The sequence below is a fragment of the Seriola aureovittata genome, chromosome 4 (genome assembly GCF_021018895.1).
Source record: "Seriola aureovittata isolate HTS-2021-v1 ecotype China chromosome 4, ASM2101889v1, whole genome shotgun sequence".
Classification (NCBI taxonomy): domain Eukaryota; kingdom Metazoa; phylum Chordata; class Actinopteri; order Carangiformes; family Carangidae; genus Seriola; species Seriola aureovittata.
This window is the reverse complement of record NC_079367.1, coordinates 16,104,607-16,392,964: the sequence shown is the minus strand read 5'-3', so window position 1 is coordinate 16,392,964 and position 288,358 is coordinate 16,104,607. Positions and strand designations below refer to the sequence as shown.

Sequence of the window (288,358 nt, the reverse complement as noted above, 5' to 3'; positions counted from 1 at the left end):
CATAATGGGTAAAAGAGGTACAAAATGTACTTTGCTGCTGATGTTCTCCCTAGAGAAGTTTTCTCTAATCATAAGCCAGGTAATGTTCTGTTCATTGTTTTTCTGCTTCAAATCTAATCTGCCGTGCGGACAATCGGCTGTGAGTCAGACATGTTTGTGAAAATTACTGCTGGGGTAATAACATCTCCAGGTTATCATCTTGGACCCTTCTGAGAAACAGTGGACAGGATGATGCGAGCAATGATGCAGGCGGAACATTCGGTTCTCTATCAGTTATTGTACAGTTCTGTCTAATTTGCCCTCATCTGATTTTAGCTCTTAGAACAAATAAATGAAGGTTAACTGGGGTGAGCATCTGTCAGTTTCCCTCCATGAAGTAACATTTATCAGACCAATAAACAATGATTTTATTTCGTCTATTTGAAGGTCATGATGTGAAGTCCTTTGAGAACAAGAGGGCATTTTCCCTGAAGCACACAAACTCAATGTTTCTGGTATCCATTCACACCTTTATTTTTAGCCATCCTCAAGTGATCAGCTCACCTTAGATGTATTTCGGTATCAGCTCTGAATAAAGCCTAAGATAAACCTTGGCCTTTTTCAGAGCATTGCCACAGCTGCAGCTCTGCCACCCTGCTATGCACTGGTCCTCATTATTCTTCCTTCATCCTCTCATCTGTTACTCTGTCTCCCAAATAGCCAATGCATTTTTTCACCTCCCCTCCTCCTCCAATTAAACCCAAACTCTTTCCTTCCACTCCCTCCCAGCCTCCCCCTTCTCCACTCTTGGACACAGCAGTAGGGTGATATTCTCACTAGCCAGCTCTAAATGCCAGTTGCTTAATAATCACACTTTGAAGCTTGTACTACAGACCTCCAGCTTACTCTCAAATCTCTGCCTCTGGGTCTGTTCCTCTTTTTGTCCTTTATCTTTAATGTTTCCACCTCAAAATTAAAGCAAGGGGTCACTGGGGAGGGATTTTTTATCTCCTCTGATCATCAGTTTTGAAAAGGTGGCACAATCCTTTCCTCTAGCTTGAGATTTTTAGATGTCCGTCATGGCATCTTTCAGCCAACAGCTATCTCGCAAGCAACCTCAGACCACTTCTCAACATTGTGCAAATGGCCTGGGCAGGCGGTTAAGACATTTCAGAACTACACCAGCAAAGAGATCATGACAGGCAATGGATCAAAACTAGATCATTCCATGCAGACATCCAGTATTTCTCATCCATCAGAGAGCCAATGGGCCGTCCTGTACTTTGCCATTATGGTACCTGCGATCTTGATGTTCATATGGCCATCCAGCAGCAGATTCTCTGCCTTCAGGTCCCTGTGGACGATGTTGCGGTTGTGACAATACTCCACCGCTGACAGGATCTGCCAGAACTTCCTCCTGGCCTCCAGCTCACTGAGACGGCCATGCTTTGCCAGGTAGTCTACATCCAGAGAGAGAGATACACAGAGTGCAAAGAGATGATTTGTCATGACTTACATTACATGGCTCGACACTTTCAAACACAGTATAAAGAATAATTTTGTGCAATTGAAAAGAATGTATGTATGGAGATTTTTCATTCCACTGAGTGTTGGTGGTTGTGTTGAAAGGATAATTTACTTTTGATAAGGTGCAGGTCTGGAGTCAATTGTAGCTTACAGCTGCTCTACTTTACAGCATGCTAAGGAAAATGATTCAATGAGAGATGAATGATATAATTCTTCTTTGGAAGCCCCTGCACTAATCCTACATGTGCACGTTTAATTAGGCAATGGTTGACAGTGAAGTGAGCACTGTGTTGTCATAACTGGAGGAGGAAAGGGGAGGACCAGATTTCTGAGAACTGGTGTTCTGCTACACGATGTCCACATTAGTAAAAGTTGGAACAGGGTGCAAGCTGGGGGAGGTTCATGGGAGATTTAATGGTGATACGTTGTTTGTCAGTGTATGATTGCCGTGCACACACAAACATACAAACACACTTGACAATCAGTGGGACAGATGCTGATGTAAATATGAACTACAGTTCTTGCCCAATGAGTAAGAAAAACATCTGATTTATCTGTTTATCCACTGAGCACAGGCAGAGTTTGTGGTTGTTTAAAAAGACACATGAAACCAAAGCCTATGCTGTCTCTCGGGGGGCTAAGTCATAAATTTCAGTCTTCACTGACCTTTCTCTCATTGTTTGCTTTCAGAACACCCTTATTGTTTTTCGAACCTTTCACACTCAGTGTTCACCAAGGACATAGGTAGGACATACAAATGCAACAACAAAAATGTTATAAAAACGTCATAGTATAGAAAGGCATACAAATGTCATAAAACGTCATATATACTTTACTATATATATTACGACGTTTTTATGCCTTACTATACTATGACGTTTTTTGACACTTTTTTGCATTACTATACCATGACGTTTTTATGACATTTTTAAGCCTTACTATAATATGACGTTTTGACAATTTTATGCCTCACTATACTATGACTTTTTATGCCTTAATATATTATGACGTTTTATGCCATACTATACTATGATGTTTTCATGAAATTTTTATGCATAATTATATTATTTCACCTCATGCCTTGTAATACTATGACGTTATTATGACATTTGTTGTGTTTTTGACATTTCATGCCATACTATACTATGTTGTTTTTTGGCATTTTTCTTCCATACTATTTTTTGCTGTTTCTTGGCATTTTATGCCCTACTATACTATCTTGCTTGATACCTGACCATACTATGACGTTTTTATGACCTTTTATGATTTAATATGCTATGTTGTATGTTTGACGTTTTTTGCCATTGTTATGCCGTAATATACTATGATGTTTTTTGACATTGTTATGCCTTACTATACTATGATGTTTTTATGACATTTTTATGCCATACTATACTATGATGTTGTTATGCCTTAATGTACTATGACGTTGTATGCCATACTATACTATGACGTTTTAATGAAATTTTTATGCTTAATTATATTATTTCATCTCGTGCCTTATAATACTATGACGTTATTATGACATTTTATGCCTTAATATACTATGTTGTGTTTTTGACATTTTATGCCATACTATACTATGTCGTTTTCGGCATTTTTTTTCCATAAAACCTTTTTCCGTTTCTTGGCCTTTAATGCCTTAACATACTTTCATGTTTGATTCCTGACCATACTATGATGTATTTATAACCTTTTATGATTTAATATACTATGTTGTATTTTTAACATTTTTTGCCATAATATACTATGACGTTTTTTGACATTGTTATACCATACTATACTTTGATGTTTTTCGACACTTTCATGCCTTACTATACTATGACGTTTTATGCCATACTATACTATGATTCTTTTATGACATTTTTATGCCATACTATACTATGATGTTTTTATGCCTTTCTATACTATGACGTTTTTTGACATTGTTACGCCATACTATACTATGATGTTTTTTTGCCTTACTATAATATGACGTTTTGACACTTTTATGCCTCATTATACTTTGACTTTTTATGCCTTGCAATACTATGACGTTTTTATGACATTTTATGCTTTAATATACTATGTTGTGTTTTTGACATTTTATGCCATACTATACTATGCCGTTTTTTGGCATTTTTCTGTCATAAATTTTTTTTCTGTTTCTTGGCATTTTATGCCTGACTATACTATCTCATTTGATGCCGGACCATACAATGACGTTTTTATGACCTTTCATGCCTTAATATACTATGATGTATTTTTTACCTTTTTTTTCCATACTAAACTATGATGTTTTTTTGGCATTTTTATGCCTAATTATATTATTTCACCTCATGCCTTGCCATACTATGACGTTTTTATGACATTTTATGCCTTAATATACTATGTTGTGTTTTTGACATTTTATGCCATACTATACTATGCCGTTTTTTGGCATTTTTCTTCCATAAAACTTTTTTCCGTTTCTTGGTCTTTAATGCCTTAACATACTTTCACGTTTGAGTCCTGACCATACTATGATGTTTTTATAAACTTTTATGATTTAATATACTAGGTTGTATTTTTAACATTTTTTGCCATACTATACTATGCCGTTTTTTGGCATTTTTCTGCTATAACATTTTTTGCTGTTTCTTTACATTTTATGCCTTACTATACTATCTTGTTTGATGCCGGACCATACAATGACGTTTTTATGACCTTTCATGCCTTAATATACTATGATTTATTTTTTTACCTTTTTTTCCATACTATACTATGATGTTTTTTTGGCATTTCTATGCTTAATTATATTATTTCATCTCATGCCTTGATGTTTTTATGACATTTTATGCCATACTATGATGTTGTTATGCCTTACTATACTATGACGTTTTTATGACATTTTCATGCCATACTATACTATGACATTTTTATGCCATACTATACTATGATGTTTTTATGACATTTTTATGCCATACTATACTATGATGTTTTTATGACGTTTTATGCCATACTATACTATGACATTTTTATGAAATTTTTATGCATAATTATATTATTTCACCTCATGCCTTATAATACTATGACGTTATTATGACATTTTATGCCTTAATATACTATGTTGTGTTTTTGACATTTTATGCCATACTATATGTCGTTTTTTGGCATTTTTCTTCCATAAAACTTTTTTCCGTTTCTTGGCCTTTAATGCCTTAACATACTTTCAAGTTTGATTCCTGACCATACTATGATGTTTTTATAAACTTTTATGATTTAATATACTATGTTGTATTTTGAACATTTTTTGCCATACTATACTATGCCGTTTTTTTGCATTTTTCTGCCATAACATTTTTTGCTGTTTCTTGACATTTTATGCCTTACTATACAATCTCGTTTGATGCCGGACCATACTATGACGTTTTTATAACCTTTTATGATTTAATATACTATGTTGTATTTTTAACATTTTTTGCCATACTATACTATGACGTTTTTTGACTGTTATACCATACTATACTATGATGTTTTTTGACATTGTTATGCCTTACTATACTATGACGTTTTTCGACACTTTCATGCCTTACTATACTATGACGTTTTATGCCATACTATACAATGATGTTTTTATGACATTTTTATGCCATACTATAATATGATGTTGTTATGCCTTACTATACTATGACGTTTTTATGACATTATCATGCCATACTATACTATGATGTTTTTATGACATTTTTATGCCATAATATACTATGATGTTGTTATGCCTTACTATACTGACGTTTTTATGACATTTTCATGCCATACTAAACGATGACGTTTTTTGACATTGTTATGCCACACTATACTATGATGTTTTTATGCCTTACTATACTCTGACGTTTTTTGACATTGTTATGACATACTATACTATGATGTTTTTTTGCCTTACTATAATACAACTGACACTTTTATGCCTCACTATACTATGACTTTTTATGCCTTAATATACTATGACGTTTTATGCCATACTATACTATGACGTTTTTATGAAATTTTTATGCATAATTATATTATTTCATCTCATGCCTTGCCATACTATGACGTTTTTATGACATTTTATGCCTTAATATACTATGATGTGTTTTTGATATTTTATGCCATACTATACTATGCCGTTTTTTGGCATTTTTCTGCCATAACATTTTTTGCTGTTTCTTGGCATTTTATGCCTGACTATACTATATCGTTTGATGCCGGACCATACAATGACGTTTTTATGACCTTTCATGCCTTAATATACTATGATGTATTTTTTACCTTTTTTTCCATACTATACTATGATGTTTTTTGGGCATTTTTATGCCTAATTATATTATTTCATCTCATGCCTTGCCATACTATGACGTTTTTATGACATTTTATGCCTTAATATACTATGTTGTGTTTTTGACATTTTATGCCATACTATACTATGTTGTTTTTTGGCATTTTTCTTCAATAAAACTTTTTTCCGTTTCTTGGTCTTTAATGCCTTAACATACTTTCACGTTTGATTCCTGACCATACTATGATGTTTTTATAAACTTTTATGATTTAATATACTATGTTGTATTTTGAACATTTTTTGCCATACTATACTATGCCGTTTTTTGGCATTTTTCTGTCATAAAATTTTTTGCTGTTTCTTGGCATTTTATGCCTGACTATACTATATCGTTTGATGCCGGACCATACAATGACGTTTTTATGACCTTTCATGCCTTAATATACTATGATGTATTTTTTACCTTTTTTTTTCATACTATACTATGATGTTTTTTGGGCATTTTTATGCCTAATTATATTATTTCATCTCATGCCTTGCCATACTATGACGTTTTTATGACATTTTATGCCTTAATATACTATGTTGTGTTTTTGACATTTTATGCCATACTATACTATGTCGTTTTTTGGCATTTTTCTTCAATAAAACTTTTTTCCGTTTCTTGGCCTTTAATGCCTTAACATACTTTCACATTTGATTCCTGACCATACTATGATGTTTTTATAAACTTTTATGATTTAATATACTATGTTGTATTTTGAACATTTTTTGCCATACTATACTATGCCGTTTTTTGGCATTTTTCTGTCATAAAATTTTTTGCTGTTTCTTGGCAATTTATGCCTGACTATACTATATCGTTTAATGCCGGACCATACAATGACGTCTTTATGACCTTTCATGCCTTAATATGCTATGATGTATTTTTTACCTTTTTTTTCCATACTATACTATGATGTTTTTTGGGCATTTTTATGCCTAATTATATTATTTCATCTCATGCCTTGCCATACTATGACGTTTTTATGACATTTTATGCCTTAATATACTATGTTGTGTTTTTGACATTTTATGCCATACTATACTATGTTGTTTTTTGGCATTTTTCTTCAATAAAACTTTTTTCCGTTTCTTGGTCTTTAATGCCTTAACATACTTTCACGTTTGATTCCTGACCATACTATGATGTTTTTATAAACTTTTATGATTTAATATACTATGTTGTATTTTGAACATTTTTTGCCATACTATACTATGCCGTTTTTTGGCATTTTTCTGTCATAAAATTTTTTGCTGTTACTTGGCATTTTATGCCTGACTATACTATATCGTTTAATGCCGGACCATACAATGACGTTTTTATGACCTTTCATGCCTTGCCATACTATGACGTTTTTATGACATTTTATGCCTTAATATACTATGTTGTGTTTTTGACATTTTATGCCTAATTATATTATTTCATCTCATGCCTTGCCATACTATGACGTTTTTATGACATTTTATGCCTTAATATACTATGTTGTGTTTTTGACATTTTTTGCCATACTATACTATGATGTTTTTTGGCATTTTTCTTCCATAAAACTTTTTTCCATTTCTTGGTCTTTAATGCCTTAACATACTTTCACGTTTGATTCCTGACCATACTATGATGTTTTTATAAACTTTTATGATTTAATATACTATGTTGTATTTTGAACATTTTTTGCCATACTATACTATGCCGTTTTTTGGCATTTTTCTGCCATAACATTTTTTGCTGTTTCTTGACATTTTATGCCTTACTATACTATCTTGTTTGATGCCGGACCATACAATGACGTTTTTATGACCTTTCATGCCTTAATATACTATGATTTATTTTTTACCTTTTTTTCCATACTATACTATGATGTTTTTTTGGCATTTTTATGCTTAATTATATTATTTCATCTCATGCCTTGCCATACTATGATGTTTTTATGACATTTTATGCCATACTATACTATGATGTTGTTATGCCTTACTATACTATGACGTTTTTATGACGTTTTTATGACCTTTCATGCCTTGCCATACTATGACGTTATTATGACATTTTATGCCATACTATACTATGATGTTTTTATGACATTTTTATGCCATACTATACTATGACGTTTTTATGACGTTTTATGCCATACTATACTATGACGTTTTTATGAAATTTTTATGCATACTTATATTATTTCACCTCATGCCTTATAATACTATGACGTTATTATGACATTTTATGCCTTAATATACTATGTTGTGTTTTTGACATTTTATGCCATACTATACTATGTCGTTTTTTGGCATTTTTCTTCCATAAAACTTTTTTCCGTTTCTTGGCCTTTAATGCCTTAACATACTTTCACGTTTGATTCCTGACCATACTATGATGTTTTTATAAACTTTTATGATTTAATATACTATGTTGTATTTTGAACATTTTTTGCCATACTATACTATGCCGTTTTTTGGCATTTTTCTGTCATAAAATTTTTTGCTGTTTCTTGGCATTTTATGCCTGACTATACTATATCGTTTGATGCCGGACCATACAATGACGTTTTTATGACCTTTCATGCCTTAATATACTATGATGTATTTTTTACCTTTTTTTTTCATACTATACTATGATGTTTTTTGGGCATTTTTATGCCTAATTATATTATTTCATCTCATGCCTTGCCATACTATGACGTTTTTATGACATTTTATGCCTTAATATACTATGTTGTGTTTTTGACATTTTATGCCATACTATACTATGTCGTTTTTTGGCATTTTTCTTCAATAAAACTTTTTTCCGTTTCTTGGCCTTTAATGCCTTAACATACTTTCACATTTGATTCCTGACCATACTATGATGTTTTTATAAACTTTTATGATTTAATATACTATGTTGTATTTTGAACATTTTTTGCCATAGTATACTATGCCGTTTTTTGGCATTTTTCTGTCATAAAATTTTTTGCTGTTTCTTGGCAATTTATGCCTGACTATACTATATCGTTTAATGCCGGACCATACAATGACGTCTTTATGACCTTTCATGCCTTAATATACTATGATGTATTTTTTACCTTTTTTTCTCCATACTATACTATGATGTTTTTTGGGCATTTTTATGCCTAATTATATTATTTCATCTCATGCCTTGCCATACTATGACGTTTTTATGACATTTTATGCCTTAATATACTATGTTGTGTTTTTGACATTTTATGCCATACTATACTATGTTGTTTTTTGGCATTTTTCTTCAATAAAACTTTTTTCCGTTTCTTGGTCTTTAATGCCTTAACATACTTTCACGTTTGATTCCTGACCATACTATGATGTTTTTATAAACTTTTATGATTTAATATACTATGTTGTATTTTGAACATTTTTTGCCATACTATACTATGCCGTTTTTTGGCATTTTTCTGTCATAAAATTTTTTGCTGTTTCTTGGCATTTTATGCCTGACTATACTATATCGTTTAATGCCGGACCATACAATGACGTTTTTATGACCTTTCATGCCTTGCCATACTATGACGTTTTTATGACATTTTATGCCTTAATATACTATGTTGTGTTTTTGACATTTTATGCCATACTATACTATGATGTTTTTTGGCATTTTTCTTCCATAAAACTTTTTTCCATTTCTTGGTCTTTAATGCCTTAACATACTTTCACGTTTGATTCCTGACCATACTATGATGTTTTTATAAACTTTTATGATTTAATATACTATGTTGTATTTTGAACATTTTTTGCCATACTATACTATGCCGTTTTTTGGCATTTTTCTGCCATAACATTTTTTGCTGTTTCTTGACATTTTTATGCCTTACTATACTATCTTGTTTGATGCCGGACCATACAATGACGTTTTTATGACCTTTCATGCCTTAATATACTATGATTTATTTTTTACCTTTTTTTCCATACTATACTATGATGTTTTTTTGGCATTTTTATGCTTAATTATATTATTTCATCTCATGCCTTGCCATACTATGATGTTTTTATGACATTTTATGCCATACTATACTATGACATTTTTATGCCATACTATACTATGATGTTTTTATGACATTTTTATGCCATACTATACTATGATGTTTTTATGACATTTTTATGCCATACTATACTATGATGTTGTTATGCCTTACTATACTATGACGTTTTTATGACATTTTCATGCCATACTATACTATGACATTTTTATGCCATACTATACTATGATGTTTTTATGACATTTTTATGCCATACTATACTATGATGTTTTTATGACGTTTTATGCCATACTATACTATGACGTTTTTATGAAATTTTTATGCATAATTATATTATTTCACCTCATGCCTTATAATACTATGACGTTATTATGACATTTTATGCCTTAATATACTATGTTGTGTTTTTGACATTTTATGCCATACTATACTATGTCGTTTTTTGGCATTTTTCTTCCATAAAACTTTTTTCCGTTTCTTGGCCTTTAATGCCTTAACATACTTTCACGTTTGATTGCTGACCATACTATGATGTTTTTATAAACTTTTATGATTTAATATACTATGCCGTTTTTTGACATTTTTCTGTCATAAAATTTTTTGCTGTTTCTTGGCATTTTATGCCTGACTATACTATATCGTTTGATGCCGGACCATACAATGACGTTTTTATGACCTTTCATGCCTTAATATACTATGATGTATTTTTTACCTTTTTTTTTCATACTATACTATGATGTTTTTTGGGCATTTTTATGCCTAATTATATTATTTCATCTCATGCCTTGCCATACTATGACGTTTTTATGACATTTTTATGCCTTAATATACTATGTTGTGTTTTTGACATTTTTATGCCATACTATACTATGATGTTTTTTGGCATTTTTCTTCCATAAAACTTTTTTCCATTTCTTGGTCTTTAATGCCTTAACATACTTTCACGTTTGATTCCTGACCATACTATGATGTTTTTATAAACTTTTATGATTTAATATACTATGTTGTATTTTGAACATTTTTTGCCATACTATACTATGCCGTTTTTTGGCATTTTTCTGCCATAACATTTTTTGGTGTTTCTTGGCAATTTATGCCTGACTATACTATATCGTTTAATGCCGGACCATACAATGACGTTTTTATGACCTTTCATGCCTTAATATACTATGATGTATTTTTTACCTTTTTTTTCCATACTATACTATGATGTTTTTTGGGCATTTTTATGCCTAATTATATTATTTCATCTCATGCCTTGCCATACTATGACGTTTTTATGACATTTTATGCCTTAATATACTATGTTGTGTTTTTGACATTTTATGCCATACTATACTATGTTGTTTTTTGGCATTTTTCTTCAATAAAACTTTTTTCCGTTTCTTGGTCTTTAATGCCTTAACATACTTTCACGTTTGATTCCTGACCATACTATGATGTTTTTATAAACTTTTATGATTTAATATACTATGTTGTATTTTGAACATTTTTTGCCATACTATACTATGCCGTTTTTTGGCATTTTTCTGTCATAAAATTTTTTGCTGTTTCTTGGCATTTTATGCCTGACTATACTATATCGTTTAATGCCGGACCATACAATGACGTTTTTATGACCTTTCATGCCTTAATATACTATGATGTATTTTTTACCTTTTTTTTCCATACTATACTATGATGTTTTTTGGGCATTTTTATGCCTAATTATATTATTTCATCTCATGCCTTGCCATACTATGACGTTTTTATGACATTTTATGCCTTAATATACTATGTTGTGTTTTTGACATTTTATGCCATACTATACTATGTTGTTTTTTGGCATTTTTCTTCAATAAAACTTTTTTCCGTTTCTTGGTCTTTAATGCCTTAACATACTTTCACGTTTGATTCCTGACCATACTATGATGTTTTTATAAACTTTTATGATTTAATATACTATGTTGTATTTTGAACATTTTTTGCCATACTATACTATGCCGTTTTTTGGCATTTTTCTGTCATAAAATTTTTTGCTGTTTCTTGGCATTTTATGCCTGACTATACTATATCGTTTAATGCCGGACCATACAATGACGTTTTTATGACCTTTCATGCCTTAATATACTATGATGTATTTTTTACCTTTTTTTTCCATACTATACTATGATGTTTTTTGGGCATTTTTATGCCTAATTATATTATTTCATCTCATGCCTTGCCATACTAGGACGTTTTTATGACATTTTATGCCTTAATATACTATGTTGTGTTTTTGAAATTTTATGCCATACTAACTGTGATGTATTTTTTACCTTTTTCTCCGTACTATACTATAATGTTTTTTAACTGTTATACCATACTATACTATGATGTTTTTTGACATTGTTATGCCTTACTATACTATGACGTTTTTCGACACTTTCATGCCTTACTATACTATGACGTTTTATGCCATACTATACAATGATGTTTTTATGACATTTTTATGCCATACTATACTATGATGTTGTTATGCCTTACTATACTATGACGTTTTTATGACATTATCATGCCATACTATACTATGATGTTTTTATGACATTTTTATGCCATAATATACTATGATGTTGTTATGCCTTACTATACTGACGTTTTTATGACATTTTCATGCCATACTATACGATGACGTTTTTTGACATTGTTATGCCACACTATACTATGATGTTTTTATGCCTTACTATACTCTGACGTTTTTTGACATTGTTATGACATACTATACTATGATGTTTTTTTGCCTTACTATAATACAACTGACACTTTTATGCCTCACTATACTATGACTTTTTATGCCTTAATATACTATGACGTTTTATGCAATACTATACTATGACGTTTTTATGAAATTTTTATGCATAATTATATTATTTCATCTCATGCCTTGCCATACTATGACGTTTTTATGACATTTTATGCCTTAATATACTATGTTGTGTTTTTGACATTTTATGCCATACTATACTATGTCGTTTTTTGGCATTTTTCTTCCATAAAACTTTTTTCCGTTTCTTCGTCTTTAATGCCTTAACATACTTTCACGTTTGATTCCTGACCATACTATGATGTTTTTATAAACTTTTATGATTTAATATACTATGTTGTATTTTGAACATTTTTTGCCATACTATACTATGGTGTTTTTTGACATTGTTATGCCATACTATACTATGATGTTTTTTGACATTGTTATGCCTTACTATACTATGATATTTTTCGACACTTTCATGCCTTACTATACTATGACGTTTTTTGCCATACTATACTATGATGTTTTTATGACATTTTTATGCCATAATATACTATGATGTTGTTATGCCTTACTATACTATGACGTTTTTATGACATTTTTATGCCATACTATAAGATGACGTTTTTTGACATTGTTATGCCATACTATACTATGATGTTTTTATGTCTTACTATACTATGACGTTTTTTGACATTGTTATGCCATACTATACTATGATGTTTTTTTGCCTTACTATAATACGATTGACACTTTTATGCCTCACTATACTATGACTTTTTATGCCTTAATATACTATGACGTTTTATGCCATACTATACTATGACGTTTTTATGAAATTTTTATGCATAATTATATTATTTCATCTCATGCCTTGCCATACTATGACGTTTTTATGACATTTTATGCCTTAATATACTATGTTGTGTTTTTGACTTTTTATGCCTTAATACACTATGACGTTTTATGCCATACTATAATTTTTATGCATAATTATAAAAAATGTCATAGTATAGTAAGGCATAAAAACTTTATAAAAATGTGATAATAAGGCATAAAACGTCATAGCATAATATGGCGTAAAAATGTCATAGTATAGTAAGGCATAAAAGTGTCATAAAATGTCATAGTATAGTAAGGCATAAAAATGCCAAAAAAAAGTCATCGTATAATAATGCATAAAAATGTCATAAAACATCAGAGTATAGTATGGCATAAAACGTCATAGTATAGTAAGGCATAAAAATGTCAAACAACGTCATAGTATAGTAAGGCATAAAAATGTCAAACAACGTCATAGTATAGTAAGGCATAAAAATGTCAAAAAACGTTGCTGGGACTCGTCATTCAAGAGACCAGATGTTTCTTTGCTCCACTGGACAAAGGAACTCAAACCCCACAGTTCCTCACTGTTCACACCTGGGGACGATCCCTCCCCACCGCCACCCCCACGGACCTCACTGGCCAGCCAGTGTGGGTCAGCGTGTGACATTTGACCCCTTAGGGTGTCACCAAACAAAACCAGATCTCCTTCTTGGTTCTGTCTCTCGCTTTCCTTCTCTCTCTTCTCTTTTTGGCTTGCTCTGGAGAGCAGCTCCTTCTCTCTCCTCATCAAAGGGCAACAAGGTCCCAGCCCAGGTCAGCCCTGCTACATGAGAAACTCGCTTTCTCGCCGGCCTGCTCACAGCAGCCGGCAAACACTCTTCTACTCAACTGCAGAGACCTGGTTTGGATTAACTGAGAGTGAACCAAGTTCTCTTTGGAATCAGCAGCTACAACACAAGGCCAGCTAGCTGATTTTCCAAGCAACAGGAGTCACATCAAAGTTAGCATGGAACAGCTAACTCTGTGAGGAGAACAACGGAGATAACAGCAAGCAACACAGCCAGATAGGACTCCACCAGGAAGCCACCCAACTCATTGGACTTTACAAAAAATTGGAAAGGACCTCTTTGTTTGTTCGAAGGACTGGTAACGTTAACTGACTGGGCCTAACCTCTCCCAGCACAGCACAGCATATCACAGCACAGTACAGCTAAGCAGCAGAAGTCTTAACTTTGGTGCTGTACTTGTTGATTAATGTCTTGTTGTTGTAATGTTTGCTAAGGTTGTGGTCAGTCATACAGTTAATCGAGTACTTACACATACCTGTAGTACGTCTCAGTTCTAGAACCTGCACGAAGCTAACCTCCTCCCTCTAACCTGGTACCTTTAGATTACATGAGCTAGGCTAACAAAGAAACTCACACCTTCCCTCCCACACACACCAGGTGGTCTCAGTGGCTATTTTGAGTAGTTTCTTTGTTTACCACCATCTTGCATAGTCTTCTTTGTTCAGGTCATGTGGTCAAAGTAACCACTTTGAATTGGCCATCTTGCCTTTGTTTGTGTCCCCACAGACACACCCCCATACACGCGTACACACACATATACACACACCTGTATATACTAGATTAATCATTGTGTTTTTACTCTGCTCCGCTGTAAATAAATGTCTTTAAGTATAACTACTGGTGTGTTTAATGTTGCACAAGTGTGAATTTTGCCAACGTCTACTTTGTGGAATTCAAATTTTTCAACTTCAACTTACTGTTGATATGGTGATTTGGTTATAGTTAGTAAGCTAATTATTAATCAGAGTTCAAGATTAATGTAATAAATTGAGAATGAAACAATATTGGCTATTTTGCCTATTAGTTTAGGCTGGTGTCCCTAGGACTTTAATTAATTTTAAAGTTATTATCTAATGTTAATATTTTCTTAATTTATTATAGCCAATAAATTGATAGACAGCCGAAAATCCATCATATTTGGTGTCCAGCTCATGAGGCAGAGCTCAGACCCAACAACGTCATAGTATATTAAGGCATAAAAAGTCATAGTATAGTAAGGCATAAAAAGTTCAAAAAACATCATAGTATAGTAAGGCACAAAAATGTCAAAAAACGTCAAAGAATTATAAGGCATAAAAATATCATAAAAACGTCATAGTATATATTAAGGCATAAAAATGTCCTATAAATGTCATAGTATAGTATGGCATGTAATGTCATAATATAGTAAGGCATAAAAATGTCATAAAAGGTCAGAGAATAGTAAGGCATAAAAATGTCATACAAACGTCATAGTATAGTATGGCATAAAAATTTCATAAAAACGTCATAGTACAGTATTGCATAAAAATATCATAAAAATGTCATCGTAGAGAAAGGCAAAAAAATGTCATAAAAATATCATAGTACAATAAGCGTAAAAAGTCATAGCATAGTAAGGCATAACAATATCAAAAAAGGTCAAACTATAGTTACACATAAAAATGTCAAAAGAACGTCATAGTATAGTAAGGCATAAAAGTGTAAGAAAATGTCATAGTATAATAATGCATAAAACTGTCATAAAAACGTCATCGTATAGTATGGCATAAAAATGTAATGAAACATCATAGTATAGTAAGGCATAAAAGTGTAAGAAAATGTCATAGTATAATAATGCATAAAACTGTCATAAAAACGTCATAGTATAGTAAGTTATTAAAGTGTCAAAAAACATCATAGTATAGTATGGCATAACGATGTCAAAAAAACGTCATAGTATAGTAAGGTATAAAGTAAGGCATAAAACATCATAGTATAGTAAGGCATAAAAATATCATAAAAATGTCATAAAAACGTCATAGTATAGTAAGGCATAAAAATGTCATAAAAACGTCATAGTAGTAGGCCATAAAAATGTCAGAAAACGTCATAGTATAGTATGGCATAAAAATGTCATAAAAACGTCATAGTATATTAAAGTATACAAATGTAATAGTATAGTATGGCATAAAAATGTCATAAAAACGTTGTATTATAGTCAGGCATAAAAATGTCATAAAAACGTTGTATTATAGTCAGGCATAAAAATGTCATAAAAATGTCATAGTATAATAAGGCATAAAACATCATAGTATATAGTAAGGCATAAAACATCATAGTATAGTAAGGCACAAAAATGTCAAAAAACGTCATAGTAGTAGGCCATAAAAATGTAATGAAACATCAGAGTATAGTAAGGCACAAGGCAGCATGGCATATAACGTCATAGTATAGTAAGTTATTAAAGTGTCAAAAAACGCCATGTATAATAAGGCATAAAAATGTCAAAAAAACGTCATAATATAGTGTGGCATAAAATGTCTTAAAATAGTAAGGCATAAAAAGATCAGAAAACGTCATAGTATAGTAAGGCATAAAAATGTCATAAAATGTCACAGTATAGTGAGGCATAAAAAGTCATAAAAATGTCATAGGATAGTATGTCGTATAACATAGTATAGTAAGGCATAAAAGTGTCAAAAAAACTATTTATATATCTATTGGTATCGGTATCGAAACAGAAATTTGGTATCGTGACAACCCTAGTATGGCATAACAATGTCAGAAAACGTCATAGTATAGTATGGCATAAAAATGTCATAAAAACGTCATAGTATATTAAAGTATACAAATGTAATAGTATAGTATGGCATAAAAATGTCATAAAAACGTTGTATTATAGTCAGGCATAAAAATGTCATAAAAATGTCATAGTATAATAAGGCATAAAACATCATAGTATAGTATGGCATAAAAATGTCAGAAAAACGTCATAGTACAGTATTGAATAAAAATATCATAAAAACATCATAGTATAATAAGGCATAAAATGTCATAGTACAATAAGGCATAGAAATGTCATAAAAACGTCATGGTATAATAAGACACATAACATCAAAAAAGGTCAAACTATAGTTACACATAAAAAGGTCAAACGAACGTCATATTATAGTAAGTCATAAAATGTCATAGTATTGTAAGGCATATAAAATGTCATAAAAACGTGATATTGTAATAATGCATAAGAATGTCATAAAAACGTCATAGTATAGTATGGCATAAAAATTTAATGAAACATCATAGTAAAGTAAGGCATAAAAGTGTAAAAAAACGCCATAGTATAATAAGGCATGAAAATTAAAAAAAAAAAAAAAAAATCATAGTATAGTAAGTCATAAAAATGTAATGAAACATCATAGTATAATAAGGAATAAAAGTGTAAAAAAAACACCGTAGTATAATAAGGCATAAAAATGTCATACAAATGTCATAGTATAGTATGGCATATAACGTCCTAGTATATTAAGTTATTAAAGTGTCTAAAAACATCATATATAGTAAAGCATAAAAAGTCATAGTATAGTAAGGCATAAAACATAGTAGTATAGTAAGGCACAAGAATGACAAAAAACATCTTAGTATAGTAAGGCATAACAATGTAATGAAACATCATAGTATATTGAGGCATAAAAGTGTCAAAAAACGCCATAGTATAATAAGACATAAAAATGTCATAAAAATTTCTTAGTATAGTATAGCATATAACGTCATGGTATAGTAAGGCATAAAAATGTCATAAAATGTCATAGTATAGTAAGGCATAAAAGTGTCAAAAAACATCATAGTAGTAAGGCATAAAAAGTCATAGTATAATAAGGCATAAAACGATCAGAAAACGTCATAGTATAGTAAGGCATAAAAAGTCATTGTATAAGAAGGCATGCAAATGTCATAAAAAGTCATAGCATAGTAAGGAATAAAAGTGTCAAAAAACACCATAGTATAGTAAGGCATAAAAAGTCATAATAAAGTAAGGCATGAAAAGATCAGAAAACGTCATAGTATAGTAAGGCATGCAAATGTCATAAAACGTCATAGTATAGTAAGGAATAAAAGTTTCAAGAAACGTCACAGTGTATATAGTATGGCATAAAAAGTTATACTATAGTAAGGCATGAAAAGATCAGAAAACGTCATAGAAATGTGACGATAAAAATGTCAAAAAACGCCATAGTGTAATAAGTCATAAAAATGTCATAAAAATGTCATAGTATAGTATGGCATATAACGTCATAGTATAGTAAGTTATTAAAGTGTCAAAAAACATCATAGTATAGTAAAGCATAAAAGGTCATAGTATAGTAAGGCATAAAAAGATCAGAAAACGTCATGCTATAGTTAGGCATAAAAGTGTTAAAAAACATCATAGTATAGTATAGCATAACAATGTCAAAAAAACGTCACAGTATAGTGAGGTATAAAAATGTATTGAAACATCATAGTATAGTAAGGCATAAAAGTGACAAAAAACACCATAGTATAATAAGGCATGCAAATGTCATAGTATAGTATGGCATAAAAATATCATAAAAACATCATACTATAGAAAAGGAATAAAAATGTCAAAAAACATCATAGTATAGTAAGTCATAAAACGTCAAAGTATATAGTATAGTACGGCATAACGTCATAGTATAATAATGCATAAAAATGTCATAAAAACATCATAGTATATAGTAAGGCATAAAACATCATATTATAGTAAGGTATAACAATGTCAAAAAAAGTCATAGTATAATAATGCATAAAAATTTCATAAAACATCAGAGTATAGTAAGGCATACAAATGTCATAAAACGTCATAGTATAGTAAGGCACAAGAATGTCAAAAAACGTCATAGTAGTAAGCCATAAAAATGTAATGAAACATCATAGTATAGTAAGGCATAAAAATGTCAAAAAATGCCATAGTATAGTAAGGCATAAATATGTAAAAAAATTTCATACTATAATAAGTCATAGTATAATAAGGCTTAAAAATGACATAACAACATCATAGTATATTATGGCATAAAGCGTCATAGTATAGTAAGGGATAACAATGTCAAAAAACGTCATAGTATAGTAAGGCATAAATATATATATCCACCATTCTATGTTTACTCCTGCTAGAAACCTGACCTACAGAAGACAGCTTGCCAGTTAACGCAAGCAAACATGGTTAAATAACATCAGTTGACATTTTTCTGGTGACGTTAGGTACCACTGATATTTTCACATGACGTCAGGCTTTAGATCGCCTACACCCTTTTAGTCAATCAATTGCTAGCATTCCTAAATCAGTTGTCTTGGAGATGTAGCTTCTTGGAGGGCACATTGGAATGATGTAATATGACTTCACTTACACTTAAACATAGTGTGAACGAGTTCACTCAAATATTGGTAGGCACAATTCTGTCTTCCTAAAATATAGGTAAGGACATGTCACTACTCTCCAAATGCAAACCTACGATCTTGGCATTCACTAATTTTAAAAAAGTCGGCCTGACAGACTGTTTTACAGGACGCATGATTTTTTGCAGTCCCATGAACTTTGGAAAGTGTGGTGTTTGTTGCTGCCGGCAGGGTTCCTCTTCACACTTCACTGTCCAGAGAGCTTGCTAGCTCTTCAATTCACACTCTGTGGCAAACAAGATAGGACACTCTGTTGGCTTTCCTTTCAGCTGGCATGGATACAGACCACCAACCAAACCTGACAACAATGCACAACAATCACAACAAACCCAGCCACACAACTTCATAAATGAGTAAAGAAAGTGTGAAATGAGATGTAATTATCTGAACATCCACTAGGTCAGTCTCTTGAAAAAGCATTTTTGTAATCACAAAGCAGACAGGGACTTGCAGCTTAGTTTGCTTGAGATACTGAAACAACTTTTTGCTGAGTCTTTGCATTTGTTCGGAATAGCATATATCTTTTCCTTTTTTTTTTTCTTAACATAAGTAATATTGCTGTGATTTCCCTGGTGTGCACACACATTTTGTGTGAAGATAAGATCACTGACAGAATTTAAAAACTAGGCCTCTGTCAAGATGCACAGAGATGTCACACTAAGCCAATTTCACAGCCCATTAACATCAAAAATATTGGGCCATCAACTAAACATGAGATATTTAAAGTAGAGCAACATCATTTCCTGAGGCCAGCTACTTGCATCACGTTGTAAACACCTCATCTTAACAACACAAACAACACTGTATTGTCTCAGTTCTGTGTTGACCAAAGGGTCAGCTGTGTATTGGGTCAAAGACTGCAAAATAAAAATGACTAAAAGCCGTAAGTTGCACTATTAAGCTTCAAGGATATGATGCTGCTCCAACAACCACAGTGTGGTTGATAAATAGCCGAAATCTGACAGAGTGAGAAAACCTGATTAGATAGGAGCCGGCAAATTCCATAGAGGAGGCCATTCAGTGACCAGGGCAGCTTTCATGCAAAGCTGCTAATCAAAAAACACACCGGGGAGGGGAATGTGTCAAAGAGGTCCGAGTATGCACCTGTGAGGAGAACAGGACTCTAAAGTTATAACTGCTCTGGGATCAAACCTCTTCTTTTCTTGGTCTGCCTCCGTCTCTTCAGGCGTCAGCATGCTTCCACCAAAGTGTCTCTTGGACAGTCAAACTGTAACAAGTTGTGCAAGCTAGTTTGATTCAAGCATACCACATCATCTGACCATTTGAGTTGCAATTAAATGCAGGCTGAAGAGCTTGCTATCACAAAGAGGAGCAAGACAAGATAATCACTAAAACACAAAGATATTAATGCAGAGTTTCAGACAATCTTTCCCAGAAGCGATTCATGGTGTTGCAATTGTTTGTACACACGAAAAGTGACTGAAGTAGTTTTGTGAGGGGGAAAAAAAGAGAGGTTAAGAGATTAATCCTGCATACTCTCTCACCTTCTCACACCTGGCAAATGACTGTGTGAGATGGGTGTGTCTATTAAGGTTGTTGTTTTGTGAAAAAATAAAAATTTGTTGCCATCCCAACTCTAAAATTGAAAAGGCATAGGGATTAAAACATACTCATGTCCTAACTGTCTCACAAGCGCTTTAACACACTTGCAAACAGTTATTCTCTTATGCCTTGGAGTATATAAAGAAATCTAGGGCTGCATTTTACTTTTTACTTTTATTATCAATCTAACTGCTAATTATTTTCATCACAGTTCCTCAGAGTTCAAATTGGCTGTTAAATTATTAAAGAAGACAAAGAAAACCAAAATATATTCATTTTGATTAGCAAGAACTAGTATATTTATGGAATTTCGTCTTTAAAATCTTTATCAGTTATCAATACTGTTACCAATTGAGTAATCAACTGAATCTAAAAAGAATCCAGCTCGATTGTTTTAAAACATAACGCGGAAATGCTCAACAAACCTAACGCTGAACAATGCAATTAATCTCAATTGTGTATGAACAGCAGCACTGTGCTGCTTCTTCTTGCTCTACAGTAACATTTGGAAAACAAGCCATTACTGTTTGAGCAATCAACACTGCGCAGCGCCACACACACACACACACACACACACACACACACACACACACACACACACACACACACACACACACACACACACACACACACACACACACACACACTGCGGTATGTTGCCCCAGTGGAAGGATGAATAATCCACTGACACAATGTTGACGAGGGCAAGGACCTCAGCACAGTGAGGCATGCAGAGATGCATTCTGGGAAAGTGAACAGGACAAGACTGAATCATAGGGATATTAGGGAACAGCTCAACAACCACTGTGTTCCACTTCTGCTGAGAGCTGGGTGAAGAGCTAAGTCTCTTAACAGCTGCTCAGGTTTGGAAGAGACAAACATCATGGGTACAAACTGGCTTGTTGGATAGACCTCTGGCTGGACTTCAGATAACACTGTGGGGCAATCCTGGTGGGGAGAGTGTGTGTGTGTATGTGTGCATGTGTGTGTAGAGGACAAGGGGCAAGCTCACACTATCCCACACACTCTGTTACCACATCAGTAACCGATACCCAAACCACTTAAATACTGCAGCCACATTAAAGGCAAATCTATGTGCGTGTTGATAGATGTTGGTGCTGATTTCATACTGGCACCCTCAGGGGTTAAATTGGGCTGGAGCCAGTTGGAGCTGAACACCGCCCTTTCATTAAAGTTATAACTTGCCAAAGATCAGATGCAGCTACTCGTTGTGATAGTTAATTTCTCTTTCATTACAAGTACTCATTCAGGAAGAAATCAAATTAAAAAAAAAATCCTGTTTGTTTTGCTTTAAAAAACAAATCTTATAACTTAATGCTGTATAATAGCCAAACCCAAATACCCACTTGAGTAGATGTGGGAAATATTTTCAAGTTTTTGTGTCGGTGGTCGACATCCATTCAACCAACAATTGCCTTTGCATTTGTTGCCAAATTATCCAAAAAAAAACATGGTTGGATTGCTCTGGATTAGGGTTGAAATGATAGAAAATGAATCGATAAAGCAATCAACTGAATCACCACCAATTATGATCATGCAATAATCATTTGTGACATTTTCCACTTTTCAAATGTGAGGATTTACTGCTTTTTTTGTGTTCATTTCAATGTCATCTTGGGCTCTTAGAATTTGTGATGCTAATTTTTATTTATTTATTTTTTAATAGACAAAATTATTAATTGAGGAACTGAGAAAATAACTGGCAGACTAATCAATCATTTAAGTAATCATTAGCTACAATTATAGTACATTTAAAAAAAAAAAAACATTTACTGATTACTATATTACACTGGATAACTTTTGAAGAAATAAATTCCTACATGAATGTATAGCACACAATGTCTATGGTATTCTTTAAAAGGTGTCATTTCAGGTGTCATCATATTACCTAAGTGTGTGATTTCAATTAAAACATGACAAAAAATATGATTATTTTATCACACATACTGCTCCCTGTAGTCATATAAGCCTGGTCAGTTTTACTTTTTTAAATCTCCCAAATGATAGCATATAAAGGCTTTCTATTCATCTGCTTCCTTAGTCTGCTCAGGCCTGTTAGGTTTGGATGAACAACTGCTTCCTGATGTGATCAGAAAGTCAGACCATTTTCAGAAACAAGACCAGGTGGTTTGATGTGGCACGAAACGCTATTGGTGTGTGACTGGCAATTAAAATCAGTGGGTGTGTCTGGAAATCAAGAATTATACATGTTAAGATTTCAATACTTTCTAATAATAATAGTGCATTTTGGGGGGTTAATAATTTGCATTTTGCTTTACATTGAGGGTACCTGAAAAATACATTTAAATGACGGCATTATTAAATATCTTGCAATTTGTTGCAAGCACACTGAAATTTCATAGGGGGTACTAAGCCTGAAGTTTGTCTTTGACATAAAATCATGTAAATGACATATCTCTTGTTGGGTTTCCTATTGTGGATGATTAAAGTCATCAATACTGACTAATCTCTGGTTTTCTGCTCCACACAATTTGAGGTGAATGCAGAAGATGACCGGGAGCCAGTAAAGTAACGAGGGAGCTGATTAAAAGACAGTAATAGAGAATTAAAGGGTATGTTATGACTAAAATTTGATGATGGCAATACATCTGTTAACTTATTCAGTTTGGTTTACCTATTGTACTGGAGGACTGATATTTTGCGCATATGCAGACATTGAAAAAACACCACATTATTTATACATTTTCTGATTTAGTTATTACTAAAACACTACACTGTTTCAAAAATGTTTGCAATCGCTGAAGAAGACGAGCAAAAATTACCACAGCTTATGTCAAATTTATTCTGGTACAATATATTTTCCTTCTTACATATATATATTTTTGTAACAGCAGGATGATCCTTGAAAGCTGCTGTGTAAGACGCTGTGTAAGACGCTGCCTGACACTCAACTGGAAACACTTTCAGTAAATATCAAAAGAGAAAATCTGCTTCCTTCAAGCATCACCAAAACCCTAAACAAAAAGGTAGATGTTAACTTCTCTAATGGAATTTTGTTAGTAATGGTCAAATCTATACAGAGGTAGAAACCTGTGACTAAAATGAGTTGCACACTTGTGCATTTGTAATTAATTACTCTAGGTATTATTATTTTCTTTATTGATTAATCTGCAAAACAATTTCCCTTTTAAATCAATTGTTTTGTCTGTAAAATGTCAGAAAATATTAAAAAATGCCCATTCAAATTTCTCACAGTTCAAGGATGGCTTGTTGTATTCAAAAAACACTATGAAATAGATATTAGATATTCATTTAATTCCATCATCTAGGACAAAGAAAAGCAGCATTTGAGAAGCTTTCTCTCAATTGACTAACAGATGAATTGACTAACAGCTGCTGCTTTAACATAAAGTATGTAATTGACTGATACATTTTGTCTGTGTATGCAATTTGTTGGTCAGGTCTGCTAGCCACCTAGGCTTATCTGACAACACAAAACATCAGGAGGGACATCACTAAATGAAAGCTCCAGTCCTGCATAGTCTGTACATAGCCTGTTGTCCTTCAAATCTATTTTTCACAGTGTGTGGAGGTTTTCATTGTGCCAAACATGCGGCTACATCCGTACTGTTTGTGGCCTGAACAGGAGCAGATGAGACGACCTTGTGAAAGGTCAGAAGTCAATGCCATTATTCTTTAACAACATCTGGAATCATCCAGAGTTCAGGTTTAATATCATATATCAGTTTGGAGCTATACAGGAGTAATTGCTAAATTTGGGGAACAAAGAGTGAATCTCTTTTGTAGCATATATGCATCATGTTTTCCCAAAGGTTAGGGTCACTTGATAGCATTTTTTTTGTAGAGACAGAACATTAAAACTTTGCAAGTTATTTGGTACCAAACATCAAGTTCTACTTTGGGCAGCCCTTTCTCTATTCATTTATGTTTTTCTCTTATGGTCATCAAAGTCAAAGCTGCCACGCCCCAGCGGCTGACAGATGCAGAAAGCTGACCCAGTAATATGAAGGATGGTTTATGGTGAAATAGAAATAAACAGCATAGGTAAATAAGAATGTGCATCAAAAAATAGTATTCCTTTGAAGTCATCCAGTTTCCATGTCTCATTTCCTTCCCATCAGTCAGACAAGAGATCTGCATGAGTGATTCTACTCACTGCCAGCTATTATACTCCCCTCTCTCCAGCAGTGCTTTCTTAAATATGCGTGCCCTACATTTCCCCACCACCTTCCAAATTCAAATGGATGTCCCCTGCTCTCGCCTCCTTTCCTTTCTCTTCTGCCTCCTCTCTTCCTTCTCCTGCCTCTGCTCTCTGCAACTCTGCTTTATTTGTGGTTGACCCAATTTCCAGGTTTGATTTATCCTGCAGTGTTGAGGCAGACTGTGGAGCGGCAGACTGACTGACAGACAGACACAAAGGCCCATCAACAAGCTGGCATGGATGCCCCTGCTGTGCCCATTACTGTGCCCACACACCCCTTTGCGAGAATGAACCCATCACTCTCCGCCTCCTTGTGCCAAACCCAGCTCCGTTTCTTTGTCTTTATGGTACACGTACACACGTACACACACACACACACACACACACACACACACACACACACACACACACACACACACACACACACACAGACTACTCCTCCTGCTCCTACACAACACAATTTACTGTTTGGTCTAAAGAGAGGATCATCCATCGTCTAACTGCTCCACCATAACAAGGTGGGCTGTTAAGCATCCACAACACCTTCACATCTTCCGCTCTGTAACCTGTGGCCAGGAGCAGACCTGAGAAATTCATCATGTCTGGAGGGCGATAGAGGAGGAAGGGGCTACAGATCTGCCTTGGTAGCTTTTTCATTCATCTGAGTGCAACATGACTAGATGACATGATCCATCTCCAGAAAGCATATTTGGAAATCAGAAACGATTGTACAATTTTGTGAGATTGAACACTGTAATACTAGTCTAGTGCTGCAACTACCAGTCAGTGTCTGCCTTGCTGAGCCAAAGCTGCTATTGCTGCAGCTGATGATGACATATAAATGTCTTACATAACTATGTTACATTGTGCAATCAGGGCAGAGGGGTCTGAGGAATCAGGACACAATGGTTTTACAAAGCTCTGAGATGATCCATGAGAAAATCTATGGATTACGGAAAATGAGGTTGACCAATCATAATTGGTTATTTAAAGGAACAGTTTAACATTCAGGGAAATATAGAAACTCTTGCTGAGAGTTAGATAAGAAGCCTGATCCCCATAGGGTAAATATAAAGCTACAGCTGGGAGACCAGAAACAGGAGGAAACAGGTAGCATCTCTAGCTAATTAACATGTTATATCTGAAGAAAAACTAAAGAAAATGAAAATGGCTAGCCATTTCCCCCTGCTTTATGTTAAGTTGAGCTAAGTTAAGTTAACCTTCTTCTGGCTGTAAATAAAATAAGCATATTTCCTTTAAGAGTATACCGTAAAGTCAGGGGGTTGTAAAATTCCTGTCATTGCATAGCTTGTCTAGACTAATAGAAAAAGCTGCAGTGGCTGTAACATATGTAGTGATACAGATGAGTTTTTCTATTTTATCTCTCTGCACGTCTGTACTTCCTTCAAATTTTTAACCACGCTCTCATTCATTTTTTCTGGTGTCTGCTTCCTAGCTCTCTCTAGGTCACAGGAGCTGGAGTTGCTGTTGCTGAGTCAACATCACAAGTGGAACACTGCCCTCAGAATTACAAAGAGAGGGAGACACACACACACACACACACACACACACACACACACACACACAAGACTATTAAGTTTACCGTAGACTATTGCCAGAGTAAGCCTCTCAGCTACTGTGTCTGGAAGTAGGCTAAAGTGCAAACATTCTCAGACTGTCTAATAGGTGAGGCCAATAATCTAAGTGGATCATGATCTACTTAAAGTTTGTCCACATCAGACAGGTCTAAACTTGTGTTTTAATTCCTGAAATATTTGAACATACAATCATTTCATGTTTACATGTTCAGAACTGGAATGATTCCAGAAATTTTTGATTTTGCTTTTTAAATAATAATCCAGCGATACTTCATCTGAACATTTGTAATCGAATGCAAATGCATATACAAAAACAAAAATACAATAAAAATGCTGTTGTGTACTGTGTACTGGATTGGCGATTGTAGTGTGTACACATTGTACAAACTGAGTGTGTGTGTTGTGCATGTGTCGTAGCGATAGAGCGCATGTGGTTCTATGGCAGACCAAGATAATTTGTTATCTTTATGAACTATTCTTGCTATGTTCTGACTTGTCTGTCCCTTCCAGCACAAGTCTCTATATTTGCACTTTAGACTGTTACAGTGTGTAAAACATTTCTACTGACATACTGTAAAAAAATATATATTTTTTTTAAATTTAAAAAAATTGTTATTGTTTCTTGTATGTTCAGACTGTCAACTTGGAAAATTGAATGGTGTTTATGTTTATATGGCAAATTTGAGCCTAGTTCCTTATTATTATAGCACTTTAGTCTCCAAGAATCCTGAAAAATGACTGACTGGAAATGATTGTCTATACCAAAGGAAAATTTCTTTTTCTTTTTTCTTATTTTTTATCTGTCCCAAATGTCCAAAATGGTCCAAAATGAGTAAAGCAAGGCGTGTTGCACTTGATGCAAAATGAATCACAACTTAAACATCTGATCTTTTTTTAGTCACTTAAAAGTCATTATGTAAGACCTTCAGGCTCCCATGACAAATCATAGATTTGTTTATGTGATAGCTTAGCACTTAATCCAGCTGGTCTCCTATTAAAACTACTGTCTTTGGAGTGTTCATGGTTCATACTGTGAATTTCAGAACTATTTTAATAATAATAATGTATACAATTTTCATGCAGCTTTAGTTTGTTTCATGGTGTTTTCTCTATTAAAGAGACAATTCTAATATAACCAAAAAGATTAGATCGATTTGTTGATCAACAATAATGGTGTTTAAATTCATCTTTATGTTAATTTAATTCATCCTTTTCTCTCTTTTGATCATTTTATTGGGAAAGCATCTGTTTGCATTTGTGTGCATTTTGTTTTTTTAATTCATGTTTATCATATTTTTTTTAAACTTCATTTGGGGAACGGCCTCTGTTACAATGCCTTGTCTATAGTGCAAGCAGAGCAAAAGTGTAAGTTACAGTACACAGAATTGAATCTAAGTGACATGTAACTGTCAATGAAAATGGAGGAATGACGTCATTGTTCGTCAGCAGGTAGAAAGTAATCTTGATATCTTGCATTATCTGAACATCTAAGCAGTAAACCAGTGCGCAGCAAATGATTTTGCAGCACATATAGTAATAAACCAATCTTTTTCTCTTTGAGGTAGCCTCTCTGCAGCGTCAAAGGCTGTCAGTGATGTCATTTTATACAACAAGAAAACAATGTCAGCACATTTAGCAGCACAATTACTAGCAGCACATGAAAAGGGCCATATCAGGACATTGTTCTCAGATTTCCATCAATCATGTGACCTTTGAGATTAGGGCCAGGATATGGCCAAGAGTACAGCAAACTTGATACTTTCTTGTTTGTCCAAAAACATCACTGATGCAAGAGAGCTGATCTTTTGTGCAACTAATACAGAGAGGATGTAAATAAACTGGGTGGGACAATGTGTGTAAGATACTGAGGTCAGACTGATCTTGTACTTGAAAATATCACTCACCGAAGATCTCTCCATTCTTGGCATACTCCGTGACTAAGTAAAGCATGTTCTTCGTCTCCATCACCTGAGAGAGGGAGAAGACGAAGGAGCAGGGACCGAGGGAGGGGAGAAAAGAGTGGGAGAGTCAACGTGAATGCACACAGAGGACCACTTTTCATTTGCAACATCATCAGATAATCCAAATTAAAAGTAAGTCTCCTGCAACAAGAGACAATTTGTAAAAGAGACCTATAACAACAGACCAAATGACCAAAATATTGCACAATTGTCCACATGGCTCACTCTGTGGTTAAACTACAGCATCTGGCATTCGCAAAGTCATGAGCAAAACAAAATGCATGAATGGCACAGGGTCTAAATATGGTAACCATGTAAGAGAATGGAGGTGGACAGTTGGTGTTGCCGAATATATCTGAATGGTACTTAAAACCTTTCAGTCCTCACACGGTGCCGTGTTGTGTAGGAGGAGGAGAACCGATTTAGAAGCAGAAACACTCAGGAGATGAATAGAATTAAATGCGGAGGGGAGAATCAGATGGAGAGGGGAGGATGAATCAGACACAGCGAGCCAGACATTCACACTAGAAATCCCACGCTCATTGTTTATGATCAATTTTCCATCTGTTGCACTGACCGATTCATGGATTTCGGAAACGAAAGCCAGTTTTTTTTTTTCCCCTTTGGTTGGCCTTGGTTGTGTAACAAACACATTTCGTCCTCTCTGAGCTGGAATACAACCGATTGATGAATTAAACCCGCCTTCAGCATCCAATTTGGGAAATAAACCTCTCACAGCGGACATTTTGACTTGTCGCAGCAGGAAAAGCACAGGTGTAACTAATAGTATTAACGATGGCTCTGTTTCATTAAGGTGTGCCAGTAAACCAGCATGTACAATAGCAGGGTCCTGGCACTGGCACACCTGAGTAGAATGCAAGCCATTATTAATGGTATTAGTTAAACCTGTGCTTGAAAAGATAAAATATCCACTGCGAGAGGTCTATTTTCAATTTACAGCAGATATCTTTCTCTCATTCTACGTTCTTGCTGTGATGGAACCTAACACGTCCATGTTGACTGGCTTCACATGTTGACTGTCATGAATATATTAGCTGTCTTAAGCTGTTTGTTCATCCTTTTTATACTGTGTACCATTCTGGAGAGGCAATGGGCAAAACGTAGGGAGTGAATTGTAGTTTTGTATGAAATTAATTAAGTTTAACAGAATCTTAATATTTGTGTTACAGACCCTCCTACACTAGGTAAAGTGACTGTAACATATATCTGCCTGCAGCTGCTTAACAGGAAAAGACTTTCAAGACTGAAAATTATTGCTATAATACTTTGATCCAGTGAAGACAATACAGTAAGTACACAGTATACAGTATCATAAGTATGGAGTATTTCTGCCTCCAGAGGAAGATGACTCCCTGATGTAAGTAACAGCTATGGGAGCTTAACTGAAGCCAAATATCTGTCATGCCATAAATTCTAATACAAGCAGAGAATTCATAGTTTGAATTCCAGATACCAAGAAGTGCAAACAGCACTCAGTGTTTAGCACTTCACAGTGTCCGACACTGCCTTTCCCGAAAGGTGATATCTAACATGTTATATATTAAAGTTCAAAGAGGCTTTATTGACATGGCCATAGTCAAATACAGCATTGTCAAAGAACATGGCACAAGGCAGTATCAACAGGGAACAAGTTCAATTAAAGGTATTAACAACAGAACAAATGTATAATACTGTTCAACAATATGAACAATATATTGCAATGAAATATTATGAAAATAATAATAGCAGTAGCATTAATACAGTAAACCAAACAGTAATATATAATTATATTATATAACATCACTGCTTGTCCATACAGACTGGTCAGTGTTAAACCAATCAAACAGAAAACATAAAGAGAACATTGATTGGTTTTGACATGGTAAGTAAGTTTGAGGACCAACTAAACATGTGTTTTAGACAGATCCCATCTCAATATCAAGCCATACGCTGTGTACATGGCTATCCTGTTTAATGTTTTAATTAAGAAAATCATTTATACTTTTAAATGGAATTATTTTAATGGTTTTAACAATATGGGCATTAATCGTAGTGTAGAGGATATTGACTTAATAATGATTCCCTGAAACATGATTGATATCCAAATGACGTATTAATTTTGTATTAGCATCACTCTGAAATTACTGAAAGACAAAGTGGTTTTGTAATTCTGGAAATAATATCCAGTGATAATTTTGAATGCTAAAAACCTTTGTACTTGTAGAGAGATTCTTGCCAGTCTAGACTAAAGGACAAAGTGGAAAGCTGTAAATACAAGAGAATTGGATGATGGCGAAATGTGAAATGGGGAAAGAAGTCAAGACTAGGGTCAACAGAGAAGAGGCAAACTAGAGTGGGGTCCACAGTTGGGTTGTCTGTGTCTCTGTGTGTCTTCACTGACTAGGGCTTCCCTCTGGGCCACAGGGCAAATCCCAGTCTATGAGACTGGAAAGGAAATCACTAATTGACCTGAGCTGATTGGATGCATGGGCCGTTGGAAATAATGATAGACACCAAAATAACACAGCAGAAAGCTGGAGCATTGCCACATGGTTGTGTAATGATAATGAACATCCATTTACTTTCCCTAAACAAAGTAACAGGACCCAAAGGCTTATGTAATACAACTGCATTACCAAAATTGTTGAGTTATCAGTGATAAGTCTATTTTGTACCAGACAGCGAACATCACAGTAACTAGGTTAAACAAGTTTCCTTTTGACTAACATACCAATAAAGTGCAACAACAAGAACAAATCATTATAGAAAATGAACTTTGAGTCCTGTAACATTTATGTGAACTTTCCTTGCACAACTGGACAGTACGATTACTATAAAAAGGTGTCAAACTGGCATGAGGGAAATTACATTTGTAAAATGTACTTCCATAAAGATGCTTTTAGCGCACATGACACTACTGATAGTGACACTGGGCATCATTTTAATGAAACAATTGTAAAGATTATTTGCTTCCGTTTCCAAGAAAAAAATTTAAACAAATTTCTGCTGCATAAAACCCTATTACAATTACTAATGTATTTTAAGAATTAACAATGATACACAACTTTGCAGTTAACAGTTAAGTTTACAGTTACAACATGGTGTATGATGTGTTTTTGAATTGAAGAGCAAGACAAAGACGAGTGGAATTGGGCCTTTATCACAGCAGACATTACATTACAAATAACATTAGCGAGTTGTCCCAGTAAACCAATGACAGTGTGACTGTGAACCAGCATGAATAATACCAGGACCCTGAAACTGAAGCAGCTAAATGGAATTCAGCCTTTGTTAATTTTATGATTTACATCTGTGCTTTTCCTACAGCGACATGTCAAAATCTCCTCCGTGAAAAAGGTCTCTGGGAGCGGGGACAAGACCAGAGCTCACTATCAAATGAATTGTGTGTCTATACATGTATAAACCAAGAGAACACTGAGTTACAAGCTACAAGTTAAATGTGCGTAGAGGCACACATTACTTAGCACCATTCTGTAGTTCATGGTTACCCTTCAGTTTGTGCTAACTTCACCCGATCCCCCAATTATCAACTTAGTGACGCTGTACTGAAACTGATCTAGTCCTCAGACATCAATTCTCAACATGTATCAAAGAGAGACTTTTCACCAAAATATCAACATCAACAACAACTCCCATCTTATTGCAGCTCCTCTTCCACCATTACCATGCACGCTGGGCAAAGAAATACCAAAGAGCACTCCTCGTGCTATAGCACTGCTTGTGGTTCTTAATTATTTTTTGATTTATAGCAGATATCTGCTAGGTAACTGTAGATCACTTTAGCTTTACGTCATTTTAGCTAAATCATTGTGCAAATAAATACTGACACTGCAAGTTCCCATGTTCAAATAAACACTTTTTCGAGGTCCAATTAATACAGGGAGCACTGACAAGAATTAATAATGCTTTTTAACAAGCAACAAATCTGTTCTGGCCTAAATGGGACAGAGTAATCTGACTTTCAATAAAAAGTATGTTTGTGAAATGCATATATATATATATCTGATTTTAAGCCTAAATAGACCCTGCCACTGCAGTACAGGTCAGATCTGATGTCAGTACTAAAACTTTTCATTTATATAATCCTCAACTACTAAGATCATTTAGTTTGAATCAGACCAGTAGCACCTTCACAAAGTGTAGAACACATACAGAGTCGCACACAGCAAAGAGTGTCAGTCAGTCATTAACTACGCTCTCATATCTTAAACTATCCAGTGGTGGCAGGTTCTGCTAGGCAGCAGTTGTTTGCTAATGCATTAGAAAATGACCTGGATTGGTCCTGCGCTTCAACACCCCGACTGCTAAAGTACCTGGAGAGAAGATCAACAATGAGCAGCGGCAGATTCTGCTCCACAAAACTGATTTGTTCATGGATTAGCCAGAGGTACGGCTAAGACATTAGACACAGATATAAACTAATCTGTAGCGCAAACCTGTCTAGTTCTTGACTATCTTAAATTAGAACACTTTTCAGTGATTGGGGTGAATTGAAACTTTTTTCAAACTAAAACACATTGTTGACCGTGTCAAACCACTCAGCTCAGTTCACTACAGCAGAAGATGTTTGCCTTCTGGAAAAATGAAGAAGTAACAAGGACAAGTGATACAATACATTTAAAAAATTGATCTGGGAAAAAAATGTATCAACAATAGTGTTAATCCCACAGCCGACATAATCATTAAAGACAAGCTGAGGGTAGCTTCTTTGGGCAAGTGGAAAGGACTGATAATGTTCTCACTATTGAATATTCCCAACCCATATTACACATTTTACTATTTTTTTTTATGAGTCCAGGTGGAATTTTCTTTTTTTTTTAATTAAAAACACCCTGATGCTAACTGGAGTAACTGGGGTAAATATGTAAAGTATAGTGATGAGTATATGACGAGATGGGTCAAAGAAAAAGTTAGATGTAAGCACCCAAGATAGGAGTTAATCTGCAGAAAGTCTCTTGATTTCAATTACAGAGAGAAAAAAAATACACAACAGCCCAAATAAAATCATATTGGCTAAATCAGTGAGAGCAGAGAGAGGAAAGGAGCACCTGACCTAAAGGATATTAATTTTGCATGCTAGGCAGTGAAAAGGTGTTGATCTAGTGTAGATTGCAGGCACTGAAGCTGAAGACTCACCTGGTAGAGCTTGATGATGTGGGGGTGGTCGAGCATCTTCATGATCTGAACTTCTCTGTAGATCTTCTCCAGGTTGACAGCATCAAGTTGGGTCTTGTCGATGATCTTAATTGCAACCTGCAGAATGATGGAGCATCAACAATACAGCTGTAATCGGTTGGTTTCTCAATAGCATACAGTGGAATCATTGTTAGGGCTCATCAGACTTGATGGGCAATAAGAAACACCTCCCCACACTCAAACAAACACTAGCACACACAGCAATTTAATATTCTCCAGGCAGCGAAAGAATACAGTGTGTTCTTTTCAGCTGTGAGACCGGATAACTGTGTCTGAAACACAAGATAAATACTTAAATACAGCTTGTGCTGAAACTTTCATAAACAGTTCTAAAATATGAGTCATGATGAAATATCATATGAAGATACAGCAGAAGCAAACACATGGCTCGCTGGATATACACATGCCCACAATGACACATACATGTTTAAATCACACACTCACAACTTCAACACTCTTGGCTTTGAGTAATGATGTCTGGTAGGTAACAAGGCAATATTAACATCTCTCCTTCACATGGTCTTATAAACAACATTTCATCAGCGTGATCTGAAGTGCTCCAAGCATCTGTAAGCCAAGCTAAAGGAGTAAACAACAGGAGACACACCACTGTTGGATGAAGCTAGAAAACTAAGACTGAAAAACAGGGCTATGTTAAAAAACAAGACACAAGGGGTTGCATTCATTAGTTTGTTGTTTCAGGAACCAGTGAGACTGGAGCTGAATCAATTAGTTGATCTACAGAAAGTGAATCAGTATCTATTTTGATTATCATTTTAAGCCAAAATGGCAAAAAAAGAAGTCTGGTTTCAGCTTCATAAATGTGAATATTTGTTTGTTTTGGACAAAACAAGTAATCTGAATGTCTACTTGGATTTTTTAGAAATTGTGATGGTATATTTCACCAAATGATAAAGCAATAATTCAGAAACTGCAGTAACCAACCATTACAGTAATTGTAAACTGTACTCCTAGGTGAGATGAAAAAACTGGGACCAGGAAAGCAGGTTTGAGTAGCAGATCCATGATTTTGAAAGATTATCAGAATATCAGATTATTATTGTCAAAACAAAGCAAAGCAGCCTATAATACTGTCTCTGACAAAGAATTTTCATCTGGAAACTTATCACATTGACCATCATTTCATCCTCTATCTTGACAATCATCAGATAAACAGCAGAATGTTCGCAGTATAAAGTATTTTACCAGAAATGTGCAATTGCATGCATTTGACTGGCTATTGCGGTGCATTGCCAGATAACGTCACTCCGTGTTACAACAAAGGTTGAGCCAGGTGCAACGCTTTCCACTAGATGACCCTGCATTTTTTTGCATAAGCAGTCCTACTGTGTCAATGCAGTGGCATCATTGAAATAAATAAGGAAGGTGCATTCTGAACGCAGGCTTATGTTTGGTTTTAACCTTAGAGTGAAGTCTGATACCTCAATAATGACACCCACTTTGGTCCTCTTTAGTCTATTTGTAGTTAGCACTTAAAGATGTGCAGTAATGGGTGTTTTGATATGTTTAACACTTCCCATTATTATCTCCCTACACAGTACCACAGAACAAGCAGGTATGCAATGTGGCATTAAATCCTATAAAGAAATCCAAATCTTTTAATGGCACTCCAGCTACAAGTCCAGGCCTCTAAGGCATCACATTTAAATGACTGGTCTAGTAGAGAGGGATTACAAGGTACTTAGCATAAAAAGATCTAAGCTAACTGATTACATTGTCAGCAATACACACACCCACACACAAACAGCATAAGAATTCTTATGAACTCTGTCTGTACAAGGTCATTTGAGGACAATGAGTTAAAGGAGAATTTTAGCCTATACACAAAGTAATAAGAGCAGAAAAGTGGGACGATGGTGATGGTGAGGATGGATAAATGTATGGGACCACATGGGAATGGGCCTGCACTATGTGAACCCACAAGCTGCAATATGTACATAATGAGATGAATGGGTCAGTATAACACGCGGGAGCCACGAGTAGAAAAACTAGGTTATGCACACACAGATACAGACACACCAGATCTGCTGTTAAATGCATCATTAAACTCTGGTTGTCTTCACACACACACACCAGGCTAACATCTCTTTTGCGCTGGCATATTCACAAGGCAGATGGCATCACATAAAGTTGATAGCCCGCCTCTCCAGCTGACCTTGGCTACTCTAACAAACTGCCTGGCTCTGGCCACGGGCCTGGCTGAGCCAAGCAGCTGCAGCGGCTCTCTGTACCGACCAGGGCTGAGTGACCTCTACCAAACCAGTGGCCTCAGAACCACGACCAACATGCATGTTTTCACTCAACCCCAATACCACACCGGCTGAGGGAGAGGTACAGCCACTCTGTGAAATCACCTGGTGTAGTGTTTGCCTGGAATGAAAACCTGCATTCATGTAGCTGTTAGTGTTACATGTTTCCAGATTACCTGGCTAGACTAATGTTACGCCACATCACAGGCTTTAATAACTAGATTAACATGTTAAGAGTCTTAAGAGCCATTTTCTTGTCTTGTTATTCATTACACCTACCAGGGGTCTTGCCTGGATGACGTACATTTTTGTTTTTCTGTACAGTATGATTGCTCACGTTCAACGACAAACAGTTGGAGGCTCTGAAGATCAAAGATCAAAGCGTGCAACTGTGTTTTCACAAGTCTCCTGGCCTATTTTTCTATCATCCCCCCTCTGTCTCACACAACACAGCTTCTTCATACACAGCCAGCGCACTCTGTCATTATAATAGAAAGTCATGGCACTCAGTGGTACTGCTCAAGAAAGGCCTCTTTGCACAGAGCTGACATTAAATCTATGAGTAAATTCAAGACAAATACAAGCCCTGTTCTCTCTGTGCTCATGCTGCATCGCCTGAGAGTGTGCAGTATTTGTAATATCAGACCCTCTCCAAACTACGTGAAGACCCCAGAGCAGTGCCAGTGGATTGCTGTCTGCATGCATGCGTGCAGAACACTTTGCTTTCCAATTACAGAACTCTAGCTGGCATATCCTGCTCCTCAGAAAGCTCTTGGCTCTGCTGGCACAAGAAACCACTAAATCACATCATTATTTGGATTACATAATGGGACCACCGACCCATGCTGCATGCCCCAGATACAGCAACAGGGAAGTTTACACCAGCAAGACTCTTGAGTTGGTACACTGTCTTACTGTCTGGGTCATTACCAAAAAGGAGGGCAGGTGTATGATGCTGGTCTGGCGAAGGAAATAAAGCATGCATGTTTACAGTTTGTGTTTCCCAGCAGCCCTGGTGGTCAGACCTCTTACTGGCAGTGATGTTGGCTGAGGGGGGTGAACGTGCAGTCAGTCAGTCAGTCAGTGATATTGCTCCTGTACCTGCACAGGAGCAATGTGTTCAATGGTGTTCAAACACACCAGCTGTTGCTTGCACGGGAGCAGCCAAGCGGCCGGCAGTTACCTGATCCAAGTTTCTATTAGTGCGTGATGTGGACAGCATTTTGGTATCTGCTGTGAATATCAGGGGTGTCAACTGGTGCATAAAAGTTATGTAACTCAGCTGAACAGTAGCCTAAGTTAGCTTTGAGGCTAACTAGTTCACAGACACACTCACCTCGGTCTTGGTAATGCGGTGTCGAGCCAGCTTCACGACCGCGAAATTGCCCTTTCCTAAAGTGCGCTCGATGTCGTAGAAGCCCACTCGGACCGGACCCCGGATCAGCGGTTTCTGGACACTGTCAGCCATGACCATGCTGTTCTAAATTTGACTGTTTGTGGACGAGTAGGAGGTTAGCCAGACGAGCAAGGGACACACGGGGGGCTCACACGGGCTTGCTTGCTTCGCCTGCTTGAGCAGCTACAGATAAAGACGAAAGGAAAACAAACCGCCCGCCGCCGCTGCCGCTGCTGCCGCCGCCGCCGCTCGAAGCGTGTCCATTAAAAATAGACAAAGTTGATTTTTGTGTCGCCCTGTCAGCTTGAACGCCAGTGTGGCGACACTCTCCGTCAGTGCGGCGATACGAAGCAGGCCATTTGCTGAGCCCGGGGGCTGTCACACCACGTTCTCCAATACAATACAGCTATAATATTTCAGCTTGAGGTGCCTCTATCAGCTACAGAGCACACGAGTTGACTTGCAAAGAGGCATCATGTTCTCTGGTTGACGTGTATTGACGTCAAAGCCATAGGGGTATTTGTACAGGGGGCGGGGCCACGGAGCCGCTCCACACTTCACTGCCAATTGGTTGCCAAGACAACCAGACCCACCTCTTACGTCAACCGGTAAAATTGCTATTCTGAAATCTGTTTGCTTGTCTGCCCTCCTTGATTGCACGCATAGGTAACTTTGAAGTCTTGCCCTGCAGGTGTTTAATAAGCTTTTGTGAAGAAGGAAAGGGTTAAATTCTTTCTAAATCTGCCTGAAACTGCAACTCTTACCCGCTTGGAGTAATACTGCAAGTATGAATGGAAAAAATACATTTAAAAAAAACAACATGCTTGGATTTTACATAAAAAAGAGAAAAATGATACATTCCTCATCATACCTTCTTTTGATGATATAATCCAGAAATGCATCTGCCATTACATATCCTTAAGTAATGTGTTATAACATATACCCTTATATAATGTAACATGCAGGACCTCATGTGAAACCAGACATTTTATCAGCCACAAAGACACTTTGTCTAGCTACATAACAGCACCATCTGTTGGCAGAACTTGACAATTGAAGCAAGGTTACACATTTCCTTTAGGTTGGGTTTGGATTCCAAGGCTCAGGACTAGATTCTGGGGAAGTAAGTTTCCCCGGATGACATGCGTTTACCCCTTACCTTAACCGGAACCTAACCTTAACCCCGCTGCTAACCAGTTATCTCTGCCCACTCTTCAGCCTTGGCATTTTATGTCTTCCATTTGCTTCTCAGTACAGTAGTGTAAATACCTTTAGTAACTGGCATTTCACATTCAAACACATCTAAACTCAGTCCACCAAACACTTATACAAATACAAATAGACTCACATTATCATTAAATAAAGAATGTAACCACAATATCTTGTAACCAAACTTTATTTGACACCCACAAATCATGTCATGTTTGACATACAGCAAACATTCACACCCAGTGGTTGTTCTCTTAAGCCCCCGCAGTGACAGCCTAACAGAGAACAGTGGATTGCTAAGCAGGCAGGCAGAGCAGCGCTCCAAAGGCCTCTGCTGTCACGCATAGACTTCCTGAATGTAAGAGTTCCAGATGTGCTTTTGGCATTTCCTGTCTAACATTCTCCAAGAACACACTCAGCCTCTCCTTACTGGGCTTGCTACATCTTTCCAAGACACAGACCCAACAGCCCACTCAGTACATACTCTGAAATAACCATGATATTTTTACACATTTATAAGACAGGCATATGCTCTTACAAGCAAACACTGATGAATAAATCCATGAAATTTCTAAAACTGGTCACTCCTACATAGTGTCTGTATTGTCAAATCAGTGGGAGGGTTGAGTTTCTCACACAGTCAAATGGAGTCGGGAAAGCGCACAGCTTTGAGGTTTACTGGGGTCAGCAGAGTTCTGTCATCAGTGTTTCCGCATGTACTGTCCTGTTCCCTGACATCAGAGTCCAAACAGGAAGCCTTGCAAAGGGCTGACACCGCTCTTCAGGTTTAGAGAAAAGGTCAGAATAGTCCCTGAACAGGCCAACTCCACAGCAGTGGAGACCCAACAGAGTCTTTTTGTCCTTGTGTCTCATAATATCTGGTGACATTATTGGAAAAATGGTTGAGTAGTTTAATTTTGGATTGTTTACAAGATGAGTAACCTTGCATGATTCCACAAACCTTGCTTATTCCCAGGGTTAGATGTGTAATCCACCATGCCAAATATAGCAGCACTGTTACACAGCCGAACTGACCTGGCTCATTACTGCTTATTTGAGTTCATATAATGCCTCTTTGCCTTTAAACTGCTGTTAAATAAATTGTCAGAAATGATGATTAAAACTGGGAATAAGAAAGAACTATTCAATTCAACTGGAATAAAAAAAATGTATTTTCTTTACACAGCCAACAGAAGATTTCTGACTGAATGAGTTTTGTTTGATGAATTTTTAATAATAAAATATATTAAATAAACTTGAAATATATTAGAATTTTCAGTCTGTCCACCAGTTTGGTCCAGAATAAAATATCTCAACAACTACTAGATTGATTGCCATGAAAACTTGTACAGATATCAAAGGTCCCAAGAGGATGAATCCTAATGATGTTGGTATTCCTCTCACTTTTCCTCGATTGCGTCCAACAGGTCAAAATTTTCACTTATCCTGTGAGATATCTCAACAATTATACATGGATTGGTATGGACATTTATAGTGTCTAGACAATGTATTTCCGTGACAAAGCAACACCATCAGTGTCTCAACAACTATTGGATGATCTGCCACAAAATTTGTTACTCATATTCAGGTCCGCCTCAGGATAATTACCATTAACCTAATTTCTATTTAATGTTTTGGTTAAGCAAATACCTGCAAAACTAATGGAATTTCCATTAGCCCCAGCTGTACTTAGTTTTTTAGTGCTAATTAGCAAATGTTAACATGCAGACACACTTAACTAAGTGTTAAGTGGTGAAACTGACAAACATTATGCCAGTTAAATATCAGCAGGTTGTCTTTGGCCTTCATGAGCATGTTGACACATTTAGCTCAAAGCGCCTCTGTGCCTAGATACAGCCTCACAAAGCTGCTAGCACAACTGTAGACTTGTCTTCTTTAATAAGAAAATCTATTAAAAAGATTTGAAATATATTACTATTTTCACATAACCAATGTATTACTCTTCAATCCAAAGCCATGATCAGATTCGCAATTTGTATGGTAATTTGAGAAATCTCTGATGGTGGGATTCTGGGAAGTTGGGGCCTAAACCTAGAGTCGCAGTTGACTTTGGGAAACCCTGCATTAAGCATTAATCTGAATTGCAGCTTTGAATGCTGAGTGCTCATGGGGCAGCTCTGGAGATACACACAGGAGACAGATCTATGTTCAAATAACCAGGCCACCTGTTTAGTAATCCTGCACCACACAAGTAACCAAGGGGTGCAAAAGAAGAGAGGGATTGAGAACATTGTGTTCCTCTGTCCAGCTGGGTCATATTCTTTTGCTGCTATGAGGTTGATGGACACTTGCAGAGACCAGATAGGCATCAACAGTGTTATCCATAGATCTCGTTTTCCACCCAACCAGTCTGACTGCTGCAGTGCCAGCTTTGAGCTCTGCAGGTCTCATAGATGTCATTGGTCACAAAACCACTCTCCCTGTCCGTGCATGACACATTCTCATAGTCACCGTGGGAGTCCTGAGAGGACGTGCTGGAGTACTTTGCCATGATATCTACTGGCATGCTGCTCTCCAGAGCAGTGTGAGGCAGTTTGGTAATGTCACTAAAGGCATAAGGTCCTTGTACGGAGCAAGGTGAAGCTGTTTTTGACAGCCACGGTTTTGATCTGCACGGATAGTTTTCTGCTTCTGTCTTCCTCCTGAATGTGAAAGAAACAACATTAAAGAGCAAGGTGGGATCATTACAACATGGTTTAAAGGGAGACATACTGTTAATACAGTAAATCCTTAGGAATGTGTGTTCACATTGGCCAACACTAGAAAAATAATTGGAGAATTGCATCAATGTGCCATATTTATAAATTAACAAGTGCATTATACACAGAAATATTTACTTCCTCTGCAAACAGGACATTATTTTTTTCTAAAATGCTTCTTTGTATGCTATTTCATTCATTTGCATGTAGAAAGACTATGTTTTATATTTGAAGTACAACAGGTGAGCACATAACATGTAACACCTTTTGGCTTTTACCTTTTAACATGATGTTTGTAGCAGAAGAAGCCAGCAGCTGCAAACAGCAGCAGGAGGAGAGCAGGAATAGTTGCATAAAGGATGTAGGACACATACAGGGTGTTGTCTGAGAGAGATACTGAAAAGGAAAGCAAATCACTTGAAGGCGTAATTTCTTTTTACATGACCTTTATCCTTGTTTTAGTATTTATCTTTATTTTATCCTCTTGAATGTTTAAGGCACATCATGGTTCTCTTATCACTTGAAACACTGATTTTAGTAGTTTCCCTGAAACCAGATAGGGCATTAACCCTAAGTATCAAAATTAAAACATGAGGGTTTTTTAAAATCATTTTCTTACCTGATGATTCAGGTAGTACTATTTTAATCCTCTCATCACTTTCTGTAGTTGAGAATAGGTTTGGCCTCAGAGATGGAACTGGAGCAATCAGAAAACAGTTGAATATGACAAGATAAAATATGTCAAATGACATTCCTCATCTAACCATTGCAGATATGAACTGATTTCAAACAAAAAACAAAACACGTGAAAGTATGATTTCAAATGTTTAAAGTATTGTGTATAATAAATTCCATGCATTATGCCTAATTGTTTGAATTGCCAAGTTTAAATGTTCTTGGTGTTAGATGATGGGATCTCTTGCATCTCTATACAAATTTACCTACAGTGGCCTATTTCTGATTCACCTTTGTAAAACTGAAGATTTTAACTATTTTTTTCTTGAATAACATCGATACTTAATTAAGTGTAAATACATAATACATGTTCTGTGGGCTACTACATGTGACCTGATTATACAATTTTTTTTTTCCCACTAGAACTTCATTTACACAAAAGCAAAGTGACTTAGTTGACCACTGAAGGTGATTTAAAAAAAAAAAAAAAGTAGTCGTTTGGTGGTTTAGCCTGACTTTGCTTGATCTAAGTATAAACACAGGTGCTGTCACTTGTTATCTATATCTCACAGAAACTTCATGCATACATGAACAGCATGTGTGGGGTAATGAAGTGCATGTTGTACCTGCACGTGCAGTGTTCCCTTCATCAGTAAATACTGGCACTTTTTCTGTGAAAGACAGAGGAAGGAAGTTTAAATCATTCAGCAAGATTTAAAAAAAAAAAAATCATGTCACATTTTATGTTTCACTCAATTAATAAAAAAGATGAAATACATAAAGGCATGCTTAAAAACCATTTAATATTAGAAATAAAAAGAAAATAAAAAATACACAACAGGATGAACTAATGGAAAATGCTGTAAAATTAATCAATTGAACAAAATGAGCCCCCCTGAAATAAAAAATTATAGGTTCATGCTAAATTGTTTATTTAAGGTATCAGGCAGATATATCTTTTTGGGTTGCCAGAGAGCAGAGTTTTACAGTAATCCAGGCAACCAGCATTAAAACGGCACATTACCTGTTTAGTGTCAGCTGTTAACAGTCATCACCACAATTTAATAGTGGTCAGACTCAGATTTTGTGGATTCAAGAACCAAATGAAACCAAGAGCCAAATAATTCCCAGTACTGCACAGCCAGGCACAACAGCCCAGTGTCTGTGATCCACTGGCTCACCTTCTGGGTATTTGCAGACAAAGTTGTTCTTGGAGTTGCAGTTGTTGTCATTCCACTGGAACAGGAAATGACCTTCTTCGTCAGGTGGCGCAGACGGCTGGTGGTACAGAACCACACACATTTCATCACCACACGACGGCTCATCCCAGTGCCAGTTCCTGCAGCAAATAAGATGCACAAGTTTAGACTTTTTTCACATTTCATATCACAAATTGGACAATTTACATTATCATATGAACCGTTTGACTTTATATTTGTATTTCTCATTCTCCCCAAGTCTTGCAAAAGGACCGTACACATTCCAACACTCCCACACAAGCAGCATTTCATCCAATAATCTTTTCTAAGTCACAACTGACTACGGGGTTTTTCCACTGACATTTCCTTTTTTTTTTTTACTGCGCTGTGTCCTTCATACCATTTTCACTGATATAGCCAAAACATTCATACGTAAAGAGTAAAATGTAAAAAAAAAAGAAAGAAAAAGATTTAGACCTGAACTTGGCCTTGCTTCCATCCAGCCAATAGAACTGCGAGGGGCAACCTTGGCTTTTGGTCCCTGCCCTGTTGTGCTGTGGGTTCCGGCGAAGCCCGATCCAGAAGTCTCCATCTCCAGCCTGCAGCTGTTGTATGAACCTCTCAATCAGTCGCTGCTCACTTTCTGTTTCAATGCTGAGCAGCTCGCCTCCATCCAACCTACAGGCCTGCCTGGCATCCTCAAAGGTCAGCCTTCGCCTGCTGTCCTGGATGTAGGACACCTTGTAGCATGGCCGCTCTGTCCCACGCCGGCAGATCCTTTGGCCTGGATACCACAGTCAGCATCAGGGAGATAACAAGATGATGAGTGCAGGGTTTTTGGTTTCTGAGGGTTCCTGTGGCGCCCATGTGGCAAGAAGATTATAAACAACTTACAGTATCATGGACAAATTAGGGACCAGAATTTTTGGGTTGCATTGCTTTGCCAAAGGTTTCCCACATTTTCCTGCAACGTGGGTAGAGTAAACCATATAGTAGTGAAATTGTGGTGTAAACACAGTTTTTTAGGGGCTTAAATGAGATTTTTTATTTCCTACATTGATCTAGTGCCAGTCAAAATAGTCTTGCTGCTGTGGTGCATTGTGACAGGCAGAGTCTGTGAGTCTGAACATGACTGAAATGCAGTGCTTTGCTGAGGTGGCACAATGAGTAGGTTAATTATTGACTGACTATCTTAATTATGGCTTTTTACAGTATATCAGTCTTGAAAGACACTGATGGCATATCACATATAGGATATATATATTTATATAATGTATAGAAAAACAACAAATTGCATCAGTGGTCCCAAAGCTTTTTTGTTTTTTGCAACCCCTTAATATAAAGTCATGTTTATATCTGATCCATATCTAGAAATAGAAAACGTATGAGATTAAGATGCGAGAAAGGAGATTTTGCACAGTTTTGTTTTTTTAAATAATTACACAGCTGGAGGAGCCCTTATCAAGATTCATTTCAGGGCCCCGTTTAAGTGTCCCAGTGTGAGAAACCCCTGGGTTAAACACCACTAATATAAAGAACAACTGTGAAATATTTCTTATTTCATTTCAATTTTCCTAGATAATTGTAAAATGGAGCTACTCTAGAGATATGGGCATCTGTTACATAATTGTGTGGTTGATAGTGATCATGCATGCGATTGTTATCATTAGTATTTTCTGTCTAGTATCTTTCATACTAGTCTAATATTAGTAGTATTCTTTCAGGTTGTCATTAAAACAAGTATTTGGTCTCCTGACTTCAAATCAGTGATCAAATCGGTGGCCTGAATCACAAACACTCCTCCTGTTGTTGTTCACTTTCCACCACATCACGTGCTGCCGTGCTGAGTTTGACTGCAGTCTGTTTATCATTATAACGCTCTTCTTCAAGACGAGCCTGCTCACAACCTTGTAAAGCTCTTAGACCTAGAAACATGAAAATAACAATTCGCAGCACCGCGAATACACAGTCCACGCTACATGCAAACTTAAAGGATAAAAAACAAAAACTCTTGATAAAAACAAACAAGTCGAAGTCCTACCGTGGAAATGAAATACACAACATGCGTCAACAGAGAGTAAGAAGGGAGTTTTTCGTTCTTCCGAAGTCAGTCCTTACCATTTAATTTAGAAGCGGATCCAGGGTGGAACAGAACGGCGATAACGGTGCCAAACAGCTTCATAAAATCCATCTCTACATGTTCACCCGAGTCTGCGGGACGATTACTATAACAATCAAAAGTGTGAACCCCTTTGTTGGAAGATTTAAAACTCGGAGATAAACACACACTGGGTTACAGATAGAGGCGGCAGAGTCTGTCCAGTCAGAAGTGGGTCGTCTAGTGAAGGCGTGCATATGGCGTCTACTGAGGAAAAAAAAAAACATGAAGAGTGAGATAGTCCCAAGATTCTTGCTTTGAAAAAGAGACAGTATTGATACTTTCTTGTCCCTCTACATGCAAACCCAAACCACAGAGGTATGAATCTGTGCATTTGTGCAGTCAATGTGCAGCCTGTGCCCCCCCCCTTAATCCCATTTCACATATAGTAATGTCATTAAAATGGAATCAATAGAGTTCTTTGTGAAAAACACCATGCATCATGCTCCCTGTAATAAAATAAAGAATGAGCATCTCTCACTCTTACTCCACTACACACTCACTTTGACTGAGTGCAGCTTGGGGAAAAATAGCTCAGAGGAGAAAATTAAGTGAGAAAGCAGAAGCAAGGTTAACTGCAAGAACTTCAGTGTTCCCCATTAAGCGTACAAGTCAGTTTTTCCTTTTCTTCGTCTAGTAAACATGCTGAGCTCCCTTTGATGTGATACAGCTGAGCTCATACTGATCACAACTGAAAAAAAAACCTAAACAAAAACATCCAAATCTCCAGTAAAACAAGTGGAGGTATTTGAAAGGAAACTGGCTCAGACCACGCTGTGAAAACACAGTGCAAAGAGAAACACAGAAAGGACAAAAAGTGAGATAGGTGCAGAGTAAGAGATAAAGAGGAAGGGATTGTGTGCGAGAGATTGCCCGTGGAGCAGGAAAGCGTGGAGGGGAGGAAGGGGAAAGGATTTTTCTTTTTTTTCTTTCTCTGAACCATACTTCCTGTTCATTGCTTTGGGTTGGTTTCCAGAATATGAATGGTTGTGAAAGTCTGGAGCAGTCATATAGGTTATGCAACAACACTAAATCATTTTACACTGCCTGATCCAACCAAAACATCAGAATGAAACTTTCCCCCGCAGAATACTGGGAGAGCGGCCTGCTCCAGCTGTGGTTGAATGATGGTACTGTTTGTTATTGTTGTTGTTGTTTTTGTTGTTGTTGTTGCTGTTGCTGTTGTTGCCATGGAAAAGAATGTCCTCAGCACTCCACTGCTGTTTGTTCTGGTTAAACAGGCTGAAGCTGTGGAAGTACAACTGTGTTTAAGTTCAACTCCAACCTGTTTCATTTAAATGAGGTTCATTGTAATATTTCTGTGTTATTCATGTGGTGGGTTTATTGGACTTCACTTCAGCTCAAATAGCAAATGGCACAGAATAAGGCAGACAGCTCATATATAATGGGATTTAAATAAACCTAGATTTGTAAAAAGAAAAAAAAAAGTATGTAAAGGTTTTGATGTAAACTATGAAAGTCAACTTGTATGTGTGTCACTGCATTAGGGGACAGGTCACTTCAAATTGATGCAAAGTTACCTTTATTCTGTTAAATACAGAGTTCACAAACGGTCGGTGAATGGTTTTATTGGCCTGAAAAATGTTGTTCCCAGATATCAACCCAACTGAACACCCATCCCAGATCGATTATTATTATTATTTCAGCTTTTCTCTTCTGCTTACACACATTTCTCTACTGTAATACACTAACTATACACTTATAGTTCAGACGCTCTCACCAAAATCAAAAATTACTTCCTCATCTTTACAAAAGATATATGCCACAACCTAACGCCATTAAACCACACACACCTCCCAGTTTAAACCATATAACAACACATGCTCTCAACACAGCACTGAACAATTAACAGTAAAATAAACTTCAAAATTTGTATTTTGAAACTTAAAAATTTAGAAAATACAGATGAGAGATTCCGAAAAGAAAAAAAATATTATGTAGTAAAAACTGAAGATTTGTAAGAGCAAAAAACAATTCAACAAAAAATGATGATGATGATGGGCTGAATATGTGATGGAGAGATGATGGAAGATTTAAATCTGGAGAGGTTGTTACAAGACATATAAAAAAGACAGAGAAGAGGTCAGCTTCAAGCTCACCACAGCCTGCAGTTTATCCTCATCTTGTGTTGTATGATTTTAATAAAAGCCATCAACAGATGACCTTGCGAGCGGAGTAATGAACAGCAGCTCCTCTCTGGAGAGCTGAGAGAGGACACACAATCACAGGCTGTGTTTCTGTGTGTAGCTCTGTTGTCTACCACCTGGCTTCAGGCCATCCTTCTGTCTGTCTCCAAGCAGACACACAAGTGTGTTTGTCATGTAGGAGGCTTGTTGTCAGACTGAGCCTCTGGATGCTTGTCATGTGTGACCTGGATGGATTTTTCCTTGTTTTGGTTTTTCAAAGCGTCTAAAATTCATTTGATTACTGGCCGGCGCACGCAAATTTCCGTCATGTGATGAAGAGCTGTGACTGTGTGTTACAAACACTGCCCCCGTTGAGCTTTTCCCACGTCACCAATATGTTTATTGTAGTGCAAAAGGATCGAAGATTATTTATGCTAAATAGAAATGTGTCATGGATAATTTCACAGCAGGACTTTAATGCTGGGCTGTATATATATAGGAGCTATTGTGTAATAATTCATCCTGTCATGTTGTATAAGCATTGGAAAAACTGTATGAATTGATGTATGAGCAGACTTTTTTGTAATCCTTTTGTAGATAAACATGTCTCCATCAGGATTAGGGCAGACGTACATTTAGATTAACCTGCTAGGTGGCCCAGCAAAAATGAGTTACTGGGCTCCCATTGCCCTCTGTTTCTTTTACTCTTTGTGCAATATGTGTAGCTGTTATTTGCCAGAATACTACCTGGACCTAGATTTTCTATTTGGTTGTTTAATCAAACACAAAATAATTTAGAAATATGTGATATGTTAGCACAAAACTGAAAAATAAAGCTTCTAACACTGACCCTCATCCAGCACCTCAAGAGCAGGATCCACCTTTAGGCCCTTGTCTTGTTAAGTTAAGTGCAAAATTTCAGTTAATATTCAGATAACCCAGAGCTTTCAGGGCCCTGGAGCAGTTGCTCATTTTGCCCAGTTGGTAATCCAGCTTTGGGTCAGAGAGTGGCTCGTGGTTCAGGGAGAAACACGGTTTTCTGTTTACTACAGGTGTTGTTGTGTCTTAGTTTACTCCAGATTATTTAGTACATCTTTTGTTTATTGGAATGGATAATGATTGGAGTTTTTCTGAGAACAAAATAAACAATGGCTCTCACTGGACCGCTGTGTGTTCATTGGGGAGGAAGTTGTGTCTCTTGGCTTGAACTCTCCAGCACTAGTGACTCATAAGTCCATTAGACCCAGAGAAAAACAAGGCGTTTGTGCTCTGTCTAATTTTGGCCAGCAGATGACACCATACTACTCATGAAATAAGGCAGAGCAGCGACTTGCTTTTGAAATGAATCAGTTATTGGCCAGTGACGACGCTCAACAGTTACTGTACTTATGTACAAGTCTCAGGTAATGGTACATGAGTACTTCCACTTTATGCTACTTTGAGTAGCATAAAATGAGTAGCAGAATTTAGCTTTTTCTTCTTTCCCATTTATCATCTCACAACACCTTAAGATTTATCTAGTGTCTGTTTGGAGGGGCCCGACCCCTAGGTTGGGACCACTGGACTAAAACATGCAACTATAAATACGAAGCAGCTACAGCAGGTAAAATGATAAAATGCTACTTACACTTCCATGCATCAGTATTAGCAATCCAGTGTTGCCATATGCAATACTATATAGTCATGGGGGACATCGTTCAATGATGTACATTTACTTTTAGTATACTTCAAATATTTTAAATTCATACTTAGGCTAAGTAAAACTTTGGCTATTTACTTTAAGCCTAAGTTGTATCTAAGTGAAACTTAGGCTGTTTGATTCTTTTAATGAAGGATCTGAATGTTTCTCCCACCACTGAACGACACTTAGCAATTTAACCTCACCCGCAAACATTTCATATGGTTTATAATTTCAAACATAACAGCATTATGTCATAAGAGGAAATGTATTTGGCTAATTATTGCTACACAAGTAAACATTGTAAACTCTTTCTCGTAGGCAGAACAGACAAAAAACTCCTCTGCAACTTTGGAGTGTTGCAGGAAACATATTTATTACTCAGTTTATGTGATATTCACACCCTGAGGGGTCATTAGCTACACTAATGATCTGCTTTGCTGCACATGCCTGCAGAGTACAGTACCGTCTCCTCACAAGCTTCCCAGTGTATCCTCTTTCTTCCAATACTAAATCTGTGTTCTCCCCAGGGCCTTGTTTTCATTGTTTTCTAAAGCGATTGTATGTCACTAACCATTGTCATGCACGATGAAAGGAATCAGTAAAGATGTGCTCTAATCATTGCCACAACACATTGTGATTATAATCCTGGCAGTCTGGTCATTCTAACTTTAGACTGTAGCCTCCCTATTAAAAATGGTGACTCTATGACTAATTTCTTTATCCTGATCTGTGCTATTCTATTAATGATATAATCATGTACCCATCATGTGCTATTATATTTCTATGTTAGAATTCACATACTGCTGCTATCCTATGACAACTTTTACTTTGTGACAATGCATTTTATTTTATTTTTAAATAAATTATTTAGCTTCTCTGAGGAATATTTTTCCAACCCATAAAAAAACTCTTGATCCTTCAGTTCATATATCAAAATCCCTCTGATTGGAGATACATGGTTTTCATGGGGGAGCGACAATTCTGGGGTCCGAATTTTACATTATGTGTTTACATGATTATTTGATTTAGGGATTATTTGTGGTTTGTTATGACCCCTCAACCTATGGACAGGTGGACATCATGTCCAGACACCCTTACATAACCTGCAATTTTCTCTCACCCTGCAGCCGAAAGGGATTACAGGAAAATGAAATGGAGAATGTGATTAGAATGCAAAAGAATGGCAAACAAGATGTTTCCAAACAGGTGTCCTGGGAGGTAAAATCCCTGGATGCAGAAGCGAAATGAAGAGGTTGTAAAAGAGTGACGCATCTATGGATAGTGTAACAAATGTCTCCTCTCACCACAGGCATTTTGGCAAAAGCACTGATGCTCCTTTTCATCCTGTATTTCTGAGGAACAATGGGGGCTTCTCAGTTGAGCGGTAACAGTTGTGGCCTATAGCTATACTCACCTCCAATGCAGTTCTAAAGAAACAATAGAGGAGAGGTTTGACATGCAAGGGAAATTAACAAAGCTTACTCCTGGTTGGTTGAGTACTTCATAGCTTATGGCGATCATGATCACCTTTCAAGTCTTCAAGGTGTTTCATTCAAGTCATGACTCCACTATTCAACGCAATGCATCTCTACACAATGATTTTTACATCTTGGAAAATGTATGTCTCCCTTTTGAGATTTGGCTCTGAATACAAATTCTTAAATGATTTAGAAGTTAATAGAGTATATCAGGGGGTATTTAATACAGTAAATTCAGAATTAGGATAAAATGAATTTATATTGAATTTAATCATTTCTCTTTTAAGCGATTGTTTTACCAAAAGCATTTAAATTGTGCTAATCAATGACCTGCAGGGTTTTAGTAAAGTTCCCTGAATCTAGTGAGAATATATGAAATCACTTCATGGCCAACTGATGGGTACAAAATACAGTTCTTTCCCTGGTATGTAACCTGTTTATTTAGCAATAAATATGTACATTGAATCAAAGTTTGAAACTCATCTGCTTCAGCATAACCAGCCAGCAACTTTAACTTTCACCTCCATTCTTTAATAATTGTTTTTAATGGTGGGAAATGTGAGACAGCAGTTAACCTGAGGGATCTGTGTCAAAAACCCACTGACATATTAATCTGCCAGGTATAGATCTGACAGTGAACCCTGCCGGGGGCTGCTGCTGTCTAATCAAGAAGTCATGGGGGAAACATGGAGAAGGTGTGTGTAATTTTGTAATTGTGTGTGTGTGTGTGTATGTGTTTGTGCACATAGGTATCTATAATTAGCTGAGGGGAGGGCTTGAGAGTCCCACCTCTGTGGTATTAGGTGGCTGTCTAACTCTATAAAAATCCCATTGCATGACAAGGTCTGTGACAAACACCTGCTCAGGTACCTGCAAGGTAAGACCCTCCTCAGGTTGTCACATAGGTCTCTATTTGACATTCACTGATTTTAAATTGCATTTTAGGCATTATGAATTAGTGAAAATAACAACCATTACCAACCAAGATTTGCAGAACAATTTGGCACTGAAAATTGCACTTACATAAAAATTATGTTTGTTTTTTTTATAATAGTTGCAAGCACTTTTGTGTATCTACTCTGACTCAGCTGTAAATCCTATTTTAGAGTTATTTATTTTTGATTCTGTTATTGTTTCTCTTCACAAATACAGGACTGGTCAGTCTAACAGAGCCGCCTCTAGACAGCATGACTCTTTACCTTTGTCTCCCTCTGCTGGTTGTGCTCCTGCAGCCTGCAGTCTGTCTCTACAACTGCTCCTCTGAGTATGAGAGGACCCCAGGTGGGCATAACCTTAACTTTTACTGGGACAGATTATTTTGTTTTATATAAGCATTCCGCACAGATCAGAGCAGATGTCATTTGTGGTGACTTCTTCCCCTGCTCAACGTTATGGATTTTTCTTATCTCATCACAGCAACTGGTTAATTATATTAATTTTCCTTATGTTTTCAATGGGGAAAAAAATCACAATAATAAAACATATCTTTTAAATCTCCTTGATTCTTCTGTCTCTCTCTTTTGTAGTAAACTCAGACCTGACAGTTGACTGTGGCACCAGTTTGATCACTCTGGAGATCAACCTGTGCACGGCTCAGTGGGCAGGTTTCAACACCACAGACCTGGCTCTGAATGGGAAACACAACAATTCGGAGTGCCGGGGCTCTGTCGACACCAGTGTGGATCCTCCTATCATCCGTTACCAGCTTCCTGTTAACCACAGTCTGGATAACCCCTGTCGCCATTCCCTGCAGGTCAGAAGGTTTCTTGTAGAAGATGCTGAGGATTAGGTAGAAAAATGACACATAAATGGATGTTAGATGGACAATTCTTCATATAGAATTATTTGACACCATGTAAAAAGCCTGTGTGTTGATTGTATCTTTTACTGTCTTGTTCAGATTGTGGATGAGATCCCGGATCCCACGGGTCCCTTCAGCAGCTTCCTGAGTATCCAGTCAGTTATCATCACAGGGTACATTGACACACCCAGATCTGACCAGGGGGTGATCAGCTACTCCACAGACCTCTACTATCACTTCTCCTGCCGCTACCCACTGGAGTACCTGATCAACAACACACAGATTGTGGCGTGAGTACTAGGAATGCTTACTTTGTGTGATTCCTCAGGCAAACTGTTAATTGATCTCTTTGGGATTTAACAGAGGCATCACATGACGCTGACATGAACATACAGTAAATCTGAACGTTTCTTTTTTCTCTTTTCCATGATTTTTTAGCTCCTCAGTCTCAGTGGCGACCAGCGATAATAATGGAACCTTTATTGATACATTAAAAATGGCGGTTTTTAATGTAAGTACAACCTGGCATTCAGATTTTAGATACACTTCAGAGCGATTCCTCTTAATTTATTTCTACTCCACGGCTCATTTCTCCAGGATTCTGATTATGGCTATCCATTAGTGGTACCTTCAACAGGACTTGAGCTACGAACCAGGATCTATGTGGAGGTTAAGGCTGTTAACCTCACAGGAAAGTAAGTAAAGCCCATTTGGCTGCTCATAGTAAATTTATGTATCAGAAAACAAATATTGAGGTAAAAGTGAGCACAGTGTATTCTTTTGGCAAACAGTAACTTATTGGCCCATTGTCCTATTTTCAGTTTCCATGTACTGCTGGATCACTGCTTTAGTACTCCCACTCCTTACAACATGTCGCACAGTGAGCAGCACAACTTCTTCACCGGGTATGGAAGCACACACCATTAGTATGGCTTCATACATGTGGGAAAAAAATAGGACTTTCACACATATTTTAAAAATATGTACTAAAAATACCTTGATGTCCACTAGGTGTTCAGTGGAACAAAGGACGTCTGTGATAAGCAATGGCCTCTCCAAGGTTGCCCAGTTCAACTTTGAGGCCTTCCGCTTTGTTCAGCACCGTGACCAGCCAAAGTCCAGCATCTACCTGCACTGCATACTGAGACTCTGTGAGCCCAGCAAATGTCAAGAGCTGCTGTCTGTAAGTTGAAAAGTCAAAAACAAATGACTTTACTTTAAAGGCATCAGAGAACGTAATGAAAACACAGTTTGGTAAAGCGACTTTCAAAGGTTCCCTCAAGCTTCGAATGATACAATATACCACCATACTATAACTAACCTGTTTTCTGCATCTGAGGAATCAATATAGATAAAGAAAAGAAATCTGCTCTCAGTGTTGAGCAGGCAATAAGTCACACTGGTGGAGTAACAGAAATTTTGTGGGCATTTCATGCCCATTTTAGATAAGTGGTAGTGGGGGAATGAGAGGGAAATCTAGGGGGAGAGGTGGTCATTGACTGCAAGAAAAGTCTTTCGGACAGATTCAATGCACAGATGTTGCGCTTCATAGTTAGCACCTTAAACCCTCAAGACACCACGGCATGTTCTGATTTTTATTTTTCAGTTTTATCACAAAATAAAACAAATAAATTACAGGTTATTTCATAAGCTTATAATGTATATTGAAAAGTCATAGTGCATTATGTGACATAACTCAAACTGAACCTGACTGGATATTTGTTGTTTTTCAGGGCTGTAATACCAGAAGAAAAAGATCTCTGACTCCCTTTGGAGGAGAAAGCAGAGAATCAGCCACTGTTTCAGTCGGACCTCTTTACACTGCTCGACAAGGTTTGACCTGTTTGCAAAATTTGTACTTTTAAAAGTGTTCCTGTGATTTCCAAACGACATCACCAGATAAACCTTTTCAGTAACTCTCTTATCTTCCCTCACTACAGACAGGCCCTATGCAGCCGCCTACAGTGAGTATACTTTAATCACATCATAAATCCAGAAATATATCCTAATATGGGGAGATCTGGTCAACCCCGAAAGTAATCTTAATTATTCTCCCCCTGTGTGCATCAGGTAATGACATGCCATCAGGGAAGGATGATGTGAATGTGACGGGCCTGGTGGTGGGGGTGGTGTTTGGCTCGGCTGCTGCTGCCTTGCTGGTTCTGGGTGGCTGGTTCGTCCTGAAGAAATTTTATTGGATGGGAGCATTACCTCATGCCTTTGACTGAGAGATCCACCGGCAACCTGTCTTTGCCTTGTCGCCTGATACCTCATAATATCCTCATAAAATCAGATAATGTTGTGATTTTTCAGTAATAACCAAATGTTCTTGTCAGGTGACCATGGAAACGAAGCAAATAACCTTTTCTGTCTATATTTACTGCGGCTGCATTCAATAGCCATTTACTGGTAATGGAGGAACAGTCAGGCTTGAACAATGTGTGATAAACAAACATTAACTAAAGAAGCAATTATGAACAGAGTAATTTTAAAATTTTATAATATTATATAATATTTTATTAAGTATAACTTTGCTTTGATAATGCCTGAGAGTCTACCTGTTCAATATTTCTACAATTTTATAGGTGTCTTTGGGTGCCTTGTACAGAATCTCAATTGCATTGCTTAAAACATACTTTTGAGCAAATGTGAATATGGAATTTTTTTTTTTTGTACAGATTGAAAATAAAGTTTAAAATTCGTTTGTTGTTGAACTTTGTGACTGATCACATAATTCAAAAATAGCAATAGTTGATTTGTATCACCAGTAACTTTACTCTCCACAGGCAGCATTTTTTTTTACATGGTACAGTAAACATATACTGACAATTACACAATCATTCACATACAGAATGAAACTAACACACCAATCAAAACAAATCCATACATTCATAAATACAGGCTACTTACTTGGCTGCTACAGTGGCAAACAAAAAAACAAAAAAACAAAAACAAATTCATGGACAAGAATCACTTTGATGCGACCATAATGGCAGTGAATTCATGTTTTTAAAAAATGTACAGGTGTCTCTGTCACTGCACTAAGTGCACAATGTCCTGGATCAGAGCAGAGAGTTTAACTGAGAAGTCCTCCTGTAGAGCAGCACCAGGCTGTATGGGTGAGGAGAAAGAAGAGGGAGACAGGCTGGAGGCTCTCTGGATCTCCAGCTCCCCTTCCAGCTCCTGAAACACCTTTTCTATCCGGGCCTTAATCACTTGGCTCTGCAGGGCTGCATTTTGGCAGAACCGCTCCATACTGCCTCTCACTTCAGCCTTAGTAGGCTGCGCATTTTCTAGCAGAGCAGCAAGCTCTACTTTGAGAGCCTCCAACCTGTTCTGTATCTCCACCCTCAGTGAACTTACTTCCTGTCCCAACCTGGAGCTCGCTACCTGCCAGAGCTCTGACTTGTCTGCCTCTTCCTCACTAGCACTGATCCCTCTCAGATGTTCGATCTCCCCGACAGTTTTAGTCTGGAAGTCGCTGATGATGTCAGCCATCTTAGAGCTGCTGTGCTCCAGGGTTTGTGTCATCCAGTGGAAGGCTTCCTGGTAGAGAGTCGGACTGGCCTCTGTCTGGGCCTCTGCTGTTTCCAGGCCCTGAAGATAGAGGCTCAGCTGGCCACAAAGATCTTGGGTGTTGCTGCTGAGAGAGCTCTGGAGCTGCTGGGTGAGGGGAGCCAGGCGCTCCCTCATGTTGGCCAGGGTGGAGCTGAGGTGGGCTGGAGATGGGGACAACTTCTCCTGCAGCTCGGCCAGCTCTTGGCGCAGACGGATACGCAGACGCTCTGACTCCATGTTGAGTTTGCGCTGCATCTCCCGTGCCACAGGGTTATTGTCGTCATCATCTTCTTGGTTGTAAAGGCTACTGCTGTCTATGTGACTCTTGTAGATCCTACTTGTAAAGACAGACAGAAGCACCCTTTTATAAAGACAATTCAAACATTCACCTTTACTTGTGTGTGTGGATGCAAATTTACTTCAGGTCAACTCACTCCACATCCTTTGTGAGGTTTATCTTGTCATGAGCCTGGTTGGCCTTTGAATCAGTCCAGGTTGCGTCCCTGGTGTTACGATGAAGTGGGTATGCTACAGACAAAGAAATCAGATGTGAATGAAAAAAAATCCCTTCAACAATAAAGGATATGAAATGACATTTGAGGACAAATATATACCTGAAGTTGTCAAGAAGGACAGGGTGAAGAGCAGGACTTTTAGATGCATGTTTATCTTTCTGTGGAGGGAGAGGTGAGAGAAATACATAAGAATTTCCTACTAGAATGAAAAAAATAGTAGTAAAATACTGAACATGTCTTTATATAATTCAATAAAACTCATTTTACATACATTCCCTTCTCAGTCTAACGCAGCGAACAAGAAAATCAATATGTGAAAGAGTTCCTGGCCTTTACCTGACGATCAGGGATCTACAGAGTGACTACTCCCCTCATCTGACTTATAAAGGTCCCTGTTATCAGAGCGGCTGCTCAAACTCTGCCTGTGTCAACAGTCAACACGTGGAGGGTCACACTGATGACAGAGCACAACATGCATATACACAGGGAACTACACACACACAAACACACGCACACACACACACAGACAGACACGCACGCACGCACACACACAAAGAGTGAGGCCATGCCACTGTTGAACATTCATAAAACTTAAGAGCATTTTTGCAGTATTGATTTAAGGTTATATCGACAAGGATGCACCACACTTTGAGATTAAGTCTCAAAGAGAGAAAGTACCATGATAACTAGTGTGATAGAACAGGAGTATATAGAAAAAGAGTTATACAGTAATACAGTAAACATATCGTAATAAGATTACTGTTTTAATAATGACAGAAAGATTTCAGCCAACCCAACAACGTATTTGCACTCTGCACTAAAAAAGGGAAAATGAGGTAGAAGTTTATTGGAGCGACCCAAAAAGGTTCAACAAGTTCAAGTTTGTATGTCCACAGTCAGCTAAAAAGTTTGGCTACATTTCAGGCTTTTTACATCAAAGCCCCACTTTGCCAGGAACTTGAATTATATGAATATTTACAGTGGGGTCCCTTGTTTGATCTACAGTGCCTGTTGTGGCTTTTCACGCATTCTGCAAAATTTGAAGTGAATATAAAAAAAAATGTTTTGTATGTTTTAAATTGTGTAAGAATTCAATGTATCCAGGTTGGGACCTCATGCAGCCTTGATTATCGTGGCTTGTTTTGGATGCCTGACAATCAACAGTTTACACATCAGTGTTTGTGCTGCTAGTCTGGACAGAGTAGCTCAAAGCAGCCTGGGTAAACATTGCTGATTGTGCCAAGCTGTGTTTTTCACTTTTGCAAAACAAGGAATAACAATGTACAGGACACCTTTAAGTACATTATTGCAAATGCATGCTTATGTATCTACATGTGAGGTGCTCATTCCATAAATGGCTTCATATTTCCGATGATCTCCTGTTTATTATCTAATTACGTTGTTTTGTATTTGTAAAAGTAATGTGGAGGGTTTTTCCCCCAGTGACATGGATATGTGGGTGAAAGTTGAATCCTGTTCAGTTAGATAAGTTGCAAGTCGTCACTGGGGGATCATAGTCCATGGCTTCCGTGATGAAATATGTGGGTTATTCCAGTTATCCAAAGTCCAGCATTAATTTCAATACAATAACAGTGTAGAGCCAGTAAGACATTGGTTACTGTACATCGAAAAAGCATGGTTGACTGCTTTCTCACTGACGGGTTGATTGTTGAACAGTTTGCATGCATTAACATACCGTGTGTGCTCACCGAAAGCTTTGTTACACACATAGCTGTAGAAAATTTTACTACCACTCTTGTGACACGACAGCTCAGTACACTTTATATAATAGTAAGCTAGAGCTAGGTCTCCTGTTTTATTCGATTGTGGAGCAAAGGGCGTCGCAGAGTATCTTATAATAATCTTATCTTGGTTATTGTGCACAGATGTGCAGAGCATCAGAGCAACTGTAGCATCTGCAGATCAAAGGTTTATAAAAAGTGAAATGCATGTATTGAACGTGTTTTTTTTTTTCAAAATAAAGTAACATACAACATTTGCGCCCGACGCAGGTTACTTAAAAAAATCCATACAAAAAGCATCTTAGTTCGCCATAGCAGCTTATAGATAAAACCGATGCACATAACCAGTTGTGGAACACACAGACCCTTGACCCTAGTCTTATTTTGTCCTCCACCACATTGCAAGCCAGTATCAGCAAGTAAACACAAATAAGTAATCTTCAGTATGTGTTCAATTGGGTCATTTACAAGTGAAGTTGAAAGTTGCAGGTATAGCTCGCACAAACCCAGGTACTATATCTGAGCAGTTGCTGTTATGCACATAGTGATATAGACTCACATAAAGCAAAGCTGTGTTGATGTACATTGGGAGCCAAATCATTAATCAGTTTCACGGTAGGATTGAGAAGAACAAATGCAGTAATGTGATAGTCTCTGTTTTCCCTGCTGCTTTCCTCCAACAACCAGTCCCAGTCCCTGTCACTGTCACCTTACCTCACAGGCCTCATTAATCATTCAGAAAGTCACTGAAAGTTATGCAGACTTACTAGCCTGCCACTTACCTTGCAGCTACCAACAGGCGGATCAGGTTATGTGTGCAGAAGTACAGCAGTCAGGAGAAATTTATCAGGATAGTTGGTTAGCTACAGCATTTCTATAACTACTTTCTTGGCTATGGCCAAAACAAGACAGACAACCAAGAGGCTATTTACAGATCCTGGATGAAGAATTAAGATTTTCTCCCCGAGCCTGGAATAGAGCTGGGTTTCTGGTTCACGTGCCCAGAACAGGGCAAATTAAAAAAATGCCTAGGACGTGTAAATACAAGAGCTTCAGGTGTTTGTGGTGGCTGTTTGCTTCTGTGCTGCCAACTCCAGTACATGGAAACAACTTCAGTCATCATAACCAGGAGAGGCTGCCCTGCCAGCCAGGTAGGCCGTCCTGACTGCATAATGTAGTTATTAATACCGTATTTAAAAAAAAAAATATATCAAGACAAATATGTAACTGATATTTAATCCATACCTAAAGATGTACATTATATTATCTGCTTGTTCTGCATATGTCTGTATACATCTCCCTGTTTCGATTATAGTGTAAGTTTTAAGAGGTGGTACTAAATACGTGAGGTTGTTTAGTCCATCAGCTACAGGCTTTTTACTGTGTATTTTTTGAGTGAATGATGACCTTTTGCAGGACAAATGAAGTGTTGTGCTGCAGAGTATGAGATGACGTGGTGATTGGCATAATATCGGAAATTTGTAACAAATTTTCAGAAACTGTAAATACCGTCTTTGAGCCCGTTTGTCTCTTTGGGACATTAGAGACACAATGACAGGACTAGACAGGGAGAAAGGGAGAAGGTATGTGTCACCACCCCCAGGATGCCTCCCAGTGCTTGGCATAGTGTAAATACACAGAAAGATTATACTGGAAATGAGTGCATAGATAAATTAATGCATATGTAAGAACGTACTATTGTTTCTGTTAGGTTTCTACTGCCCAGTGGGCAGCTTCACTCCAGTCCCCTGTCCTAAGGGAACCTATGGGCCGACTGCTGGTGCTGTGTCCATAGACAGCTGTCTAAAGTGTCCTCCTCACCACTACTGTCCTAGACCAGGTTTGTCTGCCTCCTTGCCGTGCGGTCCCGTGGCTCAGCAGCCTCTCTCTGGCCAAGACAGCTGCATCTGCCCAGGGGAGGGGCAGAGTTTTCAGGTGACAGTATTTTCACATGATAGTAGGATTAACCCAGTCATTTCGGCAGCATGTACATTCCCTCTGGTGTGTTTATTCGACTGTGTGTAGCTCTCGATTTCATATCAACGGCACCTCCTACTCTACCAGTCACCCACTTCCTTCTCTGTCCTTTGAGCTTCTCCTTCATTCTTTAAACTCAAATATGAGCTGTAATATTTCAAGACAATGATTTTTTTTTTGTGTCACTTTTAAGTCCTGGGATACAGTGAACAAACTAATACAGTCATGAGAGCTTCTTCAGTGTCTGTCAGTAACTTTAGACTGAATAATCTGTAGCTTCAAGCTGAAAGAGCTGTAGATCAAGTTCCCTCGCAGCAGGATCTTGTTTCCTAGTCTGCTGCAGCTTGCATGACCGTTGATTCATCCACTCATCAGCTCATAATGAGCAGAATGAGATTTTATCTATCTGACTCTTGCATGGGTGTTGGTGTGAGAAGGAAGGAAGGAAGGAAGGAAGGACGGAAGGAAGAAAAAAAGGTGAAGGAATCAATGAAGTAAGGATGGAAGGAAGGAAGGAAAATGATGAAGGAAACTGATGTAAGGATGGTAGGAAGAAAGAAAGGAAGGAAGGAATACTTGATGAAGGAACCATTGAAGAAAGGAAGGGAGGAAAGAAGGAACGAAGCAAGGAAGTAAAAATAGATGAAGAGGAAAAGAAGGAAGGAAAAAAGAATGAAGAATCAAGTAAGGAAGGAAAAACAGCTGAAGGAAGGAAGAAAGAAAAGGAAATCAGCAAGGGAGGGAGGGAAGGAAGGAATGAAGGAAGGAAGGAAAAATAGAAGAAAGAATCAATCAAGAAAGAAAAGCAGGAAGGAAGAAAGGGTGGAAAAACAGATCTGGCTTGATAGACTTTGTCAGTGAATGAATGACTAAATTAACATGTTAGGTAACAAATTGACCACAACTTGAACCGTGTACATCATTACACAACCCAATGTCTGAGTGTCTGAATCCTGCTGCCTCCTCTGCAGACCAGTGACGGGCGCTGCCACTGTACCATCGGATACCTACCTGCCAACAATGGAGATGTGTGTAAACACAAACTGTACGATGTCTGCAGAGATGGAAAAACACGCACACAGTATGGAGACTGTCTGGACAAACAGCAGTGGTCACTTCATTGTAGGCAGCAGGTTAGACTTTGTGCATTCATATCACACACAGATGTACACACCGAAAGTAGGACAAAGGTACTTGGCATATCTTTCACAAATCCACTCAGCAAAGAAACTCACCCTGAGGACCTGTATGAATGATGCTTGAGAGATACAAGTTAAGTTGTAAACTGCGATCTGTTTACAGAAGGCACTGACAAAACATACTCTGCAATCACAGACAAGGCTAATGACAATAGTTTACAACCTAGATTCCTTTGCCCCCCCATGAACCTGACAATAGTTTATCTAGTACGGGGTTTGAATTAGTGCCGCTAAATATTTAACCAAGATCTGCCTTCTTTGACTATCGGTTAGCGAGGCCTTCACTGTTGCCCCCTCGCAGTGTTTATTTTTGTCAGTGTTCACCGTAGTTATCTTTGGTACAAATGGCCTTTCACCTAGTTATGCACTTAAGCTGAGTATAAGCGGAGATTACTGCCACCTAAATTTGAAAAAAAGACAGAAAAAATATTTTCCAGAGAAAGAAATGACTGATATTTACTTGGTTTTGAAAAGGAGTTGACCATAATAAAGACTTTTGCTGATACTTGCTTTGCGTTGGTTACTTTCCTGCAGGTGTGTCTATCTGCAGACGACTACCGGGGTTATGATGGAGAGCTGGGTCTGTGTGTTTGCAGAGAGGCTCCTGGAAGAGCTGCGTGTGGAGGCCTGTGCAGGGGCAGGCCAGCTGCTGAGCTGCACCTTCAGTGCCGCTCCAGTGGAGATATGGAACTGGTGTGGAGCTATGACAGTAAGGTGAGCAAAGGCACCTGCAGATTTACAGAAACAACATATTCTAGAGAAGACAGTGACAGGAAAGTAAACATTCTAGTATTTTAGAGTAAACATAGTGAATAGTCTGAGCGATGCTACCAGACATTGCATATAATACCTTTACATAATGTTGCCTTTATTGCACCAGCAGTGAAAGCTTAGGACAAGCGTCTCTTTTGTTGCAGTGACCTATAAATGGCAAACGCTGTTATTGTGCATGTGCAGGTGTCGGGCGTCTCAGGCAGTGTGCTTGAGACGCTTTTTACACAGTGGGACTCCCAGGGGACTCTGCAGTGCAACAGCCATCCCAACTCCCCACGTCCTGTCTACATTGTTCTGACATCAGGTGGAGAGACACACATTCACACATACACAAAAACACACAATGGCTTTTCTGTCCCGCACTTGATTTCTTTGTCCTTTTTCCTTTCTTTCTTGTATCTCTCCCCGCTGTGTGATTGCAGACGCAGGCTTCCTCGGCCTCTTGAGCGGCCTCCCAAAGGAGCTTCAGCGGCTGTTTCCTGTCACCACACAGCAAGAAAGCTCAGCTGGTTAGTCACAACAAAACAATATTTTGTCATCATTAAAACGCATTAAACCTGCAAGTTCCTGCAGTAATGATGATCCCATACTATTGACTTTTAGAGGAAGATTCTGACTTTCTGTGGGAGGTCACCAAAGTTGAAAACACCAGTCACGAGAGTAGAGAAATGAATTCCAGCAGGACAAGGGGAAACAAAAGCGATGTGAAAGAAGAAGTGAGAAGTGTAACTGGAGTTCTCAACCCAACAGTATGTCTCCATTTGGGCGACGTTATACTGTTTACTGTCGACACGCATCACTATCCTCAGTATGACCTGTAAGTCAGATGCTGGGGATATGTTTTTCCTACAATGAATCTGTGTTGTGACTTTGCTGTACTCTTACCATCAACACTAAAGCTGCTAAACTAATGTCTTTCAGTGACAGCCTGTACAACACAAACAGTGACTTCGACTGGGGTACGTTCAGACAGCTGAAAGAGGAGCTGACTTTGTCTTGGACTCCTCCCAGCTTCTTTTCAGTGGTCTTTAGCCAGCCTGGCGTGTATGTTTTGACACTGAGCAGCCATCAGCACAAACACTTGGTAACTAAATTTAAAATATTACAAGCATTAAAGGTAGCCTGTGAAGTTTTCATTTTAAATCAACATGTAGTTTTTTACATCCTCTCTTCCTCACCAAATTGCATTCCTATCAACAAATAAGCATCTTGAATGCTCCCTAAAAATGACAAGAACTGAGTTTTCTTCAACCTTGGTGTGCAAGGGTGTCCTTGTGCATCTGCTGGTAAAGCACTTGATACAAACAGCAGATACAAAACCTGCAAATCAAAATATTGCTCTACAGCACCACTAGTGGGCAAATATTTCTCAGGGCACCTTTAAGGTGGCACCAATGGGCAATCTCTGGGGCTGAAAAATGAAGCTAATGTGGTAGTGCCAAAATCTACAGTTCCTCGAATGACCACTTGAGGCTGGCTCCAAAAGCAAGTCAATTCCCATAGACTCCCATGTTAAAATGTCCTTTAAGGCAGAAATACACACGTTTACAGCCTGGTATAAAAAACGGTTTTAGTCTCCATTTCCCCCTTCATGACAACTCTATGGGGGTTTTTATTTAACTCACTCATTAATATTTTATTAAGTCTTAAAGTTCTGCATAATTAAACAGCTTTGACTGACAGGCGGTGGAGTGTATGCTTGCCACAAACCAGCATGCACCAAAGTCTTGGCTCCACACAGGCCCCACCTCTTTGCCCATGTTTGGAATAACCGGGAGCAGTCAGGCACTGCCAAGATGATGATGGCAGAGCAGACCACTCTGAGCTTCAAAACTGCTCTTCAGAAAACTATGGGTGACGTCTACGTCCATCTTTATATAAAGTCCATCGTTGGCACACAGTGTAATGACTCGGACATTTCTGTGTCAAGTTAATTATCACATAAATGTGAATTGGCAACACCTGTACTCTTAAGTACTCTCCCACTTCCTGCTCTTTGTAATTTTGCTGTGATATGAAGAGGAAAGGAGGAGAGCTGTTGAATACAGGAAAGCTCTTGAAACACCCCCAGCTTGATACACACTTTTTGTTTTTGTGCCATTAAGAATCTGGATTTGTGCAATATTGTTTCATCTTTTTACCAATCCATTTGGAAAGCCTTTTTCTACTGTTTTTAATTGTGATGTGATCCCATTCTTCATATGTATACAGAGATAAAATGACGTGTCAATAAATGTTTCAGTCAAACTGACCCTTAATTTTGTTCTTACTCAGTATGTGCGAGTGATGCCTGCAGGGGGCCAGTGTTATGAACCTGGCCCCTTCTTCCCCACCATCCCCCGTCATATGACCAGGGTGGGAATCAGTCGGAGACGCAACCTGTTACTTCGGCCAGATTGGCTGGTGACCGGAGGATTGCTATTTGGAGCTGTGGTCGTCCTCTGTTTATGTGTTACAGTGCTGGTTAGTGCAGATACACAAACACATGCAGCCACTACACATTAAATACAACACATTGATAAATCTCTCCCGCATGTAGATCCTGTTTCGTGAATACGGATGGCCAGAGAAGGAGCCAATCAGAGCACGGTATCGCATGTTGCAGTTGGCTTACCACATGGACGATTACTCATCAAAAGGTTCAAGGGTGATCTCCCTTAGAAAGACTCACCGAAGCCAACAAGCCAGAATGACTCAAGACTCCATGCAAGCAGGTGCAATATTGTAGCTGTAACCACAGATACCGCACACAAACACATGACGGCTCTGCTCAGTTACTAAAAGCCTAAAGGCCAACAGTTACGTAACTTACATTCAAACATAATCTGCACCAGGTCAACTGATGCACCTGCAGTCAGCGTGCACACGTGGAACACACACACACACACACACACACACACACACACACACACACACACACACACACACACGCACACACACACACACACACACACACACTTTGTTTTATCTTTGAAGACCCTTGCGACTTCTTATGTAACACTGACAGTGACCCTTGGGCGCTGCTCCCACCCAAGCAATTACTGTTGAAAAGGCTCTTGTCACAGACCTCACATCACGTGCTGTGACTAACAGAAAAAAAATACAACAATCCAAATGTCACGCAACTTGGGAAATCACATCAAACAACAGTATCTCGAGATGGTGCATCTTATCATGGAAATTGTCACACTATAAAAAGCGTTTAACCCAGCTTCAAAGAGTTATTTATATTTTGATTGCATTACAGTGTTGAAAGGAGGCATGTTCTTCACACACTAACATATAAAATTTCATCCTCTGCCAGTAAGTAAAAAAAAAAAGGCTTTGTGCAAAAAAAGACCAAAATAGCCCAGGGAGAAACAAGTGGAAGCTATTTGCTTGTAAAATGTGAATTTTTTATCAAAGCTTCTAATTTGCAAATCCACAGCAAAACTGAACCCCACAGCTGTTGTACAGAAACATGCAGACACGTTTCAAGCTCACTGGTCTTCCCCAGACAGCACATTATGCTTGCTCTTCAAAGTCCTTCTTTAGAGAGAGGTCATAGACTTTAAATGTGTTTTTATATTCTTGTCATCTCTCTCTCTTTCTGTCTCTCTTTGTGTCTCACCCTCTCATCGACAGTCTGTGCAGACACCTTAGGGGAGTTCTGGGATTATGAACACCAGGTGGATCTGGAGGCATTCAGCAGCAACACCTTCTACAGCCTCCTGCTCAAACAGAGCCTGTCTGTCACCACACGGCTGGGACAGCTCACCACTGAGGTCTGTGTGAAGGGAAGCGAATGACACACAACTCCTCTTCTTCGTCACAGACACACACACACACAGACACACACAGACACACACACACACACACACACACACACACACACACACACACACACACACATCCTTTTCTCTGAGGTTTGGTTTCTCCATCCCAAGACACCAGAAAATGCTCCTCTTTGGATTGTTTCACGCACAAAATTAATGTCCGATTACAAATGCCCACATTTTTATTTTAATAATAGTTTATGCAGTAGGAGGCCGCAGGGAAAATTTTGTGTAATATTTTGTTTGCACCAATCCCATTAGTAGGAAAACACCACAGAGCAACAACCTCACAGCAAAAAGCAAGATTAATCTAAAAATGCTCAAATGATCTGTTCATATACACGTTTTTCTTTTTTCAGTTGCAGATGTCTTGCATTTATCTTCTTGAGTGCTTTTTTGTGTTATCTTTATCATCTTAGCCTCAGGCTAGGTTCTAGTTGCCATTGTTTGAAGGTAGATACTGTATCTCAGCGAATGTTACTGCCTCAGTTTGTCCATTTACAGTGGAGGGCAGAATTCTGCTTCACATACTCCAGTTTTCCACTGATCCAATCCAATTCACTTCTTATGTTTCCCTCCTCTTTTCTGTCCCCTGCTACTGTCCCATCTTTATAGATATATATCCCATTCATGACGTTCAAGCCTATTGAAACAGATTGGGTGTCACAATTGGTATGCCTCTGTTTTTAGTCGCACCTCTCTCCTGCCTCCTTCCTGTTTATACCACCAAATTGTTGGCTGCGGTGTAGGAGGCAGAGGTTGTTGTTACAGCCCTCAGGACAACTGAGGTGATAAAGATGTAAAGGGAGATCGCACATCTTGCACCATGTTATCCCACAATCATGTACTATCTTGATGTTTGTGTGGCACATATAAACCTATGTGTCTATATGTGTCAGTTTTCATGTCTTTTTATGTATGTACCATTTGTTTTCATATATGTGTCCTGTGTATATCTAGGTAAAAGAGCTGTACCAGGGAGTACTTGGGAAACTGCAACTACTCCACCCATGCCTGATCACCGAGGAGAGGATGGGGGAGGGTTATGAGAGGATGAGGAGGGAGGTGGAGAGGGAGGTAGTGCGACGAAAGACTCTGGCCTCACAGCTGAGGACTCTGCTCGACAGTCAGCTACAGGTTTACATGACATTCCTATCTGTACATCTCCAATTATGCCTTTCCAAAAAAAACTGAAAAAGTCTAGGTCTTTCTGAAAACCGATCTTTTCCAAGGACAGTGAAAGATAAATAGAAAGAGAAGGTGTATTTAAGTGTTCTACACAGGTTTTAAAAAGACAACAATCTTTCTGCGGCTGCAACTAATGATTATTTTTATTGTCAATTAATTTGCTAATTATTTTCTGGATTAGCTGATTAATCGTTTGGTCTAGATGAGGTCCAAAAAAATTCACAAGCTGGAATAAGATAACATTTAAAAGAAAAGTAACTAAGATAATTAATTGATAATCAAATTGGTTGCTGATTCATTTTCCGTTTATGAGGCATTTCATCTCCAAATGTTTCCATTAAATTTGTTTTTTATGTCAGATCAGGAATGACTGTTTCATTGTTTTTCTCCAGGTTCTGAGGCAAGAACAACAGGCCCAGCAGAGGGTCCACAGTGTGTTCACAGCTCATCTCAGAGAGTGCACCAGATTACTGTCAAAGGTTTATAACAACAACCAGGCGTCCTGGGAGCTACACCAGCAGAAGTAAAGCCTCCATTTATCCTCTGCAAAGTGTGACAGACAACAAGTGGGGCAGCGTAAATCCTCTCACATCTTCAATTTGTTGTTTCTCAATCTTCAGTTTGATCCAGAGGCTAACATCCCTGATGGATGAGATGGGAGAGCTGGTATCAGTAGAGTGTCAGCGTCAGGGGGCATGGGAGTTGTTGGGTGAGGGTACAGGGGCCAAGCTGCTCTGCCCTGACACTGGAGCTGTGCTGACTAAGGACCACATCTTTGGTGAGCCCATCATCCCTGAAGTAAAATATTGCACACGCTCTGTCTTGAATCTTAGAGAAACAGCACCATCTATTGCTCAAAGTATGCACTAAAGAAGAAACAAAAGAAACAAACACACTAAAAATATTACATGTTGTACTGAAATACTTAGAAATTACACTTTTCATGTATTTTGTTGACCTTTTGGCTACCTAAAAGTAAATAACTTTCAAGCATTCTTCAAGTGTGGTTTGAACCTATACCACCAATATATGTATTACTTGAGTCAAAGTGTTAAGTTTATTTAGTGAGCTTTGGAGTCATTGTGCAAAGATGAGCTAACTGCCTGGCTGTAGCTGCATATCGGACAGACAGATTTGAGAGTGGATTTCATTAAAAGATGAGCAATCTGGGAATTATTTCCCAGAATGTCAAACTATTCCCTTAAAAAACGATCAGAGGTGGAGATTGTGAAATCTGTCTCATATTTCCTTTCATCACAGATCTCAACAAATGAATAGCTCACATACAATTATCCTGAGAACAGCTACAACAACCTGTTGTTCAGCCATCCAATTGGCCTAGAGTCTAGTCCTGAGGTCCACAATCTGGAAGAGGTGGACAAAGTACACAACTTCATTACTTGAGCCAAAGTATACTCCTGGTCAAATATGACTCCAATTCAAGTGAAGGTTGTTCAGTCAAAGTTTTACTTGAGTTAAAGTACTGGAGTACTTGCTTTAAGAATAATTACCTAATAAAGTTTTTAATGTCAATGGATAGTTGTACTGTTCCACAGTGGATTTACAGAACCGAATGACTGAAACATGACTGAATGTAGAACCTGTGGAATACAGTAAAAAGCTTGTAGGATACTTTTCAAGCCATCAAAACACAATTGAATCATCAAAAAGACAGCTATTGCCATTTACGTATTTCTTTTTTTGAGGCAGTGATGAAGTTTGGTCATGGTTAAGACAGCAAACATTTAAAATGAAAACAAATACCAAATTCAAACATGGACTTAAGATAAGGCCATGGATGCTCCGGGGAAGAATCTTCTGCCTAATCTTTGTCTAATGTAGACATCTTTGGACCATTGCCAAGAGCTGTTCAAACATGCAGCAAGTACAACATGACTGACATATCTGATTTTCTCCTGTGATGAACACGGTGCATGGTCTATCACATTTTCAAAATAAAAGACAATTCATTTGGCTGATTAAAAGTCATGTTTCAAAGTAATGGGTGGTTCATAGAAGAGTTCTTCCTCAGAAGAAGAGTGGACCAAGCTACTGGAGCTCTCCCCTCTGTTTCAGCTTCTGAAGGTGGTGGAGCTACAGCTGAAGGGCTGGGCCTTATATTAAAAGTCAAAAGTTTCTAAAAAAATAATACTCAAGTAAAGTACAGATACTTGAAAAATATACTTAAGTGTATTACTGAAGTAAATGTTCTTTGTTACTGTCTCATGAAATGAAATATAAGTACTCTGATAAATCTATCCCACCGATGTTACAAATGATATAGAGACAGTCATGCTTCTTCACTACGGTGCTCTATTGAAGAAAAGATCAGCATGAAATGCTGCCTGCCCAGCATGTAACCATACTCTAATTCAAAACAGCTTTAAATCATCATAATAATCATTTACAGTTTGATGGATGCTCACAGCGATCTCTCCCTCTGCCTCACTCCAGGTCCTGATGGATCCCTGCGTGTCTGCCAGGCGTTTCATTATGATTCAGTCACAGGCCTCATAAGGCCGAACGCTCACACCCATATGCTGCTGAGCAGCTGCCACACCACGGCAGTGCCACCTAACTTCTTCCTCCACCCTCAGACTGGCCATGTTATGCCAATTGTTGGCAATGTGGCCTATGATCCTACAACCTCTACTTTAGTGTTTATGACCGACCAATGTACAGGTAACATGAAAGGTGTTTGCGTGCTGTGAAGGTGCTGAATTGAGAGTGAGGAAAAAGCATATGATCATGAAAGAAAAAAAAAAAAAAACATCCCCATACTTGACCACACTTGATTTGTTCACATGTTTTATGCTCAGAAAACTGGAAGAGAAACCACACAGGCAATGGTTTAGTCAAAGATAAAACAGGCTATGAAAAGCAGTAGCAATCTTTGGCTCTTTAAGAGATTAAGGAATGCAAGTGTCAAGGAGACTTGAACTCACATGTACTGTCCCACGGTTACAATAGAAGACAATGTCATCTAAATATGTCCTGAGCAAATTGTGCTGGTTTCTACAAATCAATCATCCAACATAAAGTAATCGTGTGGTAATTCTTGATGGAAAATCGTCCATCATTGAACCCAAGATGATTATAATAATTTCGCTTTCATTTTTTGTGGGTTACTGAAGACCATTCAAGTAACAGTATGAGATATCAAAGTGGATGGAGTGAAAGTGGGAAAGTCACAGTATCTCTCCAACAAAAACTATTGTGTGCCATTCTTTATCCCAGGTGACAACAGAAAGTGGGACAGTCCCCTTCTTCCTTTCATTCCTTACCCAACTTCCTGCCACTCAGACCAGCCTCTGCCCAGCACTCGGCTCAGAGGCCTCAGACCGGGCCAGAGACTGCAGCTGGGAGTTCCCATGGCAGACCCAGACACGGGGGTCCCAGTACCCATTCTGGCTGTGACCATCCACCCCCAGACTGGACAAGTCTACCCACTGGGAGGGATGCATGTCTGCCCCATCACCCGCCTGCCTCAGCCCATACAGATTGGTTATCCTATGCTGGACCCCAGGACGGGGAACATTGTGCTCACAGTTGGGGTCAGTTTAGATCCAGCAACAGGTCAGTGCTGCTGGTGAGACTCCACTACAGTCTGAGAGTGTTACTGCTATACCTTCAGTGAGTTAACCCTGCTCTATATGCCTGCATAGGAACTGTGCTGCCAGTAGGTGGAGTCCTTTTGGTGGAGTCCTTCATTGAACCCCTGAGTGGGCGGATGGTGAGAGTAGGAGGGGCCAGCATGAGGGTGGGACAAGTGGTGCCTAATGCAGGAGGATACCAAGCTTTACTAGACGGCAAGGTACTTGATCACACTAATACAAATTGGTTTGAAAAAATAAGTAGGAGATTTTCCATAGTATGATGTGTGATAAAATATGACAAATCTTTCCTTTGGGGTGGTTCCACCTTATATGTGAATATAAACTGTAGAGAGTAGAAAGTAGAAAGTTTTCCAACTTTCCGGAGAGCGAAAAAGCTTTTAAATACTCTGCCCCTTTCTCCTTAAAGAATGTTAAGAAGAAATTCAAGTCCGTTTTAAATTATCTGGAAACTAACACTCTTGGTGAATGTGTTTTTTTTTTTCTTCTAAATGTATTGTTGTTTTATGCTGCCCATTTTAGCCAGAAAATGAAAAATGAAAAATGTTCTCAATCAGGTTCTGGCAGTGATGTTTAAAGTACTGGATCTCCTAAAGCCACTAACTGAGGAGTGGGGCTCGGATCCAACTTTGCAGCATCTGCAGTCCCATCCAGGCAGTGAGAGAGGGAGTGGCCGACAAGATCATCTTCTTGCTGCGACCAAGGAGCTGCAGCAGGCCTGGGGAAGGAGCCTGCACTGTCAGCTCCAGTTACAGACCAGGTTACAGTTCTTGCTGGACTGGGCCGTGGGTCTCCAGGAGGATGGAGGGAATTTGGGTGAGGAAATGCCAGGGAGCGAAATAGCGGATATGAGGAGCCTCTTGTGGGCACGACATCACGAACTGTCTTTTCTCCACTTCTGTCTCTCCGTGCTGTTATGGCCCTCTCCTCCCCCTCATCCTCCTCTTTGTTGCTGCTCCTTTTTTTTCTGCACTCTGGAGTTATTTATCTTCTCCTCTTGCATCAACTTTTGCAAGCGTAAATTTGACTAACTTTTTGGCTCCTTCTAGATGTCGCAGTGTTTTCCTTAACTGCCCACTGCCACAAAAAAAAGAGTTTTAGGCATACATTGTTTTTTTAAGTTTCAAATGGGCTTTAGAAAGAATTCATGGGCCTGAGGAGGATGACATTTTCTACCTCAAAGACTTAACTACCACCGTACACAGAAACTAAGCATGCGACCTGTTTGTCCCACAAAAATTATCATCATATTAGAACATGCACAAACTATCATTTCATAAAACAAAAATGTTGGGATAACACTGAACTGTCGTAGCTCAAAAATATCCAGATATTAAAACCTCTATCTCAAATCCCCAATCAAGGCGCTTGTGTTTACATTCCTTTTTATAGTGGTTTGAGCTCCTGACTCAATAATCAAATTATGTCTGCACCATCATCATGATGACAGGCTTATCATGCTTATCTCTCTCTCTATTTGTTCGCAGTGCAACACCACTGTGGCTACAATTCAGCTGTTGTGCTTGTATGCTTGTGTGTGCTCTTCTTGATAATCTGTTTCTTAGTTTTGCATCTTTGCCAGATGTGGCATGTAGACACAATCCTGTTTCATGTACCTGACTCTGTCTATTTATTTTTGCATCTAATTTTGTTTAGATTTCATTTGATCTTAGTCAAATGAGACACGAACAAACAGTATTAGCTTATTCTGTCACAAAAGTGAATGCAAAAACTGTCTTTTCTACACTGGTCAAAAAATGTCTCAATAGCCCTAATTCTGCTCTTTTCCAACTAGAAATGCATTAGACAAAAACATTCAGGAATACTTGAATAATTAAACATTTCAACAACAGGATCTTATCATATTTTTTTTTTTTGCTCCACTCTAATGTTCTGAATTTGTCTGTGTTGTTCAAACCAGGAGAGATGCCTCTCTCAGGCTCCGATATGTGTGTGCCAGCTCTGCTGGGGATGGAGTACCCTGACCCCATGGGATCTGGTCTTAGTGTACCTGTGCTGGGATGCCAGACTGACCTCATCTCTGGGATTACAATACCCTTGGCAGGTACCATGGAGGACCCCGATGGAAAAGGTACAGTGAAAATCAGACAATTTCACAGGTCAGAAGTCACCTGATACAGTTTATCTAATCCACTTTCAAATTATAAAATAAGTTGTACCCCTTTTCTGTGTCTATGCTTTTGTATTTCACAGGCCTAGTGGCGATCCGTTATGGAGCTCAGACTGTTGATCCAGTGACAGGGGTATTGGCCCCAGTGGTTGGAGCTAGGCTGGATGCGTCCAGAAAAAACGTTGTGCCTCTTACAGCTTCCTACTGGTTAACGGTGGCAGATCAAACTGATAGTGTGCAGGTGGGGGACTAATTGAGAGAGGCTTTTTTCATACAAGAAATAATTAATTTTTTTAACTTGATAAAAATGATTTCAGTCTTCATGTGTTTAGCCTTCAGCTTTTCATTTTGCCCACTGAATGGAATTTTGTGTATCTGATGCACTTTCTTATGTTGTCGCCATTGTATGCCAGGTGGAGGCGCTGCAGAGAGAGTTGTGTGTGCGAAATATTTACTGGCAGCATCAGAGGCAGCGGGAGGAAGATCTCCTCTCTGATCTGGACTCAGCTCTTTCCCAGTGTCTCTCTAGAATCACAGAAGTTAACTCTTCTCAGGTCAGCAAGAGGAGTTGGAGGAGCTGTTTTGGTTTTAAATATCTTACAGAGCTTGGGCTCTGAGTGTAGCAAAAGGGGTTCCAAGGGGTTGAGCCTTTTGAACATGTGGAAATGAGGAATAAGGAGATATATGAATGTGGGGCAAACAGCATTGGGGAGTAATTCAGGCAAAGTTTTTCCTGCCACTGCAAGTAGGCAAGTGGACAATCAGCTTTTTTTGTGCACAGCTGCAAAGTCACTGCATGTCTGTGTACAAGTATGTGCATGTATGTTTCCCATACCTTTTTTCCTTGAACTGAGAGTGTGTGAGTGGATGTTTCTTTTTGTGTGCCAGCATGCAAAATTGTACCTCCACTTTTTGTGTTACTAGTGTAAGAGTGTACTCCACAGCAGGTCCAGTGGTCAGGGAGACAGCTGAGGGAAGCAGTGGTGGAGCTGCAGGAATCATCGCAGGCCGAGGCCCAGAGGAGAACGGCTCAGCACTCCCACTTGGCTCTGATCCTGCCTCTATGTGTTTTACACATCCTCACACTGGGTAAATTGGCTGACAACCTGGAAAAAATGAAGACCACAAAAGGGAATTACAGTCATGACCTGCACTGTGTTTATATTCCTCATATCACGCCCTTTAGTTTTGCAGTAATGAACATAATTTCAGTGTTTCATATTTTATTTGGGTTGGCAGCATGTCTTTGTGCATCTGTGTCTTTGTGTATAGGTGACGAGGAGGAGTGGGATCAGCAGAATGTTTGGCACTCAGAGCTCTTGTCAGGCCTTGATAAAGTGGATGTGTGTATGGAGCAGCTGCAACAAGACCAAGATAAATGGACAACACAGGGAGGAGACTGGGCTACAACCCTGCATGCTATGGTCAGAATAATGGCTTTGTGTTTTATTAGTGGCCCTGTAGCTTAATTCTTTAATTGACATAGTTACGTTCCCAGAGAGCAAAATAAAACTTCTGGCCCAACATATGGCTGGATCCTCGGCCCAAGTCTGGCCCATATACTTCCACATCTGGGTAGAGTCCGGCTCTTGACTCACATTTTACTCACAACCGGAAGATTTTCTGTGTGTTCACAAGAATTGATCCAGATGTGGAATTGCTGGATGCCAGATTTATTTTGCAATCTGGGTTGCGTGCTCATTTCCCTCTTAGGACACCTATACCAAATGGACATGACTCATGATACAACTATGCGTTGTGAGATGCACGCTGTAACATTGTCATCTAAATGTAAATAAGTCTTTATGTGTCCTCTTGCACACGCCTGTGTTTATGTTATGTGTCCTCCAGGGTAGACAGCTGAGACATAGAGACTTGTGGGAGCAGTGTTGTTCCAGACAGACAGAGCTTGAGGCTGCTCTCGGTGCGCTGCACTTTGTCAGACACCTTTCTCAGCTTCGCGCCGACACTGCTCAGGTTTAAAACACACACAGACACACTACCTACTGACACTGAATATAGATTTTGTCTGTCATCATCAACCCTGTTGCCATCAAGTTTGTTAAACCTAAGCTGAACAGTCAAAGCAAATGGTGCTTACTTGCATAACCACGATAGAGGGCTGTCAACATGTTTGTCTTGGTTATCTCGGTGCTTCCAGGGTCATTTTCAAGCTACGTTTGTCTTCTTAACTGTATAGGCAGTATTATGTGGGAACGTTTGGTACAAGGAATTTGGTTTGGCTCAGTGCCAAAAGCAGAGACAGCAGGTCATGGGTTTGATACAACAGAAGGTTCTGCCTCTGCTGGAGAGACTGAACCAGCTCCTGGAAGACAAACAGCCTGCCAGCTTCTTCACCAACACCTGCAATCAGCACAGCTCAGGTACTGACTCAATAACTGACAGGGACACCATGTTTACTAAATTATATGGGTGCCAATATGTGGCGTGAAGCAAATATTTAGATATACAGTAGCCTACATATTGTTCTAAAGAAAGCAAAATTCCTAATTGATAAATAGCATTATTTTGTAACTAAACAAATGTTCTGCTTCTCTCTGTGTCAATGGATCTGTGAATTTGAGTCGACATTTCCTGGTACTTTCACTCCATGTTAGTGGAGATAGATCTGAAGCCATATCTACATTTTCCAACACATTTTGGTTTAAAGATAAGGCTGTTGTTATTCTACATTTTTCTTCTTGTCAAAACATCCGATGAAAAGACAAAAACCAAGCCCCATAGTTTCTTCAAAAAATCTTAACATTTAAAAAACTAGTTTCAAATATATAATTCAATTTCTTAAAAAAAAGGAAAAAAAATCTTCCAAAAAGCTAAATACAACATTGGTGCTTTAGTGTGTACAGTAGTGGGACAGTGTAAACAGGATTGAATAAAAATTAACTACAGAGCCCATGTTCATTGTAATGAAAGGACATTTCACCCAGTCCAACACTGAGGTTTATTTATGTGTTTTCAATAGTTTTTGAAAAACAGTGGAGCTCTTTGGCGCAGACAAAATAGCAACAGTATGTCAGGTTTGGACTTAACAGACAACATCTGTTAACAGGATCAATTTGTTGTTTGTCTTTTCGTGGGATTTGTTGACAATCAAAAAAATATAGAATATTGCCAGGAAAAGCTATATTTAAGTTTTGCTATTGCTACATAGCCAACTATAGGATTAGGTTTTACTAATCTAGAGGAAACGTTGTGAGTTCAGAATCAATCATCCCTTTACTTCCCAAGACATGTCTTCAGCAGAGGAAATCAACCCTCTTGGTTTGCTCTTTATTTCTTTTCTTGTACTGAATTTAGCATGCTAACCAGCTAACTCCTACCTGGTTGGACTGTCTTGTCAATTTCCGATACTGAGTCACTGTAGCGTTCAGTCTGTCCTGAAGAAGTAGCGCTTCTCAGAAGGCATATTATAACCTATTGTCTTGTAAGGGCAACGATGGCTGAAGCACTTGGAAAGACTGGTAAGTAAACAGCTGTTAATGCTAAAGTTGGCTATGTAACAATAGCAAAACTTACAAATACCTCCTTAAAGTTTGATTTCTGACATGTTTCAGGTTCGTCAACAAAGCAGGGATATGGGTTGGACATAGCCTCTAGAGTCTGGACAGCCTCTATGCCTGTGGTGAAAGGTATGTGCTTTTCAAGCTGCTCATAGCCCTGTGATAACATGTTTGTATATGTATGTAGAAAGAGAGTGTGTACACAGGATTCCTAGAAATATTGTGATTGTCAAAATGCAGCAGCATAGAGCAGTGAGAAAGGAACCTCTGTGTTGGCACAAATTCAAATTCGTTATTGCTCAAGGATGTTTTTTTGTTTCTCTCCGTTCTGATTCTTTAATGTCTCTGGCGATTAGAGATGGAGGGGAAGGAAGAGATCAATGAAGTATCACATGATTATTATGATTCTGACTGACAAGTGTTGAAAATAATGTTGCTTATGCCTAGCTTTAAGTGGGTGATTTTCACGACAGGGGTGCTTCTTTACTGCACAACATTCGCTGGCATGCAATGTTTACAGGGACTCCAACAATTTGTTTCTGAAGGAAACTCCACCCAGTCTCTGAGAGAGCCTGTCAATTTAGTCCAATCCCAGGACACTGGTCTGCAGGCCAGCTCACCACCAACACACAACTCGCAAAGACACACTGCATCTTCTGGCATTCACTCCCAAGGTGAGGTGAAGCAGAGAATTACACAGACGGGTGACAAATTAAAGGAAAAATCTGAAAAATAAGTGGAGAAACAGGATGACAATGCCTCCGTCCATAAGGCACAAGGGGTCAATGAATGATTTGATGAGTATGGAAATGATGAAGCAACAGATCTCAACCAAATTCAACACATATGGGAGATTTTGGAACGCCGTGTCAGACAGCGCTCCCCACCATCAAAACACCAAATACCAAATACAACTTATTAAGACACTTTATGTTGGTTCTTCCTTTAATTTGTCACCCGTCTGTCGCTCTGAACGTGAGACCCCTTCCACCTTGTGTTGCCCTATGGTGTGCTCTGCTTCAGTGCTGTGTGTGAGCAAGCTATACTGTGCTTGCACATTCTCTGATAGACATATTTTCACACACTCTCTCTCTCTCTCACACACACACATGGAAAATATGCGTATTCTCTTTCTTGCTGAGAGTTAAATGATAGACTCCATCTGTTCATTATAAATGAAGGTACCGCCAGCAGCTGGTTAGCTTCACAGAGACTGGAAACAGAACCTCCAAAGCTCTGCAACTTGTCATTTTTGCCCTTTGGTTTTTGTATGGAGGCAACAAATGACATATGGGGGGTTTATTTAGTGAGCTTTGGGGTCATTGTGCAAAGATAAGCTAACCGCCTGGCTGTAGATGCATATCGGACAGACAGATTTGAGAGTGGATTTCATTAAAAGATGAGAAATCTGGGAATTATTTCCCAGAATGTCAAACTATTCCCTTAAAAAACGATCAGAGGTGGAGATTGTGAAATCTGTTTCATATTTCCTTTCATCACAGATTTCAACAAATGAATAGCTCACATACAATTATCCTGAGAACAGCTACAACAACCTGTTGTTCAGCCATCCAATTGGCCTAGAGTCTAGTCCTGAGGTCCACAATCTGGAAGAGGTGGACAAAGTACACAACTTCACAAAGTATACTCCTGGTCAAATATGACTCCAATTCAAGTGAAGGTTGTTCAGTCAAAGTTTTACTTGAGTTAAAGTACTGGAGTACTTGCTTTAAGAATAATTACCTAATAAAGTTTTTAATGTCAATGGATAGTTGTACTGTTCCACAGTGGATTTACAGAACTGAATGACTGAAACATGACTGAATGTAGAACCTGTGGAATACAGTAAAAAGCTTGTAGGATACTCTTCAAGCCATCAAAACACAATTGAATCACCAAAAAGACAGCTATTGCCATTTACGTATTTCTTTTTTTGAGGCAGTGATGAAGTTTGGTCATGGTTAAGACAGCAAACATTTAAAATGAAAACAAATACCAAATTCAAACATGGACTTAAGATAAGGCCATGGATGCTCCGGGGAAGAATCTTCTGCCTAATCTTTGTCTAATGTAGACATCTTTGGACCATTGCCAAGAGCTGTTCAAACATGCAGCAAGTACAACATGACTGACAGATTTGATTTTCTCCTGTGATGAACACGGTGCATGGTCTATCACATTTTCAAAATAAAAGACAGTTTATTCCACTGATTAAAAGTCATGTTTCAAAGTAATGAGTACTTCATAGAAATATAGTGGAGTCAGAAGTAAAATATTTGTCTTTTAAGTGTGGTGGAGTAATAGTCAAAAGTTTCTAAAAAAAAAAAAAAAAAAAAAAAACTCATATAAAGTACAGATACTCTAAAATTATACTAGTACAGTTCTCAAGTAAATGTTCTTTGTTCCTGTCCACCCCTGACAGTGATGCATCATTTTAATCTTGATTTCCTGACAGAGAACCAACCTTTGAAAGAGTCTGTTCAGCCTACACATATCTGTGTCCCCACAACTCCAGGGAACATCATGATGTTGCACAATTCCTAGTTAGGATGCGGTGATGTGTGATGATGTGGTGTCATGTTCATTTTATCCATCCATGTGTTAATTCCTCAGAAGAAGAGTGGACCAAGCTACTGGAGCTCTCCCCTCTGTTCCAGCTGCTGAAGGTGGTGGAGCTACAGCTGAAGGGCTGGGCCTGTGGGGCGGGGCTTCTTAGTGGAGAGCTCATGGGTAGGTCAGATGGAGTTGGCGTTGCTTATTCTTGACTAGGTAATTAGCTTAAATACACTACCTGAATGCACATGTTCACATATATACAGAGTAGTACATGCACAGACACATTCAACACGTCGTCAGCATAATCATCAGGTATTCATAGACAATCAAGTTTGCTTTTCTCCGCAAATCAAACCTACCTGAAGAAAACTTGAATAAAGGCTTGATTTCTCTAAAAGTGTATTTTTATATTTATGAGTACTGAATAAGGGACCCATTATGTGATAGTATACTTTTGTGAAAAGGACATATCACAACCTAGAGTAGAGTGTATTCTTTAGATTTCAGCACTGTCTGCGTGTTTTTTCAGAAGCTGCTATTCTCTCACTCTGCAGAATTTTTATGAGGCCCAGGAGATAGAGGTTTGCTGAACCTCAAGTGTTGAGACATATGCTAGTTTGTTTGGCTTCAGCAACTAATTAACTTTCATCAGGTCTGTCTTACTGAGGCTCTGCCAAATAATTGATTCCTGGGGTGACTATGAAGAAATCACTTACAGTTCCTGGGAATGATTGTGCTCTGTGTTTTATCTAGACGGAGGCAAGAGTTTTGTAGATGTCCTTGATGCTCAGTGGGAATGTGAAGGAGAGCTGATTCCTTTGGACCCATCAGTCCTTAACCCCAGAGAGTTCCTGGTCTACCAGCATGGACTATTCCTGATGCACACATTGCATAATATGAACCTGGTTGGTGCCAAAGTTTATCTCTTTAAACCTTGTTGCCTATTTTGAGGCTTTGAGTGGCTTGACCCCAGGCTATCTTTCAAATGTTAATTGTTTCTCTGTATAGGCTGAAGTAATCAGGCAGGAAACTACCACTGTATCCCAAAAGACCAAACATACCTGGCCATTCAGGCTGATATCATCCTTTCTCATCTTGGAATAAATACCTTTACCTTCATTCTTTTTGTTGTGTTTTCTTGATGTCTTTTCCAGTTACAAACACATTTATTTATTAATTATCCTTGTTATTTCAGGATCTAGATATATTTACCTGCATATATTATTTTTTCAGTTTTACTGTGAGCTAATGTTCAGTTGGCATATTTTAGTAAAAAAAAGGCTTAGATTGTTGTTTTTCCAACAGACTCCAGCCATTTCACTTCAGATAGCTGCCAGTCTCCCAAACAACAACTACTTGAACAACGCCTTCAGAAATTCCTTCTTTTATCAGGTAAACTTCCTTGTCTGTGAAAGTGTAATTTCTTTGTTTTTCAGTACCAGTGCAATTGTTCAGTTGTTAAATTGCTGTTTGCCTTAGTATCAATAAGATAGAGTGCTTGTGTAAATTACTATTAAAGATATAAGTGGTTAACTTAAAACAAGACCAATAAAACAGAGAATGTGTATTAAATGAAAATACCTTAGAGGTGAATGTAATAAAATACAGTGCTCCTCAAAGAATTTGTCCAAATTTGAAACAGCTTTGTAAAGGTTGTGAACTGGTGCAGGTTCACTTGAGGCCGTCAGATCCCAGGATTTGCCACTCCCGCTGAGGTCTGCGCTCCGCTGTCTTTGATATCCCTGTTACCTTTGTGACTGTGGTGCAAACAATTCCTTCTCTCTGCATATGCTGGCCTTACTTGGATAAAGTTTTGTGGTTGATAGACACCTGTACAGCTGTAATACTGTCAGTGGTGGAAAGTAACAATTATATTATTATTATTATTATTATTATATATAGTATTACATTTAAGTATTTTCAAACATCAACACATAACTCAAAAGGGGGAAGCAGCTAAGATGATAAATTTGTCATGTTCCCGCTCTTGGTCAGTAAGGTTTTCCTTCACAGTTTATGCACAACGATGTTCAGATATCGGTTAGACTTAAAGGAACCAAAAACCTGCCATATTGGTGAGCTGACGTTTCCATTTGGTTAACAATTTTGTCACCACCTTCACTGGCTGCAATCATTTTCTCACTCCAAGCTTATTTCGTTGTTGGTGCAGCCGAACAGCACACCTTTTGAAGGACTGGCTGTTTGTCAATCGTAGAATGCTCCATTATCAAGGGATGTGATAGGCTGTTTATGAGCCAGGGAGGGACTATTGCCCTTTCTATTGAACAATTTTCATATAGCTATTGATGAAGTGTCTATCACTGGTACACATCGCTATGGTTTTATCGCCTAGGCCTAGTTACTAGTTACTTTACAAATTAGTATATTGTATACAATACAAAACTGAATCTTTAGCTTATAAAATACAACACAAAGTTTTAGATTAAACTACTCAACAGCATGTTAGATGACATTCTGCTTTATAATCAATACCCTTATATTTTATATTGTAGCAATATTTTGCTGTTAGTAGTTCTCTATTTTTACTTGAGTAATATTTTAGATGCAGGACTTTTAATTGCACGAGAGTATTTTTAATATGTTGTTCTGCTAATGTAAGGCTAATGGATCTGAATAAACAGTACTTTCACCACTGAATACTGCGATGATAACTGTAAATGAGACTTTGTGTGACATTGACAATAAGAGAGATGATGAAGAACAATAAAAAACAATGTCAAAAACACTGCAGAGAAAGCTGTTAAGGGAGAAAATGAGCGAATAATACGAAATGCAGCAGAAAGTAGGAAATAATTGAACAAATCCCAAGGGCCATCTACACTCTACATTACCTGCAGATCAACATAAAACAGCTCAGTCAACACAACAACAATAGCTTGATGTGTCCATCTGCTGTTTATATCTTTTCGGAGCCCCCACTAATTTTACTTTATCGAACATCATCTCCGGACCTGTTGATCTGTGGACACAAAAGATTCTGTCTCTGCTCACTCCCCCCTCTGTTCACAGGGGAGAGAGGTCGGACTAAGAGACCCCTCAAATCAGTAAATAACCAGCATCGTGCATGAGCTCAGAGTTATAAAGCTTGTTTCTGCAGTAGGTTTTGCAATTTCAGAGTTCAGGGAGAATCCACATTTCCTAAGTGAAGGAGGAAACCAGCTGCAGACTGTGGGCAACAATGTCATGCCATGGCCAGGAAAACACAGACTTTAATTAAGAGTTTGCAATATTTGAAGTATATCCCTTTTTCATATTAGTGCTTATAGTACAGCATATCGATCATTTAATGGGCACTTACAACTCCAACTTCCAGTAACCACTAGCTGCTAGCCACTTCCTTTTCACTTACCAGCCATTTCCTCGTGTATATTCCAGTTAATCATAAAACAAAATCTTATATGGAATCATTTAATTGCCTTCCAAATAGCAAGACATACAACATTGTATTATGCATATAATGCAACGTGGCGCCATGCATGCTTTTAAGCGGTGGATTGTGCATGTTTGTACATCTGCAGTGTGTTACTCAGAGTAACTCTCACATGCATGTGAATGACTGCTCTGTTGCCAGGAGGCAGAGGAGACGCTCTTTGTCCGACGCCAGAGGCTCCACTCTGTTGGAGGCTTCTCTCTGCTGCTGCTCCACTGTCTGTCCCATGTCAAAATTAAAGACATGAGCACTGATTCCAGTCCTGCCTTCCAGAGGCTTTTCTTCAAGGTACAGACAAACACTCAAAGGATTTGTTTTGGAAAATATTGAATTTTGATCTCAAATTTAGCTTCAAATAAAGCTGAACTTTAAAATTCCAGAGGTTTTTTTTATGGGTTTACAATCAGTTGGCTGACTTTTACCAGTTTTACATTAATTCAAATGCTGCTGTTTTGCTTAATTTTATATTACAGGTACTGCAGGCATGTCTGGGGGAGCTGTTTCAGGCCAGACTGGGTATGCCTACCTCTGGACAGGAAGCCAATTTGTTTTCAGGAGACTTACATGGGATTCTGTCAGACTCTCGTGCTGCCTCCTTGCTTTACAGGCTTCACAAACCAAGCAGAGGATTGCTGTCTGAAGATGTAAGAACAGAATATTTCCACTGACTAGGATCATTTGCTATAGCATGGCTTATTCTTCTTTATTTTATCTATCTGTCAGTATTGTGCAAGAGTTGCAGCAGGACATTTATGAGTTAGAGAGTAACCAGAGCTGTTTTCTTGTGTCTGTTTTTGATTATGGGAGCAGGAAGTTGAAGAACTCCAGAAGAAGCACAAAGAAATGTCTCTGTTCTCCCATCTTGAATGGCTTTTGAGGGACAAAAGCTCTACAGAGAAAGGCGGAGACCAGATTGGATAAACAAATGTACAGACCGCCCTCTTTGACAAAATCCTGAGTTTTTCATAATAATCTAGCAGTTCAAGGGAGTCATGCAAATGGAAGAATAGCAATGAAAGTATGTTTGCATTATGTTGCATCCCAACTTTTTTGTTTCTTAAGATCTTGTAATCACTGATCACAAAAAACGAATCATGTTAAAGGGTTTTATTCTTATTTTTTATTTTTCAAAACAATTATTCAACTGAAAAAAATGACTTTATACAAATCATACATGTTGCTGTGTTGCTTTTGAGACCACAAGAATTTTAATGGCAATCCTGGGGTCTTTTTGTGGGTAGCTACACAGACCAACATATGTGTACAATCTGTGTGTGCATGTGGACACATTTAGACATCTGTTTCTTTTTAAGCGTGAAGGAGGGGCGGTCCAAAGTAACAGCAGCTTTGCAGACATTCCAACACTTCTGATGGCAAAAACTGGTGCTTTTAATCTTGTCATTCACTTCATCCGAGTGGCTTGGAGAGCGATGACAATGATGATCAAAATTATTCCACAGACAAGCCCGATGACATTTAGGATCTTGGCTGTCCTTGAAGCATCCTCAGCTATTGCTGATTCTCCAATAGCATTAGCATTTTGTGCCTTTAAAAAGCAATGATCAAAATTAGTTTTTCAAATTCAGATTCACTCTTAAAATGTTCTTAGAAATAAAAATGTTTTGTGTCATTTTTATTTGAGTATAAAGCAGCAAAAGAAGATTATAAAAAGTTTGATATTGAGGGAAAGTTACTTACCCTGCAGGAGCAGACAATAGCAGCAATTCCTAGAGGCAGACAACAGCATAAAGTGTTGAAGATGGACCATCCAAGATAGGACGGAGCGACAGAACGGGTTTGACCTCCTTCCATGGTGGGTCTTTTTCTCACTTTAAGCGAATGGGAGTTATGCTTTGTTGGGTAATGTCTGGATCCAATGGCTGGTGAGGGTTGTCGTCTATACTTATATCCTTTGTGGGTGTGGTTTGAGTTGGGTTGTATAAGTCCAGCAGCTATGTAACTGACTAGTGGATTTATATCCAGCAAATGGGCTTTTGATGTGTTGCTTGTGAGTTGGGCTCTGCTGGGAGGAGTATATATACATGGGGAGACATTTACAGCTTTGGAGAGCCTCATTCCTGGCTGATGGCTGTGTTTTACATTCAGTTTAACACATGGTAACTAAGTTCATTCTGCCTGGATCATTTAAAACTTTAAACAGTAGATACACTTTAGTTAGTGAGTTCAATAACATTAATTATGTTTTTTATTGTGTCATGCACATACAAGTATCAAACCCAAATTGATTTATAAGATACGAAAATACTGTTGCCGTACTGAAAACTTCTTAAATGTAAAAAATGACATTTGACTAAAATGTGCACCCCTAAAATCATCACGTCATCTACAATCTCATCAAATACGCAAGAAAAAAAGTTAATTTCTGCCCAGGGAGATCTGAAAACCAGCCTGTTTCAGTAGATAATGCTTATGTACCAGAATGTAACACTGTTGTTTTTCATGAGACAATGTGTTTGAATTTTAGTTCGTAGGCTACCAAACATCAGTAGATCATCGTTGTTCCTCACACATAAGCATCGTGAATATTACACCGACTAAAATTAGCTGCACTCCCACTGCCTGAAATGTACTGTATTAGCCTCCACTTGTAGCTCCATTCAGGAATAATTATCCTTATTATTATTATACTTATATGATGTGATGTCATAATATTACTGTAGCAGTCCTTTTATGTGTAAATAACCACTTTTGATCTGTGTTAATTCAGTGTCTTGATAAGCCTCATTGTTTTGGTTATCTGATGACTTTTCTTTTGGCTTTGAATTTAAGATCATTTTTTCCCTATTTAATTTTCTCCAAAGCTAGTAATTACTCCACAGCACAATATCACCATCAGTGCTAATTAAGTTCAGTCTTTTCTCAATTGAGTTTCTCACTGACCACAAAATAAATTCACAAGATTCTCAGCAAAAGTCAAGAATGATTTGATAGATAAGTTATTCTGAAAAATTAATGATTGAGTGCATTACAATAGGCACCTGGTGGTGGACACTACAGCAGCTTTCTTCTGAGGGAGCACAGATGACGCACAGTGCACCTGCTGTAACTGGTTAATGGTAGTGGAACCTTCATCACAACTTTTATAACTTTTCAGTTGTGGTGCAACCAAATCATATGTGCAAGGTAATATCTGAACCACAAATAGTGGGCTCCAGCAGTTAAGATCACCCTTTTTAGTCCCACACTGCAGAAATTTTCACACACCACATTTGCAGCAGACCGTTGCTTAAGGAGCTGCTCAGTGCTGTCAAAGTGTCCTGAATGTGTCGGGAGATGTTCTGCAGCAGGGATGATAGCTTATCCATCATTCTCCTGTCGCCCACTACCTCCACTGGGTCGTGGGGACATCCTACAACAGAGCTGGCCTTCTTATTCAGTCTGTTCAGTCTTTTCCTTTCAGCAGTGGAGATGCTGCTGCCCAAGCAGACCACAACATAGAAAATGGCTGATGCCACCACAGAGTCATAAAAAGGTCTTCAAGAGGAGACCTGAGTCTCCAGAGCAGATAGAGTCTGCTCTGTCCGTTTTTCCTGTATGTGTTTACATTCTGGGGGCTTCCGGTCTTCGGCGTGGCTACACTGACCGTAACACAGCGATTTCTGTAATGCATTTGATTCCGAGGGTGCTCCTTGCTTTTCCCATTTTACACTTTGTGGTCGGACTCCAGTAGTTTAGAAATAATAATAAATAATAATTAATTTAGCGACTTTATTATTAATTTGTTTATCGGTTAAAAAGTTTACATTTGTTCAATATATTTCAAGCCACTTTCTTCTCTCTGAGTCAAACTCTGGTTCAAAGATGTTATGCTGGACTTACTGTAATTTTGTTGAAGTGTTCCGCATATTATAAAACCACATTGGCTGATAAAGACAGCTAAAAGGACACCGCGTGTCACCAGTATATGTCTGTCAAACTGTCATGTTTACTGTACTGGTTTAAAAAAGTTTTACAAACAGGATAGCCTAACTAGAGGCAATTTTTTTTTAAATTCCAGTGCAGTTTTGAAGTAGAATTTGTCTTTCGAGATAACCTCAGAAGAAAGATTGGAGCCATGAGCAGATTTATTGTGCAAAGGCAGATAAAGAGTATTTAATCAATGGCAGCACTGTGCAGCCAGTATATGTGATCCTTTGAGGCATGACACTGTGGCATCAACAGCAGTTCGAGTCTGGCCACAGAAAATTCCCTCCCTGTGAGCAGTCACTGAAATTCATTAATTCAGCTAATCTATCTAAGTGTCTGTGATCCCTCTCAACCTTCGAAATCTTACTTCCTGGAAAACTTTCCATCCCGCTATTTAAAAACCTTGAAAGCCTGTCACTGTGGAATGTGTGAGATCTAAGCACAGTAGTCTTTCAATTAATCTGTTAACAAACATTCACACTGCTGTTGTGATTAACATTACGTTAAACATAGTATTTCAACAAAACCAAAGTGAATGGCAAGTGAGGACGCTCAGCGTTGTGCCGCTGGAATATTTTTATCCTCATTTGCTTTGTACAAGTGATGACAAACAGCCTCACTGTCTGTGGTTGTTGTTGACTGGAAGCTGGGGCTCTGGAGGGATGAGGTCAACGCTCTCATTCTTTATTGAAACACTTGAAACCCGATGTTCCCCCACTTTATTTTCCCGCCTGTGTGGTTGTGAGAGCTTGCATTTTTCACACCAGAAATAACTTAGTACAATGTCTGTCCTTATGCAGTTGAAAACAATACTGCATCAGAAAGTTAGATCTGTTCATATAATTTGAATGTAATATGTAGTTGATATACCAGACAAATAACTCAAGTTTATGATTTAAAAGAAAAAGGTGGCAAAAAACAAATGAGTTTCACTCGAAGATGAAAAAAATCTTACTGCTAAATATTAACATAATTACTTACCAGTTGATACCCTGACATAACTGGCAAACCTTCAATTTATGTGTTGCAACATAGTCACAATTAAAGAGAAAATCTCATTGCACTGAAATAAATAGCCCGGACAAGTACAAATAGCTGAAAGCCCAGTCTGGCATGCCCATGCAACACTATGGAAACCTTCTAGATGTAGTTGACACTTGATTAGAGGGCCATAACCCACTGTTAAAGACATACCTCAACAACAATGCTGTTAGTTGTTTTGTTGACAACTAACAATTTCTGACAATTTCCATTGGCTGAAGGGTGAAATAACCAGTTTTACATACAAGGATGCTTTTAGCCATCTGTCCATCTGTCAGACCCTGTCATTATGGTATTGTCAAGGTTCTACTGATTACTAATATAAATAATGTAAATAGTGTTTATTTACTTGTTGTGCTTCTTGTTTCCTGATCATATTGCACAAACTATCATGGAACTGTTAAAAAAACAAAAAAACAATTTCATATGTATAAAGCAGACCCTTCCTCTGCTCTAATGTTACTTGAATTATGCTATCAATAATTAATTCATCAAAGGTGCAGTATGAAGAACAGCTACTGTAGGAACTTACTGCCCCTGACTTTTAGCAGCAGACAGAATTAAAAAAAAAAGAAAAGGTAAACACTTTAATATCCATATACAGAATATATGGTGCATTGCTAAACTGAATAAGCCATCAATCAAAGCCAGTGATTTCTTCATCCTCTATTCATTTTGTGGCTATATTTAAGTCTTAGTTTACCCACTGTATACATTTACATTGCAGCCCGTTTCACTTGGGATCTGGGACTGAGATGCAGCACAAGGTGTGTCTTTGGCATTAAAGTGACCTGACCATGTTTTGCACTATCTGCTGTCTTGCATGCTCAGACCAGTGCAGATGCCCTCTTATTTTGTGCAATATTTGTCAGTTTAGTTGACAGAGGTTTGATAAGAGTGGGAAGGGAAGTCTTCACTCCCTTATCAAACTGCCAGCATGTCATGGTGAGGAGTGCACTGCTATGGATTAGAGGATATGAATCACTGGACATGACTGACATGTTTTTGTTGATTCATTTGTCTAGGGGATGCTACAATGCTTAATGGGTTGGAGACTTGTAGTATTTACTAAGGTTCAACCTCATAGAAAATGGCGATATTTAAGTCTTAGTTCACCCACTGGATACATTTACATTTCATTTTTTATGTGGATAAGTCACCTCTTCTTCCAAAAGTTATGGCAACATTGAATGTTCATCTATTATATAATAAGAAAAAGCAGATTTTTGTGTTGGCATAGCGGCCTCTTTATATGTCTTAAACCACAGGGAGGCAGTGTTGACCTGTCGTTCAGAAATACAGTAAGACCGGAGCTCAAAGGAAAGCAGGTTCATAGAAGTGCTGAGGAGATCTACAGTACATGACCTATGGCCTCTGTCCCAAACTCGTAGCACAGTAGGGCTACCCAGATTACATGTGGAGGAATAGGAGGTCCGTGAAGTACATTGCAGTATAATGAAGAAAAAAAAAAAGGCCATATATGGCAGCCATAAAATTGTTTATATTGATTCCTAAAAAAAAAAAGAAAAAAAAAAAAAAGACAGTTGTGCTGTTTTGGATTGAGGCAAAAAATATGACCACCCAAATCCGAGGTGAGCACACCAAAAGTGCTTTCATGAAGATCACAATTATGTAGACACATAAAACAAAGCTTTATAATTCAGGGGCACAACACACTAATGACAACGTGATAAATAAGTGAAAAATAATGAGTATCTGATAGCAATACGATATTAGGTAGGAAACAGGTAGTAATCGGCATTTAGAAATAACATTGAGAGGTGCATACAGGTGATACAGTAGGGGTCCGAAAGTCTGAGACCACATTATTATAGCCTTTTTGACCCCACTGTATTTCTTATGGCAAGCTTTGGATTAAATAATAGCTTCGTTCGTTAGTCTTAGCGAACCCAGAGTATTTGTAAAAACAACCCCACTAACTTCAGCGATTCTTCTATGTTTATCTTCTACGGAGTACTGTCACATGTTGTCACAGCTGTAGTGCAGGTGCTTACGAGCGGCCCTGAAGGCATCACGGCACTATGGTAACGTCCAAACTTATGAGGATAACTTCAGCTTTAGCGAACATAAAACAGAGCTACCTAGCTTCTTAAATAATAAAAGCAGTCTTGAAAGGGCAAAAGCACGATGGAGGGACTTGAAGACTTCGAGAGTTTTTTAAAGAATGTTGACAAAATAAGTAAGTAATACAGCCGTGAAACTTATTAGTTAGCTAACGTCGGTTAAACGAGCAGATGAAGGATCGTCCGTGCTTAAATAGGACGTTACGTTTAACGTTAACGTTCATGACATTTTTAACTTTATCATTGGGACACTCAGGTATTGTTTCACCATATAGCTGTTAAAAACATTTGCCAGCTCATTTAAGTTATTGATGTTTTTTTTTTTTTAAGCTAATGGTCAATATATACATTGTAAAAACCATACAATTGGGGACGAGCTGTTTTGTTGTATAGTATAATGTCCACTTTCATTAAGTTGTTGGAAATTTATAACGTTATTTGGTCGTTTGTATGTTGTGACATACGGTATAAGCTATATGCAAATACAGCAGGTCACAATATATGCAAAATATGCATGGAGAGCTGCAATCATTCGTCGATCTATAGAAAATTAAACAGCAACTATTTTAATGGTCGATTAATCACTTAAATCATTTTTCACATTTGCAGGTTCCAGCTTCTTAAATGTGAAGATTTTATATTCATACATGATAATAAACTAAATATCTTTGGGTTTTGGACTATCGGTCAGTCAAAGCAAGACATTAAAGAAATAATTTTGGAATGTAGTAAATTATGAAGAGCATATATAGTCCTCTAAACAACTGAGCAATTAATCTATAATAAAAGTCGTTAGTTGAAACCCTACTTGAAACTTTAATCAGGTCAATGAACAATAAACAAAATTGATGCACAAAATACATGTGTAAGATGAACATTTTGCAACATATGTGATTATTATAGTTGCTGAACTTGAATTAAAGTCTGTAGTAAAATAAATCACCAATCTTCTTTTCAGGTGAGCTTGTGAAGAATCTCAAGTCTTATGATGTCACAGTCCAGCAAAAAGCAATAGAGGAAGCTGATTGCCACATTGCTGCCTTGAATGAACCTTATAGGACAAAAGTCAACAAGACTACAATCAACACAAAGCCACCACTCAAGCCTTCCTTTGTAAAGACATGCACACAAAGTCATTCACACACGCACGCCTGCTCTCGCATTCTGTCTGTCTTAGTCTTTCTCACTGTCTGTACTTCTCTCTCTCTCTCTCTTGCTGTTTCTGTCCTTCAAACACATATAAACAACCAACAACTTCTTGTTATGTTGTCTACTTTGTCCCTTCATGTCCTGTAAGAAGGACACAGAGATACAGTAAGTAGTGAAAACGAAGGTACTTTTTTCTTAACATTCTTCTAAACATTCTTTTTCCCGTTTTACAGAGTCCGCAGAACGAAGGTCCAGGTGAGCAACAATGAAAATAAATCTCTCTGTGGTTGTCCCTTGCAATGAATTGAAACAATGTTTAAGCAGACTTCTTTGTCCTCAGTGTGTATGGCAAGAAAAGGTTCTTATTAGCTGAACAAAAAAACTAACAAAATGTATATATTCATTTTCTTCAAAGATAAAGATAAAGAAAACAGTTAAGAACTTGATGTGGCTAAATGTTTTTGATTTAATTTTGCTTTACTACACTGCTCTGTGTATTTTCTGAGACTATGGACTGCCTGAACAAGCACAGCTGTAAAAGATGCAGCCCGTTGCACTTGGGATCTCAGCAGCCGGTGTGAATAACAACAGCCTTGCCTATATAGTACCATGTCCTGACTTACGTGAGTCAGTCTTTTGAGTACAACTTGAAACAGATTCTATAAGGGGCAAAGAGGTTTACCAGAGTCTACCACTCCTGTGTTACATAGGATTAGTGCTTTTAAGTCACTGCATTGAAATTTACTTCAGGCATGACATTGAGGTTTTTTTGTTTTCTTTTTTTAAATCAACTGTGCCTGTTTGTCAGGTGGGTGACTCACTCTGCACTATAGTAGAAAGAGAGATGCAGCACAAGGTGTGTCTGTGGCATTAAAGTGACCTGACCATGTTTTGCACTATCTGCTGTCTTGCATGCTCAGACCAGTGCAGATGCCCTCTTATTTTGTGCAATATTTGTCAGTTTTGTTGACAGAGGTTTGATAAGAGTGGGAAGGGAAGTCTTCACTCCCTTATCAAACTGCCAGCATGTCATGGTGAGGAGTGCACTGCTATGGATTAGAGGATATGAATCACTGGACATGACTGACATGTTTTTGTTGATTCGTTTGTCTAGGGGGTGCTACAATGCTTAATAGGTTGGAGACTTGTAGTATTTACTAAGGTTCAACCTCATAGAAATACTTGTGCCCTAAAACACTGGACAATGTGGCAGAAGCCATGCAAGTAGGAGCCACCTGTAGGTTAGTGTGCAGTAGATTTACTGTATACACTGAGAAGTCACTATGGTGATTTTAAAAGGTGGTGTTTTACTTTCTTAAATACACATCATATTCGACCCTGTACTGTGAATGTGGTATTTCATGTAAAATAACTTTTCCTCAAATCAACACTTCTTTTCAATTCTTCCAGAAGTGAAACTCATCAGTAACAACATCAATAGCAAATGCATGAACCTTTCACACCTACGCGTGAAACCACAAACACTGAAGTTAACACATTGTACATTTACTTCACAAAATCAGGAAGAAAATTAATTCTGCTTGAGACTGAGGAAACAGTGAAACAGTGTTTAAATTACGTCCAACTGATATTTATTACATTGGACTTGGAGCAATATCTGTCTTTGGCAGAACATTTTTGCATAAACAATCACAAATGACTTTAAACCTAGTTTGAAACTGCATTGTAACGTTAATTTTTATGAGATTGGTAATTGATGATTGGATTTCCCTTATTTAAAATGTGTTACAAAACTCTGATGATGGTGAACTTGAAGTTAAAATTAATATATTTCACAATGTGAAATATTGTTTAATGACATTTTTTTTGAGCAGAGAGTTTCATGAAGATTATGGAGAGAGATGCTGAAGACAGGAGGATAAAGCGGATTGCTAAAGAGAAAAAGGCAACTGGTAAGTAGTTCTCTGTTCCTTAAAGATGTTGTTGGAGGTGAATAATTTGCTGAAATTTGTGCTCTGTTGGGCTTTGTTAGCAACATGTCCTTTTAACTGTGGTACTGTGTATGTCACTGCAGCACTCAAAGACAAGGGGAATGAAGCTTATGCTCAAGGCGACTATGAAACTGCTGTGAAGTATTACAGTGATGGCTTGGATGAACTACGGGACATGCAGCCATTGTACACCAACCGAGCACAAGTGAATATCTTCAACCTATGTTGTTCATCTTTTAAACGTTGTACAATTGGGTTGATCACAATAAGATTTAAGGCAAAAGTAACGAATAATTATTTGATTATCAGAAGAAATCAAAGTGGAGCTTTTTGCTGGTGTGCGTATCACTGTGAAAAAATTATGAAACATTTAGTTTCACCGAGGGCAGGCTTTCATCTATCGATTTTAATTTCAGTATGATTATGCCCACATGCAGTTAAGTTAATTGTACGGTCAATATGTTCCCTTCCAAAGACCCAACATCTTGAAATTCTGCTCTGTGGTATATTAAACAATGCTACTCTACTAAATAACAGTATTTACTTTGTGAAGCCAGATTTATTTTATTTTTTGTCTGTGTTTGATGCCCAGTTACTGTCATATGTTTAAATCTATTTAGGCCTACATCAAGCTGGGAAAGTACAAAGAAGCCATCAGTGACTGTGAATGGGCCCTGAAGGTAAGACCTGGCTGATGACTTGGGTCAGTCTGTCGCTGTCTCATTTGTCATCTCATAGTGTCATCTGAGGCACTGTTCTATATGAACATGGGAGCATGGATAACAGTGGGCTATGCTTTTTCCTGTACTGCACTCAAACAAACAGTAATATGTGCAGGATACAGGCCATCAGCAGTGCAAAAATATTCTCTGTAGAGAAGATTGTGAACATTGTGTTGTGAAGAGAACATTTGAGTGCATAAAAATTACAGTGTTTATGAGTTCCTCCTAATTTAATTTTTTTTGGAGATATGTTGTCTTTATGATTCTCAAGCTAAATGCAGGTCTACAATGCAAGTCCTAGGCTAGTTTTGGATGACACATATGCTCTATACCTTCTATAGTGTAGTATGTCTGTGACATTCAGATTGAATATTTCCTTCTTACTATGCAAGTGTTATCAATGCAGAACCATTAAATGAGCATTATATGTAGATGTGCTGCAAAAGCGCTTTAACTAATACACATACATAATCATTTTCTCTCTATCAGTGTAATGAGAGGTGCATAAAGGCTTATGTACACATGGGCAAAGCATTTATGGAACTGAAGAAATATAATGAGGCAAGTATAATTATCTCCTAACATATTTAATCACTATTTTTTTTTCACTCATCACTCATGTGTATAGATAATTACACTTGGCGACTTATCTAAGTATAGCAGAGACATGGCTACATTATGTAAGTTGTATGGTTTAAACAGACAACAAAGTTAATAAGTATAAGCATGTTAAGACATATAAGAGCATATAATATAATATTCAACATCGTTTTATGTGGTAAAAATCTTCATTTAATAAAATTGTTGCAAAGTGCATCATAGTTTTCTATATACCACATTGTTGTGCTGAGATACCGAAGGTTTTTGGTGTGGTGAAAATAATATTAAGTTCCATGGGTCTAGAAGAGACCACTGAAGCACATCGTGTAACCATTAACAAAACATTTTTTTTTTTTTCCTCTTTTTCAGTCCAGACACTGCTTTGAAAAGATAGTGGAAATTGAACCTGGAAGGGAGAAGATGGTAAAAGGTAAAGAAAGGGATTAGATCAGGAAAACTTTGATGTTTTTGTGCGAACTATCCTCATTGGCCATGTATCATGTCACAATGTTCCATGAGATTCAGTTTCATTATTATTCCATGAAACATTTATATAGTACATTGCAGCAAATGTTCTGCCAAATATGCCCCACATTACAGTGCAACTATAGTTACTGTTTTGGAATAAGTTTCTGTCAGATCGGTTTGCTTTTTCTTCTTTTATCTTCTTTGTTTTCTTCATGCAGAATACCTGATCCAAGTAGATTTGGAAGCGGAGAGAGAGAATCAGGAGATGAATGCGAGGGAGGAGTTTGACAAGGGAGAGGTGAAGGCCAGAACGGTGCCTCAGCTTCTTGAGAAGCTGTCAAGGCCCGGCCAGATGCCCCTCTTCTACCGCGGAGGATTGGAGCTTCTCTTACAAGCAGTTACTGACTGTGAGGGTTGTTCAGGGAGAAGCTTTGCACAATTATCTTCCTCCTCTAATCTCTTTTTGCCCACTCTTTCCCCAATAACCTGCTTCACTTGTCTATCTATTCCCTAGTTTTATCGCTAAAATGATTGCAAGAGATCAGCCTTCAGGGCAGAGTGGTTAAGAAGACTTGAAGGAGAAAAAGAGATTTGATGCAGTTAGTACACCCAGCGAACATCTTAGGGCACAGCATTGTTCTGTGACAATGGAAGAGAGGGGAAACCTTATGTTGTACATCACTGGTTTCTCTTCATGCTCCATTTGCTCGTCATAGTGAGCAACATAGGCTATGAAGCCACATTAAAGAGCAAAAGTGCTGCCTGCTGATCCACTGTGCTAAGGACAGGCGTATATATTCTGTTACACTATGTAATGCAAAAAATTTTCACCTAAACAGTTTCCTGGCTGGTGTGATTTGATTTATGATTCTGATTATCTCAATTAGCAGACTTAGACATTCCCATGGCCTGCTATTGCTGATGTAATTTTGTTGCTGAACTGCTGAGTGGGTAGAAATGACAGCTGCTCCATCAGCTAAGTAATGTTGTTATGAAAAATGAATGAATGAATGAATATTTAAAAATAAAATGACTAATGCTAAGATACTGTGCTAGCTTTTAGCATAGGTAGAGGGTTGTGCAGGTATCCGTTGCATTTGGTGTCGAGAGCAAGTAGAGAGGACGGTCATTGTGGCATGACAGAAAACACTATTAAGTCTTCTGGAGCTATCTTGGGTGCAATTAAATGAAACATCTGTGATAGCTGGTGTCCATTCCATAACCTTAGTGCCATGCCTGTACTCAACCCTGTCAGATTTAGAGTCTGTAGCTAGTGGATGGTGGAACCTGTCCTGTCTGTCTGTTGGTTCTGCAGAAATATGACAGGGTAGCCTGAAGTCCTCTAGATGGACAAGAGCCCTGGAACATGCCAGAGATGATCAAAACTTGTATATATTTCAGGGCAAGAATGAGCTATTGTCAGTAGACCTGGAATTTCAAGCAAGACAAAAGATCTCATAAAACTTATTACACACTATAGCTGTCCATAAAAGTACTACAACAAATGCCATACTGCACCATAATTGTGGAAACTTTTGCAGAAGACAAATCATGTCCGTGCATTAGCGTGGTTCTGGCACGGTGGTTTCAGGTGAATAGGTACAAACAGACTAGGCAGGAGCATGCACTTGCAGCCCAAAATCTTCTCAACACATGGCAAAAGAATTGTGAGCTTGTGCTGTCGAAGTGGGACATTTGATAGACATGAGATATTTCACTGTGTGCACCCAACTTATAATGGTGGTTCAAAAGTAACTGATATTTGTTTACCAAGTCGTCTATTGTATGAAAAGAGGCCACTGTAGACAGACAGCAGTTGCTGTTCACCAGGTTGTTGACCCCTCCTCTGTCAGCTGCTGATATTTTTGCGAATGTTTTTGACCCAGCAAATGACTTTGAAACCCCACACGGCAAACAGAACTCTTTTTTAGCGGTTGCCAAAAGGCTGAAGCTTTTCGTAAAATAGCTTAACAGTTCAATTTATCAAGGTCAATGGCCCTCTCAGTATTTATTTTGTTATAGTTCAGCTAAGAAAGAAGTACTGACATGCTCCATCCCATTGCTGCCCTCATACAGGCCGTGTATAACTACAGGTACTTTGACCACACAGCTGGAACAGATGAGTGAATCTTAAAGCTTGTCCTTGAGCAAACCATAAAGCTTTAAAAAAAAAAAAAAAAGAAGAAAAAAAGAAGACTTAAATTATAGTGTAATGCTAACTCTCTATTTTTGTTTTGACCTGTATTTCTATTTGTAATACACCATATTTTTTGCTCTGGCTGTCCTCTGCAGAATGGCAAACATTTCTTATCAAATTCCTCTTTTTCTTCATTTAGACGAATAAAAGTATACTGTCAAATGATATAATACCTGTCTCACAGTGCCATTCAACTGAAAAGGGCAAACATTACATAACTCACAACTGAAAGGATCTCAGCAGGGCTGACATTACAAGCTTTTGCCCCTAAAAGTACTCTCAGTGCTCTGCTCTACTTTTTTATACTCCAACTCATTATTCGTGGAAAATAGACCTTCCTCACTGTACCTCACACTCTCAACATACTTTATTTATTCTTTTCTATCATGCCCTTGACTTTAAACCAGTGAACAAGGAAAGTTAAACTGAAAGAGTGGTGCTTTGTTTCTCTAAAACCTGGAGGCTACCTGGTGATGATGTACTGTATAGTTCTTTGTCCTCTTACACTATCTACTGTTCTCTTCTAACAGGTACAGGCCAGACCCTTTTCAGACTGAACAATGGCTTTAGTATCATCAGCAGCAATGACATGGTGAGGAGGTAAGGAGACCAGAGGGAGAGGTAACTGTCAGCCCTCAGAGGAGCTCTGACAGATGGACCCACAGACAGGGGCATACAGAAACAATGATGGCCTAAACTAGTGAGATCATTCTTCGCCCCCTCTCTCTCTCACTGGTTGTTCGTGTGATAGCCCAAAGAGGAAAAGATGATCACACTGGAGACCGAGACAAGTGCTGAAATGATCAAAGGCTCTGTGTTTTGTCCCAGAAAGAGGGGGTGTTTTCGTACAAGATGCAAATTATGACTCCCTCATGTCAGATCACTAAGGTTATTATTAACTTGTCACATACTTTCCATGCTGTCCATTGTTAGCACTGTCATTATTCAAGTTACAACACTGTGTCTGGGAGGTGGAGGGTACAGAGAAATTGCAGTCTGAGTTTGATTAAAAATAGCCAATAAGGATACTGCTGTGAGCCAGATGAACCGACTAGAATCTATGTGAGCCATGTAGCAGAGAAGGCCAGTGTCATTGCCAGGTCCTGATCAAAGTAAGAAAAGTAATTAAAAGTGTTTTTGAGATGGCTATTATATTATATAATTCAATTCAAACATATTCGGATAAGAAGTCAGGATACAACCTTCTGCCAACATGTAGCAGCATATACAAGCTTTGTTGCGACAGAGACAGTTGCGATGTGTCAATTGCAAACACCTCAGTGGGAAAACATACAGTATGACTTCCCAGGTGACATGTGACTGATGGCCTATCATCATTTGTTGTGTTATATCCTGTTTTTGTAGTTTCAGTTTTGTTTCCATACTTCCATACTGTGCTGTGCTAAGATACATTCTAACAGGCAAGATTTTCATGATGTAACAGTAATATTTCACTTTGATTCATGGTTTGTCAATTAGAGTAGAACTAAGCTAAGATCACTGAGTTTATTTTCTCCACAGTTGCCTGTTGCAGAAAACAAAGGGTCCAGACAGCCAGCAGTTATGTGTGTCTGTTCTGAAGTTATGGAGGGTTATTTGCTCTGGAAATGGTATGTATATCATTGAGTGACATTTAATTTTCTGTCTTTGACTGTGTAACAGTTGTCTCTCATTGATTTAGCACAAAATAATTAAATAACTGAAATACTTATGGTAGAACGGCACTCGGTAGAGTGCATACCTGTGCTAAGGCAAAACAATCCGACATGTCTACAACAAATTATAGACCCATAGATTGTCAGATTTCTTACATCGAGATCCATACATTTTTGATGAGAATTTGATGTCGAAAAATGTCCTATCTCATAACCTTTTTGAACAAACAAACAATCAAAAACATATGAGAACATAACCTCCTTGGTGGAGGTAATAATCCTCTATTGTGGCATTGTGTTATTACAACACAACTCGTCAGTAAGATACTTAAGCTTTCTCTTTCGTCATGCCTTCATTTGTCTTTGAATCACACAAGCTATTTGGCTTCAGACACTAAGCTGTTTGTGCCAACTGAGATAATTTGTTTACACAGCTATTCACAATGTGTATATGTCAATACCATATGAACAACAAAGCATATCTTCAGTGCAGCATAGGTTGTTGTTCCGTGGGAATATAACTTGGCACTGTGTCCAGTGAACTCATTTGTTGTACATACCCTGTCTTCTTTTGCTTTCAGATGAAAACCAGAAGATGTTGATGACATGCCCAGTCACCAGACAAGCCACTATTGACTTAGTAACATCAGAGCATTTTGCAGTACGGAAAGAATGTCTGGCATTACTATGTATGTACTCACAGATGCCACACAGCAGGCGTTTGGCCATTGACAGCCTGAATGTGCACATGTAAGACATTTCTTTATGTTTCATCCCTTGCAACTTAGAAGAGCAATAACTGCAGGAATGGAATTACATAGACAGAGATAGTTGGCTTTCTGTATGTCCTAATTAACCTACCCAAGTAGGTATTTAAAATTACATTTTGTCCCCATATTAAAATCATTGGAGGGACTTTAGGTCAGATGGTCATTCATTTTTTATTTATGTTAATTGCTTTGCTTGCTACAGAGTTTTTAAAATGACACCGAGTGGCCCAAATGAATTCTTATTATCATTATGTTTGATAATATCTGAGGTGCAGCTAATTGAATTTTTAGAAAATTAGGAAGAACGAGTACAAACCTACAGAATATTAATTGAAATCTTAATAATATTCATTAAGAACATGTCATTTTTGCAAAATGGCTAATTCACTATTTCTTTGTATTTATATCTTCTATATCCCTATCTACTGTACGTCTTTATCTCACTCTACTCTTAATCTGGGTCTAAAGGTTAGTGAGGAACCTCATGGTGTGCATCTCACAGCCAAATCAGCAGCAGGAGAACACAGCGGTCAACATTCTGGAGAACTTTGCAGCTGAAGACAAGTATTACTGATACACAGCCAAACATAATACAGTATTCTCCTCACACAAAAAGTGATTGTTTTCATTTCTGGACGAGGAAATATATATTTCCAGATACTCAACAACAGAGTTCAGAATATGATCCACAAGACAGTCTATTATCCTCCCATACTGTAAGTCATATCCATATATATTAAAAGCACTCTGATCCCCCCACGTGAGGAGAGGTCCCCTGAGAAATGGGAAATGTGGCATCTTTAATAAATCAGCATGTGCTTTCCAAGTGTTAATGTCACTCGAAGGCAAAAGGCCGTTCTAAAACTGCTTCCCTTTCTAGCGCCTCATGAAAATAAACATGAAAGGACAACCCAGGCTCTCGAACACAGCAGGAAATAAGTCGAGGTGTCAAGCAGTGAAATGGGGAGATCAATTTTCCCTGTCTATAGCTCAAAGAGAGTTACTCAACAAAAACGTGTTATATCCTACGGAGGTTTTCTCTTCGTTGTAGAAGCTCAACTGGATCAATGTTGGTGTTTCATGGATATTTTTGTTTCAGTGTGAAAATTAAGACACAACTGGTCCAAATTCCAAATCTTTCAAATCTCTTCCTGGTAAAACATGTACAGAATGTATACAGATTTTCACACATGCATTTATGTATCTAACCCTAAATATAGGTGGCATATTGTTTGTGTGTGTATGTATACATATATATATCCTATATTGTTTTTAGCCATAAGTCAATGGCAGCTGGACTGTGATGTGTAGAAACAAAGAACACAGCAAATCCATCTGTCTTTTATTGCCTGTGAAGTGGAGGAATTAGAAACTTCAGAGACATAACAGTGAATTATTTTTAACCGCTGACATCAACTACACCACTTTGTGATTTTGTTTGAAGATTTTACCCGCTCAGTTAACAGAGTTCTTGATTTGCTTACTTGTGTCATGCTGAGCTGTGAAGAACTTAAGATTCAACTTGACTTCACTCACTACCTCACCCAAGCATTTGTGCTCTTTGTAACAAGTTCTGTATGTGCTACTACTGTTTCATATTCGAATCTTTAATATTTTTAAGACCTTTAACCGTTGTGAATATTTATACATATACACCTTTATACACAGTATATTTGTCTGACATGTACAATAGAAATATTTTCATATTTTTTTACAGATTTTGCATTCAGTTAAGGAATATGTTGACAGACTCTGTCATTGTGCCATTTACAACAATGCTGGTAAGACATGTAGATATTTGCATACGCTGTGTGTGTGTGTGTGTGTGTGTGGGTGTCTGGGCAAATGTACACATCTGTTTCTTATTTTTCAGAGAAATATAAACAAGTCCAATCATCATATCCTTCCATCACTGATATTGGCCATTGGCTGTCTGGCTCGAGACGACGTCATCCGTCACAAACTTTCTCATGATCCAGAATGTTTGAAGGCCTTTCTGGTTGCCATTGTTAGTACGATTACAGACTGTTCAGAAAAGTGCAGGTTGCTTATTCTTTGAGTTACTCATTGATGTTCAGATGCCACAAGAGATAAAACACTTCAGTATAGTATTGATGTCACAATTAGACCCAAGAGATGTCTGTCCTGGATGGTATGAAAATATTTTGGTGTTGTTTATACTATTTGCATGCATATAGAGTGCAATACATGTTATTTACCTCTGAATTTGTTGCTTTTAATTGCAGAGGCAGTGCAGTGCATATGTATACAAAGAGATCCTTTACTCTATGCTTGGGCTGATCATCAGCCTTTCAACCATGACTTCTCCAGTCATCCAGGTAAGTCAGATGACACCTGCCTAGGTATATTAGTATATATTACAAGTGCTCTTGCAAAAAATAAATAAATAAAATTATAAATAAAATTATTACTAATGATGATAATGTATCTTAGGCAAGGTCAAGCTGAACTGTCATTCTGGTTGAAGCCTTAAACCTTAAAAGAAAGACCAGCTTAAAAGAACTTTTAAGCGGAAAAATTGTAATTGAAAATGCTCTCCTCACTAGTAAAAATGATTGAAAATAGTTGTAGTCATATTCTAAAAAGTAAATGGACGAGGGAAGCAATGGGAGCATTTGTGTGAACCATGATGTGTGATGTCACCTATTCAGAGGTGACATATGTGAAAATTGGCTTGGCCACTTTTCTGACCCTGCCTTTTTGTAGGAGCATGCGGTTTCACTGTGTGACTGCTGTCTGGGCCTGCTGAGGGATAGTGACGGAGGAGTAATAACTGTGAGTGAAGCTAACTTTAGCACTACACTATAGAACTCAGGAGGGTTGAAAAAAGATTCATATAGTAGAACTTGGAAACCTTAATCACATATTTAGTTGCTTTGTTTTACCCATTAGGTTTTCATGTTTGGCTGTATTACTGTGTTGGACTAAGTAAAGTTTGAAAAATATTCCTTAAAGATTTTTTAAAAAGTTCTTGTTTGTTTTCCAAACTTGTGTACATCCTATGAAGCAAAAGCCTTTCGTTCAGGTAACTAGACAAAAGTAAAAGACATTTGTCTTGAGTAATGGGTCTTTTCTAGGGCTTGTGAGCTCACTGGCAGTGGGCCCCAAAAGGCGGTAACAGCAATCCACAATGTTCACAGGATCTTGTATATGGGCCATTACAGTTGATTAAAGCTCTAGCTCCAGGTGCTGTTGTCTGCGCTAATGGCTGTTCTAGCAGTTTCATACTGCCTATGCAATGCCCTCAGAGTGCCACACGTCCACCCATCTGTCTCTTTTCTTTGTTTTAGTGCTCACTTATTGCCTGGCTGGCACTTTTAATCTTTTTTCATCTGATACCTGCTTCGTTTTTGTACTTCTTATCTTGTCTTGTCATGTCTTGACTTTGCTTACTTTCTTTTCTCTTTTATGCATTATAATAGTTACAACAGAGTCATAAAGCCAAAATCCACTGCAGTTCTGTTTTTTTTAAGTTGAGAAAAAAAGATGAACCAGATATGTTTGCTGTCACTCTGGTCACCTTCCATCAGCCATGAGATAAAATGTGATAAGATTTAAATTTAAATGTTTAAGCTGCGTTAATGAGAATTAGGCATAAGGGGGCAAAGGATATCCATAAAAAGCTGATAGACAGACGGCCCTGATGACCCTGACAGTATTATTGTCTTTAAATGGTTATGGCTAACATTTTAACCAACCATTGCACTTTAAAATGTAGCTTTGAGGGAGCAATGTGTTTCTGGCTGCTTGATAAATGAAAGTCTTCATTATCCATTTAATTTCTGGGCCTTTAGCTGCTAGGTGTTTGGTTTTCTTTACTAGCTACTCAATAACTTTGTGTGTCTGCCTTTTGTTGCCGAGTAGGCAGCATGCAGGGGGTTAATCAGAGCCTATTTTGTGAAAATGGCTGCCTGCTGCTGCTATGAACATGACTGCAGTGTCACTCAACTGAAAGCTGTATTGGTTGAAGTGGGAGTTTTACTGTCCCATAGATACGTGTTTTTAAAATAAAAAATTGTTCACTTGAATTACTAATTTCTGCCTTCACTTACGAGTAATTCTCTCAAATTACTAATTTGCGTACTAAGTATACTCATTTCACTCCCTCTACTTGGTAATTCATACACTCAATTTACTTTGTGCCCTCAGATGGCTAAATCATGCCCTCAAATTACTGTATGTAATGATGTGTAATTCAAGACAAAACGAGCGCCCATGCGTGACCTTTCTCTAAATTTCATGCTTGTATTGGTATGCTTCTATTGATATACTTGTACTTCTCGTCTTTTTTTCCATCATCCTGTCCTTGAAAGGGTAACCATAGTTTTATATTCACTCAAAACATGTTTTCACACTATTTTCTTACCATCTTTACAATGCACTCTCTGTACATGCTGCAGACACTCAATAACAATGACTGATTTCATGTCTTGAAACAACAGTTTTCAATTTTCCTATTCTCCATCTTTTTCCTACCACACTCTTCTATTCTCCTTGTCTTTTATACTGATAGCTTTCTTTATGCTGTAGCTGTTGTCTCTTGATTTTGTGGCATTCTGTGTATTTCTCTGCTGTTCTGCTCTTTATCTTCTGTTATCTCCTTGTCTAATAGCAACATTCCTCTTTGTCCTCTAGAGAGTCACAGGTGTGCTGAGCACTGTCCTCCCTCAGTCCTCTGAGGCTGTTCTCCATGTTATCCAGGCGGATGTGGTTCGGAGTATGTGCCGGTTGCTGAAGGTACATAGCTTCTGTGAATACATCAGTTTACTTGTATCTTACTTGCAGAATGATACTCCATTTCCCAACCACCTTTAAACAGATTCATTATTCTGATTCTGATTTCTCACACGTCATGTAAACAAGAAACCTGATTTCTGTGATTGTGGATGGAGATTAGAGGCGCCTGATTTCCCCAGCTAGATATCTCCTGGAGAAGGCTGATTTCTTGGCCATGCATATGATTAACCAGCATTTCAGATCGCCTGTTTACTTGGGCATATGTGCATGACAACAACTTCAGAGAGGGAAAGTAACAGCTGAGAAGGCAGATTAAAGGAGAGAAGTTGACACAAAGTAGCCTCTTGAAGTCTAAATAAACAGTTTTCTACAGCTGAACATTTGCCTTGACGTTGTTAAAGACACATTTACACTGTAAGGCTTTGCTATGTTCCGTCTCTCTGTGCTGTGAGTCTGCTGTTTTACACACACACACACACACACACACACACACACACACACACACACACACACACACACACACACAAAGTGAGGACCTCAGGAGTGACACAGCACAACTATTAGTTAAAAGTAGAATGGCACTGAGTAGAGCACATACCTCCACCAAAGCCAAACAATCCTACATGTCTTTTGTTCTCAATTATAGCTTTATCTATTCATTGTTTTAATCCTTACGCAAGACAGCTGCATGGTTTTATTATTGTGTGATTTTATTAGTTGAATGTTGAATGACGGTGATGTAAACATTCCTAAATACTGATGGTGTTTCCTTCCACTAGATCTGGATTATTATCTGGATCTGCACCAAATTGTACAAACTTGAGTCAACACCATAAATATTTAATTTCCGTCCCTCCTTGGCAGAGGCAATAAGAAAACCATGGGGGCAAAATCAGGTTGGGGATAGAAGAGAAACCTGATTTTTGACCAGTTGCAAGTATATGTGGATTTCCAGTAACCACATCACTGTACCACATTAAAACTACTGGATATAAACGCACTGTAACTGTGTGGTGCATTCATGTGCTATTGTGAAGCTCCAGATAAAAAAAAAAAGAATCAAAACCAGATTTTCTGACTGCCTGGCTCATAGCCCATAGTACATTCACTATCATCATGATCTACAAACAACAAATATGACTACTTTTATTTGTATACTCATTAATGTTTCTGAATGTGATTATATTTTAAGTAACTTCGCATTTACACTTCTGATATAATTCCATTACAGGTCAGTTTTTCTTCATACTTTATGTGACCTCTGAGTGTAAAGTTAGAGTTTACAAACATACGTTCTACTTTTTCTATGTCATTTTATGTGTCTGTCTACCCAGAAAAGCGGGCCAACTGCCACCAAGTATGCCATTAGGACGCTGACAGTGTGCACTGCTGCCAGTCACTTGGCACGGGAGGAGCTAGTGAAGTCTGATAAAAGTGAGAAATGATTGACATGTTAGCAGTACTTTAACAAGCTCTTTCATTAGTCCATGAATAATATTTTAGGGGTTGACCTAATATGCAAATCCAAGTGTGTGTGTGTGTGTGTGTCTACATTCATGTGCACATGTGTGAGTGCAGTGACTGAGTGCATGTCATTGCATGTGTGTTTAATATATTTAACACTGCTATTCTCTTCTAATTTGGTATTCATTTATTGTTCAACACAGAACTGTCTATCTTACGTCATTTGCTGGATTCCAGCTGTGATGAGATGGTGTCAGGAAATGCAGCCCTGTGCTTGGCCCACTGCCTTGAGTTGGAGGGAATTGCCAGCAACCTGCTGGGCACTGATATTGTGCTACGGCTGCTGCGCAATGCTGCAGGGGATGCAAAGAAGACAGCTGTGCGGCAAAATGCAGCGATTGCTCTGGGGAAGCTGTGTCGATCTGAGCCCAGGTACCCTCTCGCTCTACAAACCACATGCTGTTGATTACATTCTAGAAACTAGCCTCAAGGAGCATTGATGGACCTGACAAAATGCCACACTGACAGTGAGCTGGTGTGATGTTACGGCTCTGGTTAAAGAAGCCAAATTATTTTCTTTAGCCCAGGCTCTCCTGAAATATTCAAATATTTATTTGTTATTTTGTTATTTCCAGTATTCCAACATTGTTTATTATATTGTTAGCTTGTTATTGTTTGTGCGCACACACACACACACACACACACACACACACACACACACACACACACACACACACACACACACGCACGCACGCACGCACCCACGCACCCACATACATACACATGTATGCTACACAGTTGTTGGGCATTGGTAGGTTATCAATTAATAATAATATTAAAGCTATCCTCCGGGAACCACCTTTTGCAAGGAAGGACAGTCAATATTGACACAGTCTCAAAATATACTGTTAATTTGGAACTCTAAGTAATTAACTGAATAACTAGTAGAAGGATTTGGAGTTGTGCAGAGTAGACGGTGGCAACATTCAATCTTATGCAACAATAATTAGAATAGCAGGCATACTCATAGGCATTTATTTACAATATCAGACAAGTAAAACATACAATATCTGATCTAGTGAGCTGTACTATATACAGGTGTGTGTGTGTGTGCATGTGTGTGTGCCTATGATGAAACAGACAAGGGCAAAATGGCTGGTTCAAAATGGCCGCTGGGACCACATGGCCTAAACTAAAGAAACTACACAAGATGCTGGACTCAAAGTCCATGTAGGGTAGGGAGAGTATGTGTGTTTCTTTGTTCTGTTCTTAGCTGTGCTGTCTAGGCCTGTCTGGCTGTGTGGCATCCGTGTCTGTGAGGAAGTCCCCGGTTGCCTGGTTTGTTCCTTACAAAGTTAGCCGCTTGATGCTAACTCTATTTTGTGGTTCCTGTTGTTTGTTGAAATCAGCTGGCAGACTCTGTGTCGTGGCAGCTGGTGCTAAATTAAACTTGTTCACTCGTGACTAGTCTTAAACAGGCACTCGTGATGCCGCTGTTAAGGAAGAGTGCAGGTCAGCTGTCTGCTGTGAGCAGACCTGCAGACAAGAGGTTCTGGGTATCAACAGTGCTAACGTGGTGCTGAGAGCCATGTTGCTCCCACAGAGAGTTGGGCCAGAGAGAGCGTGTGCTCCCGCAGCTGGGTGAAAGAGCCAGAAAGAGAGAGAACAAAGGGGCACTGCTGGTTTAGTTGGTCTGGTGACACCCTGCATCGCATGTCACACAGTGACCAATAAAAGCTGATTGTTACAGCCCATGGTGGGTTCTACACCCAGGTGTGAAAGGTGAAGGATTCTGGGGGACTGAATTGAAATGGACGTCTTTTCTCTATAAAAAAAGAACATGTGGTCTCCACCATTTGAATGGCCTGAGGCCCAACAGTCATTCTGTGCATGCCATTATTGGCTGACTGTGCTAATACACAGTGACAGCTATAACCTTACCACTCTTTCTTAATATTTGCTGTTGGTTTACTGCTTAATCATGATAGATAGACTGATAACCAGCAGAATACTAAACCATGTCAAGGAAGTCTTGGAAGACAGAGAGAAAGAAAAAGGGAGGGAGAGACAATATTGACTTCATAAAATTTGTCTTAAGTTTCGATTTAAAACTAGTTAATCCATCAACATTGCTGCCAGCTTACATATAGTTTTGGGCTACAACCAATGATTTTTTCCCCCAATATCTATTATCTATCTGCCAACTAGTTTCTCGATACCAATCTTTTAGTTTTTGGATATTTTCATAAAATTCTGAAAAAATACAAAAGGTATAATTTTCAATTTCCAATTTCCATGTGTGAACACATTTTTATTTCTACTCTCCAAGTTGAGTTAAATAAAATCTAATCACATTCTAGCTGAACAATGATGTTTTGCTGCTGTAGGCCAACTTTCATATCCTGTACTGTGGTATCGCTCTGATTATGTGAGCATAATTGTTGTGTTTTAGTATCCTAAATAATGGAAGACAGCAGCAACAGTCTTTTTCTTCCTCTTTAGCTCCAGGCTACAGACCTCTTCTGTGACTGTGTGGAGGATGTGCTGATCTTTAGTTCCAAAGCTCACAAATTCAGAAAAGCCTGGTTTCAATTGAACACAAAACCACTTAACACTCTTTCACCGTGTTTGTCTTTTGTCTTCATTTTCAGACATTTGAACAAACTTCGAGAATTACACGGCCTTGAGATCCTGCACTCCTGTATGAAGTTCATCACATGAACTCCTGATAACATGTTTTACAATCATGCTTGTCATCAGTCTTGTTCTCTTCTATATTCTATTTTGGACAAAAAAAACAACATATTCCTTGTCGTCATATCATCTGAATTCTTCTTTTTTTTTGAAGAAAACTAAGCCTGTCTCAAGAATAATTAAAGATTTATTTCATTTGAATAAAATTCTACTCCTAATTGCTTAATCTACATAAACAAGGTCATACACATTAGCAATGTTCTTGGCTGTCCTTGTTTTTCATGCCCATGTGAATTTATATGGTTAATTATTATGAATACACTCACCCTGAAGTAGAAACAAGAGTAGTCAGTTTTACCATCTTTGTGTGTCTGACCTTAGATTAAAATATGACTAATATTTTAAAAGACTAATGCAGGTATTAGGTATCCCTAAATTGTAAAAATAAGAATACACTGCTTAAACAAATAACTGACTCTGAAGAGTTCATATATACAGTAGTACAAACCGTAACTATTGGACTGATACTGATCCAGCAGAATTACATATTGATGGTATTTGAAGTGAGACATGGACTGATGTGTGCCAGTGGTTAAGGCTGTTCATAGAGCTAGAAACCTGGCACTTAATCATTCATATTGAAGGTCTTTCTCTTATTTATCATGACAAAATGTGTTAAATGCAAATTATGCAGCCACATACAGGTATACCCCTTAGTTCTAATAAATAGTACAGGGTCAGGCCTATAGGGTCATTTTATGTTGTGCCAACCTTTGATATTTGTTCTATTTTTTTGGTTCTTTAGATGTGTGGTTGGTTTGTTTGTTTTTTGATTTCATTCCCAGAAAGGTGCAGCTGAGCCCTGGGTATAAAAACTACATTTTCATCTGTGTTTGGATTCTCAGGATGGCAGTACTGGAACAACAAATCACATCAAAATAAACAGATTTGCATTGTAAAGACCATTTACAGGGAGACTGAGTTTGGAGTCCACCAGATCTGCACGTCTTTGAAATATGAGGATTACTTGTAAACTCACAGAAAGGGCTGGCCCCCGGAATTTAATGTGTGACCTTTCTTAACAACAGCTCTAACCACTACACAACAGTGCTGCTCTCAATACTTGAATGTTGAACCTAACCACTGTGAGAACTTATAACTGGGTTAACATGCTGCACAAACACTATGATGCCTGGTAGAGTTGTATTGAGAGAGAAAAGTTCACCTGAGTTATATTAGATTGTATGGATAGTGCTGTGGAAACCTGGCATCAGAAATCCTATACTTGGGAAAAAATTGAATTAAGGCCACTGTGGTATTACACCTCATTTGTAAGTAGGGAAGAAAAGGGCCATGTGGACATTTAGTGCTTGTTTTGTGAAAAAATAGTCCAATTTTATAAAAAAACAAAAACAAAACAACAACTTGTCAAAACTAGTACGTTCAAGTCTGTGGCTACTATTGAGGACACTGAGGTCTATTTTTATCTTAATGAGAATTTTGGGACTTTGTAATCTTGGAGTTTATTCTCTAAAGTCAAAAACATTTTAAAGGCTAATTTCGGTATTTTTATACCCTGTATCATCTGTTATTGTGTCATGAATTGATTTAACTTGAACTGAAAACAAATCAACTAAATGGAGAACCGAGTTTCCATTTTTCTTCAGGGATTTGCAAGTAAGGTGTGTCTGCTAGCATTAATCAATCCCATTTTCAATACAGTTTATAACATTCATGAACAATAAAAAATATTTAAATGTAGATTTTTGTTTTTATTTTTTACAATTCTTGACATTGTACCTGTTGACTGCGTAGTACCTGCAGTGACTCTAAAAGGAACTGTGTGAGAAATCTAATCCATGTATAAATGAACTGCAGAGGACAAAAGCTCCCTGTAAGGGATGACACTATCTGTGTACGTGTGCAAACAACTGATACCTTCTGCTCAGCTGGATTATACAACAAGAAGAACACAGAGTAAATGCAAACAGGACTGAAAAGAAATGAGGAAGCTTTATTGTTTCACACTGGGATTTTTCCTGCTTACAGGTATGTTCTCACTGTTTTGTGTTCATTTTCAAGTCACAGTAGACTAGTTCCTTCTATTATAATATTTGTTTTAAACTGAATATATAGGTGCATTAATTTTTTAATTTGCAAAAAACATTTTACCTGCTGTTTACACATTACATTAGCAAATAGCGGCTGGACAGCTTTAAATTGTCATTTTCACTTTTAAGTATGACATGAAAATAATTTATTATAATTCATTTAAAAATGTATATTTTCTACAACATCAAACAAACAAATCAACTTTTACATTGAGTGAAATATTTCATAAGTATATCAGTAAGTCTGTTACAGCAGTACTATGTCCTATCAGAATATGTATAAGGAATGATAAATTATTATTTTTACTACATACAGCAGTGTTAAGATGATTAGACGCCTTAAACCGAAACTCCTCCTAGTTCATCATCTAAATTGATAACTGGCTGGATGAAACCTGAGATATTCTACACAACTCCATTTAATTAGAAAACTGCCTACTATTAATGCTACAAATGACGGTGAAAACATCTAACTCTATATCTCAGGAATCAGTCACACACACTGAAGCGTGTCAACATCATTACCTTTTTTTCTTGTTCTGTATCACAACAGGGTTCAGACTATTAAGGCCACCCTGTGGAGTCTTGAATGTAAACCATCAGTTTTGCTGGCATTCAACAAAGTGTCAAATACATTTCTTACTGCAGGAAACATTTGCAAAATCCTTGCTAACACTTGCAAAAATATGAATATTTTTCTTATGTTTATGAAAATACTACATTGTTAAATCAGAATTGTCTCTTTTTTTATTTATTTTTTTATTTTTTCACTGACAGTGTCCATGTGAAATGTGCTTGAAATCTCCCGACTTATTATTAGTTCTTTCATATCACATTGTGGAGGCAAAGAGAATTGTGACCAGTGAGCTGGGGTTTCTTAATTGTGTTTTTTCAGGTTCTAATGCAAAGACAAATTTATATTTTGTAGCCTTGCAAAAAAATTGTATCATTATATCATCACTGCATAACTGTTAATTTAAGAATGTAAACATGACTGTTTTGGGATGCTGATGAACAATACTGTCTGATTATGTGCGACATGCTCAATTAGTGTTGGCAGTGCTACTATACCGATTGGCGGGTAAAATCCTATGCTGAACCATAAATCAATTCCAGTGCTGCAGGTAGCTACAAAGGGATCACTAGAACACACGGGCAGAGAAGCATAAATGCACCTTAAAATGCCATTGTTTGTTTTCTGCTCACAGCAGAAATGTACATCACATCTCCTCCATTGTCACTGCACTGACACCAGATGTGTCCTCATCAAGACATTTCTCAACAGCAACTCTTAATCATGATGATAAGACTAACAGTGGGAAGACTGAAAGTTTTCACAGATACCCTATAACCAGTATTGATTGCAATTGTAATGTAAATCCTCTGTATGGTCTCCAGTTGACTCTACTTATTGTACTGTAGCTGTAATTCTAGATGCAGGTGTAGACATCTATAATTTATTGCTTCATGAGTAATCATCCAAATTTGTCACTTAAAACTCCACAAATGTCCACAATCACTGTGGGAGATGAGCACAAATTGTGGGCCAGAGTGCTCCCTTCAATCATGAAAACCGTGTTAGAAATACACATCTCATCACAATCAGACTGTAGTTTTAAGAGTAACATGAACTTGTGCATTTAATGAACTCCTCAAATGTAATATAAGACAATATAGCATTAATGAAACTCATTTGTTCTTCTACATGACAGTTCTTTTTAGGAAGGACAGCCTTTGTGGAAGAAATTTGAGTGACATGTTTTGTTTTTTCTTTGCAGTCAGGGCAGAAAAACATTTCCAAGGTCACCACACAGAACAAACAAAAGGCACAACTGTCATAAAAGATCTGCTTTTGAAAAAAGAAAAAACAATTGGTCATGGCACAGAAGCAACAACTACGGAGAATACACATCGACACACTGCAGTGGCAGTGGCTGCCAAGTTTCCAGGGGTGGTCTTGTTTGACGCCAGACCAACGCCACCTTATGAGAGAATACAAATCACGGAAGCATCAGCTATAATTGCCTCACCGAGCGGAGCGCGTTTTGTTTCCAGAAATGGGCAAAACTCTCTCACACCAACGAGAGACAATCCATCAGCTATGAGAATTCACACTGAATCTGAAGTCCCACTGATCTCTAATTATGAGAAGAATGTTTTCTCTTCTACACAAGCTGCATTTGAATCAATGTTGAATGGCACCTCTGAGCCAGAGGTCCATTTGTCCACAGATGCAGTGAAGCCCTTTCTTTGGCTTCACACTCTGCTTGACAACAGGATTCGGAGAAACACTGACTCCGTTGCTCTCACATCTGCTGACGCGGGGCCGGGAGTTCCAATCCTATCTGCATCTCGTCCTCGTGTAATTGATAACCTGGCCGCGCTGCGTAATGACAATGATGACAAACGATCCAAAGGCAAGGATGAAAAGGGGATTTCAAACCTGGGAAGAAATGAGTATCCGTTGGGTACGATGCAATCCATCTTCCAAAATGATACAGCAGATGATTCAGTGAGCGGAAACGCTGTGACAAACTTGTGTTTGACCTGCCTGAAAGATCGAAGAGCGTCCACTGAGAAATCTGTGGCTCTGCCCGCACTGTCACCTGATGCTTCCTCAGACTCTCTTCGTACAGAGGGGCTCGCTTCAGATCCAAATCAATTTAAAGCCTCATTACCCAGTTTACATCAACAGTCTGCTGGAGAACAAGAAGAAATACTGAACAAAGAGATAATTCACCAAAACATCAAGTATTCTGTTTTCAGTGTGGAGGAGCAGCCGCTTTTATCCTTCAATAAAACTGTGAATCACAGTCAAAGCATTTTGAATAATTCCCAAATCAAATCTTTTTTCCCAGATACAGGAACAGTTGCATCTGTCACACGGTCTCTTGCTGAGATGTCATCAGATACACAAATAGACAACAAGAAACAATCGAAGCATACCTATCCTACAGAAACTTTTGTCACTGAGAGACTGAGCTCAACAACCGCAGTGCTTTACCGCTCATCAAAGTCACTTTATACTGGAAGGAAACCAGTAAAAAATGGAGAGCAAAAGGTGTCTGGGAAAAAAGTGAGCATCGGGCACTCACAATCAAAACTGATGTATTTCAGTATGAATAACACAAATGCTTCCCACAGTCTCTCGACAAACTTCAAAAATGTTTTTCTCCAAAAACAACCTTTGGACTTCAGCAGTGGGCCAGTTAGCAACACACCTGTCAGCGCTGAAGCTCCCCAGAGCGGCGAGAGAGGAGTTTTTCCAGAAGGTAGTGTTCACAGTTCACACAGCCTTAGTGGGCCAACCATCTCTGTATTGAAGAGCCAAACACCAGCTAATCCAAGCTCTAAGACCAAAGAACCCGTATCGACGTTTTTACCCACGGATTCTGCCATCAAGTCTGCATCTGTAACCACGATGACACACCTGACAGATGAGCAAGATTCTCAGACATTTAATGCTGGAAACAGCATTCTTAAACAGTCTGTTGTTGATGCTTCGGCGGCAGCAAGTAAAAAAGCACAAACTCTAACCTTTACAACAAGAAAAGCTGTTGTGCATGTGAAGTCGTTTCCTTCAGAATCGAGACGGGACTCTGATGATGACACAACCATGTTGACACGAACAACGCTGTCAAACAAGTCATCCTCTGAGAGACCGTCACTGAGCCGTCTTTTAGAGAATACATCAAAAATCCCTCAGGAGAGGACTTTTGATGTTAGCAGTGATTACCGCGTCGCCCCGACACACCAGTCTTTTGCAAAATATAACAGAGAGTCACTAATAGCCCACAGTCTGAAGTTAGGAGATAAAAATGAGCAGGTGTTGACTGTAGTTGCAGAAGATGGGGACAAAGAGATTAAGACGGAGGGCAAGCAAATTAAAGAGATAATAAAGTTGCAGGAAGAAGAGGGGAGCAGGGATACTGAAGAGTTGGAGAGAAAAAGAGAAGAATTATTCAGATCAGATAAGACCGAAAGCAGGAAACAGGAAGAAATAATTAATAAGGGAGTAAAGATAAATCAAAATACAGACAGGGAGGGGGAAAAAATGGAAGAACACCACGCCAACGTAACCAGAGAGGAAGGTGGAGGCACCTTGGGAGAAGAGGATGTGACTTTGGGACAAAACAAAGATCCAAGACAAGGAGAAATAAGGGACAAAGAAAGTGGTGGAAGAAAAGGTGAGCCTAAAATAAATACAGAGAATTCCACAAATGATTTAGGTGAAGAGCAGAGAGAGTCTTTGACAAACAAAGGAGCAGGAGCTAGAAAAGAGGAAACAGCAAGGAAGGAAGATATCAAACATAAGACAGACATGACAAATGTTCCCCTTGGACCTACTACTAATTCTAAAGAACTGAACAGAGACAAAGGGCACACAGTTACAGACTTGTCTTGCTGCCGCAGTCTGATTAAACAGTCAGGGGCCACTGAGCCTGAGGGCATTCATCTGGGTGAAAATATTACTCAAAGTGTTGAGATGAAAAATAAGCCCTTTTCCTACAAAGTGACAATCAATCACACACCACTTCACTCAACTCTGAGGTCTCAGAGCCCGAAACTATCAAGAATGACATCTCTTCCCAAAAAGTCTTACACACAGATTAAAACCCATCGGTCTACCCGCCACGGAGAGATGCCTTCACCTGCTAAAGGAAGAACTCAGAGCGAAGTTGCTGACGCTACATTTTCTGTGACTGCTAAACCAAAAATGCTCCCAAAACTCACTCACTCATTTGGAGTTAGCACTTCAAAATTTAGTGACACACTGAAGCCGACAACTTCCCCGCCCAGCAGTGGCACTAAATCAGCTCATCCTGTACTAAACAATGTCACTAATATGATGTCACTCGCCACCCCGCGATTGGCAATCACAGCTGGGTCGCTGAGAGCTCAGCTCCACTTTACAGAACATAGTTTTACTCCCAGCGTATCAGTTCATAGGCATAAAATTGGTACTTCAGCTTTGAAGGCAAATTCTCTTTTACAGGCCACAAATGAGAATGAGCATGTACAACACATTATGTCAACACATATATTCGAATCCAATGTCAAGGACCCTTTAACCTCCAATATAATTGAGGAAGTACATACATCTACTCCAGTGAATCCCGCTCCGCCCCAGCAGATGTATAATGACTCATCTACCAGGCTGCCCGCAGCGGCAGCCTTGTCATCTGAGGCCCACATCTCCACAGGCCAGTTGCAGCCTCACCAAGGGCAGTCTCCCCCTCAGATAAGTCAGTCCTCCTCCTCTGACTTGACTTCAGGCCAGCCATGCTCATTTAAACCGTCAGAGCAGACAGCCCATTCAGATGCTTCGCATGCTCCTGTTGATGATAACAAGCAGAGATCTGTACAGACACTAATGGCATCAATGAGCCCTGAAGCAAAAAATGATCAATTTCCTCTCAGCAGCATGTCACCACTGCTAAATCTCATGCTGTTCGGAGGTGACAGTTTACCTGGCACCTACAGCCTGACAGGGCTAACAAGATCAGTCTCAGAAAAAGAAATATCGAGGGCTGACTCCGACGCAGAATATGCAAATAGTGCAAGTGGCCATGCTATGTCTTTGTTAGGGACAGCTGATGAGACGGATCAAACTGAAGAGTATGACAGTGCGCAAACAATTGTGACCTCTGTAAAGCATTCAGATGCGGTCACCAAGCAAACAGCAGGGAACACAGATGAAAAGAAGAATTCCCCTTTTACAGCACAAACAGTCGTCAGAAGTAAACACCACGCTAATAACACTGATGGATTCAACTCTATGTCTGTGACACAGACTGAGAAACTAGCAGTGAAAAACACTACTGAGAATAAGGATGATGACCTATTCAATGTCGATGGCAACGACGAAGCTAACAATACAGTGAAAACAACCCTGGAGAGCAATCATCTGTCCCAGATAGAAGGTTATAATGCAACAAGCACTACACCCACTGTGTTTACAATGCAGACCACCCACAGGACTGAGAAGGAAGTAAGTGAGGATTTTGTGCCTGTTATGAATGATTTTGCTGAACCTGTGCTTGACACAACTGATCGAACTGGCACCACTGCATTTGTTAAATCAGATAGCCTGCCAGAAATGCCCAAAATACAGCGTAATGATGCGACTAACAATGCTATTTCTGAAATGCCGCCTCATGCAGTAAAAACGACTGAAAAGCAACATGATCCGTCCACACCACAAGACATTGTGGGGGACAACGCTATTCCTGTTCCACACAATTTCAGAAGTGACCTCAAGGTCCCCAGAATATCCACACAGCCGATTTCTGACCAGATAATGAATGTTACTTCTGAATTTCAGATGCCCACTTCTGAAACCGATGATTTTGTGTCTCTGGCACCAACTGCTAGTAAAAGCGGTCCTGTTGTGTCAACAGAAGCTCATGAATCAGTGTTGAACACTAGTGAGAGCATGCAATTTGTTACTGAAAAGTCATTTCAGGTTGCACATTCTGAGCTTAAGGTACAGTCCAACAGTCATATTGAGCCTTTGTCACTGAGAGAGGCTCCTGCAACTCCAACTACTGGCAAACTCACCCCTGCTGTGAGAGGGAAAAACACAACAGAAACACAGAGTGTAGAGCAGCCTGAGCATGAAATTTCTGTACAGGCTATCGAACAAAGCCAGCATGCCCCACCTGATATGATCGCAGTAGCACCTTTCACTCAATCTGTGCAGGGCGCCCAAGCAGGTTTGTTAGAGGCTACCCACAGAGTTGGACGTGCACATGACAGAACACGCACCACGGCTAAAAGAGTGGGATATTCCTCATTTAAAGACATCAAAACTGCTCTGACTACAAAGAGTGCTTTTGAAGCCAAATATTCCCTACATGAGAGGACTTTAGTAGTACATACACTTCACAGAGAAGGTCAATATAAGAAGCATTCATTACCTGAAAAGACCTCAATAAGTCAAGGGATAGTTGGAGCTGTGACTGATTCTGTCCCATCTACAGGGATCTCGCCTACAGAGATCATTAATAAAACCAGCTGTGGCACAATTGGCTGTGCTAAGCCAGGCGAGACAACTAAAACAACAATTGGACCCGATGAGATTGATCACACTGCTGCAGAGAAAATGTATAAAACGCCGGCTGGAAACATTAGAAGAGATTATTTCAATGCAGCACACACTCCTGCTACAAAAACAGAAAATGGCAACTGTAGCACTGACTGTCCTGTTCCTGGAAAAGCTACCCCACAGGCCACCGACCTTGACTATGTGGTGCTTTCACCAGCCGCCAGTAAATCTGATCATGACCGTACTCCCACTGATGAGACTATGAGAAAACATGCCAAGAGTATGACAGATGAAACGCGGGGCGCGCTTGTTGAATCTGGTCATTTGCGGAGAAGCGCGACACCTGAGCAGGCTCAGTCTGCAGAGAAAACAGCACAAAGACACTCTCAGAAAGAGACCTCTGAAGCTCAGGGGGCAATTGCAACAAAGGTCATTTTATCTGTACCCGAAGCAACTACAGCAGAGACCACTATAAAGTCTACTGAGCGGACACTGCTCACTGAAAAAAATTCAAAAACACAATTAAACAGAGGAGCAGCTAAAGCCGAGACATTTGAAGCACAAAATGCCACCAGGTCGACGCGTACTGTGGCTAAAGGAGAGACATCAGTTCAAGAGTCTGGGCGCAGGTTGTCACTGCCGGAGACAGAGTCTGAATCAGAGCTGCCAAGCCTGAAACACAGGAGAGGGAGCTCACCTCATCTGTATCTCTCTGGGTAATCTTATTGTGTATTCTTACTGTTCTAACATTATTTCTTTATCATGCATTCACAAATTACAGATGATATATAAACATGGTAATGCAGTTATGACATACAGCTCTGAAAGTGATTCCTTTAAGTCACTCTGAAATACAATAATGGGAGTCTGCAGACACCTGCTAACACGCTTATGGTCTGCTAATGGCCTAAAACAAGCAAAATTACTGGTATGGGGCTTATTAGATAAATTGACAAACGGTACATATCATTGTTTCCTTTTGCAAACTGCAATAACGTCAATCTATTGCCAGCGTAACAGAAGTTTCGGATGACCTGTGTGGCAGCGGAAACTATACAGCAGAGATGAGTCTGAACCTGGGGAGAGGTGTGGAGCCTGGTGATGCTGTGCCTGCCCTGGGGAACCTGAGAGTGGTTATCAACCTGAAGACAAACAACAGTCAGATAAACCTTGAGGTCACCTCCTGTTGCCTATCCCCGACCATCCAGCCTGACCTCACCAACTCCACCTGCTGCCTTTTCTCCAGGTAAACAGGGAAGTCTGAAATAAGGTGACTGGGAGGAGACATTGTTGTTTTATGTGGGGTAGGGTTTGCTGTGTTTTCACTTCAAGGTAAAAAACAGAAGAAAAAAAAAAAGAAAGCTCAATTCTGGAGAAATAATATGATGACAAGTAGCTCAGAAAAATATACCTTCCCGTAGTATAGAACTAAATATAGATGGTCAGAGTCAGCAATACAGGAGCACAGTGGGAAGTTTACAGTACATTGAATGGTCTATGTGCAACCATCTGGACTGCATTTCAGGAAAAGAAAAGCAAGCTCTCAGTCTTTCATTGTGTGCCTTTTTTTAACTTCATAATGGGCCTATTATGGTAGAAACTGGACCGAGGTTTTCAAAATAAATGGTAAAAACCCAACTTTTGGTTTTTATAAAAAACAATGAATGAATTTTCAACCTCTGTACCAGCTTTAACACAAGACTGCTGTTGCCTACAAACATGTTGACAAGAGAAACAGTGTTACTATAATTCATATCACTCCAGGGAGTGTAGTTACATTTTTTAGAACTGGATATTTTCTGCTCAATAAACAGAGGACTGCTGTAGGTTGATGTTGTTCTCACTCCCTGAACCGCTCAGCATCACTCAGATAGATGGTAATGCACTGTACTCTCGTTCACTTAGAGAGGCAGCAATATAAATGCAGAAACTCTACAATACGTCAAAATGTGAATAGGCTGTCTATCTGAACACACTGAACACTCGTAAAAATATGCACACCTGGGACAAAGCTTCTTGATATGCATCAGTAGGTGGAAAGAAGAAAAAAAAAAAGCAAAACATTTAACATCACCCTGACATCGTAACAATCTCTCCTTAAATGCTGAGTAAAAAAGCCTAAAAGCAGCAGACTGGTGAATCAAGCCTAGAGAATAATGTTGAATTTAAATACGTAGTTTATTAACGTTATACACCATGAGTAATGACGCCAATCTGCCAGCAACGTAAAGTGAAAGCCGACCTTTACCTAACATTATTTCTTTTCTCCTAAGTTTTCAGCTCAATTCAATATAAAATATTGATAGCAAGCTGGAGTGTGCTTTTTTTCTGCTTTCATGTTTATTGATCAAAAGAGCTTCAATGGCTTTTGGAAGCTGTACAAAGACTTTACCTGCAGGATATTCTCTGTTTTACCATTTTCCTTAAACATTTCACCATTTCTTTAGAGGGAAATGACTCCACTAAGAATACACTGTGTTTGTGTTTGTGCCTCAGGTTAGCAGCAGAGCCAGCAGGGATCACGCTGCTGCCCAGTGCCCTGTCAACCAGTGCCAGCTTCACCATCAGTCTCTTCCAAATGATTAATTACTCTGTGGTGTACCTACACTGTGATCTCAGTGTCTGCCTGAGGAACCGCTCTGACTGTGAAAGGGTGAGACTGCAGCATGTGCACAGTGTAATGAATGCGTGAGGATGGGGAGAATGAGTGGCTGCGAGTGGTTTAAATTTAGTGACACGGGGTTTGACACTGTGAAAACAGAGAAGACAGGCGAGGTGCAAACAGGCTGATGTGAATGGGCTGGAGAGAGCATGATAAGTGAGGAACTGGAGAAGGGGTAAAAAAAAAAAATTTGAAGTGAAAAAGAAGGGAGTAGTATGATTAAAATATCCTGCCATGGGTAGAGGAACTGTTTTCTAAATGTGAAAAGAGTGATATGTACTGACTAAGGCCAAGGCTGACAGCTAAAGACATTCAGCCTAAAACATCTATCATGTCATTATGGACTCTGAAGGTCATATGAGGTCTTCGCAAAGTTACAGACTAATACTTTCAGAGCAACAAAGGAGGCTGGTACTCTGGCACCAACTGCTGTCTCCTGCTGCTGTGGCAATGAGGCCTTTGATTTAATGGGAAAAACTGAATCATCTGACAAGTGTATGTTGCAGGGCAGAGGTGAAACAGAGGATAAACTCTGGGAACTCATTTGGATGCCTGCTTTTGTCGAGCACGTATACATCTCTCTCAACAGCTATATTTGTAGTGTCTCGTCATGTTTTCTAGTATTGCAAAGTTGTCCAAGATAAGCACTTTTGCTGCAGGTAATGGTCAGTTTAAATACATTATATGGTGTATGCACTGGTTTACTGATGTTTAAAATGCATTGTATATATACTTTAGTTTTTCCACACAATCTGCAACTTGCTCTGTGCACATCTATTGATCTTTTTTCCCCCCTCTCCTTGAAATGGTGTTTCTTTCTTGGCACTTCATGTCAGCATATAGATAGGTTTCCCTAGAACATTTCATTAACATAAGAACTATACATTACATCTCAGCTACCTTGTTTGAACTGCTCCAACTCAGTGTGGGCTGCTTACATTAAAATGAGGAGTGCTGCTTTCAAGCTAAAATCCGGTTTCCAGCTTTCTATTTAAAATAGATGTTTCTGCTCGTGCTCTTTTACCCCCCCCCCAAAAAAAAAAGACATAGACATATCTATCAGAGTTTCACCTGTATTATTATTTTAATTAATGTTTCTGTGCATTGTTCCCTCATAAACACCCTTCTTCCAAAAAGTTAATTACCCGTTAGCTACTCTATCATTTTTCATACTCATAAGCTACATATTTCCCTTTTCTTTTTATAGCAGTGCCTTCAGCAGAGGAGTGCATTTCCCTTAGAGGCTATTGTCACCAATCTAAGGAATCGCATATCCTTTGGTCCTATGTTGAAAGAAGTGAAGAACTCCACCTTCCCGGAGGAGATAGGTAATTATTGGCTGTGCTTTAAAACAAAAACGATCAATCTGAGATAACAGAGCATGCAAAGAGAGATACTGCTGGACAGGAAATGAGAGACGACCATGCCATTTATCTATAGCATGTGGGGAAAAAGGACCATATTGTTAAGTGGCTCTCTGTGTGCAACTATATATAGCTCCTCGTGGATTTATCATGGAAAGCTTCACTATATTATCAAAGAAATTTGCAATTCAGTGAAGGCAGCGAAAAGAGGATGGAACACTGATTTTTTTTTTTCCCTCCTAGAGGACGGTGCACAGACTAATCATGACGGTAGCCTCATTTCAGATTGTCTCTCTGTTTGATTTTCAGACCCATCAGAGCTGGACCTGGTTCTGGTCATCATCAGCCTGGTGGCTGGCTCTTCTCTTGTCACAGTGACACTGCTGCTGGTGTGGCTGGCCTACCGTCGCCGGGCAATCTGGCTGCTCCGCTCGGCAGCTTCCCCCCGACCCTGCTGTGGCTGTCTGTGCCAAAGAGGTGACTTGATCCTACCGTGACCAAGGAGGGACCACTGCCAATTATACTGATCATGTCCTCACCAAAATAGCTGCAGACAATTACATTAGTCAACAGACAGTGGAGCAGTCAATCATATTAGCCATAGAGCAGAGGCCGCCAGTCGTATCAGCCGGTATAGGCCAGACTAGACGAGGAGGAGCAATCCAATTCACACTTCTACTCATAGGTGACACAGCTGTTGCAGTCAAATTTCACACTTAACCAAGAGCAGTCTATTAGTCACTGAAAATAAACATCACACCCAAATAGAATAGCTGCTTTGATCCCTTTATTTTCCCTCAGCGGCAAAAAGTCAATACTCTTCGTATCATACTTTGGGATTGATAGCTCATTAATACTGGTTTAAAATAATGCATGCATTTGTGGCTTGACGGTTATTGAGTCCCTGTGATAGACTGTTTATGGAAAATGTCTCTCACCAGATAAGGGAAATTCAAGCTCATTTATTACTGCAAAAAATACATACAAGCAGCCTCGGCAATGTTTGTTTTCTTATCAAACGTCCAAACAAAATGACTTACCGTATTGCATCATGATCATGTAATGTATGGCAAATAATGTAAAATGTACAATCATTAATCGTTATATACTGTGTAACAGTTGAATGAATATACTCTACATAGAGTGAAATGTTTTTTCACGTAAAAGGAGCTGTTGATCATTATTGACTTTAATCCCTGCTCTGAATCTCTGACCTGAATCACTGCAATGAAATAATATAAAATGGGAAAAAACTCAAACTGTCTATTATTTCTCACATTATATTCCTTCATCCATGTGTGACTGTATTAGTGAAATTACACAATTGCTTATAGCACTGTCAGCACTGTGATTTTTCTTCCCTTACTCATGTGTGTGGGATTTACCATTTAACCCAGAACGCTGGGTTGTTCATTTGACCACAACCTGGCGAGTGCAATTAACGATATTGCTGGGTCACATATCATCCATACGTTGGGTTATTTCCTGTCTCATTGCCTTTACAACTACAACTGCTTGGTGTAAATGATGTTAAACATCACAATACAAACATCTACAGCCACTAGCAAGACACTGTTTCGATGGCATTGATGGCATTAAGATAATACAATTAATGGCCAATTTAGCAGCCAAGGTTACTGACATTTTATCATGTTGCATTCACTTCAGAATCATTAGGTTGTCATTTTTTCTTTTTACCATACTTCTGTCTTTGTAGGCAACACTGGGAGGCAATTTAACTGTTACCGTGTCATTTCAAGTCAATATTGAATTTTTGACGGCATAATGTTACCTTAACTTGTTTTTGTCATCCCTTGTCAGCCAAATTGAGCAGCTTATGTTGTTGGAAAGTTTCATTTTGATAGGAAATGTATGTTTCATACTGGTATTCACAGACACAGACTTAGTAATAGATCATGACATACATGATTCACCCAACTTAAACATCTTGATCTCATATTTCTGTCATATTTTCTATATTGTTTTCAACCACTTGAGGTTCAGCTAGCACTCTTTGAGTTACGTCATCTCATTTCGCCCTCCTCTGCTGCAATGGTTTAATGTACCCTGATGAATAAAAAACCCTCTTTAGTCATTTTCCATTGAAGTTATTGAATATATGTGTTACTTATTGTATTAGCAACATACTAGTGTCAAGCAGCTAGTATAATGGCTAGCTTTGTTAGCAGTAAACTATTCACAGAAAAAATAAGTTAACAAATCACAGAAAAGCTGTAGTAAAAGAGTACAGATACTACAGATAATACAACAGGAACATCTGGGAGCAGATAAAAGAAGTGTTTGAGAATTTATTGCACAGATCTGATGAAAGGCTGAATGTTGCTATTGAAACCAAATGCTGTTGTAAAAATAATGATTCAGAGATATTTTAGCTCTTCAACAGAGAAATAAGTGATCAAAGTCCACGCAGCAGGCAAAGTTTACCCCAAAAATATTTATATGCAGGCAAATCAAAACAGAGACTGTTGTAAATTAAGTGAGGTTTAAAAAATTTCAAAGGCCTCTAAATTAGATGATACACAGAATGGAACCAGCGCACAAAAGAGGAATATATTATAATATTGCAATTTTTCCCGCTCATAAATATATCCTCGACATCCTGCGCCTTATGATTCACTGTGTTACTGCTCTCTGTCACGTACCTCGCATGTTTAGAATTCTGTAGAAATACAGGAGGTAAAACAATTTGCATAAGATAAGACTTAGATTAAAAAAAACTTTCAGTGCTCTTGAGAGATAAACAGGAACCAATTAATGTTCTAGTCTGAAACACACAGCTTACATACTCCAGCATTTACCACACAGCTGATTAGATTCCCCATTCACTGCAACGCAACCCGCCCCCCCCCCCCACTTGTTCATTTTGCTTGGTTTTGTTTAGCACCATTTACACTCAGAATATGGATCAGAGACACTGGAGTTAAGCTTATTAGTGATTAGAGGACATGAGGGGCAATAGAAAAGGCTTTAGCTGCAGCCACTCAGCTTACCCCAGTGTGGTGGAGCCTGCTAATGCGATTGGCTGAACTGCGAGATGTTGGTTCCATCGATGAAGACAGACTTCTCCCCTCAGGTAGCCTATCAGGAATCCCATCACGACTGCTTGGTTTTCACTGGAACATCAATCCATGAATCTGTCCGAAATAATAGTGCGAGTTAGTGAAGCATGAAACTATGGCTGTCAGTGAATGTTAAATTCATCTATTACCACGCCCGCATTCATAGAGAGGGAGAGAGGAGAGAGACAGAGAGTTGAAGTGTTGGGAGAGCATTGTGTTAAAAGAAGTTGGCACCTAAATTTTAAAAAAAAATCTGCAGAGGACTGCCCAATAAAAAACTTAGATGGTGCAGATAGAGTACATAACAATGACGATAACAGGTTTTAATGTAGCTGTGTACATGACTTGTATTGCTCCAAATCCAAGCTGACCCTGCATTTAATGCTCTTTCATGTTTTTATGGTTGGTTATTCTGTTCATGTCTTCCTATATTTCAGCTAAAAAAAATCGACAGCCCACCATAATGATCTGCAGTGTGTTAGTGTGCTACAAAATAATGAATCTGTAATCACAGAAAGCCTCACAATAATGTGTTTATAGCCCGCCCCACCTGAACCCCCACAACCCACATTTTGGGTGTCAGCAGCCTGATGGCAACACAGACAGCCCACAGATGTGCACCCTCTGCCTACCACAGCCTTGCAGGGTGAGCCAGCAGGGAGCGGAAATCCTATTGAAGTGAAATTATTAATAACTATCTCTAACCATGTCTTAGAAATGAAAGAGACACCTCAGAGCGTAGAGGAGCAGAGACGGCTGCAGAATCGTGACCTGTCTACATTTACAGTTCACTACAGCTAGAGAAAGAGAGAGACGATGGGAGATGGACGGCTGATGGGTGAGGGGTTCACACAGTTCTGAGATTTGCGTCATGCTCTCAGCAGGAACCGTATTGAATCTAAATGTGTTAGGTGCAAGGAATGGAGAAACCCAAGGGAGATGGCCCAAATATTTATATGACTGTCAAAGCTAGTAGTGACCCACAGGGACAATTTATATATGTGTGTGTCTACAAATGTATATATCTGAGTTCATCTTTTTCTTTAACATCGCAACAAAACACCTAATTTCTCCAGATAAATTCAGCCGTAAAGAGGGTTGAGTGGTGGTGAAATATAACTGACGAGCCTATAAAACAGAACAGCAGGTGGGAATAAGAGGGAACGACATCTTTGTTTCCCCATCTTTTTGAATGAGTGTGTTATTACCGTAATCCTCTCACATAAACCAGGCAGGTTAAATCTTATCTCTAAAAGAGAAACCTGCTTTAATGATGCAGAGAGATGAAATCCACAATTTACGGGGTCTAAGAAGAAGTCAAAGTGGAAGGCGGTAAATGTCTTGACACACTGGGAACTGAAATGGGTGCATTTCACACATCAGTCCTTACAACATCAGGAAAGACACTCAAAGTCAGCTTGCAGCAATTTACATCTCGAATAATTATAGATCAATTTATAGTGTGCTAAAAGAGTTGCAATACCAGTTCCACTGGAGAATGAGGCAATGTCATTTGAACTAAAAAAACAGTCTTCCCAAACACAGAGGCAGTTAGTTTAATGCAAATGAAATCATTTCCATCTTGTTGTCTCTTGAAAACAATAAACCTCCACACACAAATCAGTTCAAAAGCTTTTAATCTCATTTTGTTTTCTCTGTGTCTTAAACAGAAGGGGAAACTAGCCAGGCTGACTAAGTGATTAGAATGGGAGAAACGAGCCTCAGCTATGGCTGCTGTCACACTACACACTTTATTTACACATAATGAATGCTTGGGCTTTGCCAACAAAGCATTAAAGTACATTTTCAACACAATTGCAATTTACTGACCAGTTTAGGTCTTTAAATTATTAAGAAATTCAAAATGGTCTTATGACTTTGAGTATTTTGGCCTGGTTTGAATTTTCTTTAATTGTTTTTAGCTTTTTTGTAATAGTTGCCACAAAAAGAAATAGCTTTTTATGCGTTTCCTGACACTACATGATAACAACAAAGTAATCCTACTGCGTTTGCACAACAGTTTGGGCAGCACTGAAGCTTGAAGCTGGCATTTAAATCAGTGCACAAACCATCCAGAGAGTACATTTACCTAGTAACTACACAAAACTGTTTCACAATAAACTTTACAAACTGTGAGATTTTGGGAAATACAGTATATATATATTTTGGGAGACAGGGATGGACAGCTAGCCTGGCTAACGAGAGCTGCTTACAAGCACTTCTGGAGCTTTATTATTTTATCAACATGTTATATTTCGTTTGGCTTTTGATCTTTTTCAATTTAACAAAGACATGAAATTATATATTGTTGGGGGTTATGTGCAGGACTATGATCTGGCCTTACCATTGAGAGCAACTGATGGTTCAGTGGTCTGCCCAAGGACACTAGGACACATGGGCAGGAGGAGCTGAAGATCGAAGCGCCAACTTTGTGATCAATGAGTGACCCACTTTACCTCCTGAGAGACAGCTGCCCCGTTCCCCTTGTTTACTTGGCCAGGAGCAACATCCTCCGCTTGTTGCGTCACAGTGACAAGAACACTCACATTTTTACGCTGAATTAACTGTCTGTTGGCTGTGGCTTCTTGGTTAACTGGCAGACATGAGGGTGGTATTCATTTTCTTATCAACGTGGCTCTCAGCAAGAAAGTAAATAAACATATCTCAAAACATTGAACTTTTTTTGGAGTGTGGGAGTCAAAACAATAAAAATCTGTATTGTGGGCATGACAAGCCTTTCTCATGAATTTGTTTTATTTTAGTTTTTGTTTTCTTATCCATAAATCAAGTTGTGCTGACATTACTATTTAGAGCAAATGTGTGGGGGAATGTGGGCTGCACACACACACACGCACAGCTGCTTCAGAGAACTGTCATATCCTCAGTCTCAAACTGCTGGTCCACCGGATCTGCTGGGGGTTAAGCGTCTTGTTAAAGTACGATTTAATAGCAGTGGATGGTTCATTAGGCAGGTCATTTACCGTATATACCGTATATAAAGATCCAAATTACAGTGGTCATATCTATCATATGAGCTATCATAACCGATACTCTGTTGGTGCTGAATCTACACATTTCTGGGGAATTGCTTAGTTTTCCCTTTCAGATGGCTGAGACTCAGTCTTAGCATTGGAGGCAAAAGATTAGAAATCATACACTCTCTGGATGACTAAATGCTAGGTCAGCAGTCTTGGCAGCCGAAAACCGGCTTTGTGACATTTCAGAGCAAACAAGTTCTGCAGAAGAGCTCCTCCCACAGATCAACAGTGTAGTGTAGTCTGTATGTGACACAACATGCCTTTCACACAGCCAGCTGCCACTGATTTGATCGTGTATCTGTGTTCTACAACTTTCTCTTTCGGTGCGACACACAAGTTCCTGCGGTGCCACTGATCGATGTTGATCTGGAGGATGAACCCTGTTAGCGTGTAGGATTAGAGAGTGAGTGTGTTGTGGGGGCTCGTGTCAGAGAGGATCTCTGTACTCATGGATTGCTTTGCCGGATCCCCTGGGCAGTTCAGGAACTTCCGGAAGGACGATTTTGAGGCTAACTGGATTAAGGTGGCAGAATGCAGATTTGGTCAGGTGTACCAGGTCAAGCTCAAACTCTGGCGGGAAAAATGTGCCCTGAAAAGCTTTGACAGCTTATGTGCAAACAACTTTTACAGGTAGGACTTACTAACACAAATTTCTTAGTATATTTGTATAGTTGTGCGCTTTAAATTACTATTGAACTTTACAAAGATCTTATCGTTACTCTTTGCACCTTTTACCGTGTTTGACAAAGAAATTTATGTTTCCAGTGGTCAAAGTTCAAAATACCTATTTAATGTCCAAAGCCCCTCTGCTGACCATTACTTTTCTCCATCACAGGAGAGTAACGGATGAGGCATCCAGCATGGCCAAAGTGAAATTCAAATACATCATGTCCATCTACGGACTGTGCAGTGAAGTGACTGCTGTGGTGATGGAGTACATGAGTAATGGATCGCTGAACAATCTGCTAGCCAGTCACACTTTGATGTGGCCAAAGAAGTTCCAGATGATTCATGAGGCCTCCATGGGCATGAATTTCCTCCACACTATGAAACCTCCACTACTCCATCTTAACCTCAAGACATCCAACATCCTACTGGATGATCATCTCCATGTCAAGGTCAGTGAAACTCAAAAAACTTAATAAGACTGTAAATGCTCACAGTAGCAGTGCTGACATTTGACTGCAGATAATAATATGTATGATAATTCTGTACTACTGTAGAATTCTTGTTTTTCTACCTCTAAGATTTCAGATTTTGGTTTAATTCACTGGGAAGAGGGCATGAGCAAGACATTGTTCATGGAGCATCTGACAGCAAGAGGGAACATAAGTTATATTCCTCCAGAGACTTTCACTCAGTGCCCTGATCCTCCAAGAACTACCTTTGATGTTTACAGGTGACTTGCCAAGGGCATTTCTGAAATTGCACCATCAAAGAGTCATTGTTTTTTCTGATTCAGCGAACAATCCACAATTCACACAGTGTAACCTCTCAACTGTATATATTTTTACTCTATTACAACTCACAGGAACATATTCTACTCATGTCTTACTCACTCACTTTTTTTTAAATCTTAAAAAGCATGATCTTTTTTATGGAACAAAAAAACACCTTCTTTTTTTCAGTGGCTTTTATATAAGAGCAATCACTACAAAGTTGCAAAAGTGACAAAATTGGGACTGAAGTGCCTCCGTCTGCTTTCATCCACAGCTTTGGAATTGTGATTTGGGAGATTCTGACACAGCAGAAACCGTATGCAGGTAGGATTTAATTCATTTGAAATGTATCACATCTCCACATCAAATAGATTTGTAGGTGTAACTTCAGCAAGGAGTCATGTAACATTCAACATTATCACTTTAACAGCATAAGGGTGAAAGCAGTTTCATCTGACTGTTTCCAAAACTGAATTTCAAAGTTGAAAGTGATACAACTAAACAAAGAGCCTTAGCTCTCCCAAATGTTGTAAACAAGCACAAAAAGAAAATGTCTACCAATGGTCATACAGCATTTCACTGAAAAAAGACATGCTGAAAGATATATCAGTGGTTACAATAATAGAAAAGACCATTCTGTCATCACCCTTCAAATTAATTCATGGCACTCAAGATGTCATGGTTAGTTTCCTATGAGCAACAACAAGCCATAAGTCAGGCCTAATATCTTATTCCATTTACTTAAACATAACCATGTGCAAACCTTTTAAAGAAACTGTTTGACATTTTGGGAAATGGCTTATTCCCTTTCATGCAGAGAGATTAATAACACATAACATCTGTCCGTTAAACATAAAGTCAGCAGACTATTAGCTTAGCTTGAATGCAATGAAAACAGGAAACAAGGGGAAACAGCTGACCTGACACTGTCCTAAGGTAACAACCCCCCCTACCAGCACCTCCAAAGCTCAAGCATTAACATGTTAAAGCTAGTTTTAATTCTAATCTGTCACCATGATGCCAATCAATCACATTCAGTCTCATTTATGTCACGTCACTGTTTTAGCCGACGCCCAGGATGCTTGCTCACGTATACCTATGGACAGAGAGCAACAGTGGCACGTTGAATGAACCTGTAATACTGTCACATGATTTGTAGCATAAATTTAGTGCACAACATAATTAGGCCCGGGGTCCCTCTGACAAATTATTTTGATACTGTGTTGAAACAAGTAAACCTGCTTTGCTGCTGTAATTGCTCTCTGCATGTGTTGAATCTCCACTGAGCCTTGTGTCTGACATCTGTTTTGTGGACCCAGGGTGCAGTGTGACCACAGTGCTCTTGGAGGTATCACAGGGTAAGAGACCCTGTGTGGAGATGATACCTGAGCAGATGCCCCATGAGTGTGATCAGATGATCAGAATCATGCAGCAGTGCTGGGACCAGGATCACGGGAAGAGGCCACAGTTCTCAGGTGCAAAAACAAACAATTGTTGTTTGCTAACTTTCTAATTTAGATTTTAAGTTCTCAGTAATTATGTTATCCGCTGAGTTCCCAAAGCAACTGAGTTGATGTTTTGACAGAAACAACTGATTGCCCAAATGCACTGAGATGAAAACAGATGATCTCTAATAGAGATCGACCGATATGGTTTTTTCAGGGCCGATACCGATACCGATTATTAGTAGTCAAGGAGGCCGATAACCGATATTTGGAGCCGATATTTATTTGCAATAAAAGGGAAAATATTGGCGTGAAAATTTTGAATAATGGAAAAATTCCACTTAACTTTGTTCAAATGCCTTTAATCATATGTTTATTTAACAGCTTTTCAGATTTGCAACATGTTAAAGTTTTTTTTTCCTTAGACAATAGATATCTTTGTTTTAAAATTCTAACAAAAAATGCAGGGAGCTCCCAGGCTCAGCAGCATGTCTTATAAAGTTAAATGAAAACTTAAACAAATAAATAGCTCACTAAAGTTTTCTACAGTAAATAAAGTTTTCCAAAATTTCAATATAACTGAAATGTTAATCTTTCACTTATCTTTGTTTTAAGTTCAAACAAAAACAAAAAGTGCAAGGAGTTCCCAGGGTCAGCAGCATCTCTTATAAAGTTAACTGAAAATTTAAATAAATAAATAAATAGTTCCCTGAAGTTTGCAGTTTGAAGAATGCAGTTCATGTAGGCTTTATGATGCAGTTACATTATGTCTTAAGTCTTGAACAGCAATATCCTGCTCCTCTCTACAAGAACCTATCAAAGACAGATTCAGGACACACTTCATCTAACAATATGTCATTTTCTGCTGCTTGGGATCTCTCAATCAACACAGAAAAAGGTAAAGTACTTGGTAGTTAAACAGCCATTATTGCCCTACAGTTTTCTCTCAGACAGACGGTACTTGCTGTCAGTTTCTGCAGCTTCTCATGTGGCTTACACAAACACAAACACACACACACTATTCACTAGCCATCCCCTCAACGTGCTTCCCTGCAATCTCTCTTTCTCTCTGTGTCTCTCTTTCTCACACACACTTCTTACTTTTATAACTATTTCAGTATCAATGTTATCAGTAACCTTGTTTCAAGGGATTAAACACTAAATAGCCTAAAGCATCTTCACTTTAATAATCAGTGTTTATCGTAGGAACAGACAGCTGCCGCCAACGTCTTGGGCCTCACAGTAACGTTAGTAGTCGTGAGTTGTAGAGTTTCTCATGTGACTTCCACACAAACACACACTATTCTCTACCATAACAGACAGTCTCCCCATTGCTACAGTCTGCTGAGCATCTAGAGCCGCGGACCGATGGGTTAACGTTACGCTAAAAGCTAACCAGCCTTCACCTCGACGGGCTTCCCTGCAATAAAACCGGACATATCGATATTATCAGCAACCTTGTTTCAAGTGATTAACAGGCACGTCTGGAGGGACTGCGAGCGAGCAGAGCTGCCGCTTATGTTTATATAACGTTAATGGGCTCACAGTAATCTTACTAGTAGTTGTGAGTTGTAGAGGACTGGGATTTTTATTACAATTTCGGGAAACTCTGCTGCCTTAACTTACCTTCAAAACAAGTATTTGCTCTCTGGACCTTCTCCACCGTGTGTGTAAGGACTGTTCATGCACCGCTTACACTGCTGATTGGCTGTTACCGTGGCTCTGCTTGTAACCAATCAGATGGTGCTGTGGGTGGGACAATGCTGGCGACAGAGTAGTGACAGCAGACAGAGAGGCACGACTGCATCAGAGCCAAAATAACCCAGTTTTAAATTGATCTCTTATCGGCTGTCGAATTTTAAAAAAGGCCGATGCCGATATGCGTCAAAATGCTGAATATCGGCGGCGATAATCGGCCCGGCCGATAATCGGTCGATCCCTAATCTCTAATAGATGATAAGCTTGATCACAGCACCAACACATATTTTAATGAAATTTCAATTCTCTAAACTTGAGGAATGACATTTCTGCAGTATCCTGGAATAATGACGCAATGTGAGAATTCGAGCCTTTTCATTTGTACAAGGACTGGTTTGATTGCTGTATCACCAGTGTGCCCTTAAGATGTAACAACATCTATGAGGGAGCATACAAAGTGTCTTGGCTGCATCCATAGAAATATGACGTGTACTTTATCACATTTGTCTGATGTTGTGTTTAATTGTGTGTAAATGATGCAAAGATATTCAGGAATACTACTAATTATACTCCCTAAATGGAGAATGTCACAATTGGGTGGAAATTTCTCTCTTGATCCACATATTGTGGATCAGAAGAGAAAGATGTGTTGCAGGCAGCAGTTCTCAACAGAAATGTACCCAACAAAACAAGCATGTTGTCCTCTTTGGCTTTGTATGTAATTACTGAGTCAACAGTTGAGGGAGAATGTAGTGAAGCTTGGGTGAAATGCATACAAGCAACTTTGGTTTAGACGAGCACTTATGGCTTGAGAAGTCATATTAATGAATACAAATCAGTGTCATATTTATTCATAAACTCCTACTGTTCCTATTTGTGATGTTCAGAAAAACTCCCTGCTAATATTACTGTATCTATGAAAGAATTTACCTGTAATTCATGCATGACTGTTCATTCTCTGTAGTGATGCAATTATAAGAAGATCCAACTGGGGTTTGGAGTTGCAAGTCTGAGACTAGATTTGTTGATTAGGCAAATTCAGATCAGTCCTTGACTGCTGTCTTTTTTGCAGACATTTTGATGAAAACAGAGACTCTGAGTGAAGTGCTGAAGGTCCCTGGACCAATCCACTGTCGCAAAAACGCTGACGAGGGATCAGATTCCTCGCTGGTTCCTCCATTACATGAAGTTAGTTCCGTTTTATATTCTGATATCTACTATATCTACTCCACTTTTGTCATAATGGGCAGCTAAGGTTAGTGGTATTATAAGGAAGAGTGTGAGAAAAGGTAATACAGTTTACACTATTAAAAGGTCTACATCCAGTGGCTCTGTGAGGATGTAATTAGACACTGTGTTGTTTTAAGGTAAGTGCCAGTGTTGTCAGACTGAGCAGAAAAAACATGGTCCTTATAACTGCAGAATTTGCCTGAAAATCATCATCATTATCATCATGTTTCTACATGAAAAGCCAGAGGACCATTAAATATATTAGGATTTACTCTAGGCACCATGGATATCTGTACCACATTTTAATGGCAATCCATTCAGCAGTTGTTGAAACATTTCACTAAAAATGGTGGCACTAGAGAAAAATTCAGGGGGTTCACTAAAGTCAGTATCCTCCACCCTTTTTATGACTTTTTTAGCAGCTAGTGTGGCTCAAAAAAGAAAAGTACAAAAATGACTTTGCGTTATTCTGTGCAGACAAGTTATTAATACTTGTGTGTAATTGTTGAGTCATTCATACCCTCGAACACCCATGCTCACAGTATTGATTGATATAAGTGCTTATTAGCCACTTATGATGATTGATGTCTCAGCTAATGACTTTTGAAGTATTTTCTTTCTTTCCTTTTCCATTTTAGATTGCTTTGCCTGAGATGTCTGACCTTCCCTCAGGTAAACACATGGGAAGAGCAGGAGAAAAATCATGTTCAATGCAAAGCCTAGAGGGTTGACATTTAAAAAGTGCTATTTACAGTGCTGTCACATTTGTAATATTACCTTTAGTACTGAGAAGCAGAGTCAAGCAGAAGCAGGAGAGAATACAAGAAACGTTCGTACAGCCTCTTGGATGCTTTTTTTCTCTTAAATGCTGACTGGATTATTGAATAGATCATTCACAGCACATTTTATTGATCTTTTCATATATAAGCCCCATTAAAATTAAAGTAGATATATAGCTACGTTTGTTCAAACACCAATGCACAAGGTAAATATTTAATTCCAACAGCTGGTATTGACTAAGCACCACAGGCTCCAGAAAGTTACCATTATGTACACAAGCACATTGCTCTTAACAATAAAAGGAGGACACTCAAATAAAATAAAACAGGATTCAGAAAATAAAATTTCCTATGCCACAATATAATCACTGTTTCTGAAGGTCTTTTTCTTATATAATTCCCTTTGCATTAATTTCACAGATAACCCACATGCCACGGATGGCATTCTCTGTTTGCTGTACAAAAAGGACTTTGGTAGTTTCAGACTGTCTGTGAAAAGAGAGCATGTATCCACACAGTTTTCTGGGCAAAAGAGCCTTCTTCACTACACAGTAGCCAGCGGGGACACAGACAGTGTCAAGCAGGTCCTGAGTCTGGGTGCTGAAGTCAACTGTGCGACTGCCAGAGGTTATACTCCTCTTATTATTGCTGTTCTGCACAGGTTTGTATGAGTAATTTTAGTGAACTGTTTTAAGAGTGACACAGGGAAAAGTAATTTGTGTTAGCAACTGGCTATTTTGATAAATTTCTGCATGACAAGATTGATACCACGCTCAAGTTTGTGTGCAAGGCTACACCCAGAAGATGGTTAGCTTGGCTTCGAATAAAAACTAGTCTACGTCAAACTATTGCTTTAAAAGTACCACAGTACACTAAGGTTGAAACATCTCTTCTACAGGCTTCACGAAATCATCTGTCTGCTGCTGGAATACGGTGCAGCTGCCACCCAGGAAGACGAGGACCAGTGGACGGCACTACATTTTGCTGCTCAGAATGGAGATAACAAAACTGTAAGTCTTCTTTTGGACAAAGGAGCTGTGGCGGATGCCCGGGAAAAAACCGGATGGATGCCCCTCCATCTGGCCTGCCAGAACGGCCATGAAACAGTGGTGCGCCTGCTGCTTTCACGGCTGTCAGAGGAAGCAGTCAAAGAACGTGAGGAAGCACAAGGGAGGACGCCGCTCCACCTAGCCTCCACCTACGGGTATCTGAATATTGCCAAGCTCCTCCTCTCTCAAGGAGCAGATCCCAACGCTACAGACTGCTCTCTCTCCACTGCTCTTCATTTATCAGCCCAGGAAGGCCATAACAGAGTCGTGAGACAGTTGTTGAAGAGTGGAGCGAGTACTGACAATGCAGACAGCAGAGGATATACTCCTCTTCACCTGGCTGCTCTGAAGGGTCATACAGGCATATGCAGGCAGCTGTTGTCAAATGGGGCCAGCCCAGACTCCAGGACCCTCCAAGGTTGGACTCCCATGCACCTGGCTGCCCTGAAGGGTCATGAAACCACGGTGGTCCAGCTGAAGAGTCAAGGTGGTTGTGTGAATGCTTCAGGGGAGAATGGATGGACCCCGCTCCACCTCGCCTGCAAGCAGAGCAAGCCGGAAGTGGTGGCGAAGCTCCTGGCGGCCAAGGCCGACCCAAACGTGACGGAGGACAGTGAAGGATGGACACCGTTACATGTAGCTTGTAACAGTGTCTGTTTCCCAAGTGTCCTTCATTTGTTATCACATCATGCAGATGTCAATGTAGTAAACTCGGGAAAGGCGACACCTTTACACCTGGCTGCCCAGCATGGCTGTGTGCCAATCATAAAGGCTCTACTGCTGAATGGAGCAGACAGGACACGTCTGGACTCTTCTGGATCCACAGCTCTGAATGTGGCCCAGAGGTGTGAGAAATGGGAAATAGTGCAACTATTGAAAAAGGAATGTGAAGCATGACTCTCCCTCTGGTTAGAGCAATTTGAATAGAAGGACTATATACAATGAAAACATCAATGACACAGCTGGAATATTATCCTGCTTTTGAGTGCAGCTTTTATTAAGCAGCTTAAAGCAAGGTTTTCAACTTTATTACTTTTAAATGTCTTATTATTTTTTTAGAAATACATTATTTTACTACACAATTGAAATGTACAAAGACTATTTGTTCCATTGTATCTGCCTAGCATGCTAAAGAAAACTTTTTTTCCTGAATGTATCACGTAAAGCACTGGGAAAGTGGTCTTAAACTTTTGGACACCCCTGTATCACAACAGCCCTTAGTTGTGTATTTTATCAAATCATTGTACAATTAAAAAATTGTATTGTATTTTTAGTATAAATAAAATTTGATTGATTTTATTTTGGTTCAAAAAATGAACCTTTGTCTAATTAATAATAATAATGAATTACTTTGCTATATAAATACACATATACTATATTGATGCCAAACCAGGCGTTTATACTGGAAATAGCTAACAGTCTGTAAAGCTCAACAAGGTGAGTCAACACATGGGGTCAGAATCAGGTGAAGTAGACAGTAGACAGTAAATAGATATTGATTCTCCTCAGTGCTTTCCCGGTGAATGGCATTAACGCTGCTGCCACATATGGATGAAAATGAGAGCATAAAAGAGCGGCTGTAATAAAATAAAATAATAACTTATAGAGAGATAGATTCATTTGATCAAACCTGTAAAACTTTATGAAGGTATTATGTGTCTAATAATCAGGTAAAAAAAAAAAATTTGATGACAAAACTAGTGTATCACTGTCGTTAATATTATTTAATAGCATCTATTGGACTTTTACAAACTATAAACGCATATATGGTTTATGGCGAGGCAAGATAACTCTGATCATCAGTCATCTCCTGCAGACTGAGGGAGGCCCTGCCCAGCTTGTGCCACACTCATTTACCACAGTGACACCTTATTAAATTGAAATGAAATGCACAGATTCAGGAGCTGTATTGACCTACGTGTTTACAGCGTGTTCCCTGAAACCACAAGAGGCCGATTCTGATGGAGGTGTGGGAGCTGAGCCGAATCAAATTACTGTAAATGAACAGAGCAGGATTAAGCTTGTCATAGACTGAGCTATTGGCTTTTTTAGTGAATATCTGCTTTTAAATTGTTTTATTTTTTTATGCTAAAACTACTTCTTTTTTCTCCCTGACATTTGTGACCCTGAGTATATTTAGTGCTGTCTGTTAGCTTCTTAAATTTGTCTCCCAGTGTTAGCCATTTTTGAATGTTTGTACAACGTCCGATGGAAAAGGCCATGCTTGCTGAAAGTGCACAAACATGTACAACTTGTAACCTCAACTAAAACCTAACTAACCTACAATAAGTTGAGTGTGACTCACATACAGTCTATGGCGTGTGACTACTTCACAATAAAAGCCATGAAAAGTAGCTACATGACGTGTTTATCTACTTCAACAGACTGATAACATTGCTTATTCTGTCTAGTTTCAGTCTTTGGCTGCATTTTTCTCCCTTGATACTTCTGTGAATGTGTTTAATTTATTTTTGAATCAATTTTAGACAGCGATCAGGAAGCTGCACTCACTTCGGCTGCCTTAGATTTAGATAAGCAAAGTCCTGATTTATAATGTCATATGGTTTATATCAGGAGCCTGACGAAGTATCTGCTGACCCTGCTCTCACTGTAATCTATCCACTAGAGTTTGAAAATCAGCCATCACGTTTTGAAAAGAGGCTCTCTGGAGAGGACTGTGTGCTTCAGGTTACGTAGGATGATTTATAGTTGATAGTGTCCTTTTTTCCGAAGCGACTCCCATTTGAAATTTATGATGCTTTCAGTGTCTTAAAAATTGTAAGCAAACCACATTTGTGTAATTTTTATCTACAGTAAACAGTGTGATGACAATTTAACAGATGGGAATGACACTCATCTATGGAATCCACATAGATGTGTCATTGTGAAACTTGTCGAACAGCGTTTCTGCCCTTCTAACAGTCAAACCGACTTTTACAACAACATCTAATCAGGCCTACCTAAACCAATGGTGTTGCCCCTCCATTTTCATGCATACACATTGAACACCTTCTGTCGGCCAGTAATTGGGTTTGCAGGCGCCTAAACTAATTTTATTTTCTAACAGGGAGAGAAGCAGGAACAAGATAATGTCATATACGTTGCAGGTATCACACCAAAGAACTAAGGACAAAAAGAGGGGAACGGTGATGTGGTGTTTTCTTTCCTTTGCTGAAACAATGCCCTGCCACATTGTTTAATAACTGCACTTATTTAACATATACATTACTCAAACAAAGTGGAGCAATATCTTAATGAAACATTTTACAATGTCACTCCACCTTATGCTCTTGCTTATGTTTTGTGCAGTGTAATAATATGTTCAACTAAATTAGATAGAAACTTCAATAACTGCTTAGACTGAACTGGTTCAAAATGACAATAGAATACAGCTCACCACGGTGTGTATCCACCTCCGCGAAATTAAAAATGTGTTGCTGTATTCAAAGGCTCTAAAGGCTTTGTTGTAAAACTCATCAGGAGCAATTTGCATACATAATAATTTTCAACAATTTATACAATTCTCATTTGGGCCTGCGATGGATGAGCTGTTTAATCTCATTGTGTGATCCCACCTAAACCCCTATACACTCTTTAGGCTGTTTACCAAAGTTTGAGCGTACAGATATATTTGCATAAAAGAATTTAAAATGTTATTTTGCTCCACCGAGGCCTCTGAAACACCGTTAAGAAGGTCTGTCTGACATTCACAGCTCTCATCTTAATGATAGGATGTAATCTGGCTACTTATTGGTATATTTAGCTTCTCAGTGGAGGGCCATTAGACGCTCTCTGCAGAGCCCCTCTTAACTGTCAGGGTTAAACTCACCATTGAGCTGTGCCCTGCGGTGTTAAGCCACTGCAATCATGACTGATGCATCTGTGTCTTTTGACCCAGGTGTGCCGCCTCAGCTGGGCCGAGCAGGCATCTAGGCCGGCATCTCTGGTCCTTGCAACAGTAAGTGATTGAGTGATCTATCATGTCTCCTGGGGAATGATTTTTTCTAGAGTGATGATATGGAAAACATTTTTCGCCCCTGTCATCTCTCTGCGACCTCTCACTCTGCAGTATGACAGTGGAAAAACACTTTAGGTTGGTCTCTCTACATCCCCAAGGTTGTTGCTAGCTGATGTGCGAGTGACTGGTCTTTGTCACCTCGATGAACTTCCAAATAAGGCTACTGAGTGAAAGCATTTTGATTAAATTGCATGCTTTGAACAAGTAAACTACATAAAGAAACAGCATACAGAAAGATTATTCTTATTCTTCAGGATTTAAAAATGATAATCTATTCCTATACTGCAGAATGTATTCTCAAAGCTATTGAACTATTGCTACTGAATGGCCTTGTTTTCTCTTGTGTATTCTTATTATCCTTTCAGCTCCCTTTCCTTGGTGTTGTCATGTTCTTGTGAAATGATTAATGGTGGATCTCATTGCTATCTCCCAGCACAGAGCAGAACCCCCCCCCCCAACACTGAGCCTTACACCATTTGAATACCCTATATAGCACACTATGCATAGTTTAGCAGCATCTCACGCTGAGAAGGATTGGACATCCCATCTCTGCTAAGGTTTGCAAGATAAAGAAGTCTATGTGTGTTCATTTCATGCATCACACCTCTTTGTTTCTTCTATGTTTTTTCTAAAAATTATCTTATTTTGGCCTTTTGTAATAAGTAATCCATAATGACTGCATGTGCTTCCTTTTTTGTTCCTGAAAATTATTAATGGATCAAAGAGTGATCCCTAAATTAACTGAAATGAAAAGCAATCAGCAGCAAGAATGCTGACTAGTCTTGATTGTTTATTAAAAAAAAAGAAAAAAAAAGAAATTAAAGTGTCATTTGTGCAAAACTGGAGAAAAACTAGTAGCTGTTTGGCTGTTTCTATAATGGTTTATCTAATAGAATGCTTTTGTACTTGTCAGGCAAAGCAGAAGAGTTGATGCTGCTTTTAGTGCAGCACTGCCCCTGCACATTTTCACATAATACATTAGTTGTTTGTTCTGTCTCAAAGGCAAAGTGAATGGATGAGTTAGAAAAGGGGTTACACAGAAATGGAACCTTAGGCCTTTTGGTATCACAACTGAAATAGTAGTCTCTGCAACACAGTTAGTACATGCATGTGCTAGGCTCTTGGACTGTAGTCTACAGTTGTCGCTGGAAATGATGCATTGCATCAAAGAATATTCACTTAATTTACAGCAAAGCTTTCAAGAATTTTTTTTCTTGTAGATTAATATGTTGCTCCTTAAGAGGCGATTACTACCACAGCCTTGTCTGCTGAGGTTCAATGACTGAGAAATTATAGAAAATAATAATCATAGCGATTAGATATTGAAATAAAAATTCAAATGTAACGGTCAAGGTGGTCTAGGAAAAAAGAAACAGCTTTTTTGTATGCAACAAAAGAATTAATAGTGTGTCATCAAGATTTTAATATAATTTGAGAGAAAGAAAATTATGGAGGCTGTTCAATTATGCAAGATTCACAACATGCGCTCACAACTCAAGAGTAGTATGTTTGAACGAGTTAAAAAAGAATACAAACATCTGCTCACACGCGCGCGCGCGCGCGCACACACACACACACACACACACACACACACACACACACACACACACACACACACACACACACAACTTTTATAACTGAAACCAACCTGGTGTGTGTGTGCCCTACATGTTTGTGTGTAGCATCTGACTTCTAGGGTCTCACATTACATTGATGACCCGTAAGGAGTTTGTTTCGGGGGTTTGCAGGTGTGCGGTGCATTTGGTGTCATGATTTAATATAGTTGTGTATTTTGTCTCTAAATTGCTTTGTGCACCAACTGTAACAAACATAAATAAAAAAGAGAGAGAAAGAGCAAAGTCATTCAGGACATTTCAGTAACTTTTTAGACCAATCTCTTTAAAAGTTTTACTCGGTGCAGATAAATGACAAAAAGATATATTGCTACTATGGAGCAGGTCCATTGGAGATCACAGTATTATAACATCCACACTCTTCACTGCCAGCAGGACCAAACCGACAGTGAATTTAACGCTACTCTGATATGTATCTGTTTCATTTCCTCCTGCCTTCACCTCTTATCCTTCAGGCTTCAGTCAAGATTACATCCAACCTCTGCAGATGAATGAGAATTGTTTTCCCTCACAAGCCACTTCTTCCCTAAAAACAACATACCCCCAAAAAACCATCAGTAAAATCAGCTGCTGCTGCTGCTGCTCACTCCCTGTCACTCTCTACAGGTTCCTCAGTCTCTTATGCATTATTCACTGCAAGTCAATGCATGGCATGCAGGCATGTCAAACAGAGTGTTTGCACGCACACGGCAGGAGATGAAACAGCATTTAAAAAATATATGATGGCACAGCATGACTCAGCAAAGCTTAGGTACGGATTTGATAGGGAATACATATGTGTCTGTAAAGAAAATGATGCAGGTTGAATATGTTTTCAGGCCCAACATACATACAGCTAAACAGCAAATCTAAAGTATCTCACTACAGTAAGCAAACACTAAGTGGGTTTTGCTGTTACAAAATTAAAAACCTTTTAATAATAATAATTTCCTGAAGGTTCTGATGTTTACTGAAATGGGCTAGTAGATAGTTAATTCCAAACAATAAAATACAGAAGTTTCGGATAGCTCACATCAATTGTAATTTTAGCAACAAAGAGAATATTTAATTACTAAGCTTTTTTATTGTACGCACTCTAAACACTGCGCCACTAAAATCAGGGTTTTACTAAAACTCACCACTGAAGTTGTTTTAAGAGAAACACCAAACAATGCTGCAGCATCTGTTTGCTATCGTTACCTGCTGTTAGCAGTTTCCAGCTGACTTAAAACATTACAGTTCCTCAGATAACAATGTCTGCTCCACTTCTGAGCTGGCAGTCACTAGTAAGGTGGAAAGTCTTGAAAACATATGAAAGCCTGTTTCTGTCTGTTGTTAAAGCAGTTAAGAAACAAGGAACTGCAGCATTTGTTTTTTTACACTGCAAAGAGTAAAACCTGTTACCTTCACCTTTAAAAAAAAAAAAAAAAGCTAAACTCCTAATGGCACATGATATCTTATTTTAGTTGTGTTGATAACAGGGTGCCTTCCCATTTTACCTTCATCTATAATCCAAGCTATACTTTCTCTTTTTTTCCCCCCCAATAAAATTGGGCCAAATCCTTTTCAAAGGCACCACTGAAATCCCCTTGATATTCTATGCAGCAGGGGAGAAAATATGAATTGAGAATAGGTTATCTGTAATAACCCCTCCACACGCCTCCACACCAGCTTTAAAGCCAGGATCTAGAGAAAATGAATCAATACAAGTGTAGATGAAGGTGAGACTGGTGTCTCAGGCTATTGGAAAAAGACAAAAACTTTTAATTAGCCACTCTATGCACAGCTTGGTTAGATATGACGCATTATTAAAAAATTACTGTTCAATCCTAATATTTAGGATGATGGGTATAAAGGCTATATTAGTATTTTCCAGGACCTTCTCTAATATTTCAAAAAGACTAGGATCAGTCAGATATTGGTGATTTATGTCTCTATTTTCCTCTCTCTCACTTCTTCACTTACACACCTAATTAAGTGTCAGTTGCATGATGGTATATTACACTCTCAATAGCTGTCAAGAAGTAACTGTGATGCCTCAGCCACATGGATGTTAATGTGGTCTCTTGGGTCAATGGCTGACAACAGAGCAAAGCATCTCAAACTTTAGGACACTCAAAAGACAACTTGTCAAGCAGCCGTCAAAAGGATGTTCCTAACTCCAAAGCTCATAATTGCTTTTTTTTTCCAATTTAGTTACCACACTGAAATTCTGCTGATTGCACAAAATATTATATTACAGCCTCATCAGGGTAGCAAAGCTTTAGACTGTCTCTCTCTGATTCACTTGCGTCTGTTTAACATGTCCTACTTTTTGATCAGTGAATCAATAAGGCATAATTGCCTTTGCCTTGATGTATCCTTTGGTGAGATAAAGGAGGATCAGTGAACTCCTCCATGAACTTACACTCAAGTGGGAGGGAGAAAAGTCGACTTGGAAAAGAAACTAAAGCAACATTAAATAATAAAATTCCTCTTTTAGTGTAGAAATAGCTGAAGTTGCCTGCATGCATAATTGTCCAGTGCATTCATGTATAAATAAAAACAACTGTTGGCAACACTACAATATCTTGACAACTAATTGATGGACTGCCATGACATTTGGTACAGATGTTCAAGATCCCCAGAAAATGAATAATAATGATAATCTTGGTTATCCCCTGATTTTTCATCTGGCGCCACCATGAGGTCAAATCTTTAATCTGCCCTGTACTTTGGTTTGTTGCCAAAATGCCCCCTGGGAGTCGTAGTTAACTTCTTATCATTTAATTGCACAGACTAAAGAAATCCCTATGAAAAATACAACTGAAACCAAAACCAACTAACTAGCTAACAAAAAAAACAAAAAAACAAAAACTGTCTTTCTATTTCTGTAGGTCAGGTGCAGCACTCGAATGCCTCTCCTGTGTGTGATTGTAGAGGGGAGTGAAGAGAGGAAAGGACTGGAGGGAGTGGTGTGCAAAAGCAGAGAGTGGAAAACATTAAACAGAGCTAAAGTGGAGACAGAGAAAGAGGAAGGACTCATCTCACCAAGGATGTGATTATGACTATCTGCACCAAGAGTGCTCTCCAATCTCTCTCTTTCACTCCCAGCACAATTAACAACATCTCCCACTGCTCCTATACCAACCCTGCGCTTCAGATTTGATAGATTGTGTTAAGATTTAGATTGATACTCTGCCTAGGGGGTATAAATGATTACAAATGACTCGGGCCCATCTTCACAGACCTCCATTACAGCAGAAAAGAGCCAGGTGGAGACAGATGGTTAGAAAGTGCAAGGAATAGGGGGAGGGGGCTGAGTTGAAAAGCCCAGCTCACTGAACTTCACTTTAGTCCTTTGCTTTCAACATCGTACTGTCATGCATATCAAGCAAACTTTGCCAAATCAGAGAAGAAACAACATGTGGAGCATATCCAATTAATCCAATCCTATCCATTGCAACAATGTCCTTGTCTTACAATTTCCCCCCCTCAGGCACACTTTTGAGATTAAACAATGGCTTTCACCATGCAACTGATTTCCTGTTGCCTCTGTGGAAGAGAGAGCGCTTCCTTTCTGATGGCATCATGACTGGCACTGATTCACCTCTTCTAAAGATGCTAAAGATTCAGTGTGAATGCAGATGAACAGGTACATCATAATTACCCTTCATCTTGATGAACAGCTTGCGATACCATGAATCATTTGGATAGGACACCTTACAGCAGGAAAATGCTCACTGCAAATCCATGAAGAAATTGTTGTTAATTAAAACAGTAAGCTTGGGTATGGTAATTATTAAAATTTTGTAATAAATTTGGATCCAGGTTATTTTGATTTAATTGTGCATTTTCCAGTTACTTTATTATTCCTCAGAGCTATTCATATCTCATCTATGCCACTTTTAGTACAGATTTACTGAAGTACATGACAGTTATTACTATTTGCCAGGCAGCAATTACTATTATTTGACGGACATTGTTAAGAAAAGGAATATGTGTGAGAATGGTGAGGTTGATTCTACATTCCAGGCAATGGTGTAATTGCCTCAGTCAAGAGCTGTGATAAGGGTCAGAATATTCGTACTTTTAACAGGCATTTCATTCAACATCCAAATGAATGCAATGATTTAATAATAGTTGATATCCTGGAGGGGTGCTTAAGCTGTTGAATAGCTACTGCAACAAACACATATTTCAAAAAGGTCATGATAAAGATAAGAGCTGCTCAGAGTGTTGCGAGTGTCTCATTGGAGCCTGAGTGATGATAACAGAGCTGGGGTGGTTGTGCTTCAAAGGGGCTTTCTTCAAATGCCATATCAGCTCCTTGACAGTTAGTGTGGGCAGACCCGCTGAGGGCTTCACTAATAACAACACAGTGTAATATTAAATAATTCATGCTGTAACAATGGTAACACTGAGCTACATTAATGAACGTAATAGATGATACAAATGTAATTCTATCCCATTATCCTTCGCAGTGAGAAGCACATAAAAAGAGCTGCAGCTCAAGTACCCACATGACACTAATGACCACTTCTGACCTGTTGTACTGGTGCTAATAAATGAGGCCATCTTGGCAAAGGATGTCTTTGGCTCGGTGCAATGTAAGAAGCTCACCGGTGGAGCAGGTGTTGAATGCTTAAATAAATAATTGATATTTATTTGATTCAGAATCTCAGACCCAAATGCTTAGTCGGCCTCACCTCCGGCCTTTCTTTAGCCAGTACATCCCCTCCCCTCCCGTTCTCAGTCAGCAAAGTGTTTCAAAGCCTGGCGACTAAACAACAAGAAGCACGACTGAATGAAGTTACCCTGTGCACACGAGCGCCAACAAAAAACTATCTAGCTACAACCATTAGCTCACACTAGCATCGTCATGATATGCGCAGCAAAGCTAGCAGTAACCCAGCTAGTGACAGCAACTTTGGCCAAACACATGCACAGCGTGGGTAACAGAAAGCTAGGTAATATTAACATGCTCTGTAGCCGGTCACTAATGAAAACTGACACGTAACATTGTGTAGCCAACAAATTACTTACACGTGGAGAAGAAAAGCCAGTTCCGAGTCCAACTGCAGCCCTTTAGCCGCTCGTGGGATTCTCCATCTTGGTAAATTTAAACCAGACCAGTATTGGCTCCAAGGTCGGACAAGTAAAGAAATGCAGCCTTTTGAGTTATCCCCTGGGACGGCCGCAGGCTGAAGGAGCGGATTCAGACACCGATGGAGTTTGTAATAACTTTAATAACTTTATGGATGTTTTGACTGTCCGACCGGGATTTGAGGTGGAAGTCCCCACGGTCAGTCTGCCTGTGTGCTGGTCTTATCTCTTTCCTTGTGTGAGGGCTTTTTTAGATGAAAACATTGTGTCTTCTGTGGTGGAAATTCTGAAAAGTGGCTTTTATTTGAAGGCTGCTTTCTGCACTGTGCCACCTCGTGTGTGGGCGGTCTCTGTGTACCTGTGTCTTTGTAAAGGTAGGGAGCCCCAAGGTTTAACAGGAGGAACTCACATGCACTAACTTGCACAAGTGCATAAACCAACATGCACACACTGCTAGACCAGACACCAAGACAACCAGCAGAGAAAACGAGCGTGACTCTGTTCTCTGCTCAGGACAACAGTTGTTTGCTGCTATATTATTGTTTAAAATCGTGTTTACAGAATCTTAAACCCTCACAAAACTAGAAAAGAAGAACACCAAATATTATTAAAATACCTAGACTACCTTTAGCCTATTGCTCTTCAGTCCCACAGTGGTGCCTCTCTCAGCTGTCATGATTTACTGCACACTCCTGAAGAAACTCAGAAATTCACAAAAATGGAAAACAGTGAGTCAGGCTTAGAAATATTACTAGGAAATATAGTAGTTTTCATAGATTCTCTTATTAGAAACCAATAGATATAAACAAATGTGTAGAAGTTCCCTAAAAGGCATTGGGCTTCAACTAATGCAGTGACACAGAGTGAAATTAAGCAAATATGCATGGAAATAACTGCTGAATTTCACAAAACCCTGATGTGATGAAGGACTCATAACTAACACATACTCTGCAGGAAGCAGACAATGAAGTAGCTGTTTTACATTTGTCTCATGTGCAGTCAGAGCAATGGTGTCTGCAACTCTTTGATTTTGGTGGGTAACTAGCAATTTATTTAAACTGCATTACCATACTCTGCCACTTTGTCTCTTGGAGCAAAGGGGCCTGATGCTGTGGTTGATGGTCCAACAGTGATCACACTTAAGGATTCAGTGACTAGATATAATAAGATTTTAATAATTAATAAGCTATCATGATTCAGTCAATTAAGAGCCTTCTTATTGCTTGAACATGCAGTACACACACAACCCCAACCTCTGTCTAAACACTCCTTCTCCAGCCTCTGGGACTATTTTTGGATGTGCCTGTCACCGAGCTCAGCCCAGCTAGAGACTGAGATGAAGAGGGAAAACACCCACTGCAGACTGAAGGAGGAAGAGGAGAAGACAGAGATATGGAAATATCACCTCAGAGACTGTGTTTCATGCTGCGGCATCTCCCTCCATGCACAACTGACAGTCAAGGTTACCTGCTTTTGTTACTGACATCGTCTTTGATATTCTGTACAACAGAATCAATGGTAGGGTGTGTACCATCATAAATCAAAGATTAGTAGCAATCCTTGGTCATGTGTCATTTCGGATATGGTATTAAGAGACAGGCAGGAGATTGATGTGGACTGGAAAGAGTCTAAGAGTATGTATCTGCTGTGCTGTGGGTAGCACCAAAGTAGAATGGAGCTCCAGTATATCAGTGATGCTTGAATCGGAGCCCCAGGGGGCTGCAGAAAGGGTGACACTGGGGACAGGCTGGCCAGCGTTCAGATATTTCCCCTGATGTAATCAGAAATTAAATCAGAGACATGGTGGTACCCTGCAGCAACTATGATAAAAGAGGGATCAAAACCAGTGCTGTTTATACACTGACAAAAAGTATGAGTACAAAAAGACTACATTACAATTCAAGCTCCTCAATGTTGTGAAGAATAACCATCGAACGTACAGTACTTATATAATGTGTGACGGTGTGTCTTTGTTTGTGTGCCTGTGTTTGTCAGCGGTAATTACAGTGTGTGAGTCTTGCATTCACTGTGTTTACACTAACAAGCTCTTAATTATTCATAAATTCAGATGCAATTCTGGTGTTAAATCTCCAGTGAATTTTTTCACTGATACTAAATTCAGATACATGTCAATGACAGTTATGCATTAATAATTTACACAACCAAAAAAGACACCAAGAATTTAAAACAGGGCTTTAAAAGATAGAAATAGTAAGGACCGTCAAAATCATCAAACATGAAAATTGAGCGTGTAACAGCTAAACCATAGTTTTATACATGTACTGCATGATCAGTTTTTTGTTTTTTGTTGACAAGCCAGAAAATTAGAATAATTCATAAATAATAGTACTTAGAAAGTGTTAATGTGTACAGCTGCTAATTAAAATGATTCAGTAGTTATTAAGAACACAAGAACAGCACAGAGAATGTGTCCGAAGATGATTGGTGTTGGTCCAGTACGTTGGTGTGGGAAATTCCCCCAGGGGATTTTATTATGGGAATACCATACATACATGTGTCACACAGAACAATGGAAGATCCATATATAGCTGAGAAAATGCACATGGATCATATATGGATCTATGCCAGTAAAACAGGCACATAAGGCAGGCTGTGAGAGGATTACATGTGACCGAGTATGATATGCTTTTTGCACATGGATATATAAGGTAAAGTGTTTTCCCTCCTGGCTTCACAATATAATCATATTTACTGAAACATGAGGCACAAGATTTCATTGGCTGTGTTTATGCAAATTATTGTTTTTCTTTTCTTTGTTGTTTTGGCTCTTCCACAACAGGTTTGCTCAGATCGTGTTTGCCAGGGGGCAAATACAATCCAAATGTCCTAGGAGATAACGCAAGTTCATTAAGCTGTGTCATCAGGTACATCACATCAATCACATGTAGCCCAAAGGGACTCAGTGAATCTGACACCCCGGCTACTGATTCTGTTGTTTTACAACAAAGAAATGACGAAATTAGAATAGATTAGAAACTTTTGAGGTGAAGTCAGGAATTTACACTAGTTTGTATTCCCTGTAGGGTACACCAGTGAAAAAGATGCAACTGCTACTGAGTAAATCCTTAGGGTCAGGGTTTGAATATATTAATATTCTTCATCATAACTATACTCTAACTAAAATCTGTGTGTAAAAGAATGGTTTTACATTCTGGGAAATGTGTTTATTCACTTTGTGGCTGATGAGAAGATCAATACCACTTACAAATAAATCACTTCAGTATAAGGTTGGCTCCACAGGATATAGGTAGACAAATGGAATTAATTGATGTTTTAATGAGCTAGTTCCCACTCTGTAGATGTGATGCTGGAGAAAACTTATGTCTTCTGACATCCATTCAGCGTAAAACAGTTTGCTTTCTTTTGATTCGAACACATCACAACAAAAACAGCTAAACTCTGCATTTCCTGAGTTTCCAGTGTAACGACAGCAGCAGCAGCATCAGCATCAGCACTCACTGCAAGTGATGAATTGCCTTGAAAAGTAACAGCATTTCCTTCTGCTTTGTCACTGCGGTTGGTCTCCCAAAGACTCAACATTGTACAATGCTGCCTTTAAAAAACATGTAACTTTATTACATCTTCATCATGTACAGAGGTCTCAAACTGACTCAGGTGTGTCATTGAAAAAATCTTAGTCCTTCCACCTGGGGAAGGACCAGTTCACATTTCAAAGCCAGACTAAAATATAAGTGGTACTATGCAAATTAACATGGGGAATTGTTTCTTTAATGGCACACACCTGGGTCCATTTGATATCCAGACAGACAGAGTTGCAGGTGTTTGGGAAGCAGCGAGATGTGCACATCTTTTGCACACTGATTCCCCAAAATATTCCACCATGAAAAAATTCCTCTTTTTTCACTGGCTTTATTTTCTTGTCTATAACAGAGTTTTGTGATCTCACTTAAGCTATAGTACTTTGTGACTAATATTCACCAAAACATTAACACGACATTGTTGATAATAATGTCTTTATTGTTGAACTGAAAATAATGCAGGCTTTGTTGCCCAAAACAATACACACTGATATTGTTGTAACTGATATTTCAGTTTTGCCAAGTTTACCTCATTCTTACTTAGCAAAGGCTCCCGGGAGTGGCTTCAGGGATTGCACACATCCACATGATTATATACCTGGGAGCTGCAAAGTCCACATACAGGTCATTAGTTTGCCACAGAACAACTCCACTGCAGCAACGCTCATAGTTACTTCCAGTAAACAACATTATTCAACCGCAAACCAATCCTGGGAATAAGAGAGAGGCTGCTGAATAATGACAAGTCGTTTATGGGTGTCTGGGTATCTGTATGCACACAGCGAACACTGATATTCATGTCGCACTTTACAGTGTCTCATAACTTCATTTATAGGACATCTTTTGTAGTTTTTTGTTAAACATACATTTCATGAGAAGTCAAGTAAAGGAGCAGTGTAGCATGCATCACATTTCCATTGCAGGCATATAATCACAGTTAATGTTTTAAGAAAAACTATGTACAGCAAATAATAATAATAATAATAATAATAATATAGAGATAATAATAATATATGATTTATCAATTTATAAAATTGCAAATATGTGGATATTGACATTGCCACATTATACAGCACATAAATTGTCTCTTTTCTTGAATACACATTCCAATCAGTGATAGGTTTTAAAATTAAGAGCTCGCGTATCAGTTTTAACACTGCAATGAACACTGACTTGATATCTATAAGATTTCCAGAAAATTTCCATCATCAAAACATAAAGTACACACACAATAAAAAGCAGTTTCCAACTTGTATGTGTGTGGTATACACAGATGGCTCCTTACGTGACAAGCACAATGATTTTAGAGAACAATGTTACATTTTTCTTTTCTCCATGAAACAAGTCATTGTTACAGACATTTCTTGTTTTACATTCAGTGATTTGTCCACAAACATATCACATATAGAGCCAACATGTCTTTAAGTAAGACACCATCAGTTTTCTGGTCACTCAGCTCCATAATTTTAAAAAGCAGATTGCAGTTTCCCCCCGTGGTTCGTTTTCCTTAGCAGGATGAGGTATTTGCCAGAAGAGATGCTTTTATTCATCACTCCTCCCTCAGTCTGATGAGACAAGTGACGTTGCAGTTTAGCAGTGCAAGATCTTAATGAATGCCTTTCTGAACTCGACATTAAAGGTGGTGTATATGATGGGATTTACAGCACTATTCACGTAGCCCAACCATGTAAAAGCATTATACATCTCAGCAGGAACCTTGCATTTTGTGCAGTGGGTGTTCAAGATATGTGTAATGAAAAACGGCAGCCAACATATGATGAATACACCTGAGGAGATATGAGAAAAAAAATGGAAATATTAGAAAAAGGCAGAGAAAGAGAGGAAAGTGATGAAGAAGGAAGGTCTTATATTAGACACCCAAATCTGGGTGACATATGGAGGAGCTGGACTCTCAAATACAAGTATCAGGATGATTTCTTTTCGTTGCATCACATCCTGACTTGTTTTCAAGTTCTGTTTTAGGTCATACCAAAAAATTTGAGATGGAAATAAAAATACATGCGGAGGAAGCCAAGGACCTAAGATGGCTGGAAGCTTGTACAAAAGAAAAACATTTTTCTAAATTGAAGGCTACAGGATTAGCTTGTGGTAAATTGTACCACAAACACATATTTGGTCTTAATGAGTTTGAACAGAGTCCCCTGCTGGTTTGATGCTGTGCTCACTGCATGCTGTTTTACAAGTGAAAAGTTGATAACAAAAATATAGCTATTTGGTTGTGGAAATGATTCATTCCACAGTGTCAGTTCCACTTTGATGTGTATACTCACATAAAACAGTGTTTGATTTAACTTATCCTCAGCATAAGTGATCATAAATAATTTATACCAGATGGGAGATAAAAAAAAGAAAAAGAAAATTAGCAGCACTTGAGCCAACTTACCAAGAACGATGGCTAACATCTGAGTGGCCTTCTTCTCCTTCTGCTGGGAGATCTTCCTCTTGCTCATGGTCTTCACAGAGGTCTGGGTCTTGCCATTAGGTAAGGCCTGTGTCTGGAAGGCTTTGGCCACAACAGGTGCTGGATCGCCCTCCTTGGTAGGATCTCCATTCTTTTCTGCTTTCTGGCCCTCCTCAGGGGGAGTGGGAGGCGAGGAGGTGGGGCTAGCATTAGCCTTGTTGGGCATCAGTAGCTGGTGGCTCGTGGCTGGAGTGTCTCCAAGCGCACACTGTGGTTGCTGCTTCTGTTTCTGGCTGCTGCCACTGTTGTTCAGCTCATCCAGCTCCAGATCTTCCCCCTCATTGACTCCATCTTTGATGAAAATCTGTGCAATTTCATTCAGATGGTCATTTTTCATTTAGGTTATTGTACAATCGGTGACATTTAAAATAATGGATAATAAATAGATAACAGATGATCACATTTTCAGTCTTTAATTTAGATTTACTGTAGCAGAACAGTGTCTTGAAGCTATAATTTCTCTGAGAAATGGAGGAAAACTTCAAGGTGACACCTTACTAAAACTTTTACAAATATGTTTCCAACAATTAAACTTTCTACTTAATAAGAGCTGTACACAAAGGAACAAAGAAAGAGCACACACCACTTTCTTTTTGTTGACAGGAAAACTCCCATTAGATTTAACAATCATGGTGCACAACCTCACATCCTCTGGATGAGTGCACTTATCCTGAAATGAAAGCAGCTGTGTCAGGCAAGGAGAGGGAACAATGTCAAAGCACAACTGACAAAAGGGTTGTCAAGGCACAGGTCCCACTGCCCATGGGGTCAATGAGCCTCCATTGAGCTCTGGTACAGAAAGGCTGTTTAGCAAGAATCTGACCTGCAGCTTCAATTAACCTGACAGCGGAAAAAAAAAATTGTGGGCTAAGATTATTTCAGACAAAACAAGCACATCCAGCAATTAACAGTATGTGAGAAACTTATCGGTCAATATGCTGCTGCATATAATGACTTTACAGATCAGTAATTATATAGTAATCTGTGCGTTGTATAACACACACACACACACACACACACACACACACACACACACACACACACACACACACACACAGAAACCACAGAGTAAAGCCATGCATGAACATGAGTAATGTAGTGCACTGGATAAAAGGCATTACTTGGCTTCCTGTGCAGAGCCCATTGAGTTTCACTGTGTCAGTAAAATCAATAACCAGAAAAGCAAAAGGTCATTTGAGGGCCGTCACAGGTAGTGTTGCGTGGTGGCTTTCGACACTGACAAGTACCAGTAAATGTATATGTAAAGATTATACATGTTCTCCAGGATGGAACCAGTTACGGGACATTTAATTTAGATATAAAGGGAGAAAAACACTTTAAATCCTTTAGGTATAACGGAGCCTTGCCCTTTTAGCCGCCTTGCCTTGAATGTTATCCATTGCCTTTTTTTCAGAAAATCAATGTTCTTCTTGTCTGTGTATGTTGTTATGTAACACAATGCCTGTCCATAAAACCACCAAGTATGATTGGGTTGAGAAATCATCGATTGCAATTTCTGATGTTTGTTTTTTTTTCAAACTGGTTGAAAAAAGTGTTTATAGAAATAATGAGGTATAAGGTGTGATTAAGATGCAAATCAGTTTTCATGTTGAAGCAACATAGGTGTAAGCTGTGAACAGGAGATATTTTGCCACGGCAGCTCACCTTCAGCGAAGTGGCTCCATCAGGGTCAGCAGCCTGACAGACACGCTGCTTTGGTTTTGTGTTTACACGTTTTCTGCGCTTCCTAAGGACCACATAGATTTGCACATAAACCAGCAGGGTGATGATGAAGGGAACATAGAAGGACACGATTGAAGAGTATACCACAAAGGCCGGATTGGCGATCACACAGAGAGACTCATCACGAGTAGCTGTGGAGATAAGCACAGGTTGAATAAAGACTTCAGATAGGATGTTATGTTCCATCCAAAAATAGTTTTTTTAAGGCAATTTTGTTGTGTTTTTGTCAGTGTGACTCTTGGAACTTTTAAAATGGGGAGCTTAGTTGGGCTTGAACTTGCAGTTAAGAACCAGCGGTTTGTGCTTTGATTTTAATCTCCTGAAAATTCATCAAAAAATGTAAGCACTCCTACACTCTCCTCACTTGGAGGTCATTCACACAATTTCCTTTCCCATCCTCCCATCCACTTAAACCATTGCAATCCTTTTTATTCCTACCTACCTCTCTCTGAGCTTATCTGCTGCCACAGGGCCTCTGTCTGGTGCCAAATGTAGAGATCATATCACCCCTATTTTAGACACTGCACTGGTTGCTTGTTAATTTTAGATTTCACTGATTTACTTTTAAATTGTGCCAAATTTGCCCAAAGTTACATCACTGACTTTTTACCTCCCTGTGCACTCTGGTGTGGTGACAGGTCTCACAGCTGTCCTGTCTGTCCAGCTCCTAGACTCAAGTCAAACACAGACCAAATAAACTTCAGACCCTGAAGGCAGCTTCAGATTAGGCAGCAGCTGTTGCCAAACAAGCATAGATAACAGCATTGAATTGGGGTCATCATGGTAAATCCATGAGTCATCATGGATTTACTGTAGGTGTCACATGTGTAGTTCATCTTAACAACTTGTTATCTTCACACTTCAGGGTGGCTGTGCCTTAGGAAGCTGGGAGTGGTTCATTAAACGGGCACACCAATTTTACATATGAAATTCAGTTTACTTGACAGGAGGTAAATGGTTGAGGTTGGGGTAAATCTGGGGTTTGCAAAATACAGATCATTGACATGGAAGAGCACTCTTCATTCCTTGTTTCAAACTGAGTTTTGTTTCTTTTATCCATTACCATTCCACAACCATTACCATGTTTATTACTGTAACCATGACAACAAAGGTACTGGAACATTAACAAGGTACTTATTTTAACCCAATTCATGATCTTTCCCTAAAGCTAACCAAACTGTGACCATTCCATAAGCTTAACTATGTGTTTTTATTATTGTAACTATGACAACAAAGCTCTTGCCCGCCTGCCACTGGTACGCTGGTACACATATTAGACTTGTTGCCTTCAACACATCACTGAACCCCTATTCAGATGACACACACTCACACTTGCATGCACACGTTCGTGTGCATGCATATATACATTATATAGTGCTTTGGGTAAAAGACCTATACACTGCATTCCTTTTACTACACAATTCTGTGGTTGTCATGATCTGTGCTTGAAAGCATCAACAGACACCTCTGACAAACCTCATGGTTCTACAAGCTTCCATTCTCAGCTAAAGACAAATATTTTAAACATGAGCCGCTATAGCTTAAAAACAAATCTTAATTGCTTGAGTTTCAGTGGTTACTGCAGCTGAGATATCTGCTTTCATGCCTTCTGCAGCTTACACTAGCTGGATCTGCAGTTGCTTGAAAGCGGTAGTGGGGCTGACAAATCCAAATGCCTGAGTCCCGGCAGAATTGACATTACATCAAGGCACTCAAAGGGATGAGTGGAGCTTCAAAGTGACAGGATGCAAGCCGTGGGAGCTGGTCAGCAACAAGTTGGCGCCTCCAAAAAGCTCTTAATCGAAACCTGGTTTAACTGTAATCCACTATTAAAGCCCCTGTTTTGTGGAATAATCAACCTAAGGGCCAAGGTTCACTAAAGGTGGTTACATGCCAGTATTAAGTAATCAGTAACTGGCATGGGTAAGTCTATAAAACCTCAGAAAATGTAAAAGCTTGTATTCACTTCTGTAGTAACAGCAAACAGGCTCTGACTAACATACTGCTTCAGTACAATATTAATGTAGATACGGGAAAGCATTTAGAAGAAGAAATGTCTGTTAACTATTCACGATGTATACGTATTTACAATGTACATACTGTAATGTACGGTGGATGTACCAATGAATAATACAGTACAACACCACTATCCACCAATTCGGTCATACACCATGAAAAAACATTTCTGTTTCGAGTACGGTAGAGCAGATGTGTACTGTGACCTCTCTTACCTGTGTTATTTAGACCAAACAACAGGGGACATGATATGGCAAAAGATAGTACCCAGACCACAGAGATCATTACTGTGACCCGTCTCCTGGAACTGTAGCGAGTATTGTACAGCATCGGCATTGCAACCGCTGTGTAACTGTAAGGGGTGAAAAAAAAAAAAAAAAAATGCTTTAGTTAGAAAGTATGAAAATATGACACCTTTCTGCAAGACATTAGGGAAAGTATGACAAGTTCAACAAAAATATTGCCATACGTCTGTATGATTTAGATTAATTCATGTTCGATTTAATGATCTACAGTTAAATGTATCCCCACTGTGTTTCTCTTTATTCATCAGTGGATGTGGTTTTGCTTGAATGAGAACCAAGAAACATGGAACCTACAAGCTGGTTAAGCAAGAAATGTTGCCTGTCATCTTGGATCAGATCCTGTTTGATGGTGGACTGGCCCTTTGGAAAAAGCTATTTGCTGTGGGCTGCAGTTTACATGGAGATGACATCCTGGAAGGGAGCCTGTGTTTTTTCCCCCAGCGTCTTACAGGAAAGACCTTATCATTTAACCTTGCTATATTGGTTGACCTTATTAGTGAGCTTGTTGTAGTCACCAGGAAATGCACAGCTTTTTACAGTGCAGGACAGCTTCCCTTGACATTATGCAGTTCCAGCTCATTTTGGTCACGTTTTGGTCCAGCCTTGCCGCTCTCTTAGTGTCGTTTTTGACCACCTGCTACCTGCTCATTACAAGCTGAAGCACCTAGCACCTGAAGCATTTAGCGGCTAAAGGGACAGATATTCCCTTCAGGTGTTGGTAGACACCAAAAACAGAGCTAAAAAATGAATAACGGATTTACATTTCCCAGGTGGCCCAAAACACCCCTCCAAATGAAAGTGAATTTTGATGAATGTGTAAACAAGCAACTGTTTGCTATCAAGTTCGCCATATCATATCGCCCCCAAGTGGCAAAAAAAAATCTGTTCTATCTGGCACAGATTTATTAGGTTATATCAACTCTTTGGGCATCTTTTCATCAAGTGAGGAATAGCAAGAATAACACAATCATACTTTATGTGATATTAATGGAAGAGCTGGAGTTTATGTAATTATGTGCACAGTTTAAACAGACAATTGTGTTCCTCACTGTATTTGGTGTAGTGTATTGTATGTAAACACATTCATACATTACGGATTGAATTACCAACATACAAATTACAGAATATATTTTGCCTTGCTACGTGTCACTAAAGTTGAAGCCAAACCGCTCTGACATCATTGTCTTGTAAAACATTAAAGTGCACATTATGACAACCTGAAAGCATTGTGATAGGGAAGTGTCGTCCAATTGTAGTCAAAAACTGTCTGCCTTTTGGCAACATAATTGGAGTTCTGTTAAATCATATTTGGCATGTGTATATTCATATCACCTCCTACACGAACACAGTTTTGTCTTAGGTCCATTAGTCTCCTGCTTCTAAAGAAGAAGTGTAGCTGATTTGTTGGAGGGCACCCCAGCTCCAATCCTTATAATGTATTCATCCTTTGAATAACAGAAAAACTAACTAACTTCTTTTCCAGCCCGTGGTCACAAAATACCAAAAAGAAATTGATGATTGTGGTATGTGCATATTCCCTTAGTTTTGACTTGAATTTGCACACAGATTCACAAAAATAGAGCCTGTTATGTGATCACTTTCCAATATGCTCCACAATGTTAAATAAGAACAAAGTTAGCAGAGAAAATAAACAATCCTTTGATGTATAAATTATGCTGCCGCCTGGAGCTGCTGGACTGATAAAGGGAAACAAATTTTGTTTGCGACTCTTATCTGAACCTTTACAAATCACCGCCACACGGGTGGACCCTGAAATGTACTCAAGCCAGGAAAAATGATGCTTGATACTGTCACACTCACCCTGTCAGTGATCAGTATTCAAAGGTACACAGCATGAAGGCACAAGATGTATAAATAATATCTAAATGTAAAATTGGATGCTATTTCACTCTGGCATGCACACACACATAAAAAATGATCTACCATGAGATTATGCACACTAATAAGCTTTTCCTCACATATGAGAGCCATTTGTATCCTAATTCAATCATTGGAATGAATTGCAATTGTATCCATGTGTTATATATTGTGAATATTTATTTTCCATATGGTTTTAAGATGAAAATGCAGCCAAGCAGAAAATAATGCAAAATTAAACATGACAGAATTCTGTAAGTTGAAAATATGAGAAAAATGTTATGCTGTTGGTATTCTTCAGACCTATCCGTGAGTGCTTCGTGCACAATAAACCGAGCTCTCACATGTTTAATGCATATTCTGGTTGTCAACCTTACATGATTATTTGTTACAGTTTCAATATTAAAAGCTCAAGCTTTACATGCCCTTCAGATGAACAGCTTTCCAGTGCAATCCTGCTTCCTTCAGCTGTTTGTGATGATTGTGTCATTAACCACTGAGTCATAACCAAAGAATTGAATTAATTTTTGGATGAGGCATTAATGAATTCAGGAGGATGAGGGCTTGTGACAAGACATAAGGGGCTGTCATGCACTGGTATTTTATTTGTGTATTTATTCACAGCTGTTAAAATCATTTTCCCAAACTTTTTGTCACTGGGGGTGTTTTGGTGTCAAAAGTTTGTTGTAAACCAAAGCTTTTAGTCTTGGTGAGCTACCAAAGGGTGTTGGGGTAAGAGTGTATCCTGAGGTACTCCATACATTTTAAGTGCTATTTGGAGCTTAATATAAAAGAGCCTTGAAGAGAATCACACAAGAGCAATGGTCTTGACGGTTAAAAATATCGCCTTCCACACAAATGCCTTGTTTAGACCAATTTCTTTTAAAATGTTCCCTATAAATAAATTTGACTTGCTTTGACTTCTGTTATTCAAAAGGTAAAGATTTCCATTAAAGATCGATGCAGGAAGCATGACAGACAGGACTAAACAATCAGTGCGGTGACCAACTCACCGATCAATGCTGATGGCACAGAGATTGAGGATGCTGGCTGTACACATCATCACATCCAGAGTGACAAAGATGTCGCAGTGGATCTTGCTAAAGCGCCACTCTCCTACTACCTAGAAGAGAAAAAAACATCAACAAATGGCAGTTTACAGCAACAGTCAACAGAACAAAGCCACTTGCCCAGAAAAGGCAGCACCTTGGCAGAAATGATGTGTTTTTCTTCTGCAACAAAAAGCAATCCTGACAGTCAAGCCCTCTTGTATATTTTTTCGTATTAGTTCCAAACCGGTAACAGAGAGAGAGGAGACATAAGGGGCAAAGAAGAATGAAGGCTGTTAAAATGAATAAGCATGAAAGAAAATGCTCTGAGAGGTAAGTAGTAGTTGTAAGTAGGGTCTAATAGAAAATAGACTGACTGGGTATGAGCTGTAAGACAGCTGGCATGGATATATTATAACATGCATAATCATGTTCATGTTATTAAAAGAATGTTATGCCTGACATGGTGGCAAAAGACAGGTTATCTGACTTTATTGCTTTACATCTTTTCATTGACAGCAGTAGGTATTAAACACTATAGATTATTGCAAAAAAATGAAAACAAAACAAAAAAAACCTCTACACGCCCACAGTGTTAGTGAGATAATTATCCTTTAGCATGCATCCTGGTCTGCTGCCCTAGGTGGCTCTCAATCAAAGACATGATCGAAACCTATTTGTATTCATACCTCTGTTGCTCTCTGTTACATGGTCAAACCCCATGATGAAACCAACATCATCAGTGATGCTCTCACTGGTTTGATTCCACCCACTTCGCCTGACACTACAGCCCACCGGCTTCCTCCCACAGCTCTGAAAAGGGTAAGGGAGATGTGTGTGTCAAGGGGCAACTCCTACCTCTCTGTGACTGATTAATCTTTGTCCCCAGGCTGTGTCTTTATAAAATTAAGTGCCATCTCAAAGAGCCTTATGTTGTTGCCTGTGTCCTCAACACTCGCAGTGATTGCAGGATGATCTGACAGCCTAATGAGTGCCCTTCTCCCTGTTGCAGCCTCCCCTCTCTTTTCCTCTTTTTTTTTTGTTGCATTTTTCCAACCTTTTGCTCCTGACATTTGTCTTCTCTGTATCTCTATATACTATCATCTTGTTCCGTCCATTCAGTCTGCCTGTTTCTCTCCTTCACTACCATCGCTCAATTTCTTCTTCTTGATCTTTATATGTCACCCTACAGGTTTTTAACATCCTCATCAGTGCTGCAACCCATAACAAGTTTAAAAGCCTCATAAGAGCCATTGCAGGTCTGCAAGGCTGCAACACAGGCCTGTTTCTATCAGTGCAGGGAGGCATATTTAGTGGATATTAAACAGTGGGATATACAGTGGGGTCCAAAATCTGAGAAAATTTTAAAAAATCACTTTGTGGGAAAATTGTTTTCTTAATTTTGTCCTTGTTATTTCACTCCACACACCCTGTCCACTTCTCCAACTTGATTTATAACTTCAGACTGTGCATAGGACCATAATTCAGAAAGTATCAGTGTTCTGATTTAATTTGCAAAGGTAGGATGTTGGGAACCTGAAAATACGGTGATGCAGTGGCTATAAGGTGCAATTTAAAATCAGGGTGAAATGAAACACACGCACCCTGCTCTTTCATCTAAATGCAGCTGTCTTCATGGTTTTCACAACAACAATAATAAACAAAAAACCTGGTCAGTATAGTTCCATTCATCGCAGAAATGCAAAAGTGCATGCATGAAAATAACTTCAGAGATAATATATAATGACATATGACAAATACTACTCATTATTTAGGTCTGTATTATGATGTTGGATGGACTTCCTTAATGACAATCATATCATGATATGCATTTACAAACCTTAGATTACACATATAGGCATGAACTGTTTCCATGCACTATGCACCATTTTAACATTATCACCTGTGGACTGCTCTCACTGTAAGCTTGAATTTTTAATTTCCCTTAGAAATTTCCAAAGTTTTACTTCCTGATGTTTTAATGACCTGTAATAGCTTTTATTAATCCTGTTTTAATTCTGTTTTATATCCTGATTGTTCTAACTGTGTTATACAGGTTTTGTGGTTGTTTGACTATAAATGTTTCTTCTCCAGTCTCTCATGATCTGAACGGGACTACTGTCTGAGCATAATACATTTAGAAATATAATATTTGGAACATTTAGTATATTATATTATTGTTTATATTATTGATGATTTCTTTCTTTTACGAACTACATCATTTGCTGGTCTTGAAAACCCAGTTCTGAAGTCCAAATGAAACTGGATTTGAACTGAATTGAAAAATGAATGTCTGATGAAATTCAATGGAATTAATGCAAAGATAAGGGACACCATCATGACATCCAAAAGTATGAAATATGAATTGCTGGTTTTTGTTTTTTTTTTTTCTCAAAAGGAGAGTACAGTTACTTTACGGAGCAGATGTGTACTGCGGCTGACCACAAAAAAGTTTAATTTCAACATGACTTTCTGTTTGACATGAAATTCCACTATCCAAAAGGAGTGCTTTTTTTATCCGCCTTGATTTAAAAAAAAAAAGTCATGCATAATGTCCCCCTCATATGCTCTCTAAATCAGTCACGCTTCGCAGAAAGAAAAAAAAACAAACTGTGGTAATTAATGCTAATTTAGCATTTAATAATAAAGGTCAAGTTGAATGCCCTGCCCACACTCTGTGGCTACGTTCTCACTTTATTTCATGTGGATACATTATTAACACGAGAGACTCAGTCACGACTCTGGTCTGTGAGAACTAAGTTCAAAAAATAAAATGCCTGCACAGAGATGAGGAAAGAAAATTTGTTAGGTCTAAAGAAGAAGAGGCAAATAAAATCACTTAACAGAATTGCTAAATGTGTCAGTTTCTTTATTCAAAGACAAACATAATTTTAGACCGTCTCTGATGGAAGAAGTGTGTTTTGAAGAGCGCAAAATGAATAAATAAAAAGTCTCCCAGCCAAAGCTAAGCTGTTGTGAGCTGAGCTTCACATTTAACTGGTGTTTCACTTCCGAAACACAAATGCAAATATAGATATTATTATAAACTGGCTTAAATTTGCCTCAATGATATTAACTGTTTCCCTTTCTGCAGAATCAGACATAAAAACATACTCACTACTACCAAATTGTTTCTTATTTGCAAGGATATATATCACTCTACACCAAAATCAGATGAGCATCCTATTCCAAACACATGCTTAGTACTGTGCATATTAACCTATGCAGGATTTCAAAATTCCAAATTTCCAAAATGTTATTAATATCCTATAGGGATAAAATGTCCATAAGTAAGAAACAAGAAACTGCTTAAATGGAGCAGTGCTCTATGTTAGTTTCATAGGATCAGCTGGGATGAATGCAATCAATTCTTAACCTTAATGAAATAATAATCAAATCTGGGAGTTTCTGATCTAGATTGGACTCCCTGGCTCACATAAATTATTTTTAAGCAGTTTTTGTGATCTAAATATGATTTATCCCAGTAAACAACCCTGAATAACAACCCTAAACATATATGTGTGTGTGTATGTGTGTGTGTGTGTGTGTGTGCATATGCTTTACTGTATACATGATGGTCAGTTTACTCATCACAAGGAGATTAGCCTCTTAAAACAGTGGTTGTTGTTGTAATGTTGTAATGTCTTCTGTGGCTCTACACGCAGCCCCAATAAATAATATAATAATAACCCCAATGATGTCACAGTGATGTCATCCTGTCCTCATTGTGTAGAAAGGGCTGTGTGACACTAGTGGGTTTCTCCAAAGACAAACAGAAAGAAGCAGGGGATGCCAGCAGAGATAAGAGAACAGCTGACTAGTGAAATGTAACCTGATGCTGTACTTGTATGACTACAGTAATATAAAGTTACAGGAAACACCACTTACACAGCACTCACCACACTCTAATAAACAAAGTTAAAAACACACACCTCTACAGATTTCTCTGCTATCATACCAAAATGAATATGTCATTCACAAAGCTTTATAGCTATGCTATTTGGAGCTTTGACAAGTGGCTGATTACAATTCAACTCATACTTTTCTGAAATGTTAAGACGTAGGCTACCTCAGAGTGTACCCAGCTGCCCACACCAACAAAGAAAGCAAGTAAAAAATTCTGTTAAAAAAAACACACAGTATGCAGGTTGTGTACGAACTTTAGTCTGATGTTCGGCAGCAATGGTCACAAACACATTTTTTTTTGTTTATTAGCAACAGCAACCGCGCTGGAATAGTAATTTATTATATTCTGTGTTGCTGAAACTGTAAATATTTCTGTAAGATTACTAGAGTGACACATTTCCATTCACCACTGTGCTGTATGTACAAACAACCATAGAAAGAAACAGGCGGACATCATGACATCCTGTGGATTTATAAACTGTAATCTGATCAGAGTGATAATCATCATGACTCACAGAGAAACACAGGGGGATTAGAGTCCCTGTAGTCTTAGATTGCCTTTCTCTACATCAGACAGCGTGACCTAAAGCCTGATGGTCAGAAATAACCCCAGGACAGAGAAGGCTAACAGAAGAAATGAGCAAAGAGACACAGTAGAGAGATATTTTTCTGAAAGATAGCCCACATCCTGCTTGCTATTGATTTGGTAGACTGGAGATGATTTTATGCTCGACCTCAGTCTCTATTCTCTTTTAGGCTGCGATGGTTAACAGGAAGCTCTGTTTTATCCCACACAGGGGTGAATGCAAAATGATGTATTCCAGAGTCAGGAGGAATAATTCATAAACATGACCTCTGACTTAATAGACTATTACCATTGGTACTGGTTTGGCTGGAACCCTTTTCACCAGATTTGGCATAAATATCTGTTGTTTGAATAATATGCTTTGCTACTTTTTTTACTCTTTGAGGCTGAACTGATTTCTGTCTTTTAAATAGGTAATTTTCTTTGCGAAAACAAGTAAGTATTGATTGCTTTCAGAGCCCACCCTCTCATATATGGTTGGAATCTCTTTACAGCTATTATTCTGCGAGTCTGAAAATCACTACCGTTTTGTTTCCTAATGCATTTCCACTGACACAAGATAAACACTGAGAGAAAAAGAGCTATGGGTGTAGAGATAGGGAGAGCATGTCTGCTGCATAGGGCATTTCATTTGTGTGTGTGTGTGTGTGTGTGTGTGTGTGTGTGTGTGTGTGTGTGTGTGTGTGTGGTTACATCTTCGCTGTCCTACCTCCAAGTACACGACCCAGGGCATAACCAGTGTGGCCACCAGAAGGTCAGCCACAGCCAGGCTGACAATCAGGTAGTTGGTGGTGGTCTGCAGAGCCTTCTCTCTGGACACAGCGATGCACACCAGCACGTTGCCAAAGACGATGACAAAGATGAGCAGAGTGAGCAGCATGGCATAGTAGTTGTAAGGGTGCTTCTGCTCTTGATCGGTTTTGTTGAAGCTCCATGTTCCATTGTCATAGAAACTGTCATTGTAGGCATACTGGGTAAAGACATCCATTAGCTGTGAGTGACGAAGGCCAAGAATGGGCCCTGCAAAACATGCAGACAGAGAGAGGAAACAACATAAGAATGCTAAGTTGAATTAATGTGAATGTTTGCAATTTGTGATGGGGGAAAAAAGAAAAAAGAACTGCAATGTTTTGGCATAATCTGAATTCCTGCAGTAAGTGCTTTACAGAGCAACCTCTCTAAGTCTTTAAACCTGCTGTAGCCACTAACCGGTCCGTCTTTATTTTAAATAATAGTGTATAAAATGATGTAGAAGGCATCTACCTGTTTCTATCTGATAAAAACTGTAACCATCCAAGTCCTTCACATCTTCAATGAATGTAAAGGGGAAAAGTCTAAACTTAAGAGGCTCATTTAGGGAACTGGCAGAAATTCAAAAGAAGCTGCTGGTGAGTGTCCTTGTGTATAAAACATATTGCGATGTATTAAAGGTATGTCAGCTTTTTCCTGCAGTGCAGAAAGTTTTTCTTCAGAAAACTGAATCATCTTTTACAGCTCGTCTAGCAGTCGCAACACCAACACAAGCACACATAAAAAACACTCTTTCAGAAAGTTGATATGCCAGTGTGCTTGCATGTTTACACGTGCTTTTCGTTTCATTCTGTTTGTAAGAAAAAACTGATGATTCATAAGAGATCTCAGGAAAATTTCAGTTTTTGTTGGAATGTTCAAGGCGGTGGTAAAGGTTGTTGCAAAGTACAAACACAGTAGTGTTTACATTCAGCGTTTGCATATTTGAGGCATATGTTAAATACCTTTGCTTCCTCATAAACACTTCAAAAACATTTCTTTTTAATATTGTGAACCTGCATTTCCTCTCTAATGGTGCAGTACTACATGTCTTGGAACATAACCACCACCAACTGATGTTCAGTGGAATAGTTTGGCTTGAACGCCTTCCTGCCCTCTGCGGTTGCCAGACATTTGCGCTTTGTCATCCATGTGCTTCCGAGTGTACACATTCATTTTCATGTGCATGCTAGTAGATCGGGAGATACGAACAAAACAGGGACACACTCACTGAAATATCGCTCCCCAGGGCTCCTTTTAAAACAAGTGTTTGAACTGTTTAGAGTCTATAATTGTATCTCATCAACAAGTTTGTTCAGCAGAAGCACTGGAAACAGCTATTGGTTCTTCAAAATCTGTTGAACAACAAAAGAATACAGCTTAAAAAGCACTTTAACTAGTGATATTGTACCAGGGAAACATTAGTGTGGCTTTTGTTACATCAAAACAATAAGTGTAACTTCACATTCAACATTTCACATTCATTTCAACGGACTAAAAACTACATGACTTTGACATTTTTCAGTTCAGTTTATGACCTGCATTATCAGAGAGAAAAGAAATGTTAAAGAACGTACCACAATGTGTCACAGAATGTGTCACAAACCAGCCACAGCGCATCATAATGAATCATCACTGTAAATCCTTAAGTAACCTTGTGACAGTCAGTCCAGCTGTGTAACACCTTGTATTTGTCGCAGTTACTGCGACACAAGCTTATGATTGCGTTATGAAATTTATTACCTTTTGCTGCAAACTGAACTGCATTTTGCATAAAACGTCATGAACATGTTATAGGACATGATTATAGCCTGGGATTTAAAGTCTGTTTACTTTGATATCTGTGTACTTTGCATCATTTTTCTTTTTTTGATTATAGCAGTACTTTTCATCTTTATCACTCAGTAGATTTGACACTACACAAAACAGATTCTCCATAGTAACACTATGAACCCACCTATGCAAACTTGATAAAGCTGTCTCATCTTTTTAGAATAACGTCAAAAATACACAGGCACATCATATTTTACAAAACCCTTAGCAGTGCAATTCCCTCATACCTGTCTAGATTACTGTTTATGTCATCCTCTACTTTCCCAGCTCCATTTTCACTCCCTTCCTTCTGTCTCACTCACTCACACCCTAGCTGGTTTTACAGCCTTTCGGGCTGATGCTGCTCCTGCTGACTGGAATCTGTTTAAAATCCCCACCTGCATCTAACTCTTTTTTTTTTTTTTAATCTCTGCAACAAATTTCATTTTCACAACCTGAGAATTATTTTCTTAGCCTTGTTATTGATTCTGCAGAGTGTTTTTGTCTTGGAATTTTACCTTGATCTAGTTGATGGGTCATGACTTTTATATGTCTCCGTTCCCCCCTGCCTCTAGCCAGAGGGATTGCTGCAATAATCTGGTTGAATAAATAAAGAGGGAATTAATGATATAGTGTATTAAAAGATTTTTTTGGATGCACTCTGTGTCCAATATCTACAGTCTACACTTGGCTGGAAGGTTTAAAACTTTAACGTTTTGCTCTGATTTTGAGAACACTGTCAGTACGTATGTACATTTTATGTGTGGTATCGCTCCCTGACCTTCACCATTATGTTTATGATCAGGGCTTTGACTCCGCTGTACTACAATGCTTACACTGGAATCACATTAAGAAGGGGTCTTTTCACAGCCATTAATGAGTTGAGGAACAATAAGAGTAACAAAAAAAAAAAAATCCAATGTAGGCTAAATATGGGCGTGCAACTGTTGTATTATGATGGACTTGAATAAATGTGAACCCACTGTATCCCGAAAGTCCTGATGTCACTATGAAGTGTTTTCATTCTTTAAAACATGATGGCTTTTGTCTTAATTGTCTAAAGGATACAGTGCCAAAGGCAGAATGGGACAAACATCCAGGTGAGCAAATATGACTCATGAAGCCATTTTGAGTTTTTGTGGCAGTAACTTTCTTCATAACATTTCTTCAGAGTTTTTTTTTCTTTTAGTAAAGATATCTGCAACTATACCCAAAAAGCTTTTTGACACCAACTGTACAGCCTAATAAGGAGCTCTTGAACCGACTTTAGCAGCAATGCTGTTTTCTTTTTTTCCATTAGTTATGTTTGACAGCTGGACTGTTGACTTGTGAAGGCCAAATTGTTTAAAGATTTTTTTGTGCTCTTTACAGCCTTACATGAGCATGACGTGTTTTTATTCACAGGACCTTGAAAATCTTTGCTGATCAGGACACGTTTCACTTGCGAAGGACAGACTCCCTTACATTTGTGAATTTTTTAATAGGGTCAGTTACATCTAACCTCAAGTACATCTGAATGTCAGTGCACTGATTAGATTACCTTATACTTTCACAGACGTTCGCACACTCATTCTGGGCTTGACTGTGAATGATGAAACCGGAAAGGTTTTTGTTTGTTAGTCAGTTCAGATTGTCATAACAGAGATGATCAGACCAGGTAATGTCGGGGTGGAAAACCACAACTATGCAACTATATGTGTGTAGAGTGGACATAACAGAAGAACAGCCACAACTAGATGTATTTAACTATTGATTTGTGTTATGTCCATACTGTGTGCGCACATATTTATGAGAGCAACACATACTGAGCAATAAACATTTTTTCAGCCCAACAGTCAACTAAATCAATAAGAAAAATTACCAGAGGAGGGCAGAGGGAAGCCTCGGTACAGACAGAGTGAGAAGAAGGATTTAAAGAGAAGCAATGACAGAAAAAAAAAGAGGGAGAATAAGGGAGTGAGTGCTCCCGTTAGGATGTGTAAGCACTGCTCTGGGGCACCAGTCTGTGTGTGTACCCTGCAGATGCCCTGTGCTGTCTAATCTTATTTATTTGCCCACTCTAGTTTTTTACTTACAGTACGTGAGACTGTTCTCACTGCTGGTCTGATAGCTGGTGCTTGGTTATAAACAAAAACCTCTGCTCTCTCCCTACTACCTTCCACATCTCATTTTCATTAAACAATGTCCTCTGTGATCTGTACCTGAGAGTGATAATAATAATGATAGTGACCTTCTCAGGAGGTAAGCAAGAGGTCCAGGTCAATGACCCAAAACAGACTCTGTGTCTTGTAGGGCTGCCACCAAATAGTCGACCAAAAATCAGACGATCAGTTGTTTCGATTGATAGTTTTGATCGGTAGCTTGGTCGCAGGGGGAAAATAATCTAACTCCACAGGAACTGACAGCACTGAGTATCTCAGTCAGTCAAGGACAGACATCTTTTACATGGCTGGTCCCTGTGCTTATTAGATAGCAATGTAACCAAGCATCTTGGGTTCGCCTTACTGGGCATATTTAGTAAAAAAAATGTAGTAATAAAATAATAATCAGGACATAGAGATGTAGTGCAATGAACAGCAGCAACTTTCTCCTAACAAGCAGGACTCTGCCAACAGCTGCCTTACGGCAACTATTAGGGAACACAACCTCAAATACTGCAACACATAGTAAACAGCGGACAGTCTGTTACGGTAATTACATACCAGTATGTCAGGCTGGAAATCCAAGGTGTGGGATCATTTTGAGAGATTAAAGGATGACCGCCAGAAGGCGACATGCAAACTCTGAAGGCTCATCATTTTAAACATGTAAGCAGCCAAACATTAAGCACTTAGCATGACAGCTCACTGTAGCGTTCTACTCGCTGGATGTTCCAACACATTTAGAGTCATTACTGCTTAATTGTAAACAGTTGTTATCATTATTACTGTTTTGCATTTCTTTGTAATGCAGCACAAAGTTAACAGTGTTACTTACAAAATTCTTTCCCAGCCATGGTCCATTTTCAGATTAAAACAACAACTACTAGTCGACCCGGAAAACCTTCCGGGGGTAGACATTGTATCTTGCACAAAGAATCTGGCTGTTTACCACCATAATGATGCTCTCCTACGATGGTGTTAGGCATTACTGGAGAGTTGAGAGCAAGCTTTTATCTTGTGATTCTGGCTACAGTTCGGCTTGACTGATAGTCAGTTTTAATCCAGATCCCTCCTACCTTTGACTCCAGCAACAGCTGCTAATGCTAATCCCTCAACGGCTTCCCACCCACAAGCCAGGCTCTGCTCTGATGGACTCAGAACAGGTCTCTACCTGGGCACCCCAAGAATTACTTGTTTTTCTTCCCATATTTTTATATTTGAAACAAGCAGAACACCCACTGCCCTGGGGGCTGCACTGTATTTATTTACAGTGCTTATGTAAATTTATCAATTTCTGCCAAACCAGCCTGTGTTTGTTACAAACCCTGCTGTGGGTGACAACAATATGTCAGGAAGTGACAAGTAGATTGATGCTGGTGGGCTTCTGTCAGAGGCTATGCTGAGGATGGTGAGTCCCCTGTTTTTTTTTTAAATTTTTTTATTTGTACAAATGACAGAAACTTGCTTGATTCAAAGGTTTGAGGTTGTTCTCATGAATGGCTGTTTCTTTGGTTTTGGAAACAGCTAATCAGCTTCTTTGTAAATGGAATTAAAGTTGAAAAAGGTGACAATTTACAAGGCTACTGTATCAAGGCTGCAGTAAATTTACTGACTGAAATAACAGCTCTTAAACCATTATACTGAAAGAAAACAGAACAGAACAAAGTACACTTGAAGGGACACTTTTTTTTTCCAAAAAGAAAAATGTTTTTGCCGTTGTCCCCACAGGTTCTGGAAAATGTTGCATTTATCAAGTGGCCCCTGTGGTACTTAAGGAAATAGTTTGAGAGGTTTCAGTGCTTATAGTTGTTTCTCCTTTTATTGCCTTGATGAAGGATTTAGGAAAAAAAGCAAAGAAGCTTAGCTTAACAGCCATGCAGCTTAGAGGGCACAGTGAAATGAAATATTAAGTTATTAAATGGATATTTAACTATCTACTCATTACTTACGTATTACAAAAACATGTCACCTCAATCTACTCGACAAACACCAAGCAAACTGCTCTAAAACTGCTAATACAGCCACTGTGAAATGGATATTGAGCGGATGCAAACATTAGTCACAGTGATTGGTTTGAGATAAACACTAAATGGTTAATATCAGACTCCTACCACACTGCGTCTACATCTTGATCCAAGAACAGGCTGAGACCACGTTGGTCTGGGCATTACAATCAGAAGGAATTCACTTACATCCTCTGATGATTATTTCAAAGCTTCTCCAAAATCTTTTAATACTTTTCCAACTAAAGTGTTAGACATTGTATCACAAAGTATTTCGTATTTTATGTTCAATTTTCCTTGTTGTTCATACATTATGATTTATATTGCACTTCAAAAAAAAAAAAGGTATTTTTTTCATGCACAATTACTGCATAAATATACCACTGTAAACAGCTGGTCCTATCCAAGCTGAGTATCATGCCCATCCCCCACCTCCCCATATTGTTGCTGTCAATTGCTTGATACACATGTGATACGCAAATTCAATTTAATTAAATAATAACTTTGATGAACATAATGGTGCTGCAGATCAATACAAATTTCTTTGTAATTATGTTGCTGGCTGCTTCTATTTCCTGCTTTGAAAACACATCTTTCTCATTGAACAAACATATGCACTTTGTGAATCTCAAACAAAGAAGACGGGGCAATAAACAAGGTAAGTGTCACACAACAACAGAGATCATTTTTGTAGTCCATTATTATGTATTATCTTTTGAAGCGCTCCAGTAATTAGCCACCGTCTTGCTGCTTTTGTGAAAATGTGACTCTTAAATCTAAAATGTGTCTATTGTTTTAGTCACGTCTATTTCGGGCCACAGTGAGCAGTGCCAGACACCTGTCAGCAGCGTTGCAATCCTCTGTACTATTATCCTCTCAGCTCAGAAACTGCAGCTGTGTCGTGGTGAGTGTAAATAAGAACAGCAGTCAATAAGTTGCATGAAAGAAAAGTCTCACACACAAGCTCAAATACATAAAATGACCATGATACGACTGGGAGCTTTAACTTCAAAGTGGAGTTTACAATCACAGATAGAAACTGAAGTCGGCCAGTGGGTGTTCTGCATTACACAAACCTGGCAGCAAGCAAAGTAAACAAAGTGTGAAAGCAAGGCTAAAAAAGTATGGAATGGACTATAATAGTTGAAATTATGTGAAACATATTGCACCCGTTGCATCAGTTATTTGATGTGTAATAGAAGTGTTAGTGTGTGCTTTAATGATTTTGGCTTCAAATGATGGATCTTTTTCGGGCATTGTGTGTTTGTGTATTGGAGATCAGTGCTGCCAGTAAAGTGGAGAAGAGAAAAGAAAGTAAAGTCATAAAATGTGTATGACAATCTGACAGATAATAAAATGCACTTTCCATCTTAAATAATGGTTTAACCTCATGTTCACTAGCTTACATTTAAAAACAGAAGTACATATTTGAGTGCCCAATAATACATGTACGTGCACTGATTAAAGTGACATAAGTGAGCTACTTTATGTTCACTTCTAATCCAATTTTAATTCAAGTTCCACAATTTTAATGTATTGCTTTTTGTTCTGAGTCTAATTAACACACTGATGGAAAGGTTGCAATGTGTCTTGTTCACTCTCTTGGGAAAAGCAAGACTGCAGCCCAGACTCTTGTTTTTCAACAGTGGATGTCACTGTAATAAAACACCACAAGAATATTTACGATGGGAAATTTGTGTTTGTTCATAAGAAGGGCAGTCTGGGTGGCAAGCATTTCACACTTGTGCAGATAAGCCATCTGAAACAGCTACAGGAAATATCTGCAATAGTCTTATCTAAGTTTCAATACTGGTGTGTTACGCACTTTGGTTTGGAAAGTACACTGGGTAGATAATAAAAACGAATTACTTTGTACGAGAAAGTGCATAAATACAAAATGTTCTAAAAGCTTTGTAGGCTGTAACAGGAACACTTGGATGGTTTTTAGAAAAACATGTTTGCTTTCTTACTTAATTGAAAATAACACTGGACAAGAAGGTGGTGGTAATGCATCAACAGACGGAGGTGCTAATGCACCAAAACTGTTCGCCCACCGCCAAAAGACCTGCTTTACGGACCAAATTTGGAATTAATGCAGGTTAAATAAAGTTTCCACTGCAACTACAATATTCCTTTACTGCACTTCTTTTCTTCACCCACTGCATAATAATAAAAATGTATGTAGAGATGAATTACATTTGTATACTGATCTGTTTTGAGTTGTCCTGATTTGCACATTGTTTAAGTGGTAAAACATGTACTCTATTTTTTCTTTGATTGGTGACTGGGAATGGATGGTTAGGATGATGTTTTACAAAAAAAGAAGAGCTCAGAGCAGCTCATTAAAAAAAAAAAAAAACTTTAATCTGTGTGAATTAAACTTTGAACTAGCTATTGGGAAGTGTGAATTTGCACAAACGTGTTAGCTGACTTCCTTATTGGAGTTACAGGTTACATCAGAAGTTGGTTAGGTTTAAGGCTGGAACATCGAGTGTGAGAAAACCGGTCTTGAACGCTACTATAACAGAGTTGAAGTGAGTGTAAGTGGCTCTATCCCACTCTAAATTGGTCATATTCAACATTTAGTCCTTGTCAACATGGATCCTGACTGGGTCACTGGGACAGCTTTAACCCTAGTCTTTTGGCTTTAGGTTTATCATCTACACTTTAGTATGCTGCCATCAATTGCATGTTAAGGATCAACTTTAAATGGTTCTTGATGTTTTTTGACTAATATAGAAGTCACCGGCTGGAAATGAAACACCTGCTCATATGTGAAGTCAAAGCCTCATAGTTTAAAAAGTTACAATAATCTTCAAGCAGTAAATATACGACATCATATGTTCCAGACGAAAGGGAAAGCTCAACAGACATAGCAACAGCAATTAAGGGGGGTGGGCCTTAGCGAATGGTCAATTACAACACCAAAATTATTAGAGTTAAGGCTACGGAGCCAATTTATCATGTAGCCAAGACCTTTGAAATGCTACATGCCATCACTGGGCACAGGCACTCTTTAAAATGGTGACTCACAATGCACAATGCAAATGTATTTATGCCCCTATTACAGAGACAGTGATTTGTGTGCAGTGGAAGCACTATCATTCTAGAAAATGCTCTTTTTCTTATTCTCATACACACAGTACAACCACTATTCAGAGACCCACCAAGATTAAATATTACAAGCACACAGAGAGCGGTTCAAGCTATAACATACTCTGTCCTATATGAAGGTTTTACATTATTAAACTGATGGATCGCCGAGCAGCAGCTATAGTGTAGATGCAGCTGTCATCATTAAGCACTTAAATAGTGCCGTAGCCAGCCAGGAGACCTCTGAATTGTAGGCAGTTGACCTGTCCTGGATATAATCCTTAAATAGCCTGACCTCACTTTCTACCCACAATCCCTCAGTCTCACATCTAACCAAACACTCTTATTCCCAGGTGACCCCAGCACTGATCTATGAAAGCAGGAGGCATTATCTGACTATCCTGGATTTCCACAGTAGTGACAAAGCTTTTCTCTGCAGACGGGTGAGCTCCCTGGCCTCAACAAAAGCAGATAAGAAGCACAAGTGAGAGTGTTTTTCTTGTACAAAGTAACTACATGTCTTCCATGTAGGGTTTGGCTGCTTTCTGTCTTTCATCAGATAAAGTTAAGACTTATTTTTCGAAGAGGAAATAGCCAATGTTGGCAATATCTGACAAGTACTTACAAAAGCAATGACAGGTTGAATCTTCTGATTCGAAAACATGAGTGTAACAACAGTATGACTTTATTAGGTGCACTTTGTTAAGATATAGTTTACTATCCGCCATGCTATCATTTAAGATTACAGCAAGCAAGTTCTGGTGTAATCATTCAGTATTAATGGGACACATAAAATAATTGGAAGAACAAAATAGGCATGACTTTACCCAGTAATTGTAAGCATCTTCTAATAAAAAATGGTTTAACCATAATTAACCTCCTTAGACCCGAACTCTTGCATGGCGTGCATTTTTAATTTCTCTTTGCTATTTAGGCTGATTGGGACCTGAGAAAAATGATGTCCACATATGAGGACATTAGTTTTAAATTTCAATTACTGAGTGGCAGTATAATATCCTCATATGTGGTCACCAGGCCCTTGTTGAGAAAAAGTTAGTATTGTGGTCTAGAGAACCCAAAATGTGAGGTCCACATATGTGGACGCCAGGTCCTAGGAGGTTAACTTATAATAGAACACAAATTGTTCTTGTATTGCTTTCCTGTTTTAATTAGTAAAAATTTACAGGATTATTTTGAGCTGTGATCTTGTTAAATGCTGCCACTATATAGTGGCAATGGTACTCTAACATTAGCTGCTTTTAAACTGATTTGTAATTACTGTCCAATCTCCCATAACATTTTCAGTGGTTTGTGAACTGGCATCAGAAGAGGAAAACTAATAATCAGGTACATTGCTTGTTGCTGTTGAGTGCTAATCTCATCCAATCATGCAGCAACAATGCAGTCATCAGTTTATTAAACCATGCAATAAACTGCACTGTTAATCTTTACATGAGCCCCATTTAATCAACAATTTGCTTGTGTTGAATCACTGTTATTCTCTATTGACTGAAATCCCTCAAACACACAGAAATACACACACATGCATACATGTTTTAAAATAGCATGTATACAATAATATATATATATGTATATATATATATATATATATACATCCCATTAGTGTTGTTTTGCTCTATTTTCTCTCTGTTCCCTTTACAGTCGTGAACATTGATAGAAATGCTGTGACACCAATATGAAATGTGTTTCAAAAATCTATTTCAAAGTGTAATTACTCTAAGTGAAACCAATTGTCTGAGTGTCTACTAATAATGCATCCATGTGTCAAATTTGAGTTTATATATTTGCCAAATTGATTATGCCAATGATTCACACTTGATTTTCTCATAAATCTGTTTGTTTGAAAAGGAAACAGGCATATGCAGCTCTAATGGTACAGATATGGTATTTAGTTTTGAGACCCTTCTCCAGCCTCTGCAACATTCAATCTTTTCCCTAATTCCCAATATCAGCGTATGCAAAGGGGAAGCAAAAGCTCACGCTGATACCACTTTATCAATACTGTCAAAGTGTTTGATTCTACTGCGCGATACCCTTCATCCTAATTAGTTTTCTAACTGCCACAACCCTCTTAGTTGCCAGGTCAAAATCATTGATGCTGGCAAAGTCAATGACTATCTTGTGAGTTCCCTTTCTCGGAAAATAGCTCCCTTTTGTTGCTGTAAGAGTGAAGAAGCAAGTCATCACAACTGTGAAGCCACTTTCTGTGTAGGTGGTAGCTGCTATGACTTTTACTGTGCTGAAAATAAACCTGCTCATTCAGAGTAGCAATTACTGTGTCATCATCCTTCTGTTGTAATTATGCCTCCCTCTCTCTCTGCAATTACCATTATGGAAGATTTTCTTGTAACAACCATAAAGGTGCATTCTGTTTAGTTTGGCACCCTTCTGAGATGAGTGCAATAAATAGTTAACGTTACAAAAAATGTAAACATGAGGCCTGCTTAATAAAAGATATAATGTATACTGCGTTTTCCTGGCTCCTTCCTTGTTTAGAGGAGGACCAGCGAATCTCACAGGCACAGTCTGTTGTGTCTTAACAAATAATGATCAACAACCGCAGTACCTGAAGTGTTGCAGTTTCTATAATCTATATTTTCAGAGAGTATGCACCTGATAAACACTCTATATTAAGAAGACAAACTGCAAGTTGTCTCAGGATACTGAACTACCTGACTTGACTTATATAAGAGAACAACACTCAAGTCATTTAGTTGACTGACATATGCAATAACCTACATCACTGGAAATGGTATTCAGAGAACAAATTTTAACACTCACTTTTCATTGTTGAGATGCTGTCAGAAAGAGGTGAAAACAACTGAAATACTGGAGACTATCCAGGAAGTTTCAAGTCATATAGAGAGAAAGGCAGGGAGGGACTTGAAAGGCTAAATATAAAAGGCAATGATGCATCATGCTCAAAGACGAAAAACGCTCAGGGCACAAATTCTTCTTATGCATCAATGTTATTGATACACTAAGACATAAAGGTAATTGTAGTGGTAATTTCAGCTATTACCTACTCAATTCAAGCCATAAGGGTAAAAATGGTAGAGCATTCAGCCACTGGAAACGGAGGAGAGGGAGGTTGGTAACAAGCCTCCATCGACCTCATTAGATTGTGGGGAAGCTTCAACCTAACAACCGGTCGCGTCTCTTGTGAGGCCACACACACACGCACGCACGCACGCACGCACGCACGCACGCACACACGCACACACACACCTCTAGATGCTTTTCCATTACATTGCATGAAACATACACGAAGGAGCAGATGCAGATGTGTGCACACAAAGAGCTACACACAACAACTCTGGCCCTGCTTTTTCCTGACACACCTTGCCTGTTCAACAGAGGCTTGAAAGCCCCTGGTAAATCAAGTGCTACTGTAGGCCCAACTGTACCTGTCTGCCACTGTGTTTAAAATAGGTGAGGTAAGTAAGACAGAGGTTTTTTTTCCCCCTCTCCTGATCCCTGCCTCAGCTGTACTGCACAGTCATCTGAGGCAGTTTATAATCCTGCATATCCCCACACTATACTGGGTGGTGCTTTTGGTTTTGGTGGGATCACAGAGCAGCTAGGCAGGCAGATTCTTTGCACTAGCGATAAGCTGATAAATACACCAAAGTATGGAGAATGTGATATCTGTGTCTTTCTGTAATAGACTTCCATAGCTGTAGTATCGATGTAAGCTAAACATACAAACAGCCTCATCATAACCTGCTGTCATGGAAGAGATTATCTGTTACATGACCAGACTTCACAGCCCTCAGTCCTGAAAATGATTGGGTTAAAAAGTAGCAGAAATTGGTCACTTTACAAAATATTCTCATCAATGACCAGTTTTAGTATCTCTGTCAGTATCACTACTTTGCACATGCAAATGCTGGGGCCTATGATAGCATGCAACAAATGAATAGGACATAATGAAATACGTAAGTGCTTTTCTGAAGTGAAAATGGGATGTTGGAGGATGAAATTTGTATGTGTGAGATTTCCTGCGCATATTGTAAGCCAGCTCCAGTTCTGCAGCCTCAAAAATCATCAGACCACAGGTGGCCTTGAGATGCAACAAGTGTTACCGGCAAAAAGATCACATGGCCGGATGGATTAGTAGTGAAAACACGAACCACAACAATGTCTCAAGGTTGTCACTTTTACCATGTATGTGAAAGAGATATATGCTGCTCTGTGATCAATGAGAGGTGTGCAAGAGAGGACAACCTGTCACCGGCCTCTTTCTAGAAAAAAAACAAGATACTAAATTTTTGTTTATCAAAAATTTTTCTTCATCTGTCCATTGCACCACACATGATGCTCATATCGAGCTACTTCACTATAAATAATACAGCAGCTAACCAGTGTGGGTATGACCAAACAAAATCCCCACATCGTTAGAAACAACTACCTATTGCAGACAGTGAGCAAAGTGATTATTCTACTGGAGTCATGTTTCTGGCCACCTGAAACATTTAAGTCTAATATTCACAACTTCCTTTTTTTTCTTCTTACCCCTGCTTTGTCTTATAAATTATTGGTTAACATTTCAAGATCCTAACCTACATTACCAGCCACTAGTTACCTTTGTTTCTCTGCCTTTCAACCCGGGTAGGTAGTGTACACTCGTCTTATCTGATCTTGGCTGCGGGAAATGGCTTCCTATGGTTTTGTGTTGGTGGTTCATGAGAGCCATTGGCAAGCAATCACACAGTCTAAACTGAAACAGAGCTGAAACAATGAGTTGAAAGTGGCTGCAAGCATAATGTAACCACAGGGTTGGCTGTTAATTCTCAGTGGGTTTAGCACTATAACCAACTATTTACATAACCAGGACTATTCAATCTGTTAAGTACTGCACACTTATAGTAGCTCACTTGTTTACTTTATTGAAAATCTTGCTTCTGATTGTTTCAAAGCTGTGTTGTTTTTTTTTCTTTGGGGGGGGGGGGGGGCTTTGCTATTTTCAGAGATTAGCAGTTGCTTCAAAAGTATTGAACATTAATTTATCAAAGATAAGACCAAAAGGTCATAGAGACAGGAGGATCTGTGCTTGCTTTGTTCACCAAACAAAAGACTCCCAGACTCTTGAGGTAAATGTCAAGGAAGCTGCCACTGAGAGGCTGTACAACCCCAGCTTTTATTTGGCACTTGACACAAGAGGTTGAAAAAAGATTGTTCAAAGTGACGCATGAGTCATGCCAAGCTCGACTCTGACTCATCACCCCTCTTCATCTCACTTTCACCCTTTAATTTTTGGCTTTTTTAAGGATTAGATACAAAGCCAGAAGAAGAACTTTTGAGGGAGTAAATCATTTTTCTTTCCACACCTTGAAGGTCTGTGTGTGTGAGACACCATCTGCTGGAGCTGGAATGATCTGGAACTAGTGGTACTCATTTGAAGTCTACTGGGAGATACTCTTGAATGGACCACACAGTCCTGTTTCAGGGTATTCAGACCAAACACACTGTGCAGCAAGATAATTGGGAAGAAATTTCATTTCTCCTGGGAAATTCTGTTCTTTCTTTCTACTTTTGCTATTAATCCTCATTCCTTTTCCTCTGTCATCCTGTTAATCGCTGCACAATGTCTTTCACACCACTGGTCCAGATTGTTCACTGGAACAGTCAGAGAATTCCCATGTGGGCCTGGAAGTAGTTTTTAAGCCATTTACCTCTGATATTTTATCAAGCTCTACAAGAGCCAAAGCCAATTTGGACTTTCCCTGTCCAGTGACATTGATTGTACATGCATGTCTGTATGCAGTGCTACAGTGCACATGTGCACGACTGTACAAAGGGGTGCCTGATATCCTCAGAGAGCGTAGCCTAACTGTAGCTTAAGCACTTTTACACCTCTCAGGGGAATATTGTGTGTGTGTGTGTGTGTGTGTGTGTGTGTGTGTGTGTGTGTGTGTCTGTATTTGTATATATGTGTGTGCAGCTTGGCAGCAGATCAGGGAGATAGTCATGGAAAGGTTCACTGTTCTTTCTACGCACACAGATGTTTTGACTGCCTGTTGCTCAAGCTTCAAAAGACCCAGACTGATGGGCTGTTTTATATTCTCGAAAATGTGTGAGGATGCATTTCCACCCAGCCAAGCATTAGGTGTATACATGTTATTTTGGTACTTTTTGCAACTTTGTATGTTTGCAAAACACTTCACAAGACTTTGTGAAGGCGTTAGTGATATTCAAATTATACAAACTGCACTGTAAAGGCAGTGAACACAGTACTGTGTGTGTGTGTACGCGTCGCCATGTAACTACTGTAGGCCCTCAAAAACAAAATATGTTTGACAGCAAATATAATTATTGTTAAAAAAAAGAATATCCAGTGAAACACAACAACAAACGGCGCACACTCATTAAGGGTCACAATTGTTACTAATAATGCATCACACTGTTTACATATAACGCATGGATCAATATGTCACATGGACACACCATTAATGTACAGACGCACCAACCAGCTGACATAACTTTCTCAGCATATAACTCTAACCTGGAACATAACCAGATCATGGTGGATCTCCTATTGGCTTTTGGACCTAATTGGCTCCTCCATCCTTTCAGTGATGGTGCTGCTCCCTAGAGTGTTGACGTATTTGACTTACTGAGGAATGGGTTTCAGGGGAGAGAGAATGTGGGCCAGTCGGATACATTCACAGAGATCCAATACAATTAAATGATTTTCCTGTCAAAACACAATGGGGCTGCTGACCCGGATGACCACCGTACATATAATGTAAAATATATACAGGAGCAGATGTGGCGTTGCTGGTCTGTCATATGAGCCTTGTGCGTTTATTACGAAGACGTACAAGAATTCCACTGCTGGTTACAGGGGTTGATGTTTACACTGTTCGTAAATTGGAAGCCATTTTGAGCATCCAGTTCTGCTGTAAAGTTAAACTATTTATATTTCATCTTAGCTCGCTTACATTTCAGACTGGACCACACGCAAAGGTCACAGTAGCTCCCGTGCCCACTCCTTTGTTGTTTTTGTTTATTCTGTTCCAACATGAGCTTTTCTTTTCTGCCTAAATTGACACATCTACGAGAAACATCTACTGCTTCTTAACATTCTGGCTCTGGTGTAAGAGCCGCGTAGTCCATGCAACATGATTAGAAGGTGTTTGTGGACCTTGACAACTATGTGGTTTAACTTTTTCTCATAGCAAAATTATCACAAATAATCATGTCAATATCAAAGTACACAAGGCACTAATCAACTTCTTTTAAGCCAGGCCAGAGTATACTCCTCTCCCAAGTGTGCAATGCTCGTCTGCTCCTCTATAAAGAATGAAATGAAAGGACTGTGACACTCCCAAGAGTTTTTTTTCCTTCTTTTTTTGTACATTGTGTAGCTTTTTTTTTAAAAGTATTTTATAAAACTGGCAGCACTCCTTTAATGAAAAGAAAGATACTGTATGCGTTATGGTTTCCACTTTTTGCAAAAATCTGACCGCACTAGCACCACCCCACTTCAGTGCATGATACACATAAATGAGGTTTTAATTTCACAACCTGGATCAAATTTTGGGCACCAGAACCCTGTAAACAAATAACTTTTGTCAGGGTACGTGATTTGATTTAATAAGCACAGACTGTGACACTGTGTTGTTTTTGTTGAATGCATGTCACCTCTCGGGGGAGCAGCGTGTTGAATTGAAATGTCAGTATTGACCGACCAGCTGCATCAAGTGATTTGGCTTTAAACCTCTTAACTATTGGGCTAATACTATGCCTTATCCTCTTAAACACTGTTTACCACCTTAATGTGAATAACCTTATGTAAGCCAATCTCTCACAGTGTAAAGTCCTTGTCTCCAGATATTAATTCAAATAATTAATCCTGAGATGAATATCTGTTTTTAAATGGACAATTGTCTGGAAGCATCCAGGAGGCTTGAATCAGTGAAGCTGTCTTTGCACAGCTGAGCTTGCCAGTCTTGCATTAGGCAGCTCTGTTGAGGCTGGTTTCCACACAATACGGTGCGACAGATTAGAGACAGGGAGGTGTAGAATCCATATGAATGAACAATGTGTCAGAAGACTGTCACTGGATAGACAGCAGATTGACACAAGATCAAATCTGAGCAGATTATCTTGGTATTTCACAAAAGACACTTTCACTTTGGATTAGCTGATGAGTTTCTTCTATTACTTAAGTATTCAAATTGTTAATTCTGCACAAGTGGAGTTGACATAACCAATTTACCTTGTCAAATAAAGCCTGGGAAAGTGACATTTTTAGTGACAGCACCTATTTGGCAGTCAGGTATTTTGACCAGGGCTGAGCTATCAACAGAACTATAGCTGCTGGTTTACAGAGCAGCTACTGACCAAATGTCAAAGTAATTCTTATATTGTTTATCTGAGGTATCAGTTATTGGTTTGGTAATATTTTGCAGAAGCCTATCATATTTTTTTTTTTTTAAAATCTTTTCCCTTTTGTCTTCAGTTATTAGTGATTCATCTGACTCGTTAAAGGGTACTAACTGTAGCAAATCACCATCATCTTCTTCATTGGCTGTCATATGTTATCTTAACAATCACAAATTTACCAAAACATTGCATAATGAACGTGCAAAAAAAAAGAGAGAAAAAAAATACTGTAAATCTGTGGTAGAGTTTGGAGGGACCAAATGCATATATCTTAACATATTATTTAAAAAAAACAGTGCAGCAAAATCAGACTACATATACAAGCCATTAAAATACCTGAATCATAAAAACGTCACTACAAATTCTGTTACACCAAGTACCACAGACACGTTGTAAACCCAGGCAGGTTTATCAACAGTGCAGTATTTCATGTGTTTTGCCTGCTGTTGTCAACTTGTTAAAGCTGCTCAGCGGGTGTTGGTAGGACACAGGACGGGCTGTGCAGCCGAGCAGCAGTCACCTGCCCTGCACGAAGCTGTGTCGAGCCGCGCTGCCTCTGGAGAACCCAGCACTAATTACAAACTGGTACAAGGTACAAACAGATCTGAAATCTCTGGGCAGGAAAGGACAGTTTGACACAGGCACACTGCCACGCTCAAGAATTAAACTACAGCTCACTTAGAGCACTTTTCTTGGGCTGGATTACGGCGGAGAGCAAATGTTTGCTTTCAGTTTTTTTTAAACATTGAAAGCCAACCTGGATCCATTATGTAAACAATCGACCTGTTATACGAACAAATCTTCCCTATATACATGGCTGTGTATGTGGCACATGCACTGTTCGTGCGCTGGCGCGCGCACACTCAGTCATTCACAGAAACAGTGTTCGTTTGGAAATGGGAAAATGCGCTGTAGGAGGAAGCGACTAATAGTGTGCCAACAGCAGTGGCAAATTCACCTTGAAAGTTAATACCTCAGGAATCACACCCAATAAATCACTTTGTATCACCCCGAGTCCTTCATGAGGTAGGCTGAGCTGGACCACCGATCCCTGCTGGATAGAAATGCTTGTGCATACAATATCTGAATAATATTAAGAGCTACAGAATGATAGAAACTACACATTATCTTGTTTTCTTGTCAAGTTTAGCACATCACACAGAAAAAAATATTTGTCTTACCTTCACGCCATAAGTTTGACTGAATCTTTGTTTTACAGGCACCGGCTGTTAAATCCAAGAGCATCCACAGTTAGCTCCCCCACTGCATCCTTCATTTGCTTTGCACATTGTTTACTCTTTATAAATCAACAGAGTCTGTGCAGCGACTCGGGTGCGAGGCATCAGTGTAGGCTGGCAGGGAAAAACTGCGATACTGGAAGCCAAAAATACATACAAATGAAAAAATAAATAAATAAAACCACTTAAAATCATTTACTTCATTTGCAGTTTTCCGGTTGTTTACTGAAAACCTCGAGGAATGATTCTCTTCAGTTTCGGGTGTTCAGAGAAATTAAGCGGAGGGTGAAAGTGTGCTGTGTCCGTCTGGTGTCCAGGAGCTTTACGCACGGAGTGGAGTTACCTTCGGTTCTGACGGAGGCAGGAGACGCGGTGACTCTAAAGAACTGTGGAAAATCAAGGCGGGGTTACATCTGTTTAAACCCTGGCAGGGACGTATGTTTCCCCTTATGTCACAGGCACTGGTGAAACCTTATATTACTTTATGTCTGTGTCACATTTTACCTACTGCACTCTCCACTTTGCGCCAAGGGCTGCGCTTTTTAAATTATTTTTTAATATGAAGTATTTCAGCTTTTGATGAAAGACCGCATGAGATTATAAAGATAAATTGTTTGGTTATAATTGAACAGAAAATCATGTCATGGCCTGTGATAGACACGTGCATTAGCGCAACATGAAAAAATGGTAAAGTAGTGAGAATTGGTGGAAATGCGATGAATACTGCATACACTTTAATTAACCTCTCTCTCTCTCTCTCTCTCTCTGGAAAGCAATAGGTTGATTATGTTTTTCTAATGTTTTCTTTCTCCATCAACAAACCATTTCCTTATTTAATAACTGACATCTCAGTCCTCAGAGCTCTGCTGCATGGCTCTCATTCTTGCCATGTAATCAAGAGCCAGTTTACACATGGGAAGCTCTGTGAATGCAATTAACGAGCTGGAAGGGTAGAAAACCAGCAGTTTCTCAACCACTGAGAAGGAGCGCTGAGAAACAACATAGCCTACCATGAATTTCCTATCACATCAATGAGATTTATTTCGACCTGGAGACACACTTTACACGCAGGCCACCGGCCTCAGCCCGTGCCTATACAGACAAGTACAAACCAGGAGAGCAGATAGATGACTAACATAACATTACTACTTACATCAGTACCCATGTAGGTCCCTTTTGTCTGAGTGTAAATATGATTGGACCTGATTGCATTCCAAGTATGTGTGAAAGGATACAAGGAGGTTGTTTTTTGTTTTTTTGTATGATACAGTGTCAAAGACTGTTAAGTCTGTAACCATTGTTTCTGGTTTTGTCTGCATCCTTTTACAGAGATGATTCTTATTCCAAATCTCATTACTTTAAAGCTGGAGATATGTGGGTTAACTGTAATCCTGTAGAGTTTCACTATTTTCAAGGAACTTTTTGTTACATTTTGTTAAAATGTCCAGTGGTTTTACATCACCTTGCTCTCTACTCCTCCACACAATTGAGATTTAAATAAGGATTTTTGTTAAAGCAGCACCTGGCTAATATATGGTAACAAAAAAAGTATGACCACTGGGCCACCTTGTTTTCATTACATCAGGATAAAAAAAGAGGAAAGTGCCAAAATTTTGTGGAGGAAACTGATTTGATCACCGACAGGCCGGCCGTGGTAAAGACCAGCTACCCACTCGGCTGTTCATTCGACAAGCGTATAGAAAACCACACTGCATATCTACTGATTCAGTAGATATGTAACTAACTTCACTGGGAGCAATGCTAGGCTAGCCACTAGCATTCCTGGGCTAGCTCAAACACAGAGGAGGTGGTGTGATTTTTGCAGCAAAAGCTCGGTTGCACTGAACACAAACAAATGACAGAAGTTTGACTTCATGCACAACTGTACTGACCGTCTCACATACAAACAACATGCTGACATTACAGAAATTGTGGGTATGGTTTCACACGGAAGGGATATTTACTGGGAGACAATCTGAATTGTTCACAGTACAGCAGAATACTGCACAATCAATCAATGAGACGAGCTTTATTCAACCCTTAAATGCATGAGAGGAATTTGTAAACTCTCACATACAGTACCTTAGACCACAATAGCGACCTGGCACTTATATAAGACAAATTAAGTCATATATTCAAACCCTATTGCTTGGAATCTATTCAGTGTAATCAAAAAATAACAAACACTCAAAAATAAATAGGTTTTTATCATTCATAAAATTTTAGAATCATTTATAAATGGCACAAAAGGGTTAGGGTTAGTATTCAGAATTCATTAATATTTCTCAGTGTAGCCTGATATAGTTCTATTTTACACTGTCTTATATTACACACAGCCTCCTATAACTTCTTATAGACCTACCAAACCCAAATCAGTCAGCACAGTAATCAAAGCGTGCACCACTCCAGCGTGGATGGACAGATGTGGCATCTCCATCTTGCGGGATGGTTTCAGCTAATGCAGTTGTCTTTCTGGGTTAAAGGCCTTGAAACAAGCCTGTGATTAAGTGGCAGGTAAAGAGGAACAAAGAGAAATCTATCACTCCATTGGCTTGAGAAACTACTTGACTACTTGAGTATGTTGAATGTTGTGCAGAGAACACATTCTTCATCATCAGTAGCTCCAGGTACATCTTCATTTATTTATTTATTTAGATAAAAGCATTATAAAAACAATGATTTAAAAAAAAAATATTTTTTGATATTTTAACTCCAGCATGTTGTTAAAAAGAGGGTGGAATATAGTCCCAAGCTGACCCATCAGGTTAATACTCCAAGTGTTCAGTGAGCCCTGACGCAACCGGGCTTTTACTGTGAGAATCACAAGCCACATCACCATGTCCGCTCTTGAGCTAGCATAGGTATGCTAGTGGCTAGCCTAGCACTGCTAATGACCAGTGATGTCACTTACAAATCCATTGGGTTGCGTTAGGAATGTGAGTTACTATGCTCATCGAATCAATATCCGAGCTTGGTGAGTGATAAGGAAGAGATACTGCTGGCCTCTCATTTACCACTGCCAGCCTATCAGTGACTGTATCAGTTGCCAATCTCAACATAAGTCTGAACTTTTCCTGTTACATAGTATTCAGCAATTATTCTGGGACAAATCCACTTCAGCAGAAGAATAGCTCACACATTTCTGCACCCTAAACTCCCATAATGTCACACAACTGCCAGATTTATTGTCTTTCGATTGTTATTTGAGTATTAGTTTTTCCCTACTGCAAACACTGTCTTGAAAAGTGATATTACCTGATGTTATTATTGCTGTTGTCACCGTCATTTAAAATCCAGCTGGATGCAGCATGTTTGCAGATGTTCTCTGGGGCTGCCAGGAGGCATTCTGGGACATACAGAAAACAAATAATTGAAGCGTTAATAAAACTGGGGGAACAGGGAAGGGATAAAGCAAAAATCTAAATTACAACATGCAAAATCTTTGCAATGTATGACATATCACAGATTAGTGATGCAACCTAAGTGTGGTAGCTCTGTACCCCAGCTGATTGCAAAGTCACAGTTTAGGCCTTCTCACTCATTCACACATACATACGCACTCGGATGCATACGCCTGTACAGCACACACAAACATGTCCAGTCCCCAGGCTTGTTGTGGGAGGCACAAACACATCTAACTGCTGACTGCCATAAGGCAATACCGCAGCCTGGTGCTGCCTGATATGGCCTCTATTAAATTGTGTTGATGAGTGGATGGTGGCAGAATGCTAAATAAATCACAGCAACTTTGATGATGGTGCTTAGTTCATGTTATTTTACACACTGACTTGAACTTCATATCATGCTAATGAAGCGTTTTATAACCCACCAAGGATTTTTTTCCAGACGACAGATCCACATTATGGCATATAATCTTAATGTCAGGGGGTAAGGGGTAAGTTCACTTAAGGAAGTGGCATTAATATTTAGCCTTATAAAGACAGATGTAGATTCAGAAACACGGGCATCCACTCTCAGCCCGGCCAATGCCACCGAGTTGAGCTGGGAAAAGGAACAGGCAAGAAGGGGGACAGTACTGTGACATAAAAGGCTCTCACTCCCTCTTTGACACACATGAACACATACAGCACACGCACATACCCCAACCATTGAGTAAGGTCCTGAAATTGAATAATATTTTATGCACCAGCAGTCATTGCCTCAAAGTTCACCCCATCCAATAAAGAATTTATGATATTACCACTGGTTACCACCAAATAAGTTTGTGTGACATCTCACACTTGACACTGAGGCTCGTTCCCTGGCTGGTACCGGCACTATAACCTGACATACTGCGTGCCGAGTGAGACAAAGAGGCAGAGAGTTTTGGCATAACTGCCTGTTTGGGAGATGTGGGTGACAGCAGAGGCACCACAAAAAGGAGTTAAGGAGAGATGAGGAAGAGAGAGAGGAAGACTAAGAAGAGATACCTGGATATGACAGACGTATTTGCAGCTCTTTTTACTCCAGGGAGAGTGGGAGGTTTGAAGGGTAAAGCAGTCAATATTGTATACTTTTCTTATTGTTAACACATCTTACAAAAACCACCAATAACAACAACAAATGGATCCTACTGACAAGTATTGCCTGCACAGCCAAAGCTTGATATCGCTTTTAGCTCTGTGCCATAGACCACCACTCTAGTCCAGACACTATTAAAACACATCAGTGAGCCTTACATTGCATCGGGTGACATCATGATAACCAGTGTAGTTTATTTTGAGTAGATTCCACTAACCAGCCAAATGTGTTACTCCACGGCTGAAAATAGTCCCCAATAAGAGCACCGTTCAAGTCTGAGTAACATTTGCTAAAGGCTACAGTGATTATTTTACCTTTTAAGTCATACTGGTGGAATGAGTTAGGCATCAGTTTAGATCGATCAGTCTACAACTTTAGTCCACACTGAAATATCTAAAAAACTATTGGATAGATTGCCGTGAAATTTGGTATAGACCGTCATGGCTCCCACAGGATGAAGCCATCTGAAATTGTTGATCTCCTGACTTTTTTGCTTATTTAGTGTCTCTTGACATCTATTTAATGGATTAAGACAAACTTTACTGCAGTCAGAGTTCCCCAGACAATGACATTTGCTCCAAAGTCACCAGCAGTTTGACATGTTTGGGTCAGAGTTAAATGTATAGACAAGTTTTGGATAAACTGCCATTTAATTTTGTACAGACATTCAAAATCCTCAAAGGATTAATTGTAATAATTAATTGTACCACCATCAACTTTCAAGTCACTGCTTTTACTTATTCCTTTTTGTATAGTCCTGTGCTACAACTGAAGAACCTACTATATCTTATATCTAATATATCTTCTTCGAATAGCAGAGGCTGCTTGGCCTGGAAAAAAAAAAAAGATATTTTGAGAGAAAAATCACAAAGAGGGAGGGAAGAGAGAATGACAGGAAATAAAATTAGACTAAATTAGAAAATAGTGAGTCTTACAGAACACTAACAGAATTTAAATGATAAAATATAAATGCATTGTGAGAAAAGAAGTGCAAACTACAGAAAATGAGTGCAGAGCTGCTTAACGACATAAAGCCCAGATACACAGCATGTGTGGTGTAAGAGAGAAAAAAAAGCAGAGAGAAAGAGGTTAAAAGAGGAAAATTAGGCTTAATCGTAAAACAGGGATGGTAAAGTGAATTTAGATTAAAAAAAATTCTAAATGTAAATTAATTAGAAGGCAAAGCACTGCCCACCCCAGAGATTGACTGGAGAGCTGCTTAACTTTTTCCTCCTTTAACAGATACTGATTTAGTTTGTCCGCTCCGGCAGAGTAATTATGCATTTAGAGGAGATTATAGAGGGAAAGATGTATCCAATGTGAACGCAAGGAAGAAGCCGCTTTCAACAGGCAGGGTTTATGTTTATTTCATAAGCCTTTTTAATTGCATTTAAATGAAGTTTGCTCATTGCAGTTTATTGCAGCGTTCATGCCAACTCTCCATCCTGTTTCACTCTTACATTTTATCAGATGCTACAGCGTGGCAGGTAGGGGGGAAGGAGGAGGATGGGAGAGAAAGAGATGTCCTGACTCACATATAAGTGTAAGAGGAGGAGGAGCTATAAGGTAAATAATTGATGGTGGAAATTTTAAAATCCGAGTTTCGACGCTTAATGATGGCCAGACACTGAATCTTTGTCCATTAAGAGAATCAGATGCAAACTGATTTGTCAAATCAGGGTGACTGAGGAGGGTTAAGGCAGAGTGTAGTAATTGTGAAGCTCAAGGTCACTCGTTGCCAGAGCTGCCAAGCTGAGCAGCACATGGACAGTATGATGGGGCACAGTGGAGTTGCCTTCGCACTCACAAACAAGCTTGTTACCCTTATGGTCGCCTGTGACTGAATACAAAAAGTGTTTGCCTGCGATGAATTTGGTAAGATGTGTTTCGTGTATCCTGTTCCCTCTGCTTGGAACTGATTGCAGACTGATTTAAAATTAAAAAACCTTTTCCCTTAGTGAATTTTGAGTGATTACACACGGTCCAGAGGCCAAATGGAAAGTAGTTTATAGCTTGATTGAATCCAAAAATCAGTCGGTTGTTGGGTTTTAATTATATCTTTGCTCATAGAGTGTGTCATGTGATCTTTGTTTTCCACCCTGTTATTTTCTTTTATTAACTAATGACAGACAGGTAGGAAGATGTGTAGTGTATTGGCTGTGTAGTAGTTCGCTATACTTGCCACATTAATGAGGCAAACTTAAAAGAAAAACAGGACATACATGCCCACCTCCTGGCTGATGCAAAGGCAGGCTTAATCATAGCTGAACCTCACACTATCCTATAGATAAACAGCAGATAAAAAGAAAATCATAAAAAGAGAGAACATAAACATCCCCACTGTGTGCACCATATTGCTGCTAATGGCAGCAGAGCTGTGGCATGTGACTGACTTTATTGGCTGTATCATGCTGCTGATTGGAGCATGGACTCCATTCTGAGGCTTCACTGGTGGTTTAATCAGCTCCATGTAGACTCAATGCCACAGAGGGACATGTCATGTTATATTAAAGAACTTGCAGTTATCATCCCTCTTTCACCTCTGTCATTATTGGCTCATTCTACATAACTGGATAAGAGAGTGAGATGAACCTTGGTTAATTAACATGGAGTCTTTTATATGCTAAACAACCAAATACATTCTATTGATACTTATGCCGGCTGCAACCATTAGAAGTGAAAAGAAAATAAACACCACAGTGGCGTCCATGTCATTGTAGGCTATATCATAAAAGCTAAAATTAAGCAGGATCGCTTTCTCTGCGTATATGAGCTTTGAAGGAATAGTTTGACATTTCAGGAAACATACATATTTGCCTACTTGCTGAGAGTTAAAAGCTCTGACTGTACAACATGAAGCTACATCAAGCAGCTGGTTAGCTTAGCTCAGTATAAAGACTGGAAAAAGGGGTAAACAGCAAGCCTATAACAAATAACAAAATCTTTAATATGTCGTTTGTTTAATCCATACAGAAACCAATTGTAAAAACTTTTATTTTTAAGATATTCCTTGAGGCTCTGCTGGTTGCCTGGCAACCTCACTGTGACAGCAAGGCTTAGTTAAATGTTAATTTACACAAACAAGATATAATCTGTTAATTATAGTGAGCTATAGAGGTGCTGGTAGATTTTGTTTCTTTTGGACAGAACCAGGTTAGCCGTTTTCCTCTCTTTTTTATGCTAACTAAGCTAATGTCTCCTGGCTCCAGCTCATATTCATCAGATACAACATTTTCTCATAAAACTCTCTGCAAGAAAACAAAATAATGTCAAACGGTTCCTTTAATTGGTAAATATAAGTCATGTGTTAACTACATCTTAATACAGTATAATCATTAAAGAAAGTTTTAACACAAATACAGCGCACAAGCTTTTTTAATTAATAGTATAGTGTAGGCTTATGTTTACATACTCCGAAATACTACTACTACAGCTGCTGATGCTTCTGTTACTACCCACACATGGAGAGAACCACATTCACAAGTATCTTTAGTCTCACCTTCCCAGCAAGACTTTGTTGTGAACACAGACCCTCACCTGTTGAGATATGAACAACCAACAGTTTTGTTTTCCCGGAGTCACAGACTGCCCCCTGATCTTTAACCACACAAACGCACAGACACAAAAAAACGCAAACACGTCTGTGACCTACTGTGCAATTCAAAACTCCAAAGCAGAGTGTGTGGGAGAAAGGAGGAACCGGCTCAAATGATATAAAGAGACAGTGTGAAAGGAAAAGACATAAACAAAAAAAAAAGTTACGACTGGGGAAATATTATGAAGGTTCATTGCATCATTGTGGCTGCAAACAAATGGTTTCTGTAGTCTGCTTTCACAACAGTCAAGTGAAAGCCAGTTTAGTATACAAAAAATACATGGGCATCACATTTAAAATCTCCAATTTCGATCACTGAGGACTCTCGGAGGATAATGCACAAAGGGGAAATTGCTGAGTTTAAGTATCATCCAGAATGTAGTCATCTATGTGTCTTCATTTGTCTGTTTCTGTAAGTTCTGTCATTTTGTGGAAAAATGTGCACACATACACAATTTATCCTGAATATTTAATCTGAGCATTTTTAGCCCTAGTGTGCTGCTTGCAACTGCCATCTATCTCTATTCGAAAGCCCAGATTATTTTCAACCCCTGCCTAAAACACCCTAATTTTCTTCTATAGCTGCAGAGGCTGAAGGAAAATATGCTTATGACTCTTTTGTAACAATCAATGCTATATGGTGCACTTGAATGTAGAGCCCTGACAATGACGGTCAAAATACGAAGCTGCAAACTAAAAAGCTTGTTAATTCTTCCGAATTTCTCAGCTCCCAGCAAGGCTTGAATTTAAATTGTGCAAACTATTTCAGCGGATCACATCTATATATCCTGTTCCCTTTGATGAAACATCACTCTTGCTATTAGAGACCACAGCTACATTCAAGAGAAGTCATCTTTCTTCTTACTCACTATGTGGAATTATTTCTTTTGCATCTGACTACTTCAACAAAAGTTAAACCAGTCGCTTCCTACGCTTGGCATTACTTGATGAAGAGGGCAAAGTCTAAATCAGGACTGTTCTTGTTTTTTTTTTATGAAAAGTTTGGGCCATTAAAGAAAGGAAGAAACAAACTGTAAAGAAACGAAAGAAGAAGAGCTGAGAGAAAAGACACAAGGATGGACGAGAGGCTGATGGGCGGAAAGACCGGCAGATGGATAGACACATAGAAATCCTTGGGTAATGAAAGCAGCAGGAGTTGAAGTGCCCTCAGTAGAATGAGGATGAGGATCTTTATTTTAAAGAAGCCAACTCTTGACTTTAATTGGGAGCTAGTGAGTACAGAGATGTGAGTCTATGATGTGATCATTATCCCAAGTTTTTAGGTTTCCTCCTGAGTGAGAGAGGGGAGAGAGTACAATGAGCAGAGATGGTGAGACAAGTAAGGCCAAGAGGGAAAGATTTTTTTTTTTAGACCAGCTTAAAAGGTACCAAAGTGCAAAATCACAAGTGTCTGGATGGAGAGATAGAAGGAGAAAGAAGATAACAGTCAGACCTGACAGAAGTGGAAAAGACCTAAAAATAATCTGATTCATCCAGGACCCCCACTGACACTACAGAGCAACAATTCATCTATGTCAGAAAGAGCTGTGGGGAGTATCTGCTGCTGTTTATGCTGGACTTCATGGCAACATGAGAAATGGGGTCATTGGAGCTCTACCTATAGCCCCAGTTTGGTGAAGGCAGCAACTGGCACTCATACTGGACTGTTTGAGAAATGGATGCCTGAGTGCAGATCAAAGGGATGTGCTTTCACAGTGTGCCAACTTCATTTGTTGGATGAGTGGTATCGGCTTTAACACCACAACAAAAGACCGAAACCACTGCCAATCACATTAAATGTCTCATTATCGCTTGTTGCATTAAGTGCCTCTTTCTCCTCTGGAATCGACATGCAGCGCGGCACATTCAGGCAGACATTTGAAACAGAGTGATTACTGGCTGAAATTGTGCATATTATAGGTTGGCCTTGGTCCCTGACAGCACAGCGGTGGGTCCAACAGTGGATGCCGAGAAAGGTGCTATAGCAATTACTGTATATTTTACACTGAGACCACTTGATCTGCTAGTGGTTTGTTATTTTGTAACTATAAATAAGTGAATAAGTGACACGGAGACACAATATGATAAGAGAAGTTCTAGTAATTCTTATCCCAAATGATTAATTGCCATCTACCTCCCACATGAAGGGCCTGTGCCCTTTACCAGTCGGCCGAGCCAAATACTGTCAGATCTTTCCTCCTGACCACAGTGCCCTTCTCTAATTAGCTACAAGAGGATCCATCGCTCCAGCTAAATATTTTATTTGGTAGTGAAGGTCATGTCGGGGCTGTATAGGATGTTATTTGAGAGACTGTTTTAATTTATGCCTGAAATTATCAAAGCCAGGCACTGTGACCAAAACAGGTCTCATTCTTTATTACTCAAGGAATAATAATGAAGAGGAAGGCCTGGGAGCACAGACCTGTGTAGATGTGTCAGCAAACAACAAACGCATGTAGGATGGAGAAATGAACCATGTCTAAAACACAGTCCCGCAGAGACAGTTCACTCGGCACATTCCACCTACATCACTGGGAGTGTAACTGAAGCATGCACAGTCCGAGTCAAAGGCCATGCATTGATTTTCATGACAGTGTAATGGCTGCGCATGCCGGTTTAGACTTACCTGCTTACATTACAACATTGCTCTTTTCAGCCTCATGCCTTGCGTGTCCAGGCTACTGGACTGTGCCTTTTTTTCTGCCTTACAGCAGGAAGAATTTAATGTGCAAACATTCTCCTCATCTGAATTTTTACGATTATTCATCACCCCAAAACACTGAGAAACTGTGATCCGTATTTACATAAGGAGTCTGGACCAGGCAAGAGGTCTCCTTGCCCAGGGTGGGTTGGTGTTCCCTGGGTGTGTTTTGCTGTCTCCTCTGATTCTAGATGCACGTCCTCAGGCAACCTATGTACTGCTTGTATTTGTCCATGGAGCCTGTCAACTTCAAAACTGTCATGCCGTCTCTCTCTTTCTCACTCATCTCTTCCTTTTCTTTCATTCGATCGCCCTTTTTCTCTCTCACTTCCTCATGCGGTACTTCAACTGTCACCGTCATCTTCACCTCTCTCTCTCTCTCCCCACCTTACCCTCCTCTTCCCTCCTTCTTTATGCCGTTTCTACAGCCCTATTCTATCTCAGTATATTGAGTGTATTATGTCTTCTCACACATCAGCATTTTTTTTTGTCAGAAGTTTAATGTTGCACCGACATCAGCGTGTCCATTAATCCAGAATAGGAACCCATCAAGAGCTATTCTACTTGCCATTTGCTTGTGTCAGAAAATTCCTTTTCACTGAAAACCTGCATGTGTGTGCGCGTGTTTGTGCATGCAGCTTGTATGTTAATGAGTCTTTAGTGTCCTTTTTGATTGGAGCGCAATAGCGTTCAACAGCCAGAGCTCTGCCGCTGCCACATGAATGCCGTGAGGCAGGAAAAGATGTGGAAAGGATGCAGAAAGTGGATTCAAAGTGATAGGAGGAGAGGAGAAAGGGCGAGATAAGAAGATGGGATGGGCATGCGGCCAAGGGAGGAATTTAAAAGAGACACATATGGAAGCTGGGGGGAGGCCATGAATAATATGAAATGACACCACAAAGGAAAGATCTGAGGTACCCTGCTGTCTCAAAAGCTACAAGGAATACAGTTTAAAAAAAAAGTTGCTTAGGCTTTATACATGCATTTTTATGCAAGCATTAATTCAATTGTTATCAAATACTGTGACACTCCACAGGGATTTCATAGCATGAGCCATCAAACACATGTGCTGATGTGTGTAAACAAACTTTGCATTTTATATTTTTGCAGCAGATTCAGTGAGTGCGGAGTGTGTAACAAATGCCTTTGAAATATTTAGTGACGCGGTCTTTAAAGTGAGATGTACAGTACAGAGAGCTGCAGCCTCACAGGTCTGCAGGGCACAACAGGATTTGGAGTGTTTGTGGCATTGCCTGGTCTCTCTGTCCCTCTGTGATAGTGCCAGTTGATTGGCGTGTGTGTGTGTGTGTGTGTGTGTGTGTGTGTGTGTGTGTGTGTGTGTGTGTGTGTGTGTGTCTGTAACCTCATTTATATATGTGTGTGTGTGCTGTACATGTGTGTACATTGGTTTGTATCCGGTGGAGTGACTGGTGACAGAAGACCTCGCTAGTTAATGTGTTATTGACTGTCACTCACTGGGACCTTCACAACCATCACAATCAATTAATGTCTTATCATATAGCCAAGAAGTGAGCAGAAGTGTCTCCGTGCGGGATGATTTCAAGGGCAACATAGATATGAGCAGGGTAATCCATTCACACAGTTTATTATGGTGACTGATGGAAATATGAGAAACCTGCAGGTGGAACAAAATAAATACTGCTGCAGAGATAACAGTTGTGCAATCATATTATCAAATGTATCAACAACCCTGCTCAGAAGAAAGTATCAGCTTGGACATCCAGTATTTTATATATAAAACATGTGTCATCAGATGGTACAGACTTAAAGAAAAAGAAGGACCTCTCTCTCATAAAGAGAAAAAATAGAACTTGAGGATGATTTAAAGACATTAAATCAGCACTACAGTGTAGGTATCTACCTTACATAATCACTGCTCATTATTACTATTATCATCTTTCTCTCCTAATGCCAAAACACCAAGTACTGCATAGCACAAGTTCTCCAACTGATGAGTTCAGGTGTTGTGGGGGTGCTGGCTAAGTTTGAAGTTACATTCAATAAGACTAAATGTGTCCATGTTAGTGATATAGGTCTGGCTTCATAGAAACCCACCGCAGAGTAATTATAAAAACTTGTGTGAATTGAAATGAGTATAAAAGACTTTGAGGTACTTTCAAAACTGATCTGTAATTGTCTTCAAAGTGTACTTTGCTCTCTTGAACATAAGATCTAGATAATCAAATTATACATTTGAAAAGGCCACAGAAGCTGTTACAGCAGCATGAAATTGATTTGTTTCATTTACTTTGGTTTAGCTTAGGTAATTAATAAAAACAATTAAGAGAAAAAACATATTCGATTTTGGGGACAGATATAGGTGAAATCAAGCCTTGGGCATGGGGAACAAAAATGCATTAGGTGCAAAAATTGCTCATATTGTCAGGAGTCTGTCATGGTGTAAGAAAACCAACACAGCTGGACACAAGATCCTGACCCAGACCAGTGTGTTTGAATTTTTTTTTCTGCATCTCTTGCCTAGTTTGACAGAGTCTATGATGTGTTTCATGACAGGGAATCAAAAGGGAACAGAGCCCCATGTTCCTCCATGCACATCAGTGAAGATAGTGAAGTGTAAAGGCTTTTGGCCTGTATCAGACAAAGGTTTGTCAAAGAAACATGATACATTTACAAACGATGGTCTTACATTGTACTGTGTGACAAGTCCACTGACGGCCGATCCAAAACTTCTGCGACCAAAGAGACTACGTCAAAATACTGACAGTGTCAGAACTTTAGGTCCAAATTCCCACAATATGACTGCTGCTATGACTCATGTCGATCACGTCATTCAATAAAACATTAAAATATGTGAAATATACAATGGCAAGATAGTGTAACAGTACTGCAAAGAAACATATTCACCTCAAACTCACACTGCAAAAATCAACATCAACAAGTTGATCGTGACGTTACCTTAGTGGTGCATTATTTACAAATTTTCATCATAATGCTAGCTGTTGAATGTCTCTTCTTAAGCAGCCAGAGTTAGACATTAGATGCTTTGCTCATGGGCACATGGACATTTGTTGCTTGGTGACCGGAGAATAATAAGCATCACCTTACCCCCGTCCCCTCTGATTCCTCTCGAGCATCAGGGATTTTGAGCTCATCCACAGCTTCTCTGCTGCTCAATCTTGTTCTCCAACATTAAGGCTTCCACTGACCCCCCACTCTTGATTCTGCAGAGCTCCTAGCAATCAGACAGTCTATTAAGAGCACAGTCAGCCAGCCTTGTGCCGTCTCTCCAAGCCTGCTTTATTCCAGCCATTCCTCTTTGTACGTCTGGAAACTCCAAGCCTATAGATCTGAATCCAATTTATATTCATCTTTATACTGTTTCTGGCATTTATTGATTTCAAGCTTCCTACAATTTCCGAAGTGTTCCTTATTCTTTAGATTGGCATTAGTATGTATTTGGACAAAGTAGTAAACGATAAATAAGCAGTTCATTGTCCATGGTGGTGGTATTTAAAAAAAAAAGAGAGAATTCAGGGAGTGTGAAAATGTTTCAAGTTTGTCACAGCAAGAGGTTTGGTGAGGGTGACAGCTTTGAGTGTGGCTTTAAAAGAGCAGCCAGACAGTGTTTTTTCCTTCACTATATAATGTAAAAAGAAGTGGAATGCAAAAGGACCAACTGGTAATTTACTTTGAAATTAAGGATGGTTATACTATATATGAACACACAGATGCAAACAAAGACACACAGTATTAGTTGAAAGTGACATTGGTCTCTGTTGTCCACATTTCTCCTGATGAGCAAGAAATCACTGGCAAACCATTGTGGTGTTGCCACATAACTTGTTTTTTGAAAGGTATGTATGAAGTTCAGTGACAGACATAGGCCTATGCTTCTTCATTTTTGCTTTGAATTTTTTTAGTTTATCCTCTGGCTTAACCAGTGAAGAGGTAAAAGTACACAGAATAATTCATTATGTGACTAGGGAGACTAATATATTCAGTCTGACGGTTGCGACATGACTGAAACAAGAAAAGCTCCCGCATAACTTGGTTTTTTCCTTGGAAATTAATTACTGCAGAACAAATTCATGTCGTGCAGTGTGTGTGTGTCTGTGTGTGTCTGTGTCTGTGTGTGTCTGTGTGTGTCTGTGAGTGTCTGTGAGTGTGTGCATGTTTCCGTCACATTCAATTATAGCAGCCTTTTATGAGCAAACCAAAATCTAGAAATACCACTACCATACCTGCAGACCTCAATTGTATTAAGTCCCTTGTTTATTTACTCTTTTGCTCCTGTTCTTGTATAGATCAGTCACAGTCAATGAACAGAGAATGACTTATCTGTGCCATTAGGAGACTTTCAGAAAATGAATTGTTCTTTTAGAATAAAAACAAAACCGAAGAGGCGGGTGGTTTTTGTAATAATTTTGCCCCAAGTCAAGGTTAACTGTATAATCAGTTTAATTCCTTTCATATTCATCACCTAGACATATATAATAATAGTCAGAATGGGCCTAATTCTCTATGTTTTATTTATCAACATATACAAAGTCAAGAGAATCAACAGAGACCTGAATGTGCTGCTGCCAATTGTCCCATTAGTTGTAATTTGAAGATCTGAGAATCAACAATTAACTGTGTAATAAGATATGCTTAGTACTCACGAAAGATGGATTTCTGTCATTATTTCTTCTCATCAACCCTTATAGGTAATTAGTTAGACACACAGGCTTTGCTTTCATGTCCAGTGAAAGTGTAAAATTCATATTTGTGAGAGTCCACAGGTTAATTGGTGTGGGACAGCTGCTGAGAAGCAATTTGTCCACTCTTATCGGAAAAGCCTCGCCTCAGTCAAGGTCTGTTGTAGTATTCAATCACACCTTTTCTTTGCGGGTTTCCACAGTTCCACAGCACGTAACTCGATCCAATTCAACCTAGATCAAATTCACTTGGTTAAGTGATTTTTATGGGGTGGTGTAGGTCAAATTCACTAGGGGAAGTAAATTTGATCTACACTGCTGAGAGGTGCAGCAGAAAGGCGCTGTTAGGGAAAATAAATTGGGTTGGGTGGAGAGACTGTGGTAATAATGTTGTTTGTTGCCTTTTTTCTCTGTCTTTATTCATGAGCTAATTGGTCTTTTTTTTCTTTTGTTTTTTTCTCCTCTTTTTTAGTGCCACACAAATTAACACAACACAACAAAAAGGTACACAGCAGACAAGACACAAACTAAAATACTGTAACAACTATTGGATAGATATACATTTTGTAAATTTTTTGTACTGCTACCAAAATGATATATCACTGAATGGAACACTATTTTACTGCTTTTTTGGCTCGTGTTCCCTCTAAAAAGATATCTTGTAATCTCAATGGGGCTCACTTGGTTAATTAAAGGTTCAATATAATAAATAAATAAATAAATAAATAATTTCTTGTGGTGATCTCCTGACTTTTCCTCTAATACCACCAATAGGTTGACATTTGTGGATTTGAGTTAAAGGTCTCAACAAATGTTGGTTGGATTTCCATGAAATTTGGTACAGATATTCATGTACCCACAGGTTGAATTGTGATAACTTTGGTGACCTCTGACCTATGGCATTCCCTTCAGAGTAAGCTGTAACCTACTCTGTGCTAGGTAGAAAATGTTTTCTAAGATGGTTAACACGATAAATAATATGCCTGCTAAACATCACCACGTTAGCCTCGTGAGCATGCTGATGTTAGCATTTAACTTAAACAACCATATGGGCTGTTTTTCCTTACCCACTGATACACCCCATAGGAACATTTCCTGAATTTGCAGCAGGAGATCTGCCACAGCTAAACAGTTAACAATCATTGTCGAAAAATAAATAACTGACCCTTTTATAATGTGACAACGCTATGGTAAAAGCTGTAGTGTAACATAATTGTGATTGGCCCCAGTGCAAATATTTTTCACAACCACTGCAGACAAGGCTATGTCATGGAGATGCTCACCATGTTACTCCAATCCTGCAAACTTGCCTTCAGCACATCGGGCAGCAGCCTTAGTGTCAAATTTATCAACTCTATTCTAACAGCCTGCCCGGGACTCAAACCACCACAGCAACTATTACACATCCCAAATATCTTTAGCCAACCAACACTAACAAATCAACACAAAGCTAGCTTACACAATGTGTCAGTAAGCATAGAACAAATGACCATCAAGAAAAACACAACAACTCCTTATAGATCTGCACAGTATGAATGAATGGATGGATGACAGCACCTGATCACACAATCACTAGCATTTGTAGAATTCATCATCAATGATTCAGCGGCCACAAGTTACCACAGACACAGATCATAGTAGCTGCACCAGCACGAGAGGTAACAATTACTTTGCAAAAGACTTAAATCCCTGACCCCACTCCATAAACAGAGAAACCTGTACTCACCAATTAGAAGAGGCCTCGCGCTCAGCAAAGTCATTCACAGCACCGCTGAAGTGCAGACTCCTGCCTCTGCTGTTCGCTGCTGGGAGTGTAGCCAATCAAGCTAACGCGATCCTCCGGCTGCACGTAAACATCTCTAGCATTCGATGAAGTTGTTGAGTAAAAATCTAATTTCGTCAGTTTATCAGTAAACTCATCCTGCTGTCTTCTATCATTCCTCTTCTGAGTGCAGCTTTTTTGTTTGGGCTTGTTGAACATGATACTATCGAGTGAATCGTGCATTAGCTGAAGAAAACTGGCTTCTTGCTAAAAGAGAAAAAAAAAATTGACGTAACTCACGCAGGTTATCACAAATGACAGGGAGCGAGTTAATTGGTCAGATTAGGATTTCCCAGCAAACCTTACTTTGTAATTTTTGGGAATAAAAGAAAACAAATTAAATAAGTGGTGGGTAGAAATGATATTTATTTTTAATAAAACGTGTAGTTTTGGAAAATTTCAAAAAGGGCAATATAAATATAAAAGGCTATGACTCAAAAAGTCGTAAGTGTAATGGGCCCCTAACAATTACTGGGCCACAGTGCCAGAAATCTTCAACTATGTGGATCAATACAACATCAGGATTAATTGCACCAGATGCAGGCTCAAATATAATATGGCCATGTTCAGGGGAGGCTTCACCCATGCAGGGAGGTGGATGTATCACAACTCTTTGAGTAAAAACTCTGCGTTGTAAGAAACTGAGTACAGATTTGACAGTTAGTGTTTGTGCGTGCGGCCACTCACTCACAGAGCTGTCAACCCGGATGTTACTTCTTGGTTTTGCTTTGTTTTAATCTCATTGTAGACAGAGATCCAGTTGTGACATTTCAGTATATATAACAGTAAACAATTTACAAGATGATACTCAGGATCTGACTGGCCATACTCACTATTTACTCCACCACATGGTCACACCTTGATTTCCTTACATTATTACTGTTATTGAATTTTTAAATGGGTTTGAGTCATGCTTCTGGAGGAAAGCTACAGCACAGAGTAATAAGTAGTGATCTTTGGATTTTGTAAATAACTAAATTCCAAAGGCATCCAACACCTACTTATCTCATGCTTTACCATGCAGCCCCACTCGATTCCAAGTGATTTATTTTGTTTCAGTGAGATGGTGATGGACTTTTGGTTGAATATTACCTTCTTTCCACTGGTAACTTCCTGCAGCTCACTAACAGTTCCTCCTGTCTCCAGGCCTTTGACCCGAGTCGAGCCATATTAGGACAGCTGTTCCCACTGGTAGTCAAGTGCTGCAGGGGTGCGAAAGGCATACTCCAGTAACTGGCTATGCTGTGTGGTTTCGCTATTGATCCAATGTGTTCATTAGTTGCTGCTCCAAATTATTAGTTAAGTCACAAAGGATGCTTGCATTTATCTCTGCCAGATAAGCTTGAAGGCTTAATCAAAGTACAGAGACCAAGCTGCAAATTATGTAAATAATAACTACCTCGCACAGCAAATAAGAAGACTGGCATTTTAAAAAAGATTAAGGTTGCGGATAAATCTTCCTTCTTCCTGTGCACCCTGTAAATTGATCCCAGAGGATTTGTGGAAAGGAATTTTGATTTCACAGACTTGGGATTTATTGTTGAAATAAGGGTCTGTCACCTTCCATGAGATAGCAGCTGTTGTGTGTCACTGCCTATCTATAACTTCATCCTCCGCAGATTGAACCTGCTGCCGTGAGAGGATATCGGAGAGTTTAATTAATTGGGTTTTGATCCACAGCAGTAGTGATATAAGTCTCTGGTTGTGAGACACGACTTATTATTTCTAATGATTGGCCTTGATGGAGGCATGCATGTGAGCATACTTGGAGGAAGAGTGTGTGTGCATTTATAATCACAGGGGTAAAATTACATTTATCAGACATGGTGGGGCTCTGTCTAACTACTAATGTCATGAAGATCAGCCAACCGCTGCTTTGGCTGCTGCACAAAAGTAATAAAGCAGCAGTCTCATCAGAGCACTGGCAGTCTTTTAAAACCTTTTTTTGTTCTTTTACCCATATATCAACTTTTAAGTTCACAGCGTAATTACAAATCTCCAGAAATCCACAGGTCTAATTTCCCTCTCCACCACTTTTGTTGTTTTAGGTTTGGTGATGTTTTGTTGTCAGCGCCTCTTTTCCCAGGAAACAAATGTTACAATTAATACAGCAACACACAATAAATTTTCATCTAATCGACCGACCAGTTGTTGATTGATTAGATGAAAAACCTGCATCTCAGCCACAGTTACCTTTGAAATCAGCCAGGCTGCAATGTAATGTTCTGCTTTGTGTCACTTTGTGTGGAGGGCCTCAGGTGTGGCTAAACACACAGCAGTGATTTAGCACTTCTCTGGCAGCCAGGTGTTCATTTCACTAACAATAGAGCTGCGACGTCATCGAGCTGTGGGCCAGCGCCATCCTCTCATCACAAATTAGAAAGCATGGCCCAGTCACTGCCTCGCTTCCGAGTCTGACTTGTAAATGGTCTTTTTATTTAAGGCATCCTCTTTGTCTCGCTAATCAAAGATGCCTCTTGTTTGAAATGCGAGTGAATGAAATGGAGGATGGGATGATGGATAGGAGAGATGGATGGGAGAGAGGAAAGGTTAAGGTATACGGTGAAAGGGTTGCTGTTTAATTCATGGTTTCAGTTTTGATTAGGAGTTTTAAACAGCTGGGGATTTGGACGTGTTATCTCTTTTTTTTTATTTCCATTATCAGTCCTCAGCGACAAACCTTATCATGTGATGACTAACAAAGACAAAGGTTGGAGTTCAACATCCAGTATCAGCTACAACATACAACTAAAGCTACTGAGAAAACAAACAAATAGCTGCGTTCTCCAATGCACACAGCGGGTGAGCAGAGGCCTGGCAGTGTTTAATCTTTTAAAAATTAAATGTATGAGAAATGATGATGACAATGAGGCGGACAGCAACAGTCTCCCATACGGTTTACTGTTAATTCTACATGTACTTACAGGTCTGAAGCATCTGTTGCTGCATGCCTTTGTACCATATTTAAAGAAGAATAAACAAAAACAGATTTGTGAGTGTGAAAAAAAAAAAAACAGATATACCAGATGAGAAAAGGCTTGACAGGTTTGGGGATTTTGCTCTACAAATATCACACATCTGTGTGGAATGACATGAAGACTAAAGATATGGGCATTAAAAATCTACTGCCAGAGACAGGAGGAGAAGCAGCTAAAATACCCAACAGACCACTTCTGTTAAAAAGGAGCTTTGATGGATTACAAGGCAGTAAATGAATATTCCTGAGATGAAGGTGTTCTCATTCAGTAGTCTGGAGCAGCTCTCTATTTGTCAAACACCTCTACCTCTTTGCTCTCCTTTATGCCAATGACACTGCAGGGACTTGACAACAACTGTGTAACAGAAAGGTTAATATAATTATACACGCACTCAGGAATAATTCACGGGCACTGAGTACATTGTCCAAAGTCAGATTATGCAAAACTTAAGTGAAGAGGTTCTCCAGAGGAACTTCAAAGTTGCTCAGGTGCAATTTAATGACCGACAAAGACACTGTAAACAGATGAGGGTTGTGTTGCGCCAGCAGGTTTCTGTTTCCGTGATAAGCGCTGACTTTGAAAATAAGAGTCAGAGGGGCAAAGTAAATGTCTCATCAAATATTGACCTAATAACAGTGTGCTAATGTAACCATTAGAATCACAGCCAGGCGTTAGTATAATTGTGCTGACTTGTTCGAAAGCATTTTTTTTTAATTCTGTCTAGAGCTGGCTTGTTAAGAAATGTGATACATGTCAAATACAAAAATGGGAAAAAAACTATTTTTTTCCCACAAAAAGACAATGATAGTTTATAAGGTTATATATCAATTGAATGAATGGTTTGAGATCACTCTCATGTCTCACTTTTTAGTGAATATAAGGCCAGAGACAGCAGATGTTTGGATGAAAAAAATCCTATTTAGACTGTGACTGACTGTCACGTCATTATTGATGTTTAGTGCAGAGAATCTGCAGAGACATTTGTACTTAACCAACACGACAACACTGTGCAATGATCTGTTACGTTTCTAAATTGGCTTACCTTTCAAATAAGACATATTGTTTTCTCTTTCACGTCGTTTGTTTTCAAAAGGTGAGTCTAATTATTGCTGATTTATTATCAACACAGCCTGATCAGAAGAAAACAGTCTGCCTTCATCTCTATCTTTGGTCCGGGAATCTGGATTCCAGTTTAATTTATGTCGACTATAAGAGAGATTGTTTGCAATCCAAAAATATCTCTCATCTCTCCTTGGCTGGAAGTCCGTAATCATGCTGAAACTTGCACATTCCAGAAATGAATTAATAAGGTGTGGGCTTTTTTACACGCCAAAGTCAACAGCCGGCCCCTGTCTAGAAATATACGGCATGAAATGTGTGAAGATTTATAATTATGAGTGGGCTGCCCATGGTTATCTCAGAAGAGACTGCCTTGGAAGAAATTATTCCATTTTGGTGCCTCCATTTGAAATGTGTGCACTCATCTTCAGCTGCTAAAAGAAATGGAAATCGGCAGGCGGGAGAATTACAGTGGAAACACCTTTTTAGCCCCAGCTTGGTCTGGTACAGTGCTTTTAAAATCCCTTTAGAGACTTCACCACAGAGGGGGTGAAAAAAAGCAGATTTCATGGCTAACAGGTTACATAGAAACCTAGTTACAAAGTAGGGAAACCAGAGCATAATAATGACTCACTTTGTTACTTATCAATATGTTCATAACTCTTTAACGCTAAAACAGATAGAACAAAGCTGCAGCAAAGTGACTATTGATCAGCAATCAATAAGCTTTGTTTCTGGGTGACTGCAATGGGTGTCTGGCAGCATACAGCATGCAGCATCAATGCTCAGGCCACAGCCAAGCATTTCGGATCAACCCGCCTTCCAAACAGATAGGATCAATAAATCACTAACGTTCATAACTGAAATTATTATGAAATATTGCTGTCATCAGCAACTTTGCAATCAGGAATGGACCAACTGATTAAAACTACAGTGTTTTTTTTTAGGTTGCTCAAGAGAGCGAGAGAGAGATTGACATTCATAAATGGTCTGTGACAAGTGTACATGTCAACATTTGATGACATAATATCCTTCACACTAGGGGGAGACAAAGACCCTTCATAGATGGACAAGTTTTGTATTCTGCAGATTACATGAGTAATGATTTGAGGTCATATTTTATGATGAAAAACAACTGTAACTCTTGTGGTCATCCTTGAGCAACCGCTATAAAAATCAAATTACCCGACTGTGGGCCAACACAGAGGAAAAAACAGCAACGCTCCATTTGCAGAACGCTTTGTCAGGGGGATATTGAGCTACTAAATCCCTTTCTGTCGCTCGTGACACTGGATGTGATTAGCTATTTGCATTTACGAGCAAAGAACATTAACTCCAAATTAAGAGTGTTTTTCTACTCAACAGCTTGCCCACTTTCTTGGTGTGACGTGACTTAAAATGCTTACCAGAGCACCGAGGCAGTTGGAGCCCAGTGGTTTAATTGAAACGTATTTTGGTAGAATGTGGGCCATATTACTGGGTTCTATCCTCAGGGAGGAACATGGTAACAATAGAGAGAGAAGGGGGGAGGGGGTGTGAAGAAGGGGGAGGGTCCAGAATTGCTCTTTCACAAAACATCTCAAAGCCATGATGCCATATTGTTGCAGAGTTTATGGGATGTGTTGCACAATCAATAACCAATTTATGTGAACTTGATGGATGGCTGGATAAAGGGTGCACTTGTTACATTACCTATTTGCCATTCAGACAGTAAACCTGACCTTGGTAGGCTTGTGGATGCATTTCTTCTGTTCCGGGATAGTCTACCCAGCAGCCTCTTCTACTCTTCTTGGCGCAAAGCATGCTGGGGGACTGGTGGCTTCTTTGTATTTTGTGCATAGCAAGTAATAAAACACTCTATCACAAACACTCACACTATTTTTTTTTATGGCTGAGCGTAAATGAATGTGTCTCAATGTGTCTATTGCATGGTAATATCTTTGCCAGGCGGCCTGCCTTGCTACAGGCATGCCTGGGTTGCTATAACAACAGCTGCTGCTATATCTGTCACTGTTGTGGGTTACGGCTAGCTAAAAGAGCAACATACATCACTTCTCTCTCTAACTGACAGTCTTTTTCACATCCTCTCCACCGGTACCCCCCTCTTGCTGTCTGTCTTTGTGTTCCACAATCTTTCAGGCCTTGCTTATCTGGACCTGCTCTGCTCCCTCTGGATAAAACTCCCTGCTTTACAGTGCTGTGTCTCAGCTCTGTGAAGACTGACAATTAAAAGTTTACATCAAGCAGAACCGGATCGAAGCTCCTTTTTGTGCGCCCCTACTCTGCAGTGTTAATGAGAACTGGAAACACCAGAGGTGCTTATTGTGGTTGATTTAGAGCTGACTCCTTTCATTTCAACACCAACACAGTCACAGATAATAAGGAGAACATAAGACAGAAGCTGCTGGGAGTCAACACTGAACTTTCCTTTCAACATCCTGGTAAAAGTCTAAAAGTGGGCCGATTGTGCAATTTCAGAGGCATCTGCACAATTACACTGAAGTAAGAAGTTTTGAATGAAAACAGCTTAAACAGGGACTCTGGAATGCACTGTATTTAATAGTTCAAAAGCAGCTCACTCACACAGGAGATGTCAGATCTGTAATAGACAAAGAACAGCGTGGTATGATTGAATCACAGAACATACATATTTCTACAATGTTATACTGTAGAAATAGGCACACATTTAGTCTCAATAGCAATGCTACTGCAGAACATCAGCAACAGTAAGGCAGTACGGCTTAACCTACTGCATGTACTTTGATGTTAGTGCTGAACATGGATTAAAGATTTACACAGAGGAGAGTATAGGAAAGACCTATAGATGAATTCATATTAGCAGAAATAGCGTGACTTGATAGGGTATCGCCAGTATGTTTTATATATTTCCATTACACTAATGCATACAGCAAAAACAGGGAGAAATGCACATCCATACAGTATAAAAGCTATGCAATCCATTTTCCTTAAAAAGACATTGAAAAGATATTGGCAAGTACAAATAAAACTGTGACCCAAAATGTCAGCATGGCCTATAAAATTGTAATAAAACAAAATTAACTACACACAGTACTACAGCGCCAGTATAACAGCCTTGACAGTGGCAGGACAGGGTCTTTACTTGTGGATCATAGGTTTATATAGATCTGTTTATATATGTTATAAATCACATAGGCACCACTAACTACAAAGGAAGTGTTTAGCAACTCAACACGTTGGCAGGTCCAATTGAAGCACGGCTTGGTACTGTATTTATCTGATAATAAGTGCAGGACACTGACATTTTTATTCTTTAACCTGCTGTATTTGTGAAAGCACTTGATTTCAGATGCCTGACATAAAAGGAAGGAGAAAAAGAAAAAAGATGAGCGGAACAGATGGAGAAAAACAGAGCGCTTGGACATTTTTGACTGGCTCTTCACAAGACACAGTCGATACACAGGGGAGGTCAGTTGGCAGGATTCCCACGGCTGCCTGGGAGTAATGATACCTTCAGAGTGGCATAGATGAGGTTGATGAATCTATGCCTGTTTCTGTCACATGCCACTGAAGCCCCATTGTGATTGGTCAATACCTGGAAAGAGCAGGGAACATGTACCCTCTTATTGAACATGGAAAGATTTATATGCTAAATAACTAGTGTCATATGTGCAATATTAAACAATATATAAATTCCACATCATCTCTTTCACATAAACAGCTGTGCCCTTTAGGACTCTAATAACTCAGGAGCCCTGCTTCATATACACACAAATGCCATACATTTTAAATTGCTCTAATTTACTGCGTTCACTATGCAGTGCCAGAGGAGACTGTGTTTACTGACTGTTAATACTTCTCAGATTATGCCAGTTTTCACATGAGACATGAAGCTTATTTCACATAGAGTATAATTAGAAAACTTAATTTAACACTGTCTACACTGCATCAAATCCATTCTAACATTTCTTATGGCAAATGATTGATAGTGAGAGAGAGAGAGCGATTTTATACTGAATGGAGTGTGAGCACAAATGGAGGACTAAAAACGGCAGGAATAAAAGCCGCTTTTGAAGAGAACAAACAATAGACACATAAGGTGCTGAAGCAACAGGACTCCACTACAGAGCTGCACAGTTATGTCTAATAAAGGTACAAACAATGAGTTGAAAGAGACGGGGATGGTTTCACTGGTTGGGATCAGGTTGAGAGAATCACATGTAAAATACCGTGTCACTGACAACCGCTTTTATTCGGTAACAGGAGCGGCTGGATTGTCTTTCTGCTCAGAGGGAATGGCTAGGTAGTTTGTCCTGCAGGCAGATTGGTAGAAAAACAGAGGAGTGTCTAAGAATTGGTGGTAGGGTTTCCTCTACCTCCTCCATCACCATACACCACATTCTAGTGCTAGTTCAGGAAGACATCACACACCCTTATGCAGTATTCAATAGCAAACTTTCACAGTGTTAAAAAACTACAATACCTTCACTATATATGCACTCAATTCAGTAGAGCTGCACAGAAACTCTGTAGACGAAGCAAAAAATCTTTATAGTGAAAAGAGTTGTGCGGCTCCGTCAGCAAATTTCTCTGTTCTCTGACAGATTATCATTTTTGCTGCTGCGCTCCATTTTTTCCCCTCAGTAACACGACTAATATGATCTGAGCTACTAATGCATCACAAAATGTAACCTCAAAATGTTCTAGCTGCGGTGCATATCCATTAAGCGCAGGTAGCTAAGAAGCCGAGCAGAAAACAGCCTCTGTGAGTGGGTGCAGCTTCTCACTGTGGGATGTGGTGTCAAACAGGTCAATAATGGCTGTGAGGTGGCCACAACCCATTAACTCTTTCAGCTGCAGGGACCGATGAAGTTCACAGAGCTATACACATTCGATCAGTTGATGCATAGCGTAATGTGCTCTCCTGATCTGCACATGGATCAATAAACTTTACCTAAATGCTGAGGGCAAATGTGATGTGATTTCTACTTAAAAACCACATTAGTCATCAGCAGCCTCATCGCTTAAATGCGCCACTATATGTTGCATCTCACTGTACATTACACTCAGTGGTCATAGACTGAAACTAAAAAGGGCACAATAGATTTGACTTCAGTTTCAAAATTCAATAAAATGCAGGAACATCAGGAATATATGTGGCGTGTATCAGGACCGGACAGGAAGAGGAGTACAGGGATCTGACGAAGGCCTTCAGGGAAATGGAGCGACAAGAACTGCCTCCTTCTGAACACCTCCAAGACCGAGGAGATGGTCATGGACTTTCGAAGGTGTAGGCCCACCCTTCAGCCAGTCAACATTTGAGGGAAGGACATTGAGGTGGTGCACACTTATAAAAACCTAGGTGTGCACCTGGACAGTAAACTGGACTGGTCCCAGAACATGGATGCCATGTACCGGAAGGGGCAGAACTGGCTCTTTTTTTATTCCCACTGCCATCAGGCTATACAACACCTCAGCCCAAGGATGTGGACCAATCTAACTATTATTGTTGATTTATTATTAACTGTTATTATTATTATTATTATTATTATTATCATCAACAATGAGCTAATGGACACAAATTTCCCCTAAGGGATAAATAAAGTATCTATCTATCTATCTATCTATCTATCTATCTATCTATCTATCTATCTATCTATCTATCTATCTATCTATCTATCTATCTATCTTGTGTTGCTTGCTGAGCTTTCATAATATTTTATCCACCAAACAGCTAATATTTACATATTAATGGGAATATGTGTACCAGACAATGCATGTAATATACAGTAAAATGCAATCTAGAAGAAAAGCTCTGCAAACACCACCATTGTCAATCTCATATTGTTCAGTTTTAGTTGATTCGGATGTTATTCGGGACTGCACTTAACAATTAACAATTAAACATCAATGAATTTATTGACTATTTCCTTGATTGATTGTTTTGTCTAGAAAATGCTGATAGTTTTCCAAAGCCGAAGGTGGCATTTTCAGATTGCTTGTTTTGGCTGAACAACCATGACGGACTTAAAAATATTCAGTTAACAATCACATTTACAAAGAAAAGCAGTGAATGCTCACATCTGAGCAGCTTGACTCAGCAGATGTTTGGCATATTTGATTGAAAAATGATTATTTAATTTTCAAAATAGTAGCATATTAATTTCCTATTGATGAATAAATTAAGTATTTCAGCTCTAGTGTTTATAGTGCGTGCTACCATTGTATTGCTTTGTGTACATAAATATTCAGCATTTTACTTTTGTCATTTTGTTTGGTAATGCTTTATTTTGCATGTCAGCACGATTTCACACAATTTCCTAATTATTTCCACGAGTCTCCTGAAAAGAACTTCGGTACTAATAATAAAAGTGTTTAATTCAAACACTTCCAAGTCATTAATTCCAAGAAGTTGTTGGTGTAACCTAGAGTAACCAGGCAAAATTCAACATACATAGACAATGTAGTTTCAAATAAAAAATGGAGTTATTTCCAGGAATCTTTGAAGAAAAGAAATGCTCCCCTGGTAAACAACATGGTAAACAGAAACACCTTGCTATTGTACTGCAGAATATTTCAAGGTTACTGTGTTATGTTGCATTGTGTCCACCCCCTGTATAATTACTGTTCTGAGAGCACGCACACAGTGTTAGAAATGCCTTCTGCAGAGCTTGGGCTTTATGTGTCACTGCAGAACTCAGATTTGGAACCAGAATTAATTGTCTGCAAAACCACAATAACTCGATCCGCACATGTGCTGAGTGTTAATCTGTGATTGTTCTGTTTGGGACATAAATTGCCTGTTCAAAAGTTGTCAACCTGGATTGAGTGGCGCTGTCAACACTGTGACAATCCGGTGGGAGCTGACTGTACAGGTGCTCTCGGGTCTTTGTCAGCACTGACAAGGTGACGCAAAATGTCTGTTTCTGATGGAGCTGCAAATCCACCACGGATGTAAAAAGCTTGTTTAGAAAAAAGAGCAGTCAGCAGTGCTAAGAATTATTCAGGCCTGTCAGGCAGTCGAAGTGAAAAGACAGATTACTGTTGCAGAAGGGTTACAAACTGACGCAGTGTAGACTCAATTACCTCCCTGTCTGTGTGTCTGTCTGTTTGCCTGCCTCACTCTTTCTCCTCCTCTCTTCTTGATTGCCTCCCTAAATCTCTTTTGCTGACACATTTTTGAGATTTGAAATTACTATTATGCAATAACCAGAAATTCACATACACAGGTAACACTTGCAGTTATCTGGCACACACACTCTCTCTTTTGAGTCCTATTGAAGAACAAGTTAGTAAAGATATTTATCTGGACGTGCTGAAAACAAGTTTGTTTTTCAGGAACACACATTTGTACATTTGTTAGATTTATCTCCGTGTGACACTCACGCTGTGTCCTGCGCCTGCTCATCAGACTTGGAGATCTTCCTGTAGCAGTAGACCATTTCTACCAACAGCCAGAAGGTCAAGAACACCAGCAGAACATACATCATGATCTCAGAGTAAAGCGCTGTGGGGTCATCACTGGCTGTGGAGCACAAACAGCGAGGAAAATGTATTATTCAATATGCATCCGTTTGTTTTTTTTGTTGTTGAATAGAGGAGGGGACACTTATTTATTCACATGTTCAAGAACGTATGCTAAGCTTGTTCGTGTATGTGCAACATTGCTGACCCACAATCAACTCAGTCATAATAGAGAAGCCAACATTTCTACGGCACGACAAGACCAACTCAATATGTACAATAGTTATTACTATGCAGCTAAACTTCAAGCGAAGTCATGTTTTCTGGTGAGCATCCTGTTTGTAGATACACTTTAAAGATGATGTGCAAACTATGTTGCATACAGAACATTATGACCATACCTGTGGTACAATGATAGTAGAGCCTAGGGAGTTAAAGGTGCCCTGTGGAGTTTCCTTGTCAACAATAAAAAGTTATGTTTATATTCAGTGTTTCTAACCAGAATGCATTGTATTTATCTTCAGATCTAACGAAAACGCCAGATGCATTTTCTTCCTCATAAAACATTTGCAGAGACAACTTCTAAAAATATTTTCTTTACATCCATCTTTGGTTGTGAGCAGCCTTGTTCTTCACTGCCTTTGTTGCTGCATTTGTACGTTTGTTGGTGTGCCAACAGCAGTCGGTGACCCATTCATAACAACATTGCTTCATAGTGCTACTAGTGGTTAAAAAACTCCACAAGGTGCCTTTAAATATGAAATAAGATGGATATGCAAAGTCACAGTGGTTCTCAGAGCATGACAGATTTTAAACTCATTACATATTGTAGGTCATATTTTGATTTTATGTACAACAGCACAAGCTTTTTTCAAGTTTGTCTTAAATCAATACTAGTCAATGCCCATTGAAAGTGAGTTTCTTACTTTAATCCTTCTTTCTGTTCATACTTTTCATTTAAAGATCATTTCCCAAAACGTTTCCCAAATAAGTGATGGAGAACAAAAAACAGTCCTCCCTCTGTACAAAAATATATCCCAAACTGATCAGAAGTTTGAGTTCATCACATTAATTGCTTATCATCCATCGTTACAACCTTTCTAGTATAGAAGTCCCTCTTTGTGTTTCCAGAGACGTGTTTCCTTGCTGAGCTATAGAGGAAGACTAGTAACAGAAACAGGGAATCTCACACAAAGAATGGATGTATTTTTGCGCAGACAGAGGAGTGTGGATTTTCTGGAAATGCATTGGGAAGGGACCTCTTAGTGAGCAGTATGAACAGGAGAAATGATAACAGCTGTTTGAAAACAGACTTGTGAAAATTTGAACCGTCCGTTGCTATCTGTCATTCCAGGATCATTATGAGCCACTGTGAACCACCGTGCGAGTGAGTGTGTACCAAATTCCAGAGAGCCTGCTGACCAGACAGTTGACAGCTTTCACTGATTTGATTCGGCAGCCTCTGCAAATAGAGCCTGTTAGTGTAATATAATCCCCTAGATGGGAAAGCACAGATACGTTTGTTGTGAGCAAATCTATTCCGCTAGTATGGACATCATTACCGTAACATGATTCCCTAGCTATAATGTAAAGTACACTGGCTGTAGGCTTTGTGAAATTTGATACAACTGTTGTATGACATGTGTAGTAGAGGCTTTCAGGTATGTTTAAAAAAAAAAAAAAATCATAGAGTAGTATATTTTATAAAATTGCACTTTGGAGGATAAACACATCCAAACTGGCACTTCTCTTTTTCCAAATACAAGCCAAACCTTGTGATATAACAAGCCTGTCTTTATATGCCTCTGACAGTGAACTACATACCACGTGCAAGCAGATATAAATAATGTTAAGTTAAAGAAATGTTGTTCCAAATATACATGTTGTGTTGTATATTCGATCAAGGTGGAAAATGATACATTCAGCAAGCCAAGCATTCAGGAAGCAGAATACATTACCCCTTATAAGAGATAGCAAAGTGGTTGGTTTGAATTAACCCCTTCACTGACAACAGAAGAAAGCTTTGATGGACAATAAAGGCAGACAAAACAAAACACACAATTATTCCTCTTCATTACAGTCACAAAAAAAAAAGGGGGAAAGAAGGAAAGTGATGTTGTTAGTGGCAGACTGCCGTCACACTTTGTGAAAACAGCAAGTTGGAAATATATAATAAAATGCAAAACCCACTTAAAGCGCTCGGATAAACACTTAATGCAACATCAAAGGAAGGGCATGTACGGCACGAAGAGAACACTGGGGACACAGAAGTCAACACAGAGCACAGACCAGTGTTTCTACCGGGGATTTGGGATGCTAAATTAACACATCTGTGCTGAACCTCTCCAGCATTCTGTGTGCAGCTGTATCATCGTCATCACCATATTCAATACTATAACTGGGCCACTCTGTGTTAAACTGGGCAGTGCTGCAGTGGAATGATCACTCTGATAGCTGTTACAGTCATACAGATGATTAATTATATTGATCAGTTCTGCTGATATTGTAAAGAGGATTGTACAGACTAATGCTGTGTAAATACTTTACAGTTCAACCACTCCTGTTGAGACACTACTGGCTTTAAAAGAGTTCATATTTATATTAAGGGCAAATATGAATTATTGATGTGCTCTGGGGCTGTAGAAACATTTCTTCCATTTTTAATTTTTACAGTGTTTAAATGAAATGACTTTGTTATGTCATGGATTATGTCAATTGCCAAAACAGCTTTCAAAAGTTGGCTTTAGTGTCAGATTTGAGTTATGGACCTCTTGGGACTGGTGTCTATTTTTGGTAACTTCACAGAGGCATGCCACTGCCTTTGCAGCAAACAAGTCTGAGGCCTGAATAACCTTGTGTGTGGCTCTGGGAGATCCCTGCTAAACTGATTTATATCATCACAGTGACTGAGGATTACTGATATGGAAACCAAGAATTTGGCCAAACCGGAACAGGGTGGAATAACATGGAAATAATCAGCCGCACCTTTCTCGTTCACCTTCAGCGTGATGTTCTTCTCGATGTTGACAGAGTGAGTGAAGAAGTTAAAGTCAAACTCGCGTTGCACGTGGCAAACATAGAAGCCACTGTCGTTATAGGTGATGTTAAGGATTTCAATGGAGATATCTTGCAAGTCCTTGCTCCCTTTCCACTTCAGACGGCCCTTAAATGGTCCATCCAATATCACTTTTTCGTCATTTTCATACTTCAACATCTAGGAAAAGCAAGCAAGCATGCATAAATTATATTCACAGTATATGCTAGTAAGAACACGCATATATGTTATATCATATACAATAATGTCAGAACAACCTACATGAGTTGGTGGGATTTTTGTATCATTTTTTATCATGTAGTACCAATCCACACGTGTCTTTGCTTTGACCTCCTCTCTCTTCATACAGGAGATGCAGGTCAACGTCATGGGTCTCCCCAGGACTGCCTCTGTCCCAGATGGGAGATCGACACATACCGGCTGGCTCAGGTGGACTGGAGGAGCATGGAAATGTTACACACATTTAGTTCAGTAGCTAACCCGATGAAAGCTGAGCCAAAATGTTCAAGTTCAAAGTCCACATTCACTCCAGAAATTAGTTTTGCTTATTGTTCCCTCACTTGGATGTTTGACCTTCACTGTGCTAAATGAGGTATGTGCAGAACTAGAAGGCTCTTTTCACATCAATCTGCTGAAGTTCATCTGGGCTTTCCCTTCAGTCTCAGTTGAAGATGGGTAAGTATTTAAAGTAGCTATTTGTAAGTTTCTTCTGTCGCCTAACATGTTCTCTTGTTGGGAGTGGGTAGTGGCAACTGTCACTTGACAAGAGTTTCAGCCATCGCTGTGTTTACACGACAGGCTGGGCCTAGCTGGTTAGTGTGCTAACTTCAGTAGAAGACATGAAGGAGACAAGAATTAACATGGTGTTGCTTTCCACCTCTTGAGACAGCTCTGGGCAAGTAAAGGAATGAAGTTTGATGCTGAACTCGCAATGTTTCTTCTAGACTGGTAAGCAAACAGCTCTTAATGTTAACGTTGACTATGTAGCAATAGCAAAACTTACAAATATCTCCTTTGATGATTTGTGACATCATAACTAGTTTGGAAGTCAATCATGGTCAAGTATGTAACTCACACAAGTGTGATGTGGTAACTTAAAAAAAATTGCTTTTTTTTTTTTCTTTTTAGTTATTGAGAGGGCTCTTCAATACTCGTCATCAGGAGCATTTCAGTGTGAGATTCAAATTCTACGCAACCATTACATCCTTTTTGGTGTGTAACCCTCAACCCACAGGGACACTGACACCATTTTCAGTCTTTAGTCAATGGCTGTTAGAATGCAACACTACTGTGACAGACACAGTCTTTACATGTAGTAATAAACTGGCCCAGTCTTTTTTGCTGAGGTCATCGGCTCTTGCACTCTGTGCACTGTATACAACGTTGAGCCAGACGCAAAACACATTAAAAAGACAAATTCAATTATACAGCTGTGTGAGCACTGGAGTCACAATACTGATAGCTAATCCAAGATCATCCAGGCCAGTAAGCACTAATGATGGCCTCTGCCCATTAGTATCAGCTGGCAGAGGGAGGAATAAATGGAGAGGGTTAGTGTTTGATGGAAGAACTGTGGGTAGTGTAGGAGGAGGACAGCAAAGTATTGTGGGCAAGCAGGAAGAAGGGGAGTAACTGATTGAGATGTACTGTAAATGCATTGAGAAGGCGGGGGGGGGGGGGGGGGGGGTACACACAAAGATTGATTTCTTTTAAAGTGAAGTGGGGCAGTAATCTCCATGAGCTCACCACATGGATGTCTTTGTGTGACTGTTGCCAGTGCTCTTATATAACCCAAAGTCCCCCTGGGCAGACAGTGACAACATTGATTCCATCTCATCTTTGTTTTGTTTTTTTACTGAGGGCTCATACAAACACATGAAAAGAGGGCAGAGAAAGAGGGAGATAGAGAGTCAAGGAGGAAACTACAGAAAGGGAAAAGAAAAAGGGAAAAACCATAACCCTGGTGTCCTCTGTTTTTTTAATGGATTTCACTTAAATGCTGACACCACTGAGAGGTGTTGCACTCTGCTCTGAAACTGGGCTTTGAGTTCACAGCCAGTTGGATTCACAATCCATTAAGGAGGCCCATGATTAACTCATCTGTACCTCTATATGTAGCACAGGAATAAGACATGCTGGCATAAACAAACTATCTTTAACATCTTGCACAGTTATACTTACCGAGAAAACTCAAAAGTACCAAAGTGTGCAGGTGAACTCTGGTTTGAGTTACCATATTAAGCTTTTTTTTCCTGCAGCTTCTGGTGGACAGTGTCCCTGTAACCGCTGCTTTTTTGGAGAAGCCCTAAAGTCGTCACAGGAGTCCAGGAGTGAGATAACAGGAGTAGTTGAAATGACTTCAGAACCACGGACAGCGCCTCTCCTCGGCAGATGAGCGCGCAGGTAACTTCCCTCCTGACGAGTGAAAATCCCAAATCTAACTGTCTGCTCAAAGATTTCAAACTAAAGGTATAAAGGAGTTGTAGAATCGACGCTGTGAAATGTTTACGTGCTCAGCTGATGCCTTCCACCAACCCCTGCCTCGCACTACATCATCTATCTACAAAGAACTAACTTCATTAGTCCCTCCAGTCGGTGAGATAAACAAGTCCGTGATGTGTGACAGCTACTGTGGGTGATGCAACAGCTCCTTCGCCCACAAATGCTTGTCATTCAGTCCAGATGCATCCAGAAACACGGAAGAACGAGGGGAGTGGGGTTAAAAAAAGAAAAAAAAAGAAAAAGCGAGGGAACCTGTGGATTCTCAAAAGCCGATTTGGTCACTTACTGCTGCGAGATCTGGAGCCTTGTTCACACACAAAGAGCAAAAACAATGATAACACCCTCCCGTTTCACCCCTCAAAGAATAAAAGTATTGATTGTCTGAAGTCCATTTCCTCCATTAAGGATGACTGATGACATTTCCCAACCGCGGTTCCCTGTCTTTGTTTTTCAGCAGTCACTTAGCGCTGGCAGAAGCAGAGGCTTTGATACGCATGCGTGGGTCACTCCCCTCCAACACTACAATGTGCACGACCATATTACTGTCATTTGGGTAGGCCTGACCAACTCATCATGCCAGTCTGTTTGCGTATGCTTTTCTTCTGACTGCAAGGCTGATAGGCTAAACAAACAAAACACAACATGTCCTCACCTCACATGCACATATATAAACCTAATGCAAATCAGTTTTATTAAAGCTTATTGTATTAAAGAATAACGAGGCAAAACTGTCTTTGTCACGTGTTACATAACCTAGTTCAGCAGCTGCTAGCAGAGCTCTTCCTCTTGACAGTTCATTTGTTACACATCAGTACTTTGCGTTGTTCCTACTTCCAAAGTCTTGCTGCAGTGTCCTCTCAGTCCAAAAACAAACATAGGCTCAGTGCTGAGAGGATAGAGTGGTTCAGCTGAAGTCTTTCAGTCAACAGTAGGAACAGGAACAGAAGCATGCAGGTTTAGAAAAAGTGTACATAATGTACATAATACTAATGCATATATACATAAATGCAGACATATAAGCATACAATAGTGCTACACAAGCAAGGATTCATAGCCTGAAGCTGTATTTTTTAAAGTCATTTAAATGACATACACATCTTTACTGCAGCAATGAAGATGATAAAATTCTGTGAAGGACACAGTCCACTAATCTAATGATCTTCCATTTCTCTGGAGTTTAGCGTTAAAAGGGCCTGACCTTTTCTGTGATATTCTGTCTATATTTGGGCACAAACTCTTCCATGCTGCATGACTGCTCCAGTAACAACTGTTAACCCTTTTTTCTTTCCTTTCATTCCTGTTTCTTTAATCATTCAAACAGTAAATGCTAAATACGAAGGGTAAAGAAGTATTTCAATTCAGTTAAAATGATTCAGTTTCAGCCGGGAAAAAACTGAAACCTCATCCCTGTCTATCACACCAACACAAGCTGCGTCAAAGAGGACTGAAGTGCCTGCTAAACAGTGTAATTATATTAGATTTTTTTTCTCTCTCACTGAAAAGGGCAATGATTTCACTCTTTTGTGGAGGATGTGAAAGATGTGATGAGGACTGAATCCACAGGGTATGTTTTGCTTTTTTTCCCCTGCTTTCTCTGTTTTATAGACCTGCAGTGCGTACCATATGAATATTAATAGACTTACATTGACAAGTCTACAATGTGCTTTCTTGTGGGAAAACTATTATCTGCTCTAATCTCTGTGTGTTGCCTTCTGTATGAAAATGGTTGGGAAAATGCTGTGCCTCTTCACGAACAAAACATTTTTAAATATTACTAATTATATGCTGAAATATTTCAGTTTAATCTGTTTGATTTGTAGAAAATATAAATCCTTGAATGATTTTCATAAGATTATGAGTATAAAATCATTATCGCTAATGTTTCAATCAGTATTATCATAATTATATATAGAGATTCTAAACAAGAGAGATACTGTTTCTATGTTTCGGTCTGCATGTCACAAACTAAATAGTTTCATTCATCCTAAAAGTTTTTTTCTCATTTCCAAATGTTTCGGAGTAATCAGAATTACTATGGTGTTTGATGTTATGTGAACCCTGAAAGGAAAAATAGACTAAGATGAACCTGTGATACAACATCCTCAGGCCGTAAAGAGCCACAATAATCTGTGTCATGACATCACAACATCTGATCTTGCAGCTGTTGTATCTGGAGCAATAAGAGGATTACTCCCGAGGGAATCAAGGGTTTGATAATTTCACCATTATTATTTTCTTTTAAATTTACATGACCACAAGGATTTAAAAAAAACTGTCAACATCAAATGAGTATGGCTTTAGGATACACTGCGTTAGAGCAGTAAAATGCTGAAAACTGAGTGTATCAACAGGTGTGTGCAGTAGTGTTTAGAGTTACTGATGCATTTTAATGTAGAAAAAAGCAAAGGGACAGCTAAGTGCACTCTTGTGTTGCTGTCAGCATCAGCAGAAGGCTGGCACTCTGAGAAGCAGACTAAATATGGCAGGCTTGGTTGAACCACATCCTGGAGATAAGGAAACCATAGCAACAGTAATGCAGTGCCATGGTGACTACAGGAGGTCTGCTTAGCGACAGCCCGCAGACTCTGGAAGACAACAGCAAGCCTCAAGCGCAGCTCTCTATTTTCACAGGTAGTCAGTGTGTTTGAAATGCTTTGGTTTTTGTAGAAAATAAGTCAAAGAAAGGAGGCGAACAAATGATGTCTTTTCACACTTCAAGTGTTGCTCTGCGTTCTAAGGTCCAAGGACTTCCACCACAGGATGCATACATGTAATGAATACAGCACATTTTTAATATATGAGGGTAAATTCAACCAAAAGACTGTGTCAAGTCTAAAACAGAGCATGCGGACAATTATCTATGGTGAATTTGAGTCAAAATGCAGCTTAACCCAGGCCTGTATGTTAGGAAATGAGTAAATGAAATGACTGACTGTATAAATAAGTGAGTTAGAGAGATCATGTATTTGTTCATGTATGTTAATGTGTGTGTGTGCACGCGTGTGTGTGTGTGTGTGTGTGTGTGCAGGGGCCCTTGAGGATGTACAGCAGAGAGTAGATTTCTAGGGATTTAGAAGGATTTCAAGATTATAACATGATTACAGCAGACAGCCATGGATGAAACATGCTGGAAATTGAGATGTAAAGCTCATGTGCGGCTTGCTCGTAAAACCACTTAATGCTACCATTTGGACAGTGTAAGCAGGATTTTACTCTACCATCTATATTAACTCTTGATCCATCTGTAGGTTGATTGTATCTATACGTCCTGCACACATCTGTCCCGATGTACTTTGAAATTTACCGTGGAATAACAAAACATATAAATTACCCACGCAAAACATAACAAGAAATGTGCCACAGTTCAGAAATATATTCTACACAAGCCATATATATATATATATATATATATATACACACACACACACATATGCATACACACTCTCACACAAACATCACATAAACAGTCCTCCTAAAAATAACCCATGTGTCGATGTAAACAACTAGAGCAAGCATAATGTTGTACAACTGCAAATCACTACACAAACATTCACACACATGTGCCTTCACAGCAGCTCAGTATGAAGTTATACGTTGCCATGTTCCACTCTGAGGGCAAACACACACACAAAGGCCAGATCAGTGGCACATCACAGCTAATCTAATTGATAAGGCATATAATCTCAGGAAGCCACTGAACCACTCCCCTCATATGCACGCACGCACGCACGCGCACACACACACACACACACACACACACACACACACACACACACACACACACACACACACACACACACACACACACACACACACACACACACACACACACACACACACAGAGCTACAGGGCAATGCCAGATTCAGCCCAGGAGACTTGGCACAGACCTCTAAGCTAACACTGATAGTAAGTGAAGACTTGTTCCATCTGACCTTCTGATTTGGCTCACAGCCCCCTGTAGGAATACTCACTTTCTATTATAAGAACCAGAACCCTGTGCGTCAGATAAACCATCGAACCAGAAGGCAGCAGTTGTGCAGCGTAGACTTCTCATCTGGAGCAGATCCAACAGTCTTTCAAGTTTTGTAGCTACTTTTAGTTTCACTTGGTTAGGCTGTTGGTTGTAGAGAAATCTCACTAAATGAAAAGGCTTAGAGAAGAAAGGTTAGAGGGCCTGCACATCTGCCTGACAGAGAAAAGGGGGAGAGAATTATTGTAGTTTAATATTAAATATTCATGAAGACGTGGGTCATCACCTCTACAAGAGGCGGAGGTTGTAGTGAGCAAGAAGCAACACAGAGGCACAAGTGTCACCTTGTGTTCATTCAGCTGAGGTTTATTGTCTTAATTAGAATATGGTAATGAACAGAGCCTGTCTTTGAGGCCGGTGTTAACTCCTGACTGAGAAACTATTTGGACAACATGACAGAATGTGTCACGCCTCCGCTTGTTGCCAGAAATTATTTCTGTCCAGGATCACAGATAAGAACACAGCTGAATAGTTCTAAAGCTGGTGCGAATCAAAACAGAGGTCACTCGGATCATTCCCTAACAAAAAAGGCAGAATATTATAGTATACACAGATAAACTCGCTATTCTAGGCCAAACATGAAAGAGCACAAAAAGGCAGCAGACTGAGGAATAATGAAAGAACCAAATAAACAACACCTTTTCTAGCATTTATCCATATACAGATGCAGTTTCTAATTAGTAGTCAGCTACATGTCATCGATATCCGTATGTCCACTTGTATTTTCTATCGTGATCTGACTGTTCAGCTCTTGTTTTCCTGGGACATTAAGCTGCAGCCGACCATGGCTCTCTAGTATCTGGCAGTCCAGTAATGTTTCAGGGTTGTTGCACTGGACAGAGCCATTCCTCTGCTGATCAGAAATATGACTCTCTAGTTTATAGTTCCCAAGAACTCTGTTCTCTACGGTTTGTTGGCTGTGACTTTGGCTGGCTGGAATACTGTCCTGCCGCTGGCCGTGAGGAGGACTGCAGCCATCTACGCCAGGATAATACTCCCTCTGCTCCTGCTGAGTGGTGCTGCTGTCTGTCTGCGCACGGCCTCTTGTCCTGTGTTTTGACTCGCTGTCGTGCTGCTGGCACTGTGTGAGCTGGCCTAATGTGATTTGGAGCTCATTGAGGCGCTGTGATACATAGCGCCTCTTCAGCTCCAGTAGGATTGTTCCATTACGACTCAGGCTTGGCATGCTTGTTGGTGTTGCCCTCTGCAAAAGGTTAGATCACAGAGTGTGTACTGTTGATGATTCGTGGTAAAAGACAAATTAATTCATGTGCATAATCTCAAGCAATGATGCAAACATGCAGATGCAGGCACACATCATATTCATGCATCCTGATTCCCACATTTTTGTCTTAAGGCAAGGCTGAATGGGAACAAATTAATATCTAGCTTGAAGAGCAGAGATTTGAATGAATTATCACCAATCAACTAAATGTATTAGTGTAATATATCATTTTTATGTATGAAATGCTATGCTGACGAGTCATAAGAAAGTCAAACAAAATCTCAGCATGTTGTAATTTGTAGGACATAAAATACAAAAAGGTCATTTCCACACCTGTTATGTTACCATGCAGATTCATTTTTAGGATTATGCAATCATATACATAACATGTAATATTCCAGCCAATTACCGCAGAATGGTTTCCAGCACTGCTCTCTCGCTCCTTTTGCCATGTGCTCATTTGAGCTCTCTTTTGTAGCTGCACGCTAAGCTGCAGGAAGGACTCGTTCAAGCAGTCGATCTCCTCCTCTATACAGGATCTCTGGAACAGAGGAAATGTTGACATTACGTGAGGACAGTGACGATTAAATGAAGCTAGTTTATGAGCTGTAACAGGGGGGTATACAGTACCTGCATCGGCGTCCCTTTTGGTGGTAAACCTGTAGAAATTAAACTAGACGTTTAAGTCTTCAGAATGAAAAAAAATGATTTCGAGTAAATGTTTTAATGGAATCTATATTGATAGAAAAATGACCAACTGAAACATATAATAATAATAATAACATTGTGTATCTACCAGAAGCACAACCTATTGGCTTCATAATAGCTTCCGTGCTGATTGGAGTGCCCTCATTAAAGTAATGATCCGTGTGTACTGGGATATTGGACCATTATTATTAGGAACAAGAAGCTCTTTAGGTGACGAAGCAGGTGAATATCAACATTTTCTCTCCAGCATCCCCCCCATAATGGTTTAATGTGACTGGGAAGAAACTGACAAACAGATTCAATCATTAGTTTGTATGGGTGTATTGTTGTTGAGAAATAATGGAACTTTGTGGGTTTCACAAAATAGCTTGTCAATGCCATTATGGATCAATAGCTCTGATCAATAGCTCTGCAATTGAAAATTGTGCTCAGAAAGCATTAAACCCTTCTCCACATAATGGTACAAGACTTCTAGTAAGACTATGATCATCGATCAAGGGTCAACAGTTTACGCTCCTTAGACCAGGTTGTGACTCTTTGTATATTGACGATGAATGCCATGTGTTTTTACAACATTCATTTTTGGTCAGAGCAACTTTTTATATTGTATAAGATAAGTGCATCGTAGCAGAAATGAATAATTTTCTTACCTGTGTCTGTGCCCTCAGCTGGACTCTGTTTGAGGTTAGAGATAAGCTGCTCTAACTTGAAATATTTGTATTTCTTCAGTCTAAATTGGAGGATAGGCAGAAAAATGATTTAAAAGCATGACTTTGCTTAAAGGGTATACTATACTCTGCTGTGTGGTTCATCTTTCTCACCAACCTGCTAGCCAATAGGTGCTCAGTGAAATGCGCTTCAGTGGGAACTCTGATGTTGAGAAATTCTTTAGCTAATGCACCATGCTGCCTCTCTGAAGCATTGAGTTCTGACTGTTAAAAAAAGGCATAAAAAGTTATCAGCCCCCACTCGTGCAGTATGAGGAGGATGTGTGAGGCTTATATAGCTCGTACTCACCTCTGCTGTGCTCCATTTGAAAGAGAAGTTGAACAGCTGAAGGCTTAGAGCTGAAATGGCCTCATGGAGAGCTTGCATAAAGCTCTGGGGTTTGGATCCTGGATAAAAAATATATTGTTTCCAAAGAAGATTACATACTTTGTGTTTTCAAATATGACTGCCAGGGCTATTATACTGTACTACACATCACTGTTTTTCAGGACACTCTTATGACCACTTTTCGATTACCTGATGCTATGTGGGCCATGGACTGCAGGATGATGGCGATAAAATGTCCCACGTGTTGAAGCTTTGCCTCTGACAGATAAAGGATTTGATTGGTTGCATCAAAATAAAAGTCCCCTGAGCAATGTGCCAGCATAACCTCATTAGAGGAGGATGAAGAAACGGGAATTGACTTGGCCACTAGCAGAAGCACAGAGGGGAACAGGGGGCAGTTTTCAAGCAACTGCATCACCTGGCAACCAAACAGGAAAACAGCAGAGTGTTGAGGTGAGAGGTTGTCCAGTGCAGTTGGGATGAGTTGCCCATCATGGTTCTCCTGGACAGAATGCTCTGTAGCTGCTGAAACATGATAGATGCTGTATTTTAGGCTTGATATTTACCATTTGGTATTATGTTCAGTTTCTCTTTTCCATCATATGCCTGTACCATTGTGGAGATGCTGACTAGGCGCAACTGTGGTGAGGCTCTGTAAAGACTGCTGGATCTCCTGTAGGGTCTTGAATAGAGGAGACATGCTGACCATCTTGGAAAGGTCATGGTCACTTAGACAAAGGGCTGTACTCTGGAGATGGACTAAGGAAGACAGAATCATCTCAGTGGTGTGACATGACATCCTGATGCTTCGGTAAATGAGCCAAACCTTTGTATAAATTTGTTCCATACCTGGCTCATGGGGAAGAGCGTCTGCTTTGGTCATATTCATTGATGAAAACTGTGGATAAAATGTGGAAGAAATAATAATACTCCACTTAATGATTCCAAGATATGCTACAAATAGAGCAAATGCCATCACTGTACCTGTGTATAACACATGTTGGTGGGCCTGGCATCATGAGGACCAGTATGACAGTATGGGAGACCAGTCAAATCTTGGTTTTGCCAAGTTTCTCCAGTCAGCCTGCATAAGAGAGCTTCCACAGACCTGAGAACATTTTGCAGTAATGCTACAGAAGCCTCAGCTGGGGTGATGGGAATGTTCAGTCCCATGCATGAAACAGATTACAGAGAGAAAAAACATTTAATAAAGGATGTGACATAACTTTCATCCTCTCTAAGCACAACAGGTGGGTAGATATGAGTCTTTAGGCAATTAAATACAAGAGTCTGAGGTAGATTTTCTGTGTTAGCCAACAATTGGGCGTAAATTGTGACAATACTGTTAAAGGAATAGTGTGACATTTAGTCAAATATACTTATTTGCTTTCTTGCTGAGAGTTGATACCTCTCTCATGTCAGTATGTTCAATATAAAGCTACGGCTTCAAATTTATGGTACAAATAATGAAATGATCTTCTCATCCAATGGTCAACAAGAAAGTGAGCACGTATACTTCCCAAAAAGACAAACTATTCCTTTAATTACCTTTGTTTTATGATCAGACATTAGTTTCTCTAATCAAATCGCTCATCATCATCATCATCATCATCATCCAGCTTTACCTTGTGTATCTCTCTCTCTTGCATTGTTGTAGGATGGTTTATCCCTCATTGCATTATGGACTAGCAGCTCTTTAAGAAGACTCAGTTTTTTATGATCCATATTCTCGAAGACATCCTAAAAAAAACCCCAAAAAAACCCTCCCGCAATTTTACATTGTTTTCTTATGGTTTGAGAAGACCACAACTTTTATATATTTCATATCCACTTGTCAATTGTTTCTTTGAAAGAATTAATTTTGCATTTTTTCACCATACTATACTATTAAACTCACCTTCAGGGTTTCGGTGTGTTGACAAATGTTTCTGTAGAATTCCTGGGTGTCTTTGCGGTGTCGAGCCAGTTGTGAGGCTATGTGGAGGTTCTGATCCTCTAGTTTGTCATACAGAGTTTTCACATTGAACTCCTCCAAATCACAGCGCCCTGACACAATTCCTTAATGGGAGCAGAAAATGTCAAATATGTAAATTAGAAATGAGCTGAAATAATGGGGGGTGGGGGGTCCCATCACCCTAAAGAACTGAGAAGATACTCTCATGATAAATGATGGCACCTTGAAAGCCTCCTAAACTGAGCTCCATAACTCTCTAGCTTTTATAGACTGCCAAAGATGGAGCATGCAATGGATGATAAGTACTTAAATTAAAACTGCACAGGCTAACTCAAAAGATGGAGATAACAACACAAGTCATTAGAGTGTGATATCGGCTATTATTTTCTTTATCATCAATCAAATGGCGAATAGGCTGTTAACTGCTACCTGGTCATGCGTGATGGCTTCCATTATGATTAGACCAATGGACATTTAAATACCTTATCAAGCTGCATGAATAATGCAATAAGCAACTAAGTGAGAAACATTAAAGCCAACTCTACCTTATGGTAATTTCAAACATTATCACACACCAGTGAGGTCCAATATTGAAAACCAGTCAGATGGAAAAGTGGTGCAGAAGTGTTTTTTTAGTGAAACTTTTCTGGGGACATTTTCAATGATTGGTTTATTATTAGAATATTAAAGTGGTGCAGTAAGTAAAAAGACTGATGGTCTTATTGAATTTAACCAAAACATTTGTTTAAAATTCAACAATCCATGTACTGTATATTTCATAATATAAGCTCTATGCATGGCACTATTAGACTGTTGGCTGTTCAGTTGATCTATCACATTGGTCCAGCTTTACAACTACTGGATTACCATGAAACTACTTGCTACTTTTCATGTGGCACCATTGGCACTAAAATTTATTTTTTACCTGGTAGTTAGTAAATGTTTGCATGCTAACACACTATAGTAGTGTCTCATAACAGCCAGGAACCTCTTGTGTTTTAAAAAGGTAAATAATTGTAGCCAGTTGAATCCCATTGTGAGCAAGCTAAATCACATTGTAATAAATAGTAACTTTACCTCCCTTTGAGACAGCAGGTTCCTCAGCCTCTGCTCCTTCTCCTACACCCCTACTGCCTAGGACACCACCTATGCTTGGGGTAGCTATGCTGAAAGAAAAACACAAGCCACTCCATGGTTTTATTTGTTTTTTTTCACATATTTATATTTTCGGATTGTGGTTCTATAGTTTAGAATGAGACTGAGCGGAGGCTGCCATGCCGCTTTTAGCTTTAAACATGTCATAAAGGGGACATTGTACTGCATGGGCCACCAGGACACACAAAAATCAACATCCTGAGACATGGATGAAACAATATTCTCCCTGCTGTCACGCCAACAGACCTGTCTCCATTGCAAACACACCCCACTGGACAGAAGGGCTCCCCGAGGCTGCGCCACTTTGGCTTCATCCTCCACTGGGAGATCAGCTTTGTTTTGCTGGGTCGCAGAACCAGCACTGTGGTGGTCAGGACTACAACTACAACCAGCAGCAGACTCAGGATCCCTGTACACAATCAGCATCTTGTCATGACAAAATATCAAGCGCTTATCCATCAAAGTCATACTCCAATATGACCAAATGATGAGTAGACATCAGTCACGCACAGCAGGGATACACACCTGCAATCACTCCCCAGTCAGGCAGAAGGTTGAGTCTGTGCTGCTTGACAATCCCATATCTCACCAGCTGTGCCGGGGTCATGGGCTGGAACACAGATGCCCTGGAATCACATTCTGTCCCCTCCTCACTGACCACCACCACCATACTCCACTCTGGGACAGCACTGTCCACAAATACATACTTCCCTGTTTCTGAAAACACGTGGGCAAACCTGAGTAAGGAAGAGGAATTTTTGGTAAAGAGGGGACATGGTCACAAAATGTGATTTAAAATAAGCAACACTTGAGGCTCAGCCTGCAGTATGGACTCAACTCTACCTCGTGGAGTTGAAGTTTGTCTGCTTCATGAGTATCTGCAGATGTCGAAAGGCTCCAAAGTCCCAGCTGGGGTTACTATTAAACAGGTGGTCCTTTTGATACACTGGGAAGTGACTCAAATGGCGGTCTTAGGTGTATAAATAAAATTAGATTACATACATTAGTTAATTAGACAGATAGAATTACAACATTCAAAAAAAAAAAAAAAAAAACCTCATGGTTAATCATGGGTGAAGTGAAAGAAAGCTGTACCAGTGTGGTTGATGGTGAGATGGAAAATGAGCATGTCACCAGAGGCAAGACAGGCAATGGGGTTGGGGATCCGAGGAAGAACAGCCAGGTCACCATCATCATCTTCTGTGTCTCTCTTCTTTCTGGCTCTTGTATTTAGGAGTTGTGTTGGTTCTGAGCAGAGGTAAATCAGTCTCAATTTATCAAAATTCTGCTTTTTTCCTGTAAAATTATACTAAATACGAGAATCAAAAAGATAAATCAGTGATATACGAGTAATACAAAGAAAATCAATCAAAATAACAACTTAAGTGTATTCACCTGACAGAAACTGACTGATAAGCCCGCTCTGTGTGGGAATCCAACCAAACACTCCTTCAGAGTCAAACTGGACCAGATGGATATTCCCAAAATTTTTTGCATGGATATCTGGTCCTAAAATATCCATGACAGTCTGGAAGTAAACATAAACAAGCTTGATGAGAACTGTGAAGGAAGCAGGTCTTTTAGTCTCTTTGTAGCATTAGGTCATGTGACTTTACACAGGCCACACTGACATGTCATTTACTTTACACAATAGTTCAATGTCTATCTCTAGCACAGCTGTTTAGACACATCTGCTCATTCCCTCAGCAGTAACCATAGCAACCAGAGAGAGGCCCCAGAGGTAAGACAGGTCTGGTGGAGGAGGTAAACAGCCAAGATAAACAGCTTTAATATCACCTTAAAGTCTCACATATACAACGCAAGTTGTTTGAAATGCAGGGTAATGTTTTGGTGTTTGTACCCAATAGAATCTTCACACATATATGTAGGTGATGTGATCTGATGAATACAAATCTAATTTGGACCTATAGTCTATTGCCACGTGAGTCTATTTTTGTTCAAATACACCCTGCCATGGACAACTGGGTGGCATTAAACTAGTTAACTTGTTAACATTTGTTTTGCTCATTACTTTTCTCCTTGATGCATCAATCTTCAATAAGTGCTTCTGCGCAAGACATCTGGCGATCTCCCAAAAGCGTCTACCTTCAGCTCACAAGATTTCCATCACAGATTGGTGGCGTGAGCAGGATCCCAGGAGAACGAGACGTAAAGTTTTCTTTGTTTTTTCTTGCCATGTCTGTGCTTGACAGGATCATAAATAAACTATATATGTTTTCTGCAAATTGGCTGTGAACATCTAAGGCTGAAAGGAAAAAAAGTCGGTGTTCAGTTACTGGGGAGTGTCGAACCCCAGGATGAATTTCTCTGGGTGTGTTGCTCGGGTTGTAGGTGCCGTACAAACCTCCCAGTGTAAATTCTTTCAAAATGTATACATTTGAAGTAAGAAAAAAAGAAAAAAGAGAGGGAAGTCTAGTGAGCTGGAGTGTGAATGGACTCATTGTAGCTTTAATCTCATGCAGATTATATACAATTTAAATGTGTTCAGTTAAATGTTTATGTCAGTGGTCGGTCAATAAATCTGAGAGAAAAGAGAACACCAGCGAAAGCATGGTTGTTTAGGGGGCAATGGGTTGCGCCTGATGTAGATAAGACCCACAGTGAGGTCGCACCCTTGGGAAGATGTTCTGAGGTGGCTGAAAATGCTTATTTCAGTGTAATCAAGACTGGTGGTGAGTCTATGTCCGTTGGGAAGCGGAGGTTCTGTTGTGCCTTTGATAGCCTCAGAAGCTAAGGCGCAGATTGGTAGAGAGTTCACTCCAGGCGAAAAACTTTGAGTTTTTATCTTATCATCTCAAATTGCTACCACTGATACAGTAATAAAACAGAATAAAAGAGAATGGAGATCTTTTGATGCTGCTGCAGTGTTTATTGATGTATATGTTTTTATGTTTAATGCTTTAATGTTAATGTGGCAAATATGGGTAATAATCAGTGAACTGCAGGGGTTAAAAGTAAATCAGTGAAAGTTGCCAAAAGATCATCTTTCTAATAGAACTGACAGGGAATCTGTTTGTATGATGGCACTGCACTAAAATTTGTGGCTGACATAGTTAATGTTTGGGATTTTGAAGAAGTTTGAGAATCAATAACTGTGGCATACTGTGTTTCTAAATAGATGATTTAAATTGTGTTTTCCATGGCTCAAACATGTAGTTTCTGGTAAAATAATGGCTGAATTTTAAACATAAAACTATTTAAACTAAAAGGTAAATGTCCTGTATTAGTGAAAACGACTAACTAGGAACCTTAATCCTGACAATATATGTGGTTGTTAAAATGATATTTCACGAACAAACAAGTTAAAAAAAAAATTAGGGCTGCTAAATATCTTTAAACAGGACTAAACCCATGCGCACACACAAAATATGCACATTCATAGATGACGAAACTAGCGGAAAATGATGAGACCAAGCAGCGGAGTTGCTGAACTTCTAAATACTTTTTTCTTGCATGGAGAGAGAAGTTCATTATTTATCACTTTCCTTTGGGGGTAATGCAAAGATATCACAAAATCTGCAGCTGGAACATTTTCCAGGTGTCCTGCTTAAATTCAGACTGGCCTCAGACCCTGATAAATGCTACACCCAGCTTTCCACCAACTATTCAATTTAGCTAAACCCTACCATCTGACAAGTCTCTGGGTTGCACCAGTACAATACTAATGTTGTATTTACGCTTTATCTTATCGGGTGGTAGCAGCCTCCGAAAATCCCTCCTCTCATTTATACATAGACTTAATGGGATTGATCAGTAAGTATAGGGTAAATAAAAAATGCGTGTGCTTGCAAGATGTGGCTGACCATCAGTCTGTCAAAAGCCCTGTTGCCTCTCCCTCACCCTTGCCCAGACCATGCTGTTTCTTTCTTTCAGGCTGAGCAGCAGGTGTCCATCTGGCGAGAGCTGAGCAGAGAGCTGAGGCAGTCGGGAAAGGCAAGAAGTATTACAGAGCTCCTCAGCAGACACATATCGCTCGCACCGGCAGCTGGGGGCGTCAGGATCAAGCAGATGAGACAAAAGACAGAAAGAACATTAGACTATTTACCACTTAGAAATCATCGTTCATTTCTTCACTACATTTAGTTTTAGTAGAAGCTTTAGAAGTAAATGAAAAATAAAAGAGATTCACATTCCCATCTCCACATCCAGAGTTCCTCCATGTGGTCCACAGGTGATATTACAGGAGTGGAGCGAGGGTGACACACACTCTCTGGATGCTGCCAGACGCACCTGCCCTGCGGCACACCGTCTGCTCACCTGAAACACACACACCCACACACACACACACACACACACACACACACACACACACACATCTAAAAAGGGCTTGAAACGCACAGACTTTCATTCATGACTGACTACAGTACAAAAGTATTTCCCCATCTCACAGTGTTATATTGATTTCTGTAATCACAACGTAAAATCATAGCAAACGTGTCAAATCAATGCAGTGTTTTTCATATTTTCAGAATTTAGCTGTAGTGGTTGACCCTGAGGTGTGTGGGGCTTGTTCCTATGCTTCTGGAAAAGTGAGGTTGATGCAAAACATCTTTCTATTCCCAATTTGACTTTGAGGTCAATTCATTTTCTTTTTTTTTTTTTTTATATATTTTTTTTTTTTTTTTTTTATGCCTTTATACGATAGCACACAGTAGAGAGACAGGAAATGGGGAGGCAGAGAGAGGGGGAATGACAGCAAGGACTGTAGCCTCTACACATGGGGCGACTGCTTAGACCACTACGCCACACATTCATTTTCTATTCTATACGGTTGCACAAGAACATCTGTCTGGCAAACAATCCATCCACACCTTCGACTGCCTTTCAAGGAAAACTTCTGAACGGAAAAAAATACAAATTCAAACATAAAAATGGACTAATTTGGGATGGGAGTCAGTCTGGATGAACTGTTATGTAATATGGGAAACACTGAGGAAATTTTGATGAAAAGATTGCTGCTACTGACCTCAGGCTGACAGTCCAATTCACTGTCAGACGCAGAGCTTTTGAAATCCAGCTCATTGTAGAAGATAAAACCAGTTCTACACAAACATGAGCCATCCGACTGCTGGAAGGCACGGTTCCTACCCTTACAGGTGCAAGAAGAGGAACCTGAAGAAGCAGGTGTGACACAACAAGCCACTGAGATCAACAGAGAAACACTCCTCACAGTTGAAGAAAAAAAAACAATGTGGAGCCCACCTGATAAAAAAAAAAACTCAGTTCTAAATATTTTAATTGATTAAAGAATCAGTTTTAATATGACCTGTACTATCTACAAACATCTGATGAGGTCTAACCGGCTGGTGAGGTAGAGGAGCTGCCACAGGGAAAGCAGGCCTTCTGGGCAGGCAGGTGGTTAAAGGTGCCAGCTGGACATGGGTGGCAGTCACCCATTTTCTCAGCATAGGTGAGATTACCAAAGGAACCAGGGGGGCAGGGTATCGGTTGGTTGGATGCCATGGGACAGACATAACCAAAAAGGCAAGGGTTACTCTTGTAGTTGTCAGTACCTGTTGAATTCAAATAAATTCACACTTTATTTGGAGTTAAGCAATGAAATAAATCTTGAACAAATGAACTGAGATGTGAAGTGATTTGTGGTGGTGAGGAAAGTACCTGGGGGACAAAAGTATCCTGGTGGACATGGAAGGCACTGTGGTATGTGGGAGAGATAGGGACGATAGGTGCCTCCATCACACACACTACAGCAGCTGTTTTTGGATCCCCTGAGCCCGCTGCTGCTGACAGGCATGGAACCGCCTTCGCAGGACTTCATGGCAGAGCTGTTGGCTGGGCAGTAGTAGGGAAATGGACAGCTGTGGAGCATGGTAACAGGGTTATTTATAAAGCTTTAACCCACACCCTGTAGAACCCGTCCAAACATTAAGCTTTCATCATTTCAACAGTTAAAGCCCCTCATTTACATGTCAAGCTTACAGACATGTGTTTGCATGCCAGGTTTTAGGATATTAGCCGTTTCATTCACTCACAGCTGTTTGGGGCTATGAGATCCCTCAGGACAAAAATAACCTTCAGGACAGACTTGAGGTTCAGCAGTCTGTGGTCCACAGTATGAGCCAGCTCTGCATGGCTTCTCTGAGACTGCACCTGGATTATGACCAAAAACTCATTACCGCAAAACCTCATTAGAAATTCATGACATACAGAAGCTAATATATGCTAACATTATAAACTGTGTTGATAAACCTACCCATGGGACATTGATAAGAGGCCCTGCAAGGTATCCCCTCCACATTGGGCTTCCCTGTAGCCCGAGGGTCCGGGCAGAAGGTTCCCCCTGTACAGGGTTCACACTGTCTGGGTGTAGCCGCTCCTGGAAGGGGCCTCTTGGTGCCTGCAGGGCAGAAGCTGGGGGGTCCAGACCCACTGCACCAGTAACCAGGTGGGCAGGGACTGTTGGAGTAGTCTGTAAGCCCTGGGAAATAACAGTATGCTGAAAAACTTATTCATCTCTTCACACACTATTACCCAGTGCAGAAATAAAATTTGCAGCATCATTGTCCATACACTAGAAAAATTCACTAGATAAAGTAACAATGTTTTTTTTTTTTTTTAAACATTAAGCATTTGTGATGGAGATTAGGAAAAAGTTTCCTTTTTTCATACATGTACCTCTCAATTATAACTGTAGCCTGTAAGTTAAACTCAGTGCCCATTTCAGGCACATTACACCACCTCCACTCTTATCTCAGGCAAAGGTATAATAGTGTGCATACATACCGAAATTAATACAACCTAGGAAGGCAATTTGTTTTGAACTATCATTGCAAATGTAAATTCAAACCCACCAGAGAGAAGCATTTTACACTTCATTATACAGTTGGCGCAGAATGAAAAAGCAAAAAAAAAAAAAACCTTCAGTGGAAAATAAAGTAATGTGTTTCATTTGTATATATAATCTTAGTTAATCTTTGTAATTAGTTGTGGTCTGCTGTGTGAGATGCAATGTGACAGACCTGTACTGTTACAGTGTGAACCAGGAGGGCAGGGCAGGCAGTCGCCCTTGCTGCCTGCTCCAGGGGAAGCACGATAGGTGTACAGAGGACATGGTCTGGGTCCTGCCCCTCGACTGAAATTACTGCCAGACAGACCATCACAGTAATGACCAGCGGGACACAGATGAAGGACTGGATCTCCTGCAAACATACATAATGGTAAAAATTTGAGGAGAGGAAAAATGTGTCCAGATGTTTAGGACACAATACACTGTCTCCCAAGTATCAACTACTAATCCAGGCCAAAGGAAAAAAATAATCAATTTTATTATTGTCAGAGCTCTGAAACTACAGTAAAGAACAGCCTTCCTGCCTGCTCCTATGTCTGACTCAAAATCTTAAACCCAACTTTTCCTTTTCATAACTTCTCAAACCAAATAATCCAGAAAAGGCCTCTACATAATTTAAACTTTATCCTACATTAGTACCCTTAAAAATTAATCACAGTAGCTACAAAAACACTTCTAACCACTCAAACATACATGCATACGAACAAGCCATTATCAGCTCATACCAGGTTTACACCAGTGCAGTGGTGGGCAGGGTAAGCAGTCCTGTAGGCTCGCACCTCCAGGGGAGCTTCTGACAGTATTCGCAGGACACAACAGAGCTGCCTCTGTGCCCTCAGGACAATAGAAACCTAGAAGAAAGAATGTGTTCAGTCTTAACAATTTATTTCAAATAGTTAAACTGACTATAAATAAGATGGAGAAAACTCATCTCAGAAGTCAAAGAATGAAAATCTGTGCATAGAGTCTGATTAGTAGATAGTTAGTAGAATATTCTTTCCCCATCAGTTTTTTTTTTTTTTAAATGTATTGTACCTGGTGGACATGGTCCAGCACAGTGCATGCCCCACTGACACTGTGTCAATTTAGATATTGATCCCTGAGGGGTGAAATCTGCACTCCCAGAAACACAAATATATCCTGCAGCACACGCGCCCTGGATCCTTCCAGCCCTGAAGAAAATACACACAGAGGTTATGCACAAAACGACAAGATTCACTGCAGACTCAAAGAAACACACACAGTATAGGCCTACACACAAGAACATTTAGGAGACACTAAAATGTCTGCTTCATTAGATGAACAGAATGATAATTACATCATTTCTAACATTGTTGCCTCCTTTCTCTATCTCTATTCATTATATTCATGCATATTAAGGTGTTAATTTGGCTGTTCAGTGAACCGTGACTCCTGAACATGATATACTCCTGCATTCTGCTAATTGTGAACATAATCAAAGCAGAGATGAGTGTTTGCCTCTGAGCACGTGTCCGTATGTGTATGCATGAGCACAGGACATGCATGTGTTTTATTGTACACGTCATGTGAGTGTGAGACAAGGGCACATTTGAGCTCTACCGCATGCATGCACCGGGGGTTTGATGCATCCAGTGTACCTGCAGAACTTCCCTGAAGGGCAGGGTAAACACTCTCTCTCTTCCTGTAGTCCTCCCTGGTTTGAATGAGTGTATGTCCCATTTGGGCAAGGCTGAGGCACCATGGTGCCTGGAAAAAAAAACAAGATGCAGAAGAACCGAGACAAGATTTATTATTATTTTAAATTAAATAAATAAATTTGGAAACTTTTTAAAAACATTTTTCTCTCCAGGATGGCTCATAATGTTTAACAATAGTGAAAGGAAGAGTTCATCTTTTTGGTAAATAAGCTTATTAACTTGCTTGCTGAAAGTGCAGTGCGTTAAATGTAAAGCTACAGTCAGCAGTCTGGCACATGACGTTTGTGCTGACCACTACATTTTGTACAGATTAAACAAACGAGATATAGTGAGTTAATTTGTGAGCTGTAGAGATGCTGGTGGGCAGATTAAAATCCTCTTTGGTGAAAATTGTTCTTTAAGTGTACCTGCAGGGCAGAATGAGTGTGGTGGGCAGGGCCATGGCTCCCCCACTATGGCCTCCTCACAGTAGAATCCAGGTCGGCAGGGGATACAGCTATTTGAGCCTGGGTTCGGTTGGTACTCTCCTGTGGGACAAGGCAAGGCCAGGGCAGAGCCTTCTGGACAGTAGTGGCCCTAGAAAAATATCCAAATGACAAAGGCGCATCTGAGGGGTGGCACTCAATGCAGCAGTACATTAATATTAAGCAATGTGATACAAGCTCTTCTCTGAGGGATAGTGTTAACAATAAGAACAATGGCTAAGGGAAGGACAGGGAAGGGAATTTAATGGTAGAGAAGGAATACAGAGAGAAAAAGACTAAGAGCGTATGAATAATATTTACCTTGGGACAGAGGAAGGCATAGGGAGTGGTTGAAGAGAAGTCAAAAGGGCAGTAGAAACCAGCAGCACAGGGGCCACTGGGGTTGGCCAGACCCTCAGTGGAACAGTAGTGACCTGCAGGACAGGCAGAGCAGCTCTCGATGGACGCACCTCCTATAACCGGAGTACAACAGATACCAGATCAGACAATCAGAGATCCTATTAGGACGTCTTTCAAATGCAAATGCGAGCATCTAACTAAAGATATGAAGTGGAAAACAAATGATTCAACTCATTACACAATGGTTTGACTCTAACACAGGAAAATGCTATTTCATGATGAGTGTAAACAGTTGGTGTACCAGTGGTCTTGCGAATACTGCCAAGAGGGCATGGAACTGGGGTGAGGCACCCCGCTGGACAGTAGTGGCCCACAGGGCAAGGGCCATTCCTGGGGAAGTTGTCAGAGTAATGCGGTGTTGGTCCCATGGCCCCACCTTGGCAGAAATAACCCTCCAAACAAGACCCTAGACAAAACACCATCAGCTTGGTTACCTATTACTAAATTGTGTAACCAGCATAAGGGTGTGTTTATTTTGCCAAACGGCATCTGTGTGTCTGATCACCTTGTGGCACTGAGGCTCCATATGAACCACAGTAGACTCCAGAGGGACAGGGCGTGCAGGCAGAGAGAGAGTGGGCTCCATTCTGGTTGTTGAAAGTCCCTAAAGGGCAGGGTTGAGGCAGGGCTGTCCCAGAAGGACAAAAATGACCTACAAAAAGCAAATTCCATCAATGACTGTGTCGCTGTTGCATGTAAAAAGGCTAATGACATGATTTATACTGAACACTGAAGGCTTGTTTTCACCATGCTCACCAGCTGGGCAGATAGAGGGTTCTTGAGTGGCTGAGAAGGAACACATTGTCCCTTTGGGGCATATTATGCAGCGGGCTGCTCCAGGGGCGGGACTGTAAGTGCCAGGCTCACAGGGCATCTCACTTGCTGAGCCAACAGGACAGCTATGGCCAGCGGGGCAGAGGTAGCCATGGGAACCATCTGACGGGGTGGGACTTGAGCTACCACCCAGGCACACATACCTGTAGGCATAAACAGGGAAAACAAACTTCATATCACAAATATTGCCACAAGCTCTCATTAGCGAGTCTCAACAATCACTCAGCGAGAATTCATTTTAGAAAAACACAGCTGTGAAAGTCTTGAAAATAGTTGTCAGTAAAGGCAATAGTAAACCAGTCTTTCTAAGCAGAGCACACCTCTTCAGTTTTGCTCGATAAAATACTTTAAGGCAAATTTTCAATGGTTAACAATCCAGTAATTAATCCATAATCAACACTGAAAGTAGTACATCTGAACTCCAAGCAGTCAGCACAGTCAATTTAAAAACACCACATACTGTTTAATGCCAATGCACTGACCATTACACGTAGGGTTATAAATCATACATATTCAGTTCTGCTCATTCAGAATTAATCACAATCAGCTGCTAAGTATAGCGTGTTTCCAAAGAAAAAAGATCAATACGTTTTAAAAACTGGGAGCAATTAATGTCAGACAGAACAAAACCACAGGTTTTTTATGGCTAAATGTCTTTGAATTGCACTGAATTTTAATTCTATTACCTCAAAGTGAAACTCTTCTCAGCTCTTACTTACAGCTTATAAAACAGAATAGAAAAAAATGCTTTGGCAGACACAATGAAGTGCTAAAGATGCTTTTAAGTGGGTTTTATAGCAGAGAATATTTGCAACCAAATGCAACACTTTGCAGAGTGTGGATCTTGTGCCTCTGAAGACACCTGTTCTCTCTCATGCTGAAACTCAGACATTTGCTGTCCTCAGTTATCTGTCTGATTTTGACATTTTCACACATACTGCCTTCCCTTGGATTTCTAAACAAACCCCATATCTTGCTGACATCTTGGTTGGTCCCTTTAATCCAGGTATAAATCCCACACATAAATCCAAAAATACTTTCAATGAATAAAGGTGAGAAAAAGTTTGCATTAGACATATGGGAGAGACTGAAAGAGCGAGGGAAAGACGGGTTTAATTTCTTGACCACTTTCTCTTCAAATCAGATGTAAACAGTCAAGTGAGTAATATGAATAATACCCACTACGGACCAAAAAGAACTGTATGCGCATCCAAACTCTCTATAGGAAGATTTGAAACTTGATTTGCAGAAGAGCAGAAGTGTTTACCCGGCATGACATGGGAAAGCATCTGAAAACTCCGCCATTGCAGGCTTGTCACAAAACAGTCCAGGCGGGCAGAGTGGGCATTCACCAACTCCATTCAGTCCTCGGGAGATGGAAAGAGAGCCTGTGGGGCAGGGGAGTGGATAGCCAGTACCTGTGGGGCAGTAGTGGCCAGAAGGGCAGAGATGGCTTCCACTAGAATTCCCCTGAGAAAAAGGGAAAAGGTAAAGACATGATAAAACTAAGGCATTCAAAATCATGAAACACTGGCATGACATTTTTTATTGATAATACCCATTTTAATTTTCAAGTCTAATAAAGCCATGAGATCTCTAGAGGCTGAAATACAAAAGTGCCCATGTGAATGTGCTCAGCAGTATTGCAATATTCCTATTTGATTATGCAATATCATGTGTGAAGTTGACATTGTGCCCCGTAGGGAATAATGAGGAAAGCTTATGGAGTGACAAAATGGGGGAGCAGAAATTTTTAAGTAAAGTGTTAAGTGAAATTCATGGTAAAGTCAGAGTAAGATTCTACTATTTCTTGTGTACCAGTGGAAATTTAGTGGTAGCACTAGAGGAAACACAATTCATCATCAAGGCACCATCAGTAAGCAAAGCAAATATGCTGGAAATGTGGTCATTTTTTAATATCTATTGTCAAAGTTTACATTACATGTGATGGTGCCATCGGAGGAATCATCAAATAAGAAAAGGGTCATCCCTGGGTGTAAAAACAGTGTCCGTAGTTTTTTTTTTTGAACAACTTACCAATCATATTTTGCTAGTTCATACAGACATTTTGATACAGTGGTGAAATTTGATGAAACATTGAAATGTCCAAAATACAGAGATATAATTCACTGAGCTGACCAACATCAACAGGTTATGCACCTAAAGAGGCAACAGAGAACAACACCTGATACTCAGTAGAGTTCGGGCTGGTTGATCCAGCAGGACAGTAGTATCCTGCTTCACAGAGTCCTGTGGGCTGGGACAGACCAGACTGAGAGCAGAACATTCCTGTAAGAAAAACCAACAAAATAAAGCCATCATCACAACGATTGTTTTTTAGATGTAATTAGGGTTTAGGTTATGATGACACAGAACAAAACACTGATCCTTTTTCATACCAGCAGGGCAGGACAGACAGGCTTCAGGAACGGAGGCTCCAAGCTGGGTCTGCACAGTGCCAGGGGGGCAAGGAAACTCTAGTCCTAGAGTCAGTCCTGGAGGACAGTAGTATCCAAAGGGACACAGTGCAGGCTGTACAGTACCTTCAACTGAGCCACACCAAGATGATTAATAAGCAGGAGTGATATCTGATGACACCAATGAAATGAACAGCTTCTTTTTTTTTTTTTTCAACTTTTGAGTGTCCAATGTCTTTGAAAAGATACAGCAGCATGATTAAATACATTGTCTCTTTGACACTGTAAAATTAGCTGTCAGTTAGATTAGCAGAGATAAAGAGAGGTGTGACTTCCATTAGCCATCCCCATTTTACCTCAAGATGTATCAGCTCTGCTTCAATTAGTAAAACCTTCCCAGAATGACTTCGGACAATCCCCACAGAATGGGTGTGAATTTGTTGCTTTCATTAAACAGAGAAGGCCTGTGAATATTCAGTAGCTAGCTAGCAACATGTCCATGATCACTGTGTCCCTTATTAAAAATAACTCATTAAAAACATGTCCTCTAGCTGTACTGCATGCTAATCTATTGTGACTACAGATAATGAATTGCAATATCTAGTCCCCAGTGTATGGATCCCCAGATCATTGTTGAATCTTGAATGAAGAAAATAACTCTTGCTGTTCTTGCTGAAGAAAAACTCTAGGACAATCCATTCTTCCCACCTTGACAGTAGAACCCAGGGGTGCAGGTGGTGCAGTTGTCCTGGTGTGTGTTTCCTGTTGCAGAGCTAAATGTGCCTGCAGGACAAGGCATGGGGACTGGTGTTCCACTGGAGCAGAAGAAACCAGCTGGGCACAGAGCTTGATCTGCCCTGCTAGAGCCCGATGTGCAATAAAACCCTGCCCAGCAATCACCTGGAGCACAACAGGGAAAACAAATGGAAAACATCATCTTTAAAAGTCATCAAACTGGCATAAATTGCATTCACACAAATATTAAATCTTATCATCAAAGGACTTTTGCTGTGTATTTTTCCATCTACCAGCTCGTTGCCCCTGTTGGCAGAAAATCCCTGGTGGACAGAGAGATCCAGTTGTGTTGTCAGTCGGGTTCGGCACCGTGGCACCCTTCAGACAAAGAAACCCAGCGGCACATGATCCTGAGGGCTCAACCAAACCTTCAGACCCACAGAACTGACCGGCTGGACACACTAGACACTCCCCTGCAAACACAGATTGACAGCTTTGACTCCAGTCCTGAAAGCAAAACAAGCTTCCTGCCAGGTGCCATCAATCAACGCGACTGAGACGGTTGCACACTGCTGTGCGTCAGTGTCCTGAAGCAAGCGAAATTAAGGAAGATCTTTTCGAGAAAAACAAAAATTTGTTTCGCAAGAATGATTCAGTTTTGAATAGTTGACTGAGGTCCTCAAGAGTTACAACTCACAGAATCGGCCTTAACAACTCCCGTACTCTCTTAATTGGTTTTCAAATTGTATTTCTTTCAAACACGAGCTTAGCCAGTCAATAGTGAAAGATAATTCCATTTGCTTTTTTTTTTTCCGCAAAGGTTCTGGGTTTTTTACCTATGGTGGTGAGACCCTGGCTGGGGCTGTAGGTGCCTTTAGGGCAGGGGAGAGGCTGACTGTCTGGACTCTCCCTGGGACAGATGTAACCAGCTGGGCATGGCAGAGGGCTGGAGACTCCAATGGAGCTGCCCCTGGTGGGGCTGGGACTCAGGACGTGGCAGTGAAACCCAGCAGGACAGGGATTACACTCTTTCTGGCCTGATAAATCCTGGAACCAGCCTGGCAAAGACATTCAAACAGTGAGGACATCTTCAGAGAGGCCGAGAGAATTTGTACTAAAGAAAAGTCAGTTTTGTATAACTTCTTGTTTACCAAGAGGGCATGGTTTGCAGTCATCTTTGGCTTTTCCTCTGGTCTCATTTTGGTAAGAGCCAGCTGGACAGGGTGAGGGTACACTGCTGCCCTCTGCGCAGTAATGGCCTGCTGGACAAACACTTCCAGATACACTTGACATTGGAGTAGCAGTCTGGGATCCTTCTAGACAGTAGAAACCTGGAGAAAAACGCTTTCTGTAAAATGCTTGCAAAACTACTCATTCATATCAAGCAGGGTGAGGCATCACAAAAACACAACTAAATTATTTTATTTCTTACCTGGCAGGCAGGGTCCAGAGACCGCAGAGAGGCCGGTCCCTGAACAGTAGAAGCCAGGACTACAGCTACGACACTGGGACTCATGCACAAGCCCACTTTGCTCGCTGTCAAAACATGTGAACATTTTTTTAGCAATAACTGCAAACCACAGCAGTAGTCAAGTGATTTCATGTCATTTGGATAATATTTGCTCAGTATTACATCACGGAGAGCATTTCATGCCAAAACCTTAAATAATTTCAAAAGATAATATTATATCCCGAGTCATCGCACATTTTGAATTGCACTAACAAAGCATTAAAGCAAAAATGGATCGTTACCTGCATGAATTTCTGTGGATTTGATTACATCTTAAATATACTAATATACTTTACAAATATTCCTTCTAGTTACAGAGAACAATGTTTAGACAGGAAGTAGTATAGTGCTGTAGGTTTAGTTCAAATCCTACTATCTCCTGTGAATATTATAGATGATGGTAATTAGAGATATAAAGCAGGTGTTAGTCAAATTAATATAACTTATACAGTCACAGAGCACTTTATTAGGAACACATGTATACCTGCTCATTCATGCATTCATTCAAGCAGCCAGCCATGAGGCAGCAGTGCAGTGATCTCAGTGACTTTGAATATGGTATGATTGTTGGTGCAGGAGGAGCTGATTTGAGTATTTCTGACACTGCTGATCTTCTGAGATTTTGAAATACAATAGTTTCCGGAGTTTTCAGTCAGAATGGTGTGAAAAACAAATAACATCCGGTGAGCAGCAGTTCTGCAGATGGAAACACCTTGTTGATGGGAGAGGTCAGAGAAGAATGTGGAGACTGGTTGGAAATGATAGAAAGGCTACAGTACTTCAGATATCTACTCTTTACAACTCTGGTGAGCAGAAAAGTTTCTCACAATGAAAACAACACGTTGAACCTGGTGGATGAGCTACAAAAGCACATGACCACGTCAGGTTCCACTCCTGTCAGCCAAGAACAGAAAACAGAAGCTGCAGAGGACACAGACTCACCAAAACTAGACAGTTGAAGACTGGAAAAAAATGTAGCCTGGCCTGATGAATCTGGATTTCTGCTGAGGCAGCAGATGGTAGAATCAGAATTTGGCATCAACAACATAAATCCATGGGCCTGATCAGCCTTGTGTCAACAGGCCAGGTGGTGGAATATTTTCCTGTCACACTTTGGGCTCTTTTATACCAGTCAATCATGGGTTGAATGAAACAGCTGATCTGAATACTGTTGTTGAGTATGTACATCCCTTTATGGACACAATGTACCGTATTCTAATGGCCATGCTATAAAATGCTTTAAATCAAATCATGAACATGACAGTGAGTTAAGTGGACTTCAGTGGTCTCCCCAGTCACCAGATCTGAATCCAGTAGAACACCTCTGCGATGTGGTAGAACAGGAGATAGATAACGTGAATGTGCAGCTGACGGATCTGCAGAAATGATGTGATGCAATCGTGTAGACATGGAGCAGAATGTCAGAGGAATGTTTCCAACAACTGGTTGAATCCATGACTCAAAGCAATGAGGCTGTTTTGAGAGAGAAAGGAGGTTCTGCCCAGTATCAGTATGGTGTTCCTAATAACGTGCTCGACAAGTGTATATAGTAGAGTATATAGACGTATTGCAGGATATGCACCTGAATGTTCCTTTTGGGCATGGTTTTGGTACAGAGGTCCCCACAGTGCAGTAGAAACCAGAAGGGCATGGGAATCCAGTCAATGCATCTGATGGTGAAAGTTCAGAGGCTCTCCCAACACATACGAACCCTGCAGCACATGGCCCACTGGGGAAAGTCCTCCCTTTAAACATATCATACAAGCAAGGTTTTTATCACCCTTATACCAGTGCAGCTATTTACTTCTGACTGTTTCTGGAATAAACTGCAGCTGTCTGCAAGATAGATATCTGTGAGAGATACATAACAAGCAACTGATAGGGGTTGCACCATACCTGTTCCTTTACAGTACATGCCAGGGTCACACAGTAAACACTGCCATTCCTCAATGAGTCCTGACATGTTTCCATAGGTCCCCGATGGACAAGGATTTTGATTTGCTGATCCGCTGGGACAATAAAATCCTCTCTCACAGAGAAGAGGAAGGGTCATTCCTGATGTGTAGATACAGAATTCAAAAAGAAATTTAAATTTATTAGAAAACTGATCATGATTTAAAGGTTGATAAACATTTATGTTCAGAGCAGCAAAGTTCAATGCTGCTAAATTCAGCAATCTGTCCACCCATTAGCTTTACCTTGATTTTGACAATAGTAACCAGCAGGGCATGTCTCACAGCTGCCCTGGCCTTGTCTGAGCTGATAGCTGCCTGGAAGGCAGACTTCCTGTCTGGCACTGCCCTGAAGGAAACATTAAATTAGTTTTATTAGACTCTATGTCTAGGCAATAACATGCATCACCAGGAATAATCATGGTGCAACAATAACAGTGGAGATAGACAGACACAGCATAGGAAGAAGACTGAGGCAGTCAAGAAAAATAGGAAGAAAAAATTGATTGACTTAGCATGTGTAGTATGCAGCAATGCATTTGTCATGACAGAATAAAAATCACATCTGAAGAGGAGGACTCATGCAGAGACATCACATACAGTATTCAGCAATGATGACTGACGGTAGCTTGAAGACTAATACTGGATGGCTGACCTTCTCACAATAATGTCCCACTGAGCAGACATGTTGTTTTGGTCTCTCAGAGCTCTGTCCCCCAGGACAGTAATAGCCTTCTGCACACTGACCACTTGGCTCAGCTCTGCCTCTCTGGTGGCAGTAGTGACCTGGAGGACACAGCTGGCAAGCCTCGACCGTAGCTCCACCGAGGGAACCTGATGGGAAGCACGCAGCGCGCATATTGATGGAAATGAATTCATGAAAAGTTCTGAAATTGAAATCTGAAATCTACACTTCCATTCGTACACAGTGTTTGATGACTTGCAAATAAAATAAAAAAAAAACACATTGTAAGTTCAGATAATGAAAGCATTAAAAAAGATAACAATGTTAATTCGATGCAAAGTACATACCTATTCCCCCATCAGTTTCTAATTCATACCCACACAAAGGAGCTACAGCACATTTTAATAGGATTTTAGTTGTCCGCCGCGAGACAAGAATACAATTACACGATTAAACCATTTTGTGACTGAAATTATTCATGGGCACCCAAAGGGAAAGAAAAAGGGTTCAATGGAATTTCATGTTTCTCCACATCACTGAACTGCAAAGATAGACAGCAGTTCATGTAAGGATATTAGTAGGAGAAACTGACAATGTGTACAACAAAGGGGATTAAGTGTTGTATTTCTCAGTTTAGCATTGTGTCGGAGTACTCATTCATAATTAATTCATGACCGAAAAAAGGCAGGGAATGACAGACCTGTCTCTTTTCAAAAGGATATGGCACATGTTTTCTTTTATTTATTAAACAGTTCATGCAAAAATTTAAATAAAATAAATGAGATTAGATAAATCTAACAATTAAAGCCGTATAACAAAAGAGCAATATCTCACTTCTTATGGTTCCACGAGGGCAGGGCAGAGGAAGAGGAGTTCCAAGGGGGCAGTAGTGTCCTGTGGGGCAAGAGGTGGAATGGGGGTCTAAAGAGCCTTTTGGGCAGTAATATCCTGCAGCACAGGGTCCTCCCGGAGCTTCTAGACCCGTCTGGTTACAGTAAAAGCCAGCCTCACAGGGCTGAGGGTAGGCAGAGCCCAAGGGACAATAGAAACCTGAAAAATAGCCACAAAACAGTATCACAAATAAATCAACTTCAGCAAGACCAATAGTCCAGTTGTTCTTATTCACACATTCCCTCTAGAGATAGGAATTTTGTCACACCCTGAACTTTTCATTCCCACAATCTTATATTCTGCTTCTATTCACAGTTCACTCACCAGATTTTTCTTTTTCCATTTAGCAGGGGGGAGTAATTACTTTCTTGAGAGAATTTAAAACTGTGCCTTGCTGGTCTAACATCAACTTTTATTTCAGTGTTTTGCCGTTTTATGTGCATCACCACACAACTATCTCCAACTCCAGCACTCAGGCCTTTAGGTCTTTAAATAGTGGAATTCGACCTTCAAGAGTGAGGAGGGCCATTTGCATAACCATTTGCATCTATCTTATGCTGCCCTCACTGAATTACTGAACCATTAAGATAATTCCATGATGGAGTGTAATTGACAAAGCCTTTTCTGTAATGCTTGACTTGTTTATAACCATAAAAGGAAAGAAATTAGGCTCCAAACCAAAGAGTGGTTCAAATAAAACCATGATGAAATGGCATCAAAGCTGGAATACGCCATATACACTGGAGACACACACACACTAGATGAAATCAGTCATACGTCACAGCAATTACAGTAAGTGGGACTCCCATGTCACGAGCAAGGAAGATAACGTGTGTGCCTGAGGGGACGAACAAAGTATCACATCAAGTGCACAAGTTCGCTGTGAGGATTTACCCACCCCTAGGGCATATATCTCCTCTGTAGGTGGAACATGCATAATGTGGACTCTTGAGACATGGCGGTGAGTGAGTCACAATATGGTCTGAATCTGCCTGTGGCGCCGTTACCACTTCGATCTTCCAAGCATCTTTCCCTATAATAGAACATGGCAGATAAAAGCATGAAAGATGTCTGAGTTAATATCTTTGTCTGGCAGACAGGAAACCAAGGAGGAGCCACTCTTCTCTTTCAGCATGCTGATTGAACAGTTTTGACTGTAAAGGGAACAACATCTTTGTACAATGTAACACTGTAAGGCAATGATTAATTGCCAAATACTTTAGGGGCAGGCCTAACTGAAAAGCCGCAGCTTTGAAGGACATTTATCACGACACATAAGGCTCTGTATTCTTGTTGAACAGTCTGAAGAAAATAATGAACTGCCCCTTCATAGAAAGCATTTACTGTGTTATTACAAACTGAAGAAAGCCATGTTTTACCAGAATTACTGGAGTTACTGAAGCAGGACAGATTGCGCATCCAGAAGGCGGCGTCTGTCTTCGCAGTATAAATATCCAGTATTTCATGAAGACAGCTGAACAAAGAGGAGTTGGCACGAGGTGTGGGGCTATCTGCACCTCCAGAACAGAAGAAACCTGCAAAGCACAGACCTGCCACAGGGAGGTATTATAGGGGGATTGCAAGAATGGATCTATATTTCATTATGTGTGAGCTTAGCCTGATAACCAGACTAAACAGTCATTTAGTTTCACTATATCATTTAATATTTGAGTCTGTGTGGAAAAAAAAAATCACAGATTTGAGCAGCGATTCAAAGGTCTGAGTCAATGCTTTCTCACAGTTTACAGCTGAAACATGAAACCTTGTGGATTTTACACAGTTGTGCCCTATACACTCGTTTAGATTGCTTAATGAGTGTGACTGTCATTGACTAATGGAAACCTGGTGAAATCTCCCACCTGTCGGCTGCGAGGCTCCTGGACTAAGGCAGTATCTCCCTGGGGGGCAACGGCGGCAGTGAGAGGGGGAGGAAGCTCCAGGCTCTGGGAGGAAGCTGCCAACAGGACAGGGTTTTGGTGACCCACTACCCTGAGGACAATAGTGTCCCACGGGACAAACATCTCCATAAGGCTGGGAGACAGGAGAAGGCTCAGTGGACCCCAGGGAACAAAAATGTCCTGTGGTAGACAATGCAGTTAGACATCTCACTAAGAACACTACAATAATTACAATGTAGGATAAGTGAACTGTGTGATTCAGGGGAAACTGTGGCTTAATACAGTAAAAGGAAAAGACACTCTTATACTGTAGCTCAATTCTGACATTGTTTTCTAGGGTGAATTACTGGACTGTCAAAACCTGGGATACAGAGTCCAGATGGCTCTGTCAGAGCACTGCTGTTACAGAAGGTGCCAGGGGGGCAGGGGGAGCAGTCACTGAGGGACGTCCTGCCAGTTGACGGACTGACATGGCCCGTCGGACACGGAGATGGCACAGATGAACCCTCCATACAGTAGAAACCTGGGCAGGGTGTGTGTCTCACTTAATATGAACCTTCAGGTCACTTTTGTTTCTTTGTCTGTTTATTGTCTACAAATGTGAGGACACAAGTGTTTTTCTTTAATTACCTGGTGGGCAGGTGTTGCAAGTTGACTGTCCAGATGAATACTGAAAAGTGCCAGAGCTACAGATGGCCGGCTGAGCACTACCATGTGGGCACGCATGGCCAGGTGGGCACTGACATCCTGTGACACAGTCAGATAAAGAAAAGTTAAGACTTTCATCTGGTTCCTCCTTGTTTAAAATAAAACAGGAACATACTTATAAAATAAAGTACTGATATGATTTATCCTACATACACCAAGGTGAACATTATTCATGGAAAAAAAGGATAGCTGGTTTATTTCATCATGCCCAATGTGGTACCATGGAAACAAAGCAATGAAGAAGACAGTGACTCTGAGCAGTATTCGCCCTGTATGAAAATCCTGTGCGAGGCAAGGAGAAGAGAAAGCAGGCTCAGCAGCAGGTGCCCTGACTCTGACAGCAACGAGATGGAGACTATTTATAGGTTCTGGGTCATTTCATGCTCAAATTAGCAAAATGTCTTCTCAATAAAAGGCGAAGAGGGGATGAGGACGCCTTTCAAAGAATCTCAAGGTGTGCATGTAATATTAGAGGAGGAGGAAAGCTCATCTGAGGCATAAAATTGCCTCCATGGTACATGCAGAGTTAGGTTAGGCAAGTAATGGATGAGTTCTGCTTCACACTCACACCACCAGTTACAGCACCAGTTACTACACTAGTTACAGAACAACCACATTGAGTGGGAAGACAAATATAACTCAAACACCTCATGGAAAAGAACATAGTTGCAAAGTAACATATTACAGTTCCATCCTGGAAAGGCTTACATGCCAGTAGGTAAACTGCAAAATTATCAAATGTTAAAGAAAATTTTAAGTTCTGATGAAACTGACCAAAAGTGATAAGGCTGTCCAATGAAAACCATATGTAGTAGTATAGTTTTTCATGTAAACTTGAGGATTATATGTTCTTTTATGGGTTGAGAAAATTTTCCTGCCTCTTAAATTAAATTATCAGAAAATTCAGCTGTTTGTTTTTGTGTTTATAAGAAAATGACAAAGGCCATAAGGAGCATGTCAACATTGCTAACGGCCGTGCAACTGTAATTTGCTTTACTTCGTTGTACATCATACAGTATCTTTTCCATTCCCTTTGAGTGAAAAAAGTTCAATATCATTCATATGAAAAGTTGCACTACTGTACAAGCTTTTACAGTGGGTGAAGTAGGAAAAGTTTGGTCTTCTAAACCAGCTTCATCATGTGAGCATATTTTAGCCAATTTGATGGCCTATTTGAAAGCAGACTTACTATATGTGGATTAGACACTGTGTAATAAAAGAAGAAGTACAAAGACTGCCGTGGTTAACCCTGAGCTGACCCCTGATGATGTGTACTGTACCTGGCTGATGTCCAGACATTGATCCTGGTGGACAGAACCACCCCGGGGGACAGAGGAGGTCAGCAGAGATCTGAGCCCACGAGGGGCAGTAAAAACCCGGGTAACAAGCAACACAGTCAGCCACAGACTCAGCTGCAGACTTCCCCAAGAAAGTACCTATATGTAGGACACAAATTATCATGTGAATAAAAATAATTTCCATTCATTTCTTTATCTCCTTCACACACACACACACACACACACACACACACACACACACACACACACACACACACACACACACACACACACACAAACACACACAGAGAGAGAGAAAGAGAAATTAAATAACATGGCATAATTCACTTGGTTAAGTAGCCAGCTGACCATTATGACAGTTTTATTGGACTACCATTAGGTTTTACAACCTCCTCTGAAGTTCTGGATACATTAAGTCATTATACTGTACCTCTGGGGGCTTTATGGGATTGTACACTTCGTTTGGAAAAAGTGTAATAAAAAGCAAGAGGTCAAACACATTCCTCTTTCAGGGAAATGACAGTGGAGTTCATACTTCTGTTGAACAACACATTCATGATACAGAAAAACAGGAATAATTTCCACCTCTTTCAGGGTTCTGTCTGCATATATTGGGTTTCTACCTGGAGGACAGGGGCTCGGCTTTGCACTCGCTCTAGGACAATAGTAGCCTGCAGGACACACATCACCATGGAATTGACCCAGGTTTGAATCACCAGGACGTGGGGATGGAGACGTGGTATCTCCTGCAACTGAGACAATAGACCTTTATTGGATGTCATTACTCATTAGGTTAGTGAGTGAACTAAAATGCCAGAGCCAATTCCTGTAATGCGAGGACAAAAGAAAAAAAAAAATACTACTAGGAGAAAGCGATGGGGAGTGGTAAATGTTCAGTGGAGACCTCCGCAGCACTGTGGTATCAAAGGCCAGGGAAATATTAAATAAAAACCGAAGTGCAGTGGTAGAAAAATGTGCACAGCACAGTATTTTTCAAGCTTGTGTCAGATGACCCTTGTTTTTTTCATACTAGAAATACCATTTCTAAAATAAGCAGCTTTGTATATTGCCAAACATTTATTAATACTACATGAAGGGCGAGGAGAAGCAGCCTGTTACCTGTGATATTACCCCAAGGTGTGGCCACTCTGGATCCTTCTGTGCAGTAGAAGCCAGGGTCACAGGGCCCAGATGGGGCGGAGAGGCCAACCTTGGTGCAGTAATGACCAGGCATACAGGGCTGACATACTTCTATTGAAATTGCCCCTGATAAACCAAGAATACAGCTCATATATCTGACCTGACAGGATAAACTGGAAATAAAACATGGTATGAATTACTGCAAAGCAAAATATTTCCACTTGACTTATTTTAAGTATTTGCTTTTTGATAGAAAGGTAGGGCTTTCTTTCATTACAAAATGTACACTTAACACCATCAATAACTTCAAATGTCACAAACAGTGTATCTAACTAAGTGTTATATGTCACCATCTATCGAGCTGAAGGTGCCTGCAGGGCAGGGAACCATATAGCTGGTACCCTGGGGGCAGTAGGACCCTGCAGAACAGCGGCCTCCTGTTGGGCCCTCCTCTGGCTGGGCAGAAACAGAACCATGGATACAGAGGTAACTGGGGGCAGCGAGATGATGAGAACAGAGGTGATTGGGAGGGGGGATGTGGGATGAAGGAAGTGATAGATGAGAAAGACAGAGGGAGAGACAGAGCATAAGGACAGTTTCATTATAGACAATAGAGACAGCATTAAACACAAACAGGATGTCATATCTTTCATAGTCTGTCTCTGAACATGATGAAGTGTGCGTTCATTTTGCCTCCGTTTACCCAGGAGAGCAGATCCCAGTGGGGGCAGCCAGTCCCGAGGAACTGCAATATCTCCCAGGAGGACAGAGCACACAGCCCGACTTATTGGACAACCCCATCTGCGTGCTGAAGGCACCAGCTGGGCATGGGAATGCAACACCAGACTGCGTTCCTGTAGATGAATAGCATATAATATCTACAGATGGTCCTGAACTAAACATCACAGGACAGTTTGTGATGACCATCCTTATCTTGATTATGTTCTGTAATGGCCATTTGCATAATTAGAAAGCCATTTACTGTTACAGCCACTTGTTTGGGACTACACACAAAACAAGAGCAATACTCAACAGCCCTTTGCATGCAATAAAGCACATTGTTAATTAATTAATCTCCCTGAGCCTGCAGCATGACTTGTGTCCTACATATATTTATATCCGATGACATGATATGATAACATTGCAGATTTGTCATGATTGTGTTAGAATAGCTGCACTATTGTATCCTACCTGGTGGGCAATAGTGTCCTTTAGGACACAGCATGGGAGTGTGAGTCCCAGACACATGCCCAGTGTCAGTATCCACTGAGCCAGCACAGTAAAATCCTGCTGGACATTTAACACACTCTGCCTGTGGAGGGGCAAATTACACACATCATTTTTTCTACACAGGACAAATACAAATCATGACCACAGATATTCACTGATTAACAGATTAACATTTTAGATGCTTGTGTTGGACATGGCAAAAGCTAAACTATAAACTGTTTACATCATCTTTTATAGGACATACAGATAGTTATAGAGTAAATTATTTATACATTTTTTTTAGTCCAGTCTATCAGGCCAAATACTGTGTAAGACAATATATAAAATGGTAGGTGCACATTGCATTTGGGACTATAGAATATATGAGAATAGAGTATTCTACTTTCTTCCCCACCTGTCCTGATAAGTCCTGGTAGGTCCCTGACAAGCAGGATACCTGCCTATCAGATCCAGGTGGGCACATGTGTCCAGGTGAGCAGGGTATAGCCTGCAGGCTGGTGTTTTCTCTATGTGGACAGTAGGAGCCAGCTGGACAGATAAGAGAAGGGAAAGAGAGCCCTCTGGTGACACACAGGAAACCTACAAAACAAAAGCAATGCTGTTAATCAGTCACAGACATTGTGTGACAGGATTATCCCTTGGTAAATCGAGTTATGTAATTGAATCTTTATCTTCTGACTGATAAAAGACACATACTTAAACACTAATGTATACAATATGTGAGAAATTAATACCAACCTGGGGGACAAGGCAGGCAGTCGGAGAGATGACTGTTCCTGGTTTTGTTGCTATAATGTCCTGTGGGACAGGGCAGTGGTGCTGAGGAGCCCTGGGGACAGTAATGACCTTGAGGACATCTGTCACCTGTCATCCCTCCATCCTCTGGTGTGGGTGACCAGGCCCCAGAGAGGCAGTAGTACCCAGCACCACACTGGCCTGATGCAACCCCCTTCCCAGGGGACGCACAGAAGGAGCCTGGCTTGAGAGAGAGAGAGAAAAAAAAGGAGTGAAATTGGGTAAAATTGAAAATTACTGTGCAAAACAGAGCATGTAGAAAAAGCAGCACATTGTACACTGTATGAACTCCAGGTGAAATTTTCCTGATTTTGATCACCGTTTTTCAATAACAGCTGCTTTCTGAAGTGTAATTAATTAATTACCGATTACTGTCAAGGTCGCTCTAAACCCTGAGTGAAATACTTAAGCTTAGGGAAACTAATATTCATTAGCAGTAAATGATGTGTGACCTGGAGGGCAGGGCAAGCAGTCCTGAGGTGCTGCCATCCGAGTGTGAGGGTTGATGAATCCAGCTGGGCACGGGTACTGGTTTTTGGACCAAGTCCCAGACGGACAATAATGACCCTCTGGACACTCATAACTCCCCGGCAGAGAGCCATTACTACTGCCAGGACAATAAAAACTATCCAGACAAAACAAGACAGGAAGAATTTAGTCCTTTACTGCTGTGGTAACAATGAGGTTTGAATGTAATTGTGACTGTGTGTACACAGGTATGCATTTCTGTGAGTAAACATCAAAAGTGCGTACTGTTTACAGTTCTTGCATCAGCTTTATATGTGAAAAAGTGCATATGTTTATGGTGCCAAGAAACTGTGTGTGGCTGATAAGCGAGTTTACCCCTGGGGACAGGTGCTGCAGCTGGATCGGCCATCTTCTGTACTGATGGTTCCCAGGGGGCACTGCTGAGGAGCCACAGAGCCCTCAGAACAATAATACCCTGGTTGTGTGAAGACAAGAGTCAAGCAAGGGATGCACACTCAAGTACACACACACGCACACGCACACACACAAGCACACATACAAACACACAAACACACACACACACACACACACAGGGGACAGGGTTCGATTTCAAGTGTCAACAGAGCAGCTGCTTACGTTTAGCCCTATTAACTTGAAAGAGAGCTTTGTTGTTTACCTGTCCTCTAAGATAGCTCTAGGCTTACGTAAATTTTACACTTATTTGTGTTCTTTGCAATTCCCATTTTCTTTTGTAGTTCCCACATGACATGCAAAGTATAGCTTTTTGTTGCCATTTCCTGTCTAAACAATAGGTATCTGATTACATTATCCCAGTGTTGTTGTTTTTTTATTGACTGTCTTCATACATTTTCTCTTGACAATTCTCCCTCTCACTCTCTCTCTCTCTCTCTCTCTCTCACTTGAAAAATCAGTTACAGATGTCTAACTTCAGGGATCTGATCACCTTTCGGGCACGGTCCTCCATGGCTGTCTTTTAAAGGAGGGTCGGGACGATCTGCGCCGCCCAGACAGAAGAAACCTGCCCAGCATTCCCCTGAAGGCGCAGAAAGCCCCATTGCATCGCAATAATAACCAGGGAGACATGGCTGGCAATCCTCCTGAGAGGGGAAATAAGAGAGACAGAGAAGAACAGGGGGAGACAAAAACAGAGAGGCTGTTATAAAATGAAAAAAGAGTATGTGCCTTATTGCAACATTGATTTGGGATTAGATATTGATTGGCTGACACAAGGAAAGAAAGAAAACAATGTACAATATAAGTTACTGGGTATAATGTATAGGGCTATATATAATGTAGCACTACTGACCATAAACTAGTTTGCTATATCGAAACCTAAAGTGTTCAATATTAAACAATAATAATATAAAATATAGATAAATAAGCCGTGAAGCAACCAAGGTAACAAATATATAAAATAATAAATATTCATATAATAAATACAGAAAAAATATCTAACCAACCCATTATTATGAAATGTTATTTTGTCCTCCTCCATTTTACATTAACAGCAGTTTTATTTCAAAATGCCATTTTCCCCAATGTCACTTTATTCTGTCAAGGCCTGTTATGTTATTGGCTTTTACTTTTGTCTGAATATATAGTTTGTTTATTCATAATGATTTATTTCATGTCTTATTTATTAATTGAACGTTGGGTATACATAATTCTGCACAAAACATCTTGAATTGTGCAGGTACTGTAAAAAAGAATATACAGTTCATACACAGATATTCGCAATTTACAAAACAACAAGAAAAATCCCTAAACACCAATTGACAATTCCATTCAGATCCTATCCTGGTGTAATTCTCATTCACTGTCAAGGTGATATGCGAGTGTGATATAAAGTGTAAACGACCTGGGAGACTAATTTGGTGAGGTTAGAGAATGTTCCACGTGGACAGGGCAGAGGATGGATGGTGGCCCTGGGGCAATAATGACCAGCAGGACAAGGCCCTCCTTCTCCTGGTGAGAGACACAGGGAACACAGCTGCCATTTGTCTATCATCCCAAAATAGGAGTACCAGTGGAGAACTATGTCCTCAGATAACTAACAGGCTGACAATCAGGCTGACATATTAGCAAAATGTGGTTACATCAGACTATACTGTACTGTATTTCCTAAATTTGTGAACATGCAGTGCATGTCTGGTAAATACTGCTGTTTACCTGCAGCCTGTGACAGAGGTCTTGGAGAGGTGTTTCCATGTGAGCAGTAATATCCTTCCCGACATGGTCCAGTGACAGCTGTGCCATTTCTGGAAGAGCAGTAATGGCCGCCGTCACACTGCCTGCACTGAGAGACAGACCAGTAGCCTGGGTCAGGACCGTAAGTTCCCTCTGGACAGCCTCTCAAGTCAAATCCGGTTCTTTCAGGGCAGTAAAAGCCTGCAGGCCACAGAACACACACAAGGAGACGCATAAATATGAACGACACAAAGATTTTGGTTAAATTATAGGTGCATCAGCTTTTTCATTGATCATTATTGTTTGTTTCTGGTTTTTAATTATTTTGTTTGATAATTTATTATAATTTTTTTTAAGTGGTTTTAAGGGCATACAAAACAGTAAACCACAAACCTGCAGGACACAGGTACAGAGTGCCAGATACACAGTACCAGCCTGGCACACAGAGCTCACACTGAGTAGCGTGAGTACCAGCAACATATGTGCCTGGATCACAGGGAACAGGCTGAATGGTTCCCTCTGGGCAGAAGTAACCCTCAGGACAAGATCCCCCTGTGACTCCATCCGTAGGGGTGGATGTCACAGCTCTCTCTACACAGTAATATCTGCAAGAGATTAACGAGAGAAAACAAGAGTGCGAAAAGCCTAAAAACAAATATAACGAATATTATATGAACCAGTGATGGCTAGTTTTAAAACCTAAGTGAAAAAATGGCTGGGAAGTATTTTTTTGTGAGTTAGTCTTAAATAATAGAAGTAGTGTTTATTTAATCAAGAGTCTGGTGTACCCCCCACTGCAGGATCCGCTAGGTTTAGTGAGGCCGGCAGAGTCACAGTAAAATCCCCCCAGACAGGGCCTGCACTCCTCCTGGCTGCGCAGGCCTGAGCTGTTTGACCAGCTTCCTTCAGGGCAGGCAACGGGAGCAGTGGTGCCTGTAAAGATGAAACAAATACCGACTCACATTTCAGCTGCAGTAAACAGTATGCCGAGTATGCAGAAATGTGCTAAGAGATGACAAGAACGTTGCAGTTATTGGGTTTGCTGACACAATACACTGTGACAATGTTTTAGACACTGTAAGCAGGATTTAAGTGCAACTTAAGAGTGGGACACTCTTATAAAACACCACTGCTGCGTGCAGTATTGGACAGCTCAGGGCGGCTGGCTTTACCCTACAGCAGCATTTCTACAGCATGGGTCAGTGCCCCGAGTCAGACGGAACAAGTGTACAAATTAATTTGAAGAAAACAGTCTCAAAAGTTACAAGATAAATGTTGTCAGGACTTCCTGTAGGCCACCAAATGGTAATTAGCATGAATAAAACATTGTAGCCCTAGAATATAATAGGATAGAATGTTAATAGCCTCACGCAGTATAAATTTGGTTATATTAGCCTATAAAACAAGCTGCATCAGCGCAGGATTACAAAAAACATTATTTTGAAAATGTGGAACCTTCTGCAGCCTGATATATTTCAGGCATCAGCAGTATAGCATCGCTGAAGCACCTGCTGATGGCTGATTGCTTATTAAAAGGAAAACAAGCCAGTAACCTGAGGGGCAGTATTGACCAGGCGGACACAGGGAACCTGAGAGTCCGTCCAGTGGGCTGGGAGAGGATGCTCCCTCTCTGCACCAATAACCCGCATGGCATGGTCCTATGAGTAGAAGAATATTACAACAGATTATCAGTATGTGCTAATGTAAATACATCTGCAGCCCAACATGCTACAGACCACCACTTCTGAGTTTAAACACTTGGATTAATCAAATTTAAAAAAAACTAAACATTTACTCAATTACCTCTGGTACAAATACTGTACATGTATTTTTAGATAAACTTCTCTGAGATAAATCTCCAAACCTTAACAAATACAGTAAATCCAAAGCAATCTGTACTAGAGCTAAGTGAGAAAAAAAATGTTTATTTCCAATTTGGGTAAATTTCACATTTAAATATTTAAAGCAGACACAGGGGAACCTTATTCTGAGTCTTACATAAACCCTTCAAATAGTGTATCTAACACCACAAAAATCAATAACATTAGAAAAAACTGCAGTAGCCTGTTTGTTGAAATCACAGTAACCACTGAAAATAACTGTGAAAAATATAAGAAAAAATGGAAAACGGCTGAAGAGAAGAGATCTCTCTTCCTCACCTGCCGGCTCTGACAATCCCACAGAAGGACAGTACTGTCCAGCAGCACACGGCATGCAGCCTGCTGGACTGTCTGTGCGCTGTCTCGGGTTGAAGGAGCCTATTGGGCAGGGGTGTTGGTTGTGCAAGGCTGTACCTGTAGGGCAGTAATGTCCTTTAGGACATGGCCTTGGCAAGGAGGCATTGGCTAGACCCAGTCTCAAATCACAGTAGAAACCTTGAAAGAAGACAAATGTTTATTTTTAAATCAGTATGACAAGGCACTGAAGACGTGATGATGGAAAATTAAACACTTATACCTATATTTGTACACTACTTCTTTCAACAAACTTGACAAGTGCAGGAACACACGCATGTGAACAAGCCATCAAGTTCAATACACAAAGCACTTGAAATATATTTTTCTCCAGAGAAGGTAAACAAAAAAAAAAAACAGTGGTAACGACTCCTACCTGCCTCACAGACAGTGCAGGCCTTCTGTTTCTCTCTGTCCTGATATGTTCCTGATGGGCAGCGCTCGGGGGCTGCGCTACCTTGTGGGCAGAAGTGACCAGCAGGACATGGCAGAGCTGTAGCCACAGTCTGACCAGGGGGACACCAATAGCCTATCAAGTGACAAGAGACACAATGCAATGGGGTGTAAAAGGATGGAAAGGAGATCGAACCTTTAACAAAAGTATCAGTAACAGTTATACTTCTATCGAACGAACAACATTTTAAGTTTTATAATACTGACCTTGGCTGCAGGGTCCAGTCGGAGCCCGGAGACCTTCTCCTCTGCAGTAGAACCCTGCGGTACAGGGCTGACAGCCAGCCTCACTTCTTAGACCTGACACTGGGGAGAAAGTACCAGCTGGACACAACTCTGGCTCTCCTGAGCCCTCAACTGTAGAGAGAAATAATTGGAGAAGGCTGTCATTCAGTCATCTGTTCATTTGTTACCTTTGCATACCAATACTTATGCAAGACTACAGGGCACTGTAGTTAATACCAGGATGTCACGGTTTGTTCAACACAAGAGAGGACCCAAAGACAGTCACAGACCAGAACCACCAGAACAGCTCAATTTTATTAGAGGCAATGGTGCTTATAAAACCTTCCAAGCAGGCAGGAAGGTACAGGAACATAACAGGTAAGAACACAACAACATACAGAACATGAATGACACAACAATCTGGAAAAAAAAAACAGCTGGTATTTATACTGTGAACTGAGTAGGTAATGGGAAACAGGTGAGGTGGGTGTGGCAGTCTTGACTGGGTGATTAGGGAAAGAGAGACAAGTGAGCATCTTGTGGGAAGATGGAGAGCGGCAGGAGACAGAGGCAGGGCGGCAAAAGTAAGCATGGCTGAGACAGGATTCGTGACACAGGATACACTGAGCATAAAGTGTGGAGACACCCTACAAAGGTCAACAGTTTATCAACAGACTAACACAAATAGACACAAGATGACTCACATTCATAGGGTGTTGAAACCACCTGAGTCATAGTTATAGCTATTCTAGAGTTTCAGTCCACCTAATTTGCATGTCTGGTCTGTAGAAAGAAATCTGGAGGAAACTTACTATAAAAAGCAAGTCCAATCAATTCCAAAGAGCTGCCTTTTGAATATAAAGTAAAATATGATATGACTTTGCAGACTCTTCTACTATGTTGTATTGGTCTATGATATTTAAGCAGTATCACACAAGAGGGCACGAGAGGCTGTGATTCGATCATCGGTACTCGGCGGCCTCATACCTATGACCAAATGACAGCCGTGCTGATATTCTGTACAACATCACAACCTTGAGTGTGATATTGATTTCATACAGCGCCATATTAGTTAAATAGGCAACAACTGATTATGATTTGTTTGTTTATTTTATCATTTATTTGGCTACGCCAACACAAATAGTGGACAGGCACAAAACACTTTCCTGCCCTGCACACTAGCTTGCTACATTAGCTGTTTTTCAATCTTCCTTTTTCTCCGTACGTGAGTCTACATGTTACTTCAGGTGCGTGCTTAAGTATCCAGGCTTCTTCCCTTCCCTTCATCCTCTTCTGACGACCATACATAATGTAATTCAAATATTTCTGGAAATATATTCATCTTTGCAAAGTTTGTGACAATATAAGATAGATAACGACCGTAAATGTAACACTAACTAACTGTTGTATAAACTGTTCTTATAACTTACTTAATTGATGGTCTCAGTTTGTCTCAGCACCTTCAGTCTAATACTGCTTAAGGTTACAATGTGCTCCACTTTCTATATGAGAATTTTTTTTTTTACAATTAAATGCAATTATAAATATTAAAAAGGAGTATACTAGGCCCAGTGCACTGCCCATTTCACCAACCACCAGAATACACAACTATTAATACGCTTCAAAACTGTGTTGGCAATTTATCGATACAATTGTTCCAAGGCAGTAAAGCAGGGCTTACCACAGTATGTCCCAGGTGGACAGACACTGCCTGTTTCTCCATCTGTTGGTCTGGCCTCAGTGGCTTCTCCTACACAGTAATACCCAGGGGAGCAGGGGCCCATTGGTAGAGCCAAACCTTTTGAGCAACACACAGTGCATTTGTTATTTGTATTTTATATGCCCAAAACTATTACCTATATGTTGAGTAGAGACTGACATCTTGTCCTGCTGAATAGCTGCACTTCTCAGGGGCCTGGAATTAAACTGCCCCAGGTTTATCTTATCTATTTCTTCACTGTTCATATACTATACTCTATCATGCTCTCAATAATGAGACCACTGACATGCTGACTGTGGGCTAGTGACTACTGTGCATCACTATGTATTTTATTATCAGTGCCCAAGTACCTGAGATGTTGCAGAAGGTTCCCGGTGGACAAGGCAGGGGCTCAGAGCTACCTAAGGGGCAGTAAAAGCCCACCTGGCAGCGCCCCCCTGTGGAGGTAGCTGGGCATAGACAGTTGGCGTTTGTGTAATTGTCCAGGTCAAAAGGCTGGGAGTTCCATGCAGCTGACACGCAGAACCAACCTGAGAGGAAAAAACACAGCAGGAGACAAAGTGGGAGATAATGAAGGTGATATAGTGAAGTTTTGACTGCTGCCTCTCGCCGACTGTGATCTCTCTGACCTTCTCAGCACAGGGTGAAGAAAGATGCTCAACGGAGCAGCAAGACAGCAGTGCAGAAATATGAGGGAGATGAGTCAGCCATGGGAAAAAGCAGGTAGCCATAACTCTAATATCTGCCTGAGACTTGAATGCATTTTGTTATTGATATATGGAGCTCGGCTGATTTGCAGATTTGCACATAAATAAATAATATAGAGGGGATTATTTAAAAGCTACTGTTCTTGCTGAAAGGCTGAAATAAAAGTGTATAAAGAGAAGTAAAATATTGACTGATGTGGCTGGTGTTGTGTCATAATGTTTCGTGCTTAATGTGCACTCTTTTTTTTTCCCTACCCCCAAAGTCTCACAGACTGCTTTGGACTGGCTTGCCGGCCCCTAGAGACAAATAGGCTCGCACAGAGGACAAAGTCCTGACACTGAGAAACTAGGCCGCATGGCTATGATTCTATCCTTGGTAGAAATAAACAAAGACACTATTACTGACCAGCCTTGCACTTTCCAGACACTTTGGTCAGCCTCTCCTTCTCACAGTAGTGTCCTGGAGGACAAGGTAGGCAGCTGTCCAGACTCTGAGTCATGGGCTCTGGGTTGTAGTATCCACGAGGACATGGGAACTGGGTGGCATGCCTAGTACCTATGCAGACAATACAATTAGATTTTAAAAAGGTAGCAATGTTGGTGTTTCAAATGCTATAATTTTTACCTATATTGTAAAAGCTGGGGGGAATAGTTGATCAAATCAGAGAAAATCTTCAGTGCAACAAAAGGCTCCTTTTTAGACACCATGCTAGTTTACAATATATCAAAGTTTACAGGATATTTACGAAGAATCATAAGCACGATTCTTTGTGATTTGGGCGAGTCTACCATCAGGGCAGTAGAATCCAGGAGGACAGGGGAAGATGGTGAAGTTGCCAGTCTTTTCTGGACAGTAGTATCCAGCAGGGCAGCGGGAACACAGGGACTGGCCAGTGAGGTTGGTGTATGTTCCAGCTGGGCAAGACAGTGGACTAGCACTGCCCTCAGGGCAGTAATGAGCTGGTGGGCAAAGACCTCCTTCTGAGCCTGGAGAAGAAAAACCAATTAGATGTGATAAATTACTGAGATTATGACTGCTAAGCCTTTAATGTGATGAATCCTGTGATAGACCCTGATTAATTCAGTAATCATTCATTCAGCAAAACACCCTCACACATTCAGATTTTGTGCATTTATCAGCATCTGTTTCTCCTCTATCTGATGCCTATTCATAAGACTTCTATTCACACATTATATATTAGTTCTGCTCTCCACTGCTTCAGTTCATGCAAGAAATGTGTTAATTAATAATCATTGATTAAGGAACTGTTGAATCATTGAGTTAATATTTGAAGATGATCAAACCAAGTTTACCCTGCAGAAAGGATTAATGGAGTTAATTATTGGGCCTTTATCCCGCAAGCACAAATGAAATTAACTTCTCACGAAAAACATAAAAAGTCAATATTTTGTCATTTTACCTGTAGCTGTTGTATCTCCCCCTGGACAGTAGAATCCTGCCTTACACACGCCGGATGGATGAGTGAGACCTGCAGTACCACAGAAGTGACCCGCTGGACATGGACTACAGCCAGAGATGTCCGTCAGATGAAGACTGCAGCCATACACACACAAACATATACGGTTAAACAGTAAACAAAAAAAGGTAAACCGCTTAAGTTTATGTATGTGTAATATTTTGGCCTACCCACCTGTTAGAGTAGGTCCCTAGAGGACAGGGCAGAGGGAGACTGGTGCCCTCAGGACAGTACCTCCCCTTTGGACATTCTCCTCCTACTCCTGTGCTGAAGTTGCCATCTGGGTTCTGAAAGTTTACACCTTGAGAAGTTGTACATTTCAGTTAGGTTCAGTCTTACAATCCAGTTCAGCAATACAAAAGCATTTGTACAGCAGGTTAGATGACGGGTAATATTTGACATATGGCTGACATGTTGTCTACTAATAAAAGTCTACAAGTTTGCTCGTATGATACATGTGTACCTGCTATGCAGTAATAACCAGCCTGACAGGGCCCAGTAGGTTCAAACAGACCCCAGTCCTCACAGTAGAACCCTGTTGTCAAAAAATGGAGAACATCATTGCAGTAACAGTAAAGCATGGAAATCATTAAAATGCTTATAACAGATCCCATCACGTCTGAAAGTATTCCTCCTCTAGTTAATTAAATGTGATTATCTTCTATTATGGCCTTTGTTTAAATCAAATGGTTTCAACACATCCAGCAAATAAATCACAATTTAATGCATTAAAATTCAACTAATTTCACCAACATTTTATGGAAGACTTCCCAGTGTCTTGCAGACAGGGGACTGAAGACAAACATGTGACGATACTCTCACCTGCTGGACAAATGAGGCACTGCTCCACTTGGCTGAGGCCAAACTGAGGGCTGTATGTGCCAGGAGGGCAAGGCAGGATGCCTTCAACACCACCAACAAGACAGTAGTGTCCTGCTGGACAGGGCTGGACATCTTCTCCTGATAGACAGTAGGTCCCTGAGGGACAGTCATCACATGTTTCTGCCCCTTCATCCCAGAATAAAGGAAAGAAAGAATAAATGAAAAGTCACCTGCTTTTTATATTTCACATTTTGATCCCTCATTTATCATACAGGTGCATGATATTTTTTTTATACCTGTAGTGTTTGAAAAAGTTCCATCAGGGCAGAGTACAGGAGAAGCTGAGCCCATGGGACAGTAGTGTCCAACTGGACAAATGTCCCCTGTCACTCCACCTGAGGGCATTGCTGACACAGCCCCTCCTGAACAGTAATACCCTATAAATCATTAGATACAAAATTTACTGTCATAAACCACAGAGATGATGATGCTCTCATCTCTCTTGTATGAGAGGTAAGAAAAGAAAGAACAGACAACTTCACCCTCCATAAAATGAAGTATGAAAATTAATGTTGTAAAACATCAAATGTGCTTTTCAATAATGGCACAGATAACTAATTCTCCTACCTGCGTCACAGATTCCTGAGGGCTGGCTTAGTCCTGTACTGTTGCAGTGGAGTCTTGGAGGGCAAGGCCAGCAGGAGGACAGGTTATGGGCTCCCACAGTGCTGCTCCAGGTTCCTGCAGGGCAGGGGTGCTGCTGGGGGTACTTGGTCCCTCGTGGGCAAACATAGCCTGCAGGACAAGTACCCCCAGAGGCCACAGTCACCTGTAGGAATGTTGGAGTAATCATGTGAATATTACAAAGTTTGATCATTTTGGCATTCGGTTCCAGTTCGATGTTTAAGCTGTGGGCAGTCTGAGTTAATAGCTGTCATTCATCTCCCACGCACTGCAGCTTATCCAAAACACATTTCTGAAAAACAGTTATTTATTTAACTAATGCAGAGTTGAACTGAACATGTCTCTAATTCATATTCATATCAAATGAGAGAAAACACTTTCTGAGTGTGTGGGAAATTAATGGCTGCCATTAAAATCAGCTACACCTCTTTAAGCACAAATACTCCACTTAAGAACCAGGATATTTCCACCTCTTTAAATTGCCCCATGTTTTTCTTTCTCTTTGTCCTTACATTACCTTACTTTTGCAAAACCAAATTAGAAGCACAAATCATCAGCAAGCACATAGCAGACAAAATGTCAAAGATTTCATCATCATCTGAAAGCAGCATGGTAAATTTGAAAGGCATTATAGCCTGGTTTCTTTTTACATTGCTGCATATGAATAATGTTTATAGACTGAATAAAAAGCAACAATTTTAACAGCAATTTGGTTATCCAAACATAGCAGTCACTTAAATTCCTGAGAATGAGATGATTGAATGAATTATCTTATTATCCATGCACAACCTCAGATACCAGGACGGAGACACTTTATATCTTGATTTTACATAAAGACACAAGATAAAACCAGTTTTATACTGACCACTTCTTAAAATGCTGTCATGTAATTATGTTCTTCTTACAATTTCATACTATTTTTTTTTTAAACTTTTTTGGATAAGCTGCTGGAAGCCATATTATCAATGTTGTTATTCATCTTACTGGAGTGGCAGTGGAGGCTCCAGAGGTGCAGTAGTGTCCCGGCTCACAGAGACCCTGCGGGTTAGAGAGACCGGCTCTGCTGCAGAACCAACCAGCTTCGCATGGGCGACAGTGCTGCACAGCATCACCACCAGGCTGGTCAGAGTAGGAACCCTGAATAATCACATAGCGTCATTTTAAAATATTAACTATCTTAGACAGAGTAAGAATACACATAAGAAGTTGACTGAAGAATAGGTATGAGCAGCTGAATAAACACCCCAACATTCTTTCACACACACACTAACACATGGATACTGACTGGAGGACAGGGGCGAGCGACAGAGGACCCTGGAGGACAGTAGTGTCCCGTGGGACACAGTGGTGCCAGGGACAAGCCTGTCTGGTTACACAGTCTGCCTCCCTGACAGTCCACACATGACTGTGCACCTCGATGCTGTGGAGGATTTATAGACAAGGGAATAACCTTGAGTATGGCATTATCTCATTATCTAATTTTAACTGTACAATTTCAGAGGAGCAGCACTTGGTGTTCTGTATGGATGATTTCCTACCATCTGAAAAGTGCCAAGATGACATGGCTGTGCCCTGAATGCCCCCTCCAATGTAAAATAACCCTTTTCTGCTTCATTCTGAACAGGAGAAGCTGAGCCACCCGTACAGTAGTAACCAGGAAAACAAAGACCCGAAGGTGAGGTGTTGTTGTAACCTAAACAATAGAAACTGACGAGGAGAGAAGTATATTAGCCTCAATTTCACAAAGCCCTTTTATAAAAATCAACTGATATCAGAACAATTGTATTGGAAAAAATAACAGTGAGTGAATATGAGTGACACTACCCTGGTGGACAGCTGACACACTCCTCAGGTCTGCTGAGGCCAGTTATATTGTTGAAGGTGCCGGGGGGACAGGGGAGGGGGGTAGAAGAAGCTGGAGGGCAATAACTTCCTGCTGGACACAAACCTCCTGTCGGACCATCACCTGGAGTCTGGACATATTCACAGTGCATACATGTAAAGAGAAACAAAAATTTGCTGTAGGGAATAAGGGAATAATTTCATTCCTAAAATGCCCATTCCAAGTAATGGAATGCAATACATAAACTGTAAAATGTGAGTTTCTGACACGGAAAATCAGAGATTGTAAAACTATCTTGTGGTGGTGGTTTTGATTTGAGTCACTGATATAGAAAGTTGCTCCAATCTTTTTGCTGTACCTCTTCTTGATAAAAAAAAAAAAAATCAGTTTGAGAATATGTTATCATTGATTTAACTAAATGTACTTGTGGGCCTCAGGAAGACTAGCACTTCATGGAAGTTACTGAAGAACAAAATGTATAAAGAATAGGATTAAAAATTCATGACTAACAAGCTTTGTTTAATAAATTATTAAAACAGTATTCTCGTACTGCAGACTTGGCTCCCTCTCTACAGTAGAAGCGCTCTTTGCAGCTTCCAGAGGGCTCTGTGAGTCCCACACCAGAGCAATACTGGCCTCCACCACAAGGGGAGCACTCAGACCCATCACTGAGAGCGGAGCGAGAGCTGTAGGTTCCTTCAGGACACGCTTCTGGAGTAGAAGTGCGCTCTGGACAGTAAAAGCCCTATGAAATGTGTGAGAAAAAGAGAGAAAGGAGAAAGAGAAACAGACTGTTACTATCTGAGATCTTATTTATGTAGTGGAAAGCACACCTATGGAGAAGTTACACTGTCTCTTCCATGCAGTAAAACTTTTTTTAAATGCTAGATATTCCCACAGTACCTGAGGGCAGACTAAGGGCGAGTGAGTTCCCAACCTGCCACAGTAATACCTGGATGGACATAAAACACACTCCTCTCCACTGTGACCAAGTGTGTTGTTCCTGTACTGGCCGGCCTGGCAGGGGTATGTATAGGGGTACCCAGTCCCTCGGGGGCAATAGTGCCCATCAGGACACACCCCCGTCTGAAACATTACAGAATACAAGATAATCGTGTCATTTATTTTGTAAGTATATTGTTCACCTATGTTATAAATATCTTTTAAAAAAATGTCTCATATGTATCCATTTACTCTGTATATGATTATATAATCATGTAGAATTACTACATCAGAAATGGGTCAGATATATTTGTTCTTCAAACACTGTACAGATCATTTATGTGGTGACTTACAGGGCTGGTAATAGGCTGCTCTTGAGGCTCCTCAGAGTAACAGTACTTCCCCTCTGGACACTGGACACACTCGCTCATGTCACGGAGACCAGGAAATTCACTGTAGCTACCATTAGGGCAAGGAATGGGGTTGGGATCCTGTAAAGGAAATTGCATTTAGTAGTAGTTTAATGCTCCAAAAAGCAGACTAAATCAATTAAACAAAATTCCTCCATTGCTGTATGTATCGTTCTTTGACTCACAATGCCTCCTCCTGGGCAGTAGAAGCCTCGAGGACACAGGGTGGCTGAGCGCTGGGGGTCTCGGGCCAAACCCTGAGAGCAGAGAAAACCTGGGGGGCACACCATGACGCTTAACATGGCTTCCTCACTAGTGGTCTCATTACTGCAGTAGTGGCCCTGCAGGCAGGGAGAACACTCCACAGAGCCCTCGTCCTACACACAAGAGAACGTGAAGGAAGATTCAGAGAGTTAAAGTTAAAGATATCAACTAGTATGGGGGAGGGACACAGAAAAAAAACAGACTGACAACGCAAGGGAGAAAAGATATAACATAGAAGATGCTGGAATAACATTGATACTGCTTCAATGTTGAGAGCAAAAAACAAACGATAATAAAATTTAGCTGCTCATCTTGCTGACATTTACAGATGTACATACATGGTGAGTAATGTAAGACGATATCAATGTGGGCGGAAAATGCTAATCTAAAAATAGGACAATCAAAATTGCTTATGGAAGGACAAGACTAAAACACAAGTACTGGTTTCCACTGGTTCTTTCATTTGACCAGTCACAGTGGACTCTGTTAAAGATGGGGCCTTACAGAGTAACTGCCAGCTCCACACACTCTTGGGTTGACAGTGGCTGAGTGGGGACAAAAATAGCCAGCAGGGCAAGCAGAGCAGTCCTCCAGCCTCCGACCTCCTTTCAGACGGAGAAATGTGGAGCTGGAGAAAGACAGGATAGAGCGGATGTACTAAATCATATTTATTACACCAGCTTAATCCTTCATTTTACCGGTTTTATAGCAAAGTCTTTCCATATCATCATCCTCTTCATCATTACACACACAATTACTGCTTACGGTGGGCATGGTGAAGGCTTGGAGGTGCCCTGCTGACAGAAGGAGCCTTCAGGACAGATCAGGCAGTCTTCTCTGTGTCTGTTACCCATTCGCATGCTGTAGGTGCCTGCAGGGCAAGGAAACTGGGTGCCATATGCAGTCCCTGGTGAAGAAACATCGACACAGTTATATCTACATGAATGAGTCATGATTACAACTGTGGAAGAGAAAAATCTTATCTATAAAATAAATGTATGTAAAGCTGTATTTAGTCTTGAACAGTTTGCAGAGTAAAACATGTCTTTACTTTAAAGATTTTGTTTTAGTCTTCTGAAGTAAAGCAGTAAACAAATGCATCAGTTTAATATACTGTAGATACTACCAATATTACCAGCTGTGCTCATGTGTACCTTCAGGACAGTAGTGTCCAGAACTGCATCGACCTGACGGAGCTCCAGACCCAGCCAAACAGTACCAGCCCTGTGGGCACGGCCGACACTCACTTTCAGCTTCCAATCCACTGTGACCATTCCATGTCCCCACGGGACACTTGTACTGGGTGGGGAACATAGTTCCAGGGGGACAATAATGCCCCGCAAAGCAGGAGAGTGGTGGTCTCTGGATACCACCAGTTCCTGATGAAGTATAAATGATATAGGCATCAAGGTGGGAAAACTTCCAAACAAGCTGCAAGCTATATATTTTCTTGATATGAAGTAGGTCTAGACGATACTGACACGATCAAATATCACTATACGTTTGACCAAATACCTTGATGGTGGTATAATTTTAAAATATTTTGGGAATTGTTATTATAGCTTTTAAAACATGTGAACACACAAGAATATTTTAGGAAAGTAAATGAATGTTAATGTGGATACAGTGATCAAACTCATAGAGACATTCATTGGTAATTCTTATTTATAAGGCAGAAGCAAATAAATTAATTTCTTGTGATGCTATGAAATATCAAACAGTGCTTTTAAATTCCAACTGAACATGTATTTGTGTGAAGGATGAATGGCACCTCGAAGACAGGCATATCGCGCTGGGCACAGTTGACACTGTGAGCGATCAGTGAGGTCAGTGCGGTTGCTCAGTGTCCCCGGTGGGCAAGCATTAATTGGGTTGTTGGGTTTCGAGGAACCAGGAGGACACACAAACCTTAGGATTCAGGCAAACCGATCAGAATCATAGAATAACAATGTCTAGGCAGGATTACATTACAGGCAACAAGAGAATTTTTAATGCATGTGTGAGTCTCAGTAGCCGTTCATATATACAGCATCGGAAACACAAGTTTGCAGTATCACTGAACCGTGGTTGACAGAAAATCTGAGATTACTTACCCTTGCATGCAGTCCACATCAGGGGCTCTCAGAGCTACCTGTGTGCAGGCCTTCCCTGCATAGCACTCTCTGCAATCAGCCAGCTCATCCTGACCCTCTAGGGGGTTGAAGGAGCCTGGCGGACAGGGCACAGGGTCGCTTGTCCCCTCAGGACAATAAAAGCCAGCAGGGCATTTGAGACAATCCTTCACACCTGGAGGAAATGGTGACAAACATATTGTTGTTGTGCTAAGATGAATGTAGGTTTGGAATACACTGTAGGCCTACTTTATTAGGATATCTGTTAGGATTCATATTTAAAGGCATCAGTTGGCGTTTTGTGATCTCCCCCTGTTCTATACTTACTGCTCATGTAGCACAGTCAGGTTTCCCCTCATCATCTTTTCTATAGTGGTCTCACAGCTCCAGCTTGCTATCAGCAGTTGTGTTTTTTTATTGACGCATTCTCTCTTTGCCCTCTTGGCATCCATCTGTTGCAGTTTCTCATCCATATAATCCGGTTCATCATGGTAACTAAACAACACTTACATATTTATACTATCACTGAATTCTTGTTATGATAGACTGCTACAGCACCATAATAGGTTTAGCTGAGCTTTTGAGGGAGCTGTTTCCAAATAAGAATTTTTACTTGGCAAAGGGAGAATATACATGATGAGTGGTATATAAACTCACTTATTGCCCCTTGATGAGGGGTGAAGGTGCCTCGAGGACATATCGCTTCTTCCAAGGTGCCAGCAGGGCAATATCTCCCCCGAGCACAGGGCAAGCCAGGACCCGATGAGCCTGTGTCACACACACACGCACACATGCATAACATACAAAATGGGACAGTGGGCACAGTACATCCTGCAGTAACATTTTAGCTCTAAATTTGATCTTCATTTCATGTTCTTTGGCTGTAGTTACCTACTCTTATGCAATTTTGTTTCAGCATTTCAGTATTTGTTGCTGCATTGAAGTCAGTGTATTAGTGCTAAGACTTACCTGCAGGACAGAAGCGTCCTTCTCTACATCTCTTACAGGCTGCCCTACTTGTCTGACCCAGTTGTTCCCCCGCTGTACCAGCAGGGCAAGGTGACCCATGAGGGGTGGCGGTGCCTTCTTCACAGTAAAAGCCCTGTGGGCACAGGAACTGGGAGGTGGGTCTCCATGAGCTGCCTTCCAGACAGTAAAACCCTAGAGAAAAGTATTTATAGGTAAGGTCATAAGAACATTTTTTACAGGATACCATATGTGGTAAAGTCATGCAAAACCATTAACTAAGTAAAATTGGCCAATTAGACCAGAGACACTGTAACTGAATGGTTACGTTTGTGGTTACAGTGATCTGATTTTCTGCAGAAATCTTTGTGAGTCTTTGGGAGTGAAACCTTCAGTATAACAACATAGAAGGTTTGCCAGTCTACCTGCAGGACAGATTGTGCAGTCTCTCAGCCTCTGCAGACCTTCTTTAGAGCCATAAGTCCCTGCAGGACAAGGTACAGCTACACCGCCTACACAGTAATGACCTGGGGCGAAGAAAAACATGCTCAAATACATATTAGGCGTCATCCAGGAAGAAAGAAAACTGTAAAACAAATGACAGTAAGCAGTGATAAACACTAACCTGTAGGACAGATCATACATGCTAACTCCTCCCTCGCGTCTTTGTATGTTCCTGGTCGACAGATGTTGGGTTGACTCGATCTATGCACTGATTGGCTCCAGCGAGGGGCCGCCGCTCCCCCGCATAGTGAGGACGTAGCATTACACCTACGGCAGAAAGTCCGTTCAGGTGTGGACGACCAACCAGGAGGACAGGGAAGAGGCTGTGACATGGCATTATCTGGACAGTAACTTCCTATGGTAGAAAGAGGACACATTTGGTCATTTCTGGTGTCCTTAATAATCACAAATTGACATTTTAATTATTCAAATCCACTTTCAAATGGTCTTACTGCATTACCTGCTGGACACCGAAGACACTGGATAGTGCACACAGTTGAATAGAATCCAGGGGTGCAGTCATTACACACAGTGTGATCTAGGCTGGGCTCCTTGCCAGGCCCACACTATAAGGCATATATAAGAGAGCAATTAAAGAGCAATGACTTTGATTAATTCTATATTCTAAACACAGTTCACCGACCACAGGACTGTCAAGGTTTTTCTTTCTCAGATACAAAATGTTTTTTTAAGAGGATGTATCTGGATTTGATAAAGTCTGCTGCCATTGATACCTTCTGAGGGAAGCCAGAGTTGCAGACAGAGTCTACGGGGCAAGTCAGACACTGTAGGACCCCCTCAGGAGAATGTTGTCCTGGGAGGCATAATGAAAGCGTCCCATTCGCTGGGTCACATGAAAAACCAGCAGGACACAGCCGACAGTTCACTCTGTCCTCTGAGCTGATCAGACCTGGAAAACAAGGCTGCAACATACAGAAATGAAATGAGTAAAGACAGAATAATGACAACTATATTACCTGTCATACAGCATTAAACACAGTATTTGAGATATTTAAGGTACACATGCACATGATGAGGGGAAGAAGTGAAACTAAAGGTGAACAGATCTTTTTCACTGTGGACATTCTGACTTGAAACACAGGTGTAATTGATTCTTGACTGCTGCATTACATTGCTGTAATGACTGGTGTTCACATCCTGACACGTCAAAATGTCTGCTGTGAAAAAGGTCTATTGGCCTGCTAGGAAGAAAAGCAAAAGAGGCTATTTCTTTAGCTTTCAAAGGAGGCCGTGACAGAACAGGTTTAGGAGGCACTGAGCTGTATGATGATGTCAGTACCTTGCAGTCACTAATACTGCTTTTTCCTGTGTAGACGTTGAATGTTCCGGCTGGGCATCTATGAGGTGCAGATACATTGCCAGGACAACTATACAACAGAAATATATATTACAGTTAAATGTCTTACTAGTGGTGATAAAAACACATTTGACTATTGACGTTTTATTTTCGATTTTTACATGTGATTCCTCAAAGGAATAAAAAGTCGAAACTATGCATTTTCTTAATGCGCACAGTAATTTCTAAGACTGTTGATGACTCACAAATAGCCAGAGGGACACTCTAAACAAAGTTGGTGGGAGAAGAATGTTCCTCCTGGGCAGTGAGCAAGGTCTGTCTCTTTGCTGATGAGGAGGTCTGCACTCCCTTCAGATGATTCTTACACGAATAAATGAATGTAAGGAAGGATATAGAAGTCTACAAGGTGGTTTTGATTCTTCTTAAATTAGTTTCATTAAAAAAATACTGTAATAAATAAATATATAAATAACTAAAATAAAAAATAAAAACAACATCACTTTTAACAGTCATTGTTCTTACCTGAGGCCAATCCAGACTGTGTCAGTAGCAGAAAAATCCATGAAGCTGAAAAACAAAACACATGCATTATTTTCCATGAGCACGTCATCACTGAGTTTCCAATCAAGTCCAGTCTGTTTCAGTTATTTGTATATTTTCATTCAAGACTGTTTGGTCAAAGCCAACATGACTGATTTACTGGTTTAAAGGCATGAAAGTGAAAGGCCCTCAGTCAGTGAAACTGAAAAAAGAGCACGAAACGTGACTCCCGGGTGACTGCTGTAGCTGATAATGGTGTGCCATCATGTTCTGTAACTGTACCTTCCATCTTCATAATGTATGAGTATGTTCTAAAGCTGACCTAGATATTGTCTCTGTTGGTAGATCTCTTCAATAATTTATGAAACCTATGTAATTCATTTAGAGGTTATAACGAATATAAAATAAAAATATGGGAAAGATAAAAAAAAAATATAATCAGTTAGATTTCTGGAATCATATAAATTAGGTTAATGTTGAGTGCTTCATCACAAAAGGCCCTGTTTGTCTTCAGAGGCTGAGGATTTAGAAATAAATGATTTAATTACAGTGGAAAATGAATGTCAGACACATCCCCTGTGTGAGCAGAGAGTGAGCTGCAGTTATGCATCTGCAGATATATGTGCAAACCACATTGTCATGTTCTGTATCTTTTCTTCAACCCAGGTGCAAACTGTATGCTATGTATTAATGCATACTTAAATTTAGGTAATTTGAATGTTAGTGGGTGATTGGTGTATCGTTTTTGAGAATATGCTTTTGTCCTTTACACTTTCAACAGAAATATAATTTTCCAGGAAGTCAAGTGCAATAAATGGAAACTTATGAATTATTTTTACATACTTCTAAATCCTGCTGTATACCACTTCCTGTACTCTTAACCAAAGGTTGGCTCATATGTGTGGGTATTTCAGTATTTTTCTGCAGGTGCAAGCATCACCAGACTCCAACTGCAGGAGATATTTGATTGCTTGTTTTTCGAGGCAGCAGGAATCAAAAAAACAGGGAGCAATAATGATGATCTCAGTCCACTTCACATTGCTCTTTTTGTGGGTGACACAAGGTAAGGTTTTTATACTCTTTGTTATTGTACTGGGATTTAGCAATAAGTATGTTAAAAAAATGTACATACGTTCAATAATGCTGTCAAAAAGTCATGCTTGTTATTTGATGTTTAAAGTAGATCAAATTCCCTCTCTTTGCAGATTTTGGTAGCTGTGTTAATATGAAGATACCCACTGATTTCTTGACTGTAGTGTTAGGGGACTCTCTAACATTAAACTGCACCTACAATTGCTCCAATGGATTTATTCGGGGCTGTTGGAGTAAAACACCAGGCAACTCTGTCTGTCATGGGACACAAAGCTCAAGCACCTTTTGCACAACATCTCTTCATCTGTCAAACGTGTCCGCTGAAGACCTTAAAACAAGCTACACTTGCTACACACAAGACACGGATGACCCCCAGCTTTCACAAAAAACAGAGCGTATTGTTTCACTGCAACTTGAAGGTAGATTAACATTATTATGTAAAAATCAATAAAAGATATATTATGTCTTTGGCAATTCTTTAAAAAAGAAGCAAATAAACAAATGATTTCAGAGTTTTCTGCTTGTTTGTTTTCAGCTCAAACAAGTGCCCCAAACTGGACAGTTACCCCAATGACTGAAACTAAAAATGGTGAGAAACTTTTATAAGTCTGATATAAAATACTGCACAATCAAATTACTTTTATTTTTTTATCCTATGTTATACATTTCTCAGCATCTCTTCCTGCTAAGCCAAAAGAATCAAGTGGAGGTGAGTTTAAACAGTGCAGAATATAAAGTTAATCAACATAGATAATGTATGACTACGTATGAATTCTGTATTATTATGTGCATCTATATGTTGAACTGACAAGTAGAAGTTGCCCTTTCCAAGTTGCCCTTTCAATCCAATCCAATCCAATTTCATACTGTTGTGTTAATGTTAACAGGAGAATTTACTGGAATTAAGGTTTTAGCAACAGTAAGTGTTGCTGTGGCCATGGTGCTTGCAGCATTGGCTGCTTATCTGTGTCTGAACTGGAACAGACAAAGCTGCAATGGTAAAGGTGATTACAGAATATTACACTATGAACATATTCTTTCTGTAAAAAGTAACCATTTCTGAATGAGAAATTACATACAATTTTTATCTCTATATCATTTCATTAACAATGTCACACATCCCAGGGGAGCCTGTTCTATCCAGGTCAAGGTAAGTACAATTTGGGTAAACGTATGTGTTCACAACAAAAAAATCTATGATTTTGCAAAATGCTTTGTTAGTTAATTTCTTTATTTTCTGTTTCAGCTCACCACAACCATCTCATGCTGTCTTCTCACCAGTGAAGGGTAAATAATCAAAAATATGAAATATAAAATGCAACAATTCTGGCTTCCAAATGCAGTCCTGTCATTCTTACCTGTCATATTCACCAGGGTCACTGTCAACACACAGTGAAAGAGTGACTTTAAGGATTCCAACACCAGGTAAGACAATCACACATCTTTTCTAAGTGACAGAGCAGAACTTGTTACAATAAGAAGACAGACAATTACTAATATATTTAATAATTTCTTTGACCCAGATAATGAGAGTGACACTGAGGTTCCATATGCTGATATAATGATCGCTGCCCGAGGTGTCAGCACACCAGAGCTCACTCAGGTTTGCTATTTGACTCCTGGAGATCAAAAGGAGGTGAGAGACAAGACTTCAGTGTCAATGTGTTTGTTGCTTTTCTCTCACTCAATCCTAAATTCACAGGACAGCTTATTCTCCCCTGCTCTGTTCTGAGCACGCCTTTGCAACCATAGATCACAATCTCAAATATAAAATTGGTGAATGCCTATGTTATGTTGATCACTTATAGTTGACTGTTGTTGGTCTACAAGGAGGCACAATGAAGGCCCAGATTATATAATCTTAAATGAATGAACACTTACTTGGCTATGTATGCTTTAGCGCCTGCTCAAGTCTTAGGTGAACAAAGGACCTACTATATGTAGAGAGCATCTGTCACGGTAGGGTTGCCAGACAAGAAACTTTAAGTTTAGATTTAGATAGTCTTCAGTTTGGGACTCATGATTTTTCTCTAAAAATTACTAATCAAAATGAAAGGCTTAAGGTGAAAATGTTCTGTTCATTTGATATCATAATGTTAACACCTCTTATATTTATCTCACTTGACTATACAGTGAATATATATTTCATAAGTATGGGTTTGTATAAATAGAAATACAGTCAGTCAACAGTTTATTTATGTTAGATATTTTTATCAACTAGGTTTGACTAAACTTGAGAGACAGCTCTCGGTGTTGTAATACAACTCCACAGTCACACAGCTTCTAAAATGATCATAAAGCTGTTCATTTTATATCATAATGTTAACACCTCTTATATTTCTCTTTCTTGATTAGACAGTGAATATATATTTCATGTATGGGTTTGTATAAAAAAGAAATACAGCCAATAAACAGTTTATTTATATTAGGTATTTTTATCAACTAGGTTTGACTAAACCTAAGAGACAAAAGTCTTGAGTGGATCTTTCTATTTCCAACATACTACAAGAGTTTTTCTCTGCTTCCTCTCCAGTGGTGGGGAGATGAATCAAGGTCTTACCTGCAGGCCTCACGATCAGCTGACAGGCTGCATGTCCCCATGCCCAGAGAGGTCAGCCGCAAGATGAGCACCAACTCGGAATATGCAGTCATCACATATGCCTGAGGAGCGAAATGGGGCACACGTCTGACTGTGCTATACATGCTAATATACATTATGTGTAAATAATGCTGCTTTATGCTACTCGTTATATTGTTTGCTTCGAGAATGCTATGAACCCGCAATTATAACCAATAAAGACTTTATTTCTTGTGAGTTTAATGGCATTTGAGCCTTGTCAGTATCCGTAGTCAGAGTCGTTGCCTAGAAACGGTTATCAACAAAAAGCCTACTGTCACTAGCCATAGCATTTAAAAGTAAACGTTGATACGAATTGCAAGTCATTTCAGGTAACAGGCGTAACTAATTACTTATGTTTTGACATTTTCTAAATCTTACTGAATATATATTTACATATATATATGTAAGCTGTTTAAGTGGTGTGTAGCTAATATGCTTAACCACAAACGTTAAGTTAACGCTATGTACTTTAGAACGTTACCAGCTAACGTTAGCTTTTCTCCCCTTCTGCACTACACAAGGGGAAGACAGTAAATAAGCTACAGTGGAAAAACTTCTCCTGGTCAGATATCCCTAGTTACCGTCGAAGTTTATCCTAAAAAATGTCAGTGCCTTTCTCCAACACTCACCTGCGGATACCGCGAGGGTTTGGTACAATCCTCGAGGGACTTGCCAGAGAAATCCTACGAGACCAGCCTGAAGACATCCCTAAATATGCTGCACAGTACTTCGATGTTCTTCTCAAACAAAGAGAAGGTAACTCCAACTTTCTACGTGAAACTGACCACTAAAAGTTGCCCTTTAAATGAGACAAATGCTATTACGTACTGTCAAATTATTATTGTTTTCTTTTTTCGCGTGTAGAGAGTGGCATGGACCCTGCTGAGTGGGCTGCTAAACTGGAAGATCGATTTTACAACAACCATGCATTCAAGGCTACTGGGGTACGAATTTAACCTACAATATATTAGCTTACTACTCTCAGTATGCGTATAAATCTCTCCTCCGTTTATCAGCGAGTTTCTATTTACCATTACACCTTTGTTGTCGGTTTTCACCCCAACAGGCTAGTCCCGAGAAAGAGCTTGCACCAGAGATCGCCATTTCCAAGTGAGTTTCACTATATGTGCTATCAACAGGCAAGAGGATCAACAGGAGAGGGACAGGATGGACATGAGGGAAAGGATAGTGATAAGTGGACATGAGAATGCAATATTATTTTGTCATGTTTATTACTAAAATGTTTCCATCAGACATCATTTGGTGTGAGGTTTTCTGTAGTCCTGATGAGGTAAATTAGGAAATAGAATTAGGTCATCGGTAAAATTTGCATAATCACTCCCCAGCTATACTTTTTCTGAGGTTTGGACATACATGCATTGTCTCAACAAATGCCAGAAAATAATCACTGCACATCTGTTAAAAGTATGTGTTCAGATTTTATAAGCAAATGCAGTAGTATATACTAATTTATTTTAGAATATGGATAGTATGGTTCAATCTAATGCAACTTTTCAGAGAGGTCCATGTAAAAAATTGTGGTGTAGAGGCTCAGAACTACCATAGAACGTCAGTTCAGTATTGAAAGCGGTGGTAAGTTTGCAGTGTCAAAGGTGAGAAAGAGCAATACTGATCAACAAGAGACGACCAGCTGCAGCAACACAGTGACAGGATCCAGATGAGTGTGACACAGGCATTATGATACTTGCATGGTTTCTGAGAAGCATCAAATTTTTCCCTTGTCATACTGAGTATTTCTCAACTTAAGCCTTTCATTTTGATTGGTACTTTTTAGAGAAAAATCATTTGAGTGCCAAACGGAAGATGAATCAAGTCATTCAGCACAAGCCTCAAATCTTTCGATCTCACAACCTAACGTATCTGAAGAAGTTGATTTAGCTGAAAGCACACAAGAAGAAGGAAAACATGATATTACAGAGAAACACATTATTTCAGTGGAAAAACGACTTTCAGAAGGGGAATCCATCAACAGGCTCCCAGCTGCAGATGTACAGTCTGATGAACTGAGTGGGACTGAGGAAGAGAAAGACCCAACAATAAATACACTTGAAAAAGTTGACAGGGCAGCTAATGAAAAAGATAGCAGCTCTGTTCCAGACCAAGTCATACATCAATCTGAGTCCACTAACTTGTTATCATTCAGTGGGGTTTCTAATGTAGATGTGTGTGCTCAGGAGTTAGGAATGGCAAAAGATGAGGGAGGTGATAAACAAGACTCTGCAGTTGTAGATAAGGAGATTACAGGCTCAGAAAGAGAGGAAAATACTGAAGTTGAAGAACCAGTGGAGGTCTTTCCATATTCTGAGCAGGCTGATGTGGACGTTTGTGCTACAGAGCTTGGTGGAACCGAGAGAATAATGGAAATAGCCACTGTTGAAAATGATATACATGTAGTCGAAGAAGAAAGCTTAAATCCCCAACCTGCGGAAACTCTTGCACGATCATCACTGTCTCAATTTGAAACCACTGAGGGCAATCAACAAGAAGCAAAAACAAAAGAGGAGGAAGGAACAGAGACTGAAGCTTCTTCTGAGGAAACACATCAAAGTTTAGCTCATATTGAGGGTGGTTTAGATAGTAGTACTATACCAAAGGAGGATTCTTTGGTTGAGATTAGCTTTGAAGATGTTCCAGAGGCTCAGCAGATTACTGAGGTCGGGGAGAAACAGCCAGAGGAAGAGGGATCAGTAGAGGTCTTACAGACTAAGATATTAGAAATGCAACAGGAGGAAGACTCCAATTATGTTACTGCAGTGGCAACAGACCAAAATATATCTGGTCTACAATACAACGAGGAACCCGAAATGGAGGGAGCTGAAAAAGAATTTAAGTCTGAGAGGGAGGAAATGGAAAGTCAGCACGAAGCATCTGATATAATGAAGGAGAAGGTGGACACACATGCCCCTAATTTAAATCATAGTGATGATAATGATGAGAAGGGAGAAGGTGTTAGCTCATTACATCAGCTCACCACCGAGGCAGATGAAGAAAACCCAGAGGTTGAAACCGATCATACAAATGAGGATAATGAGAAGATAAGAGAAGGCAAACTTTGTCAGAATGAGGATTCTGAGAAAGAAACAAAGTCCAACGACCTTAAAGAAGATGAGAGGACAGACACAGATGGAGGAGACAAAGAGGACATACATACAGAAGGTTATAGTGAGATGGAGGATGAAGATGTTAATGATGGCGGTGTAGAAAATCATTCATCTCAAGTAACCCAGTCATATACAACCGCGGCTGCAATGGAGGCAGAGAGTGAAACTTTAGAGGCAAGTGCACAACATTTACCAGAGGACAGTCAGAGATCACTTGTAGAGTCACAGGCAAAGGATACAGTGGAAGAAAAAGAGGTCACATCAAAGGAAGAAGAGGATGTCGTAGAAGAAGGAAAGATTGATTCTGAAGTCCAAGAAAAGAGTGAAGGGGAAAGCATCAGCCGGAGTGCGGATAGGACAGGTGCTGACCACCACGGAGAAGAAAGGCCACCTGGGTCTGAGAGGGATGCCACAGAGCCTGGAGGCAAAAGTAGTGACAAGGTAACGGGTTTCACACATTTTTATAGGCCTTAACATTACATATGAACATTTTTGCGTTGATAAAATAGCCCTGATTTGTTACCATAACTTGTAGGGTTTGAATAAAATAGAGGTTGTACAACTCACCATATCTCCTCCACTTTTATCATCAGGCTGTGGATTAATGTTCATACACTTTCAGACAGAGGTGTCTTTAGCTGGTCTGCAGTCTGCTCTGTTCCAATTCCTGTCTCAGGTAGCCAATATAAATAAACTCTTTAAGGACGAGTCTGGTCAACAGTGGCCCTACCGTTTATTTCTCCCCCGGGCTCTCCAGGGCTAGGTGATTGATAACATCTCCAAAATAGTTCATTTTCTGGATGACGTATCGTAGTTCCTCTGATCAACTTTGAACGGGTCACAATCAAAATTGTCTTAACTGAAATGTACAGAAATTTTTGTCTCAGTCTCTAAATTCTGCATAATCTGTCTCTTTGTTCATATATGGGTGTGTTCAAGATGCTGTTTGAGGCCTTTACTCTGCCGCATGCTCATAAAACTGTAATACAGTTGCTTTGTTAGTGCCAGATCCACTCTCCTCTTGGGAGCCACCACAGCCTCCACAGATTGAAACTTGATTCAATAATCTATCATCATAAAACACAGACTAGACAATTTGTCTTGTGAATCAAGCCTTTAACATTTTTACTGCTGTCACAGTTAGCCCCGTCTGATTTGTCTGGACCAACAGGGCTCTAAATACGCAGGGAGGGAGTGTAGGAAGGGGCACTAAGAACGTTACCATGGTAACCCCTCACCATCCTGCTCTCTCTTAGTGTCGTCATGGAATTAATAGGAGATGGTGATGCTGAGAGTTGCTAGGCACCATCTGTATCAGTAATCTACCTTTAATAGCAGTTTCTAACTGACTGATTAAACAGTAAAACACTACCTTCTGTATTTCTGTGCTCGTGCTGTTTTGTATACTCTTGCTTACAGGCAAAATTTATTTCAGCTGAAACAAAGCTATCACAAAACTACAGTATATAGGCCATCTATTCTAATAGTGACCTGGCTGCAGTATCTCATATGGCTTGTGTAGTTTTTTTTATTTTAACTTTTTTGCCTTTAACTCGCTGTTCACAAGTTCGCACAATGACGTTCCTATGCTCCAATCATCTCAGGTGGATAAATACCATGTTAGATACACTAATGATTAGGCTACTATGAGCAGACTAACTATTATTATGATTGATTACAGTAAATTTAATTACACAGTGGTTATCATTCATACAAATTAAAAGTGAATTGATTGATAAAGCGAGTCCGCTTTGTGAAATTAGGCGTGAGGATAACTTAACATATTGTTTGAATGGTTAGAAAACCAGCAGGAGAGCGTTAAAGTCAGAGATATAACTCAGATAAATGGATGTTTTCTCTTTCTCTCCCTCTCCGTCTTGTCTCTGAGGCTGGCAGAGGAGTGTGGGCGGCCATACCAGCTGGGATCAGAGGGATGGAGAGGGCTGTTAGCTCACTCTGCCTCTAATAAATTTATAACACCTCCTAGTGTAAAAACAGTCCAAGATGCTTCCACTTTTTTATTTCCACACTATTAGTACAATTTGAAAGTCAGCAATTATTTTTTATGACCATCTGGCTTTTACATAGTATTTCTATGTTGGTCATCTGTTTTTATTTGTCGATTTTATTATTGTAACATTGCAACTTATGAAGTTTTCATGATGCTCGGCCCATGTGATAGTCACTGTGCGCATTCCTTATTAATATCCAGACTAAATGCTTCCATCATTTTAACTTGTTAGAAAACTGTCAAACTTTAAATCGCTGAAATTGTTTCCATATTCAGCCTATTTCAGTTACTCTTCCTAAGTCTGTAGGCTGTGTTATGTTAATGTTGCACTTCTGTTAAAGGTCTGTAACAGTAATGTGAACACAGTAGGTCAGCAACCTTAATGAGACTGAAAAGATGGAACACATGCTGTCATGTTTGTAGGAGGTCTCTCTTTCTCTCCCTCCCTCTTTCTCTCCTCCTCTCTCTCTCTGACTGTATGTCTCTCTCTCTCACTCTTGCGTGAGCAGGGTGTTACTGAACATACAGTGATTGTTAGTAAGAGCCAGTGAGACATCTGTATTATACCGGAGACTCTTTTAGGAGAGCATTGCTTGGTCCACATAGAAATTGAGGCATACAAGTCAAACTAGGTGAACTCAGCTGAAGACTGAAGTCATCTTTGAGAGTAAGACATGGACTGTCACAATGTAAGTAAAAGCTCTAGATTAAACTTTTTTAATAGATTTTATTTTTCATTTTTAACCACTTCTTAGTTACTAATGGTGTTTACTAGTGTTTTGTTGTCCTCAAACTGCATACTGCCATGTTGTTGATGTTTTTGCCTCTTTACTCTTATAGTAAAATGTGTGTTAAACATTTGTGTATTTATGACTCTAAGATGGTAAATTCATCACAGAGAAGTAAGTACATAAAGCTCTATTATAAAAAAAAAAAAAGAAGCTCTTTTATCATGGGTGATATTAGGTTACCTGAAATTTGCATGTTAATATTAAGTCTGGATTAAGTCTGTGGACCCTGAGGCAATAAAAACAATAAGACCCCTGAGAAGGTGGTGTAGCCAACAAAATCCAGTGTAGCAGCCCTCTCATCTCTGCTGCTGAAAAAGAGCTGGATTCTGGCAGCTCAGTGAGCAGTCAGACACAGGGGCTAATGAATGCTGGCTGAACAGGTGGGTGGTCACACTCCTACACTGGAGGGGTTTCACTGGAGACATGATGCACTGTTTCACCAAGGTAGTGGGATGACAGTGGGCTCTTTCTGTGGGCTGCCTTTGTATGAAATGTCAATCTGTTTCTATAAGCAAAGCACAGGGTGTAGCTGATATGTGTTCGCCACACAATTAGAATTGGTGTTTACATAACCCGTCGAAAGCCTTGGCGCTATTCCACTGACACTTTATGACAAGCCAGAATTTCTCTTCCGCCCACCCAACGTTTCCTATGGGACAGTGGCTGCTGTACTTTCAGTCACTGAATGAGCTACTGTTGATTGCAGTAGCATTTTCGCTGGGTCATCGTTTTCAGCTGAAGAAATTTTTTTTTCCTTGAAAGATGATTTTAACCCCTTTTTTTTTTTAACAATAACTCCTGTTTAGTTGAAATCTGAATAATTAGCTAAAAATAGTCAGACATGCAGCGATCTTTTACTCCAACTTTGTTTCTTAACAAAAAAAGCAGATTGCTCTATTTTGTATAATAAACAATTATCTGTGATCTTATAATCATTGTCTGTTGCTAACAACAATCCACAACCAATCCATAACAAAAAAACAACACAGCAGACCACGGTAATTAGTCACGAAATCGTCTGACTCGGACATGTTTTCTCCTGCATTGTATCATACATTGTATGACAACAGGAGAAAGGGAGCGCAAATAAGGGAGGTTAATGTAGTTTATTGACCTCTTCAGAGGCCCACTGAAGTCATGTAATAAAGGTGAGTTACTCTGCAACAAGCACACATCCCCTGGTGCCAAAAAGACAGTATTGCATACACAGATAATTGTACAAAATATCTACACAGTCTGTTAAGGATGAGATTCTCCCACCAGTGCATCTTCATATGCTCATGTAATATGCTATCCTACTGTGAGAAACCACAACTTTGTGGTCCTCTTAGCAGGAGGAGTGCAGCCGCCCCCAAGAGGAGGAGGACATCATGGACATTCCCTTGGATGACCCCGAGGCCAACAGGGCTGCTGCCAAGATTCAGGCTGGCTTCCGTGGCCACATGACCCGTAAGAAGATGAAGCCGGAGGACAAAGCAGAAGGGGAGGAGGTGAGCAGCACTGGGGATGTGCTCAACGGCAGCCAGGGGGACACAGGTCAGTGGTGTAGAACCAAGGGATAAGACTAGGTCACATAATGCCATTAAAGAGGGCATTATGGCTAGTGACTAACAGAGGCTCCCATCAGGAGCTGTGACTACAGTAGGTGACATAAGGTAAGTGATGTAGAGAGCGTAAGTTGCATATTTGACCATGAACAGAATCTTGTGATACTTTGAGTTAAAGTGATTAATTATTCTACATACAATAAGCAAGTAAATGTTTGGTATAATGCAAATACACATAGTATTGCATGGTATCGCTACTTATGTTTTAAGGATGATCTCCATGTTGTTGGTGGAGCATTAGTCTTCTTTGGTTTTACTGCCTGTCCCATTTTAAGATGAAAGTTGGAAAATCATGTGACCGTAATGTCTCCACAGAGCCTAACACTTAAACACAATGCAGGAACACAAGCTGATTTACCATTTTACTCACTAGGTAAAGAAACCATTTAAAAGCTATACATAATTAAATACACATATTAGATCCCCTTATGGTTCGCACCAGGTGTAATTAATGCAATACATAACTGAGTGACTCATTTAATTACCCCATGAGGTCTCCAGCAGCCGATGATCGAGTCGTTCAATTAATTAATGTGTTAAAGGGGTTATAAATGAATCTGCTTCAAGATGTGCTGGTAAACGGTGAGAGAGAAAACATGTTGACGAGAGGTTGTTTTACCTGGAAAATGTCAAGTTACATTCTCAGTGTTGAGTTGTTTTCCAATTGTTATTTTATACAACTGTGGAGGAGGAAATGGTTTCAGAATTCAATTAGTCCAATTTCTGTGTTCCCTTGTGGATGTTTATTATTCCAACACAGGCAAGAGTTGCATTTAGATTAGTTTTTATGCTTCTCTAAACCAAATCCAAACATTTCTGCAATCAACAATAGTACAAAATAAAACTCTTAAACATCATAACAACACTTTGACATCAAATATCCACTCAAATCATGCTTTTGAACGTGAACTATCAGGAACGTGTGAATTAGAGAGAATATTTGAGAAGTAAGAGAAGGCTTTCGATGCCCAGCCCTTGAAATTTCACCTTTTCCAGTAAGACAAAGCTGCATTTTCTTTGGGGATGTGGCTGCCTCAAGGGATCTATGTCAATGATTCTCCCTAACCCAGTTGCTGTCTGCCTTGCATGCTTATGTAGGAGATGTATTTATAGCTCCAGGTGCTTTAGGTACAGTATATGTTTCAGAGGGACAGCAGAATTAATGGACCTGTCGGACTGGAACTGAGCATCCCGAGCACCTCCCATTGGGGGAGACCCCCTTTTCACAACAGAAGTGGGTTTTTGAGCTCATCACAAGGAATCAAGTTCTCAGCAATTCTATTTAAATATATTTGCATTATAGAAAGATTCATTCAAAATGAATCCTCATTAAGTAGCAGCTCAATGAAAAGTTTTTGTTCTTTATAAAAGATCCACCCACAAGTAACATTATAGTTTGTAACTATGTATCAAAGCGTTTAACCTTGACAACAAGAGCTTGCATAGAAACTGTTTTTTTCAAGACTCCGCAGTGCTTATCTACGCCTTGCCTATTTCTGTTTTTAGAGGCAGGAGGATCGGGGGCAGTAGAGAGAGACGACACATCTGTGCCAGAGCAGTGACACCCCTGTCCTGACCTGGATGAAGAGAAAGAGGGGGAGGAAGGTAGCGAGAGATGGCTGGCATAAGCTGGCTGGGCTGGCTTTCAGACATACCTTTTTACCCCAGGAGTGATTTTCTTTTTCAACACAAATTAGCAGTAGGAAATGAACAGTTTAGAGGGTGTGTTATGTGAATTTTGTGAACTTTAACACTCCTTCTCTGCTTCTCCAGCAGTCTCATCAGTACGGATGTCTTTGACCCAGAATTTGCAACTCACTGCATGTACTTGTGAAACTTCTGGTAGTGTGCTAGTTTTTAGATGATGATCTGTGAATGTGAAAATGAATGTCCTCTAAATGCTAAACAGGGCTTATTTTGGACAGAACACTTCATACCATCTGTGTATAAACCTTGTATGCATCAGCATTAGACTTTGCGTAAGTAGTGGCTTAAATTATTTGTTCTTCTGCATTATTTTCTGATGTGCTTTTATCTTGACTATTATTTATCTATTTGACTTGCTTACAAAAATGATTAAAATATCAAAAATATCAAAAGATAAAGTAGCTATGTATGTTCTATTTATTCTAAGTTACTTCAGTCAGATTGCAATTGCCTTGATTATCTTTTTGATCAGGAGTAAGTTCTCTTTTCACCTGTTTGAGCATTTTCTATAAATCTGATCTTCCAGAACAGTAAGCATGCAGTAATTACACTTTTTTTTTCCAGATGCATTTTACAGCTTTACCTTATGAGACACTTGTTCAATATGCTCTGTTGTTGTGTTGGTGGGTTTGACTTGTTTGACTTATGTTAAATCAGGTGTGTGAAATTCCGTTGTCAGAGTTTGCAGAGCTTTCATGCTTTAAAACGAATTGAATAGTACCTTGCTGAACTTTGCTGTAGAGTCATGGCATTACACTAATAAATACACCTTAAATATATGCTGAAATGTCTGTTTTAAACTTCATTAATTCAAATTAACGAGCCGTTAGTTTCCAACAGTTCCCATTATGTGATCCGTCACCTCCATCTCTGGTGGTAAAGTTGAGATTTTTCTTTTTCTATATGTGTGTGTGTGTGTGTGTGTGTGTGTTTGTTTGTGGGTGTGTGTATGTGTGTGTGTGTGTGTATCTCACTGCAACGTAAGCAGGGCTGATAATTGGAGAGACTAGGTTTCCACGAAGCTGGAACAACATTTTGTCTCGCGTGTGGTTCTCTTGCACAAGAACTCTCATGATTAATTCATAACATAAAACTGTGCATTTCTAATATTTACAATTTACAGTTGCTCTAGACATTACTTGAGTTTATACTAGTATTAGTAGCTATTAGAGCAATTTAGGACATTTTAAATGCACGGTTGCAGAGCCTCTGTAGTGGTTTCTATATAAGCTATAAAATGTTGTCAGCCTATCAACAAGTGCATTATTATAAACATCTACACCACAGAGTGATGTATGTACCTGTCGAATTTTTAGCAACACATGGCCTACCTTTATTGCAATAAGGCTGTTCAAATCACAAAAGAAAAAACAATTTTTTTTTGCTTCGTTTGCCCAGGCAGTCTTGTTCGCTTTATGAGAAACAGGCTAGAGCATCTTCAGTCTCCCAATGCTCCCACTCAGCCCACCCACGCACATCTGAGCCATACAGCACACTGCACAAACTCAAACTGCACATGCATTCTCACACAGGAAAAACACAACCCGTACTTGAGTATGCAGATCCCACTGAGACAACTCATTCTCACGCTCATGCACACACAAACACACACACACACACACACACACACACACACACACACACACACACACACACACAGGTTCTTGGTTGTGTCACCAGCTGTAGAGGTAGGACAACCGACATGAGTCTTGCGCTCGGTGGTTTTGCAAAGCCGGGGTGCAGAGCACTTCCTTCTCAGGCTGACATTCCTCCTCCGCCGCACTCTCATAAACATCCTCTATGGGTTTTATGTGGACCTATTCTCTCTTTTCTCCTACTCAGTCCCAGAGGTGCCATGGCCACGTTCTCCTGTCTCTTTAATGACTGTGGGTGAACAATCAATATTCTGCACACCTCCAAACATAGCACAACACCCACTTGGTGCTGTAGATTGAATTCTGGGAGTGAGGGGAAAGGACATGTTTGCTAAAAAAAAAAAAAAATCAGCCTGAAAATCGTGTTAGTGAGAGTCTTAATGGATCCTCATGCGAGTCATGTGAGCGAGTTTGTAAAGCACATGGTATCCTGAAACCTACCAGAGAATAACACTTTTGTCCCTTCCTTTTACAACGTGTTAAGCATAAGTGGACTATTTTCGGAGGAGATCATATGAAAGACCTGCTTGGCTGGTTCGTTCTCTTTCTCAGACAGCTTGTCAGTGAGAAAAGATCTCTGTAGTCTCCTGGGTGATAATTAGAGATGCATAAGCCAGAGCAAACAGCAGGGGGCGCAATAATCAGCTTTCCAGTTGTTATGCCTGTGGCCTTGCCATCTTAGGAGATGGTGAGAATTTTTTAATACACTTAGCAGTAGTAAGAGGGTATAAATTAGTAGGCTTTATTGCCACAGCAG

The 288,358-nt window shown here is 39.5% G+C and overlaps 14 protein-coding genes and 3 long non-coding RNA genes across 30 annotated transcripts in view; 8 read left to right on the top strand and 9 right to left on the bottom strand.

Moving 5' to 3' along the window:
- The window catches only part of LOC130168169 (uncharacterized), an 11,122-nt gene extending 9,894 nt beyond the window's left edge, over positions 1 to 1,228 (top strand). Inside the window, exon 5 of the long non-coding RNA XR_008827393.1 lies at positions 1 to 1,228. This exon is cut by the window's left edge and continues 1,837 nt beyond it. This is a non-coding gene — a long non-coding RNA (uncharacterized LOC130168169).
- Positions 1 to 38,345, bottom strand: part of sik2b (salt-inducible kinase 2b) — a 61,324-nt gene extending 22,979 nt beyond the window's left edge. For all 4 annotated transcript variants that reach the window (XM_056374808.1, XM_056374810.1, XM_056374809.1 and 1 more), the window contains exons 1-4: positions 37,809 to 38,345; positions 34,143 to 34,259; positions 28,929 to 28,992; positions 1,278 to 1,439 (exon numbers count right to left, since the gene is read on the bottom strand). In XM_056374808.1, coding sequence (XP_056230783.1) covers positions 1,278 to 1,439; positions 28,929 to 28,992; positions 34,143 to 34,259; positions 37,809 to 37,946 — 481 coding nt within the window. In that variant the 5' untranslated portion in view covers positions 37,947 to 38,345. The remainder of the gene's footprint in view (positions 1 to 1,277; positions 1,440 to 28,928; positions 28,993 to 34,142; positions 34,260 to 37,808) is intronic.
- Positions 38,346 to 39,248: 903 nt separating this feature from the next.
- On the bottom strand, positions 39,249 to 46,706 carry laynb (layilin b). Of its 3 annotated transcripts, none has more exons than XM_056374905.1 (8): positions 46,333 to 46,706; positions 45,790 to 46,036; positions 44,149 to 44,455; positions 43,654 to 43,811; positions 43,099 to 43,143; positions 42,417 to 42,494; positions 42,076 to 42,193; positions 39,249 to 41,740 (listed from the first exon to the last, which is right to left on the bottom strand). In XM_056374905.1, exons 2-8 carry the CDS (start codon positions 45,860 to 45,862, stop codon positions 41,416 to 41,418), a joined length of 1,104 nt encoding a protein of 367 aa, XP_056230880.1. In that variant the 5' UTR covers positions 45,863 to 46,036; positions 46,333 to 46,706; the 3' UTR covers positions 39,249 to 41,415. The 3 variants fall into 3 exon arrangements, with proteins under 3 accessions (XP_056230880.1, XP_056230883.1, XP_056230881.1); XM_056374908.1 differs by having other exon boundaries at positions 45,790 to 46,033; XM_056374906.1 differs by lacking the exon at positions 46,333 to 46,706 and having other exon boundaries at positions 45,790 to 46,312.
- Positions 46,707 to 52,284: 5,578 nt separating this feature from the next.
- LOC130167728 (zona pellucida-like domain-containing protein 1) lies at positions 52,285 to 55,638 on the top strand. The gene is made up of 10 exons (XM_056374209.1): positions 52,285 to 52,416; positions 52,662 to 52,888; positions 53,036 to 53,226; positions 53,375 to 53,447; positions 53,534 to 53,631; positions 53,758 to 53,841; positions 53,948 to 54,119; positions 54,670 to 54,769; positions 54,877 to 54,900; positions 54,944 to 55,638. Exons 1-10 carry the CDS (start codon positions 52,323 to 52,325, stop codon positions 55,162 to 55,164), a joined length of 1,284 nt encoding a protein of 427 aa, XP_056230184.1. The 5' UTR covers positions 52,285 to 52,322; the 3' UTR covers positions 55,165 to 55,638.
- zgc:162608 (uncharacterized protein LOC100037332 homolog) lies at positions 54,518 to 57,356 on the bottom strand. 3 transcript variants are annotated; one of them, XM_056374452.1, is made up of 4 exons: positions 57,281 to 57,356; positions 57,109 to 57,167; positions 56,929 to 57,022; positions 54,518 to 56,831 (listed from the first exon to the last, which is right to left on the bottom strand). In XM_056374452.1, exons 2-4 carry the CDS (start codon positions 57,155 to 57,157, stop codon positions 55,970 to 55,972), a joined length of 1,005 nt encoding a protein of 334 aa, XP_056230427.1. In that variant the 5' UTR covers positions 57,158 to 57,167; positions 57,281 to 57,356; the 3' UTR covers positions 54,518 to 55,969. The 3 variants fall into 3 exon arrangements, with proteins under 3 accessions (XP_056230427.1, XP_056230425.1, XP_056230426.1); XM_056374450.1 differs by lacking the exon at positions 57,281 to 57,356 and having other exon boundaries at positions 57,109 to 57,261; XM_056374451.1 differs by lacking the exon at positions 57,281 to 57,356 and having other exon boundaries at positions 54,518 to 56,828; positions 57,109 to 57,260.
- Positions 57,357 to 59,775: 2,419 nt separating this feature from the next.
- Positions 59,776 to 62,798, top strand: LOC130167727 (slit homolog 1 protein). The gene is made up of 4 exons (XM_056374208.1): positions 59,776 to 59,902; positions 60,463 to 60,686; positions 61,700 to 61,861; positions 62,462 to 62,798. The coding sequence occupies exons 1-4, from the start codon at positions 59,776 to 59,778 to the stop codon at positions 62,723 to 62,725; spliced, it is 777 nt and encodes a 258-aa protein (XP_056230183.1). The 3' UTR covers positions 62,726 to 62,798.
- A 56-nt stretch (positions 62,799 to 62,854) lies between these two features.
- Positions 62,855 to 84,370, top strand: si:dkey-103g5.4 (uncharacterized). Its single transcript, XM_056374207.1, has 28 exons — positions 62,855 to 63,005; positions 63,124 to 63,210; positions 63,305 to 63,450; positions 64,976 to 65,164; positions 65,241 to 65,415; positions 66,326 to 66,465; positions 67,477 to 67,674; positions 68,097 to 68,227; positions 68,325 to 68,482; positions 70,159 to 70,386; positions 70,942 to 71,280; positions 71,370 to 71,518; positions 71,876 to 72,134; positions 73,240 to 73,410; positions 73,533 to 73,690; positions 73,863 to 74,003; positions 74,394 to 74,538; positions 74,722 to 74,873; positions 75,301 to 75,426; positions 75,650 to 75,833; positions 77,025 to 77,099; positions 77,516 to 77,644; positions 79,584 to 79,700; positions 80,280 to 80,431; positions 80,832 to 80,918; positions 83,119 to 83,265; positions 83,451 to 83,621; positions 83,788 to 84,370. The coding sequence occupies exons 1-28, from the start codon at positions 62,855 to 62,857 to the stop codon at positions 83,896 to 83,898; spliced, it is 4,416 nt and encodes a 1,471-aa protein (XP_056230182.1). The 3' UTR covers positions 83,899 to 84,370.
- Positions 84,371 to 89,433: 5,063 nt separating this feature from the next.
- ttc12 (tetratricopeptide repeat domain 12) lies at positions 89,434 to 110,203 on the top strand. Of its 3 annotated transcripts, XM_056373202.1 has the most exons (21): positions 89,434 to 90,145; positions 90,988 to 91,142; positions 91,412 to 91,433; positions 93,014 to 93,091; positions 93,214 to 93,335; positions 93,751 to 93,810; positions 94,342 to 94,413; positions 94,822 to 94,882; positions 95,139 to 95,327; positions 97,648 to 97,717; positions 98,639 to 98,727; positions 99,354 to 99,522; positions 100,011 to 100,106; positions 101,260 to 101,323; positions 101,416 to 101,550; positions 101,789 to 101,881; positions 102,270 to 102,338; positions 104,199 to 104,300; positions 105,635 to 105,734; positions 105,968 to 106,196; positions 108,416 to 110,202. In XM_056373202.1, exons 1-21 carry the CDS (start codon positions 90,094 to 90,096, stop codon positions 108,483 to 108,485), a joined length of 2,097 nt encoding a protein of 698 aa, XP_056229177.1. In that variant the 5' UTR covers positions 89,434 to 90,093; the 3' UTR covers positions 108,486 to 110,202. The 3 variants fall into 3 exon arrangements, with proteins under 3 accessions (XP_056229177.1, XP_056229178.1, XP_056229179.1); XM_056373203.1 differs by lacking the exon at positions 101,416 to 101,550 and having other exon boundaries at positions 89,435 to 90,145; XM_056373204.1 differs by lacking the exons at positions 89,434 to 90,145; positions 90,988 to 91,142; positions 91,412 to 91,433 and adding an exon at positions 91,495 to 91,801 and having other exon boundaries at positions 108,416 to 110,203.
- A 13,779-nt stretch (positions 110,204 to 123,982) lies between these two features.
- Positions 123,983 to 146,144, bottom strand: LOC130168378 (uncharacterized). Its single transcript, XR_008827423.1, has 3 exons — positions 146,058 to 146,144; positions 124,655 to 124,798; positions 123,983 to 124,323 (listed from the first exon to the last, which is right to left on the bottom strand). It is a non-coding gene; the product is annotated as an uncharacterized LOC130168378 (long non-coding RNA).
- Positions 128,028 to 136,700, top strand: ankk1 (ankyrin repeat and kinase domain containing 1). Its single transcript, XM_056375179.1, has 9 exons — positions 128,028 to 128,391; positions 128,597 to 128,879; positions 129,009 to 129,160; positions 129,475 to 129,524; positions 130,520 to 130,675; positions 133,416 to 133,531; positions 134,212 to 134,245; positions 134,773 to 135,013; positions 135,251 to 136,700. The coding sequence occupies exons 1-9, from the start codon at positions 128,210 to 128,212 to the stop codon at positions 136,296 to 136,298; spliced, it is 2,262 nt and encodes a 753-aa protein (XP_056231154.1). The 5' UTR covers positions 128,028 to 128,209; the 3' UTR covers positions 136,299 to 136,700.
- A 3,951-nt stretch (positions 146,145 to 150,095) lies between the features above and the next one.
- On the bottom strand, positions 150,096 to 183,498 carry drd2a (dopamine receptor D2a). Its single transcript, XM_056375135.1, has 8 exons — positions 183,074 to 183,498; positions 164,352 to 164,662; positions 159,115 to 159,224; positions 156,134 to 156,270; positions 153,825 to 154,033; positions 152,743 to 152,829; positions 152,082 to 152,463; positions 150,096 to 151,464 (listed from the first exon to the last, which is right to left on the bottom strand). The coding sequence occupies exons 1-8, from the start codon at positions 183,135 to 183,137 to the stop codon at positions 151,268 to 151,270; spliced, it is 1,497 nt and encodes a 498-aa protein (XP_056231110.1). The 5' UTR covers positions 183,138 to 183,498; the 3' UTR covers positions 150,096 to 151,267.
- Positions 183,499 to 207,024: 23,526 nt separating this feature from the next.
- Positions 207,025 to 217,967, bottom strand: scn3b (sodium channel, voltage-gated, type III, beta). 2 transcript variants are annotated; one of them, XM_056374863.1, is made up of 6 exons: positions 217,165 to 217,967; positions 215,245 to 215,417; positions 214,914 to 215,142; positions 211,851 to 211,989; positions 208,694 to 208,777; positions 207,025 to 208,059 (listed from the first exon to the last, which is right to left on the bottom strand). In XM_056374863.1, the coding sequence occupies exons 1-5, from the start codon at positions 217,217 to 217,219 to the stop codon at positions 208,714 to 208,716; spliced, it is 660 nt and encodes a 219-aa protein (XP_056230838.1). In that variant the 5' UTR covers positions 217,220 to 217,967; the 3' UTR covers positions 207,025 to 208,059; positions 208,694 to 208,713. The 2 variants fall into 2 exon arrangements, with proteins under 2 accessions (XP_056230838.1, XP_056230839.1); XM_056374864.1 differs by lacking the exon at positions 208,694 to 208,777.
- Positions 217,968 to 221,744: 3,777 nt separating this feature from the next.
- On the bottom strand, positions 221,745 to 244,520 carry si:ch211-286b4.4 (uncharacterized). Its single transcript, XM_056374206.1, has 44 exons — positions 244,399 to 244,520; positions 244,085 to 244,247; positions 242,425 to 242,528; positions 242,144 to 242,323; positions 241,829 to 242,050; positions 241,286 to 241,465; positions 240,966 to 241,157; positions 240,240 to 240,389; positions 240,026 to 240,129; positions 239,108 to 239,310; positions 237,763 to 237,983; positions 237,512 to 237,658; positions 237,248 to 237,412; positions 236,908 to 237,059; positions 236,530 to 236,698; positions 236,063 to 236,171; positions 235,479 to 235,615; positions 235,169 to 235,294; positions 234,616 to 234,795; positions 233,850 to 234,074; positions 233,629 to 233,746; positions 233,255 to 233,454; positions 232,936 to 233,148; positions 232,602 to 232,747; positions 231,765 to 231,892; positions 231,476 to 231,620; positions 229,010 to 229,142; positions 228,710 to 228,862; positions 228,458 to 228,584; positions 228,140 to 228,351; positions 227,861 to 228,023; positions 227,537 to 227,625; positions 226,403 to 226,563; positions 226,131 to 226,245; positions 225,490 to 225,650; positions 225,355 to 225,403; positions 225,118 to 225,264; positions 224,695 to 225,030; positions 224,467 to 224,564; positions 224,275 to 224,381; positions 224,100 to 224,179; positions 223,372 to 223,400; positions 223,151 to 223,282; positions 221,745 to 222,720 (listed from the first exon to the last, which is right to left on the bottom strand). The coding sequence occupies exons 1-44, from the start codon at positions 244,463 to 244,465 to the stop codon at positions 222,205 to 222,207; spliced, it is 6,954 nt and encodes a 2,317-aa protein (XP_056230181.1). The 5' UTR covers positions 244,466 to 244,520; the 3' UTR covers positions 221,745 to 222,204.
- Positions 244,521 to 244,551: 31 nt separating this feature from the next.
- Positions 244,552 to 250,113, bottom strand: LOC130167724 (uncharacterized). The gene is made up of 10 exons (XM_056374205.1): positions 249,917 to 250,113; positions 248,559 to 248,675; positions 248,276 to 248,451; positions 247,853 to 248,108; positions 247,410 to 247,580; positions 246,929 to 247,063; positions 245,974 to 246,189; positions 245,078 to 245,288; positions 244,701 to 244,803; positions 244,552 to 244,557 (listed from the first exon to the last, which is right to left on the bottom strand). Exons 1-10 carry the CDS (start codon positions 250,095 to 250,097, stop codon positions 244,552 to 244,554), a joined length of 1,572 nt encoding a protein of 523 aa, XP_056230180.1. The 5' UTR covers positions 250,098 to 250,113.
- Positions 250,114 to 253,957: 3,844 nt separating this feature from the next.
- On the bottom strand, positions 253,958 to 255,538 carry LOC130167284 (uncharacterized). Its single transcript, XR_008827258.1, has 3 exons — positions 255,447 to 255,538; positions 254,532 to 254,685; positions 253,958 to 254,042 (listed from the first exon to the last, which is right to left on the bottom strand). It is a non-coding gene; the product is annotated as an uncharacterized LOC130167284 (long non-coding RNA).
- An 18,403-nt stretch (positions 255,539 to 273,941) lies between these two features.
- On the top strand, positions 273,942 to 282,178 carry LOC130168229 (enolase-phosphatase E1-like). Of its 3 annotated transcripts, XM_056374919.1 has the most exons (14): positions 273,942 to 274,059; positions 274,202 to 274,507; positions 274,624 to 274,677; positions 274,762 to 274,797; positions 274,976 to 275,092; positions 275,214 to 275,238; positions 275,335 to 275,375; positions 275,463 to 275,513; positions 275,612 to 275,724; positions 276,622 to 277,037; positions 277,230 to 277,464; positions 277,573 to 277,652; positions 277,775 to 277,818; positions 278,504 to 282,178. In XM_056374919.1, the coding sequence occupies exons 11-14, from the start codon at positions 277,311 to 277,313 to the stop codon at positions 280,302 to 280,304; spliced, it is 2,079 nt and encodes a 692-aa protein (XP_056230894.1). In that variant the 5' UTR covers positions 273,942 to 274,059; positions 274,202 to 274,507; positions 274,624 to 274,677; positions 274,762 to 274,797; positions 274,976 to 275,092; positions 275,214 to 275,238; positions 275,335 to 275,375; positions 275,463 to 275,513; positions 275,612 to 275,724; positions 276,622 to 277,037; positions 277,230 to 277,310; the 3' UTR covers positions 280,305 to 282,178. The 3 variants fall into 3 exon arrangements, with proteins under 3 accessions (XP_056230894.1, XP_056230895.1, XP_056230896.1); XM_056374920.1 differs by lacking the exons at positions 274,762 to 274,797; positions 274,976 to 275,092; XM_056374921.1 differs by lacking the exons at positions 274,762 to 274,797; positions 274,976 to 275,092; positions 277,230 to 277,464; ... (1 more) ...; positions 277,775 to 277,818; positions 278,504 to 282,178 and having other exon boundaries at positions 273,948 to 274,059; positions 276,622 to 277,028.
- Positions 282,179 to 282,351: 173 nt separating this feature from the next.
- On the top strand, positions 282,352 to 286,725 carry LOC130168230 (neurogranin-like). 2 transcript variants are annotated; one of them, XM_056374923.1, is made up of 3 exons: positions 282,352 to 282,530; positions 283,967 to 284,168; positions 285,746 to 286,725. In XM_056374923.1, the coding sequence occupies exons 1-3, from the start codon at positions 282,516 to 282,518 to the stop codon at positions 285,799 to 285,801; spliced, it is 273 nt and encodes a 90-aa protein (XP_056230898.1). In that variant the 5' UTR covers positions 282,352 to 282,515; the 3' UTR covers positions 285,802 to 286,725. The 2 variants fall into 2 exon arrangements, with proteins under 2 accessions (XP_056230898.1, XP_056230897.1); XM_056374922.1 differs by having other exon boundaries at positions 282,361 to 282,530; positions 283,964 to 284,168.
- Positions 286,726 to 288,358: the final 1,633 nt, after the last annotated feature.

Excerpts from the sequence above, each read along its gene's own strand:
- laynb (XM_056374905.1), bottom strand. The coding sequence starts at position 45,862 with ATGGATTTTATGAAGCTGTTTGGCACCGTTATCGCCGTTCTGTTCCAC. Across the intron at positions 42,495-43,098 it reads AGGGAACACTGCACGTGCAG|TTCCATCTCTGAGGCCAAAC; the intron begins GTACAACATGCA and ends TGATTGCTCCAG. Across the intron at positions 41,741-42,075 it reads TACAAACATCATGTTAAAAG|GAGGAAGACAGAAGCAGAAA; the intron begins GTAAAAGCCAAA and ends TTTCACATTCAG.
- LOC130167728 (XM_056374209.1), top strand. The coding sequence starts at position 52,323 with ATGACTCTTTACCTTTGTCTCCCTCTGCTGGTTGTGCTCCTGCAGCCT. Across the intron at positions 53,842-53,947 it reads CAGCACAACTTCTTCACCGG|GTGTTCAGTGGAACAAAGGA; the intron begins GTATGGAAGCAC and ends GATGTCCACTAG. Across the intron at positions 54,901-54,943 it reads GCCCTATGCAGCCGCCTACA|AATATGGGGAGATCTGGTCA; the intron begins GTGAGTATACTT and ends GAAATATATCCT.
- zgc:162608 (XM_056374450.1), bottom strand. The coding sequence starts at position 57,196 with ATGTATTTCTCTCACCTCTCCCTCCACAGAAAGATAAACATGCATCTA. Across the intron at positions 57,023-57,108 it reads GTCCTTCTTGACAACTTCAG|CATACCCACTTCATCGTAAC; the intron begins GTATATATTTGT and ends CTTTGTCTGTAG. Across the intron at positions 56,832-56,928 it reads AACCTCACAAAGGATGTGGA|TAGGATCTACAAGAGTCACA; the intron begins GTGAGTTGACCT and ends TGTCTTTACAAG.
- LOC130167727 (XM_056374208.1), top strand. The coding sequence starts at position 59,776 with ATGCCTAGGACGTGTAAATACAAGAGCTTCAGGTGTTTGTGGTGGCTG. Across the intron at positions 59,903-60,462 it reads GAGGCTGCCCTGCCAGCCAG|GTTTCTACTGCCCAGTGGGC; the intron begins GTAGGCCGTCCT and ends TGTTTCTGTTAG. Across the intron at positions 61,862-62,461 it reads CACTTCATTGTAGGCAGCAG|GTGTGTCTATCTGCAGACGA; the intron begins GTTAGACTTTGT and ends ACTTTCCTGCAG.
- si:dkey-103g5.4 (XM_056374207.1), top strand. The coding sequence starts at position 62,855 with ATGGCAAACGCTGTTATTGTGCATGTGCAGGTGTCGGGCGTCTCAGGC. Across the intron at positions 73,411-73,532 it reads GGAGGACCCCGATGGAAAAG|GCCTAGTGGCGATCCGTTAT; the intron begins GTACAGTGAAAA and ends TGTATTTCACAG. Across the intron at positions 75,834-77,024 it reads CTGCAATCAGCACAGCTCAG|GTTCGTCAACAAAGCAGGGA; the intron begins GTACTGACTCAA and ends GACATGTTTCAG.
- ttc12 (XM_056373202.1), top strand. The coding sequence starts at position 90,094 with ATGGAGGGACTTGAAGACTTCGAGAGTTTTTTAAAGAATGTTGACAAA. Across the intron at positions 93,336-93,750 it reads TGTACACCAACCGAGCACAA|GCCTACATCAAGCTGGGAAA; the intron begins GTGAATATCTTC and ends AAATCTATTTAG. Across the intron at positions 94,883-95,138 it reads AAGGGAGAAGATGGTAAAAG|AATACCTGATCCAAGTAGAT; the intron begins GTAAAGAAAGGG and ends TTCTTCATGCAG.
- ankk1 (XM_056375179.1), top strand. The coding sequence starts at position 128,210 with ATGGATTGCTTTGCCGGATCCCCTGGGCAGTTCAGGAACTTCCGGAAG. Across the intron at positions 128,880-129,008 it reads ATGATCATCTCCATGTCAAG|ATTTCAGATTTTGGTTTAAT; the intron begins GTCAGTGAAACT and ends TCTACCTCTAAG. Across the intron at positions 134,246-134,772 it reads GATGTCTGACCTTCCCTCAG|ATAACCCACATGCCACGGAT; the intron begins GTAAACACATGG and ends TTAATTTCACAG.
- drd2a (XM_056375135.1), bottom strand. The coding sequence starts at position 183,137 with ATGCTCTTGGATTTAACAGCCGGTGCCTGTAAAACAAAGATTCAGTCA. Across the intron at positions 156,271-159,114 it reads TGTGCCATCAGCATTGATCG|TTACACAGCGGTTGCAATGC; the intron begins GTGAGTTGGTCA and ends CACCCCTTACAG. Across the intron at positions 152,464-152,742 it reads CTGTCAACAAAAAGAAAGTG|ATTTTCATCAAAGATGGAGT; the intron begins GTGTGTGCTCTT and ends GAAATTGCACAG.
- scn3b (XM_056374863.1), bottom strand. The coding sequence starts at position 217,219 with ATGGTAACTCAAACCAGAGTTCACCTGCACACTTTGGTACTTTTGAGT. Across the intron at positions 215,143-215,244 it reads CAAAAATCCCACCAACTCAT|ATGTTGAAGTATGAAAATGA; the intron begins GTAGGTTGTTCT and ends TGCTTTTCCTAG. Across the intron at positions 208,778-211,850 it reads GAGCAGGCGCAGGACACAGC|GACAAACTACCTAGCCATTC; the intron begins GTGAGTGTCACA and ends ATCTGCCTGCAG.
- si:ch211-286b4.4 (XM_056374206.1), bottom strand. The coding sequence starts at position 244,465 with ATGTCAGGACTCATTGAGGAATGGCAGTGTTTACTGTGTGACCCTGGC. Across the intron at positions 233,747-233,849 it reads CTCTTATCAATGTCCCATGG|GTGCAGTCTCAGAGAAGCCA; the intron begins GTAGGTTTATCA and ends GTCATAATCCAG. Across the intron at positions 226,246-226,402 it reads AACACACCGAAACCCTGAAG|GATGTCTTCGAGAATATGGA; the intron begins GTGAGTTTAATA and ends GGTTTTTTTTAG.
- LOC130167724 (XM_056374205.1), bottom strand. The coding sequence starts at position 250,097 with ATGATAATTTGTGTCCTACATATAGGTACTTTCTTGGGGAAGTCTGCA. Across the intron at positions 248,452-248,558 it reads TTGCAACACCTGCCCACCAG|GTTTCTACTGTATGGAGGGT; the intron begins GTAATTAAAGAA and ends CACCCTGCCCAG. Across the intron at positions 246,190-246,928 it reads AGGAGATATATGCCCTAGGG|GTTTCTATTGTCCCTTGGGC; the intron begins GTGGGTAAATCC and ends GCTATTTTTCAG.
- LOC130168229 (XM_056374920.1), top strand. The coding sequence starts at position 277,311 with ATGTCAGTGCCTTTCTCCAACACTCACCTGCGGATACCGCGAGGGTTT. Across the intron at positions 277,465-277,572 it reads TCTTCTCAAACAAAGAGAAG|AGAGTGGCATGGACCCTGCT; the intron begins GTAACTCCAACT and ends TTTCGCGTGTAG. Across the intron at positions 277,653-277,774 it reads ATGCATTCAAGGCTACTGGG|GCTAGTCCCGAGAAAGAGCT; the intron begins GTACGAATTTAA and ends TCACCCCAACAG.
- LOC130168230 (XM_056374922.1), top strand. Across the intron at positions 284,169-285,745 it reads CGGCAGCCAGGGGGACACAG|AGGCAGGAGGATCGGGGGCA; the intron begins GTCAGTGGTGTA and ends TTCTGTTTTTAG.